General features: G+C 50.4%; 7 protein-coding genes, 2 non-coding genes and 3 pseudogenes across 38 annotated transcripts; 5 read left to right on the top strand and 7 right to left on the bottom strand.

Annotated features, from left to right (window-relative positions):
- Nucleotides 1-7,380: 7,380 nt before the first annotated feature.
- LOC118150096 (large ribosomal subunit protein eL24) lies at nucleotides 7,381-8,676 on the bottom strand. Its single transcript, XM_035284173.3, has one exon. The coding sequence runs from the start codon at nucleotides 7,922-7,924 to the stop codon at nucleotides 7,415-7,417; it is 510 nt and encodes a 169-aa protein (XP_035140064.2). The 5' UTR covers nucleotides 7,925-8,676; the 3' UTR covers nucleotides 7,381-7,414.
- A 3,990-nt stretch (nucleotides 8,677-12,666) lies between these two features.
- LOC128930466 (CST complex subunit TEN1 pseudogene) lies at nucleotides 12,667-30,833 on the top strand (annotated as a pseudogene). The gene is made up of 2 exons (XR_013531303.1): nucleotides 12,667-24,271; nucleotides 24,882-30,833. The product of XR_013531303.1 is annotated as a CST complex subunit TEN1 pseudogene (transcript).
- Nucleotides 30,834-46,744: 15,911 nt separating this feature from the next.
- Nucleotides 46,745-53,813, bottom strand: LOC118150095 (spermatogenesis-associated protein 31A6-like). The gene is made up of 4 exons (XM_035284172.1): nucleotides 53,565-53,813; nucleotides 52,460-52,511; nucleotides 51,843-51,903; nucleotides 46,745-50,359 (listed from the first exon to the last, which is right to left on the bottom strand). The coding sequence occupies exons 1-4, from the start codon at nucleotides 53,793-53,795 to the stop codon at nucleotides 46,798-46,800; spliced, it is 3,906 nt and encodes a 1,301-aa protein (XP_035140063.1). The 5' UTR covers nucleotides 53,796-53,813; the 3' UTR covers nucleotides 46,745-46,797.
- Nucleotides 53,814-85,158: 31,345 nt separating this feature from the next.
- On the bottom strand, nucleotides 85,159-93,744 carry CILP2 (cartilage intermediate layer protein 2). The gene is made up of 8 exons (XM_035286119.2): nucleotides 93,596-93,744; nucleotides 92,232-92,330; nucleotides 91,538-91,810; nucleotides 90,761-90,916; nucleotides 89,361-89,636; nucleotides 88,888-88,996; nucleotides 88,418-88,575; nucleotides 85,159-88,151 (listed from the first exon to the last, which is right to left on the bottom strand). Exons 1-8 carry the CDS (start codon nucleotides 93,657-93,659, stop codon nucleotides 85,816-85,818), a joined length of 3,471 nt encoding a protein of 1,156 aa, XP_035142010.1. The 5' UTR covers nucleotides 93,660-93,744; the 3' UTR covers nucleotides 85,159-85,815.
- Nucleotides 93,745-94,420: 676 nt separating this feature from the next.
- Nucleotides 94,421-103,413, bottom strand: YJEFN3 (YjeF N-terminal domain containing 3). The gene is made up of 6 exons (XM_002807938.6): nucleotides 103,331-103,413; nucleotides 99,535-99,643; nucleotides 97,507-97,617; nucleotides 97,166-97,279; nucleotides 96,937-97,087; nucleotides 94,421-94,684 (listed from the first exon to the last, which is right to left on the bottom strand). The coding sequence occupies exons 1-6, from the start codon at nucleotides 103,387-103,389 to the stop codon at nucleotides 94,479-94,481; spliced, it is 750 nt and encodes a 249-aa protein (XP_002807984.2). The 5' UTR covers nucleotides 103,390-103,413; the 3' UTR covers nucleotides 94,421-94,478.
- Nucleotides 103,414-104,109: 696 nt separating this feature from the next.
- NDUFA13 (NADH:ubiquinone oxidoreductase subunit A13) lies at nucleotides 104,110-116,978 on the bottom strand. The gene is made up of 5 exons (XM_008990594.5): nucleotides 116,871-116,978; nucleotides 105,872-105,950; nucleotides 104,887-104,958; nucleotides 104,548-104,617; nucleotides 104,110-104,301 (listed from the first exon to the last, which is right to left on the bottom strand). The coding sequence occupies exons 1-5, from the start codon at nucleotides 116,962-116,964 to the stop codon at nucleotides 104,182-104,184; spliced, it is 435 nt and encodes a 144-aa protein (XP_008988842.1). The 5' UTR covers nucleotides 116,965-116,978; the 3' UTR covers nucleotides 104,110-104,181.
- Nucleotides 116,979-117,658: 680 nt separating this feature from the next.
- TSSK6 (testis specific serine kinase 6) lies at nucleotides 117,659-118,993 on the top strand. The gene has a single exon (XM_002763747.6). It carries the CDS (start codon nucleotides 117,780-117,782, stop codon nucleotides 118,599-118,601), a length of 822 nt encoding a protein of 273 aa, XP_002763793.1. The 5' UTR covers nucleotides 117,659-117,779; the 3' UTR covers nucleotides 118,602-118,993.
- Nucleotides 118,994-124,039: 5,046 nt separating this feature from the next.
- GATAD2A (GATA zinc finger domain containing 2A) lies at nucleotides 124,040-242,428 on the bottom strand. Of its 29 annotated transcripts, none has more exons than XM_078361904.1 (15): nucleotides 242,091-242,428; nucleotides 192,346-192,433; nucleotides 164,934-165,203; nucleotides 146,533-146,662; nucleotides 146,383-146,445; nucleotides 140,308-140,440; nucleotides 140,034-140,165; nucleotides 138,696-138,785; nucleotides 137,585-137,716; nucleotides 137,251-137,418; nucleotides 134,827-135,106; nucleotides 131,885-132,183; nucleotides 131,260-131,334; nucleotides 130,782-130,977; nucleotides 124,040-127,623 (listed from the first exon to the last, which is right to left on the bottom strand). In XM_078361904.1, the coding sequence occupies exons 6-15, from the start codon at nucleotides 140,434-140,436 to the stop codon at nucleotides 127,493-127,495; spliced, it is 1,632 nt and encodes a 543-aa protein (XP_078218030.1). In that variant the 5' UTR covers nucleotides 140,437-140,440; nucleotides 146,383-146,445; nucleotides 146,533-146,662; nucleotides 164,934-165,203; nucleotides 192,346-192,433; nucleotides 242,091-242,428; the 3' UTR covers nucleotides 124,040-127,492. The 29 variants fall into 29 exon arrangements, with proteins under 29 accessions (XP_078218030.1, XP_078218031.1, XP_078218032.1 ...); XM_078361905.1 differs by having other exon boundaries at nucleotides 137,251-137,415; XM_078361906.1 differs by lacking the exon at nucleotides 131,260-131,334.
- On the top strand, nucleotides 189,660-189,760 carry LOC144580955 (U6 spliceosomal RNA; annotated as a pseudogene).
- Nucleotides 226,069-226,201, top strand: LOC118150371 (small nucleolar RNA SNORA64/SNORA10 family). The gene has a single exon (XR_004738478.1). It is a non-coding gene; the product is annotated as a small nucleolar RNA SNORA64/SNORA10 family (small nucleolar RNA).
- A 275-nt stretch (nucleotides 242,429-242,703) lies between the features above and the next one.
- Nucleotides 242,704-253,044, top strand: LOC144580761 (small ribosomal subunit protein uS5 pseudogene; annotated as a pseudogene).
- On the bottom strand, nucleotides 246,393-246,556 carry LOC118150391 (U1 spliceosomal RNA). Its single transcript, XR_004738497.1, has one exon. It is a non-coding gene; the product is annotated as a U1 spliceosomal RNA (small nuclear RNA).
- Nucleotides 253,045-270,990: the final 17,946 nt, after the last annotated feature.

Below are 270,990 nucleotides of genomic sequence, written 5' to 3'. Positions count from 1 at the left end.
CTGCCTTCTTGGAGCTCATTGAGAAGTAGGATGTGTGAGAGACCAATTTGTGAGTAATTGTCATAAAGGGAATGTACTGTGAAGAGGTAATTCCTAGCACAGAAGAGCTGTGCCAGGAGAGGGTGTCTTTCTGTGATGCCGTGTGTTAGGCTAGTCAGAGAGCAGAGGCTTTATCATACTTGGTGTTCCCAGGGCCAGGACCAGTGCCTAGCACCTTGCATTTAGTACAGTTTCACGGCATTGAGGAGATTCCAGAGGGATTAGGAGTTGGGAAAGGGGGAAAATGGGTTTGACACACCCAGGAATGTCACCACAGTGGCAGAGCTTTAGGTGTGTCCTGGGAGCTACCTTTGTACCTTCCAGACTAGGTTAATGCTGCTTAAGGGGTGAACTCTGCTCAGATGTGGCCCTCCTCAGCCATCTGCGGCCCAGCACAGCCCCAAGGCTGCTGCGTGTTCCTGCAGCAATCTCCTGAGATCCCGGTTTCCCTAGACAGGCTTTAGATTCAGAATGCAATGCAGCCAGTTACTTCTTTACCATTTTCAAAGACAGCTCCTTTTGTTTTAAGACTAAGTAATTAGGCTGGCACAGTGGCTCACGCCTGTAATCCGAGTACTTTGGGAGGCCGAGGCAGGTGGATCACCTGAGCTCAGGAGTTCGAGACCAGCCTGGGCAACATGGAGAAACTCCATCTCCATAAAAACTACAAAAAATAGCTGGGCATGGTGGTATGTGCCTGTAGTATGTGCCAGCTACTTGGGAGACTGAGGCGGGAGAATTGTTTGAACTCAGGAGGCAGAGGTTGCAATGAGCCAAGATCACACCACTGCACTTCAGCCTGAGCGTCAGAGGAAAAAAAAAAGAAAGAAATTAAATGGTGTTGGCCAGGCGCGGTGGCTCATGCCTGTAATCCCAGCACTTTGGGAGGTCGAGTTGGGTGGATCACGAGGTCAAGAGATCGAGACCATCCTGGTCAACAAGGTGAAACCCCGTCTCTACTAAAAATACAAAAAATTAGCTGGGCATGGTGGCGCGTGCCTGTAGTCCCAGCTACTCAGGAGGCTAAGGCAGGAGAATTGCCTGAACCCAGGAGGCGGAGGCGGCGGTGAGCCAAGATCGCGCCATTGCACTCCATCCAGCCTGGGTAACAAGAGCGAAAATCTGTCTCAAAAAAAAAAAAAAAAAGAAATTAAATGGTGTGGCAGGAGGCATTATTCATGTTTGATAACACAGGTGTTAGGTGGCCTCTTTCTGAGTTGGGATGACCCCTGGGGCTTTTATTTTGAGACTTTGGAAGCTTCAAATCTCCCTCACTTCTTTGGACTTAGCCTTTAGATGAACTCAAAGCCTTAAAGTTCACTCAAGTCCAGACAACAGTCTTCCATCCTCAAATGGGCCACTTCTACCACTATGGAGGAAATACAGCTCCTCACAGTAAACCCTGCAGCCAGGTAGGTTACCAGCCTGGGCTGGGAAGTAGGTTGTCTCTTCTGATCAACTGATCCATGAGGCTTTGCTAATCTTTCTGACCTTGCCTTCTCTCCATGTGCCAGCCATCCCTTTCACCACTCTTGGTTAGTTGAACTCAACTGTTTAGCAAGAGGAAATTTTTTTTTTTTTTTTTTTTTGAGATGGAGTTTCGCTCGTTACCCAGGCTGGAGTGCAGTGGCTCTCCATGCACTCCATGGCTCACGGCAACCTCCGCCTCGGCAATTCTCCTGCCTCAGCCTCCCGAGCAGCCGGGATTACAGGCACGCGCCAGCCACCATGCCCAGCTAATTTTTGTATTTTTAGTAGAGACGGGGTTTCACCATGTTGACCAGGATGGTCTCGATCTCTTGACCTCATGATCCACCCACCTCGGCCTCCCAAAGTGCTGGGATTACAAGCGTGAGCCACCACGCCCGGCCCCAAGAAGGAATTTTTCATCTCAGCCATGAGGCCCTCTGAACCTGTTTTGTTGCCGTAAGTGTGTTTAAAGAAGGAAAATAGGCCAGGCACAGTGGCTCATGCCTGTAATCCCAGCACTTTGGGATGCCGAGGCGGGCGGATCACCTGAGGTCAGGAGTTCAAGACCAGCCTGGCCAACATGGTGAAACCCCATCTCTACTAAAAATATATAAAAATTAGCTGGACATGGTGGCAGCTGCCTGTAATTTCAGCTACTTGGGAGTCTGAGGCAGGAGAATCACTCATACTTGGGAAGTGGAGGTTACAGTGAGCTGAGACTCCAACTCAAAAAAAAAAAAAGAAGGAAAATATAGATCTCTCTTCAAACTTTAGTTTGTTTGTTTTTTTCTTGAGACAGAGTCTCGCACTATTGCCTAGGCTGGAGAGCAGTGTTGCAATCTGGGCTCACTGCAACCTTTGCCTCCTGGGTTCAAGCTATTCTCCTGCCTCAGCCTCCCGAGTAGCTGGGATTACAGGCATGTACAAGTATGCACCACCATGCCTAGCTAATTTTTGTATTTTTATTTATTTATTTATTATTTATTCATTCATTCATTTATTTATTTTTTTGAGGCAGAGTCTAAGTCTGTCACCAGGTGCCAGACTGGATGCAGTGGCACGACCTCGGCTCACTGCAACCTCTGCCTCCCAGGTTCAAGCAATTCTCCTGCCTCAGCCTCCTGAGTAGCTGGGACTATAGGCGCGTACCACCATGCCCAGCTAATTTTTTTGTATTTTTAGTAGAGACGGGGTTTCACCATGTTGGCCAGGATGGTCTCAATCTCTTGACCTCGTGGTCCACCTGCCTCGGCCTCCCAAAGTGCTGGGATTACAGGTGTGAGCCACCGCACCCGGCCCAATTTTTATATTTTTAGTAGAGACAGGGTTTCACCATGTTGGCCAGGCTGGTTTAGAACTCCTGGCCTCAGGTGATCTGCTTGCTTCGGTCTCCCAAAGTGCTGGGATTACAGGCATGAGACACTGTGCCTGGCCTTAACAATTTTTGTAGATACAGAGTCTCACTATGTTGCCTAGGCTGGTCTTGAACTCCTGGGCTCAAGCTATCCTCCTGCCTCAGCCTCCCAAAATGCTGGGACTACAGCCATGAGCCATCACACCCATTCTGAATGCTTACTGTTACATGTTTTAGGAGCAAGAAATGCGGCATGTAAGATGGCATACCTAAAACTAAAAATGTATTTAGAAGTTGGTTTTTGGGTAACCGCATACCTTTTCTTAGGAAGAAATATTTCTATGAATTTTTTTCTCTCTTTTTTAATTATTTTTTTATTTTGTGAGACAGAGTCTCACCCTGTCACCCAGGTTGGAGTGCAATGGTGCAATCTTGGCTCACTGCAACCTCTGCCTCCCAGGTTCAAGTGATTATCCTGCCTCAGCCTCCTGAGTAGCTGGGATTACAGGTGCCTGCCACCACCACATTGGGCTGCTTTTTCTATCTTTAGTAGAGACAGGGTTTTACCATGTTGGCCAGGCTGGTCTTGAACTCCTGACCTCGTGATCCACCTGCCTCAGCCTTCCAAAGTGCTGGGATTACAGGTGTGAGCCACTGTGCCTGGCCTTCTCCTTTGAATTTTTTACTAATGTGACTTCAACTAGGAGAGATTTACAGAACTTTCTTAGTCCTTCCAGTATTTCTGCAGACTGACTTTGCCTAAATATGGATTAAATTCCTATTATGTAGGGGAGATCATGAAGCCATTTTGACTATCCTTTAAACTTACTGAAGAGGCAAGGCATGGACTGACACCTGAAATGTGTTCTCCTAGGCTTGGAAACTTTGGAATAGTGACTATAAGGTCAGAACATACATACTGATAAAATATGTATAATTATGTATGTTCCGATCTTATATTCATACATACTTATAAAGCATTGTCAGTGAGCAGTCAGCCTTCAGCTTTCCTGAAGCACACCCATTCAAAGAATTAAAGGGCTCTAGGGGGAATTTATGATGTGGAATTTCCCAGAGCCAGATAGCATTAGCATGAGAGGATCTATCAGCCCAAACTTGGGAAGTGGGATTTCATATTTGAAATTTTCTTTTTCGTTATCCCTAAGGAGATTAATTAGATGCCAGTTGACTTTGTGCTTTGTAGTCTTTCTTGTTTTATTTTTGAGACAGAGTCTTTGCTCTGTCTCCCAGGGTGGAGTACAGTGGTACAGTCTTGGCTCACTGCAAAACCTCTGCCTCCTGGGTTCAAGCAATTCTCCTGCCTCAGCCTCCTGAGTAGTTGGGATTACAGGCACGTGCCACCATGCCCAGCTAATTTTTGTATTTTTAGTAGAGACGAGGTACCACCATGTTGGTCAGGCTGGTTTCAAACTCCTGATCTCGTGATCCACCCACCTCGGCCTCCAAAGTGCTGGGATTACAGGCGTGAGCCACCCCGCCCAGCCCGTAGTCTTCTTAGCTTGCTTGCAGGCTTTAGTTATGCTCTTAGATTTTTTTTTTTTTTTTGAGACGGAGTTTCGCTCTTGTTACCCAGGCTGGAGTACAATGGCGCAATCTCAGCTCACCACAACGTCCGCCTCCTGGGTTCAGGCAATTCTCCTGCCTCAGCCTCCTGAGTAGCTGGGATTACAGGCACACGCCACCATGCCCAGCTAATTTTTGTATTTTTAGTAGAGACGGGGTTTCACCTTGTTGACCGGATGATCTCGATCTCTTGACCTCATGATCCACCCGCCTCTGTCTCCCAAGTGCTGGGATTACAGGCGTGAGCCACTGTGCCCGGCCTATGCTCTTAGATTAACATACTTAGCTTGACTTGGTCTAGTGCCAGAGGAGTCTTGCTGTTTTTGGTGTACTTTTCCTAAGTGTTGAATTGTGTTGGGTTTGGTTGTTGTTTGACATGGAGTCTCTTGCTCTATCACCAGGCTGGAGTACAGCAGTGCAATGTCGGCTCACTGCAACCTCTGCCTCCCAAGTTCAAGTGATTCTCATGCCTCAGCCTCCTGATTAGCTGGGATTAAAAGTGTGTGCCACCACACCCAGGTAATTTTTGTATTTTTAGTTGAGACAGGGTTTCACCATCTTGGGCAGGCTGGTCTTGAACTCCTGACCTCAAATGATCCTTCTGCCTCAGATCCCCAGAGTGCTGAGATGACAGGTGTGAGCCACTGTGCCTGGCCTGAATTGTGTTGGTTTTAAAGCAATTTCCTGAAGCTATCTAAAAGGCTCTCAGCAAAATCCTTTTTGAAGTAGCTTTATTAATGAAAAGTAAAGCCACATGTAGAATTTAACAAGTGAGCAAGTACCATTCATTTAAGTGACAGTTACCAAGTGCCTTTATCAGAACACAGTGTTTGATGAAGATGACAATAAGAATTTCCCTCATTTACACGTCCCCAGAACCCAAGGAAGTGCGTGCTTTTTCACTGTGTTTCCTTTTGTTGTTTTGAGACGGAGTTCCGCTCCTGTTGCTCTTGTTGCCCAGGCTGGAGTGAGCCACTGTGCTGGCCCTTCACTTGTTTCTAGATAAGGAACCAAGTGGCTAGATAACTGGAGGGTAGTTGGATGGAGATTTGGGCATGCTCTGTGGAACTCTGAGGCTGTATTGCCTCCTGTCTCTGCTTTTCCCAGAGATCCTACAAAACTCACTGAAATCTGACATCGATTCCTGCTCAGAGGAGCCCAGCTGATTGGGTGCCATGGGAGATCAGTCAGGCTCGGGCTTTACAGGACACTTTTAAAAGTACATTCTCACAAATTAAATCTCATCTATTCAGTAAACATGTATTTTGTGCCGGGTCTGGTGCTGGGTGTGGGGATGCAGCGGTGAGTCCTGAAAGGAGACTCATTTTTTGGAGAGGCAGACATCGGAGAGTGCAGTGACAGGGGGACAAAAGAGGGCAATGAAGAATTAGTCCTTCAGCAAGACTAGAGCTTGTGGAGCATGGGCAGTTGGCATGACTCTGGAGTCTAGCTGAAGTCAGGCAGGGGACAAGAAGGAGTCTTGAGGAGATGGCCACGATCTGGACTTGAGGCTTTGCTTAGGCAAAGGAAGTAGGTGCACTATCCTAGGCTTGGCGCAAGTGTGCATGGAAGGCAGGCGTGCGGCATGAAGGCATGCAGTGTGTTTCCTTTGGGCATGAGTGGTGGGTGTGACCTTGGAAGGGAGACTCGGGGGTGACGGCCTGCTTCAGCTGCTGTCTGAGCAAGTGTGACCTTGAACTCCATGTGGTTTGTTTGGGACTTGTACAGTGTAAGCACTTCTTGAAGGATTCTGACCTTTCTTTTTCTTTTTTTATTTTTTTTCCACTGCTCCCTCAATATTCTGACCTTTCTTTTTTTTTTTTTGAGACAGAGTCTCGCTCTGTCACCAGGCGCCAGGCTAGAGTGTAGTGGCGCGATCTCGGCTCACTACAATCTTCGCTTTCTGGGTTTAAGCAATTCTCCTGCCTCAGCCTCCCGAGTAGTTGGGACTACAGGCACGCGCCACCATGCCCAGCTCATTTTTGTATTGTTTTAGTAGAGACGGGGTTTCACCATGTTGACCAGGATGGTCTCGATCTCTCTCTTTTTTTTTTTGAGACAGAGTTTCGCTCTTGTTACCCAGGCTGGAGTGCAATGGCGCGATCTCGGTTCACCGCAACCTCCGCCTCCTGGGTTCAGGCAATTCTCCCGCCTCAGCCTCCTGAGTAGCTGGGATTACAGGCATGCGCCACCATGCCCAGCTAATTTTTTGTATTTTTAGTAGAGATGGGGTTTCACCATGTTGACCAGGATGGTCTCGATCTCTTGACCTCGTGATCCACCCGCCTCGGCCTCCCAAAGTGCTGGGATTACAGGCGTGAGCCACCGCGCCCGGCTGTTTTATTCATTTTCATGTTCCTTACCCCTAATACAAGGACCAGCATAAATAATAAATGTTTGTCTCATAAATATTGAATAATGAGGTTCAAGGGGGATAAAGCTCTATGCTTTCACTTTCTGGCATTTTCTGTATGACTCTCAATTGTTTTGCTACAGATTTTGAATATTGGTTTAAAAATGATATTCCAAATTTTGGTTTTGGGCTTTTTTTGGTTTTGTTTAGGTTAGAAGACTCTTTGGAAGTCAACTTAAAGGATTTACTGTTCCTCCTTTTTTGGGAATTTTATTTCATAAACATAAGCTTTTTTTTTTTGACATGGAGTTTCACTGTTGTTACCCAGACTGGAGTGCAATGGCGCGATCTCGGCTCACCGCAACCTCCGCCTCCTGGGTTCAAGCAATTCTCCTGCCTCAGCCTCCTGAGTAGCTGGGACTACAGGCGCGCACCACCGTACCCAGCTAATTTTTGTATTTTTAGTACAGACGGGGTTTCACCATGTTGACCAGGATGGTCTCGATCTCTTGACCTCGTGATCCACCCGCCTCAGCCTCCCAAAGCATAAACATTAGCTTTTTTTTTTTTTTGAGTTATAATTCAATCTTTATTTTAAAATCTAATCTGCCAGCTTAGCGTTTTCCACCAACTCGGGGAGCTGAAACTTCCACAGGCTTCACAGTCTTTTGCTTAGGTGCCTTGGCAGCAGCCATTGCAGTCTTTTTAGATGCTTGTTCAGCCTTTTTTGCTTCCTTGGCAGCCCTGATAGCTTGTTCTCGTTGAGCCTTTCTAACTTCAGGTTTCTGATTCCTCTTGGCCATTATATCAGCAAGAGATGCACCAGTAATGGCCCTCTGGAATTTGACTGCTCGGCGCGTTCTTTTCTTTTGAATTTCTTCCGACTGTCCCTTTTTGTGCTTTCTTCTGTAGAGGACAGTCCAGTTCATCTGCTGAGGATTCCTCTTGGAAAGGAACGCCGACTCGCATTTTGCATTAAGAAACTGAAAAACCTTCCCGTCGGTCCTGGCGTAGCGCCTCCCATGTCCGGGGGAGATCTTGTACCTGCTGAAACCGCACAGCTCGACCTTCATGGCAGCAGCACCATGGGAAGAGAAAAGATGGCAAAGAGCAAACATTAGCATTTTTAAAAACTCAAATATGTGGCCAGGAGTGGTGACTGACACCTGTAATTCCAGCACTTTGGGAGGCTGAGGTGGGTGTATCACTTGAGCTCAGGAGTTCTAGGCCAATGTGGCCAATATGATGAAACCCTGCCCCTACTAAAAATACAAATATTAGCCAGGAGTGGTGGCGTGTACCTGTAATCCCAGCCACTTGGGAGGCTGAGGCATGAGAATCACTCGAACATGGGAGGCAGAATTTGCAGTGAGCGGAGATGATGCCACTGCACTCCACCCTGGGCGACAGAGCAAGACTCTGCCTCAAAAACATACAAAAAAATTCGGATATGTGGATTTGGTAGAATATGTCATATACTTCTGTTTTGCGTGCTTGTTCGTTTTGAGACAGATTCTTGCTGTGTCACCCAGGCTGGAGTACAGTGGTGCGATCTCTGCTCACTGCAACCTCCACCTCCTGGTTTCAAGCAATTGTCATGCCTCAGCCTCCCAGGTAGCTGGGATTACAGGCGTGTGCCACCATGCCCAGCTAATTTTTATATTTTTAGTAGAGACAGGGTTTCACCGTGATGGGTAGACTGTTGGCCAGGCAGGTCTTGAACTCCTGACTTCAAGTGATCGGTCCCCTTCGGCCTCCCACAGTGCTAAGAGTATAGTTGTGAGCCACTGCTCCCAGCCAGAACATGCATGTACTTGTTAGGAATACCAGCACCAACCCCATTTTTCTCCCCACAGTCCCTGTTCCCTGGCTTCCAGCCTATCTCATTATCAACTCTCTATTCCTGTATAACAAATCACTGTATAACAAATCTCCCAAGCCTAGCAGCTTACAAGAGCCGATATTTATTATCTCACAGTTGCCTTGGATCAGGGTTCAGCACAGCTTAGCTGGGTCCACTGTTCAGAGTGTCACAGGGCTACAGTCAAGGTGTCAGCTGGGCTATGTTCCTATCCAGAGCTTGGGGTTCTCTCCCAGTGCTGTGTGGTTGATGGAAGAATTCACTTCCTGCAGTTGATGTACAAAGTGCCGGCTTTCTTGGCTGTCAATCGAGGCTACTCTCAGCTCTAGAGGCCACCAGCCCTCATGACATGATGGCAACTGGTGCCAGTGGGTGACTCTCTAGTAGGCTAAGGTGGAGTCTTAGATAACGACGTAACCATGGCAGTGATGACACCATCACCTTTGGCACAGTGCAAGTCACAGGTACTTCCTGGACTCAAGGAAAAAGGATTATACCCAGACATGACTCACTGGGGGTTGCCTGTGGGTGTGTGTGCCAAGTAAGTGATTTTGTCTCCTCTGGAGGGTCTCACTAGCCAGTCCCCTTTCCCTTGTCATTGACTTGCAGCAGCCACTTGACGGTTGCTAGCCCAGGAACATGCTCAAAGCTTGGGAACTTGTTTTCTTTTCATACTATGCCATAGAAACACTATGAAATTACTTTGTATACTTTAAAAAGTCCTTTTTTTTTGAGATGGAGTTTCACTCGTTACCCAGGCTGGAGTGCAATCTCGGCTCACCGCAACCTCTGCCTCCTGGGTTCAGGCAATTCTCCTGCCTCAGCCTCCTAAGTAGCTGGGATTATAGGCACGCACCACCATGCACAGCTAATTTTTTGTATTTTTAGTAGAGACGGGGTTTCACCATGTTGACCAGGATGGTCTCCATCTCTTGACCTCGTGGTCCACCTGCCTCAGCCTCCCAAAGTGCTGGGATTACAGGCGTGAGCCACTGCGCCCGGCCAAAAAGTCCTTTTGACGGTATCTAAAGTAAAATGTTTTTTAAGGAGAAAACTGGTAAAAAAAAAAAAAAAAAAAAAATCCTAGAGCCTTTGAGAAGCAGAAGAGCCAACTTTGTTCTCTTCCCTCTTGTTAAAATTGTTTCCAGGCCTACTTTCTTTCGTCAGACAGTTCCACAAGTTGGGAGTGCGTCACTTCAGCTGTCAGAATGAGGGGATGAGAGTGAAGAGAAGCACAACTACTCTGAATTGGCTCAGACTGGAGGTGGCTTCTTATTCCATTCATGCTCCTTTTGTGACTATTATTCATATGATCTGGCCTCAGTCCACAGGGACTGGCAAATGTAGAGAGGAACATGGATATTTGTTGACTACATCTCCTTGGACACAGTGAAGTTCAGAATTCTGGGTTGGAATTCTTTTCTCTCTTGAATGTGGTAGGCACTGCTCTGTGTCTTCCAACTTCCATCTCCCAGATTGCTGCTGAGAAACCAGTTTAATTATTGACTTTTGTGTATGACTACTCCCTTTCTTCTGACCACAGAAACACATAGGATTTTCACTTTGTGTCCTGTTTCTACAGTCTGAATTATGTCCCCTTCCCCCTGCTCCACCAAAATTCATATAGGGAAGCCCTAACCACCAGTAATTCCGAATAGGACTGTATTTAGAGGTGGGGCCTTTAAAGAGGTACTTAAAGTGAAATGAAGTCTAATGGGCAGGTCCTAACCTAATATGACTGGTGTCCATGTAAGAAGAGGAGATGAGACACAGACAACACTGACCAAGGGAAGACACTACGAAGACACAACTGCGAGCCAAAGAGAGAAGCCTCAGGAAAAAACAAACCTGCTGTTACCTCAGTCTTAGACTTCTAGCATCCAGAACCATGAGAAAATACATTTCTGCTGTTCAAACCACCCAGTCTATGGTTTTTTGTTATGGCAGCTCTAGCAAACTAATGGATCAGTGTTTTGAAATTGCACAGGCCAGGCACAGTGGCTCACACCTGTAAGCAGCGCTTTGGGAGGCTGAGGCACGGGGATCACCTGAAGTCAAGAGTTAGCAGACCAGCTTAGCCCACATGGTGAAACCCCGTCTCTACTAAAAATTAGCCCAGGCATGGTGGCACGCACCTGTAATCCCAGCTACTCAGGAGGCTGAGGCAGGAGAATCGCTTTAACCTGGGAGGCAGAGGTGGCAGTGAGCCGAGATCGGGCCATTGCACTCCAGCCTGAGAGAGAGAGAGAGAGAGAGAGAGAGAGAGAGAGAGAGAGAGAGAGAGAGAGAGACAGAGGAGGAGGGAGGGAGGGAAGGAATTGCACATTTTTTTTTGATCACTCAAGTAATCTCTTACAGTCTGAGACTCATGTCCTTGGATTTCCTGGAATTACTTCATTGACGATTTCCTTTCATCTCTTTTCTTTGCTGCCCTTTGCAGATCTCCTGTTATTCGGATGTTAGACTTCTTATTCTGGTCTTTTCATTTTTTTCTTTTTATTTTCTAACTAACCTTTTTGCTCTGCTCACTGGGAGATTGGTGCAAATTTATCATCTAAACTTTCTCTGATTTTTTAATTTTACTATTATATATGGTTCACATTTCCTAAAGCTCCCTTTTTTTTTTTTTAATTTTTTATTGGATTTTAGGTTTTGGGGTACATGAGCAGAGCATGCAAGACAGTTGCATAGGAACACACATGGCAGTGTGCTTTTCTTTCCTTCTCCCCTTCACTCACATTTGGCATTTCTCCCCAGGCTATCCCTCCCACTGGCCCTCCCCTTTTCCCCCCAATAGACCCCAGTGTTTAGTACTCCCCTTTCTGTGTCCATGTGTTCTCATTTTTCATCACCCGCCTATGAATGAGAATATGCGGTGTTTCATTTTCTGTTCTTGTGTCAGTTTGGGGAGGATGACGTTCTCCAGATTCATCCATGTCCCTACAAACGACACGAACTCATCATTTCTGATTGCTGCATAATATTCCATGGTGTATATGTGCCACATTTTTCCAATCCAGTCTATTATCAATGGGCATTTGGGTTGATTCCAGGTCTTTGCTATTGTAAACAGTGCTGCAATGAACATTCGTGTACATGTGTCCTTATAGTAGAACGATTTATAGTCTTTTGGATATATACCCAGTAATGGGATTGCTGGGTCAAATGGAATTTCTATTTCTAAGGCCTTGAGGAATCGCCACACTGTCTTCCACAATGGTTGAACTAATTTACACTCCCACCAACAGTGTAAAAGTGTTCCTTTTTCTCCACATCCTCTCCAGCATCTGTTGTCTCCAGATTTTTTAATGATCGCCATTCTAACTGGCGTGAGATGGTATCTCAATGTGGTTTTGATTTGCATCTCTCTGATGACCAGTGACGATAAGCATTTTTTCATGATTGTTGGCCTCATATATGTCTTCTTTCGTAAAGTGTCTGTTCATATCCTTTGCCCACTTTTGAATGGGCTTGTTTGTTTTTTCCCTGTAAATCCGTTTGAGTTCTTTGTAAATTCTGGATATCAGCCCTTTGTCAGATGGGTAAACTGCAAAAATTTTTTCCCATTGTGTTGGTTGCCGATCCACTCTAGTGACTGTTTCTTTTGCCGTGCAGAAGCTATGGAGTTTGATTAGGTCCCATTTGTCTATTTTGGCTTTTGTTGCCAATGCTTTTGGTGTTTTGTTCATAAAGTCCTTGCCTACTCCTATGTCCTGGATAGTTTTGCCTAGATTTCCTTCTAGGGTTTTTATGGTGCCAGGTCTTATATTTAAGTCTTTAATCCATCTGGAGTTAATTTTAGTGTAAGATGTCAGGAAGGGGTCCAGTTTCTGCTTTCTGCACATGGCTAGCCAGTTTTCCCAACACCATTTGTTAAACAGGGAATCCTTTCCCCCTTGCTTGTTTTTGTCAGGTTTATCAAAGATTGTATAGTTGTAGATATGTTGTGTTGCCTCCGGTGCCTCTGTTTTGTTCCATTGGTCTATATCTCTGTTTTGGTACCAGTACCATGCTGTTTTGATTACTGTAGCCTTGTAGTATAGTTTGAAATCTGGTAGTGTGATGCCCCCCGCTGTGTTCTTTTTGCTTAGAATTGACTTGGCTATGTGGGCTCTCTTTTGGTTCCATATGAAGTTCATGGTGGTTTTTTCCAGTTCTGTGAAGAAAGTCAATGGTAGCTTGATGGGGATAGCGTTGATTCTGTAAATTACTTTGGGCAGTATGGCCATTTTCACGATATTAATTCTTCCTAACCATGAACATGGAATGTTTCTCCATCTGTTTGTGTCCTCTCTGATTTCGTTGAGCAGTGGTTTGTAGTTCTCCTTGAAGAGGTCCCTTACGTTCCTTGTGAGTTGTATTCCAAGGTATTTTATTCTTTTTGTAGCAATTGTGAATGGCAGTTCGTTCTTGATTTGGCTTTCTTTAAGTCTGTTATTGGTGTAGACGAATGCTTGTGATTTTTGCACATTGATTTTATATCCTGAGACTTTGCTGAAGTTGCTTATCAGTTTCAGGAGTTTTTGGGCTGAGGTGATGGGGTCTTCTAGGTAATAAAAGCTATTTATGACAAACCAACAGCCAATATCATACTGAATGGGCAAAAACTGGAAGCATTCCCTTTGAAATCTGGCACTAGACAAGGATGCCCTCTTTCACCACTCCTATTCAATATAGTTCTGGAAGTTCTAGCCAGAGCAATCAGGCAAGAAAAAGAAATAAAGGGTATTCAAATAGGAAAGGTGGAAGCCAAATTGTCTCTATTTGCAGACGACATGATAGTATACCTAGAAGACCCGTTTTTGTTTCTTGAATGTCCCTTTCTAAAATAACATAAGACTGTTTTGTGAGTACAATATCTCCTCTTATGGCTCTGTGGATATTTTTTTAAAGCGTGAATCAATTAAAACTCTTTATATTTTTTATGGGTACATAATAGGTATATATATTTACGGATAACATGCGCTTTTTTGCTATTCCTGTTGTTTTTGAGATGGAGTTTCACTCTTCTCGCCCAGGCTGGAGTGCAATGGGGCAATCTCAGCTCACTGCAACCTCCGCTTCCCGGGTTCTGCCTCAGCCTCCCAAGTAGCTAGGATTACAGGCACGCGCCATCACGCACGGCTACTTTTGTATTTTCAGTAGAGACAGAGGGTGAGTAGCCCCCTGGCCCTCCCTGGCTGCTATGAACCCTCTGGCTAGGGGGTGCCCACAGCGGCTATTTGGACAATTTGGAGTAATGTGATACTGGAAACCATATCAAAGGGAGAAGACAATGTTATTGTGTTTCTTTTACGATATTTGGCACAATAACACTAGTTCTAGTTCCACCTCTGTAATATTGACAAAAATATCATCCTCGCCCCCCTTGACATTAAAATGGAAATCACAGGGGGGTTTCACCCCTTGCAGTATTTAATTCAATACAATTATTTTTGTGGACCTTAGTTACAATATCCGAGCGTGGTGTACACCTCCTGCCATATTGAGAGTATTACCATATGGGCAGTAACATCATCCTCTCCTTCCCTGGATATTAGAAACAGTATCACAGGGCGGGTGTACAGCCCCCGCCATTATTGTCAGTAACATCGTCTCTCATTCCCTAGATATTAGGAACAGTATCACTGGGGTCTGTGTGCTTCCTGAGATGTTTGGAGTAATATCCTCTCCGTTTTTGGATATTAGAAACAATATTACAGTGGTGGTGTACACTTCCTGCGATACTCAGTGTGTAATCATCCTCTCCCCCGGATATTAGGAACTATACCACAGAAGCGTTGTACACACTTGTGATATTGGAACAGCAGCAAAGGGACATGTAAACCTAATGCAATACTGTGAGTTATACTGTCCTAGGATACAATGGAGAATTAGAAAGAGTGTACACCCACTGTGATATTACAGGTGAGGTCTCTAAGATATTATAAATAATCTGACAGGGTGTACACCACTGAAATAATAGCAGAAATATCTTCCTGAGATATTACAAATAATATCAGAGTTTACACACATGGTGTACACCCATTGTGACACTAGGCGTAATATCTCCACAGGATATTATGAATAATATCACATAGTGTATACCCACTGTAATAGGGAATATTTCTTTAGAATGTACAAATAATATCACATTATGTACACCAACTGTGAGATTAAAATTACTATTGTCCTAGGGTATTACAAATAATGCCCAGGTTGTACAACCTTTGTGATGTTTAGCATAGTATCTTTCTAGAATATTACAAAGAATATTACAGAATGTAAACCCACTGTGACATCAGGAGTAATACCTCTCTACAGTATTACACAAAATGTCACATGGCATACAACCGCTGAGATATTAGGAGTATCTCCCTGAGATATTACAAATAGTATCGCATAGTGCACACCAACTGTGCTAACGGGAGTAATAGTTAACTTAGGTATTATGAGTAATACCACACGGCAGACACCCACTGTGACTTCAGGAGCAATATCGTTCTAGGATATTAGGAATAATGTCACAGAGTGTACACTTCCTTTCACAATGAGAGTTATATCGACTTAGGATATTATGGATAATATCACAAAATGTACACGCATGTACATTTTGATATTAGGAGTCATATTTATCTAATATACTAAAAATAGTATCCCAGAATGTACTCATAATGTGTACATTTATTGGGCTATTACAACTAATGTATATAATATGTACAATATGTACATTTATTGTGATGTACATACGTGTACACAATACATATGTATAATAAATGTACATGTGTACAATATGTACATTTATAGGTTAGGGTTAGGTTTAGGGTTAGGGTTAGGCTGACCATGTCGGTCAGGCTGGTCTCAAACTCCTAGTGATTTCCCTGCCTTGGCCTCCCAAAGTGCTGGCATTACACGCATGAGCCACTGCACCTGGCAGATATTTTAATACAGGTATACAATGTGTAATAACAAAATCCAGGTGAATGGTAAATCTGTCACCTCAAGCATTTATCACTTGTTTGTGTAACAAACACGCCAGTTACACTCTTTTAGTTACTTTGAATGAACAAGTTATTGTTGATTATAGCCACCCAGTTGTGCTGGCACATATTAGATTTGATTCATTCCATCTAACTACACTGTTTTGCTCAGTAACCACCCCACCTCCCACTACTTTGGCTTTCTTCTGAAACCCAAGAAAATGAAAGTAAAGGGACTTTTTTAAAGGTAGAAACCAACAATGATGATGAAATTAGAGAGGAGACAAAAACAACAAGCGTTTGGAATTCAGAAGCCATATGGACAAGAGGCAACACACCTGAGAAAGATATTATGGACATAATTATGGCTTTCAGAAAGCCATATGGACAAGAGGCAACACACCTGAGTAGATTGATGGTTTCCTCTGGAAACCATCAATCTACTCTACCTCCCTGAGTTCTATTGTTTTCATTTTTAGGTCTCACAAATGAATGAGAACATGTGACGTCTGCTTTTTTGTGCCTGGTTTATTTCACTTAACATGATGCCCTCCCGTTCCATCCATGTTGTTGCAAATGACAGTTTCTCATTCTTTTTATGGCTGAGTAGTATTCCATTGTGTATATGTACCACATTTCTAAAAAAAATCTGTGTATTGATGGACACTTATGTTGCTTCCAAATCTTAGCTATTATGAATGGTGAATAGTGCTACAGTAAACATGGGAGTGCAGACATCTCTTCAATATACTGATTTCCCAGCAGTGGGATTGTTGAATTATACGATGGTTCTATTTTTAGTCTTTAGAGGAACCTCCATACTGTTCTCCATAGTAGCTGTGCTAGGCTCTGTGGATATAAATAATAGTTTTCTTTTTCCCTGCATAGTTCTGGTTACTTGTTCATTTGTTTGTTTGCTTGCTTTGGTCTCTGCCTTTCATGTTGGTAGTTCTCCTTAGATGTCTGATCATCTTTGGTGGTCTTCTCAAATTTAGGAGTGAGGTACTAAAAAACCTCGGAAGTCCTGATCCCATGGATGAAGCTTCTTGTCCACCAGCTTCAGTTTGGGTCATCTGGCTGAGCCATTTAGTTGGGTCATTCTTAACATCAGTATATTTATGTCTTTCCTCTGGAAAGTGGTCAGGTACCCCTGAAAATAATTTTCTTATCTCGAGTGATCTGGGATTAGAATGGGGGTAAAAGACATGGAGTTTTGTTATGTTATAAATGTGCTTGTAAATGTTCACTACCCTTTCAGTTATATTACTGAACTCCAGCCCCGAATGTGCCAAATGTTCTCCAGACAGTTACTTTCTCTATTTACCTTACCTAGCCTCTGCCAGGCTAGGAGAGGAGCCATTATCTAGCTATGCAGGGTTGAAAAGATGGTGTATGGATCTGACAACTTCTTATACAGACTTACAACCCAACCCTTCCATTTTTGACCCTACTTTATCCTCATTTTCAGCTGTATCTGGCATTTGGAAGCAGTTTTGGAGGTCTGTGGTGTTGTCAGGTACTTCCCAGCTTTCTCTAAGACAAATTTAGGGATCATCTTTCTCAGGTGTGTTGCCTCTTGTCCATATGGCTTCTGAATTCCAAACGCTTGTTGTTTTTGTCTCCTCTCTAATTTCATCATCATTGTTGGTTTCTACCTTTAAAAAAGTCCCTTTACTTTCATTTTCTTGGGTTTCAGAAGAAAGCCAAAGTAAATGCAGTTCTGGAATTGATCACCTCTACTCAGAGGTCTATTTTGCATTTTTACAAGGAAATGACAAGCTGGCTCAGGAGTGTTTGAAGACAAACAGGCCTGCTTTATAATTTTGCTACTGGCCATCCCCACATTCAGTGCATTTGGTCAACAACGATGTCCACAAAACAGAAATTGCAACTCTGAATCGTGCTTTTATCTGAGGGGCGCTACAAGTCGTTCACTTTTCTGGTTTACTAGTTATCTGTAAGGGAACGTCTAACCGCTAATAACCTTAACTACATAGCCAAAAGGATCTCATAAAACTCTTCCTATCTTCCTGGCTTTAGCCTTTGAATATGGTTCAGTGTTACTACTCACCCTCCCAACAGCTGATTTTCTTCTGAAATATCAAAGCCTCCAATCTTTGAGTGTTCAGTATGTGCTAGAGACTGGGATAGGCACATTTACATGGATTATCCCATTTAATCCTCACTAAAACCTTATTGTGTCCATGTCATTATCTGTATTTTACAAAGAGGAAAATTGAGGCTCTGAAAAGTTAAAGGATTTGTTCAACTTAATACATCTATTAAATGGTGAAACTAGGGTTTGAAGCCAAGTCTCCCTGATTCCCAGTCACTTTCCGCTCCATTATGCTGTCTTAATGAGGACTTCTTGCCAGGACTTCTCAAGTGTTCATTTTCGTGTCCCAAGCTCATTTAATTACTTTTAGTTCCTTTTTCATTGTCCAGTATAGTCACCCTTACTATTTACCCTATGTCTGTGAGTGACATCCAATTGCTTCAGTATTTCAAAATTTCTGGCTCACCCTCTCATCTGTATCTGGCTACCTTTTTATCTGCCTTAGATATTTCCTGGGAGAGTCTATGACCTCGGAAGGATTGCTTTTGTACTTTTCATGTGCTTTTCTAGCACAAACAGAGTTCTCTTTGCCTTATCAAAGCAGTCATTATCAGGTATAGAAATTATCTGTTTGCTTATCTATTTTCCAGTTACGCTAGGCTCCTAAGGACTATGGTAATATTCATCTTACTTAAGAGTCATCTCTACAGCCTAGTACAGTGCCTGGCACATAGCAGGTGCTACCTATTTTGCTGAATGAATGCATAAATGAATGAGGTTACACAATACCTTGATGACATAGTTAGGGTATTGGTTCTCTCCAAATATCATGTTGAAATTTGATCCCTAATATGGGAGGTGGGGCCTAGTAAGAAGTGTTTGGGTCATGGGGCCAGATCCCTTATGAGTGGCTTGATGTCGTTATGGTAGGATTGAGTGAATTCTTACTATTAGTTCCTATGAGATCTGGCTCCCTAAAAGAGCATGGCACTCCTCCCCTCTCTCTTGCTCCCCCTCTTGCCATGTGACATGCCTGCTCTGCCTTTGCCTACCCCTATGATTGGAAGCTTCATGAGGTCCTCACCAGAAGCAGACGCTGGTACCATGCTTCTCACAGAGCCTGCAGAACCATGAGTCAAATAAATGTCTTATTTTATTAAGTTACTCAGCCTCAGATATTCCTTTATAACAATGCGAAATGATTAAGACATTCTGTATTTATTAGTCCATCCTCACACTGCTTGAGTATATCTATACTCAAGACTGAGTAATTTGTAAAGGAAAGAGGTTTAATTGATTCATAGTTCAGCATGACTGGTGAGACCTCAGGAAACTTGCAATCATGGTGGAAGGTGAAGCAAACACATCCTTCTTCACATGGCAGCAGCAAGGGGAAGGGGTGAGAAAAAAGAGGAAAAGCCCCAGAAAAAACCATCAGATCTCATGAGAACTCGCTCACTATCACGAGAATAGCAGCAAGGGTTAACCACCCCCATCATTCAATTACCTCCTACAGGATGACATGCGGGGATTATGGGAGCTATAATTCAAGATGAGATTTGGGTGGGGACACAGCCAAAACATGTTACACACCGTCTGAATGAGTAGTAAAATATTTTCTAATCTAAAGTCATGTTCCAATGACACTTTAGCATTTGCCAAATAGGGTTCCATAAAAGAAAAGCCTTTAGTACATATTATTTATTATTCCGGGTATAAATACTATTTTAACTTCCACATTCTAAATTATAGAGTGGGGTATCAACCTATGAAATAGGTGCTGACAAGTTTTCAACATTACTGAATTGTATTGTGTTTTAAATTTGAACTTTTATTCAAATATAAATGAAAAGATCACTTTATTCTTAGGTAAGAATCTATCATGGTTTGATACCTTTCACTTCAATTGAAAAATAGCTCATTATATAGTTATAAAGTATAATGCAAGAAATATTCAGAAAAGTATTCCTGATCTCCAGTTGTTACTGTAAATAGATTTTTCTGGGGGACCTATGTGATAAAACTTACCATAATTCCTGAAGAAATAGAAGTTCATACAACTGTTGTCAGAATTTATATACAATGTTTCTCAGAAGATGTGGCTTCTCCATTTCAAACATTCTATGACTCCAAGTCAGCCAAATTAAAAGAGCAGGTTGATGGGATAAAATACAAAGTATGGAAAGAAATAATAAACTGCTTCCCTGAAAAAGCCTATATTTGTACATAGTTTGTTTAAAAATTGCAAAAAAAAAAAACAACAAAAAACCAGCTGCTGTGTTGTGATATCCAGTGCAAGTCATTAGGGTAAGGTGAAATCTTCCTGTGGATTCAGACTGAAATCAGAGACTGTCTAGGGAGGCCATAGTCAACCTTTGAGCTACCTTTGAGGGAAGAAATTAATTGATCAAATATTAACTGTTCAGGTATATTCATACAATGGCCATCCAATAATGAGAATGAACAACCTCCAACTAGAGGCAACAATATAGATGAATCTCCGAAGTGTGGTATTTACCAGACAGAAAAGATTCCACTTAAACAAACTTCGAAAGAAGATAAAACTGATCTATGATGTTAGTAGTCAGAATATTCATTATCCTTGAGGGAATTACTGGAGAAGCCACATGATAGGGCATCTGGAAGCTAGTAATGTCCTCTTTCTTGGTCTGTGACATTGGTGTGTTTATTTCATCAGATTTATTGAGCTGTATGTTTACCACCATGTACTTGTCTCTGTGTATGTTTTGCATTGAAATAAATTCTACCAGTAAAATAATGAAACAAAATAATCATTAACTTTCTACCATTTTCCAATAATGTCCTCCTCTCTCCAAGAGGTACCCCATACAGGGGAAAGTACCCTGAATTATGACCCCAAATGTGGTCTAATGGCAGGATATCGGAAACTATAGTAATGCACATATTCAGGCCTCATTTACTTCAATGAGTCTGGGTCTTTTGTGTTTGTTATCAGTTCTCCAGGCAATTCTGACACTGCCAAAGTTTGAGCACTTCTGTCTTAAAAGACACAAATTGCTAATGGGAAGGACATAGGTTTGGAGACATGGCAGTCATGTCACCTGGATCCAACATTCAGAGTTGGCCTCTTACTCTACACCAGCGTCACACTGCTACATAGTTCACAAGAATCACAGAGATCGTGCAGTCGGATTGTGCCATGGTATCACGACCAGTCTCTGCTCCAGCCCAGTCAATTGAGAGTGAAGAGTAAGAACATAGCTTGCTTTTCCCTCTTCTGAAAATGTCCTGGTGCATGTCATGGTCTCTGAATTGTTATGGTATTAGGTAGGGAAGTGAGCTGGAAGGATATTAGAGAATACCGAATGGGAAAAGGGCATTTCAAAATATCGTCTAAAATTTGGTTGATACTGAGAGATAAATGGGAACAACAAGGAGCTGATTAATCAATGAGTGTCTCTAGGAAAGAAAATGCCATAGAAAGGAAAAGGAATCAGTAGTAGGCGGAGTACAGGCCCATGGCTGTCTTAGCTGACTTCATGGCAGCTCTGGAGCTAGGATGACCCTTCAGAGTTGTCCCGACTTGGGCTAAGATAGATCAGTAATCAGACATAGGCTGCCCCAGGAAGGGGCATGACCTCTGACAAGGTGGCTTTCTGCAGCTGAGGCAGCCCCAGGAAGCGGCTGATAGTAAAAGACTTTATGCCAGTAGCACTCCCCGTGGCTGAGACTCCTTCAGTAAAAGGGGCCTAACAATTCTTAAACCTGCCTGGGCTTTGTCCACCAAATGGTTCAAGGTATTTAGGGAGATCGTAGTTACTTAAAGAGAGATGCCCCTAAGGAGTCATATACTACTTAAAAGATGAATATAAATCAATAAGGAAAACACTAATACCCTAATAGACAAGTGGGAAATGACATAAACAGACACACACAAAAATACAACTATATAGTGAACTAACATGGAAAAACATTCACTCACCTAATAAACTCTTACATAAAAATATTTTGAAAAGCATTTGTAGCTTATTAAAGTTGCAAAAATGAAAACAACTCAATGAGGGTTCTATAAAATAGAATTTCTTCTAACATTGCTTATAAATTGGTACAAACCAACGAAAACAAAATTAAGTTTGTAACATTTTATCTTTAATTTTTTTTATGAAAAACATACACACCATGAACTTCTGTTTACTGGATCTGCAAATTGTTTTTTTGTGATTATTATTTATAGTCTGATTTTAAGAGAAATTACTAACAGTAGCAGCAGCAGCAGCATATTGATGACCCCCTAAGAGTAGGTTGCAGACATCATACTAAATAGTTTAGTGTGTATCTTCTAAGAATAAGGACATTCTCTTTCATAAATGGATTGTTGGAAAAATGGGTCCTGGTCCAGACCCCAAGAGAGGGCTCTTAGATCTCACACAAAAAGAATTCAAGGCAAGTTGCAGAGTGAAGTGAGAAGAGAGTTTATTGAAAGCTACTCAGTTACAGAGTATAGCATCCTTAGAAAGCAAGAGGAGGACTGCGCCGTATTTGTTTTAAACTCTTCTGGTACAGGGGTCTTATCTATGTAAAAGTAAGCTAAGCTATGTCTACGTGTGGGTGGGCTGACAGCATGACAAAATTTAGTACTTCGTTGATGTAAAGAACGTTACCCTTGGGCATTTTAGCGTGTACGTCCATCAAAGCATGACTATAATCATCTTAAAAGCATACACTGCTGTGTGATATTGAGGCATCCAGACATTCTGCTGTTGGAGGAATTTGTCCTTGCAAGCATTACTAAGCTGCTTCCTTCGCCATAAACATGCACATGGGATGTGGCTAGCAAGGAATGTGCCTTGCTAGCTTCAAGATGGGGTTGATTTCAAATTGCGTCACCCTGCCTCTTCTATGCTCCTGTTTCCCTAACAACTGCAATATGAGTATCAAATTCAGGAAATGCAACTTTGATACAATCCCCTTATCAAACATACAATCCATATATAGATTCTGTTGATTGCTCCAACATATTATTTAGAGTATTTTTTTCCAGATCCCAGATTCACCTTTTCTTTTCCTGATTCAGGATTCCTCAGTGTCTTTAGCTGCCTTATCACTTTAGTCCCCTGTAATCTGTACCAGCGTCTCAGACTTTCTTGGTCTTCCATGACACTGGTATTTTTTAAAGAATATACCATAAGCAGTTGTTTAGTAGAATGTCCCTTAGTTTAAGTTTGTCTACTATTTCCTCATAATTAGATTCTGGAGTTTTGGCAGGAGTTTAGAACTTTTGACCTAATTTTTAAAGAAAATTTATTGCATTTTAGGTTTTGGGGTACATGCATAGGTACACACGTGGCAGTGTGATTTGCTGCCTTCCTCCCCTTCACCTATATCTGGCATTTCTCCCCATGCTATCTCTCCCCAACTCCCCATCCCCTGCTGTCGCTCCCCTATTCCCCGCAACAGACCCCAGTGTGTAGTGCTCCCCTCCCTGTGTCTATGTGTTCTCATTGTTCAACACCCGCCTATGAGTGAAAACATGAGTATTTCATTTTCTGTTCTTGTGCTTTTGACCTAATTAATTCTACTTCTGGGAATCTGTTTTGAGGAAATAATAATATTGTAAAAAAATGTATATGGCTGTAAAGCAACACAAATGTCAACTAGTGATAAAAATCACAGCCAATGTGTCCTGAGAGCATACTCAATACCCAGTAGTATGCTCTGTGCTTTACGTATATTACCTTAATCTTTTTTTTTTTTTTTGAGACAGAGTTTTCGCTCGTTACCCAGGCTGGAGTGCAACGGCGCGATCTCGGCTCACCGCAACCTCCGCCTCCTGGGTTCAGGCAATTCTCCTGCCTCAGCCTCCCAAGTAGCTGGGATTACAGGTACACGCCACCATGCCCGGCTAATTTTTTGTATTTTTAGTAGAGACGGGGTTTCACCATATTGACCAGGATGGTCTCGAACTCTTGACCTCATGATCCCCCGCCTCGGCCTCCCAAATCTTAATCTTTTTTTTTTTTTTTTTTTTTTTTTTTTGCCAATCAGTTTGAGCTTATGAGGTTGCTCAGGTTAGCCTTGAACTGATGACCTCGCCTTCGCGAGTGCCATGACCTCTGGCGGGAGCCACTTTGGACCCCCAATCTTAATCTTTTTAATACAAAGTATGGCAGCCTCTTTTCACTGTCCACACAACAACTCTTCTCCCCTTTGTTCCTCTTTTGTTTCAGCAGCTCAAGAAAATTAATCCCAATAGTTCTAAGTCAACCATTGTTATCTACTTTTCTCTGCCAGATTCTTTCCCAGCATCCCTTGCAGCTGAGGATGAGCATCTGACTCATTTCTGGCCAGTGAACACTATAGATACATTTCCTGGAGGACTTCTAGGAAAGATGGAACCTCCCATGGAGAAAGCCCTGGACTCTTCCTTTCTTCTGTTTTGTGATGCTGTGGCTGCTGGGAGTCACGGGAGCCATCTTGTAGCCTTGAGGTCATAATGATGACCAAAGGCCAATATGCTGAGGATGGCAGAGGGAAGGGACAGAAAGAACCTCAGTTCTTATAGCACTGTTGAGTTGCTGGCCCAGTTCCACACCATCTCATCTGCTTTACTTAGGTAACAAATTTAGATGTTTAAGCCACTTTCAATTGGCCTTTTAGTATGTCACTGCTATAGACATTACTAATGGATACAGGTAGTGATAATAATAGAAATAGTTACTTGTCACTTAGCATAAGTGCTTTATATTATTTAATCTTTATAACCATCCTATGAAAAAGGTGACACTATTAAGCCTATTTGACAGGTAAAGTTGAATACAGTGTGTTAAATATAGTGAGCTCCAAGTTTCTTTTCAAAGAATCAGTATGTCAGTATGTTCAGCTCTCTTATTCTTTGCTCTCCATTTTAAAGTTTAATTTCCTGATTCTCTTCACCCCCTTGCCTCTAGTTTCAGTAAACAACTTTCCCACCAGCTATAATCAGTAATTCACATCTGTTCCCCTGGTCACCTGCTCTGACCTGAGTCACCTTTAGTTACCTGTTCCATAACTGTCCTTCCCACCAAACTGCTCACTCTACCACTCTGGCTCAAACCCCTGCTCCCTTTAAAATAACCAATTAGAATTAGCTTAGACTGTGCAGTCCAACCCTAGCCAATAGGGGAACAACACCGCAGTAGGGGCTACCTGTGTCAGATGAAAACCCCTTCTTCTGCCCTGTTCAGGTGTGCTCTCACCATTGTTCCATCCTTGAGACACACCCTTCTACACAAGTAAATTGCCTTGCTGAGAAAATTCCTCGTCTGAGCAGAAGTTCAGTGTCCTGGATTTGCTTCAAAATGATCCATCTGTGAGTAGTAGCAGGGAGTTAAATAAAACAGGATTTGCCATGAGTTGAAAGTTGTTCAACAGGTGATGAGAACATGGGTATCCTTTACTGTTTTTTTTTCTCCTTTTTGTATAAAGATAATAAAAGTTTAAAATTCCAGAACAATCACAAATATCCAAATTATCCATCTTCAATATAAAGGTATCTTATTTCTCTGGATAAATATTAAGGCTTGGGGAAAAAAACACCTATTTTATAGCTAAATCAGGAAATACCTCCTGTATTAATAGTTCCATGACCAACCTTTAGAAAGGAGGGACAATATTATTTTAAAGGATCTTGGCAGAATTTCTTGTAAGAACAGAACTATCTTTTGTTAAGCAACATACCTTGATGAGCCATTTAGGTAGAACAACGGTGGTAGTCTAGAAGACGGGAGAAGAATGAGAAGAATAAATGCCTTTTTATGACTAAAAAATGGAAAGAATTGGGACATGCACAGGAAGCTGAGAAGTGAATGGCCTCAGAAGGAAAGAGAGAAGATCTAAGGAAGTACAGGCAATGAGGAAACCCAGCACCCTAAAAGGAAATCCTTTCCATCAAGAAATTTTCCCCTTGGCACGTGACTGACAGCAACCCAGGCAGAGGGGGCAGAGAAGGAGCCAGTGATGCTGCCCAAACTTGGGACCCATTCCTTCCCCTGGAAAGTCAATACAAGCCAAGTTCCTGGTGGGAGCACACTGAGAACATTTGGCAGGTTGTGCCTCTATGATATCGTCAGGCTAGAGTGACGCTGATGGCTCGGCATGGATCTGGTCCACACCAGGTTGTTTGTACCAAGTTGGTGAAGCCCTTTCAAGCCCATGTGGGCTCCATGTACATCGTCCTCGGGGAGCTCCAGCTCCAGCAAGCTGGAGACTCCCTGGTAAACGCACTGGAGCTGAACTGTGTGGAGGGGATGGACCTGCCCTTGTGAGAACAAGCCAAGCAGGAGCAGAGGCAGTACCAGTGGGAGAGGGATGGCAGCCAGCGGGAAATGCAGCCCAGTAACACTACCTGTTTCTGAGGCCAAACCCTCTGAAGCTACAGGAGCATCCCAGAGCATAAGCGCTTCCCCAGCGACTGCCTCGTCTAAAGCCTGAAAGCAGAGGCAGGTGGTTAATCCAGCACCTTCCCCTAATTTGGGATTGGCTCAGAAATGAGAACTCAGAAAACAGGTCCCAAGTCCAACACCCCCTAACCCCCAGAGACTGTAGGCGGCTGAGCTCCAGACTACTGGAGCACGCCTTGTGTGGGTCATGGAGGGTTCCAGAAGGTCCTGTTGAATAAAGGCCCAGAGGGTGTGACCTTGAAAAAAAAAATTTCCGTGCTAGCTATGGTATGAGACTACATAAAACAGGGATGGCTAAAATTCCATTTGGAATTACCTGCTGCGCTATAAGGCAGTGTGACCACCGCTGCGACCCTCCGTTATTGCCAACTCTCGGTAAAAGCAAGGCTCATGCAGCCAGGAGTGGTTGTTGGAGAAGAAGCAAAGGCAGCTGCAGTGTATGTTGAACTGATATAGGCAGAAGAAAGAGACAACTGCAAAAGAGGAAATGTGTGGTTAGGAGAAGCAGAAAACTGGAGCAACATATGACTGAGAGATATGGACGGCCCTCAAGAATTCTTAGACATGGATGGAAAGGGTACTGCAAAGCCTGCGGGTAGAAGCTTGAGCCAGTTCATTTGACAATTCAAAGAATATATAAATACATAACAAAGGATGCCTCCCAAAGCTGGAAGATTTGGAAACATCCAAGAAATGAACACCTGGGGGACAGTTAGAAGGCAATGCAGACCACCATGTTCTGTAATGCCACGCTGTTAATTCTGAAAAAGACCCAAGAGATACCCAGAACAGCAGTTTTAAATCTGGTCCACAAACCCCCTGGTTTCTCAAACATGACACAGGGACTTCCAGACAGTCCCCTCAGTTTGGGTCTGTCTTATTCCCTTCACACTGTTGTAACAAAACACCATAAACTGGGTGGCTTATAAACAATACACATTTATCTCTCATAGTTCTAGAGGTTGCGACGTCAAAGATCAAGGCACCAATAGATTTGCTGTTGGGTTAGGACCCACTTTCTGGTTCGTAGATGGTACCTTCTTGCTGCGTCTTGACCTGGTAGAAGGGGATCTCTATGAGGCCTCCTTTATAAGACACTAATCCCACGCGTGAGACGCTCTCATGACCTGATCGTCTCCCAAAGGCTCCATCTCATACTATCACATAATTAGGTTTTAACACAAGAATTGTGGGTGGACACAAACATTCAGCCCATATCAGGCATCTAATCCAATCCTTGCTTCATCCAGAAGAGTTTAATCTATATTACATCTTAAGATTCCACGTCATATGTTATTTTTAAAAATTATTTTTGCTCCAACTAACACAAAAAAAGAAAACCAAACACCGCATGTTCTCGCTTATAAGTGGGAGTTGAACAATGAGAACACATGGACACAAGAAGGGAAACATCACACACCAGGGCCTGTCGGCGGTGGGGTGCTAGGTGAGGGATAGCAGGGGGTGGGAGGATGGGGAGGGCTAGCATTAGGAGAAATTCCTAATGTAGATGATGGGTTGATGGGTGCAGCAAACCACCATGGCACATGTATACCTATGTAACAAACCTGCACATTCTGCACATGTATCTCAGAACTTAAAGTATAATAAAATTTAAAAATATATATTTTTGCTGCTACACAGAAGAAAGAAGCAATGATATCATCTAATCTCTCAATACAGAAAGGCAAAGTTGATAAATGCTAAGTAACTTGCCACAATCACACAGCAGAGTTGTTAAAAGCCCGTTCTAATTTTCAGTCTGCTCATTCCTCCTTCTCAGCTCCGAGACTGACAAAGGTACCAATAGAAAACAGATGCACACTCAGGGTTAGATTGGCTTCTGCAGTATTAGAGGGTCTCATCAAACAGAAGTCCCCATTGTCCAGAGATCCGGAGTCTTCTCACTGCCATAACCAGGTAGTAGAAAAAGGCTACACGGATAGAGGAAACTCCTGCCCTCTTTCTGCCTGCTGCAAATATCTATTTTAATACAGGTTCAAGGCTCTAGAAAAAGCTTGAGGCCGACGGAAAAGTCCACATTTTCTTAACCTATCCTCCTGACAAGGGCTGCAAGGATGTCTTTTTTCCACTCCATGAGACAGTCTGAACTGCCTTCCCTTACATTCCCACAATTTGTATCTAACAGAGCCAACCACCATCTCTCTACCAAATTGTATCTCCTACGCCAAAAATTAAATTTCAGGAAAGTTCCAGGCATAGTGGAAAGAAGACTGGATTGAGAACCCAAAGACCTGGATCAAAAAGACAGTTCTGCCAATTCGTTGTGTGACCGGAAGTAAGTTGATTAACTGTGGGTTTCAGCTTCTTCATCTGTAAAATGCTTACAATAATACTTACCTCATAGTGTTATTGCATGAGGAGCAAATGAAGTAAGCCACTTAAAACAACTACCCCAGGACATGTGAGTCATTCCATAAACATCGGTTGATTTTTTCACATTTTAGTTCAACCTCACAAAGTACTACAGTACTCGCTTGGCAACCTGTCACTGGTTCTCCGCTAAAGCAAGGAGATCGGCAGCAGCCAAAAGGGCTGTGCAGAGGGATTTCTGTCTGTGACTGAATTCTCAGTGTGTTTCCTAAAATCCTGATGTGTCCACACTAAAAGGCAAAGATGTTTGCCAACTTCCCTCCAGAACACACAATCTGAAGAAAAAAGACAGAGTTGTTATGTTGACCGTCCACCCAGACCACTCTTCCTCTGCTGGTCTCTTGTGGTCCAGGGAAGATGTCGACATCACAGAAAATATGTCATTCTGTTGGTTTAATCTTGTAGAGTGAGTCAGCCATACAGTGCCTCATGAAGCAGGTGAATCCAAGCACCTCTAAAGGAAACTCAGCTCCCTTCCTTCCCACAAGACATTTTAGAACAGTAGACCATAACTTGACACGGCAGCAAATCCATACTCCCCTCTTCCCCTTACACCAGAAACCATTATAGGGCTCTTCCTCAACTGTGTATGTCCAACTAGGCCACTTACCTAATTCAAGTAACAGCCGCAATCCCTAGCAATGGGAGAACTGCCCCACCTTCCTTGTGATACATGCCCAGTTGCCCAGTTGTCTAGTCTGCAGCTCTTCTGTGACCTTACACACAGTCCTCTATCCTGTCCTCAGCTGGCAGCCATCCTTTCTCATCACAAACTCACTACTCTGAATAAACCAAAGGTTTGATGATCATATTTTGTGTTTTCTTTTTTTAAAGTTTCATCCAACTTGCAACCATAAAAGCAAGCAAACTTGATGTATAAGCACAAGCTCCAGGGAAAAAGAAATTTACACAGAAGTTGAAACACACTTCTTATATCAATCAGCAACTGTCATAATAATGCTGAGTAACAAGCCAACCTAGAACTCAGTGACTACACCTTAAGACTCTGTGATATGGTTGGGATCTGTGTCCCCACCCAAACCTCATGTTCACTTGTAATCCCCAATGTTAGAGGTGGGGGCAGTTTCTAATAGTTTAGCACCATCCTCCTAGTGCTGCTCTCATGATAGAGTTCTCATGAGATCTTGTTGTTTAAGAGGGTGTAGCACCTTTCCCCTCTCCTGCTCTGGCCGTGTGAAGATGTGCCTGCTTCCTCATCACCTTCTGCCACGATTGTAAGTTTCCTGAGGACTCCCCAGCCATTCCTCCTGTACAGCCTGTGGAATCAAGACTCAATAAAACCTCTTTTCTTTATAAATTACCCAGTCTCAGGTATTTCTTTTTCTTTTTTTGAGACAGAGTTTTACTCTTGTTACCCAGGCTGGAATGCAATGGCGCGATCTCGGCTCACCGCAACCTCCGCCTCCTGGGTTCAGGCAATTCTCCTGCCTCAGCCTCCTGAGTAGCTGAAATTACAGGCATGCGCCACCATGCCCAGCTAATTTTTTGTATTTTTAGTAGAGACGGGGTTTCACCTTGTTGACCAGGATGGTCTCGATCTCTTGACCTTGTGATCCACCCTCCTCGGGCTCCCAAAGTGCTGGGATTACAGGCTGAGCCGCCGTGCCCGGCCAGGTATTTCTTTTTAGCAGTGTGAGAAAGACTAATACACTTTGCTTTAGGCTGCAAGTCAGCTGGAATAACTCTATTCCACAAGTGGTCATTCTAGACCCTTTGCTAGAGAGACAGCTGCTCATATCAAAAAGAAGTTGAAGACTTCCAGAGGTTCATGTGGACACATGCAAACTGGAATCAGAACTCACACACTGTCACTTCCTATAGAATCCATTAGCTGAAGCAAATCACAATCCCAAATCTGGATCAGCAGAGTAGGGAAATACACTCCTCCCATGGGGGCAGTAGGGAGAAAGAGTAAATATTTGCCAAACAATGAGCTAATCTGCAACACCTATAGACACGTCAGCTAGTTCCTCCTTACACACTAAACATTTCCCTGCAACTCAATATTTATGTCTTTCTTGCCAGATATTCCCAGAGTTAGAAGCTAGATAACATAATACCTCTATAGACAGGGAAGTTATCTCTATAACAAAACCTTCATAAGGCCTACCCACCATTGCCTCTTCAGCATTAGGTAAGAGAAATTACATAATAAGCAGATATTAGAGCATTAGGTAAGAGATAAGCCTTTCTTCTAGTTATATGTAGCACTCACTAGAAATAGATGCATGTATAATAGATGAGTAATTCAAACACACACACAAACCACAGACATTTTTGCCCAGGGCTTTCTTTTAATAGATATGTGGTCAAAGACACACAGCCAGCCCAACTCCTGGCTAAATATAAATCATATGATTCCAGGAATAGAATTCATAATCTTATGTTACAAAAACACCATCCTCAAATAGAACACCTACGACTTCAAACAACTCTATTTTCTTCTTGGACCAGCACCTAGGAGCCACCATAGAAATAAGCCCATGCTCAAATCCAGCCCCATGCAACTATGAAAACCTAAAAACAGCCAGAGCCAGCAACTTACCCACTTGTGTGAGTTTTCCAGTTAGATTCTGGAAGACGGGCTTTGGGTCAAGTGTGTCCTCAAAGAGTGAGACCACATAAAATAAATCTTAGAGCAGCAGACCAGGCCTCTGTCTGTCTCAGAACTTCCTAAGCACAGAAATGACTGTAAGTGTCCCTACACTACCCATATTTCTCTTTAGGAATGAAAGAATAGTCTGTCACTGCTGGGAGTGCTCAGGAAGACAGCTCTCAGCCGTCCTCACCCCACAAGGATTGCTTCTGTTAGAGAAAGCCTCCACATTCCAGATGACCTCATTCCTGGGGCAGCCGTGTCTGATGAACAATTACTATGATGGTGCATCCGGGACAATTCTGAAGGACCACTCCAACATCAAAGCTCCCCATGGGTTGGCTGAGGCTTCCATTGTGACTGCATTGCAGTTCAATTCTCCCTCTGCCCAATCTCACTTTCTTTTCTTCCCTTCCACAACTGCCAATCGCCATAGGACTCCTTAAATTTCATGTGCATTCATTTCCACTCAGAATCTGCTTCCGGGACGGCTCAAGCAGTGCCAATGTTTAGTCACCATACTCTCTAAGAGCACACCTGCTTCGTCAAGTGCTTCTGGGTTAAATCGGAATTTCTAGGACAAAATTTTCCTAGACTAGTATAACAAAAGATGAGAATCAACTGGTCTAGTCCCAGAAGATAGAAAGACCAGAAGACTTGAAGAGGCAGTGTGCAAATGAACACTGCCATGTTTTTTGTTTTTTTACAAGAAGAACTTATTTTGGGATAGATGAAATAGGATTGTCAAGGGTGCTTAGTCTGTAATTAACTGACAGGGGAATGACTTCGTACTCAAATGTTAAAGGTGTTTGAACCAGAGTGACTCCATCTTGAAAAGGGGCTGGGTAAAATGAGGCTGAGACCTACTGGACTGTACTCCTAGGAGGTTAGGCATTCTAAGTCACATGATGAGACAGGAGGTCACCACAAGATACAAGTCACAAAGACCTTGCTGATAACAGGCTGTGGTAAAGAAGCCAGCCAAAACCTGGCAAAACCAATACGGTATTAAAAGTGACCTCTGGTCATCCTCACTGTTCATTATATGCTAATTATAATGGATTAGCATGCTAAAAGACACCCGTACCAGTGCCATGACAGTTTACAAATGCCATGGCAAGCCAACCTCAGGAAGTTACCCTATGTGGTCTAAAAGGGAGGAACCCTCAGTTCCAAGAATTACCCACTTCTTTTCCAGAAAACTCATGAATAATCAAGAGTTTAGCATACAATCAAGAAATAACTGTAATTCATCAAGCATTCATGCCACTGCTCTGCCTGTGGGGTAACCATTCTTTTATTCCTTTGCTTTCTTAATAAACTTGCTTTCATCTTACTCTATGGCCTCTCCTCAAATTCTTTCTTGCACAAGGTCCAAAAACCCTCTCTTGGATGCGAGGGGATCTGGATCAGGACCCTTTTCTGGTAACAAAAAGACCATTCTGTCTTCACTTCAGCCCTAGAGACTGAGGTGTTGCTAAGTAACACATAGTGACAATCCTTTACAATTGGGATGGATCAGGCTGAAATTGAAAACAGGAACTTTATAGGTACATCTCATTCCCAGGGACTGTCACTGGTACCCTGAAATATGGCTCCAGGGATATTAGCAGTTTGAGCCATTAAGATAATCTCTCAACTATATCATTTACAACTGCTCCCAAATTCTAAGCTTTCTAGGTCAGGTTCCCTAAAGACAGAGTCTGAGACAGGGAATATTGTGCAAATGACTGATTGAGGACATGCCTGCAGGTAAAATCTGTAAGGAAGTGATGGGAGGATAGAACAGGAAAAAAACCTAGAGGAAGATGCAGGTGAAGCCAACGTCTACACTTCTTCTGCTTCCACAGGGAATTTTGGAGCATGAATAGCACCCCAACTGTCCCACTTTCTCAACAAGCCCAGATGTTTTTATCCACGTATTTGTCAGTCATTGGCTGGGGGTTGCCCTTGGTTAAGTGTAGGCATGGCAAGAAACGTACCTCCCAAACATTTCTAGATGACGCAGCTTTCTAGGCCAACAAGAGGGACAAGTCTGAACTGTGAGCAACCAATGCTCACAGCAGCGGCCAACAGGCACCCTGACCCCATGAAAGGAATCTTTAAAGGGAGGAGAACCAACAGTGACTGTAACACTGAGCAAATACCATGTGCCAAGATGCTGTGCAGGTAAGAAATACAAAGGCAAGGCTGAATCACAACAAGCATTACCTCAGTGTCCTCCTCTGTCCCTACAGCTATTCCAGGCTAGCCATAGGCTTTGGTTGTGTTGTAGGCTATCTCTTGAGAACGATTTCTGTTCTTGTCAGGAAGGATCCCTGCAGGAGGTTCCAGACAGGAAAATGGAAAAGAAAAGGCAGTGGTCTCTCAGTCGCTTATCAAGAATTACTCTCTTACAGACTGACCATGTTGAACGATCCTTTTAAAAGATTATGAACTTTGGTAGAGAAGTTTCTTCTTGGTTTATGTGATTCTCATAAGTCGAGTCATCAGGAATATGTGATTGCAGGGAAGCCCACAGTCCCCACATTCAGAGACAGGCTGACAGAAGTTGATTAAACTCCAACTACAGAGTCATAACATTTCACCTACCTAAATCAAGCATGTAACTTAAAAACATGTAGCTAGTCTCATCCAATACCTGAATGAGAGGCTCAGGAAACTATTTCTACTACCTTTCCGTCATTGTACAACCAAATCCAATGCCTGACATGGAAAGGGATGGATCCAGTCATTAAGTCTTCATGTTGCACTGAGTAAAACACTTCACCTCAACAGACTTAATTTCCCATTTTATTATGAGGAATTTGAATTAAGTGGTTCATTTATTGAACAAGTATCTCTGGAATACCTACTATGTGCAAGACAGCTTGCTAAGAGCCCAGGACAGAATGGCAAAGAGACACAGAGCCACTGCCCTAGTGGAGATCACAACTCCGTAAGGAAGGGAACCAACACAAGTTCAAAAACATGAACTGCATATATGCTACGAAAGAAACAGAGGTGATGAAATCAAAAATAACGTCAAGGATGTATTTTGGATGGAATTTTTATGGAAGGCCTCTGTATAAAACTAATATTGAAGCTGAAACCTAAAGATGATAAGGAGATAATAAGGTCAAGAAAATTCCAGACAGAGGGGCTAGACTGTGCAAAGGTTCTGAATAGGACTGAACTTAGCATGTTTAAGAAGCTGGCATATTAGTGCGGATGGAGTGTAGTGAGCAAGGAGCACAGAGACACAACACAAAGTTGGACAGAACCAGATTGTGTAGGTCAGCATGAAAAGTACAGATTTATCCTGAGAGCGGTGAGGAGCCATTGCAGGATCTCAAATAGGAGCCCCACTGCTGCTGGCAGTACCGCTTGGGACAGGCCCCATCCCAGCCCCCAGCAATGGGCAGCACACCCCAGGAAAGGGCCCCCAACCCTCTCCCCTACGCGGGCTGTGGCGCCTCAAATAACCCCCCCACTAGCCCCCGCAACACCAGCAGTGACACCGTGGATAGTGCCCACTGCCCATGGCGTGTCACTCCCAAGTCGTCCCCCATGCCTAAGGCTGTGTGGGCCAAGATGGTGAACCTATGCCGCCATCTTACCTTTCTAGCTGCGCCGTAGTCTCCGTCAGTGCCAACAACCGCAACAGCGAGGCGAGCCGAGCCAAGCCGATACCACAGACTCTAGCCTCCAGCATGGGCGGTGGCCGGCTACTCCCACTTCTGCTCGAAGCCAGCTCGGAGCAGGTGGGCCCACGTCTGAAATGGCGAGACTCCCGCTTGCCGTCCTTTATATGCGGGGTTCCTAGACTACATGTTCGGATTGGATGAGAGCAAACTTCAAGGTCTACTCTAATTGGGCTTTATTTCTATGGTCTGATTGGCTAAGCTAAAACTTGTTCTCATCCAACCCGAAGCTATTCTAGCCAGGCTGAGCTGTGGCCCCTTTAAGAGGGTGTGGTGCTTCAGCCTCGAGGCGAGTGCCTGTCAGCGTGCGTGACCCCAAAAAAGCCCGCCCGGGCCGGCCAGAGAGAAGGCTGCGGCCCTCGAGAAGTCGGAGGCGGCGGAGGCTGCGGCCCTCGAGAAGTCGGAGGCGGCGGCCCCGGCCAGTCCCTCCCGGCCACAGGGAAGTCAGCAGTGGCGACGGCGGCCCCAGCCCTGCCGGAGGGAAGTCGGTGTAGGCTGCACCGGCCGCTGGAGGGAAGTCTGCATAGGCGGCGGTGGCGCGGTCAGAGCGACTTTCTTTGGAGAAGCCACGGTGGCTTCAACGTGAAGGTGGAGGACGAGACAAGTCTCTGCGGTAAGTAGCGGGGTCTTGTACCCCACCGGGAATCCTCCAGACCTGCCAGCTCCTTCTCCGCGGCTCCCTGCTTTGTCTGGGATGGGTTGGTGGCACTATGGGGTGCAACACTGCCAGCTGCGAGGGATGGGTTCGGGTGCTGTCAGGTGTTACGTTGCCCCCAGTGGGGGAGGTGGCGGGTGGCGGGTGTGAGATCCACGACATCATTGCCTGTGTCTGGGAGCTGGTTGGGGGCACTATCCAAGGTTGCATCACCCACATGGGGAGTGGGTTGGGGGCACTGTCTGGGGCTGCAATGCTGGCGGTGGAGGATCGTTTAGGGGGTGCTACACTGCTGGTAGGGGGGAGGGGTGGTGTTAAAGGCGTCATGGGCACTACACTGAGACAGAGGTTGGGGGGCTTGTTGGGAGAGCTACAGGGTTGGACTGCCTGTGGAGTGGGGTAGAGGGTTGGTGGGGGCACTCTTGGGGCCAGATACACAGCCTGAGTGGTGGGGAGGCAGCGGGTGGGTGGGTCAGGTGCTCTCAGGGATCTGCGCTGCCTGGTAAGGAGCGGGTGAGTGTGCTCTTCCGGGCTGCATGGATTGTGGCAGGGGCAGGTTGGGTGCGCTATCAGGGGCTACCCGAGCTAGCCATGGGGGTACTTTCCAAGGTGGAGAGGGAGTTTGGAGTGCTATCGTACCTGCACTGTCCAAGGCAGAGAGTTGGTTGGGGGCGCTATCCAGGGCTGCACTGTTCCTTGCAGCGCCCACAGTGGGGGGTGGTTTGGGTGCCATATGGGGGCATCACTGCCTGTGGTGGGGGTCTGCTTGGGGACGCTATCTGTGGCTACACTGCCCACCCCAGGGAGCCTGTTGGGGTGCTATCCCTGGCTGTGCTGCCCATGGTAGGGGGGTGGTTTGCGGGTGCCATTGAGTGCTGCAGTGTCTAAGGCAGGGGCAGGTTAGGGGCTGCCATGACGTGCTACACTGCCGGTGGTGGGGGATGGGGTGTTGTCCCTATCCTGGGGCTGCCCTGCCGGTGGTGGGGGATGGGGTGCTGGCGCTATCCTGGGGCTACACTGCCGGTGGCAGCGGGTTAGGGGCTCTGTCGGAAGCTGCACTGCAGGTGGCAGCGGGTTAGGGGCTCTGTCGGAAGCTGCACTGCTGGTGGCAGGTGATGGAGGTTTCAGTGACAGCGGTGGTCTCTGAGAGAGGAGTGGTTCTCCTCTCCCCGGAGTCTAAACTCTACAGGGCCATCTGCTACTGCATGGCAGGCACACATTTCTGTAGCAGACACCATGGGGTGACAGGGCCCTGTGGGTAGATGTCTCAGGAATGGGAACCAGCACATGGGTGGGGAGGGCTGGCTGGGGCTGAGTTTCTGCTGCTCCTGCTTCCTGAGCACAGCCTGGGTGGTCCCAGTGGTTCTTATGGAGTGGGAAGCCCAGGCACCATGGTGCCTCCAGTCTCTACTCCCTAGCCAGTTTGGGCCAAAAAGAGATGCTGTGGCCTTTGGAGGGTAGGGGTGAGTGCCTTGACTGAAACTGGCCCGTGCCTTGACTGAAACTGGCCCATGCCACCCAGTAGCCAGCATGACATGATGGGGGGGTCTAATGCTACCATTCTCTTGTGTCCCATTCTAGGCTTTTCTGGCTTTGCCCGCCCAGCTGCTCCATGCCACGAGAAGGAAGAGCTATCTGCTGCATGCTGGAGGCTGGAGCCTATGGCACCACGGCTTGCCTCGCTGCAGTGGGTGGCAGCGACGAAGACTGCAGAGCGCAGGAGAGGTAGGAGTGTGGCTGGCTGCCACCAGGGCAGGGACGGGTGCAGAGGTGGCCAGGTGGCAGCCTCTGAGGCGGGCTTGGTCCCTGGGTCCCCCCCTGCTGTTTATGGCAGGCAGAGCTGGGGTTGCCACTGCTTCTGATGTGCCGTGTGCAGGTGGCAGCTACAGTTGAGCCGTAGGGTGGCAGTGCTGGTTTCCATTCTTCTGTTCCTTTTTGTCCCTGGTCCAGGGCACTGGTCACAGGCGCTGGTTTCCCTAGAGCCACTGGGATGGGGCTGGGTGCCAGTTCCAGTCCTCCTCCTGCTGCGGGGCCTGATTTAGGCGCCACAGCAGGGTCTGGCCCTTAGGTCCGCGTTGCTGGAGGAAGCGGGCAGGATCAGGGGTTGCCACCACGCTGCCGAATGCCATCTATAAGTGGCAGGTGCAGCAGAATGCACAGGAGGCTGCAGGGCTGGTCTCAGACAGCCTGGGAGTCGCCCAGGGCACCTCCCCTCACCCTAAGCTCCGTGCTACCTTGGCCCAAGCCCAGAGTGTGGGGTCGCAGGCTCTGGGCCCACTGTAGCACCCAGGATGAGTCTGAGCGCCGGTTTCCATCACCCTGTAACTGTGCCACCGACCGCCTAAATTAGGCACCATGGTGACATCTGGCCCTGGGATTCCTGCTGCAGGTGGGGGAGGACAGGGCCAGGGGTTGCCACTGATACTGACTTGTGCCATTTCCAGGTTGCATCTGTGGCTGAGCCCATGGCAGATTCTTGTGGGGCTGCTCCCCGAGGGCGTGGGGATTGGGGAGTGTACCGCCATCCCACCCTTGGGTCCACCTTTCCTTAGGCCTGGCCCAGAGCACAGGTTTGCAGGTGCTGGGCACTGTGCAGCCACAGAGTTGTGACTGAGCGCCTCCTGCCCTCCCGCACCTGCTGGCTGACTGTGGCAGTACCTGGTCCTGGGTTCCATGCTACTGGGGTCGATGTCCAGGGATGCCACCGCTGCTGCCCCATGGCATGTGTAGGCTGCTGCAGCAGCTGATCCCAGAGCAGAGGCTGTCAGAGCTGGTCCCAGATAGCCTGAAGGTCGCTTAGCGTACCAGCCAAAGAGTCCGTTCTTTCTTGGCCCACACCCAGAGTGAGGATTGCAGGCTCTGGGCACTGCACCACTGGCATGGGGAGACAAGTGGTGGGGGGGCGCCCTTACCTGCTCCACACAAAGCCCAGGTTGTCGGGAGTCAGCTCTCTCTCCAGCATGCCCCAGTCTCATCCTTGGTCAGCCAAGAACACAGAGGCCCACTCAGTCCTGGCTCCATATCTTGTGCCAGGCAGGCACAGAGACACAGAGCCTCAGCAGCTTTGTCTGTGGCTGGGCTAAACTGGTGCCCGCCTCATCTTGGCCATCTGCCCAAGTGGGCACAGCCTCCAGCATTGCTTCCCAGGCAGCACATCTGTTGCCCATGGGGTACTTACTGCTTGGCCTCCCAAAGTGCTGGGATGACAGGCATGAGCCTCTGTGCCCAGCCTATGGGAACTGTTTTAAATGTCGGCTGAGAAGAGGAAACATTGAAAAGTGGCAGGGAAACAGCATTTCCTGACCGCACACCCCACACCAGGCATGTATCAAAAGCTCCGCTAGGAAAACATATTCAGAGAGTTCTGGTAACTTGCCTCAGGTCACACAGCAAGTGAGAGGCAGGGTGGTAGGCAAACCCAGGCCTGCTGGGCTAGTTTCTCCCCCTGTCACGTGGCCCTTGGCCACCTCTCAGGCACAGCAGAAACTCATCCAGGAAGACAAACCTCGAGGACTGACAAGTTTGGAAAGTCGGGAAATCTCTCGTGCAAGGCTGAGACATTTGACGCCCCTGGGGGAGTGGACTAGGGGAACTGGGCCATGCATATAGACACCAGGCTGATGACATTTACCAGCTGCCTCATAATGAAACCCACCCCAGGGCCTTTGCCCCAGCTACCTCCTCACCACAGTCACCCCAGGGCCCTTGCCCCAGCTGCCTCCTCACCATACTCACCCCAGGGCCTTTGCCCCAGCTGCCTCCTCACCACACCCACCCCCAGGGCCTTTGCCCCTGCTGCCTCCTCACCACACTCACCCCAGTCAAATGGTGTTTCTGGTTCTAGATCCTTGATGAATTGTCACACTGTCTTCCATGATGGTTGAACTAAAGTAATATTTTTCTTAAGCTGCTTATTGGTGATATGTACTCTCAAAGCAAAAACAGCCAAGTATGTTATTTTCACAGATGTCAGACTACGCAAGTAGTCTCTGGTTACTTGGGTTTCTAACCCTTCCCCTCAACCATGTAGATGGTATTCTAGTGTTTCCCTGAATTTTCTATCAAAGAGGAAAAGCCAGGGTCAGCCTGATTTTCATTCATTTCTTTTTTTTTTTTTTTTTTTTTGAGACTGAGTTTCGCTCTTGTTGCCCAGGCTGGAGTGCAATGGCGCGATCTCGGCTCACCACAACCTCCGCCTCCTGGGTTCAGGCAATTCTCCTGCCTCAGCCTCCTGAGTAGCTGGGATTACAGGCACGCACCACCACGCCCGGTTAATTTTTTGTATTTTTATTAGAGATGGGGTTTCACCATGTTGACTGGGATGGCCTCGATCTCTTGACCTCGTGATCCACCCGCCTCGGCCTCCCAAAGTGCTGGGATTACAGGCTTGAGCCACCGCGCCTGGCCAATTTTCATTCATTTCTAAGTACTTTTCTCAGATCCCGGAATGGTTGAAAGTTTTCCAGCATTTCAATACATATTCTGCCAGGATATGTCTATGTGAGGATTTCTTTTTAAAGAACATGATTTTTTTTAAAGGTCAAGAAAAAATGTTCTCTTTGTTGTTGTTTTTTTCGTTAGTTTTTTGTTCTGCTCTATTCTGAAAATGTTATTGTATTAATCTTGGAGTTTTAAAACTGGGTTTCACAGAGCTCTCATCGTCTTCACTTTCATTCTGTTATCCTTTTCCTCTACATTCTTGGAGGACTTCTCCAATGTATTCTTAATATCACTGATTTGATTTTCTTTTCTTTGCGGTATCAGTCTTGCTGATAAATATCTTCATGTGGATATTTAAATGCTTTTGATTCCTTGCAAATCTTTTTGTTTTTTTATTTGTACCTTAGGTTCTGGGTTACATTTGCAGATCATGCAGGATTGTTGCATAGGTACACACATGGGAATGTGGTTCACTGCCTCCATCCCCCTGTCACCCACATCTGGCATTTCTCCCCATGTTATCCCTCCCCGACCTCCCCATACTCCCCTGCTGTCCTTCCCTTGGCCCCCACAACAGACCCCAGTGTGTGATGTTCCCCTCCCTGTGTCCATGTGTTCTCACTGTTCAACACCTGCCTATGAGTGAGAACATGTGGTGTTTGATTTTCTGTTCTTGTGTCAGTTTGCTGAGAATGCTGGTTTCCAGATTCATCCATGTCCCTACAGGTGACATGAACTCATCATTTCTTATGGCTGCATAGTATTCCGTGGTGTATATGTATCACATTTTCCTTGTCCAGTCTATTGTCGATGGGCATTTGGTTTGGTTCCAGGTATTTGCTATTGTAAACAGCACCGTTATGAACATATGTGTGCATGTGTCCTTATAATAGAATGATTTATAATCCTCTGCGTATATTATGCAGTAATGGGATTGCTGGGTCAAATGGAATTTCTATTTCTAGGTCCTTGAGGAAGCGCCACACTGTCTTCCACAATGGTTGACCTAGTTTACACTCCCACCAGCAGTGCTAAAGTGTTCCTATTTCTCCACATCCTCTCCAGCATCTGTTGTCTCCAGATTTTTAAATGATCGCCATTCTGACTGGCGTGAGATGATATCTCAATGTGGTTTTGATTTGCATCTCTCTAATAATCAGTGATGATGAGCATTTTTTTATGTTTCTTGGCCTCATATATGCCTTCTTTTGAAAAGTATCTGTCCATATCTTTCTCTCACTTTTGGATGGGTTTGTTTGCTTTTTACTTGTATATCTGTTTTAGTTCTTTGTAGATTCTGGATATTAGCCCTCTGTCAGATGGGTAGATTGCAAAATTTTTTCCCATTCTGTTGGTTGCTGGTTCACTCTGTTGATTGTTTCTTTTGCTGTACAAAAGGTCTGGAGTTTAATTAGGTCCCAGTTTATTTTGGCTTTTGTTGCCAACAATTTTGGTGTTTTAGTCATGAAGTCCTTGCCTATGTTACATATATTCCTTTTTGTCTCCTTCCATTTCATTTTTTTTTCTTTTTCGTGAGACAGAGCCTGGCTCTGTTGCCTAGGCTGGCATGCAGTAGCACCATCTCAGCTCACTGCAACCTTTGCCTCCTAGTTTCAAGCAATTTTCTGTCTTTGCTTCCTGAGTAGCTGGAATTACAGGTGCCCACCACCACTTCTAGCTAATTTTTTGTATTTGGGAAGTAATTGGGTCATGAGAGCATGAACCTACATCACAGGGCTGTTTCCTAGATGCCGGGGCCAGTTTAATTCTCACAAGCTCTCATTTTGCGGAGGAGGAATTCCCACCCGAAGGTCCCGCCGCGAGGATGTGGAAAAGCTGAAACCTGAGCTCAGGTCATACCAACTAAATCCAGGTTCCCATCACCCCATGACGCAGCCTTCAAGCCCCTTCCCCCTGGAATGATGACATAGCGGTGGGCTTGGCCATGCACTGCCTGACTCTGGCCGGCAGTGAACCAAGGAGACCACCCAGCTGGGATCCAGGGAGGAGGCAAAGAGGAGACCCCTCAGCAGGGTCTGTTTCTCCTGCCTGGACTTGTCCTGCACCCAGGGCCAATGTGGTCCTAGGGGGTATCCAGAACCCTCCTTTCCTCTTCCAGGTGTCCCCAGAGCTTCAGAAAAGTCTGTGCTTAAAGAAAGATTCAATGAAATTATTTTCAAAAAAGAGGATACATACATACATGCATACATACACAGAAGCAGGAGTGTGCAAGCTTGGGCAACATAGCAAGACCCCACCTCTACAAAAAAAAAAATTAGCCAGGCATGGGGATGCATGCCTGTTGTCCCAGCTACTCAGGAGGCTGAGTCAGGAGGATCGCTTGAGCCTAGGAGTTCAAGGCTGCAGTGATCTGTGATTGTGCCGTTGCCCTCCAGCCTGGGCCACAGAGCAAGATTGTGCCTCTAAAAACAAAAATTTTTTTAAAAGGAAGTATAACTGTGCGTCTGTGTGTCAGAGCATGCAAATTCGACAGGTGTGTGTGTATGAGAGAGAAAAGACCACACACACAGTGATAGAAAGAATGAGGACAGTTAAAGCAAGGAGAGACACACACACACACACCCTCAGCCAGAGTGACACCGAGAGGCCTGGCCCACTGGCTGCGGGGGGGGGCTCAGTTGTTTGAAGTGGCTTGGGTTGAACCAAATAAACAAAGGTCACAGCTCTAGAACTGGCACACCCAGCACCTCATTGAATTTTCATTTTTGTTTTTTTAACAAAAACAGGGTCTCACTGTTTCCCAGGCTAGTCTCAAACTCCTGGACTCGAGTGATCTAATCGCCTTGGCCTCCCAAAGTGCTGGGATTACAGGTGTGAGCCACCAAGTTTCACCTACTGAATTTTCAGAGAAGCGCCATGAGGTCGCTCTTCTAATCCATGTTACATCTGGTGGGGCTAAGGCTCGGGAGGGGAAGCCTGCTGCTCAGGGTTACTTGTAACACTTGATGAGTCGCCTGCAAGACAATTCATTCCAAGACCAAGCCCTTCTCCCATGCGCCGACATGTCCAGGTCCCTCAACGTGGGGCCCCCTCAACTGGGGGTCTCTTCAGGCCTCTTCACACCCGACAAGTGACATGTTCATACATTGGCTCTTTCCTTTGTGTGCATTCATTCATTCATTCATTCATTTATTCTTTGGTGTGTGTATTCATTCATTCCTTTGTGTGTGCATTCATTCACTCATTTCTTGGTTTGGGCATTCATTCTCATTCCTTTGCATGTGCAGTCATTCATTGCCCCCTTCCTCCCTCCCTCCCTTCCTTCCTTCCTGCCTCCCTCCTTCCCTCCGGTGCCTTCTTTCCTCCCTTCTTTCCTCCCTCCCTCCTTTTCTTCCTCACACACTTTTGACCCCTCAGGGCTATGCTCATTCCATGTGCTTATTGGCTCCCATCTAGGTCATACTGGGTAAGAACAGAGGATACTTCTGCCAGGGCATCGGCTGGGACCTAGTCCAAGGCAGTGAGCTGTAAGTGGGAAAGGACCACCATGCAAGAGCTCAGCAGGACATGGAGGCCTGACAAGGCTCGGGGGTGGGAGGAACACATCCTGGGTGCCTTCCCCAGCCTCCCCTTCCCACCCCTACTCATTCACTGAACGCCTATCAGGGGCTACTCGGGGCCTGGCCCCACCTGCCCTCCTCCAGCTCACAGGGCCAGGGTGCCCAGAGAGAATTACAGGACCAGTCTGGGTGCGGTGGTTCATGCCTATAATCCCAGTACCTTGGGAAGCCATGGCGGGTGAATCACTTGAGGCCAGGAGTTTGAGACCAGCCTGGCCAACATGGTAAAAACCTGTCTCTATTAAAAATACCAAAAATTAGCTTGGCCCACGTGGTGGTGCATACCTGTATCCCAGCTACTAGGGAGGCTGAGGCAGGAGAATTACTTGAACCTGGGAGTTGGAGATTGCAGTGAGCTGAGATCATGCCACTGCATTCCAGCCTGACTGAAAGAGCAAGACTCCAACTTAAAAATAAAAGAGAGGCTGGGTGAGGTGACTCACGCCTGTAATCCCAGCACTTTGGGAGGCTGAGGCAGGCAGATCACGAGGTGAGCTGCGTGAGTCTTTGCCTGAGTTCCCTGTTTTATGATTCTGTGTCAAGTCTCTGAGGCCTTTGTCAGGTGTGAGGCCTCTGTGTGAGAACCAAGGAAGGTCTCTGAAATTTGCAGGAGGTCTCTGTGGGACTGAATGAAGTCTCTCAGTGTGGTGTCTGTGGGGTTCTCTGAAGGGGTCTGTGTGAGGACTCTGGGAATATCAGTGCTGTGTCTCTGTGGGGCACCATGAGGTCCCTGAGAGCTCTGTGGGGTCTCTGGAGGCCACAGTGTGTCTCTCTGTGGCAGTGAGTGGTCCCGGTGGGCTCTCTGTACGAGATGTTCTGTGAGGTTTCTGTGGGAGGTCTCTGTGGTCTCCACTGCTGGCCTCGCTGCACCCCATGGGAGACTGAGTAGCGGAGGGGTAAGGGCTTGTGCCTTCCTATGTTCTTGTTGGTCGGCCAGTGTTTCCAGTGGCGCTTCTCCTGGCCTGAGCCATGGGGTCCACACATCCAGCTCCTCCACGTCCCAGAACTCGCCTATTGGTTTCCTGAGGGAACCCAGCAGCCGCCAGGCATGGCCCATCCTCAGCAGTCAGGGTCCCAGCTCTATGACTCTCTCTCCTGAGCTCCCCAGGGGGACCGGAGCTGATCTCTACTCCAGGTCCCAGACCCTCCTGCTGGTCCTGGCTCTGCTGTCACTGCTGGGTCCACCTTGGAGGCTGCCTCAGTCATCTGGGCCCCAGACAGACCTGGCCTTAGGACACGCCACATGCTGGGGACTGTTGCTTACTGCCCCCTTTACCCCAAGTGCCAACCAGTCCCACCTGCTGGGGGCAGGGCCATTTCCATCTTCATCTAAATCAGTGGCACCGCCTGGCATGGTCCTCTCCACCATGGAAACGAGGCCCCCCGGAACTGGGCCTCCTGCGTGCCTGTATGTGCACAAGGCACAGAAACTCCCTCTAGAGACCTCACACTCCTCTCCCTGATTTGTGGGGACCTCCTGCTTTCCCATGCGGAGAGGGCCCAGAGAAGAGGAAGCTGTGCTGAAAGCAGAGGGAGACAGAGCGGGGACGGCTCCTGCCCTGCCCACCCCCTGCCCATTCTGGACAGGTCACTTCCAGCTGCCTTGTGTGTTCAAATCCTGCCTGCCTGCCTGCCTGCCTCTTCCCCTGCTGGTCTGTGGGGCAAGAAAGGACCTCAGGAGCCTGGGGAGATTCGCTGTGTGACCCCACCTCAGCTGCTGGGGTCCTTCTAAGTCACCACCTCTCCCCTGGGGGCCGTCCTGGGGCTACGTGTGTTAAAGGTCACCAGACTCCCGAGTCATGCCTGGGGTTCTCTAGTCCTTGCTCTTTCACCTATCGTCAGCACATCCTTTTAAAAATTCAATAGGTAGGCCAGGTGCGGTGCTCATGCCTGTAATCCTAGCACTTTGGGAGGCCAAGGCTGGTAGATCACCGGAGGTCAGGAGTTTGAGACCAGCCTGGCCAACATGGCAAAACCCCATCTCTATTAAAAATGTATTAGCCAGGTATGGTGGTGGGTGCCTATAATCTCAGCTACTTGGAAAACTGAGGCAGGAGAATCACTTGAACCCAGGGGCTGGAGGTTTCAGTGAACCGAGATTATACCACTGTACTCCAGCCTGGGCAAAGGAGTGAAACTCTCTGTCTCAAAAAAAAAAAAAAAAATGCAGTAGGTTACTACGTGCAAGCTTATTAAAGATGTTAAGAAATTCATCTTCCCTTATCCACTTTGCCTTCTCACTGCTCTGGCCCTCTGTGTTGCGGGTAAATGCGTTTTTAGGTCTGTGGTCTGGGAGCTGGAGCAGGAACAGACCCTGGTGTGGGGCCAGGATGAGCCATAGGCCCCTTTATGCCCGTGGAAGGGGTTGGAATGTCAGAGGCTCCCAGGTCATGGCACCGCCTACGGAGCCCTCACACCACTTTGCCCCCTTTTCAATTCTTTGTCTGCATCCCGCTGTAGTTCTACAGAGTCCCACCATCTGAAGCCTCTGCACACACAGGCATACCCTGCCCCATTCACCCAGAACTAATTCTCTGAAGCTGAGACACGCATAGGGGAGACAGACAAAGGCAGGTGACCCAGGAGCAGAGTCATTCACTTATTTTGGGCAGGGGAGCTCACGGTCCTCAGCAGCCTCCATGAAGGCCTCCCCCCACCCCCCACTTTTATATCCACAGTGCTGGAAGGTCTGTCCCCACCCCCACTCCAGAGTGCAAGAAAGGGAGAGGCAGTGGGATGGGGACTCTGTGCTTTGTATATAGGCTGAGCTAAGAGGGCCCATCTCCATCCCAGCCTTTGGGAGGGAGAGAAGGCTTCCCAAGGGCAGGCATTATCTACTCTCTTCCAGGATATCCAGGGTCAAGACTTCTCTGGCTTCTGAACTCAGGGCCCTCACTCTCCCACCCGAGCTTCCACTATTTTGTGACACATGAAGCTACTCGACCGTGGCAGTTCCTGGAGCCTGCATGGAGATATTCAGTCCTATGACATCTCTGCAAACCTTCTTCCTACAGCTGCATAAAGTTTGAGGTAGAGTAAGTAGTAGAAAGATGGGTTGAACCATATCTCTGAGTGGGATCTTCGTAGGGGTTCTCATCTTGTTTTTAGAATTTTTTGTTGTTTGTGTAAAGGCAGTATTATGGAAACCTAAGTTTCAGTGAAGGAACTCAGGATGAAGGTGGGCTTACAACACCACTCTCAGAATCCCTCCATGTCCTGTCACTTCTAGAAAACAAGCCCACACCAAGCATGACACAAATAAAAGCCATTATCCTTTTATGGGGGAAAAAAGGAGATATTTATTTATTTTGGAATATTAAATGTTCTGTCTTCAGTCTGCCCTGAGGGGCGCTGACTGGGGAGACAGCCTTCTTGGGGAGCAAGAGCTGGGGCTGTCCTGGCCCCGTTGCTTGTTGTTGTGCCGGACACTTTTCAGGAACTGTTGATCTCTGATACGCTTCTCTCTGTTGGGGTAACTCTGGCTCTTGAGAGTGGCTTGTTGACTGCTGGCTGCATAGCCCAGCATTTTGCTGTGTTCCGGGTGGAAGAGGTGCCTGCGGTTGCAGGGAAACCCACAGACTGGGGCTTGGAACTCCTGTTTGTGCTGATTTGCCTTTGAGGCACGATGCTCACGGCAAAGTGTCATTTTTTTCTCCAGCCTGTGTCCAGCTGCTGCCGTGAGCCCCTCAGCTTCAGCACAGCTGCTGTACACATGTGATCTGTTTTTCACTGTTTTCTGGCTCTCGGCAGTGACTGGTACTGGCTTGCTTTTTTTCACTGAAAAGACCTGCTGAAAGAATTGTTTGATGTTTTCTCCGAAGTTGCTTATTGAAGGAGGCTGTTCCTTTGACGGCAGCAGCCGGAGGCCTTCATCCTGACGGGTTTTTTCTGTTTTCCTGCCTGGGGTGAGTTGGGGAGTCCTCAGTTCTTCAAGCCTTTCTTCACGTTTTTCTAAGTTGGGCTTCGTTGGGTTCTCACTGTTGTGAATAGGGGTAAACATCCGGCTCTGGCTCTTGCATGAGCCTCGACATTTTGGGTTCTTGGGCTCCTTGTCCCCCAGGTTTCTCCTTCTGGCTGCCATAGGGTCATGTATCTCCCGGGAAATCTGCATGTTCCCGGTAGACATGCTCTGGAGATGGCCGTGGGGCACTTGAGAAGCCAAAGTCTCTGTAGCAAGGGGAATGTCAGTAAAACCATCTGGAAGGAGCACAGCGGTGCCACAAACCTGAGGCTGCGTCTCTGAGTTAGGGAGTTGAGAGCCTTTACTGGTCCGTGGAGCCTCTGAACCACTCACATCCTTATGTGTGGCTTGGAGGTTTGCCAGCATAGAGGTTCCAAAGGGGACTCTGGGTTGTGGCGCTGCCTCCATGGTCTTTCCAGCCCTTGAAGATTGGGCTCCTAAGCTCCCGCTCTGCTGGGCGCTGCCTGTGAGGCTGCATGTGAGGGACTTAGAAGGCCACCTGTCCTCCTGTCCAGCTGAAGGAGGCTTCAAGGGCCCATGGGCATTCCAAGACGGGATCCCTTGTGCGGCCGTCGGGAACTTCGTAAATGTGGGTGAAGACACCAGAAGACTGTCTGGCGTCTGAACAGGTGCTTTGGTCAGCACCTGCTTTCTCAGACCTGCCGGTGGTGGCTCTCTTAGGAAACTGGCTTTCTCAACTTTTGAGCTAGGCTTAGATTCACAGGTGACTGAGGAGGGACCGGCAAGCTGTGTTAGGGATAAGGACGAAACTTTTTCCAGTTTAAAGAGCTTAATGGGCTTGAGGACCCTGAGGGGTAGGCTCCAGTTGTGTTTGGCCCACAACCTCACAATATGGTGTCCCAGCACCTGTTGAGTGCACGGATCGAGGAAGGAAAGCTCCTGGGACGTGTTCACACTGGCTCTTTCACTTTTCGGGGGTGTTAGATTGCTGGTCTTCATGTGGGTGTTGGACACGGAAAAAGCCTGGTTGACAGCAAGCCAGGATCGACGCACACGGATGGGGATAAAGCCCTCATTGATCTGGCCCAACTTCATGCCCACGTGGGCTTTCAGGATGTTTTCTATACCATTTCTCTCTGTGCGTCTTAATAAATCACTTTCCGAGTGTCTCCTCAAGGGCATCTTCAAGTCTCTTTTCGATTCCTCCAAGACTTGAGGTTCTGCCCCCAGAACCTTCCCTGGGAAGCTTTCCATGCACCTGGCTAGATTTTGCGGGTTCTGCCCCTGAATTTGTCCCAGAGGTGTGTGCAGATTACTCTCTAGCGGGAACGTCACCTTCTGTATGTCCTTGCTGCTTTCGCCCGTGGACTTGGAGAACTGCAAGGGTCTGAGTTTGCCCCTGGCCTGACTTGTCCCTGGCAATTTCTCCTTAGGCTGCATCAGATCTGGAGACTCTTGGGTCATTCCCACGTTGCTCCGGAGTTCAGGACTGACTGGAACGTTCTCAGGAATGATTGCTGTCAAGCTGCCCTGGGGAAGGTTAGGAGTGGAGGCGCTAAAGACATCCTGAGGTTTTTGGGCCCTAGAGGGTAAAGCCAACCCACCTTCTAGTTGTTTAGAAGACCATTCAGGGCGCTGCATTTTAGGTAGGGTGAGAGCTTGCGTCTTATTCTGCGACGCAGGGCAAGCTACTCCAGAATTACTAATCGGGGCTGCAAGAGCAGGAGACTGGACTGGGAAAGAGGATTGAAGACGGGCCTGAGCCTCCGCCTGAGCCACGTGTGAGAGCTGGAATTGGGGTGTGGGCGAAATAAAGGGTTGGGACTCAGGCCTCAGGTGGGACAGGCGCTGGGCCTGGTCAAGCAGTGGAGACATTGTAGTCTCTGTTCGAACTGGGCGGACATTGGGAACGCCATTGAACAAGAAAGGAGGAGACTGTAAAGTGTAAGATCTCTCAGACACCCAGGCATTAGCCACCAAGGATTCGCTGTGCAGAGAGGGGAGGCCCCAGAAAAGCTGGCTATAATTCTGAAAATGTTCCTTCAGGATTCCAGGATCCGAGAGCTTCTGAGGACTGGATGATTGTTTCAAGTCTTCCATGTCCCAGACGGGTTTTAGGGTTGTGGTGTCCTGCTGAGCATTCAATGATTTCACCAAATTCCCCAAAGGATTCAAGTGCTTTTCCATGTTCGTTTGTTTTGGAAATGATCCATCTTTTTCTTTTTCCTCCCGAATGTTGATCCTGACTCTTTCTGTGACTTGTATTCCCACGACATTCTGGCCATCAGAGCTGAGCAAAAAGGGGCTTCCAGCTTCCATCTGACTGCTTGTGGGGTCTCCCCAGGACGAGGTTTCTGGTGGGTGGCCGGAAAGATGATCTTGCTGGACCGATGGGTTGGAGATGCACCAGGTTCTGGTAGTTTCCTGACACCAGGATGCAGACACAGAGACATGACTGCTTGAGCCGCCAAGGCCTGAGATGGCTGGGCCAGAAGGCACCAAATCCTCACACGGAGATGAGCTTTGATGGATGGTGCCCAGTGGAAGCGCCACTGAGTCACAGTGAGATGGAGTCGTCAGAGTGGAGTCCCGCAGGGGAGGAGCAATGAAGCTTTTCAGAGGAGGTAGAGAGCAGGCCAGAGGATCAGGCGTGTGTGGCGGGTTAGGGAAAAGCGAAAGTGGCTCGGATGAGGGGTGTTCCAGGGGAAGGGAAGGCTCTGGTGGTTGGGAGGCACTCAGAGGGGAGACTGAGGTGGCCATTGGGCCTGGTGATGGGGTGGAGACCAGAGGTGAAGGATGCTGGGTTTGAGGATCCGGGGAAGCTAATGGGGAAAGCACGGGAGCAGCATCTTCCATCAGCTCTTGAGGGGACTGGGAGGCTCCATCAGGCACTCTTTTGCACTCCTCACCTGGGGGATCTGGACCAGAGAGCCGACCAAAGTCGCCTTTCTCAAGATGCGGCCCCAGGATGCTGCAGGAGACAGGCAGGCACAAGCTGCAGCCAGGAGCAGGTAGGGCCATAGGGTAGAGTGGGCGCATGGGCCCCGGCCCCTCCACCGCCCCACACCCAGACCTTCCAATTCTCCTCTGCCCCTCCACTGCCCCACACCCAGATCCCCCAATTCTCCTATGCCCCTCCACTGCCCCACACCCTGATTCCCAAATTCTCCTCCTATGCCCCTCCACCGCCCCACTCCCTGACCCCCCAATTCTCCTCCCATGCCTCTCTACCACCCCACACCCAGACTCCCCAATTCTCCTCCTATACCATCCACTGCCCCACTCCCTGACCTTCCAATTCTCCTCCTATGCCTCTCCACTGCCCCACTCCCTGATCCCCCAATTCTCCTCCTATGCCTCTCCACCGCCCCACTCCCTGACCCCCCAATTCTCCTCCTATGCCTGTCCACCACCCCACACCCTGACTCCCCAATTCTCCTATGTCCCTCCACCACCCCACACCCAGACTCCCCAGTTCTCCTCCTATACCCTCCACAGCCTGACACCCAGACTCCCCAATTCTCCTCCCATGCCCCTTCACCACCCCACACCCTGACTCCCCAATTCTCTTCCTTTACCTCTCCACCACCCGACACCCTGACTCTCCAATTCTCCTATGTCCCTCCACCACCCCACACCCTGACTCCCCAATTCTCCTCCTATACCCCTCCACCACCCCACATGCTGACTGCCCAATTCTCCTATGCCCCTCCACCACCCCACAACTGAACTCCCCAATTCTCCTATACCCCTCCACCGCCCCACACCGACTCCCCAATTCTCCTCCTATGCCCCTCCTCCGCCCCACACCCTGACTCCCCAGTTCTCCTCCTATGCCCCTCCACCACCCCACACCCTGACTCCCCAATTCTTCTCCTATGCCCCTCCATCACCCCACATGCTGACTCCCCAATTCTCCTCCTATGCCCCTCCACCACCCCACACCCTGACTCCCCAATTGTTCTCCTATGCCCCTCCATCACCCCACATGCTGACTCCCCAATTCTCCTATGCCCCTCCATCACCCCACATGCTGACTCCCCAATTCTCCTATGCCCCTCCACCACCCCACACCCTGACTCCCCAATTCTCCTCCTATACCCCTCCGCTGCCCCACACCCAGACTCCCCAGTTCTCCTCCTATACCTCTCTGCCATCCCACACCCTGACTCCCCAATTCTTCTCCTATACCCCTCTACTGCCCCACGTCGACTCCCCAGTTCTCCTCCTATGCCCCTCCACCACCCCACACCCTGACTCCCCAGTTCTCCTATGCCCCTCCACTGCGCTGCACCCAGATTCCCCAATTCTTCTCCTACCCCTTGCTCCAGGGTTTTACTCCCATCCTCTGTCCACCTGGTCTCCCCATCCCAGGACAGCTCCAGGCTGCCGTAAGGCCCTGGGGTCGAATCCCAGCCCGGTAAGAAGGATGCAGGGAAGGGGAAGGGCCTCACCGCTGCAGTTGTGAAAGCAAGTCCAGAGTCCTCTCCAGGGCTGTCAGGAGGTCTCTAGAAGCTGGAAATCAGGAGACCGGGTTAGGGCAGTGAGGGAGGGGCCTGGGATCTCACAGGAGGCTGAGTGGATGTTTTGAGGGAAGACCATCGGGAGTCAGACCCTGGAAACCACATGTCTGTGTCCAAGGCCACATGGCCTGTATGGTGACAGCGAGGCACAGAGGGCAAGGCTTTGTTGTCTACAAAGGGCTTCCACACACAGACCCCCCATTCCCATAGTTCTCACAGCTGCCCTGTTGGGAGAAAGGACTGGGGTGGTCTCAAAGAGGAATCAGCGTTAGCAGAGTTGAACAGCTGTCCACAGCCCCCTCACCCCCCACCTGATTCAGACAGGCATTGGTCTCCTCCCCCTACACTGTGCCCTGCTGGGGAACACCCAGTCCTTGGCCCACCATGGTTTCATGCCAGCACGGAATCTGAGAGGGACCCGGGGTTCTGATTTCCTTCCTAGGAGCCCCCACCTCAGGCTTCTTCAGTTGACTTCCTCAGACAGAGTCGCTTCTCTCCAGGGACAGACGAGATCAAATGAACTCTAGTGTGCCCCAGCAGAGCCTTACCTTTCAGACTGTAGTTTTTATTCCTGCCGTTGGGCCTCCCCCTCCGCTGACCCTGGGAGACAAGAAAGGGCGAGGGGCTGAGACCAGCTCTCGCTCTCCGCCCCTAGTCCAGCCTCGGTGCTCATGAACCACACAGCTCTCTCGTCTTGCTCAGGGAGCAGTGTGCTTCCTCCCACTCATGTTTAAGTGGATGATAAACTGCTTTTCTTCTTAGAAAAACATGAAGAGGGGGCCAGACGTGGTGGCTCATGCCTGTAATCCAAGCGTTTGGGGAAGCCAAGAAAAGTGGATCACCTGATCAGAAGTTTGAGACCAGCCTCGCCACCATAGTGAAACCCTGTCTCTACTAAAAATAACAAAAATTAGCCGGGCGTGGTGGCGCGTGCCTGTAATCTCAGCTACTCCGGAGGCTGAGGCAGGAGAACTGCTTGAACCTGGGAAGCAGAGGCTGCAGTGAGCCGAGATCGCCATTGCACTCTAGCCAGGGTGACAATAGTGAGACTCCGTCTCAAAAAACAAACAATAAAACCCACCACAAAGAAGGATTTACTATATGAGGAATACATATATATATATTATATATATTTCACATATAAACTATAATATACATAATGTATAATATATAATATAATGTAAGTAACTGTAGAGGTGCTGCTCTACTCGATGAACTCCCAGGCTCAGGCCCGCTGGCACACCTGCGCTGTCAGGTAGGATTCTGCTGCTCAGGAGATCAGAGGAGACTCCAGGCCCAGGTGGGAGGCCCTCGGAGGCTCAGCACAGCCCCCAGATCATTCCACACAGAGGAGGCTGGGCCCACAGAGACCTCCCCCATGTCCTGACTGGTCCTCACCACTGAGTCCAGGGATTTGATTTTTTGCCCTGACGCCTCCTGTGCTCCCCCACAGATGGACTTAAGAGCTTGGGATGGAAATTCCAGTCCCGACCAACTCCTGGCTGCTCTGCCTCGCCCTGGAAGGACCATGTTCTGGTCTCTCCTGACACTTCCCATTGCGGAAGTCTCTCCACTGGATTTGGAAAAGTAGAGCTAATAATGGAAAGAAAGGATAGAATTGCGCTGTGTGGGTCCAGCCTGAGGGCTCCTTACCATTCTCTTCTCCCCGGGCGATGGTGAGGGTAGATCACGATGGAAGTAAGAGAGGCAGGGGGCTAATAGGAAATATAACTCCACGACAAATACCAGGGTGAGGAAGATATCCACCGCCCATGGTATAAAGCTGGGGGTGTTTATCCACAAATCACTAAGAAATGTTAAAGGAAACTGAATATTCTCCATCTGAATAGTTATGCTGCCTTCAGGCAACTGAGCTCTGGGCATTCCCTTGCAGACTAGGGACTGGGGCCCAGGCCTGAGTCACAGAGCTGGGGCCTTCACATCACAAAGGGCAGTGAGAGGGGGAGGCTGAAGCACAGCCCCTTTCTACCCCGCAAGCCCGGGATCCCTCCACCTTCCCACCTTCCAGATTCCTCCTTCCTGAGTTTTGTCAGTGACAGAACTCAGCCGATTTTCTGTTCTTTCTCCCTGGAACACAGATATTATTTGGTTCCTTTTATCTGTTGGAGACGGTGGTATGAGGTTATCTATTATATAATCCTTGAAAATCTGAAGTTGACTCTGAAACTTTGACTATGTACCAGGGATTTTTATTCTCAGAATCTCATTCGTCCTCAACTCTAGCTTTCCCACACAATGTTTTTGTCTTATATCAATCCAGGGACAAAATGTAAATTTGTTTTACTCTATTTAGTTTTGTAAATTTTGAATAGTAAGGTTTTTTTTTTTAATTGTTTCCATTTCACTTTCAATCAAAGGGACCTACTCACATACAATTAAGATAATTTTTTAAAATTTTATTTGTAGGCCAGGCGCGGTGGCTCAAGCCTGTAATCCCAGCACTTTGGGAGGCCGAGGTGGGTGGATCACGAGGTCAAGAGATCGAGACCATCCTGGTCAACATGGTGAAACCCCGTCTCTACTAAAGATACAAAAAATTAGCTGGGCATGGTGGCGTGTGCCTGTAATCCCAGCTACGTGGGAGGCTAAGACAGGAGAATTGCCTGAACCCAGGAGGTGGAGGTTGCGGTGAGCCGAGATTGCGCCATTGCACTCCAGCCTGGGTAACAAGAGCGAAACTCCGTCTCAAAAAAAAAAAAAAAAATTTTATTTGTGTGTTTATTTTCTTTATAGTTCTGGGGTACCTGTGCAGGACAGGCAGTTTTCTTACGCAGGTAAATGTGTACCATGGTAGTTTGCTGCATCTGTCATCCCATCACCTAGGTGTTAAACTCAGCATGCATTAGCCATTTTTCCTGATGCTCTCCCTACCACGGCCCTCCCCCAACAAATGCCAGTGTGTGTTGTTATTCTCCTAGTGTCCACATGGTCTCGTTGTTCAGCTCCCACTTATAAGCGAGAACATGTAATACTTGCTTTTCTGTTCCTGTGTTAGTTTGCTGAGGATAGTGGCTTCCAGCTTCATCTACGTGTCTGAAAAAGACATGATCTGATTCATTTTCATGGCTGCGTGGTGCTCCATGGTGTATATATACCCCACATTTTCTTTATCCAGTATACCATTGATGAGCATTCGGGTTGATTCCATGTCTTTGCTGTTGTGAACAGTGCTGCAGTGAACATACACGTGCATGTATTTTTGTAATAGAATGATTTATATTCCCTTGGATATATAATAATGATATAAACACCATTATATATAGTAATATATAATACATGTAATTAATATATAATATATATTATGGCTGATTAATATATTCTAGCTAATGCATATATAATATATAACATAATTGGTTTGGATTTGCATTTCTCTAATCAGTGATGTTGAGCTTTTTAAAATATATTTGTATATATATTTAAAACAACATACTGTATGTATATATATATAGTATATGTGCATATATATTATATACTTTATATATATGTATATATAAACACTATATATACATATATGTTATATACTTTACATATACTACATATACATACTATACTATATATATACATATGTTATATACTTTATATATATACTGTATATGACACATACTACATATATACATATGTTATATACTTTATATATATACTGTATATGATACCTGCTATACTACATATATACATATGTTATATACTTTATATATATACTGCATGTGATACATACTATGCTATATACATACATATGTTATATACTTTATACTGTACATGATACATACTATACTACATATATACATGTTATGTACTTTATACTGTATATGATACATACTATACTATATATATACATATGTTATATACTTTATATACTGCATGTGATACATACTATACTATATACATACATATGTTATATACTTTATATATATACTGTACATGATACATACTATACTATATATATATGTATGTTATGTACTTTATATATATACTGTACATGATACATACTATACTATATATATGTATGTTATGTACTTTATGTATATACTGTATATGATACATACTATACTATATATACACATATATTATGTACTTTATGTATATACTGTATATGATACATACTATACTATATATATATACATATGCTATGTACTTTATATATATACTGTATATGATACATACTATACTATATATATACATATGTACTTTATATATATACTGTACATGATACATACTATACTATATATACATATGTACTTTATATATATACTGTACATGATACATACTATACTATACATATACGTATGTTATGTACTTTATGTATATACTGTACATGATACATACTATACTATATATATACGTATGTTATGTACTTTATGTATATACTGTATATGATACATACTATACTATATATATACATATATTATGTACTTTATGTATATACTGTATGATACATACTATACTATATATGTACATATGTTATGTACTTTATGTATATACTGTATATGATACATACTATACTATATATATACATATGGTGTATATATACAGTATAAATAAGAGCCCAACCTCACTCTTTCCATGTGGTTATGTACTTAGTATATACATAAACTAACTCAAACTGGATCAAAGGTCTAAATATAAGACTTAAAACTATAAAGATCTTAGAAGAAAGCATAAGGAAAAGTTTTGTGATTTGGGTTTTGCAATGACTTCTTGGATCAAAGACACCAAAAGCACAGCCAATAAGAGAATAGGTAGATTTAATCAAAATAAAGGTGTTTTGTGCACCAAAGGACACTATCAGTAGAGTGAAAAGGCAACTCATGGATTGCAAGAAAATATTTGCAGATCATACATACGTATATAAGATTTATATCGAAATATATTAAAAACTGCCACGTTGATGCCTACACGACCACTTGTTTTTACTTTTGTTGCATTTGGATGATGTGTCTTTGCCCAGAGCTTTATTTTGTGTCCATATCTGTTTCTATGTTACATTACCTATTTGTTTACAATAGACACCTTTGTTTTTTTCTAATCCAACTTATACTCTGTTGATAGAATTTTACCTCTATTGTTTGGAAGTCAACTTAAAGGATTTACTGTTCCTGCTTTTTTGGGAATTTTATTTCATAAACATTAGCTTTTTTTTTTTTTTTTTGAGACAGAGTTTTGCTCTTGTTACCCAGGCTGGAGTGCAATGGTGCAATCTCGGCTCACCACAACCTCCGCCTCCTGGGTTTAAGCAATTCTCCTGCCTCAGCCTCCCAAGTAGCTGGAACTACAGGTGCGCACTACCATGCCCAGCTAATTTTTGTATTTTTAGTAGAGACCAGGTTTCACCTTGTTGACCAGGATGGTCTTGACCTCATGATCCACCCACCTGGGCCTCCCAAAGTGCTGGCATTATAAACGTGAGCCACCACGCCTGGCCTGTTCCTCCATTTTCATTGTCCTGCTTTTTTTTTTTTTTTTTTGAGATGGAGTTTCGCTCTTATTGCCTAGGCTGGAGTGCAATGGCCTGATCTCGGCTCACTGCAACCTCTGCCTGCCAGATTCAAGTGATTCTCCTGCCTCAGCTTCTGGAGTAGCTGGGATTAGAGGCATGTGCCACCACGCCCGGCTAATTTTATTTATTTATTTATTTTGAGACGGAGTTTCGCTCTTGTTACCCAGGCTGGAATGCAATGGCGCGATCTCGGCTCACTACAACCTTCACCTCCTGGGTTCAGGCAATTCTCCTTCCTCAGTCTCCTGAGTAGCTGGGATTACAGGCACGCGCCACCATGTCCAGCTAATTTTTTGTATTTTTAGTAGAGATGGGGTTTCACCATGTTGACCAAGGATGGTCTCCATCTCTTGACCTCGTGATCCACCCACCTCGGCCTCCCAAAGTGCTGGGATTACAGGCTTGAGCCAACACGCCTGGCTAATTTCTTTTATTTTCAGTAGAGATGGGGTTTCTCCATGTTGGTCAGGCTGGTCTCGAACTTCCGACCTCAGGTGATCCACCTGCCTTGGCCTCCCAAAGTGCTGGGATTACAGGTGTGAGCCACGGTGCCCGCCCAGCCTTTTTCTTTTAAGTCTTTACTATCACTGATTTGGTATGATGTGAGCTAGAGATCCAGTGTGTTTTTTTTCCCCCTCGCCTCATGGCTAACCGGTTGTCCCAGCTCCAGATCTGCATTTCCATCACCTGTTACCTCTAAAGCAGTCTCAGTTCAGTACCTGTCAACTTTTACTTCCTCTGGGATCTTTGCACCTAAATTCCCTCTTTCTGGAATATTCTCCTTTTAATTCTTTGTGGGCTATGACTCTTTTTTTTTTTTTTTTAGAGACAGGTTTTCTCCATGTTGGTCAGGCTGGTCTCGAACTCATGACCTCAGGTGATCAGCCCGCCTCGGCTTTCCAAAGTGCTGGGATTACAGGCATGAGCCACTGCACCTGGCCTTAGTGGGCTATGACTCTTAAGGCCTATAGGCCAAAGACCACATCTGTAGTAAAAATCATTAGATGTATTTAGCTTGCTGCAGCAAGAGACCATACTCCTGAGAATTCTGGGTAGTCTCAGAGTGAGTTGAAAGGGGCTTGAAAGGAGCAGATGAGGGAAGAATGAGGTGGGGCTAACGATATTATTGAAGAGAATGAAGTCAGCCAAATAAAGGATCTTTATTTTAACAGCCTTGTATGGAAACATTGTTCACATGGTCATGTTCAGGTTCTATTGAAACCACTGTTCAAGTTTTGATAGGAATATCACAGTCTGATTACCTGCAGGGCTGCTTTTCTCAATTCCCATCCTTTGAATTAGGGCTCGCCTTAAATACCTTCTCAGAAAGCACTTTTACTTATTTGTATTTCAGTATTTATTATAAATTATAAAACTGATTTTTGAGATGCAGTCTTGCTTTGTCTCGTAGGCTGGAGTACAGTGGCGTGATCTCAGTTCGCTGCAACCTCTGCCTCCCGGGTTCAAGCAATTTTCCTGCCTCAGCCTCCTGAGTAGCTGGGATTGCAGGCGTACGCCACCAGACCTCGCTAATCTTTGTTTTTTAGTAGAGATGGGGGTTTCACCATGTTGACCAGGCTGATCTCAAACTCCTGACCTTGTGATCTGCCCATCTCGGCCTCCCAAAGTGCTGGGATTACAGGCATGAGCCACCGTGCCCGGCCTATAAATTATAATTATTACTTTGTCGTCTACTTATTTGCCTTTGTCTTCTCCACTGGAATATACTGCTATAAGAATGGTGGAGATGATCCGGTATCATTTCATTTATTGATTATGTACTATCTCTGTCTTCCCGGTTGTTTTTCTAATTCTGACTAAACTTCCAAGAGGATTATGAAAGATTATGATGAACTTCTCAAATATTATGAATTACATGAAACTATTGGTACAGGTAATTTTTATTTTTTTTGAGGCAGTGGATACATCAACTATTTGAGAGTATAGATTATTGGGTAGGCATGAGCTTTTTAGTGTAACCCATATAGTTTTAAAATTCTTCTACTTACTACAGTAAGATAAAGTGGCACAAGCAGAGAGGAGAGTAGTAGGAGAAGCCCTGTAGGTTACTGCAAGGACTTTGACTTTTATTCTAAATAAAAAATGTATTCTAATGTGATATAGCTGGCCTAGAGTTAGAACCTGTACACTGCCATTTTATAAAGGACAAACTGTTTCCATTTTCCTCACAATGACTGCTAGCCATGGCCTCTGTAAACTGCTAAGTTTCCTTTGCAAATTGCAAAGAGAGGTAAAACTGCATACTTTCTCTTATCTGTAACTGCCAGAATTGCTGGCCTCTGTTTACCGGTACTGACCAGAGTAAGCACCCCCAGATAATTCCACCCTGGCGCCAAGCAACTGAAAAATCTGTGGACCCCACACCTGTCCAAATAATGTATAAACTAATGTTTATCTTAACTTCTGTAAACCTCTTAAGTGGTGATGGGAATGACAAAAGTCCCCTGGCCCTTGGAATGTCCGGAGCCCCCTCACCCTCGTCTCAACCTAGGAGTTGATTGACAGCTTTCATTCCCATCTCCACTCTTCACCCCCCACCCAAGGTGGTTTTGCGGGTATAAAAAGGTCTTGTCACCCTTCTTTCTCTGCCACGGGTTGGGGAGACGTGAGTCCTCCGTGGTCGCCGGCAATAAACCCTGCAATTTGGCATACTTTTGTTCTGGTGTTGACTTTCTGTGCTCAGTCCGATACAACACTAAATATTTCTTTTATTTCTTGACTTTTATTCTAAATAAAAGTTACTGGAGAGTTTTGAGCTACGGAGTAATCTGACCTTTTGTTTTATAGAGTTGCTCTGGCTGCTTGGTAGATAAAAGGTTGGGTGAGGGAGGGCAAGAGCAGAGGCAGAGATATGTTAGGAGGCTATTGGTGTTGATGCTGGAGATGATGGTGGCATGGATGAGGGTGAGGCAGTAAAAACAATGAGAGGGCTGGGATTTTATACACTTTACACACATATATATAGACCCCTATGTGTGTTTTTTAATTAAGGTATAACATATAGTAAAATACGCAAAGTACATTAATCTCAGTAGAGTTTTACACATGTATATGTATACGCATACCCATATATTCCCTGCTCAGATCAAGACATAAACCATTTCCAGGGAGTACCTGCCTAGTTTCCCCAAGGTAACCATTGATATATTTTTGAAGACAGAGCCAATGGGATTTATTAGGGTGCTAGAGAGAGAGAGAAGGGCTAAGAATGGTTCCAGGATTTTTGGCCTGAGAACCAAGGAAAATGGAGTTACCCTTTGTTGAAATAAAGAAGAGCATGGGAAAGACTACCGGGAAGTTCTTTTTGGAAATGTTAATTTGGAGATTTCTTTAAGCTCCCTGAGTGGAGATGTTTCTCAAGCTTTTGATCCAGTTTTGAAACATAATTGCTTATCTTCAAAGTTTTAAAACTGAGTTGTCTCAGGAACTTTATATTGTATTCTAGCAGTGTTAATTATAAAGGAAATTTAATTGCAGTGTTAATCATAAAGCAAATTTCTAAAGTGAATTCTGTTTTCTTTTTGATTACAAAGTTAGAGATAATACTATCATGGTAAAAAAGTAAAAACCTGGAGCTGGACATTGGGTAAGAGGAAGCAACAGGAAAAAAAAGCCAAAAACTTTCAGGAAAATTTGGCTTGATAGAGTCTTTTAAAATTATTATATATAAAAAGGTGTTTGTGCCTGAGTCCTTGATTATCTTTTCATAATACATTTTCCTACTTAGGTGGCTTTTCAAAGGTCAAACTTGCCTGCCATATCCTTACTGGAGAAATGGTAGCTATAAAAATCATGGATAAAAACACACTACGGGTAAGTTTAAATTTATTTAAAAAATATTCTACTTATAGATCAGTTTTGTGAATTAAAACCTGAATTGTTCTAACGTTCTAGTTACTGATCTTAGAATATTATTTTTATAGCTTTTAAAAACATATAGTCTGGGCATGGTGGCTCACGTCTGTAATCCCACCACTTTGGGAGGCTGAAGCAGATCACCTGAGGTCAGAGGTCGAGACCATCCTGACCAACACAGAGAAACCCTGTGTCTACTAAAAATACAAAATTAACGAGGCGTAGTGGCGCATGCCTGTAATCCCAGCTACTTGGGAGGCTGAGGCAGGAGAATCACTTGAACCTGGGAGGTGGAGGTTGCGGTGAGCCGAGATCATGCCATTGCACTCCAGTATCGGCAACAAGAGTGATACTCCGTCTCGAAAAAAAAAAAAAAAAAAAAAGTATAGATCTGAGGTTTTAAAAAGTAATCTGAGGGAAGGGATTATTTTGTCCTTCAGATTTTAATACATAGTTGAAGTCTGTAGCATCCATTTGTAGTCTGTAGTCTGTCGGTGTTTCTGGATATTAATATGTCCCATCTTTATTTTACTTATTTCTTTTGAGACGGAAACTGTCACCCACGCTGGAGTGCAGTGGTGTGGTCTCAGCTCACTGCAACCTCTGCCTCCTGGGTTCAGGCGATTCTCCTGTCTCAGCCTCCCAAGTAGCTGGGACTATAGGCACATGCCACCACATCTAGCTAATTTTTGTATTTTTAGTAAAGACGGGGGTTTCACCATATTGGGCAGGTTGGTCTCCAACTCCTGATCCACGATATATGCCTGCCTTGGCCTCCCAATGTGCTGGGATTACAGGTGTGAGCCACTGTGCCTGGCCCCCATCTTAATTTTCTTACAATACTCTTACTAAATATAAATCTCTTTTGTAGTATAGATAAGAAGATAGATAAATGTTATGTCCTAGCTTTTTTTTTTTTTTTTTTTTTGAGACAGAGTCTTGCTTTGTCACCTAGGCTAGAGGGCAGCTGCACAATCACAACTCACTGCAGCCTAAACCTGCCAGGCTCAAGCTATCCTCCTACCTCAGCCTCCTGAGTGGCTGTGACCAGAGGCACGTGCCACCCGCACAGCTAATTTTTAAAAATGTTTCTAGAAACAAGGTCTCACTATGTTGCCTAGGCTGGTCTCAAACTCCTGGCCTCAAGCAATCTTCCCATCTCAGCCTCCCAAAGTGCAGGGAGGACAGGCATGAGCCACTGTACTTGGCCTGTCCCAGCATTTTATTCAAAATGGCTTTAGAAGTTTTCTCACGAAATCCTTTTCCTAATCAGCCTCTTTTTCCTCTATGTGAATTCTTCCAGGATGAAAAGCTTGTTACCTCCTAAAGCAGCACATTCAATTTGTAGACTTGACTATGATGTAGAAAAAGTTACTTTTTTTTTTTTTTTCCAGACAGAGTCTCACTCTATCACCAGGCACCAGGCTGGAGTGCTGTGGCACAATCTCAGCTCACTGCAACCTCCACCTCCCGGGTGCAAGCAATTCTCTTGCCTTAGCCTCCTGAGTAGCTGGGACAACAGGTGCACGCCACCACGCCCGCTAATTTTTGTATTTTTAGTAGAGAAAGGGTTTCACCATGTTGACCAGATGGTCTTGATCTCTTGATTTCGTGATCCACCTTCCTTGGCCTCCCAAAGTGCTGGGATTGATTACAGGTGTGAGCCACCGCGCCCGTTCCAGAAAGTTACTTTTAAATTGAAATAAAGCCTGTCTTTTTTGGTGTTTTTTGGGGGCCTCTGTACCCTTTCCAGTGTTTGAAGTCACCTTTAGTCATCTTTTTTTCTAAATCCTTCCACCTTTATTTATTTATTTGTTTGTTTGTTTTTGTTTGAGACGGAGTCTCTCACCCACGCTGCAGTGCAGTTCTGCCATCTCGGCTCACTGCAACCTCTGCCTCTCGGGTTCAAGCAATTCTCCTGCCTCAGCCACCTGAGTAGCTGGGACTACAGGCACACGCCATCACCCCTGCTAATTTTTGTGTTTTCAGTAGAGACAAGATTTCATCATGTTGGCCAGGCTGGTCTTGAACTCCTGACCTCAAGTGATCCACCCACCTTGGCTTCCCAAAGTGCTGGAATTACAGGTGTGAGCTACTGCTTCCGGCCTAACATTTTATAAATGTTCCTTTTTATTTTGAGACTGAGTTTCCCTCTTGTTACCCAGGCTGGAGTGCAATGGCACACAACTAGGCTCACCACAACCTCCGCCTCCTGGGTTCAGGCAATTCTCCTGCCTCAGCCTCCTGAGTAGCTGGAATTACAGGCACACACCACCATGCCCAGCTAATTTTTTGTATTTTTAGTAGAGACGGGGGTTTCACCATGTTGACCAGGATGGTCTCGATCTCTTGACCTCATGATCCACCCGCCTCAGCCTCTGAAAGTGCTGGGATTACATGCGTGAGCTACCGCGCCCGGCCCATAAATGTTCTTAATTACCAAACATAAAAAGTAATTTTTGGTTGAGTGTGGTGGCTTATGCCTGTAATTCTAGCACTTTGGGAAGTTGAGGCCAGAGGATTGCTTGAGGCCAAGAGTTTGAGACTAGCCTGGGCAATATGGCAAGACTTGTCTCTACAAAAAATAATAATAATAAATGAGCCAGGTGTGGTTGTGCACACTGTAATCCCAGTTACTCTGAAGGTGGTGGTGAAAGGATTCCTTGAGCCCGGTAGGTTGAGGTTGCAGTGAGCTGTGATTGCACCACCGGCCTCTATCCTGGGCAACAGAGCAATGCCTTGTCTAAAAGTATATTTTTTTGTTTTTTTTAATTGTTGGAATGAGACAGTGATTAACATCAATTGTTACTGACTTTTTTAATTTTTAAGGATATAAGTTCTGATTAACACATATAAATAAATCAAAGGGAGCCAGGCATAGTGGGTCACACCTGTAATCCCAGCGCTTTGGAAGGCCAAGGTGGGCGGATCGCCTGAGCTCAGGAATTTGAGACCACACTGGGCAATGTGGTGACATCCCTTCTTTACAAAAAATACAAAAAAAATAGCCAGACATGGTGGTACACACCTATAGTCCAAACTACTCTGGGGGCTGAGGTGGGAAGATCACCTGAGACTGGGAGGTTGTGGTGCAGTGAGCCAAGATGGTGCCATTGCACTCCAGACTGGGTGACAGAGCAAGACCCTGTCTCAAGGAAAAAAGTCAAACAGAGCGTAAGTAGTTTTGCTATAGCAACGTCATTAAATTCTTTGAATTTATTCCTAAATATATGCTAAGATCATACAGTGACCTGTATAAGAAATTATTTTTAATTATCTGTCATTGGGCAATTCAGGCTATTATTCAATTTTTTTGTTTTATTCAATATTTTATATTTATTAATCTAAGAAAAAAGCATTAAAACCATATTTCTTGAGCATTTAAACATGAGTATCAATTTGATTAATTCCTTTGAGCAATTTAAATTTCAATTATAACTTTAGTATGACGTACTTTAACACTTTAAATACTGAAATAGCAAACAAAATATTATAAAATATGTTATCACAGTAATGCTTAAAACTTATTCTAAAGCATCAGTATGACAATTCATTATTTCTAAACTTGTTTTTATATTTTCTATTGTTATTGTGCCTATTTTAGTTATTTCTTAGGATTTTAATAATATTTTGATTACTTCCATGTTTTTAGTCATCAGGCTTCCTCTCCACAAAGAAGGAAAAAGATTATCATATTAAGATAGTCAAAGTGGCCTGGCATGGTGGCTCATGCCTGTAATCCCAGCACTTTGGGAGACCGAGGTGGGTGGATCACGGGGTCAAGAGATCGAGACCATCCTGGCCAACATGGTGAAACCCTGTCTCTATTTAAAAAAAAAAAAAGGACAAGAAAAGATAGTCAAAGTTACAGATGATTCTTTGTCAAGATGTGACATCTAGTTGCATAGTCCTGGGTAATTGGATCCTGAGCCACTGGCCATTAGATGGTGTCTTATTTTATTTTAGAGATGGAGTCTTGCTCTGTCACCCAGGCTGGAGTGCAGTGGCGTGATCTTAGCTCACTGCAACCTCCACCTTCTGGCCTCAAGCAATGCTGCCTCAGCCTCCTGAGTAGCTGGAATTACAGGCGCCTGCCACTGTGTCTGGCTAATATTTGTATTTTTAGTAGAGATGGAGTTTCACCACGTTGGCCAGGCTGGTTTCTACTCCTGAACTCGTGATCTGCCTGCCTCAGCCTCCCAAAGTGCTGGGATTACAGGCATGAGCAACCGTGCCTGGCCGGAGTCCCTAATGAAGTTTTACTTGTTACTTGATGGTACTTGATGGTCCTTTAAAGTTTTTTTGGCTTGGCTTATCTTCCTCTCCCCACCTACCTCTTTATTTTGAAAGTTTCCAGCTGGGTGCAGTGGCTTATGCTTGTAATCCCAGCACTTTGGGAGGTTGAGGCAGGTGTATCACAAGGTCAGGAGATGGAGACCATCCTGATTAACATGGTGAAACCCTGTCTCTACTAAAAATACAAAAAATTAGCTGGGCGTGGTGGCATGCACCTGTAGTCCCAGCTTCTGGGGAGGCTGAGACAAGAGAATCGCTTGAATCTGGGAGGTGGAGGTTGCAGTGAGCCGAGATCGCGCCACTGCGCTTCAGCCTGGATGATAGAGTGAGATCTGTCTCAAAAAAAGAAGAAATAGAAACTTTCAAGACCCCAGAAAAGATAAAAGACAGACTGTGGTGAATACCCACATACCTTTCACCTAAGTTCACTGGTTTTTTGCTCAGCATACTTCTTAAACGAGGCTGCTGAGGCTGAAAGTGGTAGCTCGGGCGTGATAACTGAGTGCTGTTTCTGTCATTTTCCCTGTTTGGAATGCTAACCTTCTAGGGAGTCTGAGATTGTTTTCTGGATGTTGTACTATTGACCCACATTGAACTCTCCCAATGCCCTTTTTATGTACATGCAAATATGTTTTGCTATATTTTTCTGTAGTGTGAACAATTTATTTTGGGGCTTTTGATAGCTTTTGCTACTTAATATTAAAGCTGTTAGTATTGGAGCTTGGAACACCACCTGATTAAGTTTATTGCCCATTCCATATGATGTTTTGTCACAGAGTGATTTGCCCCGATTCAAAACAGAGATTGATGCCTTGAAGAACCTGAGACATGAGCATATATGTCAACTCTGCCATGTGCTGGAGACAGCCAACAAAATATTGATGGTTCTCGAGGTTAGCAGTATGTTCTAGAGACCTGAAAACATTTGGTCACTTAATAGTAAAAGACAAAAGTACGTTTCACCTGAAAGTTTAGAATAGATGTTAAGTGGCTTATCTGTTTTGCTCCATTTGTATATAATAAATTGGAGATTCAGTATAAATGTCATCTTTCTTTTTTCTTTTTTTTGAAACCCAGTTTCACTCTTGTTACCCAGGCTGGAGTGCAATGGTGCGATCTCGGCTCCCTGCAACCTCCGCCTCCTGGGTTCAGGCGATTCTCCTGCCTCAGCCTCCTGAGTAGCTGGGATTACAGGCACGCGCCACCATGCCCAGCTAATTTTTTGTATTTTGAGTAGAGATGGGGTTTCACCATGTTGACCAGGATGGTCTCGATCTCTTGACCTCGTGATCCACCCGCCTCGGCCTCCGAAAGTGCTGGGATTACAGGCGTGAGCCACCATGCCCAGTGAAAATGTCATCTTTCTAATACACCCCCAATGGGGTAGTATGGTTTAGTAGATAGAATGTGTTAGAATTTGCCCCCAGAGGGAAAGACTCATTCCAGTTTTATATGGTATATTAATTCCCTAGGGCTGTTGGAACAAATTACTACAGACTTGGTGGCTTAAAGCAACAGAAGCTTACTGTCTCACAGTTTTGGAGGTTTGAAGTCTGAAATCAAAACCTGGGCAAGGCTGGTTCCTTCTGGAAGTTCTGCCTCTTTCCTAGTTTCTGGTAGTTGCTGGCAGTCCTTGGCACTCCTTGGTTTATAGATGCACCACTCCCATCTTGGCCTCTGTCTTCAAAGGGTGTTTTCCTCTCTGTGTAGCTGAGTCTCTGTCCAAATTTCTCTCTTCTTAAAAGGCCCCAAGGATTAGACTTACCCTGATCCAAAAACAGTTCAACCCACAGCACTTGGTAGCTTCCAGTGTCTGTTATGTAAATCAAGCAATTTCAAGTTTTAACCTACCCTTTTTGTCTTGAAAGATGTCTTTAGAACTTGTATTATTCAACTTATTTTGTTTTTGTTAGTCTCAGCCAAATAGTATGCAAAAGGCTGATCTCAAACTTCTGACCTCAGGCAATCTGCCCACCTCGGCCTCTCAAAGTGCTTGGGATTACAGGAATGAGCCACTGCGCCCGGCCCTCAAATTTTCTTTTCTCTTGAGTTATTTACGTACTTTTCTTGTGTCTCTTGTAGATGCCTACGTATATTTTATACATATGTGTATTTTATATGTGTCTTTGTGTAGCTTACTGGTTTCTATCACACAAATGGTCACAAATTTTAGTATTACTTTGCATTTTGCTTTTTTCTCATGTAACTTTATCTTAGAGATCATCTATGCATATTCAGATATTTTAGATGTTTTTGTCTTTATTTTGTATTTCTTTATTTGAAAATATGAAGTAGGCTGTTTGTGTAAAACTTATTGGATAACATTAAAACATTTACTATTGAGGTGTAATTTACATATAATAAAATGTACACATTAGGTACGAAGTTTTACAAATGTGTATACTCATGTACCTCCCACCCCAGTCAAAATATAAAACGTCTGTCACCTCAGAAAGTTTTCTCCAGCCCTTATGAAATTTTCCATGTAATCATAACCACCCTGCCCTTACCAGCAACTACTCATCTGATTTCCTTCACTGCAGATTAGTTTAATCTGCTCTAGAATGGGATGTAAATGAGTCATACAATATTTTTTCGATTATTCTTTTGCTTGGCTTTTTTTCCTCAGCATAATACTTTGCAAGTCACTATATCAATCTATACTCTTTTATTAACTTAATACTGGACATTGTTCCATATCAGTTTGTAAAGAGCTTCCTCTTTTTTTTTTTATTACTGCCTAGAATTCCATTACATGTCATAGTTTGTATAGTATCAGCATTTAGGTCTAAATGCTGGTGTTTCCCACAAATTCATATGTTGAAGCTTAATCCCCAGTGTGATACTATTAAGAGGTGGGGTTGTTTAAGGAGGTGATTAGGTCATGAGAGCAGAGCCCTTATGAATGCGATTAGTGCCCTTATACAAGAAGCTTTAGGGGGCCTTCTACCACATGAGAATACACAGCACATGCCAACTGTAAGCAACAGGACCTCACTAGACGCTGAATCTACTGGCACCTTGATGTTAGACTTCCCAGCCTTCAGAACTGTGAGCAGTACATTTCTGTTGCTTAGAAATGACCCAGCATAAGGTATGTTGTTATAGCAGCCCAAGTGGACTAAGACAGCTGTTTCTAGTCTTTTGCTTTTACAAATACTGCTGCTGTAGTCAATGCTTTAAAGTACTTTCTTGTTGTTGCTGTTCGTTTGTTTTTTGAGACAGCGTCTCACTCTATCACCCAGGCTGGAGTTCAATGGTGCGATCTCGACTCACTGCAACCTCTGCCTCCCGAGTTCAAGTGATTCTCCTGCCTCAGCCTCCTGAGTAGCTGGGATTACAAGTGCCCACCACCATGCTGGCTAATTTTTTGTATTTTTAGTAGAGACAGGGTTTCACCATGTTGGCCAGACTAGTCTCGAACTCCTGACCTCAAGTGATCCATCTGCCTTGGCCTCCCAAAGTGCTGGGATTACAGGCGTGAGCCACTGTGCCTGGCCAAGGTACTGTTTTTTGATATGAGTGAGTTCATCTGTAAGAGCAATAACTAAATGTGCAACTGTGAGGTTAAATCTATATGCATTTGTAATTTTAACTGATATTGCTAAAATGAAAACCCAGCTTACAGAAAAGTGGGGCTGCCCTGGAAAAGGGATGCGAAGCCTCGAGCTTGGTGCTTCGGTGCCTGTTCTGCAGCCTCTGAGATACCTCTGTAGACCTGGGCTCCTGGTACAGATTGAAAACCACAGGTCTTTGGGATGGAGAAACAATAATTATTGCTGGGTTTTAAAATTGCAGGTAATTACACTAAATGAGAGTGCATTAAGGTGAGAATGGTTTTAATACCTTGCTGTAAAAATATAAAACCCTGGGTGCGCTTTTTAAAATCACAGTGGTAGCTGGTTTTACTTCTACTTGCTGTAATTAAACTGTTCAAGGAAAGAGTTATTGTTCTAATTCCTGGAGTCATTATTGGCTTGTTTGATCCTGAGAGTGTATTTTTGAATATGCCCTACTCAGTTCCCTGGCTTATAAAGTCAAATTAATAGTATCTCTGAGTTAAGTGTACTTTTTAATGTTAAATTTCTGTGAAGTGAATTTTGTAAGTTGTGACAGTATCTGTGATTTTGTTGCTGTTGAAGAACTGCCCTGGAGGAGAGCTGTTTGACTACAGAATTTCCCAGGATCGCCTGTCAGAAGAGGAGACCAGGGTCGTCTTCCGTCAGATAGTATCTGCCGTCGCATATGTGCACAGCCCGGGCTGTGCTCACAGGGACCGCAAACCAGTAAGTGACTGCATCACAGTTAGATGCTTACCTGAGAGTTCAGCATCGTTTGCCTGTTATTTTTAGGTTTCCGAATGACCTGTTTCGGTGTCTGTCTTAGGTTTGCTTGTTTTTGTTGTTGTGGTTCCCATCATAATCTACGACATTTCTTACTTTTTTTTTTTTGAGACGGAGTTTCGCTCTTGTTACCCAGGCTGGAGTGCAATGGCGCAATCTCGGCTCACCGCAACCTCCGCCTCCTGGGTTCAGGCAATTCTCCTGCCTCAGCCTCCTGAGTAGCTGGGATTACAGGCATGTGCCACCATGCCCAGCTAATTTTTTGTATTTTTAGTTGAGACGGGGTTTCACCATGTTGACCAGTATGGTCTCGATCTGTTGACCTTGTGATTCACCCACCTCAGCCTCCCAAAGTGCTGGGATTACAGGCTTGAGCCACCGCGCCCGGCCGACATTTCTTACTTTTACTATTTTTAGTAGAGATGGGGTTTCACCATGTTGGCCAGGCTGGTCTCGAACTCCTGACCTCAGGTGATCCAGCTGCCTTGGCTTTCCAAAGTGTTGGGATTACAGACATGTGCCACTACACTTGGCCTTTTTTCTTCTTACTTTTGACTTTTGGAAGGTGTTTTTTTTTTTTTTTCTGTTGTAATTCTGTCTTACTGCAGCCTTGACCTCCAGGGCTCAAGTGATCCAACCACCTCAGTCTCTTAAGTAGCTGGGAGGACAGGTGCACACCATTATGTCTAATTTTTTTTTTTTGAGACAGAGTATCACTCTGTTGCCTAGGCTGGAGTGCAGTGGCACGATCTCAGCTCACTGCAACCTCCACCTCCCAGGTTCAGGTGATACTCCTGCCTCAGCCCAGCTAGTAGCTGGGATTACAGGCATGCATCACTATGCCCAGCTAATTTTTGTAGTTTTAGTAGAGATGGGGTTTCACCATGTTGGCTAGGCTGGTCTCTACCATGCCTAGCCAGTTTTTTAATTATCTGCAGAGATGGGGTTTCACCATGTTGCCCAGGCTGGTCTTGAACTCTTGAGCTCAAGGTGTCCTTTTGCCCTGGCCTCCCAAAGTGCTGGGATTACAGATGTGAGCCACTACTCCTGGCCTTGGTAGGCTTTTTGGATGCATTTATGAGCATTTCGTACATCTGTCAATTGTGCGTGACTTTATAAATGTCTTTTTTTGTTGTTTTTGAAACAGGGTCTCACTCTGCTGGAGTGTAGTGGCATGATCAGGGCTCACTGTAGTCTCAACCTCTTGGGCTCAATGTTCCTCCCAACTCAGCCCCCCCGAGTAGCTGGGACTACAGGTGTATGCCACCATGCCCAGCTAATTTTTTGTATTTTTATTTTATTTCGTTTTATTATCTTTTTTGGAGACTGAGTCTTGCTCTGTTACTCTGGCTGGAGTGCAGTGGTGTGATCTTGGCTCACTGCAACCTCTGCCTCCCGGGTTCAGGTGATTCTCCTGCCTTAGCCTCCCAAGTAGCTGGAATTACAGGTGCTTGCTACCATGCCTGGCTTATTTTTGTATTTTTAGTAGGCATGGGGTTTCACCACATTGGCCAGGCTGGTCTTAAACTCCTGACTTCAAGTGATCTGCCTGCCTCAGCCTCTCAGAGTGCTGGGATCACAGGTGTGAGCCACTGCGCCCACGAACTCTTTCCTGTTTCAACTGTGAAAGTTCTGTTCCTCTTGGCCATGATCCCACCCAACAGATACCCACAGGTGGTACCTGTGCTTTGGAGGTATAATGGCGATACCAGTAAGAAAAGGCATGAAAGGGCCAGGTGCGGTGGCTCATGCCTGGTATCCCAGCACTTTGGGAGGCCAAGGTGAGTGGATTACTGGAGGTCAGGAGTTTGAGACCAGCCTGGCCAACATGGTGAAACCCTGTCTCTACTGAAAATACAAAAAAAATTACCCAGGCATGGTGGCAGGTACTTGTAGTCCCAACTACTTGGGAGGCTGAGGCAGGAGAATCACTTGAACCCAGGAGACAGGGGTGGCAGTGAGGAGAGATTACACCACTGCACTCTAGCCTGGGCGACAGAGCGAGATGCTATCTCAAAAAAAAAAAGCAAGACATAAAAGGACATTAGTGGTGTGGTATGGAGGGCCCCACTGGCCTCCCTGGGGTGTGGGGCTGAGGAGCAGAGGCCAGATGCTGAGGAGGAGCGGGGAGCCACATTCGCAGCCTCCTGCGGGCCGAGGGGCTGGGCAGGTCCCACCCGAGGAAGCGCCATGAGTCTGCCCACTCTGGCTTCCACCTCTTCCAGGCTCGTCTGGACCCTTCCCACTGCCCAGTGCTGGAGATGCTTTCCTCACCCTGCAGACACTAGCCTCTCTCCAGCCTCCACCTGGGGGAGGCTGCCTGCAGTCCCAGGTGAGTCTGGGCACTGTCCTGCAGCACCCAGGTGGGTGGCAGGTCCTCAGAAAAGGCCATCTTGTCAGCCACCCCTCAGCAGCCACACGTGTGTCCCAGCAGCTACACAGGCCATGCTGCACGCCTACCTCCACCTGTCACCACGACAGCTGCTGGGAACAGTCAGTGGGCGAGAGCCTCAAGATGACTTGAGCTGTGGAAGGGAAGGGCACCTCCTGGGGAAGTGTGGGAGGAAATGTGTCCTTTCCTCCAGAGGGAGGGGCAGGCAGCAAGCAGAGGAGGCCAGAAGAGAGACAGGGGCCTTCCCTCGGGTTCAGACCTGGCACCCTCAGTGCCGCCTCCTGGCCAGGAAGGCGGGTCTTACACCAGCACCTCCTCTCCTGCTGCTCTGATTCGGAGCTGAGGGCTCCCTGGTTGGCCACAGCGAGGATTCATTTTGGCACCTGAGAAGGAAATGAGCCAGGGGTCTGGGGCAGCTGACACCCACCCTCACCCCCACTTCAGGCCCTGCGGGCTCCCCCTCTCCCTTGGTGGTCACAGGGGAGGCTGTGAGTGGGGACCATCCTGAAGACACTGCAGAGGCCCCGGTGTGACGTGCCCAGCACAGGCACGAGGCTGTGCAGCGTGTGCCAGGACCTTACAGAGCCAGGTGTCTACTCCTGACTCACCACTCCCTCCCAGGGGCTCAGAGAACGGATGCCCCCTGTGCCAGCTATGGGGTCCCACCTGGTCCTGGGAAGTGCGCATCCCACGCTGCCCTGCTGTGGCAGCTACCCCCCATCCCCATGCAGCCCCCATGCAGCCAGGGACACAGGTGAGGGGCCTCGCCTTGCCCTTCGCACCCCTGGGACCTGCGCCAGCAGCTGTGCGTCCACCCCGGGGCAGAGTGCCCCTGGGCTGCACACCCGTCTGAGCTGCTTGCACGCTCACAGGCAGAGCAGTCCCAGCCACTTCCTTAGCCTATACCATGCCCACCATATGGGGGTGGGTCCTGTGGACAAATGTCCTAGAGCCCTTGAGCCTGACACCATCTCTGTGCCAGGCACAGCCCCCACCCCTCAAGACAAGTGGATGCCTCCTGCCCTCCTTGTCGCGCAGCTGGGCCAGGTTGAGCCAGGGTCCAGAGCCCTTTCCTCCCACCGAGTCTCCATGATGCTCCGGGCGTTGCCATGGGCTCCAGGCCTGACCTCGCCTGACCTCTCTGGGCAGAAGCCCCTGCTGCACCCAGTGCTGGTTAGTCCTTTGCCGAAGCCCCAGGGAAGCCGCTAGAGGCCAGATTTCCGGCCGGCGAAGCTGGTCCATGTCCCATGTCAGGTGGCGAGCCCATCCGTGATCCAGGGCTGACTCCTCCGTCCCTCCCCTCCTCACCAGACTTGGAGGTCATCTATGTACCTGTTCCAGGCCTTCCCAGGGACCCCTGGAGCCTCCGCCTGCGGCACATGGACTGGAAAGTCGCCAGTCTCATAGCCACCCCCTCTGATGCTCGGTCTCTGTGGTTTCAGGCCCAGGGTAGCTGGCAGGGGGCCACCCCCCTACCTACAACTGCGCCACCTGCTGGAGACCCTGATGGCATCAACTCCAATGCGGCTGATTAAGTTTTGGGGATAAGCAGGAAAGAGGACCGTCCTCGTGAGCTGCTACGTGTTGCCGGCCCTCACGTTGTTACTGGGTGTGCAGCTAATGACCTCAGAAAAACGCAGATGGGTGGCGGTTTCCATGAGCCCCTGCTCCTCAGCTGGCCCTTGGCTCCGGCACTTGTGTCTGCTGGGACTGGAGATGGCCTGAAATGCCACTCATTCTTCCACCTCAGTTCGTTTTTTTGATAGTAATTTTATGGTAATAGTATGAATTGTCTGTTCTAGGACTTGGCACAGATTTTCCCATTAAAATTTTTGACTTATTTTCATTCCGATGTCTGTTCACCAGATTTGTTTTGGGTAGTAATTGACACCGGTCACAGCTGTGGGGTTATGTGTGCTGTGATTCTGCCACTCGTCTGCGCTGCTCAGGCACCAATTCCTGACACTATCTTCTGTGGGATCATCTCATTCTGTTCTAGTTTTCAAATGTCCTGGCTGGGCATAGTGGCTCATGCCTGTAATCTCAGCACTTTGGGAGGCTGAGGCAGGAGGATTGCTTGAGCCCAGACGTTCAAGACCAGTCTGGGAAACATAGAGAGACCTTGTCTCTACAAAAAAATTCCGCTCTCGGAATTTTTTTTTTTTTTTGAGTCAGAAGTCAAGGTCTTGCTCTGTTACCCAGGCTGGAGTACAGTGGCACGATCTCGGTTCACTGCAACCTCCATCTCCCGAGTTCAAGCGATTCTCCTGCCTCAGCCTCCCGAATAGCTGGGACTACAGGCACCTGCCACCATGCCCAGCTAATTTTCTATTTTTAGTAGAGATGGGGTTTCACCATGTTGGCCAGGATGGTCTCCATCTCCTGACCTCGTGATCCACCCAACTTGGACTCTCAAAAGTGCTGGGATTACAGGCATGAGCCACCGCGCCCAGCCACAGAATTTTTTTTTTTTGAGGTAGAGTCTCATTCTGTCACCCATGCACGATCTCAGCTCACCATAACCTCTGCCTCCCAGATTCAAGCAATTCTTCCACCTCAGCTTCCCGAGTAGCTGGGATTATAGGCATCTGCCACTGTACCCAGCTAATTTTTTGTATTTTTGGTAGAGACAGGGTTTTGCCATGTTAGCCAGGCTTGTCTCGAACTCCTGAGCTCAAGTGATCTGCTCAAGTGATCCGCCTGCCTTGGCCTCCCAAAGTGCTGAGATTATAGGCATGAGCCACCATACTTAGCCCCACCAAAGTTTCTTTTAATTAGCTGATGATGGTGGCACATGCCTGTAGTCCCAGCTACTCAAGAGGCTGAGGCAGGAAATTCGCTTGAACCTGGGATGTTGAGGCTGCAGTGAGCTGAGATTGTGCCACTGCACTCCAGCCTGGGTGACAGAATGAGACTGTCTCAAATATATATATTTACTTATATGTTCAGAGCTCAGAGTTTTACGGGAAATTAGTTTTGCACTTTTTTGGGGTTTTGCTCTTTTTGCTGTCGGTTTCTGTTTTCGGTTGAAATGTCATTAAAGAGGTTAAACTTCCCAAACGCTTTTCCTGCACGCTGTGTCTGAGATCCTGTTGGCCACTGCTGTGCTCGGCTTGGGGCTCGGCATACCCCAATTCCTGTTTGGGTGCTGGGTCCCCCGAGAACCAGGGCCCTGGGCTCTGTTCAGCCTGGGGCATTGCGGGGCCCAAGGTGACTGGGTGAGAGGAGCATCCAGGGAGTAGAGACGTGGAGTGGGGAGTGGTGGCCCCTGTGCCTGCCCCCTGCTCATAACCAAGACAGCCCTGGCATGGGGTTCCCTCCCCGTGGTGGTGTGGCTGGGCTTTTTTATTTTTATTTTTTGAGGCAGAGTCTCGCTGTCTCCCAGGCTGAAGTGCAGCGGCACAATCTCTGCTCCCTGCAGAGATTATCCTGGGTTCTAGCCATTATCCTGCCTCAGCCTACAGAGTAGCTGGGATTACAGGCGTGCAGCACCATGCCTGGCTAATTTTTAAATATTTTTAGTAAAGATGGGGTTTCACCATGTTGGTCATGCTGGTCTCGAACTCCTGACCTCGTGATCTGTCTGCCTCGGCCTCCCAAAGTGCTGGGATTACAGGAGTGAGCCACTGTGCCCAGGCTGTTGCTGGGCTTTATCATCTGCAGCCAGGAGATGAAAGCAACTCCTGTCCCTGTCCTAAGTTCTGTTGTCACATCCAGTCTGCCTGCCCCATGGCCCCTTGCAGCCCAGGGCTCACAGACAGAGGACAAGGCCCTGCTCTCCTGAGCTAGTTCCCGACAGAAGTTATCAGAAGCACATACAAAGGCAGGGCGGTGGATTCAAGGCCAGTTTCCAAGAGAAGCCTGTTTTCTTTTTCCTTTTAAATTGTTGCAAAATATACATAACTTAAAACTTGCCGTTTAAAAACAAGTTCTTTTCTGCGATGGAGTTTCACTCTTGTTGCCAGGGCTGTAGTGCAGTAGCTCAGTCTCCGCTCACTGCAACTTCAACTGTAACGGGGGAGGGGCCTGGGCCGTGTGGCCTGAGGGACGGGGCTGCGACTCATGGGGATTTTTTTGGACAGAAGCGGGTCCGGGGAGCGGTGAGGCATGAGGCGTGGTGTGTGTGGGGAAGGGGTCTCTGGCCTCAGTCACCTCATGGATCCCAGGTAGAAGTTAGCCGCAGCGTCCCGTTTACTTTTGCGATCTCTCCTGGGAGAAAGGAAGAACCTGAGACCACTGTGCGGGCACGCGGCCTCAGTCCACCAGGAATCCACCCTTCACCGTCCTGGCCTCTGTGGGACCTCGGCCCTGTCCCTTTGATTCTAGACCCTGACTCCGGCCCCGCCCCTCATACGGCCACGCCCCACTGCTGTTCTGGTCCCGGCCCCCACCCCCCTCCACTGTAACCCCCTGCTCTGGCTCTGAGCCTTCTCCACCTCAAGGGAAGCCATCAGGGTCACCTGGGACAGAGGGAGAGTCAGAAACTGGGGTTCTGGCCCTGGGGGCAGAATTGGCTGCTATCCCTGATTCCTAGACCCCCTCCCCAGGCCCTGGGCCAGTGAGGCTTACGTCCAAAACCCTTTCAGGTTCCCCTGCAACCTCAAAAAATGGGCACAACCACACACCCTCCCAGGGCCGCCAAGAAGTATTGGACCTTGAAAATAGGAATTCAGGGCTGGGCGCAGTGGCTCACACCTGTAATCCCAGCACTTTGGGAGACCAAGGCAGGAGGATCACTTGAATTCAGGAGTTTGAGACCAGCCTGGCCAACATGGTGAAACCTCATCTTTACTAACAATACAAAAATTAGCCAGGCATGGTGTTTGGCACCTGTAATCCCAGCTACTCGGGAGGCTGAGACAGGAGAATCGCTTGAACCCTGGGAGGTGGAGGTTGCAGTGAGCCGAGATCGCACCACTGCTCTCCAGCCTGCTTGATAGAGCAAAACCCTGTCTCAAAACAAAAAAAAAAAAGAAAGAAAAGAGTTCCAAGAAACTCCCCCACATGGGAATTCAAAGACTGTTTATACCCAAACCCAAGTAGACATTTCCAGATCCCCGGACCATGCATGGGGAGACTTAACAGAGCCCCAAACCCAGGTCGGTCACAGAGGTGTGCCAAGTGAGGTTCGCAGTGGCAGCTTCCAGGCCCCCCATATGCAGTTGCAATGTCCCCGCCATAGAGTTTCAAGGCCTTCCTCATATCGTTTTTTTATATGTATATATAATTTTTTTATTTCCCGAAAGATTTAGAATTGACTCATATAGTTTCAAGATGGAAGTTTTGGCAGGGCAAGGTGGCTCACGCCTGTAATCCTAGCATTTTGGGAGGCCAAGGTGGGCAAATCAGTTGAGGTCAGGAGTTCGAGACCAGCCTGGCCATCTGGTGAAACCCCTGACTCTACTAAAAATACAAAAAAATAGCTGGTCATGGTGGTTCCCATCTGTAATCCCAGCTACTCAAGAGGCTGGGGCAGGAGAATCACTTGAAACTGGCAGGTGGAGGTTGCAATGAGCCAAGATTGTACCACTGCACTCCAGCCTCTCGAAAAAAAAAAGAAGTTTCAAGGGTGCCTTCCTCAGTGCTTGGCAAGGCCCTATACCCACTCCCTAGTAAACATTTCTATTCTCGTAGGACTTCAGCGGGCATTTTTTTTTTTTTTTTTTTTGAGACGGAGTTTCGCTCTTTTTACCCAGGCTGGAGTGCAATGGCGCGATCTCGGCTCACCGCAACCTCCGCCTCCTGGGTTCAGGCAATTCTCCTGCCTCAGCCTCCTGAGTAGCTGGGATTACAGGTATGCGCCACCATGCCCAGCTAATTTTTTTGTATTTTTAGTAGAGATGGGGTTTCACCATGTTGACCAGGATGGTCTCGATCTCTTGACCTCGTGATCCACCCGCCTCGGCCTCCCAAAGGGCTGGGATTACAGGCATGAGCCACTGCGACCGGCTCAGCGGGCATTTCAAGACCCCCCCACACTAGGACCTTCAAGAAAGTTTGGAAGCCCCCACACTCTGGGGAGGAAATTGACCCTGATTTGGATGCCTTGTCCTGAGGGTATCAATGGCTGAGGGAGGGGGACTGAGGCTGCCTGGGACACCACAGCTCAAGTCCCTGCCCCTCTCCTGTGTGTTACTGAGGGTGATGATTGCAGTTATAGAGCACCTAATGCATGCCAGCCTTGCAGTCACCAATTTCTGAAGAGCAGAGGCCATTTGATTTAGTCCCCAGCTGGGGAAACTGAAGCTGTGGGGTTGAGTCAGGACAGGGCTTACATCTGACCCAAGAGGCTGGGTATCGCAGTCAGAAGTCTGTGTAATGACCCAGGAGGGGCTCATGTGGCACCCCTGTGCCCACTGAGGAGACTATGAGAGCCATGGAGGGTGTATGAGCAGGGGAGGAACCTAAGCCAGCCTTAAGCCAGGGACATTGAGGCTGGCCCACCCCCGCCCTGGCCCAGGCTGCAGTTCTCCCTGTAGCCACCAGGTGTCGTCCCAGCCTGACAAACTAGGTTACTCAGGCCCTTGGCCTGGAGCCAGCGGGGAACTGGCTTCTACTTCAATTTGCCACCACATCTTCAGGACGTGAAAGAAACCCCCTGAGCTTCCGTTTCCCGCTCTGCAAAGTAGGGCACTAATGGGACCAGCCTCACTGGGAGAGGTCAGTGAGGAGATGCAAGTGAGGTGCTTCAGCATCCAGTAGGTGCTCAATGGATGCGTGGGCCACCTGCCCCGCCTGCAGCTGAGGCAGACAGATGGATAACCCTGAGACCTGACTACAGGGTGCGGAACTTTTTGGGGTGAGATACTTGGGTCCATTTAGGACATGCTGAATCCTAGCGGCCTGACAGGACATCCAGAGATCCAGGAAGAGGTGGGAACCCAGAGAAAGGAGGGAGTGCCCAGGCTGCACTGACCTACCCTCTTTGTGGCCAAGGAAGCCAGAACTTCTAATAAGAAATCCTCCTAGGCCGGGCGCGGTGACTCAAGCCTGTAATCCCAGCACTTTGGGAGGCCAAGGCGGGTGGATCACGAGGTCAAGAGATCGAAACCATCCTGGTCAACATGGTGAAACCCCGTCTCTACTAAAAATACAAAAAATTAGCTGGGCATGGTGGTGCGTGCCTGTAATCCCAGCTACTCGGGAGGCTGAGGCGGGAGAATTGCCTGAACCTAACCCAGGAGGCGGAGGTTGTGGTGAGCTGAGATTGTGCCATTGCACTCCAGCCTGGGTAACAAGAGTGAAACTCTGTCTCACAAAAAAAAAAAAAGAAATCAGCCTAGTTGTAGGCTTCTGGCTGCCTGTTGTGACAGCTGGAAGGGAGTTAGCTCTCCATCATCAGTGGTGTGCAAGTTGACAAGGGGTCTTCAGCAGCTGGGTGGTGCCATCTCAGTCCCCTATTCAGCAGCAGCTGGCCAGGGGCTGGGCCAGAGGGCCACTCCAAGAGGCCTGATTCTTCAAGGACACAGCAGGAGGTAAGTCACATCCTAACCAGAGGGGATTGAGATGGCTCCGCCCAGCTGCTGGATTCCTGGTCAGAAAACTTCCAAAGGGTTAGAGAACGAACATTCCTCGGCTTTGGGCGCTGGGCAGGCCACTCCTGCCTGCTGAAACGTAAGCTGGGCCTGGCCCCATGGACTGCGTGTTTTTCCATGGGCTTCTTCAGCCGAGGCCCGACCACAACCCAGATTCCGTTAGGTCGGCCATGTCCAAGTGTTTGTGTTCAGCTGGGCCAGATGGCAGGCAGGGCTGAGGCCGGGTACCCAGGCCTCCCAGAAGGCCTGGCGAAGCACCCCCAGGCCTTCACTCTGACATCCCTCTGCCCGGAAGCCCCTACCCTGTGAACGCCACTCAGCAGCCAGAAAACAAGGGACAGGGGACTATCTCACTGAGAAGTCCCAGGGGGATCTTGTGTGTCCCAGGAGAAGGGGCCTCCCAGCCTGGCCGGGACTCCAGGTGCAGAGATGCAACTTCTGCCAACGCAGACTTCTTTGAGCTGCACCGTTCTGGCTGGCAAACAAACTTTTGAGTCAGCCTGGGACCAGGTTGGCAGCCGCAATTGCAGGTCAGCGACCAGGGCTGCGGGTGAAGAGCTCTGGCTCCGTGTGGACCTCTGAGCAAGGCATGTCCCTCTCTCGGCCTCAGTTTTCTCAGCTGTAAAATGGGAATCATAATAGAATTTAATTTGCCCTATGGGTTGACAGGATCCAACCCAACGCATGACAGATGTTTCACAAAGCTGAGTTATTTTCTATCCCTCCTAGCTGAGTTGGTGTTGCCTCCCCCATCTGACTGGAAGCTCCCTGAGGGCAGAGCCTGGGTCCTGAAAAGGAGGTAGCGAAGTGGAGTTTGTCTTTCTCCCTCCCTTGATCAACATCCTCACAGACAAAAGGTAAACTCCAAAACCAGCATTCAAGACTTCTGGACATCTGAGTTCGCTTTGGCAAACTCCTACTCACCCTTCAAAACCCAAGTCAAAATGCTCTCTCTTCCAGAAAGCCTTCCCTGGGTCCTCCTTTGAGTTTTCATAGCCCCTGGCCTTCAGGCTGGGCCAGCCTTGACACTGCAGGCTGGGGTATCTGTGGCCAGTACTGCCTCCCCATCTTGACTGGGGTTCTGTGGGGGTCAGTCCTGGGGCGAGTTTCTGCCTGATGACGCACATCCGCATCCACAGGTCTGCATGCAGCCATCACATGGTGCATGTGTGTACCCACTGTGTGTGCATGGGTCCCTGTGCCAGGCCTCAGGACAGGCGGCCAGGCCACATCCCACCAGACAGTAGTGTCTTTGTGAGGCTGCAGTCAGGCTGGGATACTCTGGCTTAGCTGGGAGCTTATTCCTCCACCAACCCTCAACTGGAGGGACTAGGGTGGGAGCAACCAGCCTCAGAATCCACCATGCTGGCCCCATGCCCTGAGCACCATAGTTAAAGCTCCACCTCCATCTGGGGTAAGCGGGGAGGCTGGGGCCCGGGGAAGGACTGAGTCCTGAGTGGGAGCCCCGCCCCCGCCTCAGAGGCCTGCCAGGCAGCCTTCAAGGACATACCTGAGGTTTGGCAGTGCCTGGCCTAGCCAGCCCCCAGGGCTGAGTCAGCAGGAAGGGATTCAGGACTTCCCTGGAAAAGCAGCTGAGACCTTGAGGGCTCCTGCCAGTCCCCAACCCCAGGGCCCCAAGAGAGTGGGCAGTACAGCCTGTGCTCCGAGGGCCCCTGTGCCTGGCGGGGCTGAACTGTGGAGGGTCATGGGGGGTTGAGATTGGCCCTGATTCTGGCAGGCCGGGAGTCTGGGGGTTAAGTGTGTCCCGATGTGTAGGGTGATGATGGATGCGTCAAGGGGGCGCTGGGCACAGGTGCACACAGGTGTGCACAGGTGCACGCAGACTCAGGCACTGCTGCCTGAGCCTGAAGCATGGGCCTTTCTCTGTGTTGAGGGTGTATCTGTCTGCCTGTGTGGCTGTGACAAGGGGCGACAGTGTCCAGCGTGCCCCAAGGGTCCGGCGTGTCTGGCTTTGTGATCTTTTCGAGTGCAACTGAGGGTGACAGTGTCACCGATCGGGTGACAAGAAGATGGCTAGGAAGGATGGGAAGGAAGGAGTCATGCTCCTGACTACAGGGGAAAGGATCGGGCGTGATGAGGGCAGTGTGACCTTGAGACTGATGACAGGCGTGTCTGGTTCTGTGTGACACACTCGCCCTGCCTAGGGTACCATATGTTTCCCTGCATTCACCTCCAGATGTCAGGGTCGCTAATTCCCTGCTGGCTGGGGTCTCCTCCCTCCTACCTGCCCAGACCCCCTCCACCCTAGGCCCAGGATTCTGGCCTCAGCTCCTGCCCTGGGAGGACTGAGGCACCGGGACATGGCATTCACCTGGTCTGCTCTCGCCCTGTGGCACCCTGCCTTGGTTTCCACCGTTAAAGCACAAGCGTTTCCCCCACTGCCCGAAGCCAGGTCTCCCCGCCAGGCTGGCTCCAGTCTTTGGGGTCTGAGGCTGGGTCGGATCCAACTCCAAGGGCTGATGAGAGAGACAGACGGGGCTGGGGAAGTGGTGGGTGGCCGCGCCAGGTCCACGAGGCCCCGATGGAGGAGCCAGGGATGTTCAGCCAGGACGGGAGGCGGTTGGCGGGGAGATGGTGCTGGGCTGCAGGTTTGGACCCTGGAGGGGCCCCCAAGTGGGAGGGAGCAGACCCCAGTTCCATGAAAGAAGCATGTTTTAAGAAGCTGAGTCCTGCACCAGCTCCAGGGGAGTCTTCGTCACAAGATACTGTGTAACCCTGTCCTGTTCCAGCACCTTCCATAGCTCCCTATTGCCCACCAGAGAACTTAGGCTCCTAACTCAGCCCCTCACCTTTGCATCTCCCTTCTGGTACCCTCTGTGGGTCTCCCTCCCCCTGCCTTCACATACACCTTTCCAGCTTCCTGGAATGCCCTTCCTGCCTTGGCCACCTGGCAAACTCCTACACATCCTTTAAGACCCCGCACTTAGGTCCCCTTCTCCAGGAAACATTGCCCTTCCCCGAGTCCACAGTGTCCTCATTTGCTGTGTGACCCTGAGAAGATTCCTTTAGCTGTGAAATACGGATAAAAATCATCCCCTCTAAAAACATGTTTTGGGGATCCCAAGGTGTAGACACTAAATGCCCTTGAAGTCAGGCTTTGCGGGCTGGCCCAGAGGCTTCCATTCAGTCAGTGCTCCGTGTGTTCATTTTTATCCCCTCCTCTTGGGTTCTGTGGTTTTAAGACTCTTGTTTTAAATATTTTACTGTTCCAAGATTTTTTCCCCATCATGGTGCTAGGAATTTTAAGAACCCCTGGTTCTAAAATTATAAAAGTCTAAAATGCCATGGGCGGGACCAAGGGCCTCTTTGTGGCCTGAGCTGACCCAGGGTGGCTGCAGCTGGGGGTCTCTGGGGGGGGTCTCCTGCCCCCACACTGTCCCCAGACTGAAGGGTTGTGGTCTGGCAGCTCAGTTTGGTTGGGGGAGTAGACAATGGATTTACCAGGAAGCGGGCGGTAGCCCAGGTTCCAAGAGGGAGGGGGTGGGATTCCCGGCTTGAGGGCTGCCATGGGGGTGACAGGCAGGGTCAAGAGGCACATGGCTGTTGACTCAGGGTGATGGCTTCCTTGTATTGGACCCTCAGTTTCCTCATCTGGAAATTGTGGTCAAACGCTGCCCTCTTGCAAAGTTATCAGCAGGGGTGGGGGCAGCTGGACTCTGGCCTCCGTGCAGTGCCCAGCTTTTGCTCCTGAAATGCCCTTCCTGGCCCAGCCATGGTGACTGGGGAGGGGTCTTCAGGAAGATGCCCACCACCCCTGCCCCACCCTAGGGAAGGGGACAGGGCTGGGCCAGCTGCCTGCCCCACGCCTGGCTGGCTGCCCTGGTCTGGCAGCGTCAGAGGCCCCAACACTTCCTTAATGAAAGGTATTTGGCGGTGGAGACTGACACCTCATCATCCTCCCCCTGGAAGCTGCAGCCAGCTTTGCCCTCTGCAAATGGGAGCGCCCCCATTCCCGTTCCTCCCTAGGACCCCACCAGGCAGCCCTGAGCAAGGACTATGGGGCAGGCACGCCTGGAACTTAGGTTGCCTTGGGTTGGGGGGCCTGCACCTCTGAGCCTTTCCGTCAGCTGGAGGTGTAGAGGCAGTACGTTCTGGATAAATGGGTGTTCCCCCCAACCACGACCAGCTCCCTCAGGGACCTTGAAGCACCTCCCCTCTCTTGCCTATCACAGCCTATGGAGGGCGAGGCTGGGGTGCCGACGTCTGGAGCTACCCAAACCCAAACTCCAGCAGAGCCCTGGGACCCACCTTCCGAGACTGGGGTGATGCCTCCCATGCTGAGCTTCTCCAGGCCCCCAAGTCTTCCCCTGAGTGAAGGGGTGAGAGCTTCGGAGGTTCAGAGTTTCGAAGACCTCAGCCAACAAAGGGGTGTGGCCGACGGGCAAGAGGCAGGGACCTTGTGGGTGGAGCTCTGGCCCCAGGGCGTGTTGGGGTCCGCACCTGTGAGCCTGTGGTTGCCGGCACAGAGCTGATGCCTCTAAACCCCGGATGGGAGGGCGACGGGATCGAGCATCTGGGGAGGGGGCTAGTGGATGGGTGGGAGATTGAAGAGGAAGTGGATGGGGGGTTGCGCCCTAAGCTAAGGGACGATCCACACGCCTACTCCCTGGGGTATGCCAGCCAGGGAAAAGTCTCCCAGCCCAGGTGCCCTGGAGGCCCCTCCAGCCTTGCCCTAGTGATGCCTTCATCCTCAGGCCCTGGGAAATCACACACCTAGAGCTAGAGGGGGCCCCAAGGCTGCTGGGATTCACGCCAGATCCCAGGACTTCAGTTTTTCTGTCTGAACAGTGCGGGTGTGGTCAGATCAGCGCCGGCCCCATGCGGTGCCAGGAGGACACACGTGCAGACCGCCAGCTAGCCATGGTTCTGCCGCCTCCGGACCGAGGGTCCTGGCAAGGTCAGAGAGCCCTGGTCTGGGGCAGCCTCATCACACCCGAGGTGTGGCCGGGGCTCAGGTGGGTGGGGCCTGGGGCAGGGCTGCTGTGGACTTGGCTGAGGAGAGTCCAGGGCAGCCTGGCTAGCTGTCGCCTGTCCCAGATGCTCCCCTGCCAGGGCCCGGCCCCACCCGCTGTAGCCCCAGGGCACACGGCCAGGCACAGCTGAGGAAACCAGGTGGGGGCAGTGACTGCTACTGTGCTCAGCAGTCACGGCCGCCCAGGCTTCTTGCCCCGGTGCCGCGTGTGCCTCCGCGTGTCTCTGCCTGCAAAGGTGCATCTAGGCCGGACAGCCCCAGCCTCCACCCTTCCTCCCGGTAGCTTGACACCAAGCGTTGAAAATAAAGCAATTTTAATTGAGCCCCCGAGGGAGGGAACATCCACCCCAGCCCCCGGGCAGGTCTCTAAGCACCAAACACGAGAGAATTGTTCCCCTCAGCCCCAGAGCCTCCCCCGCATGGGAAGCCCAAGAAGCCCCTTCCTCCTTTTCACTGGGCCCAGCGTGGACCCTGCACCCCCACTCACACCCACAACCAGCTCCCCACGCTTTGTTTCAATAAATAACCCCAAAAACAAAGCTCGGGGCAGGGGACCTGGTCTAGCGCTGAGTCCGCAGGCAGAGGGGGCTTTGTGAGGAACGTCAGAACTCCCAAGGGTAGAATACTGAAGGCAGGGTCAAAATACGCACGAGAAGTCAGAGACGGCTTCTGAGCCGGGAGCGGGTCCCTCCAGGCTGGGGTTGCACGTGGTCCCCAGGGTGCTGACGCCAGGGTCACAGCAAACTCCGTTCCATGCCACACAGCAGCAATCACCTCCCTGGTGTTTCTACCATCGGACGCTCCAGGTTCTTGTCTGACTCAGTTCTGGGCAGGGGAGGAGGAAGGGGGGCCAGACACCTGGGGAGGGGGCTGTCTGAAGAAGAAGGAGGGGCAAAACTTCCTGGGGACGGTGGAGTCCAGAGGGAGGCAGGAAAGCGAGGCCCCAGGCCCAGGTCACTGTCGGACCCTGCCCCGGCGGGTGCGGAGGGGACCCGAGGCCCAGGCCTGTGCCTGCACCACCTCACTCATCTCCCTGCGGATGTCACCAAGGGCTGTCGCCGGGGACTCCAGCAGCCTCTGGAAGAGGCTGGGTCGTCCGGCCGGTGGCTCCCGGCACTGGAAGGTGACAGCTGTGCCGGCGTCAGCCTTCATCTCCCTGGAGAAGCCGTCGGAAGAACCGTCGAAGCAGCGGCCAATGGCGATCTCTTTGGCCAGCCGTGGGCTCTGGTCAGTGACCGTGTAGACACCGTAGTTGTGGCCCAGAGGGTCTAGCGGGGCCAGCATGGAGAAGGCAGCCGGGTCCTCCGCGGGCACCGGTGGGGGGTGCCGGGCCAGGTAATCCCGAAGGAGCCCGTTGATGGCCATGCGCCGGCAGCTGCCCTGGGGCATGATGGTCACCAGCGTCCTGTCCACTTGCCTCTGGTCAAACAGCATCCCGCTGCACTTGAACTCCACGCAGGCCGCCGAGGTACCTGGACGCTCGGGGTCTCGCACGCTCCGGGCATCCCGAAGCCCGTAGAGCTGGCCCCGGGTACGCGGGTGGCTGCCCCCCGCGTTGTGGGAGCGGACCATGTACTCCTGGGGGCCCTGGATCTTCACCTTGAGGAAGCAGGCCCGGAACTCCTGCGGGTTGGGCCACCAGGACAGGAGATCGCCAGTCCAGGAGGCGGGCGTGCCCTCGCGGAAGGGGACCACGTTGTACTCGTACTTGTCCGCCTCCACCCTGGCGAAGCGGAAGTGGCTGGCGGTCACCGGGGCCCCCTGGCATTCCCGCAGGCTGCGCCACGGGTACACAGGCCCATTGGCCTCGGCGGGGTCGCCCGGCCTGGGCTTGGCGAGGTTGATGCGGAAGCCGTTGCGCTTGAAGTCGGGGTCGTCGTGGTCCGTGCGCCGGTACCCCAGCCTGTCCAGGTAGGGCTGGGTGACACCCACGGTGGCCGGGAGCGGGCGGGGCAGGGAAGGGGCGGGCTCCAACTCCTCGCCGCCCAGGGTGGCGGTGACCAGGGCGGTGTAGGCGTCCGGCCGGTCGGCGTCGCAAAAGGCGGGGAGGCAGGCGCCGTTGGGGCCGGTGACTGCGCTGTCGAAGCGCCCCCAGGCGCGAGGGTTGGCGGCGAAGCCGGGGGCGGGCTCCAGATTGACCAGCGTGACCACCACGCCCTCCACCTGCTCGCTGGGGGTGAACTTGTCGTTGGCGTAGGCGCGCACCTTCACGAAGCAGCGGCGGCGCTCGGGCACGTCCAGGTTGAACAGGCGCCGCTCCCGGATCTCCACGTTGCCGACCAGGAAGACTCGCTCCTCCCGGCGCACCCGGGAGCCCGAGGACCCCTCGCGCCGGAAGTTGCTCTCCTCCTCCCACAAGCCGGTCTCGGGGTTCAGCGACCACAGTTTGAGGGCCTCTGCATGGCCGGGCATGTGGATCTGGCTGGCGGCCACCCGCACGGCCACTGGCCCTGCTTGCAGCTGCTCCGCGGAGCCGGGCGCGCGGAGATCCACGGAGAACATGCCGTAGGTGCGCAGCGGAGCCAGCTCGCCGTCGCTGTCCACGAAGCGCAGGTCACTGGGGGCGGCCGCCGCGGAGGTGAGGTCTCGGGGGTCCACGAACGTCACCCGGGCCTCCACGGGCCCCGCATAGGGTTTGCCGTCGGCTCTGCGGAAGGCGCCGGAAGGCAGGACGAGCTCGCCCAGGGGCGCCTCATCTTCCAGCTCGCCCAGGGGAATCGTGTTGCTCTGGCTGGCATCTAAGACGACTGGGGCTTTCTTCCGCATGGCCTTGACCTCGTGGTACACGCCAGCACCTCGAGGGTCAAAAGGCAAGACCCGGACAGTGTCCATGAACTCACCGCTGGGGTCCACAAAAGTCACCACCAGCCGCTGGGTGGAAGGAGGCACCTCTAGAGTGAAGTCGCCCTGGTAGGCGGTGAAGCCGATGGGCTCCTGGCCCAGCAGAATCCTGGCGAAGCGCAGCGGTTCCCCAGAGTCAGCAGCCACAATACGGCCCCGGACCAGTCCCCGGGGGGGCAGACACTTCTGGCAGCCACACTCGGCCACCACCTTCACCGGGAGGACGTAGCCAGAGCAGTGGATCTCCCTTCTCTCCAGGCGGCGCACAGAGCAGCAGTGGGAGCCGGTGTCCCCGCAGCGGGGGCCAGAGCCTGTCAGGCTTGGGCAGCGGGTGTCAGGGCAGAGGCCCACATCCAGGTAGGCAGGGCCACTGCCTGGCTGACCACAGTCCTCAGGGAGCTTGATCAGGTGCTCTCGGGGCCGGGGATCACAGGCTGGTTGGCCTGGAGCTGGGGACAGAGAGAACACGCAGGTCAGGGCAGGGAGGAGGACTTCATGGAAGCCAAGGCTGGGGGCACCGTCTGAGGTCAAGGACTCAGCCTAAGTGACAGGGTTCTGCCCAGGGAAAGGACTGAAGATTGGTGCTCAGAATGGTATGGGGGCTCAGTGGAGGCTTAGAATTGGATCAGTCTGAAGTGGGGCTCATTTAGGGTTATACAGTCAGGGCTCCATTTGGAGTGAAGGCTTGCTCACGGATGAGGCCAAGGACACTCACCAAGTACAGTGAGCCACGCGGTGCCAGAGCGCACGGCACCTGCCTCGTTCCATGCCTTGCAGTGGTAGATGCCAGCCTGGTCTGGGTGCAGCCCTCGGAGCTCCAGGTGGGCCCCGTACCCGTGTGCTCGCCTGTCCAGCAGGGTCCCATTGTGGAACCTGGGTGGTGGGTGGGCGACACTATAGGACTCAGGGGAGGGGCTGCGTCAGTCCCCACTCTGCAGGCTAGGAGCTGCAGAGAGGCTGCGCCAAAGTCAGCCTCCTCTCCAGCAAGACTGGCCCTGCTCAGCCTCCTTGGTTGTACCTCTCCCATCCAATTCATTCCCCAGTAAAGCTTTCCCCACTCTCCAGATGGGAAACTGAGGCTGGAATCTGCTTCCAGACTGTCCTTTAGGCACTACATAACGACATGAAATTGAATCCTACCCCAAAGCTGGAGAAGATGCCCCTTACCCCGGGGCGGGTGCTCACCAGGAGTATTTCTTGGGTATAGGGATCCCAGAGGCTTTGCAGCAGAAGGTCACATTCTGGCCAGCCTCTCGCACTCGGGACTCAGGGTGCTTCACCAGGTATGGCTTCTCTGGAGTCAAAGGTGGCAAAGATCAGAGCTTCTCCCATGGACCCTTCCCAGGAGCAAGGTTCCCATCCTCTCCTTTCCCCCAGAAATGCCCTGAGTCACCCTGCACCTTTGCGGATGAGTGTGTGGTTGTTTTTTTTTTTTTTTTTTAGTAAAGACAGGTTTTCACCATGTCAGTCAGGCTGGTCTCGAACTCCTGACCTTGTGATCCACCCACCTTGGCCTCCCAAACTGCTGGAATTACAGGCATTACCACTGCGCCCAGCCGAGTGTGTCAAATTTATTTCTTCCTCCCTTGACTTTGAGTGCTAGAACTTCCTCCCCAGATCCTCAGCCCCCTAGTTCCCTATGTTTCAAGAGCACTTACCCAACTTATCAAGGATGATGGTGACCACAGAGATGGATCCGTTGGCCTGGGCCTGGGCCACACCTGCAGAGAAGCCGTCCATCTGGGCCCTGACATTGGCAAGGCTGTCAGCACAGACACCAGGCACCTGGAAGGTTCCTTGAGCATCGCTGGTGGCCACGGTGCCAGGCTGGTCTCGCAGGGAGACCCTAGCTCCTGGCAGCGGTTGTCCGGATGGAGTGACCACTGAGCCCAGGAGGATATGGTCTGGGCACTCACAGGTGTCAAGGCTGCACCCTGGGGGGATATGGAGAGGCAGCAGAGCAGAGGCACCTCCACACTCCCTCCTGAAGAGGGATTTCCACTCAGCCACTCAACAAACATACCTGGAGTCCCCCCCACCCCATAAGGTGCCTCTCAGAGGCCTCAGCATGGCCCTGATTGGAGTGGTCCCTAGTATGAGGAGGAGATGGGTTGAGTGGTCGGGGCTGGGCCAGAGGGTATGAACTGGGGTCCAGAGTAGTACGGAAGAAGTCCTAAAGGAGGGGACAGGAGCGGTGAGTCTCAAAATACACGGCACTGCCCTTTCCAGCAGAAAATGTCGACAGGGGCTTGGGGCCCAGCGAGGGGCTGGATCTTGGGCTGAGAACAACTGCTCCCCTTCCCAATCTCGCGGTTTCTCTATAAAATGGAAAATTCCACTGGAAACTTCAGGACACAGGCGCCGGGAGAGCAGAGCCAGGCGCGATGGGGTGGGGACCCCAACGCCCCATTGGCCACCATGTGCCCCCACCCTGTGACGGGCTCCCCGGAGCAGCCTCCAGGCCGTGTTTGTGGAGCCCAGGAGCTAGCGGAATTTCCAGTCTCCTCCTGGCTTGCTCGGTGTCTGGCCTTGGGGAGGGCCTAGGCATCGTGTTTGCCAGGCTGTGAGTGTGTGTCTGTGTGGGCGTGGGGGACGGAGCGGGGGGGCTGCAAACTCCACGCATGTGTGCACCCTGAGTGCATGAACTGACTTCTGTTCCCCCACGGAGGCATCCGTACACTCCGGCATGCACACAGGGGGAAGCACCCCTTCCGATCTGCCCAGGTCTGCCTGCACACGAGGCCCCTGGCGTCCACCTGTACAGATGTGCATAGTCACCAGTGCTCCTTGGGACCAGGAGGGAAGGAAAGTCTGGTCTCCACCTGGCCACAGTTTGGGTCCTCCAGGCTCCGCCCCTGCGCCAGGCCCCGCCCCTAAGAGCCCCGCCCCAGAGGCACCGCCCCTAACTAGCTCCTCCCCTCTAGGCATCGCTCACACGAGGCACCGCCTCTCTACATCCAGGTCCCGCCTCTAACTTCACCCTCTCCACTAGACTCCGTTCCTAACCTCCCCTCTCCTCTGTGCCGGGCCCCTACCTTCAGACCCCGCCCCTTCCTACCTGGACACCGAGGCCGCACGCACTTCTGCGCCTCTAGAGGACGTCCGGGACACGCATCCCCAGCGGGGCTTGGGCAGTGGCGGCGGCGCAAGCGACGCCCTGGCCCACAACTCCCCGAGCAGGGACCCCACGGGCCCCACGCGCCCCACGCGGCCTCTGCGGAAGGTAGGGAGGAAGATCAGGCGGCCACCCTCACCAGGAAACGCGCCTCCGGGTAACCTGGGACTGAAGGGTCCTTGTTCCCTAACCCCCTCACATATGTGCAACCGAGAGCGGACACTCCAGAGGGCAGACCTGCCATTGCCCCTACCCATGCTCCCCTAAGCGCACCTGTCGAAGACATAGTTCAGGTACTGCCCCACTTCTCCACCCCCGCATAAGGTCCTGGGGGTCAGTCCTGCTCTTCTCCCTGTATCCTGCACACATGTGGGCTCAAGACACGCCACAGAACGGAGCTCTTACACGCCACAGATGCGCAAACGAGGGCAGCGGGAAGGACATGCGTTCCAGGTAGCTGGACATGGGTCCTGACCTGCCGTGTCTCCTGGAGGTGCACCTGGGCCCCACGCTGTTCCCAGCACCTCTCCTCAAAAGCCCCGCCCCTGCATCGCCCCGCCCCCTCACGTGGCCCTATGCCTAGGGGTCCCGCAGGCTCTTCCTAGCCACGCCCACGTCCACAGGGTCCTGCCCCTCCCAGCCCTACCCAAGACCCTTCCCGGCTGTTGCCAGCATCGCCCGTTCCAAGCCCGGTCCCCGACCATCCAGCCCCGCCCTCACCTAGTGGGCATCGGAAGCGCACGTGGTAGTTGGAGCAGCGGCGGCCACGCGGTTGCTCGCGGTTGAGGCACCAGAAGCCGCGCGTGGGGTTCAAGTGCACGCGCTCGCCGACGGTGGAAGGCAGGGCCCAATCCGTGGTGCGCGCTTCTAGCGCCAGCGGTCGCGAGCATACGCGCGCTGGCCCGTAGTAGAAGCGGATGGCGGCTAGGCTTTCGAAGTCGCCGTCGCCTCCGGGGTGGTCCACGTTGAACCAGGATGTCCACTCGCTGGCCTCTGTGGGCACCGCAAGCGCTGGGACCGAGGCGGCGGCCTGTAGGCCCCCATGCGTGCGTGCAAAGGCCTTACCTGCGGTCTCGACCCCCTCTCCCCGTGGGTATGAGCTAGCCGAGCATGCCCACGACCCGAGCCAGCGGCCTGAATCAGGTGAAGGGCAGGTTGGGTTCCCCACGCCCCCAGTTCTGCAGCCCAGGGCCTGACCTGGCCCATCCCTGCGCACTGAGATCTTGCGGCTGTCTGACCCGCCCCTCACTAAGACCTTGAACTCGGAGCATCATCTCTAGGGGCTGTCATGTCCGGGGACCAGGATGGCCCCGGGCCCTTTGCCCAGTGTGCGCCCCCTCCTCACAAGACCCAGCAGCCCAAGTCCCCGCAACAAACCCGCTGCAGAGAGGGGATTCTAGGCAGGCCGACTCACCTTCCCAGTCTTCCAGGGCCGGTGAGGGCTGCCCGGGGTGCACGGACGTTCTTTCCAGGCCCAATGCAATCGCCGTGGGCTCCTCGGTGGAAGTGGCGTCTGTGAGTGAGGAGTGGGGAGAAGGAAGCACGGTGGTGGGGACCGCTGGGAGCCTCCTTCAAGGCAAGGTGTAGCCATGATCATCCTCCCCCACTTTTTTTGTTTGTTTGTTTTTGTGAGACACAATCTCCCTCTCCCACAGGGTGGAGTGCAGTGGTACCATCTCGGTTCACTGCAGCCTCTGTCTCTCGGGTTCAAGCGATTCTCCTGCCTCAGCCTCCAGGGTAGCTGGGATTACAGGTACGCGCCTTCACGCCTGGCTAATTTTTGTATTTTTAGTAGAGACGGAGTTTCACCATGTTGGCCAGGCTGGTCTGGAACACCTGACCTCAGGTCATCCGCCTGCCTCAGCCTCTCAAAGTTCTGGGATTACAGGCGTGAGCGCACCCGGCTGGCCGATCATCCCCATTTTAACAAGAGGGAAAACTGAGTCTCTGAAAGGCCAGAATCCAGCTCTAGCCCCGGGGCTGCCACACACTCCCTGCAGCGCACTGCCCACTACAACCACCAGGCTCCCAAAGCCAAATCCCTCTCTCTGACCTAGCCCCAACCCCTTGGCTGGGGAAGTCCGAGTACCAGCCAGTTGCCCTAGGCTGGAGGCTCTGTCCCTCTGTGTTCAGCTGCCACGAGTTTAATCAAGTTTAGCCGGCTCTGCCTCTGCCCTCAGGCTGGGCTCCCCCCTCATCCACTTGGCCCGCTGGAAGTCCCTTCCTTAGTCTACCTTCCATCCCTGCACTAGAGTTCCGAGCTGCCTGTCGGAAGTCCTTGGAATCTAGACTGGCTTCTCCAAGAGCTGTCCAAGATACTCCCTGCAGAGTGATGAGGTCAGACAATCCCCTTCCTTCTGGGGGCCTCAGTCTCCTGACCTGAGAAGTGGGCCCGTCCCTCGCCCCATCCGGTGTTCCAGGGATGGGCATTTCTCTTTCTCCAGCGGTTGGAGTAAGTGGGTGTGTGGGCGTTAGGTGGGAGGGGCCAGTTCCGACCCCTTCGGTCCAGAGTGGGAGACCTGGCCGGTGATTCAGAGTCCAAACCCCGGGAGGAACCCTAGGTTCTTATCCACACCCCTGGCTTAGCCGAGGAAGAAAATGGATGAGGCCCGCTCCCCGCCCCAGGTGGTCCCGGGGATCTGACTGATGAAGGGGACCCAGTCCCTGGGGAAGTGCGTGGGCCCGTGGGTTCTCTTCCTGGGTGCGGCTGCACACAAGGCCGGCTGCCAGGCCTTCGGGAGCCTCGGGGACTGGGCGCGGGGGCTGGAGGCGTCTCACCTCGGGCCCCGGCCAGGTGAGCGGCGGCGACACAGACACAGAGGAGTGACAGCAACGACGCCATGGCCGGGGCAGAGAGTTCGAGGGAGGGTCCGGGCTCCGCGGCGCGCTCGGGTCCAACTCCGGCAGGTCTGGCGGGCGCTGGGACTGAGGGTGGGGGCGGGAAGCGACCGCAGACCCCGCCCGTGACACGCCCACTCAGACCACGCCCCCTGGCCCTGTGTGACGGGCGCTCGAGCAACCCCTCTGGGGCGCCCCCTCCGTGCGTCCGGCTGTGCCTACGCCCTCAGGCTGGCCTGGGTTCCCGAGGCCAGCTGGAAGTCCCTCCCCGAGCCCACTCTTCGTCCTCCCAGCTGCATCCCAAGCTGCCTGCGGGAAGGGCCACTTGGAAGCCAGCCTGAAGCTCGGACCTTCACGCTTTAGGCAGCTACACGTGCTCCCTCGCATCTAACTTCGATTCTATCGGCTTTAGGACACCCCAAGCTGCCTGGGAGTCCCACCCCGAATCTACCCCTCATTCTTCTGGCTCGAGTTTTCCTCTTTTTAATTTGTAGAGTCGGGGTCTCGCTATCTTGCCCAGGCTGGTATCGAGCTCCTGGCCTTAAGCAATCTTCCAGCCTCGGCCTCCCAAAGTGCTGGATTACAGGCGGGAACCACCGCCCCCAGCCCTAGCTCGAGTTTTCTAGGAGGTCAGCGGGAAGTCCCACTTCACAGCCCCTCTCCATCCTCCGCGCCTTGGATCACCCAGGGACCGTGGGAAGTCTCTCCTCGAGTGTGTCCACCCCCGCGGCGGGCCGGTGCACAAAGGAGGCGGAGGCGAGGCGGTGGTGGTGGGAGGGCTGTTTATTGGCACGGGTCCCAGAGGCATAGGCGCGGGTGGCGGTCACAGTGCCGCGACGCAGTCGGTGCCCGTGTATCCCGGCAGACGCAGAGCGAACTTTCGGAGCACGTCGTCGGGCACAAACCTGCCGGCCACGAAGTGGTGGCGCCCGGAGAAGCGGCCAGCGCAGCGCTTGGGTGCCGCGAGCGACACCAGCACGTCGGGCCTCAGCCCGTCCTCTGAGTCGCTGCCAGTCTCTGCATCCCAGCCTGAGGGAGGAGGGTCCGGAGGAATTAGGACCCGGGAGGGTGGCCCGCCCTCAGCCTAGAGTCCGTCCTGTCCTGCGTCCCCTCCCTTCCAACACTGAGCCTCTGCCCTCAGACCAGAGTCCTGCTGCACACTCCCCCTTCTACCCCATCAGACCCAGCCTCTTCTCTCTGGAATGTGAGTCCTGGTCAGACTTGTCTCCCTTGAGAATTCTGCCTCCACCCTCAGACAAGTCTCTCCCGGTCCTTGGAGGTGTTTCCCTCCCAATCCCACCAGAGCTTCCACACTCGACTTTTCTTCTGCTCCCATCCTACTCCATCCCCCTCCTCCATCTGACCCAGCCTGTCTTCAGACATCATTTCCACTTGCTGCCCTTTCCCACGAGAGCCAGGCCTCTGCCTTCTGACCTGGCACAACTCCCTCCCCGTCAGCTTAGAGCCTCTTTCCTCCTAGACCTCCAGCCAGACCCCAGCTTTCCCCCATGACTAGATCTCCAGCCTCTACTTAGACCACAGACTGGCCTCCAGCTTCAGGCAAGCCTCCGCCGTCAGACTTGCTCCAGGTTCTTGCCTCTCACAGGACATGCCGTCCTCATCCATCTTCCCCACTTGACTACACACTCCTCTATCTGACCAAAGGTCCCTACCCTCACCCCTAGATTAGACATTACCTTGTGTGTGTGTGTGTGTGTGTGTGTGTGTGTCAGAGTCTCGCTGTCACCCAGGCTAGAATGCAATGGCGTGATCTCAGCTCACTGCAACCTCCACGTCCTGGGTTCAAGGAATTCTTTTTTCACAGTCTCCTGAGCAGCTGGGACAACAGGTTCACGCTACCATGCCTGGCTAATTTTTATGATTTTAGTAGAGATGGGGTTTCACCATATTGGTCAGGCTAGTCTCAAACTCCTAACTTCAGGTGATCCACCCACCTCAGCCTCCCAAAATGCTGGGAATACAGGCATGAGCCACCACACCCAGCCTGTTTGTTTGATTTGAGACAGTTTCATTCTTGCTGTCCAGGCTGAAGTGCAATGGCGCGACCTCGGCTCACCGCAACCTCCATCTCCCAGGTTCAAGTGGTTCTCCTGCCTCAGCCTCCCGAGTAGCTGAGATTACAGGTGTGCACCACGCTCAGCTAACTTGGTATTTTTAGTGGAGACGGGGTTTCTCCATGTTGGTTAGGCTGGTCTCGAACTCCCAATCTCAGGTGATCCGCTTGCCTTGGCCTCCCAAAGTGCTGGGATTACAGGCGTGAGCCACCGCGCCCGGCCTGTTTGCTTTTAAGACACGGTCTCCCTCTGCTGCCCAGGCTAAAGTGCAATGGTGAGATCTCAGCTCACTGCATCCTCTGCCTCCCGGGTTCAAGCAATTCTCCTGCCTCAGCCTCCCAAGTAGCTGGGACTACAGGCGTGCACCACTATACCCAGCAAATTTTTGTATTTTGTAGAGACTGGGTTTCACACTATGTTGGCCACTTTGGTCTGGAACGCCTGACCTCAGGTGGTCCACCTGCCTCAGCCTCCCAAAGTGCTCGGATGAAGGCATGAGCCCCACCCGGCCTCCATCACCTCTCGAATGAGTCTCGCTTTCAGTCTAGGAGCCTTGCCTTCTCTCCTACGTCTGACTTGATTCTGGGGCCACTCACCAGAAGCCGCTGGGTCCCCCCTTAGACTTTAATCCTTCTCTGACCCCAGCCACCACCCTCAGACTAGAGGTTCCTAACCACCCTCTCTGTCCTAGGCTGAGCCTGCAGCCTCCCTCTCAGATCAGACAGCACACCTCCTCCCTTAGCACCCCTGTTCTGAAGCACCCTGCTGGGATGTCCCTGGGATCCCAAGAGCCAGGGACATCCCCCGGAGTCCAGCTACCCCCATGGAGGGTCCAGCTGGCCAGCAGCTGTTTGTTCCATCTGCCTGTCGCCTAATGGTTCCAACAGGCGTGGGGCGGCGGCCAGGGCAGGCGCAGCCTTTGCCGAGTGAGCTCACGTCTGCCCAGGCAACTGGGCCAGGGGTGGGCAGAGGGCATGTGGGTTGGGCACTGGGGTGGGGGAAGGAGGGGACCTGGGGTCACCTGGGGTGGCAGCCTCCATCTTCCCCATCCAAGGGATGGGCGTCACCCTCAACCTCAGCCGAGTGTGGCTCCATCCCAGCTGGGGAGACTGAGGTTCAGATGGGCAGGGGCCACCAGGAGCTGGGGCACAAGGGCCTTCACCCAAGCCCCCCAGGCCCCGATGTGCCCCCCTCTGTCCAGCATGCCTGAGGGGATGTCCAGGCTCACGAGGGGGATGGACAGCAGCTTGAGCGTGGCCAGCGCACGGGTGCAGGGACCCCCGACCTCACGTGGCTCCACACCGGGGCCCAGCACAGCGTCCACCACTAGCCCGTAGGCTTCGTTAATGAGCTGCACCTGGGGAGGGCAGGCAGGGTGAGGGCGGCCGGGGGCCACCGCCCACCATATCCCCCTCGCTTGCCACCTGGCCCTGACCTCGGTGGGCAGGTAGCTGAGGAAGGGGATGTCCATCTTCTCGCACTGGGTGGTCAGGTCCCGATGCAGCAGGTCCAGTGAGCGCGTGGGGTAGAAGATGGTGGGTTCGTACTCCTGGGGTGGGGGAAGAGGGATTTGCGGGGGAAGAGGGGTTCAGGGCTGGGGGCCCTCCCAGCCTCCCCTGATCTGGTCACTAGCACCAGACCCTGCCGGGGACCAGCACTGGGCATATTCTATAACCTGGCCTTTCGTCAACGTCCCCCTGGGACACTATGAAAAGAAGGAGGTGATTTCTGCAGGGGCAGGGACTTCGGGATGTTGAAGGGGTCCTTGCTACTTACAAACACACGCAGGTGCCGGGCACAGACGAGCCCCACCGCCCCATTTTGCTCCGGGCCACACACAACCAGCACCGTTCTCTGCTTCCGGGAGAGAGCGGGCAACGGGAACGCCTGGTAGGGGCACAGCAAAGGCACAGGCACGGGCCAAATTCCTCTGTGCTCAAGAGGGGAAATTGAGGCCCAGAGTAGGGCAACGGATGGGGCTTGGGCCTGGAGGCCACGGGATAGCACAGGAGGAGAGGCATTCTGGATGAGGGGCTGGGCCTCTTAGGGCCTCAGTTTCCCCATCGGAGATGCAGAATCCCGGTCTCGGGCTCTGCCAGGTCTGCAGGAAAAACGCGCATCCAGCCACCGCCCGTCTCCCGGAGTGCGGTTTGTTTATTCTCCGCTGGAGTTGCAGACATTCTTCCACCTTTCTCACCGCTGGCCCGCCCCCGCCATGTTTCCAGACCTCAGCCCCTCCCAGAGGCCCCAGAGTGGGGGAGCCCAACCCCGCCCACATTGCCCTGGGGCCTGTCTCTCTACGGCTGTCTCTGGCTGGCTGTCTTTATCTCTGTATCTCTGAGACTCAGTGTCTCTCCCCATCAAGTCTCCCTGTCTCTGCGTCTCTGGGGCTCCATGTCTCTGGCTGTCTCTGTGGCGTGTATGAGTCTCTAATGCAGGCATTTCGACCTCAGCCCTGCACTGACTATGTGTGGCCCCAGCCCCTTCTCCTCTCCCAGCCTCAGTTTGGCCTTTATCAAATATGATGACAGTGACACCGCCTGACAGGCACATTGGGCATCTCCTGAGCCCAGTTGTACTTTAAGCTCCAGCCACACAGACGGCAAATAATTGCTTTTTCAAGTCTCCTCCCCAAGGGCTCGGCGGGTCCTGACCTGCCATGAACACGCCTGCAACCCCAGCCAGGCCAGGCCCAGAGCCCAAGACCCAAGACTGGGACTGAGGGGCTTCGGGACAGACCATGGGCTTTCAGTGCAAAACGGAATGGGTGGCCACTGGGCGCCGGGCAGCAGTGACGACCTGCGTTTCTTTCTGGGGTTTTGACTTTCCTTCTCCTTTGGGCGCCTCACCCGGGATGTATTTCATTTGAAAATACAAACATTTAAGTCCACATGAAGAAAAACAGTGAGTTTTTAAAAAGTATACAGTGGCAATAAGAAAAAGAGGAGGAGGAGGGAGGAGGGGGAGAAAGGGGAGGAAGAGAGGAAGGGGAAGGAGAGGGAGCAGGGGGAGGAGGAGAGGGGCCTTGGGGGAGGAGGGAGAGGAGGGAGAAAGGAGGGGAGAACGGGGCAGAAGGGGAGGAGGAGGGAGGGAAACGGGAGAGGAGGAGGGAGAGAGGAGGGGGGAGGAGGAGGAAGGAGGAGAAAGGCAATGGGGCTGAGGAGGGCAGGGGAGGAAGTAGGGAGTCACACTAGAGCCCTGACTATGTGGGACTCTTTCCTGAAGCATGTGCATTTAGGGACTCACTGGTCAGTACCATTTATTATCCTGCTGCAGAGGAGGAACCTGAGGCCCAGCAAGCTGGCTGCATGGCGAAGCACTCCGCAGTGTCATTACTGCTGTCACCTTGTGTCATCCACACAAGACCCACCTGGGTTGCAGCTCTGCTTCCAACCCCCTGTGACCCAGGGCAGGCCCATCGCCACCTCTGAGCTTCAGTTTCCCCACCTGCAGAACGGGGTTGTTTGGGGGTGCTCAGACCACAGGAGTGGATGTCCCTGGTGCCCAAGACTCAGGAGGTGGCAGAAGCAGGTGGGTGACATGTGCAGGAGGTGTCTGCACTTCCAGGGTCCGGCACAGTCCCTGCAAATAGTCTCTGCTCTGGCCTTCGCTGATACCAGTGGTCTCAGGTCCCGTCTGGCCTGCACCAGGCATGCTCCTCGCTGGGCTTCAGTTTACCCATCAGGCTGGGGTAGACCCAAGCAAAGAGAGGGCTCTTGAGGCCTGGACCACCCTGGTCACAGGAGGCATGCACCTCGGGACGGTTGGCCATCTGGTTGGGGTCAGGGTTGGGGAGTCAGGTACCTTGGTCACAGCCACGGCACTGGCATGACCGCACAGCTCCACGAGCTGCTGCCGCCCAAAGCGATAATCCTCCAGCAGCTCCCTCTCCAGGGCGGCTGCCTCCGCGGTGCTGGGGACAGAGTGGGATGGGACACTCAGAGACACAGAGAGACAGAGCCTCAGATGGAGCCAGAAATGTTCCACCAAGCTTCTGAACCCGGTCCCGAAGCCACCTTCCCACCGTACCCACGAATAGCATCTGCAGCCTTGAGCTGGGGATGCCCTCAGTTTCCCCGGCCGACGCGCGGGTTGAATGGAGGCCTGGCGGACCGCGGTGTGGGAGCCAAAGCCCGGGGCTCAGGCGCCCTCTGGTGGCAGAAGATGCACTGGCGGCGCGTGTTGGTTCCACCGCTCCAAAGCGTGAGACACAGAACCGGACCTAGACGTACCCAGGCCCCAAGGCGGAAGGAATCAGGAAAGGGGAATGGAGCCTGAAGGACTTCGATGGGGGTGATGGGCTGAATTCAGGCGGTGGGAGCCACTGAACAAGCTTCAGGATGCTGAAAGGGGAGGGCTGGACTGAGGGCACCTGGGGGCCAAGGGTTTTGAAGGCTGCAGAGTTTGATGGCACACTCAGTGGGGTAGCCTTGGGGCCTGGGGCCATGAACCCCTTTGGTGATCCCTTTTCAGGGGCACACCTGTAGTCCCAGTGCCCCGGAAGGCTGAGGCAGTAGGATCACTTCAATCTGGGAGGCCAAGGCCCCAGTAAGCTATGATCATGCCACTGCACTCTAGCCTGGGCAACACAACGAGACCTTGTGACGTTATTAGATTATTTGTGGCCAGGCCGGGTGGGGTGGCTCACACTTGTAATTCCTGCACTTTGGGAGGAGGAGGCAGGTGGATCACTTGAAGTTGGGAGTTCAAGACCACCCTGGCCAACATGGTGAAACCTTGTCTCTACTAAAAATACAAAAATTAGCTGGCCATGGCAGGGCATGCCTGTAGTCCCAGCTACTTGGGAAGCTGAAGCAGGAGAATCGCTTGAACCCGGGAGGCAATGAGCCCAGTTTGCTCCAGATGGGGCAATGGAGTGAGATTCTGTCTCAAAAAAAAAAAAAAAAAAAAAAAAGATTTGCAACCAGAGAGACGGGGCCACTTAGTTTGAGGTGAAGCTCTGCCATCCACTTTGCTGAGTGAATGGGGTCCTTCTCCATCTCTCAAAGCAAAACTAAATATTGGGGCGAACTACACAATTGGTGGGGCTAGGCTGGGTGTGGTGATGCACACCTGTAGTCCCAGTGCCCCGGGAGGCTGAGGCATTAGGATCACTTCAATCTGGGAGGCCAAGGCCCCAGTAAGCTATGATCATGCCACTGCACTCTAGCCTGGGCAACAGAACGAGACCTTGTTTCTAAAGTAAAAAACACAAACATAAATAATAATGAAAAGAGCCAGACCTAGAAAAGTTGGAGAAACGACTAATGACTCAGAGAAGCCGAGTGGCTTGCCTAGGGTCACACAGGAAGCAAGTCGGGAAACTGGGTCTTTCCCCCTTGGTGTCTCCAGACATAAGATGTAGAGCCAGACCTACAGATGGTGGAGGTTTGGGGGAATGAATCCTGAGCTTCTGTCCTTCAGTTCTCTGAGTGGAGATGACTGCCCTCTGGCCCATTTTGCACCATGATAAGGCTGGTGGACAGAGTGCAGGAGAATGAGGACTGCTGCTATCGGATGGGAGTCAGCAAGGGCTGCCTGGAGGAGGCCTGCTGCATCGTCGGAGGTAATCCAGGGACAGCAACAGCAAAAGCCAAGGCCCTGGGATGGGGAGGGGCCTGCTATGTCCAAGGGGCAAAAGGGAGGCTGAAGCAGAGTTATCAAGGGGACAGAGCAGGCGAGGCTTCAAATGCCAGGCTGAGGAACATGGTCAGGAGGACACTTTGGAGGTCCACACAGATGGGGAGACGGAGGCTCAGGGTAGGAAAGTCACATGCCCTGGGACACCCCAGTATACAGAGCCAAATTCAAACCCCAGCCTGTCTGTGGCTGACACAGGATGAAGTTGAAGGACCGGGTGGGGAAAAGGAGCTCATGGTGAAGTCAGACAGAGTCCCCCCGGCAGGCCAGTGCAGCTCCCAGGGAAGCACATAGGAGAAGGTGCATTTGCATTCGTGGTGGGTATTCTGGCAGGCTGGGAACATGGCTCATTCCTCCACCTCCAGCTTGTGACAGCTCTGACTGTTGCCCCCTCAGGAGGGTGCGGGAAGGCAGTGGAGGGTGGGACGGCAATTCATTCCTCTTCTGTCCCAAAGCTTTGGTCTCTGGCAGCCATTTGGAACATTCTCTTCCTAACTGGTCATTAGAGTGATAATGGGGGCTCTGTGGGCAGAGGGTCATCCAGGTTAGGAATCTGGTGGTGGGATGCAGCAGCAGCTCTGGGGTGAGGGTGGGAGCTGTGTGGGAATGGAGCCTGGTGGAGGCGGGAGGCAGGCAGCGCAGGTCCCTTCTGCTGTTGTGGGGTTCTGGAGGAGGGGGCTCAATGGTGCCTTTTGCTCTCCCCAATCTCAGCCCCCAACTGGGGGCAGCAAAAAGAGAAGCTTCAAGGCTCAAGGATTCACCTGTCAGACCTAGAAGGCCTGGGTCCAAAGGGAACTGGGCCTGCCACTTCCCAAATGCTTCCAGGAGGGGGCTCTCTGGGAGGTGAAACCTCAGGCCAGGGTGCCCATGCCACACTTGCCCTGCTCTCAGTCCTACCTGCTTCTCTCCACCTCATACCTCTGCCCACCTGACCACCGGGGGGCTCACCTGGCCACCCACAGTAGCCTCCTGCCCCCAGAACTCAACAGGAACCTCAGGGGCTTTGAAAACTTGAACACCAGATTGCATTACCGAGTCCCAAACCTGCATGTTCTTGAGGGCTCTGGGAACATGCAGACTCCTCACCATACCTACAAGGCCCTTCTGTGTCTCCAGCCTCATCAGCAGGTTCCCCACTGTGTTCTGGCTCCTACTCACCCCTTAGAGCCCCTCACTCCCCTCACTCAGCATCTGAGGTCCCCTACACCAGGTGAGGTCACAGCTCCAGCTCCTAGGACAGTCCCCTAGGCTGTCTGGACATTGGCTGATGGGCCATGTGCCCTGCTAGGTGGGCAGTGGGCAGGAGCCACTGGACAGATCTGGTTCACAGCGAGGTCCATGGCCTTGCCTGGGGTCCCATGTCACAAAGGCTGAGGAGGTTGAGGTGGGAGTCACAGCCACCGCACCAGTTCCGGATCCCAAACTCGCCAATCCCTGCAAACAGCACCTGCATTCCTAATCTGCTCAAACCATGACTGCCTTCCCCAGGCCTCAGTTTCCTCCTCTGGACAAGGGAGGTGGTAGCATTTGGGCTAAGCTCAGCTCTTCCTATATGGGGAAGTGGGGCCTGCCTCTCTAAGGTCCCTGGGAGAGATGGTGAGTGGAGGTGGGCCAAGTTGGGGTTTGGTGGGGGAGTGACCAGCGCTGCTGATGAATCATTCATGAGGGGCGGGGCTGTCCCCCCCACCCACCCACCGCAGGCAGTTTCCCTGGCAACGCAGCTTAGTATCTCCAGCAAGATGCCAGGTGGGCCTAGGATTCCCCGGCTGTCTTGGCCATATCCCTGCTTCCAGTTCCCCACCGCGGTCACGCATCTGCCGCTGAACCTCCATCCCGGTTGTGCCTGTCTCCAGTCCCTGGACCCCATTCCATCCCAGCTGTGCCCTGCCTCTGGTCCTACGGGCCGGTCCTGGCCCCATGCGAGCCATGCCGGTCCCCAGCGTCCCTCTCCCCAGCTGACCTGAGGAAACGCCGCTCCTCGGGCGCCTCCGACGGGTCTGGGCCGGCCGCGCTGCTCATGGCCGAGGTGAGCTGGGGCGCGCCAGGCACTGCCGCCACCGCCACCGCCTTTTAAGCACATCCCTGGGGGCAGGGGGGTGCCTCCTCTTTCCTCCTTCCCGCCCACCGTGCGTGCCCCCCAATCAGGAGGCGCCGCGAAGGCGCTAAGTGTCACCATTGGTCGGTGGACTCAGACGGACTTAACCCTTTCGTGCCAGGGACAGAACTGCCAGGATCCCATTGCAGAGCCACCCGGCCAATCTTGGTTGCCTTCCCCGACTTGGTTTCTCTGCAGCTATGCCCGCGCATCTCTGGGCTTCCCTTTCAGGGAGCGAGGAGATCCTCCGCAGCCAAATACCCTCGCCATGCCTACAATTAGCGGGGCCATGCCGGGTATGGGGGCTCACGCCTATAATCCCAGTGACCCGGGAGGTTGAGGCAGGAGGATCACTTGCATCCGGAAGGTCAAAGCTGCCCTCATTCCCCAGACCTCTGTGAAAGTCTGACCCAAACCTGACCCTGGGGCCCCCAGCCTGGACGGGTGAGTGGGCTGCTGACAGAAGAGTCTAGGTGTATCAGGGGCGGAGAAGAGGCTTGCGGTGGAGCCAGGGGCAGCCCCTGGGTGTGTTTTGAGGTCACCCCGTATCACATCTGCTGCATCCCCATGCTGCATGTGAGCCAGTGGTGCCTGGCTGAGCCGTCTCCCCCATCTCTCCCCCAGTCCCCAGGAAAACAGGCAGGCCAGGTCTGAAGAGCATTTATTCGGTCTCAGTGGGAAGGGGAAGGGGTCCAGGTGTACAGAGGGCGCAGGGCCTATGTGTACATCATGAAGCCGTGGTTGGCAAAGACAGCCTCCTCCAGGGGGCGCAGTCCATACAACTCCCCGAGCAAGGGGGGCACCCAGCGAGTTGTGTTGAACACAGACTCCCCGACCTGTGTGGGCAGTGGGGTACAGGTAGGGGCACAGCCACCCACATACGGCCTGCTGGGATCCATCCCCCAGGACCAGTGGCCACTGCGCATGGCCAGGTACTCCAGCCTTCCCCTACTGGGACCCAGCACCCAGCACCCACCACCCCCTTGGTCCCGGGCTTTCTATAGAAGGCTGTGAGAAGTCCCCCACCCCGGGCTCTGTCTCTGCAGTGGCTGGCACCCCTGCCCTCCCATCCAGGGACCCACCTTCCAGCCAGGCACATCCTTCATGATGATGGCCTCCTCCTCCAGGTTCTCCCTAAGCATGTGCAGGATCCTGCAGGGATGGGGCCAGTGGTGAGGGTGGGGCTCAATGCCCTGGGGGGCCCTGACCTAGGGCCCCTAGCAGCACCCCTTCAAGCCTCCCTCTGACCCTGCCTTCTGGTTCGCCGCCCCTGGGGTCTCCATTTAAGTCTCCATGCCTCTCTGAGGACACAGCTGATGGCCCCCATGTGCATTCTGGCCACCTTCAGGGATGCAGGTCAGGCCCTGCAGCCTGGGGCCCTCAGGCCAGTGACCTCCCAACCTTGGCTCCAGGGGCGCTACCTCCGGTCCGTTTCAGCCTGGAACAGCGGCATCAGTGCGATGCGGGCCTCAAAGTCCTCGATTTGTAGGCGCCTGTGAAAGCCCAAAACCCACTCAGCTCAGACTAGGCTGGGTGGTGGGAGCACAGGCAGCGTGGACCTCAGCCGGCCAGGGTGCTGCTGGGTGAAGAGGCGGGGAGGGGGGAGTTGGGAGAAGAGGCGGGGGGGGGTGGGCAGGAGGCAGAGGGCAGGGTGAGAGCCATGGGCAGAGCCCACCAGGAGCCTGAGAGGAGGGCGGTGTGGGCAGCTGCATGGGTGACTGCCCACAAGACTGTTGGCTTCACCCTTTCTTTTCAATTAAAAACTTTATCCTAAAAATAACTGCCTAATGATCTCGATGAGGAGGGGTGACTTCATCACGGGGCTCTGGGCCTCACATCACAAAACCACGTCCCCTTCATCTCAAAATAATCACAGGGTGTGAGGCTGGGGCAGGCGGGGCCGCACATCCCTCCTTTCTTCCCCCTGCTTTCTGGCAGTTTCCAAGTTCCCTGCAATGACCCCATCTCCCAGCCCTGCCTGGCAGGGGGTGGGAGGGAAGCAGTGCCCAGCCTGGCCCCTCCGACGAAATCCTGCTTAGAGGCCCCGAGGCAGGCCCCCACTCACATCCTAACCTGGATCCATAGGTCCCAGCCCTGCTCACTAGACACACTTTTTTTTTTTTTTTTTTTTTGGAGACAGGGTTTCGCTCTGCTGCCCAGGCTGGTCTCACACTCCTGAGCTCACACCTTGGCCTCCCAAAGTGCTGGGATTACGGGTGTGAAGACACCTCGAGGACAGCCTAGAGATGAAATGCTGGTATGGACCTGCACTTTCTGGGGCCTGGGATTGCACAGCCAAGTCCAAGGAGCCGGTGCCCCCATCGCCAGCACGGGCAGCAGTGGAGTGCTACTGTACCCTGACAACTGGCCCGGGGGACTTTCAGACAACACCACTCGGGGCCCTACCTGCGTTCACGGTTCCACTTAATTATTTTCCAGTATCCGAAGAACAGGGTTCCGATGCCCAGGGCCAGCATGCTGTAGCCTGTGGGGAGAGGCACTGCTCAGCGGGCCAGCCCCACCCCTGGGACACCTACCTTCGCAGCTCCGGGCGGCTGTTGCTGGCCCTGCTCACTCTGCAGTCAGGGGACACGGGCGGCTGTTTTCTCAGGATGAGGTTGCCTGGACTGACACCTGTGCCCCCATGCCAGGGGTTTCTGAAAGGTACAGGCCTGGCAGTGACTTCCGGAGGCCTGAGGGCCTAGATGGTGGTGGCTGGGGGACCCTGACTACACCGTCTTCTAGAAGGCTGTTTGGACCCTGGGCAGCAGGCTGGACCCATAGTGGGAGGGCGGCTCTGATAGTGCCCATGGCTGGGTCCCAGCTCCATGGGGGCTCCCGGCCACCTGGGCCACCATTCTGTGTGCTGCCCTGTGGGTGGTTTACACAGCAGCCAGGGACAGGCAGTGCCCTGTGGGGGCCGCTTAGCCACCCCCTGAGCTCTAGGGGTGGCCGTGCTACCTCTTGGCTCTGTAGGCTCAAGCCCCCTACCCTGCACGCCAGGGAGGACAGAGGCCATCATGAATATTTACTGAGCACCAGCGGGGATTTGCTCTAATCCTGACTGACGGTTGGGGCCCACTGGGGTCTTCAGGGAGGCCTGGGCTAACTGGGGTCTGGCTCCCAGGCTCACCCTGCAGCCCCCCAGATCCTTCCAGCCCCAGTCTCTTCTCCGGCAGGAGGCTTCCTGCTTGCAGGGATGAATGACAGGCTAGGGCAGGCCGGGGCCATCAACACCCAGGAAATGGCTAGCAGGTGAAGGGCGAGGCCATCTCCAGGCCTCCAGGGCACCGGGTCCTGCTCTGTGCCTTTGGGCCCTGCTCTGCACCTGCCCTGTTCTTCTGCCTTCATTCAGCTCTGCTCCTAGATGGAGCTTGTGGGACACCTCTGCTAGACCTGGAGATAAATGACAAACTGGCTCAGTTTGGACCTTGCTATTCAACCTGTTAGAAGCCCCAATCAGGGAGTAAGACATTTCCATGCTACAGCTAATGAGGGTGTGCTGGGTCCGGGCTCAGAGGCACAAGCTCTCTGGAGAGGCCTGGGGTGCTCAGGGCCAGCTCCCAGCTCTCAGCCTCCCATCTAGCACATGGAAGGTTTCATCAGCTACCTTGTTCTTTTTTTTTTTTTTTGAGACAAGCTCTCATTCTCTTACCCAGGCTAAAGTACACAAATGCAATCATGGCTCACTGCAGCCTCCAACTCCTGGGCTCAAGTGATCCTTCACCTCAGCCTCCCAAGCAACTGGGACCCCAGGTGTGTGCCACCATGTCCCGCTAACTAATTTTTGTAGAGATGGGGTCTTGCTATGTTGTCCAGGCTGGCCATATTTCGTTATTTTCAATGGCTACAGAGAACCCCGGGAATAGACCCGGGCTGCCTTCAGCCTTCTGGTGCAGAAAACAGGCCCTTGGGGAGACCCTGTGCACTCATATGCAGGCCCCTCTGTAAGATAAAGTGCAAAGAAGAAATAGTTTTGAGAGCAATGCAGGGCCTCTTGTATTCGCATGCAGCCTGTGCAGGGCGCTTCCTCCTCACTGACCACAGAGAGGCCAAGGCCCCAGGCCTCAGAGTCTGTGTCTCAGGAGCTGCCAGTCTGGTGGGGAACACATGGTGAGAGGCACACACAAAAGGGTGCAAGGGCCATTATTATTTATTTATTTTTTTTTTGAGATGGAGTTTCGCTCGTTACCCAGGCTGGAGTGCAATGGCGCGATCTTGGCTCACTGCAACCTCTGCCTCCTAAGTTCAGGCAATTCTCCTGCCTCAGCCTCCCAAGTGGCTGGGATTACAGGCATGCGCCACCATGCCCAGCTAATTTTTTGTATGTTTAGTAGAGACGGGGTTTCACCATGTTGACCAGGATGGTCTCGATCTCTTGACCTCATGATCCACCTGCCTCGGCCTCCCGAAGTGCTGGGATTACAGGCTTGAGTCACCGCGCCCGGCCAGGGCCATTATTTTTGTTTTGGGTCTTGGAGATCAGGTCTTCTTTGTTGTCCAGGCTGGAGTGCGGTGGTGGGATCAAATTTTTTTCAGCTGGGTGCAGCAGCTCATGCTTGTAATCCCAGCATTTTAGGAGGCTAATGTGAGAGGATCGCTTGACTAGCCTGGGCAACATGGTGAGATAGTTACAAAATATATATATGTTTTTTCTTTTCTTTTTTTTTTGAGATGGAATTTTACTCTTGTTGCCCACACTGGAGTTCAGTGGCGTGATCTTGGCTCACTGCAACCTCTGCCTCCTGGGTTCAAGTGATTCTCACTCATGCCTCAGCCTCCCGAGTAACTAGGATTACAGGTGCCCGTCACCACACCCAGCTAATTTTCGTATTTTTGGTAGAGCTAATTTTAGCTAATTTTCACCATCTTGGCCAGGCTGGTCTCGAACTCCTGACCTCAGGTGATCCACCCACCTCAGCCTCCCAAAGTGCTGGGATTACAGCAGTTCTGTCTCAGGCTCCTGAGTAGCTGGGACTACAGGTTTCACCATGTTAGCCAGGCTAACTGCACCCAGTCCAAAAAATATATACATATATTTTTTGAGATGGCATCTTGCTCTGTCACCAGGCTAGAGTGCAGTGGCGTGACTTCGGCTTACTGCAACCTCTGGCTCCAGGTTCAAGCGATTCTCCTGCCTCAGTCTCCTGAGTAGCTGGGACACAGGGGCATGCCACCATATCCAGCTAATTGTTTTTTGTTTTTGTTTTTGTTTTTTTTGAAACAGAATTTCACTCTTGTTGCCCAGGCTGAAGTGCAGTGGTGTGACCTCGGCTCACTGCAACCTCCGCCTCCCAGGTTCAAGCAATTCTCCTGTCTCAGCCTCCCGAGTAGCTGAGATTTCAGGCATGCACCACCATGCCCAGCTAATTTTTGTATTTTTAGTAGAGATGGAGTTTCTCCATGTTGGTCAGGCTGGTCTTGAATTCCTGATCTCAGGTGATCCACCTGCCTTGGCCTCCCAAAGTGCTGGGATTACAGGCATGAACCACCTTGCCAGGCCCAAAATATGTATTTTTAAATTAGCTAGGTGTGGTGACACATATCTGTGGTCCCGCCTACTTGGATGGCTGAGGCAGGAGGATCAATTAAGCCCAAGAAGTCAAGGCTGCAGTGAGCTGAGATGGCGCCACTGTCCTCCCAGCCTAGGTGACAGAGAAAACTGAGTCAAAAAAAAAGGGCCGCATGCGGTGGCTCATGCCTATAATCCCAGCACTTTGGGAGGCTGAGGTGGGCGGACTGCCTGAGGTCAGGGGTTCGAGACCAGCCTGGCTAACATGGTGGAACCCCATCTTGACTAAAAATACAAAGAGAGCCAGGTGTGATGGCACACGCCTGTAGTCCCAGCTACTCAGGAGCCTGAGACAGAACTGCCTGGACCCAGGAGGTGGAGCTTGCACTGAGCCAAGATCATGCCACTGCACTCCAGCCTGGGTGACAGAGAGAGACTTTGTCTCAAACAAACAAAAAAAATCTATGTTGCCCAGGCTGGTTTAGAACTCCTGGCCTCAAGCGATCCTTCCACCTCAGCCTCCCAAAGTGTTGGGACTACCGGCATGAGCCACTGTGCCCAGCTTTGGCCATTCTTAGAGAAGACCTAAATAAATAAAAACACATCCTGTGTTCAAAGACTGGAGTACCTAGCACTGTGCAAACAGCAACACTCTCCAAACTGACACAGATTCAAAAAGCAATCCCCATCAGAATCCCAACCATTTCTTTTCCTCTTTGCAGAAACTGACAAGCAGGTTGGGAAATTCATATGGAAATGCAAGGGACCAAAATAGCCAAAACAATTTTGAAAAAGAACAAGTTGGAAGACTCACACTTCACCATTTCAAAACTTATCCCACAGCTGTGTGTACAAGACCGGGGCACTGGAACAGGACAGAGACGTCCATCACTGGAACAGAACTGAGAGTCCAGAAATAAACCCTCACATTTACGGTCAGTTGATTTTTGGACAAGGGTGCCAAGATAATTCAATGAGGGAGAAAACAGTCTTTTCAATAAATGGGATAACCGGACAGCCACATGCTTAAGAATGAGGATGCATTCTTCCTTATCCCAATCACAAATTTTCTTTTTCCCATCCACAAAAATGAACTCAAAAGGATCAAAGATCTAAGTGTAAGAGCTAAAACTATAATACTCTTAGAAGAAAATGTAGGCTGGGTGTGGTGGCTCACACCTGTAATCCCAGCACTTTGGGAGGCCAAAGTGGCGATCACCTGAGGCCAGGAGTTTGAGACCACCCTGATCAACATGGAGAAACCCTGTCTCTATAAAAAAACACAAAAATTAGCCGTGCGTGATTGCACATGCCTGTAATCCCAGCTCACCAGAACCTCTGCCTCCTGGCTTCAAGCGATTCTCCTGCCTTGGCCTCCCTAGTAGCTGGGACTACAGGCACCTGCCACCACGCCCAGCTAATTTTTCATGTTTTCAGTAGAGATGGGGTTTCACCGTGTTAGCCAGGATAATCTTGATCTCTTGACCTTGTGATCCGCCTGCCTCGGCTAATTTTTATATTTTTAGTAGAGATGGGGTTTGGTCATAGTGGTCAGGCTGGTCTCCAACTCCTGACCTGCTGCCCTTGGCCTCGCAAAGTGCTGGGATTACAGGCAGGAGTCACCGCACCCGGCCTGGACTTCATTGAAATTAAAAACTTTTGTGCTATAAATGAAACTACTATTAGCTGAAAAGACAACATATATATTCTTACAACTCAATTAATTCAATACTTTTTTTTTTTTAGATGGAGTCTCGCTCTGTAGCCCAGGCTGGAGTGCAGTGGCTCGATCTCGGCTCACTGCAACCTCTGCCTCCTGGGTCCCAGTTCAAGCAATTCTCCTACCTCAGCCTCCCAAGTAGCTGGGATTACGGGCACGGGCCACCATACCCAGCTAATTTTTGTACGTTTTAGTAGAGACTGGGTTTCACCATGTTGGCCAGTCTGGTCTTGAACTCCTGACTTTGTGATCCACCCGCCTCGGTCTCCCAAAGTGCTGGGATTACAGGCGTGAGCCATCACGCCCGGCCAATAATTCAACACTTTTTTAAAAACCTACTAAAAATACATAAAGGATTTGAATAGACATTTCTCCAAGACAGACATCCAAATGGCCAATAAACACATGAAAAGGTGTGGCTCACTCCTAGAATCTCAGCACTTTGGGAGCCCAAGGCGGGAGGATAGTGTGAGCCCAGGAGTTCAACACCAGCCTGGGCAACATTGAAAGACCCCATCTCTTGAAAAAAAATAAATAAATAAAAATAATAAAACACGCCGGGCACGGTGGCTCAAGCCTGAATCCCAGCACTTTGGGAGGCCAAGGCGGGTGGATCACGAGGTCAAGAGATCGAGACCATCATGGTCAACATGGTGAAACCCCGTCTCTACTAAAAATACAAAAAATTAGCTGGGCACGGTGGCGCGTGCCTGTAATCCCAGCTACTCAGGAGGCTGAGGCAGGAGAATTGCCTGAATCCAGGAGGCGAAGGTTGCGGTGAGCCGAGATCGCGCCATTGCACTCCAGCCTGGGTAACAAGAGCAAAACTCCGTCTCAAAAAAAAAAAACAAAGCAAAATCTTTACCTCATCCCATATATGAAAATTAACTCAAAATGGATGAAAGATCCAAATATCAAAAGCTAAATCTATAAAACTCTTAGAAGAAAACACAGGAGGGCCGGGCACGGTGGCTCATGCCTGTAATCCCAGCACTTTGGGAGGCCGAGGTGGGTGGATCACGAGGTCAAGAGATCGAGACCATCCTGGTCAACCTGGTGAAACCCCACCTCTACTAAAAATACAGAAAATTAGCTGGGCATGGTGGTGCGCGCCCAGCTACTTAGGAGGCTGAGGCAGGAGAATTGCCTGAACCCAGGAGGCGGAGGTGGCGGTGAGCCGAGATCGCGCCATTGCACTCCAGCCTGGGAAACAAGAGCGAAACTCCGTCTCAAAAAAATAATAATAATAAAACACATGAAAAGATGTTCGACCTCATCAGCCAGCAGTGAAATGCAAATCAACGATCGATACCCAGAAGACTGAGCAGAAAAAAACCCAAAAAGAACTAAAAAATTCCACTATAATGAAAACCCGCTTTACATGTGCTAGGATGGCTATGATCAAAAATACGGAAAATAATCAGTGTTGTGGAGACGCAGAGAAATAGGAACTCTCACACTGCAGGTGGGAACAGAAAATGGTGCGGCCAAGTTGGAAAACAATTTGGCAGTTCCTCAAAATGGTAAACATGAAGTAACCATATGATCCAGTGGTTTGTCTCTTCGAGGGTATTTCACGTGGGAGAAATGAAAACCTCCATCCATACAAACAGCTGAATGGCATGAATGTTCATGGCAGCAGAACTCACAGTATTCACAGCAGCTAAAAAGGTGGACGACCCAAGTGCCCCAACAAATGAATGAAAACACAACACACAGTGCGGCCACACAATGGATATTGATCAGCCAGAGGCAAAAGGCCACACAGTCTATGAATCCACTGATACGAAATGCCCAGAACAGGCAAATCCAGAAAGACAGGAAGCAGATGAGTGCTTGCCAGGGGTGGGATGACTGATAATAGGGAGGATGGGGCTTCTTTTGGGGTGATGAAAGCGGTCTGAATTCTGATCATGGCAACAGTTGCACAACTCTATGAACATACTAAAAAAAAAAAAAATCAATAAATTGGACACAATTCATCATTAGTATTATTTTTGAGACAAAGTCTCACTCTGTCACCAGGCTGGAGTGCAGTGGCACAATCTTGGCTCACTCCGCCTCCCATGTTCAAGCGATTCTCCTGCCTCAACCTCCTGAGTAGCTGGGATTACAGGTGTGCACCACCATGCCTGACTAACTCTTGTATTTAGCAGAGACAGGGTTTTGCCATGTTGGCCAGGCTGTTCTCGAACTCCTGACCTCACGAGATCCACCGGCTTTGACCTCAAAGGGCTGAGATTACAGGCAAGACCCACCGCTCCCAGCCAGTAAATCAGACAGATTTTAAATGGGTGAATTGTATGGTATGGTATGGGACTCTCAATAAAGATATTAGAGATATAAGATGAAAAGGAAAGGGCTGCCTGCTAGGCTCAGGAGGGAGTGGGGACAGGAGAACTGGGTGTGGGAGATAGTGGGGGTAGGGGTGGAAGTCATTTCAAGAGGGGCATGGATTAAAAGCAGCCTGGACGCTGGCAGTGAGTGAATGGCTGGGCAAGGCAGAGAGGGGAGCAGGTGCCAGGCTTGGGGCCACCAGGCCTTGAACAGAAGCAAAGAAGGTAGGTCTGATGGGGGAGGGCCGCTGAGGACCATGGCTCAGGAGAGGCAGGGGACCAGCCCAGCGTGGTGGCGTGCACCTGTAGTCCCAGCTACTCAGGAGGCAGATGTAGGAGAATCCCTTGAATCCAGGAGATGGAGGTTGCGGTGAGCCAAGGTCGTGCCATTGCACTCCAGCTCGGGCAAGAACAAAATTCCATCTCAAAAAAAAAAGGGAGGGGCAACGGAGGAGGACAGGGGGCCTGTGCACTTGCTCTTCTGTTGCAGAGCAGGCTGCTTCTCAGAGAAGCCCTCCTGGCACATCCTGGCTTAAGTGGGCCCAGGTTATCCCAGGCCTCACCAACTAGAAATCCTGGCATGACATGTTGTATCTCTTCAGCTCAGCTGTGAGCACTTGGGGACAGGGCCCCGCACCATGTGCTCACTCAACAATGAAAGCAGGGCCACAAACAAACAGCACACCAGCAGAGGGGAATCCTCCTCGCTCCTCTGCTGTGAAAGGCTGGGGTGGGTATGTATGAGCTGTAACAAAAGTCCACGACCTTAGGAGACCCAACCCCAAGCAGTGGTATTTAGGGCACCACAATGCTGTGTATTTATATAAAAATCAGATGCCACGGCCCGGCGCGGTGGCTCACGCCTATCATCCCAACACTTTGGAAGGTCGACGCAGGCAGATCACATGTCGTCAGGAGTTCGAGACCAGCCTGGCCAACATCATGAAACCCCATTTCTACTAAAAATACAAAAAGTAGCCAGGCATGGTGGGGCACACCTGTTATTCCAGCAACTTGGGAAGCAGAGACAAGAGAATTGCTTGAACCCGGGAGGCAGAAGTTGCAATGAGCTAAGATCGCACCACTGCACTCCAGCTTGAGTGACTGAGCAAGACTCAGTCTCAAAAAAAAAAAAAAAAAAAAAAAAGAGAGATGCTAGAAGTGGGGAGCTCAGGGAGCCCCCAGGGCTGGCGTCCTTCTGTGGCCTGGTCTGGCTACAGGTCTCACAGGTGCACATTTAGAGAGAGACCCTGTGTTGCACACCTGAGATAGCTAACCTGGGTAGACCAGGTTACACCTGAGAAAAATGAGACTTGGCCAGGCACAGTGGCTCATGCCTGTAATCCCAGCACTTTGGGAGGCTGAGGCTGGGGGATCACCTGAGATCAGGAGTTTGAGACCAGCCTGGTCAACATGGTGAAACCCCGTCTCTACCAACATTACAAAAAAAAAAAAAAAAATTAGCCAGGCGCAGTGGCAGGCACCTGTAATCTGTAATCCCAGCTACCAGGGAGGCTGAGGCAGGAGAATCACTTGAACCTGGGAGGCAGAGGTTGCAGTGAGATGAGATCGTACCACTGCTCTCCAGCCTAGGCAACAGAGCAAGAGTTGGCCTCAAAAAATAAAACATAAAATAAAAGCCTGGGTGTGATGGCTCCCACCTGTAATCCCAGCACTTTAGGAGGCCGAGGCAGGTGGATCACCTGAGGTCAGGAGTTTGAGACTAGCCTGACCAATATGGTGAAACCCTGTCTCTACTAAAAATACAAAAACTAGCCAGGCATGGTGGCAGGCAACTGTAGTCCCAGCTACTCAGGAGGCTGAGACAGGAGAATAGCTTGAACCCAGGAGGTGAAGACTGCAGTGAGCCAAGATTGGGCCACTGCACTCCAGCCTGGGTGACAGTCAGACTCTGTCTCAGAAAAAAACAAAGAAAAATGAGAAAACTCAGAATGCATTATATTCCTCCAATGTGTTCTGGGACAGGACTCGTGGGCGAGATCCAGCCTGAAGCCTCTTTTTTTTTTTTTTTTTTTTTAATTTTTGGTAGAGGTGGGGGTCTCACTATGTTGCCCAGAATGGTCATAAACTCCTGGGCTCAAGCCATCCTCCCGCCTCAGCCTCCCAAAGTGTGGGGATTCCAAGCATGAGGCATCTGGCTGAAAGGCAGCCTGTTTTTGTATAGCCCTCAGGCTAAGAACACTTTCCATTTGTAAATGGTTGTCTCAGTAACTGAACCATTCTGGCCAGCCAAACCCAAAATACTTGTCATCTGGCCCTTTATAGAAAAAGTCTGCCAATCTCAGTTCTGGGATACAAGAAAAACAAAAAGGGAAGCTGGCCGCGGTGACTCATGCCTGTAATTCCAGCACTTTGGGAGGCTGAGGCTGGAGGATCACTTGAGCCCAAGAGTTTGAGACCAGCCTGGTCAACACAGCTGAACCCGTCTCTATAAAAAATAAAAGGAAACCGGCTGTAGCTCACGCCTATAATCCCAGCACTTTGGGAGGCCGAGGTGGGCGGATCACGAGGTCAAGAGATTGAGACCATCCTGGTCAACGAGGTGAAACCCCGTCTCTACTAAAAATACAAAAATTAGCTGGGCATGGTGGTGCGTGCCTGTAATCCCAGCTACTCAGGAGGCTGAGGCAGGAGAATTGCCTGAACCCAGGAGGCGGAGGTTGCAGTGAGCCGAGATCGTGCCATTGCACTCCAGCCTGGGTAACAAGAGCGAAACTCCGTCTCAAAAAAATAAAATAAAATAAATAAAAGGAAACCAAGAAGGAGCTGAGGAGGACTTTTCACTTCACACTGACTTTTCTACTGTCTGAATTGTTACATTTTTAAATTACCATGCTCATTTTTTTGTTGTTGTTTTCTAATCGAAGCATAATGTGGATGACATGTAATTTAAATGTAAAGTTTGATGAATTAAGAGACATGCATTCCGCAGAGCAAGGTGGCTGTGCCTGTAGTCCCATCCGTTTGGGAAGCCGATAGAGGTGTATCACTTGAGCCCAGGAGTTCAAGCCAGCCTGGGCAAGCTGTTGAGATCCCATCTCTACAGAAAATACAAAAAGCCAGGTGCAGGCTTATACTCCCAGCTACTCAGGAGGCTGAGGTGGGAGGATGGCTTGAGCCCAAGGGGCGGAGGTTGCCGAGATCACTCTAGCCCGGGCAACAGAACGATACCCTGTCTCAAAAAAAAAAAAAAAAAAAAAAAAAGTAACGTATGTATTCACCCTTAAATTATGTTTAAAGGTTTGTATTTGTCTGTTAAACCTGGGGACTGAGTATGGGCACCTTTTAAGTTCTCTTTTTCATTCTTCTGTGTTGAGCCCGATAACAAAATTTAACATGCTACCTAAAACATTTGAAAAGTTTAAGAATAAGGATTGCTGGGACACTTTGCAGGCGCGGGGCTGCCTGCAGGGAACCACCGCATCGAACTTCTTGTAAATTACCCCCAGGTTCCAGGTTGCGGCCTTAGCCTTGCCTTGGGGAGTCGCGGCCTCTTTTGGGCCTCAGTTTCCGCATCTGAGAAACCCAAGGGTGGCCGAGGGCCAGGGCGCAGGCTATGCCTCAGTTTAACCTACGGTAAAATGTAAATAATCAAAGGGACCAATCTCCTGGGCTGTTACGAGAAGGAGGCGGAGCTGGGAAAGCGCTCAACAAACTGCAGCAGTTACTGTTATTATTATAGAAGCTATGGGGGATCTCCGGACTCCGCCTCCGGTCACACCGCCGGGGAAACTGCGGCCCGCTTGTGTCCCCGGAACCCCGCCCCTGAGTCCCGAGTGCCCAGACTCTGAGACCCCGACGCAGAGAGATACTGACCTGACAGTCCTCGACGCGGCAAGTTCCGTTTGTAGTCGATGGGCCCATAGCCCCCCGCCGGGGGCATGTCCTGCTTCACCTTCGACGCCGCCATACTCACTGGATCCCGCACTTCCGGCTCCGGGCGGAAGTGACATGTGCCACCGCCATGATGAGTGTGGCGGAATCATTTGAGATCATCTTCCGCAGCGCTGGGAAGCCGCGGGGACTAGTGTAACTACTCGACCGCGCCTGAGAGCTCTGACTGCTGACCCTGGGTCCGAATGCGCAGCTAGGCTGCAGCTGAGGAGTCATTATTCCTTCTTTCCCCCAGACCGGGCGTGTCTCAGTCGCTAGGACCCCCTGGTTCTTGCATTAAAGGCCCTCGCGTTCACTTTGCTTCTGGGGTGTTGTGTAGGCCAGTCAGAAACTCGGAGCTCCCTAGAGCCAGGTGCCCCAGTTAAGGCCCCTTTTCCCGTTTTAGCCCTCGCTAGGGACTCTACCGGAAGCCCAGGGCTCGACGTAGTCACGGGCTGGGTACATGATGTTGGGGAACAGCTGCTGCTCGATTTCGGACTCAACCCAATCCCAGGAGCGGATTCTGCTCCCTGGTGGTGGTGGGTATCCCTCGCTAGTGGCCTCTCATCGGAAACTGACCATTCAGGGTAATTATGAGTCACAAAGCAGGGAGGCTAGGGTGGCCCCAGGGCGGGGTCCCGGACCCCAAGGCGGAGTGACGCCCGAGGCCACTTCACAAGGCAAAAATTGTTACGGGGCAATAAAAGGCGTAACAGCGGCCAAGGAGCGGCAGTGGGCACATGGGGGTGCGGGGATGCAGGTGCCAAGCGCCATGGGTTAGACCCGAGATTGGAGTCCGGCCGCCCCCCAACAGCAGCCGCCTCCTGCTCCGCGTGCGCCCCAGGCGCCACCATGTCGGGTGACAAACTCCTGAGCGAACTCGGTTATAAGCTGGGCCGCACAATTGGAGAGGGCAGCTACTCCAAGGTGAAGGTGGCCACGTCCAAGAAGTACAAGGGTACCGTGGCCATCAAGGTGGTGGACCGGCGGCGGGCGCCCCCGGACTTCGTCAACAAGTTCCTGCCGCGAGAGCTGTCCATCCTGCGGGGCGTGCGGCACCCTCACATCGTGCACGTCTTCGAGTTCATTGAGGTATGCAACGGGAAGCTGTACATTGTGATGGAAGCTGCCGCCACCGACCTACTGCAGGCCGTGCAGCGCAACGGGCACATCCCCGGAGTGCAGGCTCGTGACCTCTTCACGCAGATCGCCGGCGCCGTGCGCTACCTGCACGATCACCACCTGGTGCACCGCGACCTCAAGTGCGAAAACGTGCTGCTGAGCCCGGACGAGCGCCGCGTCAAGCTCACAGACTTCGGCTTTGGCCGCCAAGCTCACGGTTACCCAGACCTGAGCACCACCTACTGCGGCTCCGCCGCCTACGCGTCACCGGAGGTGCTCCTGGGTATCCCCTACGACCCCAAGAAATACGACGTGTGGAGCATGGGCGTCGTGCTCTACGTCATGGTCACCGGGTGCATGCCCTTCGACGACTCGGACATCGCCGGTCTGCCCCGGCGCCAGAAGCGCGGCGTGCTCTACCCCGAAGGCCTGGAGCTCTCCGAGCGCTGCAAGGCCCTGATCGCCGAGCTGCTGCAGTTCAGCCCGTCCGCCAGGCCCTCGGCAGGCCAGGTAGCGCGCAACTGCTGGCTACGCGCCGGGGACTCGGGCTAGAAGCCCAGGTTCCCGCAATTCCTGCAGCCGAGGATACTGAGCCAGCGCAGCGGACGCACGACAGGCGCGCTTGAGGGAACCCAAGCTGCCGCGCGTTACTGCGCATGAGCCTTCTCGCTTCCCCTTCCCTCCCCTCCCCTCCCTCCCACCCGCCACGCAGGCTGCAGTTGCCCGGGTTCGGACTCCAAGTCCTCCACGAACCGGAGAGCTGGAGGCGCATGCGCCTCCGTAATTCCTAGCCACCGGGCCCCGTGAGGGACGAGACCAGAGGGGACAGAAGCGTTGCGTCTGCGCGGAACGAGCTCAGGTTCTGAGCGGAGGGGGTCCCTTCCCCAACCAGCTGAGGGTACTCGGTTCCCGATTGGAACCTGCAATAAACTCGCTGTTCCTTGCACCTGACTCTAATGGTGGCACCCCATTTACGGACCAGTGGGGAAGGGGTTGCTCCGTCCGGGGAAGGCGGGCGCCGGGCGCGGGTCTCCTAATTTTAGTCAGGCATGTTGAGGTTCTTGCTCCAAGACCCAAAAGGGAGTCGGGAGGATTCGAACCTGGACCTTTTGGGCAAAAATCGAAGGACCTTTGTTGTCTCCGGGTCATGATGGTTCTGTGACGCTGGGCTGGGGAGCAAGTAGACCCCTCCGCCACCCATCCACATCTTTTTTTTTTTTTTTTTTTTTTTTTTTTGAGAGACAGTTTTTCTCTTGTTGCCCCAAGCTGGAGTGCAGCGGCACAATCTCGGCTCACTTGCAGCCTCCACCCCCCGGGTTCAAGCGATTCTCCTGCCTCAGCCTCCCGAGTAGCTGGGATTACAGGCATGCGCCACCACGCCCAGCTAATTTTGTATTTTTAGTAAAGACAGGTTTCTCCATGTTGGTTAGGCTGGTCTCGAACTCCCGACCTCCGGTGATCTACCCACCTCGGCCTCCCAAAGTGCTGGGATTACAGGTGTGAGCCACCGCACTGGGTCATTTTGTTTTGTTTTGTTTGATACAGGGTCTCTCTCTGTTGCCCAAGCTGGAGTGCAGTGGGGCAGTCGTGGAGCATTGCAGTCTCCACCTCCTGGGTTCAAGCAATTCTCATGCCTTTGCCTCCTGAGTGTCTGGGACTACAGGTGCAGGCCACCACACCAGGCTAATTTTTTGTATTTTTAGTAGAGACAGGGTTACCATATTGGCCAGGCTGTTCTTGAACTCCTGACCTCAAGTGATCCACCTGCCTCAACCTCCCTAAGTGCTGGAATTACAGGCGTGAACCACTGGACCTGGCTCACAGCTGTGATTTGAACCCAGATCTAGCCACAGTGGGGGTGGGGGTGACGGTGGAAGCCCTTCCTGCTGTGGGTCCCTGTCCTCTGGGGAAGAGGGGGTAGGGGAAGTTGGGGTAGGGCTGGGTGTGAGTCAGCTGGACCCACTAGCTCGTTCCCTCTGTTCGTTCATGTAGTCATGCATGAGCACCTACTATCTGCCAGGCCCCCGAGTTCATGGCGAAGAGACTTGGGCCCATCCCTGCCAGAAACGAGACAATTGAAAAGTCAAGTAAAATAAAAGAATGACATGGAAATAAAATAATTGTAAGTTGTGCTAAATGCCAGATAGAGTTGGGAGGTGTTCAAGGAGGGACTCTGGGTAGGGCATGGTGGCTCACTCCTGCAATCCCAGAACTTTGGGAAGCTGAGGCAGACGGATTGCTTGAGCCCAGGAATTAGAGACCAACCTGGGCAACACAGCAAGATCCCCATCTATATAAAAAATTTAAAAATTAGCTGGGTGTGGTGGCGTGTCTCAGCTACTTGGGAAGGTGAGGTGAGAGGATCACTTGGACCTGGGAGTTCAAGGCTGCAGTGAGCTGTTATCATGTCACTGCACTTCAGCCTGGACCACAGAGTGAGGCCCAGTCTCAGAAAAAAAAAAACAAGGGACTCTGAAGCTGAGGGAAACAGTCCAGGTGTTGCCCAGGAAGAAGAGAGCTGGCGTGTTTGAGTAAGGTCAGTAAGCTTATTTGCCTGGAATAGGGAGAGAGGAAGGGAGAGGAGGAGAAAGAGGTAAGGAGGAAATCAAGAGGGGACTGCACAGGGCCTGGGAGTGGCTGCGATTTGGGAAATATGGGGAAATGGGGTGTATTAGGAAATCCTAATCCTGCCTATCTGCAGATGAGCCCCACATAGCTGGTCTTCTGGTGAGTGTCCCCATGGACACAGTCCCTGCTCAGTCTCAATGGCTTTCTGGTGCCCTGGGGATGCAGTGCCAGCTCTATCTTCACTGCCTCCAAATAGGGTACAGCTCTGTCCCCCTCAGTTTTGCAGATGAGGAAACCAAGGCTAAAAGAGGGGCAGTGCCTAGACGCCAGTCCTGGCTAGACCATGTCAGAGTGGAAGCGGAAAACCTGGATCCAGGGGCCGGGCATGGGTGGCTCATGCCAGTTATCCCAGCACTTCTGGAGGCTGAGGTGGGCCAATCACTTGAGGTCAGGAGTTTGAGATTGGGCTGGCCAACATGGTAAAACCCCACCTGTACTAAATACAAAAATTAGTCCGACATGGGTGGCTTGCACCTGCAGTCCTTGCTATTCAGCAGACTGGGTCAGGAGAACCACTTGAACCCGAAAAATGGAGGTTACAGTGAACCAAGATCGCACCACTGCCCTCCAACCTAGGCAACAGAGCAAGACTGTCTCAAAACAAACAAACAAAACAACAACCTAGCAGCCTGGTGCGGTGGCTCACACCTGGAATCCCAACACTTTTGGGAGGCCGAGATGGGTGGATCATCTGAGGTCAGGAGTTCAAGACCAGCCTGGCCAACATGGTATAGCCTGGTCTCTACTAATTATGCAAAAATTAGCTGGGTATGGTGGCGCGTGCCTGTAATTCCAGCTACTGGGGAGGCTGAGGCAGAAGAATCGCTTGAACCCAGGAGGCAGAGGTTGCAGTGAGCCGAGAATGCACTACTGCACTCCAGCCTGGGTAACAAGAGCGAAACTGTCTCCAAAACAAAGAAACAAAAACAGAAAGAAAAGAAAAAGAGAAAAAAGAAAACCTAGCTCCTCTGGTTTAGTCGAAGGGTGCCGCTCCTGACTGGGGCCATGCCTCGGGCTCCCCACCTGAAAAATGAGGGCAGGAACCCATCCTAGGGGCTAGTGGGCGTGGCTTGCGAGTGGGCGTGGCTGGAGGACTGAGCCCAGGGCCTTTCCTAGGCTCCCGCTACATTTAGTTAAATCCACGCCCTCGCCCCGCCTTCCCGCCCAGGCCCATGGCACTGCCCGTTTTTGTTCATGACCTGCCACGCTGGCTCCTGCCTCCGAGGCTTTGCACACTTCTGTCACTTTTCCCCTCTTCGAGACTTGCCTAAAATGTCACCCCCTGTCCTCCTCTCAAGGTGCTTTATGTTTCTGTCTGGATAGCTCCTGCCACATCTCCAGGCCCCAGGGCGTAGCACGTCCTTTTGTCCACCGATGAATCTGTGGGAGCATATGGGGTTAGGGGGTCTCTGCCTGCCTCATGGCCACAGACCCAATTCAAAGGGGATGAGGTGTCAGGGACAAGGGGTGTCCCATTTTCTCAGCTGGAGAAGCTATTTGAGACCATGACCCAGGACCGCCCCTTGGATCTGCCCCAGGTGCACTGAGGAGCCTGTGCCCAATCCAGGGAAGCAGAGCCTCACCAGGGGCCAAGAGCCAAGCACAGGAGACAGCGCCCCACAAGAACGTTCCTCAGGCCAGGTGAGAAACACCTGTAGCGAGCCTGTGGCCACAGCTACATGGTAGGTTGAGGTGGAAGGATAGCCCGAGCCTGAGTTTGAGGCTGCAGCGAGTGAGCTATGATCGTGCTGTTGCACTCTAGCCTGGGCAACAGTGAGAGCTTATCTCAAAAATAAAGTGGCCAGGCACGGTGGCTCACGCCTGTACTCCTGGCACTCTGGGAGGCCAAGGCAGGTGGATCGCTTGAAGTCAGGAGTTAGAACCAGCCTGGCCAACGTGGTGAAATCCCGTCTCTACTAAAAATACAAAAATTAGGTGGGCATGGTGGCAGCCCCTGTAATCTCAGTTACTTGGGAGGCTGAAGCAGGAGAATCGCTAGAATCCGGGAGGTGGAGGTTGCAGTGAGCCGAGATCGTGCTACTGCACTTCAGCATGGGCAACAGAGCTACTCAGTCTCAAAAAAAAAAAATTATCGTGGTCCGTATTGGGACCTGGAACACCAGTCTAGTTGTGTCACAGATGGAGTGGGACAGGCTGGGGTTGTTTCTACCATGTCCTGTACCAGCCTTGTGCCGGTAAGACTAGGCACTCAGGAGCTGTGGGGAAGGCATCAGCTCCCAGGCAAAGGCAGGGTTGCTTCAAAGACAAGAAACAGGACAGGCGTGGTGACTCACACCTGCAATCCCAGCACTTTGGGAGGCCAAGGTGCGAGGATTGCTTGTGTCTAGGAGTTTGAGACCAGCCATGGCAACATGGCAAAAATGTGTCTACAAAAAATATGAAAATTATCTGGGTGTGGTGGTACATGCCTGTAATCCCAGCTACTGAGGAGGCCAAGATGGGAGGATCACCTGAGCCTAGGGAGGTTGAGGCTGCAGTGAGCTGAGATCAAACCACTGCACTCCAGCCTGGGTAACAGAGACCCGGCCTCAAATAAATAGCACCTAAGAAAACAGGGTCATGTTTTATGTACATTAGAATTCACCAAAATGATCCTAGGTCTCACCTTATGAATAAAACTTGAAAATATCAACACCTGAAAACACATTTTTGCCAGAGGTTGCTCTTTCTGGTTGGTGACTGTGCTTAGATGGTACATCTGTAGTATCACATCCTGCAACAAAGACATCATCGAGGTCTCAAGCCTGAAAATCGTCCCAGGAAAACCCACCACTCTGGCGTGAAGGCTAATGGGACTAAGATGAGCAAATCCCACTGAGATTTCTTTTTGAGACGGAGTCACCTGTCACCCAGGCTGTAGTGCAATGGTGTGATCTCGGCTCACTGCAACCTCCGCTTCCCAGGTTTTCAAACTATTCTCCTGCCTCAGCCTCCCGAGTAACTGGGATTACAGGAATGCGCCACCACACCCAGCTAATCTGTGTATTATTAGTAGAGGCGGTGTTTCACCATGTTGGCCAGGCTGGTCTTGAACGCCTGACCTCAGGTGATCCTCAGCCTCTCAAAGTGCTGGGATTGCAGGAGTGAATCACCGCACGCAGCCCCCACTGAGAGTCTCATTCCCCTCTCCCAGACCATGGGATAAGTTGGCCACAATGCTCGAAAGAGAAGCCGTGGGGACGCCATCCCCAAAGCAAGTGAAGCCCAAGCAGCAGGTGCACCCGGTCCTTTGCTTCTCTCATTAACGAAAGGTCACCCTCCATCTCCATCCAACCTGCCTTGGAAGCTAGGACAAAATAATATAGAAAAGACGGGGCAGAAGGGACAAAAGATAAGTCCAGTTGACACATCATCCATATCTTTATTATCCTTCAGTCTAAAACTTCCTCGTGACACAACGTACAGCCACCCACTTCCAGCCTGTTTACTGGAACCTCTATTCCCACCTGGTGGCCAACATTTCTTTTTACATTTGTTTTACTATCAAAGATTTAGAGTCACAATAAATACAAGTGACAGCCTCCACCCCCTGAGACCCCCAATACCCTGCACTAGTGTAACCATCTATTACACTTTAAGGATTATAAAATGTTTGCTGTAACTTTAAAAGCTCAGTCCAAGTTCTTTAGGTTAACATCACGTGCAGCATAGCTTGGCATCAAAAACCCTATGGCGGAGCAGCAAGGACCATCCCTTCTGTGATGGGGACCCCTGTGATGAGAATATTTGTATAGAGAAGTCTCTCTTCATGCCTCTATGTCCAACAGGAGAGTGGGAGCCATGGGGCCGAGCAGGGCTGCACCGAGTCGCCTCATTCCCTCTGTCCCGGGGTGAGCTTTTGCTTCACCAGGGTCCGCGGAGTACAGGTAAGACCAGGAGCCACTTGGAGTTCAGGCTGTTCCACCCTGTGACAAGGACCCCTACAGACCTAGTCAGAGGGGTGGTTCCTGATGTCACCGTGGAGTTCCTGTGATGAGGTCAGGATGGCCATTGCTGTGGGAGGCTCCAAGGGCACTTGGCCATTCCAAACCCTACCCCCCACCATTAATACAACAGGTGAGTAGTGAACTCTGAGATCCCCAGCCCTGTCCACAGAGCAGCTGATATAGGGAACAGTGTCCAGGTGCTGTTGGAGGTTCATGTCACAGATAACTGGGGACAGTTACAATCGGTTGGGCTGGGGGCTCCCACATTCTCATGACTTGCAGGAACCTGATTCTGGCAGGGCTCTCCAGAGACACCAGGACCCAGGCAGTGGCCGGTTTTGAGGGTGTGCTTTGCTGCTGGTAGCTCAATAAATAGCTTGTCCGGTGCATCCAAACCCCATGCCCAGAGAGGTACTTAGTAACGCCTTCACCTGGAACATCAGAAGCTTCACACAACCACCCGCTCGGGGCTTATAGAAGTTATGCTGCAAGGGACTAACAGGAAATAATGGGCTAGAGTGTTCAAGACAGCAGAAATGAAGGTAAGATTAAGGCATCTCAAACTTTTGCCCCCTGAAATTAAAAAAAAAAAAAAGTTTACATCACAGTATGTATGTTGTCCCTGATGGAATGCTCCCTGGGGACATGGGGCCGACCCTCTCCCTTTTGAGGGACAGCAGTCCATACGAACTCACACGGACAGGTCCACAGCCACCAGCCCTGGAGGAACAGCCAGGCAAGGCTGGAAGAGGTCAGGAGCTGGAGCTGGGGCCGGTGGGTCCAGCTCGGATCTGTCCCCTTGGTCAGACCCAGCTGACCCAAGCTGGGGCAGGCAGAGGTGACTTTGGCCTGGATGCCTGATCCCCAGCCACTGCATAGAACTGAGGTTGGTTTTCGGGCGAGGGCTTTCGGTGGGAAGAAGCCAGCCTGGGTGCTCCTTCTGGGAGGAGCTGAAAGATCTGGCCCGTGTCATGGAACAGAGAGGGCTAACAGCTCAGGATCATTAGGAGACAGGTATTTATTTGCCAGGCACACAGGAAAATGCGAGAAGTAGAAACGCTTGCATACTCTTGATTATTTTTTGGTGTAAAAAACACATCCTCCCCCCACCACCCCGAAAAACATCAATTTCCTTCCTTTCCCCAAAATCCCTGGATCTTGGAATGAAAACCACCCGTCCCCACCCTCCCCTCACCTCCTTCAGCCAAGTTATGCACAAAAACAAAAATCAGTGAGAAACTTGGGGTTTTGCACAACAAAAAATAGGTAATGTTTTCCAAAACTAGGTCTATGGTATGTCAAAAAAGTTTCCTACAGACTGAGGATATTCACACGACAGGAGCCTGGGGGTTAAATGAACCTTTATTAGAACGTTGTAGCAGTTGTGTTTGGAGGCGGCGGCCCTACAAAAAAACTTTAAATTAAAGTCCCTAACTGCATGGGTAGGAAAACCAGGGCTGGAGCTCAATGGGGGACCAATGGAACCCAGTCCTCACGGAGACACACGCAGGTACATGGGCGCGGGACACACTCGAGCCGGCATGAAGCCGGCTCAGTGTGCAGGAGACAGAGAATGGCTTCTGCCTTTTCTCATGGAAGCAGTTTTTAAAGAGTGGGATGGGAAAGAAACAAAAATGAAACTCAAAGCAGACCTGATCCTTTTAAAAACATTTTTGTAGACTCTAAAGGGAGTTTAAAAAAAAAAAAAGTCTGAAAGCAAATCCTGACAGCAACCCCTAGGTTTAAGGACAGGCTCTAAACTAGACCCAAATGGAAATCCTGACATCTGTGCGCAGCGGCTCGCTGCACACCTGGACGGCGGCTCCCGACCTGCACACACCTGTGTATGCTCACTTGCCAGGAGCAAGGCCAGGGAGGCTTAAGATTGCGTCCATCGAATGAATAGAAAAAAGGAAAAGGTTTAATAAAATAAACCACAACAGAAAGCCCCCGAAACAGCGCCCCCTCCAGCTGCCTGCTTGGGGATGCTGCTGACCGGGTCCTCTCCTCCTCCCTTCATGGGCAGCTTCCAGAATCCCTGGTTCTCTGGCTGGGTCTGTTCTTCAGTTTGTTCTTCTGCTAAGTCTGGGAGGTCCAGGGGTGGTGGGGTCGGGGGCAGGGGGGTCCTCCAGAACAAGCAGCAATGGAGGTGTTCAGCTGGAGCGAGGGCTGTCTCAGCCATCCCTGCATTCGTCTGTCAGTCACTGGGGCGGGCCGGCCGTCCCTGCCAGGGGCTGTGGCACCATGAGCTGCCCACCCTCCAGGGCCCGGGTCCAGCGGGACGACGCAGCGCAGCGCACAACAGGGACCCCAGGGTTTGCACGATTTACTTTTAACTGCATCATCATGAGGTGATTAAAAAAAAATCTTTCAACTTATAGATCGCCACGGGAAGGCAGTCAAAGATCAGGAGCCTAAGACGGAGAAAAGCAAAAACAAAACGAAACACCCCGCTCGGTTGAGAAGCCCCAGGCGCTGGCCTTGCCCATGCGCGTCACAGTGTCCAGGGTGAGCCGCCCGTGTGCCGGCAGGGGCCGAATAAGGGGGCCGGGAGCAGAACCAGCCCCCGAGGTCCACTTTTCTGCTGGTGTCGGGCAAACTAAAGGCAAAAAGAGAAAGGAAGAAAGCCCACGGGAAAGGTCCCCAGCAATGATCCTCGTCTGCCTGCAAGGCAGCACCAGCCCCCCGAGCCCTGATGAAACTTTGCAGCCAAGAATTGAGGTCTTGCCTCTGCAGCGTGGCCGGTGCTTGCCCTTGGGGCGGGCACGGTGTCTTCCCGAGCCAGCGGAGGGTGGTGCAGCGGGTCCTCCTAGACCGGGGGCCAGGTGGGGGAGGAGGGAGCCCGTCTTCCTCGGGGCCTGGCTTGCACTATTTCCATGTGGCTGACTGGGGGATGGAGCGGGGTGGGATCATGTCCAGGAGGTACTCTCGCTGGCGGTCCACAGCCGAGGAGCTCTTGTGCACTGCCAGGCTCGGGCTGACAAATGCAAGGGTCCCACCTGCAACAGAACAGAGCTACTGGCTGAGATGGCCCTAGTCAGGAGGGCTCCTGGGAGGAGACCAGCCACAGCTGCCTAGACCCCAGGTCTAACACACACTAAGGACTCAGGAGCCCTTGCAAACCTGCCCACCACTACTCTTCGATCAACCTTTCAAATCCCAGACCCCAGAGCTGAAGCGTATTTAGGAAGCAACTCAATGGCCTTAACATTCCCAGGCTCTGCCAAGCCGATTCCAAGTGCAGGGCAGGGCTGGCAGCCACCCCCATGCTTCAGAAATGAAGGTGCTGACCGTGGTGGTGCTTACAACAGTGGAAAACCATGAACAAATGTGTGCAACAGGACAGTAACACAGGACGGAATACTACACAGTGAGGAAAACATGATCTCAGCTGGGCGCGGAGGCTCAGCCTGGAATCCCACAACTTTGAGACGCTGGGGCAGGAGGCCAGGAGATAAGAGACCAACCTGGGCAACACAAGCGAGGCCACAACTCTAAAAAAAATATCAGCTGGACATGGTGGCATGTCCCTGTAGTCCCAGCTACTCAGGAGGCAGAGGTGGGAGGATTGCTTTGGCCCAGGAGATCCAGGCTGCAAGTGAGCTGTGGCGCTACTGTACTCCAGCCTGGGCAACAGAGCAAGAAGCTGTCTCTGGGGAAAAAAAAAAGAAAGAAAAAAGGAAAAAAAAAAACCCTATCTCCTACCCCCAAGGTAATGTGTAGAGATGAAGTCTTGCTATGTTTGCTTATCTAGACTGGTCTCAAACTCCAGGCCTCGAGCAATCCTCCTGCCTTGGCCCGCCCAAGCGTCAGGGTTACAGGCACTGCACCTGACTCAAATTCTGATGCTTCCAGTAAGGGTCCCTCATGAACGCACAAAGTAGCCAGTGCAATACACACATCTCTACAAAGGGCCCTCAAGTGAAGTGAAGACACTGGGGAAAATCCCTAAATGTAACATTTGGTCACTTGGGGGAGGAAAATACAAGCCATTGCCATCGTCTTTTCCCCATATTTTCCAAATTTCCGTGATGGACAAATACGACTTTTATCATTGGAAAAAATTTATAATTGAAAAACAAAGAAACACCCCCCACCCAGCACATGTAGAATCTTTGGTCTGAGGGTAAGGGCTGCCCAGACCCCTTGAGATAGGGTCTCACTCTTGCCCAGGCTGAACTACAGTGGTACAGTCAGTGCTCACTGCAGCCTCAACCTCCCATGCCCAAGTGATCCCCCTCCCTCAGCCTCCTGAGTAGCTGGGGCCAGACAGATGCCATATGCTTGACTAATTATTATTATTTTTTTTTGTAGAGATGAGATCTTACCATGTTGCTCAGGCTGGTCTCGAACTCCTAGGCTCAAGCAATCCTCCCATCTCGGCCTTACAAGGTGCTAGGATTACAGGCCTGAGCCAGAAGGTCTGGCGCTAAGAGTATTTTTTAGTAGTGCTGAACATATTTTGTGGAAAAAGCGTTCTGAGGTCCAGTGTTCTTAGGAACCAAGCCTGTGTGCAAGGGCAGCAGCACTCCAAAAACATATGCTCTCCTCAAGCCCTCAGGGTACCTTTTTTTTTTTTTTTAAGACAGAATCTCTCTCTGTTGCCAGGCTGGAGTGCATGGCTCGATCTTGGCTCACTGCAACCTTCACCCTCCCAGGTTCAAGCAACTCTCCTGCCTCAGCCTTCTCACGAGTAGCTGGGACTAAAGGCGTGTGCCACCACGCTCAGCTAATTATTCTATTTTTAGTAGAGATGGGTTTTCACCATGTTGGCCAAGGTCTTGATCTCTTGACCTCATGATCTGCCCGCCTTGGCCTTACAAAGTGCTGGGATTACAGGCGTGAGCCACCGCACCTGGCCACCCTGAGTAACTGTTTTAGGAAATGGTCCTTTCGACTAGTTCTTTTCCCCCAATCCTACCATCAGACCCAACAACTAATGATGCCTTCATACTCCCTTTCAAACTGTACACAGACACACACACACACTCTGCTTCCAGATGACTTTGAACACTGTGTCCACATGCACACACTTATCAGCTTCTCCTACTTCTTATACTTCCAAACCTCTCACAAGAGTATTTTCCGAGCAGCCCGTGAGTCCTCAGCTGTCTTATACCTGCTGAGCAGAACGTCCGGCTGGCTGGTTTGCAAACAAATGCGCGAGACTATCCAGGCTGCTTGGGTTTTTCCTCTGCAGCCAAACGTCCACCCTTTCCTGAACTGCCCCTGCAGAGCCTGGCAGCTGGGCATGCCCCTCCCCGAGGACAGCGGCAGGCACAGCGGGCTCTCAGGCTCCCCTACTCTGCCTGGGGTCTGTCTCATGACAGGCCTGTCCTTTCCTTCCTACAGGGCCACAGGCTGCAGGGAGCATGCGGGACACTTTGCTTCCTCTACCACAGAGTGCCTGGCTCCTTAACTTGGCCTTTCCTGACCACCTTTTCTTTTCCCATTCTTGGTGAACACAAGAAATATTAAACTTTTGTTCTAATGTTAGCACATACATGAGAAAATAAACAGGATGAAGGCCTGAAATAAACAGGCCATAGAGACCATGCCAGGAACAGCAGGGCCGCGGCTGACTGAGCAGAGCCCACTCGAGGGCCTTCACCCACACTGGTCGTTCTCCAAACACTGTCTCTGGCAAGGCCTCCACTGCCTGTCCCAGGCAAGCCCAGCCCCTGCTGTGGGCGTATCCCCAACCCCATGTTACTGTTTTACTCTACTCTGCACCATTTGGTGTGACCACAGCATGGAAGGCATAGTGACAGAAAAATGGATGCTGACTGCGGCACAGAGAAAGGGGTAACCCCGAGTGGGCAAGACAGGTGTGTGCCGCAAGTGTCCATGTGGATGGCTGTGGGGGCACCCACTGAACCAGGCCTGCCCCACGTTTTGTGGGTGAAAGGTTGAACTTGGGTGCAGAGAGTGAGGGTGATTACTATTTCCTATCTGCTTGGGGCTGTAACTTCTTCAGGGTGTCCTGGTTAGGGGCAGGAGAGGAAGCATTGAGTCCGAGGAAGTGGAGCTTGGGAAGCGGGTCTGGGTAGCAGGCTTTCCTGTGTTGACCCAGTGCATACGTGCCACTGTTCAGGATAAGGGAGGGTGGACCCGGAAATGGCCAGGTCCCCTGGGGAGCCCTGTGGAGGCCACCCACCTGTGCTCAGGGGTGTCTTCTTCCAGTTGGAGGTGGCACTGCCCTTGCTGGCGCTCACAGTTCTCTCGGAATGTCTGCCGGTCCTGCTGACCAGGGCGGTGGCTGAAGCTGAGTTCTGCAGTTTGGGTGACGGACTGAATGTGTGCAGGACGCCTCGGGTCGTCGTGCCTGAACCCCGGGACAGCTGGCTGGAGGCCTGCAGTGGAGAGAGGGGCAATGGCTCACACAGGGAAAAGGCAGCAGCAGGCGAGACGCTCAGCACAGCCTTTCCTTGCTCTGGCCGACCTCTTCCCACCCACATGGGGTCCCTAAAGTCCAAAATCAGGAGACCAGGTAAGTTACACAGAGGGGTGGAGGGTGGAGAGAGAGAAACAGAAACAGGGAGACAGACAGACAAGGCAGCGTGACAGTCGGCGACTGACGTGGTCACGGGCTGCGGTGGGGGCACGAGGCTCCCGGTGCCCGGAGCGGTTCTGACCTGTAGCACAGCCCCGTTACTCCAGTCGCGGGCCTCTCCTGAGCGGAACGCCAACTTACGCCGGGGTTTTATGACCTACACAAACGGGTTGAAATTGAGGTCAGCGCCGTCTGCTGGCTGGCCCGGGGTGACCGAAAGGGAGCCCCACAGGACAGGCCCGTCCCCCAGGACTTTAGGCGCCCATGGGGATCTTGAGAAAATGTGTTTAGTGAATTGCAAAGAACTTCCAAGAAAACAAAATTGCTAAAAGGGAGCTTTTGGTCTACAGAGGGTGGGAAGGAGAAGCATTAAAATTAAAAAAAACCATGAGAACAAAAAAACTTGATTTCAGACTTGTTCCTCTCCAAATTTAGCAAGAACATTTCTTCCAAACGCCCCTTTGGTATCTCAACGTGGCTTTCAGAAGTCCTTGGAGACAAGCAGTACTTGTCAGCCTGCAGCCTGTGAGTGAGAGCTACGAAGTCTAAAGAAACTGCAAATTAGTGTTTTCTCCGCCCAGTGCCACCATTAACTGCAATTTAGACACGCAGTTAACGATCAGGCGGCGCAGTGTGGGCGTGGGATGGATCTTTGGAATGGCCCCTGCTTCCTAGGGATGGCGCTGCCAGCGGCAGGCCTGGCTCACCTGCTTCAGTGTGGGGTGTGGGGCTGCAGCTTGCTCGGCCTTGGCCTGGGCAGGGGCCGCGCCCTGCTGCAGGAGCCGCTGCTCGATCTCCTGCTCCTGCTGCAGTGCCTTCACGAAGGCGGCCTTCAGCCGGCTGGTGTGCTCCACCTTGAGCGCCTTCTTCTGGTTGGTCGTCATGCAGTTCTCGCACATGATGGCTCCACTCTTCTCCTCCCGCCAGCGGCACGTGAAGTCCGTCTTGCACTGTGCACACATGTAGGGCTCCCGGGACAGCACAGTGGCGGCCGACATCCTGCCCGCTGCAAGCAGACAGCACGTGGCTCGCGTCAGAGGGACAGGACAACAGTCAGAGCCCTGGCCGCCCCCAGCCCAGGATGCTGAATCTGTTTTGCAACTGACTACTGGGCACCAACGTGTGGACACAGGGCTGGCCAAGGCCAAACAGCTTCTGAATACGATGGCCTCCCATCCCACCCACTGCTGGAGATGACACCACTGAGGACCAGCAGGGGCCATGCCAGGCCATGCCTCAGTGTGGTGGGCACCCTTGCTTGTGTACAAGTTAACAAGGGTGACAGACAAGTCACTCAACGAATGCTTCGTGGGTGCTGAGATGCTAGATTCATTCTTAGGAGCCCCCCCCACCCTAATGCCCTACATCCTGAGAAAGAAACTGAGGCCAAGAAAGACCAAGTGACCTGTGGATCACCTGTGGACGTGGAGTAGGGATGGGGTGGTAGGGCAGGATTCACACCTGGGACAGGCCCCAGGCCCCAGGCTGCACCCAGGGCACAAGGTAGGCGGCAAGCTACAGGGGCACTGAATGCAGTGTCTCTTTGTGGGGTCTGCAAGAGGTAGCAGGAGGAAGTGCACGTGACACATGCGCTTAGGCATGACGTGTGGGCGTATTTTGTGCCCATTTTTTTAGTGTTCAGCACTTAGGGGCCTTAACTGCTCTGGGTCATCACAATGTCAAAAGATGGCAGGGGCTGGGAGGTAGGGGACCCTTGGCCTTCCCTCTCCTGCCTGGCCTGGCCTCCTCCAGGCCCCTGGCCATGAGACCACCACCAGCAGCTTACATGCTCTGATGACAACAGCACATCTCCCTGCACACATCCAACCCCAAAGGGGGCAGCCACAGCCAGTGTGAGTGGCACCAGAAGCAGACATGGCACAAGGCTGGGGGCTATGGGAAGTGTCAGGAGTCCCTCCCATAGTGAGGTCCTGTTTATGGCAACAAGAGAGGGAGACTGAGCCCCGATGAGGGAACGGCAGAGAGAGGCTATTCTGGGATAGCAGATGCCTGCACAGGCAGAGGCACAGAGGGGCCATGGTCGCAAGTGTCCTCCAGCCCACGTTTCCTACAGCAGCCTCAGGTGGCTCTTTTGCTGATATCACCTTACAGAAAAGGAAACACCTTGCTGAGCGCGGTGGCTCATGCCTATAATCCTAGCATTTTGGGAGGCCGAGGTGGTGGATCACAAGCTCAGGAGATCAGGATTATCCTGGCTAACGCTGGCTAACATGGTGAAACCATCTCTACTGAAAAAACAAAAAATTAGCTGGGCGTGGTGGCAGGTGCCTGTAGACCCAGCTACTTGGGAGGATGAGGCAGGAGAATCAATCACCTGAACCTGGGAGGTAGAGGTTGCAGTGAGCAGAGATCATGCCACTGCACTCTAGCCTGGGTGACAGAGTGAGACTCCATCTCAAAACAACAACAAAAAAACAGAAAAAGAGGCACCAAAGGCACTGGCCAGGCTGTGTCAGAGCCCTACCTCCCCACTGCTCACCCCCGTTCCCTCCTGCAGGTGGGAGCTAGAGGCCATGCCCCTGCACGCTGCAGTGGTCTCAGTACAGCCGGGAGTTACAAGAGCGACTTAGGGGCAAGGGAGTGGGCTACAAGCAACTCCACATATGAGGGCTGCTCTGAGGCTGAGCCAGGCCCAGCTCCCCCCAGGTGTGGAGGGCTCTTCCTTTTGTGGACCCTGGGTACCACATGGGAGCACTGGGAGGTGCACCAAAGTACCCTAAGGGATTGAAAAGAGCATCTTCCCAACCCCAGGAGCTGGGGGCACAGCTCGACCTGGCCCCCATGCCCTCCTCCCTCTCTGCATCCTGGGAGGTGGGCAGGAGGTGCTTCTCTGCACACACCCACCCTGCTGTTCCCAAGTCTTATGCTGGGAGGGCTCTGAGACCACTGGGCCTACCCCTGCCCTGGGGCCCTCACGGTCCTGCCCACTGCTCTGCTCTGAGGGTCTAATGAGGTCATCACGAGAGGGCTCAGGCTCCCGGCCTGCTTGTGTCACCCCCACCTTAACCTGTGGGAAAACGTTCTTGGTCTCCATGTCTGGGGAGCATGTTCCTGACTTGACCACCCAGCTCCACCTGCCTGGCCGTCTCCATTGCTGTGTTGATTACCACTCGTAGATAACTTTTTATTTCTAAATGCCCCCAGGACACTGTGCATTCCCACACTTCTCCTGAAGAGAGTGATCATGCAAGCCTGCCGAGGCGGGGGCAGCGGGTGGGCTGTCCCTCTCCCTCCTCAGAGGCTGGGAGCACTCAAGGCTCTGGAAGGTTCTGCCTGTGTGTCACAACCCTACACTGGCCTGAAAGCCCTTCATGGAGGCCAAGCCCATCAGCCTCCCACAGATGTGCACCCTCACATCTACCCTACCACATGCCAGCGTCATGGAGGCCACTACTGCCCTACCCCCTGGGGCCTGAGCCTGTCAGTGCCTAGCTCTCAGAGGCCCCAACTGGAGGAGGACAGTATCCAGACTCCACAGTGGCACTGATGGTGTCCCTGCCAAGCCCACCCACTACCATTCTGGCCAGACGGCCATGCCCCAGCCTCTGCTGTGTGTTGGAAAGAACTCATGGTGCAGCACTCCTGGAGGCCAGAGGCGGAAGCAGCCCACTAGGTCCAGGCCACTCACCTTGTGTCTCCAGTAGGTTCTGCACCACCTCCTCCAGGCCAACCAGGTAGATGAACTCGTTGTTGGCAGCACTAGGCAGAAAGTTCATCTCCGGGGCCGGGGGTTTGGGCGGGGGGATCTCAAGCAGCGTCTTCTCCAGCTGTTTGCGCAGCGCCAGCTTGGCAGCTGCCTGTCGGCTTGCTGGAGACTCGGCGGAGGTGACCACAGAGGCCACACTAGTAGGGGTGGAGTTGGCCTGAGCAGAGGTGGCTGTCGTCCCCTTCAGTGATGCTGGGGTAGGCTTTGGGAGATAACAACTCAGTCAGGGTGCTCTGTGTGCTTGCCCAAAGGAAGGCTCCCCAGTGCCCCCATGCCCGAGGTCCAGTCGGCTGCAGTAACTAGTCCCTTGATGACGGCATCCTTATAGAAATGAACCTAGCTGTGACACACAATACTCTCAGAAGCCAGGGCAGCAGGGAGAACTGTGAAATACACCACCCTAGGAGGTGACTGCTCACCTACACACCTGTACTGAGGTTTACCAGATAAACTGCACACACTGAAATTCTACTGCTTGCTGTGCTCCACCATGTGAATATGAGGGCACCCACGTGGCTGACACCAGGTTCTGGTGGTCACCACCCTGCCCATCAGGGCCACTGTCCTCTGGCTGCGGCCTGGCCTGCCTTCTCGCAGGGTACGAGGGTGCTCACCATAGTACCCTTATGAGCCTCTCTGCATGTGCTCCCCCTGGGATGCTAATGTTTGAGGCAGTCCCCAAGTCCTATGGGGTGATGGGAGAAGCAGCTCCTAGGCCAGCATCTGCCCCTTGCCCTCCATCCACCCCAGTCCTTGCCACTCCAGTGCCACTTCACAGTCCTACCTGAATCCCAGCAGCAGAACCCTGACTGTCATCGCTAGCCCCACAAGTACTGGATAGAGCTCCTCCTGAAACCCAGAACTGACCACATGCCAGTGGCTTTTGGGGGTTGAGGACCCCTCTGGAAAGCTGATGAAAGCTGTTCAGCCCACCACTAAAAAATGGACACAGCCAATGAGTTGGAAATACCACACGGTAGAGAACAGGGTGTCCAGGATGCCTTTCCAGGGCCCCACCCCTCAAGAAAGGCTCTCAGAGACTGGCCTGCTGGCTTCTTGTCCTCTCAACAACTGAGACCAAACACAGGCCTCCCTCCCCTCTGACCAGCGAGTTCCCCTCCTTCCCCTCACAGCCTCCCGCAGCCCCACTAGGAGCAGACCACCCTCTCTGTCACTGACTACCTGTGCCCACCCTCAGGGCACAAAGACAACAGAAAGGACTGGATAAAAGTTCACGGGAGGGCAAGTCACGGTGGCTCATGCCTGTAATCCCAGCACTTTGGGAGGCTGAGTCAGGCAGATCACTTAAGGTCAGGAGTTCGGGACCAGCCTGTCCAACATGGTGAAACCCTGTCTCTACTAAAAATACAAAAATTAGCCAAGTGTGGAAGTAGGTGCCTCTAGTCTCAGCTACTCAGGAGACTGAGATAGGAATACCGCTTGAACCTGGAAGGTGGAGGTTACAGCGAGCTGAGATTGCACCACTGCACTCCATCTGGCCTGGGCAACAGAATGAGGCTCTTAAAGAAAAAAAAAAGGAGAAGAAAAAACAAGTTCACAGGTGTATGAAACTATCTGCCTGGGTCAGTCCAGGATTGGTCTTCTCTGCACTCAAACCCGACCTTTGAATGCAGGCAGGGACACTGCCCAGAGCCTTGCTCTTATCTGAGAAGGGAGGGCAAGAACAAACTGTGCCAAAGAGGGAAGAAACAGCGAACATGCCCACGAGCGAAAGCCCTTGCAGACCTGGTAATTTTATCTGTCAGCCAAGGTGCCTGCTTCCAGCCTGCCTGCCCCTTTGGTCCTGCTCTTCCCATCCTACTTTCCAGGATTGGGGACAGACCCTTCCCATCTCAGAGACTCTGTACAGAGGTGAAGGGACACGCTGCTAAGAACAGTGCGCCTGGTGCCATGAGAACATTTGCTGAGGAGGTGACTGGAAGAAGCCAGGAGGGCGGCATGGGCTCCAGTGCCCCCTGAGGCATCTCCAGGCCCATCACCGGCCTCTCCCAGGTGGCGACTATCCCCCTAAACGTGCTGTGTGCCACGTGCTGTTTCCTCGGCCATGGAGCTGGTGATCAGACCCCACCTTCAGCTCAGGTCTGTGTGTCGCCCCTCTTGGCTGCTGCCCACCTGTGCTGGATGGCAACTCTGCCCACAAAACCTGTGCCCACAACCCACACAGCCCCATGGCCCCCAGGAACTCAAGTCCAAGCCCCTGCCTGGCTCCGAGGAAGTAGGCAGGTCACACCACACAAACTGGGGAGACTCTACTGTGCCCCCAGAACCTGGGGGCACAGAGTGTAGGTGGGACCTACACTCTCCCTGGTGTGGCACAGCCCTTACCTGTGGGATGTTGACAAGCAGGCTGGTGTTGGGAACGTTGGCGACGCGGATGAGGCCCTGCTGGATGATCCTCTGTCCCTGAATCTGCACACTGGGCACTGATGCTCGGGGGGCCAGGAGGAGGGGTGGGGGCCCTGTGCTGGAATGTTGCCTAATGCTGTGAATCTGCTGTTGGGGTAGGGTGGGGAGAACAAAAAATTCAACTGAGATCAACAATGGAGGGGGACCCAAAGGTGCAGGGCACCTTGGCCCCAAGGACTACTAAGGGTCCTACTTTCGAAGGAGATGACTGCTGAGGCTGCCAGGTCTCTCCAGTGTGCACAGCCCTGCTCACCTGGGCCCCTCTGACAAGCGGGGGCATGACGACCTGGGAGCTTGCCTGTGGCCCCAGCTTCGAAGATGCCTGCTGCCCACCACGGACCAGGGGTGGGGGTATGACACTGCCGGGCATCCGAGCTGAAGAGGTCTGTCAAAGACACCAAGACCCAGATTTACATGGACACCACCCCCCTTTTTTATTTTAAAACATGCAGGTTTGCTACGTTTATGAAAGCACGTACTCATTAATTTTTTTTCTAAGTAGCAGAGAGGTTAATAAAGAAAATAAGCTGGCTGGGCATGGTGTCTCACGCCTGTAATCCCAGCACATTGGGAGGCAGAGGCAGGTGGATCTCTTGAGCCCAGGGGTTTGAGATCAGCCTGGGTAACAGCAAAAACCCATCTCTACAAAAAAATAGAAAAATGAGCCAGGCGTGGTGGCGTATGCCTGTAATCCTAGCTACTTGGGAGGCTGAGGCAGGAGGATGGCTTAAGCCTAGGAGGCAGAGGCTACAGTGAACCTAGATCATGCCACTGCACTCCAGCCTGGGTGACAGAACTAAACCCTGTCTCAAACAAACTAACAAACAAGGCAAATGTGTAACACAAAATTAGCAAAGATGACAACTTATTCTAAACACTGAACAAGGAATAGGGACTCCACCCAGAGCCATGCAAACCTGGGCTCACTTCTGAGTGAGTCCCACCCACATGGCAGTTCACTCCAATGTGACACTGGCCCACCCAAGGCAGCATGGGCATGGTCACCCCCTAGAGGAAGCTGGGAGGCCTGTTTGAAAGGGAGGGGCAGGAGGGTCCCTTACAACCTCAGCCGTGTGGCTGGGAGAAAGCCTCTGGCCCTCACATGGAGGCCCTGGGAGGAGGCTCTCTGGCCTGAAGAGTCAACATGAAGGGAGATCAGACTCGCCAGGGGCACTCACTGGAAGGCTCCCTTCCAGTGTTGGCCATGATTTCTGTCTGTGACCTCAACAGTGGCCTACTTTGGGCTGTGGGGCTCGGGAAGTTCTATGTGCTTCTTCCTCTGGGCTGTAAGGGAGCCCAAGGGCCTGTTTTTGATGGCAGCAGTGCTGGCAGGGCACCCATGGAGATGCAGGCAGGACACTGACCTGGAGTGATGGCTTGCCAGCAGGAATGTTCTGGGTACCCCGAACAAGCGGGGGAGGGGTAGTCACGGCGGTCCCGACAGAGCCTGCGGGCTGCAAGAGAGCAAGACACCAGGAGGTGAGAGGCCATGAGGCCCTCTTCCCACACTGAGGCACCAAGATTTAATGCTGGCGAAGAGGACTAACTTCCTCCTCTACGGCATCAGGCTCTCAGAAGTTCTGCTTGAAGGCTGAAAATGACCCTGTCTGAGGCAGGAGGTGACAATTTCTACTTGGGCTTAGGAGAGACTTTCCAGCAGCGCCACCCCTGGCTCTCAGCATCACTTCCTGGCTGCTCCCTGACACCACGCAGTGTCCGGGCACCCCTGTGCCCTCCAGAGGACAGAATGGCTGACAGTAGCAGCGCTGCTGAGGCAAAGGACCCATGGCCCAGTAGACATGGGGATCTCAATCACTGTGAGAAAACAGTGGCTCTAGGCACTTTTTAAAGCTGCATGTTCCATTAGAGAAGGGTCAGTGACAGATGTGGTGTCCCTCAATGAGTTTTCAGCAAGTGACAGGAAATAGAAAAAAAGAAGCCCAAGCCAAGGCAGGGAGAGTCTGGTTCTTCCTTCAGCTCTTGCTGCCCAGGACACACTCACTTTCTGGTTCACTGAGACAATGACTGAAGTGCTCAGGAGGTAGGAATTTCTCAGAACAGAGCACTCAAAAAGCCTAACAAAATAAACTTAACCTTGCTGCCCATTAAAGCTACATCTAGAAGCAGCACAACAGCGAGCTTCGGGCTCAGGGAAGGAGGAGGAACAGAAGCAGGGCCCTCTGAGAGTTGCGGCTGAGCTCCATGGGAGCTCAGCACATGTCCAGCTGAGAGGGGACCGATACGCACAGCAGGAGGAAGGACAGCAGAGGCTGGGGCATCCCCTGCACCCATAGGCCAGGTGGACTTTCTGGACAGAGCTCTTCATCCAGAAACGTGCTTCTAGTGGCACCAGACATTTGTGTTCCACTTCCTTGATGCCTGTTGTCTAAAAAGTGAGCTTTAGATCCAGAATACTCTAGACTGAAATTCACTTTAACATTTAGCTAAACACAAAAATGAACACGGTGCCCACCACTGTGAACACATGGCAGGGAGCTGCTCCCTGTCTGCCCCACATGGCCGGCTCTTTCCTGGTCATCCTCTACACCCGCCACTCCACAAATGGGGGAGCGGGACCTTGCCCCATACTCCCTCCTCTCAAGGAAGCCCTTTCACCTTTCTGGCCCCTGACACTGATGAGGGGGTCAAGGCAAGGGCAGGGGCTCCTGCTGGCGCAGGGAGGACACGAGACAGGCACGCACCTTCTGGGCAGTGGCTTCCTTTTGTATCTGACTCTGCCGCAACTTTTTCAACAAAACGAGTTTTGCTTCTTCTAACCTTAACTCTTCTTTCAGCTGCTTGATCATCCTTTCTCGCTCTTCAGGACTGCTCTTCTGCAGGAGTAAGAGGAACAGGGCTGAGGAAGAGTGGCCTTGGTGGGGAGCAGAGGCCCCGCCGTCACCAGCTCCACCTGAGGGCACCGTGAGTGGGCAGGGCACAGCAGGGCTCCGGCAGCAGCACCACCACGTGGCTCACCATGAGTGCCTCAGTGCTGGTCTCCTTCAAGGCCACCATGGTCAGCCCATTCACTCTCGGGCTCGAGGGCTGCTCGTTGTCGGAGAGCACGATCACGTCGGGTGAGGGGGGTCTCCTCTCCGACTTCATGTCACTGTGGGGTAGAGACAATAGTGACCAGAGGGCCCTTGACAACTGGACCCAGCACCCACCCCTGTGGATACATGGCAGGGAGCTGCTACCTCTGTCTGCCCCTGCACAGCCGGCTCTTTCCTGCTCATCCTCCACATTCTCAGCCTCACTCCATTGGCACCCGGGGCTGCCTCCATCCTCTTACCCACACATCATAGGGCACCCGATCCCAGTGCCCAGGAGGACACCTTAATGGTAGGGACTGAGGGTGTGTATGCCCCGAGCATGACGTGGTACTTCAGAAAACATGGCCACTCCCTCTACCATGTGGCTCAGAGTAGTTAAAATTCTCGGCTCTGGATCCTGGGGCCCTGCTTAGTGGCAGCCCCTGCTGGGGCTTGTGCATGCTGGGTCTGATGGGATCTGTGTGCCTCACCACCAGCGGCAGCTCCTGTCCACAGTAGAAACCCCTTGAGGGGGAGCCCAGCTCCCTGCATGAATCAGCCTTTCTTCTCTCTCAACCTAGGCAGGCCAACAGCCCTCACACCTGGCAGCCAACCTGTCCCCAGAAGACTGAGGGGTGTGTCCACAGGCTGACAGCTTGCTCACGAGGTGGCACCAAGTGCCAGATGGCCCTTCTTGGGTCCCACATGGCGGCAGCAGCTATCTGTTTTGAAACTGACTAGGATACAAGTTCTCTCAAAGACCAGAGACTCTCCACCTGCCTGATCTACTCATGGACTGGTTTCCGCCTGTTACTCTCCTGCCTACTCTGTTAAGTCCCAGCTCAAACTGCATCATAATACAATCAGGGGAAGTACTTATAGGCTTTCTATTTTTGTTATTTTGTCAAAATATGATCACAAATGTCTAAGAGTGTGGCTGATGAGCTGCTGTTATTCATCAGAACCAGGTAACAGTGAATATCCATTCTGTGCTTACTGCGGAACAGGCTCCGAGCTAAGTGCTCACAGCACCCCCACGTCGTCTGACCCAGGCAGGAACACATCAGTCTGATTTTCCTCTTCCTGTGAACAATTCTCTAGGATGTATGTGTACATCTGACACTACTGAAGGCACAGGGCTGATGACCTGCTGTGGTGTCACTGGCCCAACCCAAGTCCCAGAAACGGTACTTTGTCCCCAGTTAAGCAGCTCCATTTGCTGACAGCACAAGGCAAACCGTCCCTGAAGATCTGAGTTCACTGTACTTTTTTTTTTTTGAGATGGAGTCTTGCTCTGTTGCCCAGGCTGGAGTGCAGTGGTGCAATCTTGGCCCACTGCAACCTCTGCCTCTCCGGTTCAAGTGATTCTTCTGCCTCAGATGCCTGAGTATCTGGGATTACAGGAGCATGCCACCATGCCCAACTAATTTTTGTATTTTTAATAGAGACAGCATTTCGCCATATTGACCAGGCTGGTCTTGAACTCCTGACCTTGTGATCTGCCCGCCTCGGCCTCCCAAAGTGCTGGGATTACAGGCATGAGCCACCGAACCTAGCCCATTATACTTTCATCAGAGTGAATCTGGTCCGTTTTTAGTCAGCAGGAAAACCAGCCAAGGACAGAACACGTCCTCTAGGTGGCACTGTGACCCAGAGAACAAACTCAGACAAAGTTAACTGGGAGCCGCAGCTCAAAGTTGTCCCAGCTCTCGCTCTACCAGGGTCTAGTTGATAATTAGACCCAGCAGGGTTAAGGAGAGTCTCAAGGATGAAGAACCTGACTCTGCTCTAGCAGCCTTCAGGACCTCTGAGGTCCCCTCCACACCCAAGTGAGCTGGGTCCTCAGGAAAGGGCGGACACAGAGCATCAGAGGCTGAGGCTTGACCAACTCCGAAACCGCTTTACTTGCTCTCCTCTGGTTCCTCCTAATTCCACCCACTAGAGCCACGTGGTGGTGGTACCTGAATGCTGGTCCTATCCCTGATCCAGCCAACTTCTCACCAGAGACCTGGGCGTGGACAGAAAGGTGCCATTTTGAAATATACAATCCCCCAGCCAAGGGGTTATCAGCCACATTCTAAGTTCAGAACCAGGTAGTTTGTTTCTAAAGTAACCCAGGGCACCTCACTCAGGTCTTAGCAAACCCTTCCTGCATGTCTGTCCTTGCTGCTGGCCCTGTGCCACCCAAGATCGACTTTCAAGGTGACCTCAGGGCTCTAATTCCAGGCTCCCTGGATACGCACACACACTGAGCACCTCAGAGGCAGGCGGTCCTGAGGCTCCAGCACAGAGCTGCAGCTGCTGGCCTCCACCCAAAGTTAACTGGGAGCAGGGGGCCAAAGCAGCGCCTTGTATAGAGTTACAGATACACTTCCTGGGCCAGCACGAGCCAAAATGAAATGACAGACACGCTATAAGAGACTTAACACTTCTTATCATCTTATTGAGGGTGTGTGCTTCTTCCAGAGGTGAGATGTCTAATAAAATTCAAATCTGCCTAAGGGAAGAGGGCAAACGAAGGGTCCAGAACACCTAGCAGCTGAAGATGCCTGAGAGGGCTGCTCTGACCACATCGCTCCCTGGCCCCATCTTGGCCTGCGACTAATCAATAACTCATCCAAGAGATGATGTCACCACCCATCAATGATCCTCAGCATCCCAGCAACCAGCAGGGAGTGAACTTCCTGTATGCTAATCAGGCCACCAAAAAGTCATGTGACAAAGGCATTTCCCTCCTTGGTCACATGACCCTTTAACTGTGCCTTCCAACGTGAAAACCATGGCAACGGCCAGTTCCAACCGGTTTGTGACACACAGCCTTCATTTTGAGAAGGGAGGTAAGGGTTCAGGTGCTGTCAGAAAATGGAGGCACCAGGCTCACCCCAGGGCTGTGGAACTGCAGGCACTTCCTGTGTGGTGCCAGCCCACAAGGGGCTGTTGCTGCACTACAGGCGCTAGTCACCTCTACACACACTGCACACAGGGGGCCGCTGGTCCCTCTAAGTTTCTAAAACGAAAAACTTTGTTAAGCTCACTTTTTAAAGGAAGAGTCTCAATACTTTTTAAAAGAGAGTTTTTTAATTCGGGAAAAAGAGCATATGGATCAAAATGATAGCAGGCATTATTTTAGGGAAATAATTTAATTATAAAAACTTGTCTAAAGTAAACAAAAGCAGTGGCAATCTAGCCCAACATGCTGGGAGGGATGGCATCGTGGCCCAGGGACAGCGTCTATCATTCACTCCACAGCGGCCGTCCGGGCACCAAGTTTATATGGAAGCGACGCTGTATTTCAGGGCAAATCCCATAAGCCTGTCCTGACCAACTTGAGAAGCTTTAAAGTAAAACATAGTGATCAAGAGATTTTACATGACCTACAAAAATGCCTGGAAGCAGGCCAGGCTGTTATCAGCGTAAATGGTCTCACCCACCACCCCGACACTGGCACCAGCCCTGACCTCACAAGCACAGAAATTCTGTTACCTGCCAGGAACTTCCGTAGAGTTTCCTGGAGGAGAGGCCGGGATTATAAACTTAAATCGAGACACGATCCCACTTCCACAGCACAAGGTTATGGCTTTCAGCTGCTCACCAACCAGTGGCCGGTACGTGGTTACTATTTAGTGTCCCTTCAGCCCGTGCTGGGAAGGAGCTGTCCTTGGAGGCTGAGACCTTTGTGCTTCTCTGAACATGCCTGCCTGGCATGCAGGAAAGGCACACTTCATCCCCCTCTCCCTCATTCATTCATTCATTCCTCACTCACATTTGCTGAGAGCTCATTTAAAAAGCAGGTGCTGGCCATGAGTGGTGGCTCACACCTGTAATCCCAGCACTTTGGGAGGCAGAGGTGGGTGGATTACAAGGTCAGAAGATTGAGACCATCCTGGCCAACATAGTGAAACCCCATATCTACATATATTTAAAAAAAGAAAAAAAAAAGTAAAGTGCTGCAGCAGGCAGTGGGAGGAACCTCTGAATAAACTTAGGTTCTGTCCTTAGGGTTCAGTCTACCAGGATGGACAGACACGAAAACAAGACAGGAGGGGCCGCTGGCGGGCGAGGCCACAGTTGTGCTTGGGGCTGGACCTGTGAATGTCAGACCACCGCTGTCACTGCCACAGCAGCAGAGCAGCCTCTCCAGAGCTCGTATAAATGAAGCATGTCCTCCTTGCCCAAGACCTGCTTGATCAAAGTCTGCATTTCAGCAAGATCCCCCAAGTCTTGCACACACTAGGGAAGTTGGGGATGTCCATGACCTGCCACCCAATGAGGCCTCAGGACAAGTAATCCTGCTCTAGGCTGGCTGGAGGAGGTGGCGCCCAGCAATGCCTTCTCCAGACAGACAACCATTTCCCACTAGAACCTTTCCTCCTCTCCTCTTTCAGGCCTAGCAGGGTGGGCTGCTGGCTGAGTGCAAAGGTGGGATAAGGGATCTGCTAGATCCAACACCAGCCCTACCAGTCCACTTGTCCTTTGTGCAAACACTCATCTTGGGCTCACTAAGCCCTACCCGACATGAACCAAGCAGTTCACACCCCCCGCCTTCCTGGGACCTGGCTCACAGCCACGGCCTACCATGCCTCCACATATACTGTTCTGTTTGCAGAACATCCCTCCAACACGCCTCAGGAAGCCGGCCCTGTCCCGCTTCCCCGAGATGTAGGTCATGGCAGAACTCAGGGTTCCCCTCAGCAGAGTACAGATCTAAGCAGAAACCCCCTTGCTTCCCAAGAAGGGCTGGCTGGTGGGTCTCTTTCCTTAGCTGCCCCCAGCCCAGTGACTAGACCACCCACTGTCAGCCTAGCAAGCCCATCTAAGTGCCTCTGGCTCCCTGCACAAGACCCCCAACCCTCGCCTTGCAGGGTGACATGTCAGCACCTGTCTGACAAGCAGGATCCCGCACCCTGAGCTGGGGGCCATCACGACCTCCTTCAGGGTGTGTGGCACCGGCACAGCAGCCAGGGACCTATGGCCCCAATCCGCAGCACAGCATCGGCTCCCAACCAGGGACAGGGTGTTCCCAGGGTGACCAGATGAACAAAGGGCAAGGAGATGTCCAGCCCTGGGGTGACACCACAGCCCCTGAGTCCTCAGAGCCAGGAATCTCCTAAGTCCATCATGGCTGGGGATGGGGGAGAGAGTGGCTGAGCCCACTGTGTGAGGTTGCTGCACCCTGAGCCCACACACTCCCATAGAGCAGCTCCTTTAGCCGGAAGTGGCCTAGAGCTCACTGGCCACCACTGCCCAGCCTTGGACTTGAAACACCTGCAGGCAAGTCAGGCTGTGGAGACAGCCCTCACCCAGTTGAGTCAGAAGACAGCTGGGTCTCATTTGATTTTGCCTCTTGCAAGTGACACTTCCTTCTCCATGGCTCCTGCATGGCAGGGGAGAGGAAACCCTGTCCCGCCGCCTCTCAGAGCTGCCTGAGGTGAGACTTCGGTGCTGAGGAGGATCAAGCACCTTAGATGGCAGGGCTGGGTGCAGGGGGATCAGGCAGAGTTCCTGACCTAGAAGTACTCAGCTGAGGCCTCAGGAACGGTGGCCTTCCTGAAAGCACTGACAGCTACCCTGCAGGCCCCTAGGATGGAGAGAGCCCCAGCACAGACCCCGGCCCGGTCCCCCGCACCAGGTCCCATTCTCACCTCGGAGAAGGAGACGAAGTTGTTGGCCGGGAGCTGCCTGCCCCAGGGCTGCCATTTGGTGGGGTGGGAGCGGCCTGCTGTAAGATCACATGCTGCCTCTTCAGAGCCAGCTGCTCACATCCAGCAGCCCCAAAAACCCACACAGCAGCAGCACCACAACCTCCTGAGGCCAGATGGATGTGGACAGGATGCAACCTCCAGGGGGCTAGGAGTGTGCAGAAGTGCTTTTCTTTCAGATTATAGGGCCTTAGAAGCAAGTACTTCCCGGGGTCACCAACACTGGGAAGATAAGGGCAGCAAACAAGCCGCCCTGCCTTGGCCTTGCAGCTCCCAGATGGGAGCGACAGCAACAAGTCAGCTTGAAACATCTGCCTTACCTGACAGCTTTCTGAGGGAGTGTGGGAGCCCAGCACAGAGCAGACAGTCTCAGTCAACAGGTCCTGAAATGTGACATCCGAACATTCACAACCCCCCCAAGGGCAAAGACTGGGTCTGCTTGGGGCCTGGCAAGGCTGGGGAGTGCCCACCTTCTGCTCTTGCCTTGGTGGAGTTTCCAGGGTGGGGGCTTTGAGTTCAGGACGGACCAGTGCCACCTGTGGACTGATGAACCCCCTCACACGGTGGGCAGCTGCTTCCCTCGTGCACACAGATGCTGTGCTGCTGGAGGAACAGGAAACTCACAAGGATTTCTGCTGAATTGTGTGTCGTCATGTGTCTTTGTAAAGCAACACACCCTGGAAGCCAAACTCCTATTCTTTGAGTCCCAGAGCTTTTGTGGACATGAAGAAGGAGCCCTAATACTCATGGCTGACAAAACCCTGTACACTGGACTAGACTCTGCAAGGCCCACCTGCCCGTCTCTGCAGTCCTGAAGAGGCCGGAGGCTCTGGCTGGGTCTATTCACAGCCCCTGTAGTACTGGACCTGTGCTGGTTTTATGGCTCAATTCCCAAAATACAGAATGCAGACGTAGCGATGTGATAAGACTTTTGGGTGAGGTCACAGAAGCCTTGTGGCTTCTGCCTGGCCCTCAGAATGCTTGCTCTAGGAGAGGTGAGGTCTGACTGCCCTGAACTGCCAAGGGGTTGGATGCCCATGCTAGCCCACACTACAGGGGAGATGGAGACAGGCATGGAGACTGGTCCAGCCACTCCCAGCTGTTTTGGCCATCACATGTAAGTGATGAAGCCACTGGGGACACTCAGCCCAGCTGACGTGGGACTGCAAAGACCACAGAGCCCCAGCAGCAGTGCCCAGCTGGGTGGGACCAACCAACCAGCAGAACCGACAGACTGAAAAACATCAATACCTTGCTGCTTTAAACCGCTAAGCTAATGGAGCCAACAGCCCAGCCTGGCCCCTGGGGAGCTAACCCATATCACTGTAACTCCACTTCCTCCCTCAGACCGCCCCTAGACACCACCCTGGGACAGAGCAGAGAAAGAGAAGGGGGGAAAAAAGGGTTTACCCAAGTTAACTACCCGCTGAGCCTTAAGGCTCTCCTCCCCAACAGAGGGAACAGCAGCAGCCTGCACAGATGCCCCTGGGCAGGTGTAGATTTGGAATGAGAACAGTTCTAGCAAGGTCAGGTGGGAGAGCAAAGCTGCCCAACAATGACATGGCGTGAAGAGGGCCTCAGGGAAGAGGAGGAGACACTCTGCAGGCCCGGAGGCACCTCAGTTTTAGGCACCACCTTGAGTAAAGTGAGTCAAGCCAGAAAGCACTCCTCGGAAAGTCCTATGACGGAGAAAAAGGGCACAGTTATCATTGGTTCCCCAAGTTAGTCCTACCACTGAGCAACTTCTTTTGTTAGAGACAGGGTCTCACTCTGTCACCCAGGCTGGAGTGCTGTGATGTGATCATAGTTCACTGTAGCCTGGAATTCCTGGGCTCCAGTGATCCTTTCACCTCAGCCTCCCAAGCTGCTGGGACCACAGGCACGCACCACCATGCTTGGCTAATTTTTTTTCAATTTTTGGTATTGAGACAGTGTCTCTTACTCTGTTGCCTAGGCTTGCACAGTGGCACGATCATGGCTAACTGTATTTTTCATTTTTGTATAGGTGGGGTCTCGTTGTGGTGCCCAGGCCAGTCCAGGCAGTATCTTGCGTGGCAGGCGCGTGTAGTGGGTGTGCTGACATACAGTTTTGGGAGCATTCGATGCAAACTGGGTGTGGGGGTTGCTCACAGGGACCCCACACAGCTCTCCTTCCTTTCCTAAGGGGTAGTGCTCACTCAGAGACACTCAATTCATTAGGAAGGGCACTCTGTTGTCCAGACATAGGCTTTGCCCCAAAACTGAAGAACCACCTCTTCTGAGGGTTGTCTGGTGCCCTCCCCAGCCACCCCCTCCCATGCCCTGAAACCCACCTGCTTCTCACTAGCTGCAGCCCCTCTGTGGTTCCCCCAACTCCCTTCTTAGCATCCCTCACACTCCTCCCGCCTCGTAACTTGAGCTCCTCTTGGCTGGGATGTGAGAGAAAAGCCCAGAGCCTGCTTTGTGGGGCCCAGGAAGACAGAACACATTCTGCTTCTCTGCCACAGAGGCCGTGGAGGTGAGCAGCTGGGATGGGATTTTTGAAACCCAGCCATTCTTCTTCCTGGAGACTTCAGGTCCAGCGACCGCTCTGGGACTCCATTATGGTGAGCCCTGCCACAGCGTCGGCTAAAGAGCTCAGGAAAAAGAGAGGGAGTCTGTGTGGCCGGCCCAGACCTGTGGGCCCATCCCCACCCGCTCTCCTTTCGCCAGTACAAAAGGGAGCGGTCTCAGGTCCCCAGCTAGAGCAGAGGAGCCCCATGCAGCGCCCCCCACCAGCTTCAGCACAGCCAGGGGGAGGCCAGCCCATGCTGGCAGGATGCCTTCTAGGAATGCAGCAGCCCCTGAAGTCAAAGGGCCCAGCCAGGGAGGCCCAGAGGATCTTGCAGTGACAGGGGCCAGTCTCGGGGGCATGCAGAGTGACTTGGCTGAGGTGGTAGATACAAGCCTAGGAGATCCTGGTACCATGCTCAATGGGCCAGCAGCCTCTACCCACCCACGGAGGCCACTGCAGCCTGACCTTGCCAGCAGCTGACACCACTGGGAAGGCCACAACAAGTCCAGCATGCTCTGCTTAGAAATACAGGAAGACACATGCATTAGAAAGGACTAGAATCGAAGAACTGAAAAGCTAACTTTTCAGGTTTGGAAAACCATGTAAATACCTGCTAGGCCTTTACGATGGCCATTCCTAGGCCAACCACCAAAATTCACCTTTCCACATAATCCTCTCCACAGCTCCATCGTCACCCCCAGTTCCCAGTCCAGAGAACGGGGAACGGTCATGAGGGAGGCCCACGTGACTTCCTAAGGTCACACACTGGGACCTGCAGACAACCTGTGCTCCTACGGCACCTGAGCTCCGGTGTGGACCCCTCACTGTGCCAGGACCCTGGGGGAACCCAAAAGAGGAGGTTTGAGGTTGGAGAGGGTGGGCCCCATGTGACTGGCAGTTCTGACAGCTGCTAATTCAGGTCACCAAATACCTTTATCTTATTTTGAGACAGTCTCCCTCTATTGCCCAGGCTGAGTGCAGTGGCGCGATCTTGGCTCACTGCAAACTCCACCTCCAGGGTTCAAGAGATTCTCCTGCCTCAGCCTCCTGAGTAGCTGGGATTACAGGTATGCACAACCACACCCATCTAATTTCTGTATTTTTAGTAGAGACAGGTTTTCACCATGTTGGCCAGGCTGGTCTCGAACTCCTGGGCTCAAGTGATCCACCCACCTCAGCCTCCCAAAGTGCTGAGATAAAGGCATGAGCCACCGCGCTCGGTCATATTTTATTTTATTTTGAGACAGGGTCTCACTCTGCAGCCCAGGCTGGAGTGCAGTAGTACAATCAAGACTCACCACAGCCTCCACCTCCTGGGCTCAAGCGATCCCCCCACTTCAGCCTCTCCTGAGGGCCTGATGTGGGGAGAGTAAAGGTCAGATAGGAGGGGAAACCCTGGCCACTGACTGCAGCACCAACATCGGGGTTCCCTCGAGACTCTGGTCCCTGCACCCATGCCAGGCCCACCTTCCACCAGGAAGGAAACACTGAGAACGCATCAAGCAGGGTGGAGGAAGGACTCCCTACAGCAAATGGACTGAAAGGCATCTCCTGGGAGAGATGCCAGCTTCCTCACCAAAACACAGGGAGAGAGAAGTCACCTGTGTTCACGAAAGCCACAAACAAGAAACATGCACTGCTGAGACGACCACACACTTTCTCAATAAATGGAAAGCGCCTGCTGTGCTTGGAAACGTCCTGCCCCTCTTTTAAAAAAACACCCGCATCACAAGTGGCTGGAGCCCCGTCACTTCCACTGTCCTCCTGGTCAGCTAGGTGCACCCACACCCATCAGACCTGCTCCAGCTGCTCTGCACAGAGCGGCCACAGGTCACCCACGAGGACCACTGAGGGGCTGGGTGCACCTCTGTAGGTGTTGTGGGACCTGGTCCATTCACCAAACCTCAGTGAGGCCACGTTTCTTCATCTGCAGAAGGGGATGCCACTCACTTCAGGGGGCAGTCATGAAAGGCAATTAAACCTCAACCTCTGAGTCATGTCTCTGAGGTATCCCAGGACAAAGTGTGACAGGATGAAGCCCTCCTGTTGCACACTGCAGTGGAACAGTGCCATGAGGAGAAGGGCATGCAGGACCCTTCGTGGAAAGCACCTGATGGTGTCTGTATCAGTGATAAAGTACAAGCTTCCAATAATCAACGCTCAGAATTTTAGAAAACTTAGTATCTGCCACTTGCTGTGAGCTTAACAGCTTCCCCAAGGATCAATGGTGACATTGACAAATCTGATTTTGTGACACTAAATGACGATACGCGGATCTGAAACAGCTCTGTTAACTCAGTAAACTACTATTTTCCAACGTTCAATGGCATTACAAACTCATACATGAGTAAAAGGTCATTCAGGGGAAGAAAAGATAAACTCCCAGGCAGAAGAATCCCAATTTATCCAGACAGTTCACCTTTGAAGGGGTGAGCATGAGCCCCCATCCTTCAAGAGTAGGCTGTGGTGGAGCACAGTGGCTCATACCTGGAATTCCAGCACTCTGGGAGCCGAGGTGGGTGGATCACTGGAGGCCAGGAGTTTGAGACCAGCCTGGCCAACTTGGTGAAACCCTGTCTCTACTAAAAAAAATACAAAAATTAGCCAACAATCGTGGCACATGCCTGTAATCCCAGCTACTTACGACACTGAGTCAGGAGAATCGCTTGAACCCAGGAGGCGGAGGCTGCAGTGAGCCGAGATGACACCACTGCACTCTAGCCTGGGTGACAGAGTGAGACTCCATCTCAAAAATAAAAAAAAATTTAAAGAAGAGTGGGCTGTACATAGTAACTTCCTTCCAAAGAGGACAGTATGGAAAAGGTGGTGGAGGGAGTAACTTTACAGTAGAAAAATCTGACACATGGCATCTCAGCCAGATGATAAGTCAGGAACAGAAGTACCTTTGGTATGATGTGACGAGAAGGGCACTTTACCCTCTGTGGTCGTCCTCCCCTAAATCTATCACCTGCCTGTGAGAAAAGCATCTGACAAATCCCAATGCAGGGAGAGTCTACAGAACACCTGACCACTGCTCCTCAAAACTGACAAGGTCACCCAAAACAAAGAAAGTCCAAGAAAGTGTCACAGTCCAGGAGTGTGAGGAGAAGCAAGGACTAAATACAATGGAAGAGGCTGCGACAAAAAAAGGACAGCTGGAAAAAACTGAGGACATCAGAATAAAGTAAAAACTTGCTTAATAACAATATACAGACTTTGGCTCACTACTTGTGACAGATATTCCCTAGTCTGTTAGTGGTGTGGAAACTGGGATGGGGTTTATGGGACTGATCTTTGCAACTTTTCTGTGAATCTAAGACTATTCCAAAATTTAATGTTAATTTTAATAACAGACTTTTCGGGCCAGGCGCGGTGGCTCACGCCTGTAATCCCAGCACTTTTGGAGGCCGAGTTGGGTGGATCACGAGGTCAAGAGATTGAAACCATCCTGGCCAACATGATGAAACCCCATCTCTATTAAAAATACAAAAAATTAGCTGGGCGTTGTGGCGCATGCCTGTAGTTCCAGTTACTCCGGAGACTGAGGCAGGAGAATTGCCTGAACCCAGGAGGCAGAGGTTGCGGTGAGCCGAGATCCTGCCACTGCACTCCAGCCTGGATAACAAGAGCGAAACGCCATCTCAAAAAAAGAAAAAAATTAGCTGGGTGTGGTGGCGTGCACCTGTAGTCCCAGCCAATCAGGAGGCTGAGGCAGGAGAATCGCTTGAACTTGGGAGACAGATGTTGCAGTGAGCAAAGATCATGTCACTGCACTCCAGCCTGGCAAGAGAAAGACTCCATCTCGAACAAACAAACAGAAAAAGATTTTTCCATTTGAAGTACAAAAGAGTCTCACATATTTTAATGTAACTACGTACAAAAAGCTCACTGATAAGGTTTCAGAGTCTAAGGGCCAACTCACCAGTAGCAGCCTGCCCCTCTGGATTTTTGGTTTCTCATTAAAGGAAGCAAGGTACAATTAACTGAAAAGCTCACAGAACTGCTCCTCCATTCTCTAACCTCTTTTCCATGCTAGCTGGATTTTCTTCACCAGGCTTCAAACCCTCACAATGAATCGCAAGAGGATGGATGCAGACGCAGCCAGGGGAACCTAGCAGCTGCCTTCTTAGTAAGCTGAGTGTTAAAGAGATTTGCAAAATAGATTTTTAATAAAAAGTTATTTATGCTAATGCCACAGGTCTATTATAGTCATATTTAAATGAATTAATAAATATTTCTTTTTTTTGAGATAGGGTCTCAACTCGGGTAGTCCAGCCTGGAGTGCAGTGGTGCCATTTCAGGTGACTGCAGCCTCTGCTTCCCAGGCGCAGGTGATTCTCCTACCTTAGCCTCCCGAATAGCTGGGACTTCAGGCGTATGCCAACACTCCCTGCAATTTTTTTTTGTATTTGTAGTAGACACGGGGTTTTGCTATGCTGCCCAGGCTGAAATTTCTCCTTTCCTTTTTTTTTTTGAGATGGAGTCTTCCTCTGTCACCCCTGCTGGAGTGCAATGGCGCACTCTTGGCTCACCACAACCTCCGCCTCCTGGGTTCAAGCAATTCTCCTGCCTCAGCCTCCCAAGCAGATGTGCACTACCACGCCCGGCTAATTTTTGTATTTTTAAGTAGAGACTGGGTTTCACCATGTTGGTGAGGCTGGTCTCAAACCCGTGCTCTTGTGATCTGCCTGCCTCTGCCTTCCAAAGTGCTGGGATTACAGGTGTGAGCCACCATGCCCAGTTTCCTTTTTTAAACAGTTTTTTATTTTTTGAGACAGAGTCTCACTCTGTCGCCCAGGCTGGAGTGCAGTAGCGTGATCCCAATTCACTGCAACCTCTGCCTCCTGGGTTCAAGTGATGCTTGTGCCTCAGCCTCCCAAGTAGCCAGAATTACAGATGTGTGCCACCATGACCAGCTAAATTTTTTTGTACAAATGGGGTTTTGCCATGTTACTCAGGCTGGTCTCCAACTCCTCACCTCATGTGATCTGTCCACTTTGGCCTCCCAAAGTGCAGGGATTACAGGTGTGAGCAATTGCACCAGGCCAGTATTTTCAAATTTTCTAACCACAGTAAATGGCAACAGACATATCCCACAAATCCAACCACTGCCTGGGGCCCAGAGATGGAAATGGGGAGGTGCCAGTGCTTTAGGAAGAGGATTTCCCATCTGTCAGCCTTGTCAGTAGTTCAGAGGCTGGGCTTCCAGTCCTATCTTCCTGACACATCATGGCCCATGTAACTTTCTTTTTGCTACCGAAGTTTAATAGGATTCACCACACAGATACACTATAATAGCTTATAAGACCTATTTAATTGTCAGCCAACAAAATTTGGTCACCTTAAGGTCTTTGGCAACTGTACAGCCCCTATGTTTGCCTAAGTCACAGAAAGCTGGTGTTACCCAGGGAGTAGCCCGGACATCCTATGGCTGTGGCTCAAACACGGGAACAGGGCCAGCCAGGTCACCCAGGAGGATCTCAGCATGAGGACACTATCCTGAATCTCTTGCCCCAGTGCCCCCAGACTGCTGCTCTCCAGGACTAGTAATCTCCTTCCTTCTAGCAAGTTTGCCGCCTCTCTCCTGTCCAAGTGCCTGAGAGTTCCTGGGTTCCACCCAGGCTCAGAGCATCAACTCTCCCTTCTCCAGCAGGGTCTCCTGAACCCAAGGCCCAGTCCCAACTCTTTATGTTCCACCCTTCCTGCAGCCAACAATCTGGCCCAGCCCACCTTTCCGGCCTCTGCTCCTACCAACCACCGTGTGCCTTCAGACTCTGAGCCCTGTACCCAGTGCACCATGATTACTGGGCCGCAGTCCCCTTAGAGAGTGCCCTCAGACCATTCTTCCCACACTGCCTGCAGACACACCAAGCCTCCTAGAGGCTGGACTGATGGCTCTCTTTAGAACACTCTGTTGTATGAAAGCTATCAGGGCCCTGCCTTGAGGAATTCTGCATGGCACCAGGTCTCATCCCACGAACCCCCAAAGCTTTTCAATTTGATTACAACCCAACTATTTTAAAGATACAAGCTCTAAAAATCCACAGTCCTATGCCACCGGTCCCAAGCAAAGGAGGCACATAGCAACATGTGGTATGCCTTCCACCTCTCCACCTATCAGAGGTCCGTCCCCTCCCTTGTCTCCCACCCTCCAGGGAGAACGGTGGCATCCGCCCGAGCCTCAGCCACAGGGAACTCAGCATCTCCAAAGGCAGCTGATCCAGCCTGGCTTCAGGCATTACCCTGCCTTCCTCTCTTGGGGGTTCTTCCCATCAGCATTGTGACTTTACACTATGGTGGAGCCTCAGTTCACAGAGGAGACAAGAGGTTGTTCACAAAGAAGGGTGGAGTGTCCCAGGCCACACAGAGATTCAGGACATGGCCAATCTGGGCTGTTTATACCACGTTCTTTTTATACCACCAGCTGCCCCCTCGGGCTTACAAATTATAATTCATATGCTCATCTGAAGAGAAGAAAAAACTCAAAAAGATCTCTTCTAACCAGGTAGGCTTTTCTTTTCTTCCCAGGGCACATTCTGCTAATGGGAAAATACCGCCCTCCTGGTTGTGACGCCTGCCTGTCCCACCCGGGATCACACCTGCCCCTGTTGAGTTCCTGGGCATCCGCTCCTGTTTCTACTTGTTCTGAACACAGAGACCCCCAAGGCTTGGCCCTACTGCCCTTCACTCTACTCCTTCACCAGGTTAGGGGACCATGAGGGACAGGACTGGCTCTGTCAGTCTAGGGAGCATTCAGAAGCAGACCCGTAACCTCCAGGTTGGTTACAGTGCAACTGCTCGCAGCACGGCAGGGAAACCGGCTGCAGACTGAAAAGCAACATTAACTAAACTTGGTTTCAGCCGGCAAAGCCGAGCACTGGTCAGATAGATGGGATATTTAAATAACCCGCTACAGCAGCTGGGGCATCAGTTACAGGAAGAGGAGCCTGTCAGTGAGTGACAAATAAGGCAACAGCAGGAATACATGCTGGGAGGAGATATCAGAAGCCACAACAGCAAAACAGAAAGCAAGTCATTTAAAAAGGAAGGGGTCTGCTTAATCTGTAAATCTGCTCAAATTACAGAAGTGTGAGAGGAGCTCGGACAGAGAAGGCCAAGCATTTACTGGTGATTACCTCGATATCCATATAAAGTGTGGCCTCTGGTTTTCTCTCAGAGCCACCGCAGGATAATGACATCCCCAGAGAGCCTGCACTGTCCAAGAGACAAGCCCCATTTCAAAGTCAGGGATCCTTAGTCCCCTCCGTGACTAAAGGAGGGCATCTAAAGGCAACAGGGAGCTGGCAACACCTTGGAGAAGCCGGAAGTTCAGGAAGACTAGGAGTGATGCTCTTTGACCTGACAGGGGGCTGGCTCACGCTGTGGCCCTTGTGTTAGCTGAGTACTTGGGGTGTTAGAAACAGGGCAGTCTGTTATCCTGGTGCCCCTAAATTATCTAATCATTCTTAGAAGTACAGGTGAACCCCTCACATTTCAGCGATTTCTGGGATTAGACAGAGTCCCAAATAAAGGGAAATGGGATGAGGAGCCTGCAGGAAAGGGGTGACATAGAGAACTAGGAGGAGACGGACAGTGGCCACTGAGGTTTGGAGGGTCGGTGACTAAAGCAGGGAAGGGAGCACAGAAACTGATTCCCAAGGGAACGTACCTCTCAGCTCCCAAGAGCTAGGAAATGCCCACAGGCTGTGGATTTCTGGTTAAAGTTGGTGAAGGGGCTCCCTGGGGCCACCCAGCCTCTTCTGGAAGTTGCCCAGCAGCAGACAGAGAATTAGCAAGTCAAAGGCAGCAGCCAGCCCTGACAGGTGCTGGGGAGGGGCTGGGGCAGCGGGGGAGGGGGCTCCAGAGAGCCGCCCACAGAGTGCCCCACCCCGGAGCCCCTCACCTCGCCCCTGACGCTGGGAAAGGCCAGCGGACACACAGAAGGAAAAAGGCTTCTTTCTGCAGCACTTCCAAAGCTCTGGCACCCTGATGGGGGATTTAAGGGTTCAATCTCTGTCAGGAGGGCTGCAGGAGGCGGCCAGTGTGAGGGCCACAAACCATGTCCCTGGGCTGAGAACCCAGCCCTTTCCTGAGCCCTCACAATGACAGCTGGGCCACATTCGTCCATCGTCCATCTCACTCAAGGACGTGCATTCCTGCAGACAGCCGGACACGGGTCAGGCACAGCTGCGGTGAGGCATGGTCCTGAGAGCAGGGCTGGCGGCTCAGCTCTGCACATAGCTGTGAAGACATCCCCTCCACCCATAAACAGGCAGCCAACACAACGATGATAGGTATCCTGTGGCAGCAGCGACCGTCCCAGCATCCGCTATGTGATGAGCACAAGGGGCTCTTCTGCCTGGCCTCGTGCTTCAATCACAGAGGGACAAGGTGAAGGGCTTAAGGCACAGTCACACACATAGGTTAGGGCCTGGACTCTGACCTCTCTGGGGACCCAATGGCTAAAACCATAAAGACAGGGAACACCAAATGAAGATGGCATGCTGGACTGCCACGCCTGTGAGTGTGAATAGCACAGACCATTTTGGGGGAAAGCACAGTTGTTTCTTTAAAACCACTAACCACTCACAGAATTTGTAACCCTGCAGTTCAACTTGAATGTTTCCCAAGAGAAATGCTGACCTATGCCCACTTGGAGACGTCTGCAGGGACCTGCATGGCAATGGTGCTCACACCAGCCCCAAACTGGAGGCTGCGAGATGTCTGACAGATGAGAAGTACCAGTGTACACCACTCAGAGGCACACCAGTACACCCCAGCGGCAAATCCCAAAACACCCAGAGGGAAGCAAGACCCCAAGGAACACTGACTATGGGAGTGCATCCCCAGAAAACCGGAAAAGAGGCAAGACCAGTCTCACATGGGGAAGCACCAAAACAGGAAGGCTGGGGGTGCATGAAGGCCCTTCTGGAGGGGGTGGTAAAGTTCCTGGGCAGTGAAGAGGTCAGGGTTTGACTCACAGGTGCATGTGTGAATCACAACTCGTCGTCTCAGGCACACCAGGAGAGCCTCATGCTCACCAGTGTGACCTCCTTGGGAGCCACAATTCCGGCGCTGACTTCACCCGCCCCTTCCCTGTAAAAAGCATCTGCCCAAACAGCAAGGACTCTATCCACGACCCTCAGAGTTGTCTTGGAAACATTAAGCACACCTTTTTTCCAGCTGGCCCCATTTTGTCACAGAACAAAACAAAGCCGTCCACACAATCCCATATTCTGAATAACTGGGTGGCTTGGATGTCTAGGAGAGGAAGCAATATCACATTACTTTCTGATTTGTTTTGCTTTTGGAAGGCTTGGGCGTTAACATGTGTTTTAATGATGAACACTCATTCTCACCGCAGTGGGTAGCCTGACCTGTCTTAATATCAAATGATCGTCTACAGCCACACCATCCTGAATGCGCCCCATCTCGTCTGATCTCGGAAGCTAAGCAGGGTCGGACCGCCTGGGAATACTGGGTGCTGTAGGCTTTAAAAAAAAAAAAAAAACCAAAAAATAAAAATAAATAAATAAATATCAAATGATCAGCCAGTGTATTTCCTAGGCAGGGAAGTGACACAGATGTGTCACCTCCACTGTCCCCTTTGTGACTGCCAAAGTCTAAAAAGACAGACAAGGGCAAAGATTCTAATTGTCACCAAGGACAGCAGCATCAACAACTGCGACTGGCTTTGCAGGCCTCGTAAACAGACTGCATTTCCAATGCATTTTAGTCTGTCACTGGCCACAAGTGCTTGACCAGAGAGCTGAAGGCCAAAAATACTAAATCCAAGATCAGATCTAACAGCACAGATGCTACCTTGAGCCCAAAGTGGCCAAGGAACACACATCCCAGCCTGTACTGTCCACACCACGGGGCAGTACTTCGATCCAAGTGCTTCTCCATCCCAGAGCAGACAAACCACTCATGGTATAAGGGGAAGTGGGGAGAGAAAAGGAAGACACAGAGCTGCCTGAATGCCACACACCACTAACAACAGAAGGACATCTGCCAGACATCCATCTAGGCTGTGTTGAAGTCTGCCCAATCCATGGACCACGGAAGCCACAGCCCAGTCTCTTCCCAGGTAAGATAAGGAAATGGGAGAGACAGTGAGCCACACCCGTCAATGACAAGTCCTTTCCAAGACCGCTGCACTTTCCTTCACGATGTGGTCTTCCAAGAAACAGCTGGATGAATCAGATCCTGTCCTGATTACCTCTCCACCAGAGGCCAGGAGGTCTGGTCCTGGACCACGGATAACCCAGAGAGAGTTGCCACCTCAGAAAAGTCACACACAAACACATTCTCAGTGAGATGTGGCCATTCACAGAGTCCTCACTCCCTCACCCCATGCAAGCCCAAGGTGACTGAGGGACCCTTAGTCCTTACACTTCAGGTGCAGGACCTCTGGAGAAGAGCTGCACTTTTCCGAAGTACCATGCTCCTCCAACCAAATGAAAAACCAAGGATGAGTACAATGGCTCACACCTGTAATCCCAGCACTCTGAGAGGCTGAAGCGGGCAGATCACTTGAGGTCAGAAGATAGTAACCAGCCTGGGCAACAAGGCAAAAATTTAGTCTCTACTAAAAATACAAAAGTTAGCCAGACATGGTGGCGGGTGCCTATAACCCCAGGTACTCGGGAAGCTGAGGCAGGAGAAATGCTTGAACCCAGGAGGTGAAGGCCACAGCGAGCTGAGACCATGCCACTACACTCCAGCCTGGGCAACAAGAACGAAACTCTGTCTCAGGTATTTTGGGGCTCAGCTGTTAGGTACATACATATTTATGACTCTTACGTCTTCCTGAAGTTATCATACAAAATGTTGCAGCCCAGCACGGATCCCAGCACTTTGGGAGGTCAAGGCAAGCAGATCATCTGAGGTCAGGAGCTCGAGATCAGCCTGGCCAACATGAACCATGGTGAAACCCCATCTCTATTAAAATTACAAAAAATCAGTTGCATGTAGTGGCAGGCACCTGTAGTCCTAGCTACTCAGGAAGCTGAGGAGGCAGGAGAATCGCTCCAGGCCAGGAGGTGGAAGTTGCAGTGAGCCGAGATGGCGACACTGCACTCCAGCCTGGATCAAAGAGGGAGACTCTGTCTAATAAATAAACAAATAAATAGGAAACGTCACAGTTTGGTTCTGGTAATATTTTCTGTCTTAAAGTATCTTTTATCTCTTATTAATAGTTACTCCAGCACTTTCAAATGGTTACCAATGTATCTCTTTTTCCATCCTTTCTTATTATTCCTTGAATCTTAGGGCTGTCACTTATAAACATATAATTAAGCTAAATCTTGCTTCTTTACACCATCTGACAGTCCTTGCCTTTTGTTGGGGTATTTAGATCCTTCACAGTTACTGCATTATTGACACGGCTGGATGGACATTTGCCATTTTGTTTTTTACATGTCCTCTTTTTTGTTTCTTTATTTCTGAGGGAATAAAGGAACCGCCTCCTTTCATGTTAAATATTTTTTAGTGTACAACTTTAATTCTTTTGATGATCTGATTTTTAAAAAAAATAAATTTTAAAGGTTTTTTAAATAACTGCTCTATGGATTACAGTAAGCATCTTAATCGCAATCTATATAAGATTGATGCTAACTTGATTCCAGTAAGAAACAGAAATTTTGCTCTAATACTGCTCCATTTCTTTCCCCATCTTTTGTACTAATATCACATATATTTTATCTATGGATGTTATAAACCCAACAGATCATTCTATGCCTTTGGTTGGCTTCCAGACTGCAGAACTAATTAAGTCTTTCCCAATTAATCCACACATTTACCATTTCCAGTGCCTTTTATTTCTTCTCATAGACTTAAGCTGCCAATGTGTCATTTTCAGACCTTTGCAGGACTGGAAGGTCTGCAAGCAATGAATTCCTTCAGTCTTGTTTACCTGACAATGTCTTTTTTGCTTTCGTTTTTGAAGGATGGTTTTTGCTGGGTATAGGATTCTGGGTTGGCAGTTTTCTTCTCTGGATACTTTGAACATCATTCAACTCCCTTTTGGCTTCTATTGTCTCGAGTTAGAAGTCAGCTGTTCAACCTACTAATGTTCCCCTAGTAGTGCTGAGTTGCTTTTCTCTTGTTACTTTCAAGATTTTCTCTTTTTCTTTGACTTTCTACATTTTGACTATGATGTCTCTAGGTCAAGATCTCTTTGTATTTATGCTATTTACGGTTTGTTGGGATTCCTGGGTGAGTTTCTACTCAAGTATGTTTTTGCCCCTTATTTCTTCAAATACTTTTTCTATCTTGCCCCAGCAATGGCCACAACCTTTGGCTAAAAGAGAGCTGCTGTCCCTTCCCATTTGCCCACCTCCAACACTGTTACTCTCACCTACAAGGCCACAGGCATGGTTATTACCACTCTAACAACCCTGCCAGTAGCCTTGTCAGAACCTCTTTCCAAAACATACAGGAGAGGGTATGGGAATAGCTCCAGGCCAAATGTCATAGCGTATCACTGTTCTCACCTGAAGTTCAGCAGATAACAGGCATAAACACTTCTCAGATTGTTTTATGTCCTTGGTCAATTTACAGAATGCTGAAATTGTTTCATTTTGCTTTTGTCAATTCTGCCAATCTCCTCACTCAACACAACCAGAAGTTGCCCTTCACCCTCAACTTATGTGGAATATAAAACACCCACACAAGTTGGGAGACTAAGACAGAAAAACTGTTGAGTTAAAGAGAGACAGGGAGAGGAATAAAAGGGGGGTAGGAACTAATCCTACCTCTGTATCTACCTCACATACTCCATCTTACCATAGTAATATGCATACTATAAACACATATATGTATTTCCTGATAATTCCAATTCACCAGCCACTAAAGAAAAAGGAAATTCTCTCTCCTAGAGGCTATCAGAAACTGCCTCTAACTTTCAATATGCCCAAATTGGGTCATAAGACAGTAATAAGAGAGCATGGAAGAAAAAGAGGCAGTTTTTAAAAATACCCAAATAGAAACTCTATAAACAGAATGCTATGCAGCAGTGAAGATGGATTAACTACTGGTATGCTCAACAATATGGGTAAATCTTGCAAACAATGTTGAATGAGAGCAGGAAGATCATACATACTATATAATCCCATTTATTTAAAGCGCCAAAGCAGGAAAAACTAATCCATATTGTTAAGAACGTGATTACCCCGGAGGGCAGTGAAGAAAGTGAACATGAGAGGGGTTCAGAGGTGCTAGTAACATTTTGTTTCTTTTTTTTTTTTAGTGAGATAAAGTCTTGCTCTGTTGCCCAGGCTGGAGTGCAGTGGTGTAATCTTGGCTCACTGTAACCTCTGCCTCCCAGGTTCAAGCTACTCTCATGCCTCAGTCTCCCAAGTAGCTGGGATTACAAGCATAGTCTCCCACACCTGGCTAATTTTTGTACTAATAGTAAAGACAGGGTTTTGCATGTTAGCCAGGCTGGTCTCAAACTCCTGTCTTCAAGCAATCCACCCACCTCAGCCTCCCAAAGTGCTGAGATTACAGGTGTGAGCCACCGTGTCTAACATATAACATTTTGTTCCTTGATTAGGGTCATGATGTTGTGTTCAGTTTGTAAAAGTGTATCTAGTGACTCACACGTGCACTTTTCATTACATATGTTGAAAAGTTAAAGAATGAAAATTAAATTCTCTGCCGAGAATTGTTGTGCCGCAACAGTTTAAAATTGGCAGGTGAGTCTTGTAAGACACTGAATCTGAAGCCAAAGAGCTTCAGCTAACCTCAACTGTGGATTGATACAGCTGTGTCCTATGAAGGGCTGAACACCAATCTGGGAATTAGCTGTGCGCTAAAGGGAGGCTCCCAAGGGTGCACCAAGGTGGACACTCCCAAGAAGAATCCAAACACTGCCTGTTTCTAACACCTTCATTTGAAGGTATTAGAAGAAATAAGAGCCACATGCTCCAGAATGGGTTAGTTTTAGAATGGCTTTGGGCTGGACATGATGCTGTGATTCTGTTAAAACTCACAACTGTGGTCGGGCACGGTGGCTCATACCTGTAATCCCATCACTTTAGGAGGCTGAGGTGGATCACCTGAGGTCAGGAGTTTTGAGACTGGCCTGACCAACATGGTGAAACCTCATCTCTACTAAAAATACAAAATTAGCGAAGCGTGGTGGCGCACACCTGTAATCCAGCTATTCAGGAGGCAGAGGCAGCATTGCTTGAACCCAGGAGGCAGAGGTTCCAGTGAGCCAGGATCACACCATTGCACTCCATCCTGGGTAACAAGAGTGAAACTCCGTCTCAAAAAACAACGACAACAACTCACATCTGTTATTTCCCCAAAGAATGACACAAAACAGTCAGTGTGAGAACTTGGGGAAGATAGTAACTAGGCATACATGTGACATCTCATTTTTAGTTAAGCTAAAGACTGAAGGGGAGGTGTCACCAACATAGAGTCAGTTCCCTTCCTCACTACACACCAAGCATGGAGGCTGATTCTTGGTACATGTTACCTGGCATGCCATCAACCTGTAAGGCAGAGATATCACCCATCTTAGAAATGAAAAAACATAGGCTAAGGATCAGTCAGGGAGTGTGATGTGATCCCTAAGTCTGCCTGCTGGCCTGTGAGCTGCATTCTTTGCTTTCACACTGCTTCACAAATGCCTTGGGTGTCTCAGTACTCCAGGAGGACCCCCACACCAGCACCTGCATTCATCCCGGTCCCCTGCTCCCTTCCTTTACTGTCATATGGAAAATATCACAATCAACTGCAGGAAACAATGTTGCATCTTCTCAGTTTGGAAGCCATGACCCAGTGGGGAAAGAGACCAAAAGGTCCAGTGTAGCCCCCTGCTTTGACAACAGAAAATCTGGGTTTGGGCCTCAACTCTGGTTTAACACCTAACCTCTCCCTCACAATCCACTGGCCTATCCTGCAGGGGCACATGGCGATTACAGGAGAAAATGCATGAGGAGCCCAGGAATGCACAAGGGACCCCATGCACGTGGACTGCAGATCCCCATGAACACAGACGACTCCTCTTCCTGCCCTTACTCCATGCCAGCCCCTCACTGCTCACACCCGCTGAGCTGTCATGGACTTGTCTCCAGCTGAAGACTGGGTCAGAGAAAGGGAAAGGAGACTTGGACCTATAATTTTATTTCTGGAACTCTGGAAGATGACCTTGGTTTTAGAATAGGGACTGCAGACAGCAGAGTCAGACAGAAAAGCCCTCTTTGGATGGCAGGAACACAAAGCATCTTTCCTCGGACTAAGAGGCTTTGTCAACAGGAGAGGGCTTGGGTTTTCCCATTAATCTTCTCGTTTTAAACACTGTGAACACCAGGCGATCTCTGAAGTCCTTAGGATCCCAACAGTCTGGGTTCCAAAAATGGATTTCACTTAAGACTGCAGGCTGGGGTCACCCTGTGAGGTTAGCTCAAACAGCAAGGTGAGGAGCCACCAGCTGTCCTTTACAAACTGGCGTGGAGACACAAGCCCTCCACAGGGAGGAGACTCTGGTGGGCGGTGACAGGAGAGAGCAATGGGCCACAGAGGACTTTGTCACAGGGCCAGCCAGGAAGCTGTGGCCACACCACAGCCCTCAGTGGGCGTCTGCGTGTGAACATTCTGGAGAGCTCCAATGGGAGGAGTGATGCAAGAGCAGATGTTGGGTTTGAATTTCTCTTTACATAGAGAAAAGAAGATGTCGAGTAAAGAAATAGGGGGTAGATTGGGTCTTATTTTTATTTCAAGCTTTTGCCTTAAGAGACACACAAAAGCCAAATATAAGGAAAGTCACTCTTAAAGTAATCAGCGTCGACTAAGGAGAAACCAACAGGGCAAGCTGAAGACTAGAACCAAGTGAACATGGAGTTGAGTGAGCACCCTGTTCCCACTGAGTGAAGGGTGCCCTAGGCTGGGCTCCCAACTCTATTCCTAGGCAAGTGACCAAGGTAGGTGTAGCATCCCTGGCCTTCTGACCCCTAGATCTGAAAAGCAGGAAAGCATGACAAAATGAAAAACTCAAGTGTCCCTACAAACCAAAGCACTGAGTTGGACAGACGGCAGGTACATGGGTGGCAAAGGCCTGCTGATGGCAGAGGCGCTGACGAAGGTGCCCGCTCCTCCCCCGTGAGACCCACACCCTGTGCCACTGACAGTTGAAACCTGGGGCCCTAGAATGGCCCCAACAGCACAGCTGCCAGTGGGGGTGATCCCCAGGGCTGAGCCTACAGCAATCTCCACGACCTCACCAAGCTGTTACCAACAGGCCTCGAGTGTGGCCGACTCCAACCTGGACACACTGGGTCCATCTCCAGGTTCCAGCCCCTCCTGCTGGCTCCTCCCACTCACCTGTGTGAGGTGCGCATGTCCACGGGCCCATCGCCCACCAACCCTTCGCCTCTGCCCATGGCCACGGCAGTGGTCTCTGCTGCCCTCAGCAATCCTTGGGCTGGACCTGCTCCCGGCTCAGGCGTCACCCTCATGTCTCCGTCAGTGTTTAAATCTGAAGCCAATAATCCTCTCTCCATTTTTATTTTCTTGCTTTCCACATCGTCCTCTGCTGGGTCCCGTTCAAGCGCTCGTTTCTGACTCCGTGTTCGGCATGTTTCTTCGGTCATTCTGAACTTGGGAGGGAGGAGAAGATACAGCATTTAAACTGGGTGCAATGAAGGTATGTATCACCTTCTTAGAAACTTTTCTGTGTTTGAGTGTTTTCCTCCTATGGGAGGATGGCAGAAGAATGTACAACATACACAGGGCCCAGAAAAGCATCCCCAGGACATTTCATCACTCCCTTGAGGAAGGCTAGGCAGGAGTGGGGTGTCCCCAGCCTCCACAGTGTCACTGAGCATTGGTGGAGCCCAGCTACATCCTGCCCTGTTGGGAGCTAGTTGCAACGGGGAGCTGGACAGGAGCAGTGGAAGGGGGCTGCTCATCAGCAAGGAAAGGAACTCTGCACTCCAGACTCAACAGCAAACAGAGGAAAAGTTGTTCTAGAGCTGAACTACCTGCCTTTGGGATTTTGAGCACCTGCCATGTCTGGAATCCAGGAGGGTGGTGACTGTACTGTCCCAGCAGCAGGGTTGGGCCTGGGACTAGTCACACTGTGGTGACTCGAGTTAACCGTATTTCTCTCCTTCTGTGAAGGAAGGGCTCCTTACTCCCTGTTCACCTCTGGAGATTGGGGACTGGGGTGGGTCTCATTTAACCCTTTGGTTGCCGGCAAGGTACACTTTGAGTAGGGTGAGGCCCGGCCCGTCAACGTGCCACCAGCCTGTACCTGCAGCATATACATATCTTGATTTAAAGAAGAAAGAAAAAGAAGAAAAAAACAGCTGAGTCAGTTTTTGATCCCATGACATCACTGGGCTCCACATGACCCTTCCCAGGATTCAGTCGGAGAGACAAAGCACTTTCCAGAAAACCAGCCTGAACCGGTTCCAGACAACAAGCTGAAGTGTTGTTAACCCTCACGGAGACAGGACGACAGCACAGCGATGTCTGTCTGCAGGGAGGCGGCTGGCATTCCACAGCAGGGTCTGGGACACAGGCAGTCTTAAAGGGACCGCTCCAGTCCCTGGCCTCAACATCCCAACAGGGCAGGGCACAGGAATTGAGAGAGGGAGAGTTGGTTTCTTAAAAAAGCATCTCAGTGTTTACCAGGGGACAAAAGAAATTTAGCAGCTGAGCTGTAGTGGAATTCCCAAAGTATCACAGTTTTTCACAGGACAGCTGGTGTCCACTTGGGCCCCAGAGAGAACCCCGATCCACACCTGTGACATGCTCTATACTGAAGCCCTCTGGCTCTATCTGTGTTCTCAGAGGTGGGGGCACTCATCTTGTCAGAGCCTCAGTTTTCTCACCTGCAAACACCCCGGGGAGGCCTGTCCCGGGTAGAGCCAGGCAGACCCAGCCTGGAGGCCAGGGTCAGCACAAGGCAATGCAAGGGTCCTGTCACCATCCATGGGACATACTCTGGAGCTGACTAATCTGCAGCCTCCTTAAAGAGCCGATTTCACAAATAAGCAGTCACAGCACAAGGTCCTGCCCAAATGTGCCCCCTCATGCAATCAGACTGAAAGGAAAGAAAGTGACAGCTGCTTCGTGCTCCTGGAGCCAGAGCAAGCCGTCCACACGTGTGTCGCACTGGTGAGGTCCAGCCAGGGCACCCAGGCACAGGCTTGAAACAAGCATCTCCTCAAGGCCAGGAAAGTCCTGGTATGCTTCTTCTCACAGGCCCAGAGCAGCTCTGTGTTCCCTCCCTCATCTCTCTTTCCACTACCAGGTGCCATGGCTGACCCCCACATGACCAGGCTGAGGTGGAGAGATCCGAAATCTCAAGGGCACAGGCTTCCAAACTCACCTCCACCTGACGGCAGCCCGTCCAGCATCCCAGCCAGCACCTACCACCTACCCCACACCAATTGTGCAGTCCCTGTTGCCCCCAGCAGGCTTGTCCACTCCTGCCCCACTCCTGCTCAGCTGCCCCTCAGCTACTCCATGGAATGGAGCCCAGGTGGAGGTTGAATATGGAAGTTGTGGCCTCACTACTCTAGGGGGAGGTGAGGAATGCTACGGTGTCCCTCTCAGTCCTGAAGTTCTATGGTCTCTGTCCTTCTTCCTCTGAGGTGCCCTGCCCATAAGCACCATCTGACTAGCTCACTTACTAACAATCTGTCCTGCCTCCCATGAGACGGCAGATATGTCACCGCCTTCAAAATGTGGGTCCCCTCCTCTCCTTTCACTTCCCTACTGTGGGGAGGGCTGGGACATTTCTCTTTCAGCAATGCCTTAGACAGCAGGTATGTGCACTCCCAGGCCCAGGGCAGGGGGAGCCTGTCTAGGAGACAGAAGAGGGGAGACCAAGATCTTGGACATGTAGGGCCCCCCACTGGAGTTGCGGCAATTCTGTCCCTATAGGTGAAGCTTCCAATCTGGCCTGATACCTGTTGGGGATGAGATCCCCAGGTGGACAGGGAGAATGCACCTCTACCTCCAGAACACAGCACCCTTCCCTGTGACTCAAAGAAACCCCCAAGCTTCCCACTCTGCCCCTGTTCCAGCCAGGTGGGGCCCTTCCAGCACAGCCTCTGGCCTTGTAAGCCCTGGGCTCAGTTTCAGGAAGCCCGTCCGACCCCAAGACACTGCATGAGTTCCTGTGGCTCTCTGGCCCACAAGGACAAGGTGGAACTGACAGCCAGATCAGGGGTACGTGCCCATGTGGCCTCGCTTCGCTGTCACTGTTACAGGACCAGAGGCCGCCCAGAGGTTCTGAGAGATGCAGGGCGGAGCATGGCCTCAGATGCCCAGGAGGGCTGCTCCCTCCAGTCCCAGAGACCTCTCCTCTTGAGCCCCCCATTGTGACAGTGGTTCACAGTCCTCAGCAGAGGGCTGAGTGTACACTCAGCAGAGAGTACTTAGAGTGCACAGTAGCTCACTATGAAGCCTAAGGCCTGGAACTCCACCAACCCCAGGCCTAGCACTGATAGCCGGCCTCACGGTGCCCGCCTGCCCTGTGCTGGTGCCTCCCAGAGGCGGGCCACTGTGGGGCGGAGCCCTGCGGCACCCCACCCCCACTCCAGGAAGGACAAGCACAGCTGGAGGGGGCGGGGCCAGCCCTGTGAGCACAGGGGGCTCCCTCGGCGAGAACCTTCTCCACTGCCAAAACCACTGCAGGGCCTGTAACCGGCCAATCCTCGGCCACCACAGGACTCTTGCTCCAGGGGAGGGCAAGTGCCGGTAAAAGTGGCTCCTCCCTCCTCGAGGCAGGCAGAACCACTGCCCCCAGCACATCAGGGTGAGCACAGACCCAGGAACAAAGTTGTCAGGAAGAAGAAAGTGCGACAGACGACTCCCGCAGAGCAGCGTGGGGGTGCAACAGAACACTTCCTAAAAGTAGCTGAAGAGGCTAGGTCGTCCTGACTAGCAAATGAGGGTTCATTTTAAAATTCCCAGTGAGAGAGGAGAGCGAGAAGAAAGCAGCTCCGATGGCGGAAGTTCCAGGCCAGGGCTGTACGGAGCTGCCGTTGCCCGGAAAGCAGACCCTGTCCTGGAGGCCGAGATCTTCTTCGGGCTGCTGCAGGCAGAGACGGATCCCAACAGTGCGCCCATTTGAAAGAGGAGAGCACTGAGGCTGCCAGGGCTGCCTAAGACACAAAGTTGAAAGTCAGCCTCACCCTCCTCCCACTCTCTCCAAACACCCAGGCTGGGCTGAAGGCCAGCACAGATGAGCAGCACCAGCAAGGCTGAGTGGGCATCAGTCTCCTCTGACACGTCGTCTACACGCTGGGCTGCCAGGTGGTCGGGGCGCAGCCCAGCTCTTCCTCAACTAGAGGCCAAAAAGGGCAGGTTCCAGAGACACTGGAGACCCCACACAGGCACAGCACAGCTCTGACCAGCAGCATCTCCATAGGCTTTAGGAAAGATACAAATGCTGCTTGATTTTCATAAAGCATCATCATCCAACTGGCCTCAGACCCTCAGGCAGAAAACATGTTCTAGAACAATTCCAAAAGGCTGAATGATGCTGTGGCAAGAACCAGAACTCTTAAAGAAGACTCGGGACAAACAGAAGGCACCCAGCACACTTCTGGCGCACCAGGCCAGTAAGCATCTCTTGATAATTAAAAAAGAAATTAAGCACATAGACACAAATCCTAAAGCCAAACCCTTGAGGTCGCACTGCTAATACTACTCTACCCTAAAATGCCACCTACAGCACCCGTCACTCACATATGCGTAGTAACCCTTATTTCAGACAGGAAGAAAGTGTGGCTTCGCAGTAAATGGGTTAAAGCACTGGCAGGAGAGGCAGGGCTGATACTCTGAACAGCAGGTTTAAGGTTTCTTCCTGCCTCCTCAACCAACAGCAGCTCACTGAGCCTCCACTGCGGGCTGCAGACCCAGTGGTGAACAAGATGGAAGGAACACCATCCGCCCCCATGCTGGGAAAGGAGTGAAATGGCAGAGGGTGTTGTGACAGCGCGATGGGGACACGAGGCAGAGCACAGGGCAGTCAGAGCACACAGAGGGATGGTCTGGGCGGCACCGGAAGCCAGCCCTGAAGGAGACTTGCCCCAAGCGGAGCCTGGCGCTGGGGGAAGCACAGGCCCAGGCCAGAGGGGAGGAATCAGCTTGCTCTAAAGATCACCGGGCTGGAGGACCGCAGGGCAGGGGAGCAGTTCCTATGGTGGCTACACTGGGGAAGGGACAGAGCAGAGGGAGACAGCGGCACTCCAGAGGGGGTTGCTTTGTTTTGCTCGTTTTTGCTTGAGCCACTGGAATGGTGGGGCTGGCTTTTCTGAGATGGGGAAGAGCCGATTTGAGGAAGGAGGGTTGTGCTACAGTTTGGATGTGCTGAGTGCAAGGCACTGAGGAAACCCACGGAGATGCTGAGGAGCAGAGCCCTGTACCTGGGGGCAGCCACTGTCCTCAGGAGGCACAGGGCACCTTGGGGAACCTCTTCCTGTCAGGAAGGAATAAGGGCCCATGAAGCAACCAGTGCTGAGTCAGACGACACCTATGGGGTCCAGGTGACAGCCTCGCTAGCTGTGGGCTGTACCCAACACTCCAGACACACAGGCCCTGCAGGCATGCGGCTGCAATAAGCCTGCGCCCGGGTGCCCACCTCCGGAGTGCCCCGTGACCCTGCCCTTCACACAAATAGATGCACAGCACAGATGGGCCTCTGGACCCACAACCCCTGTCCACTCTCCTCCGCGCAGCAAAGCCTGAGAAAGCTCCCAAAGCCACATCCTGGATCTGCACCCCTTCAGTGGCTTCCCCAATTCTTGAGAGTCAAACCAGGGTACCTCATTGTGGCCCAGAACTACCTGCGGAGGGGGTCAGGGAGAGACTGGGTAGGCCAAGTTTTGCGTTGGCAGCGCCTGCCTGACAAACGCACATCTTCCCAGGCAGAACAGACACCTCCATCTGCTCAGAACCGCGGCCCGAGCCACTTCCTGACGCACATCTCTGAGTAACAGAGTGACTGGGACTCGTTCCGGAAGGAAGCCACATCAGAAACAGCAGCTCTGAACTTCTCAATGTCAAACTTTGTTAAGGCCAAGTGTGAGAGATACAACTTAACTTGGGAAATAGAAAGGTGTTTCTAGAAGTGAGCTTCTACAACTAGACAAAGTAGGGAACCAACATGCCGGTTGGCCAGGGGAGAGGCCTGTCAATCAATCTCTGGGCCTCAGTTTCCCCATCCCTTCACAGACAAGGCTATGTGAAGAAAGATGGAAATAACTTGTGGGAGAAAAGTTGCAGAATAGTATAGCACCATTTGCATGGTGCAAAAAAGAAAAAAAAAAAGGTGCATGATCTATAGGAGAAAAAACTGAAAACAACTTTACTAAAATCAAAACTGAAAGGAACTGGACCAAAATCAGCAGCAGTCACCTCTGAAGAGTAGATTAAGAAACTTTCACTCACTATATAGTAAACATTTCTGTATTGCCTGAATTCCTTCTTTGAGCAGTGACTATGAATCAATCCTGTACTCAAAGCAAGGATTAAAAAAGCCAACTAGATAAAAACAGCCCCACCTGCTGAAGATGAGAATCAAAAGCACGAGTCTGAAGCCGGGCAGAGTGACACATGCCTATAGTCCCAGCTGCTCAGGAGATCAAGGCACAGGCATCACTTGAGCCCAGGAGTATCTGGCCAGCCTGGGCAACATAGTGAGACCTCGTTTCTTAAACAAAAAAGTAAAGATGGAAAGTAACAAAGGTCGGGTGTGGTGGTTCACACCTATAATCCCAGCACTATGGGAGGCCAAGGCAGGTGGATCACCTGAGGTCAGGAATTCGAGACCAGCCTGGCAAATACAAAAATTAGATGGGCACAGTGGCACACGCCTGTAATTCCAGCTACTCGGGAGCTGAGGCAGGAAAATCACTTGAACCCCCCCGCCCCCGGGAGGCAGAGGTTGCAGTGAGCCGAGATCACATCATTGTACTCCAGCCTGGGCAACGGGAGCAAAACTGTCTCCAAAAAAAAAAAAAAAAAAAAAAGGGAAAAGCAAAGAAACTAACAAAGAAAGACAGTACCGCATCCAGGCGAGGAGGAAGGAGGCTTCCCAGGGTGAGAAGCTCTGGAGAGAAAGAGGGTGGAGGCAAGAGGCCAGCTCCTACAACATACCAACACACAGGACCAAGGACACAAGATGGACACAAAAGCTTCAGTGGGCTGAGAGGACATCACTGCCCCTTCTTCCACGGTGTTTACTGAAGATGTCCACACAGTTAAAAATCATCTACCTTCTGTGCCACGTGCTAGAGACTCAAATTCTAAGCAGTCAACCCAAACCCCTCAGTTCATCCCCACAGCCTGCCTTCTCTACGGGCCACAAGCCTCCGTTGGCCACCACAGTGACCACCAAACCACAGCATACCTTACCAGGACTCTGATGAGGGCCTCGGCAACAATCTCTACGCCACTCGGGAGCTTCATCTCTCTCCACTAACTTAATGTTAAGCTCTTCAATGGCAGAAACTTCTTTTTCCCATTCATCTTCATTTTCAGTGTAGAACAAAAAGTATGGGCTTGGTATGCACTGCTGAGTTACGCCTACGTTTCTGTAAATAAGCCTCATGAAGCATGTGATTCCCAGGGTTGCCCTACAGGGCAAAGAAGACCAAACAAGTAAAGTGTTTTCATTAAAAACTCCAAGACATGGGGAACGAGATGGCATCTCCCAGACTGAGGCCAGGGCAGGAAAAGGAATCAAGTGACATGTTCCAGGCAGAGGAACAGCATGCACCAAGCTGCTGAGCACAGAGGGTCTCAGGCCAAGGAAGGGAAGGCTGTGGTAAGTCCTGAACTATAGGCTTTCTAAAAAGGAGAACAGACGTCTACCACTCAGGGGCTGAAGTTGGGTTCTTAACCCTTGGTGGTCTGAAAAGTAAAGATACACCAGGGATACAAGCATCTTCTCTCGCACGTTATCAGGACGGACCCTGGCCCAGCCATCTGGCTAGGAGCTCCCTGTTCCTTCAAAGACCCCAGACTGAGAGATCAACTCCCTGCAGTGGTCCTAGGATGAGACCAGCAGTGGGGAGGTGCACACTGGCTGGGGCCAAAGGCCTCTCACTGAGAGCCTCCATGAGTTGGAGACAGGCATGTGTCTGTCACCCAACAAGGCACAGGCAACTGGAAGTCTGGCTGAAAGTCCAGGCTAGGTCTGATTTCAGGCCACCATTCCTCTGTCTAGGTCGCCATGCTGATGAGCCTTCCACTGTATGCTCCAAAGGGCCTTTTGTTAATCATGTTTGAATTGTTTTCACCTGGAGTGAAAGGCACAGGTGGGGCTCAAGGGAGAGCTACACATGTGAGGAGGAGGATAGAACAGCCATCCTCAGATGTCTCCAGGCAACACTGAATCTAGACTTGCCTTGCCCAGGGCTATGGAAGAAGCCCTGGGAGGCCCCTGGGAAGAATCTGCAGCCAGAAGGTGTGAGACCTCAGAATGTCCCAACCATTCACCAGGTAACAGGCTCTGCGACAGCAGGTACAACACCTTGTCAATGTCCATGGGGTAGCCCCAGCACTGGAAGAGTATCAGTCACTGAGTAGGTATGCTGTACACGCTGGATGCCTGGGTAGAGGTATCACGGATAGGAGTGCTCAATCCCGGACATAAAACGGTATAGTAAGGCCGGGCACAGTGGCTCATGCCTGTAATCCCAACACTTGGGAGGCCGAGGCGGGTGGGTCACAAGGTCAGGAGTCCAAGACCAGCCTGACCAACATGCTGAAACCCCGTCTCTACTAAAAATACAAAAATTAGCCAGGCATGGTGGTGCTCACCTGTAATCCTAGCTACTCAGGAGGCTAAGGCAGGAGAATCGCTTGAACCTGGGAGGCGGAGGTTGCAGTTAGTCAAGATCACGCCACTGCATTCCAGCCTGGGTGACAGAGCAACACTCTGTCTCAAAAAAAACAAAAGGGGGGTGTATAGCATTAGCATAAAACCTATGTATGTCACTCCATATGCTTTAGTAAGTCACCTCTAGATTACTGATAATATCCCATAAAATGTAAAAGCTACATAAATAGCTGTTATGTTATAGTTTTATTTGTACTATTTTATGTTGCTGTATTGTTGTTTTTTTAATTTTTTTCTTCCAAAATTTTTCTTTTTTTTAGAGACAGAGTCTTGCTCTGTAGCCCAGGCTGGAGTGCAGTGGTGTGATCCTGGCTCACTGCAACCTCCCAGGTTCAAGCAATTCTCCTGCCTCAGCCTCCCATGTAACTGGGACTACAGGTGTGCACCACCACACCCAGCTAATTTTTTGTATTTTAGTACAGACAGGGTTTCATCGTTATTGCCCAGGCTGGTCTCGAACTCCTGAGTTCAGGTAATCCACCCACCTCAGCCTCCCAAAGTGCTAGGATTACAGGCATGAGCCATTGCACCTGGCCTCAAAAAAAAAATGTGTTTTAAGAGACAGGGTCCTATTGTGTTGCAGGCTGGTCTCAAGCTCCTGGGCTCAAGAGATCCTCCTGCCTCAGCCTCCTAAGTAGCTAAGATTACAGACACATACCACCATGCCTGGCTTACCCCAAATATTTTCAATCCACGGTTGGTAGAACTTAAAGACGCAAAACACTAGGATATGGAGGGCCAACTGTACATACCTGAGTGGGCATGGCTGTAAATTACACTTTATTATTTACTAAGGCGGACCACCACCTTGGGGGCCCATTTTCCAATCCCTAGCCTAGTATTTCTCCTGAACAAAACCACACACAGGAACATTGCAACATGTGTTACACTTCAACAGTCCCCTACTCATCAATCATGTTGGAACAAATCGCTTTTCCAAAACAAGTCTTATAGCAGAATGGACTACAGAGAAAAGTCGTTTTCAAAAATAACTCTTAAGGTGGGTGGCACTTGGCACAGTGGCTTACACCTATAATCCCAACTTTTTGGGAGGCCTAGGAGTGAGGATCACTAGAATCTAGGAATTCAAGATCAACCTGGGCAACAAAGGGAGATTTCATTTCCAATAATTTTTCTTTTTTTTGAGACACGGTCTCACTCTGTCACCCAGGCTGGAGGTAATGTCTTGATCTCAGCTGACTGCAACCTTCTCCTCCCAGGTTCAAGCGATCTTCCCACCTCAGGCTCCCGAGTAACTAGGACCACAGGTGGGTGCTAACACATCCAGCTAATTTTTTGTATTTTTAGTACAGATGTGGTTTTGCCAGGTTGCCCAGGCTGGTCTCCAACTCCTGAGCTCAGGTGATCCAGCCACCTCAGCCTCCCAAAGTGCTGGGATTACAGGTGTGAGCCACTGCACTTGGCCTTCTGATAATTTTTTTTTTTTTTTGAGATGGAGTTTCGCTGTTGTTACCTAGACCGGAGTGCAATGGCACGATCTCGGCTAACTGCAACATCCGCCTTCTGGGATCAAGCAATTCTCCTGCCTCAGCCTCCCGAGCAGCTGGGACTACAGGTGCGCACCACCATGCCCAGCTAATTTTTGTATTTTTAGTAGAGACGGGGTTTCACCTTGTTGACCAGGATGGTCTCGATCTCTTCATCTTGTAATCCACCCGCCTCAGCCTCCCAAAGTGCTGGGATTATAGGTGTGAGCCACTGCACCCAGCCTGATAAAAATTAAAAAAAAAAAAAAAAAAAAAACAAAAACCCAGTTGTGGTGGTGAACACCTCCAGCTATGCAGGAGGCTGAAGGAAAGGACTGCTTCAGTCCAGGAGGCCAAGGCTGCAATGAGTTGTGATTGTGCCACTGCACTCCAGCCTGGGTAACGGAGCAAGATCTTGTATGTGGTGGGGACGGTGGACAGATTCGAACGTGTAAATTCAATCCAAAGCACTCAAGGTTAACTCTTGACAAGTCAGAAGGAAATTTAAGTTTCAAAAAGTGCTATGTGGCCAGGCGCGGTGGCTCACGCCTGTAATCCCAGCACTTTGGGAAGCTGAGTTGGGCAGATCATCTGAGGTTGGGAGTTTGAGACCAGCCGGACCAACATAGAGAAACCCCATCTCTACTAAAAATACAAAAAAATTAGCCAGGCTAATTTTGGCTGCACCTGCCAATACATGGTGGCACCTGCCTGTAATCCCAGGTACTCGAGAAGCTACGGTAGAAGAATTGCCTGAACCCAGGAGGCAGAGGTTGCGGTAAGCCGAGGATCATGCCGTTGCACTCCAGCCTGGGCAACAAGAGTAAAACTCCATCTCAAAAAAAAAAAAAAAAAAAAGTGCTATGTGCAGACAAGACAGCTTGCTGCTACAAGTCAATTTTATACTGTCCTAAAAGCCCACACTTAGCACACTCAAGATAAATAGGTCCCTGTTAGAAGGAAATCATGTGCTATAAACTCAATTGCTGCAGTGGATAAAACTTTAACCCAGTTACAGAAACAAGCACTCCCTAAGCACAGATGCCTGAGAATCACACCAAAGCCCTAAAGAAAAGCACAGGGCTGAGAAGAACCCGAGGGGCACAAGCCCAGCCTCGGGGCTCAGGAGAGGCCTCACTGTGGAGGGGAGGTTTCACCCACAGTGCAAGCACAAGGTATGAGACAAACACACCACTGAGGCTGACTGCTGGAGGAATGGGGGCTCCAGGGATGCCCTGTGGCAGGAAGGGAGTCACAGGGCATGGGCTCCTCAGGTGACCAGGACTGCCTGTCACCTTTGAGAACTGAGGGAGAGCGAGGTCGTCTGTGCCAGGGAAACCCTGAGGATGCATTACCACATCGCCTCTCCCAGCCAGTGCTCTGCCCTACACATGACTGTTCCATGCCGGGGCAGGATCTAGACAGGCAGGTAACCTACACCATGTCCTGTTCCACAGAATGAATCAAGGTCCCAAAACAAAGTTACTGTGGATGGCTAAAGGTCTGTGTGTGGTACATTTTGCCTGTGGCTTCAGCTCCACAGGCCAACACTATCGCAGGGGTTCAGCAGAACACCAGGACCTGCCCTGCCCACTGCCACTCGCTGCCTTGGTCCTTCAATTCTGCACATCACTTCACCCCTGAGCCTGGTGGTGATCTATGTCTCATTCAGCTCACACTGGGGCTCGCTGGACTTGGGGGCTGACATGGATTCTCTAAGCCTCTGCCTGGTTAAGAGAGTATGTTCAACAGGTAGACAACCACGTTACAAAAACAGGAGATGAAACTAACACATTCTTCTGTCCTACTGAAGGTGCCAACTCACTCCTGCAAAGGCTTCCCACAAGATGGGCAGTCTCCCCGTCAGCCTCTGACAGCCACAGCAAGGCTCTCAGTGCCTGAGCAAGGACTCCTTGGACCCACCTGGGCTGTGGGCTCCAGGAAAGCCAAGGTCAGCAAGAAGACTAGGAAGGGAACGAGGAACACACAGCACCCATGAAGTAAGAGCATCTGACCCTGTAGGAAAGCCAGCAGACAACAGACAAAGGAAACAGTGGGTCAGCAGACAGATACCTCCCTGCCCTGCAAAGCATACTAGTTGCACACAGAGCAATCTTGCTAACACACACATGTATTCTCACACTCATATGCACACACACACAGTTTTCATCCCCTCCTCCCACTACTGAGTCTTGCTCAATTATCTCAGAAACATCTTTCTGGCCAGGAGCAATGGCTCACACCTATAACTGCAGTACTTTGGGAGGACAAGGAGGGAGGCTTGCTTGAGTCCAGGGGTTCAAGGCTGCAATGATCACACCATTGGACTGCAGTTTGGACGACCCTGCCTCTAAAAGAAGAAAAAGTCTTTCTTCTGCATTTAATTCAAGCAAAAGAACAGTTCTGAAGAGCAATCAGCATCCATACAGCTACTGATCTACTCGTCTCAAGAATAATAAAAACCAAAAAGTACGGGTTTCAGACACAAGGGCCAGAATCACCAAGCTGTAGAGCAAGTGAAGGAGCCCAAAGCCCTGCTGAGTCTCACGTGCATTCCCACCAGCCTACTTCACTTCAACCCATACTACTTCCTTGGCCCCGTAATTTCTCACATAGCTGGAGCAGCATAACATCCTCAAATCAATGGCACTGCAACCTGGCTTGCTGGTTCTACTTCATGCCGAAACATGGTAACGTCAGCTTCTGAGAAGCCACAAGAAACCTGTTGACTGTTGCACATCTGGATGATGTGTGAACTCAGAAGGAAACTTCTGCAGCACGAGGAGCCTGATCAGTGCATGGGACGCCCCTCCTAATTCACAGTCCACCTGGCCCTGTGGGACAGGAACCAATGATGGGCTCCTCAACTTGGCCATGCCTGACGACAAAGATTCACCCTGTACCAGACACTGACCTCCCTGAGCACCTCCTCAGTGGAGGGCAGGCAGAGAAGCTCGGGTCCCAGCCATCACCGACCCAGTGAGGGCTGGGAGATGTGTGGGCAAATCACTATTTTGTTTCAAAGCAACACTGGAAGAGATGTCCAGCATGCTGGTCCGAACGAAGAGAAGAAGAATCTTGAAATGCTTCATTTGAGCTGGGCCCCAAGGGTAGAGTCTGGATTTGTAGAGATGGAAGAGAGAGGAAATGGTAGGAGAAATGGTGATGTGATAGAAATATACAGCACAGTGAGAATCAGTCTCCAAGAAAAGTAAATAAAGCCGAAATAAAGAGATTCAAACTCTTTTGGTTCTATTTATTTATTTATTTTTGGTTTTGTTTTCTTTTTTATGTATATACCCAGAGAAGGTAGAAGAAACAGATTCAAACTTTTTATTTTTTATTTGGAGACAGAGTCTCATTCTGCCACCAGGCTGGAGTGCAGTGGTGCAATCTCAGCTCACTGCAATCTCTACCTCCTGGGTTCAAGCCATTCCCCTGCCTCAACTTCATGAGTATCTGGGACTACAGGCACGAACCACCATGCTCAGCTTTTTTTTTTTTTTTTTTTTTTTTTTTTTAAGTAGAGACGGGGTTTCACCATGTTGCACAGGATAGTCTTCATCTCCTGACCTCGTGATCTGCCCACCTCGGCCTCCCAAAGTGCTGGGATTATAGGCGTGAGCCATTGCACCCAGCTAAGTGACAAACTTTCAGTAAGTGTCCTTTTTCCCTTTCTTTTATTATTATTTTTTTATTTTTTATTTTTTGAGACAGTCTCACGCCGGAGTGCAGTGGCTTGATCTCAGCTCACTGCAACCTCTGCCTCCCAGGTTCAAGCGATTCCCTGCCTCAGCCTCTTGAGTAGGTGGGATTACAGGTACATGCCACCACACCCAGCTAATTTTTGTATTTGCAGTAGAGACAGGTTTCACCATGTCAACCAGGCTGGTCTTAAACTCCTGACTTTGTGATCCACCCACCTCAGCCTCCCAAAGTGCTGGAATTACAGGCATGAACTACCCAGCTAAGTGTTTTGTTTTTTCTTTTCAATGCAATGAGATTGCTTAGTGGAAGAAAGCATCCCAGTACAGAAGCCACACTTGTATTCAGCTGAACACGATGAAGACAAAGCCCCTGCCATAATCCCCAGCACCTTTCGGTGGAGGGATCCTGACCCCCCCCCCTTAGCCTGTGGGAGTGAAGAGGCCTGAAATCTTTAATAAGGTCCTTGAAGACCGAGGAGGGGAAAGCTGTGAAAAGGCAGAGCACACTCCAAAAACACACAAGCACAGGTGCAATTCAAGTAAGTACCTCCCCCTCAGTCCACCAAATACATAAAGTTGAGAACTGGCGTGCCCTGGGAGCGGGGTGGGCAACAGCCTCCCAGGTGTTCCCTACCCAGCACTTCCTGGAAGACAGCTATTTACAAGTGCCATGCTCAGCTCTGACAGAGGGAGAGGGGCATCTACTGCCTCCTCCTAACAGGGCACATGTGACAACCCAGGTGTGCCCAAAGCTACGCTGCTGAATGGCAGGGTCCCTTCCCAGCGCTTCATCTGAAATGCTAATGACCCAGGACTATAAGCTGGTTCCCATCACCAAACAGTAGGCGGAGTCTGAGGCAGCAACCAGGACAGCCATCCCATCATCTCTAGTCCTCAGGGTCTAGAACTACCCAGAGATGCAGGTAATTAAGTATTAAAGGGGCTGGGAGCAGTGACTCATGCCTGTAATCCCAGCCCTTTAGGAGGCCATGGCAAGAGGATCCCTGAAGCCAGGAACTCAACATAAGCCTGGGCAATATCATAAGACCCCTGTCTACAAAAAAAGAGAGAACCTTTTAACATAATAAGATAAATAAATAATTGAAGGAAGGAAGTAAAAAGAAAAGGTACCTCCTCTGGCTTTCCCATTTACAAATAAACGCACCCTTACAATATCATGTGTTTCAGGTAGAGGACTCATAAATGGTGCCTCCAAAATAATTTTTTAAATTAATAAATTAAGTTTTTTAGACAGGGTTTCACTATTTTGCTCAGGATGGAGTGCGGTGGCGTGACCACAGCTCATTGTAGCTTTGATCTCCCGCGCTCAAGTGATTCTCCCACCTCAGCCTTCTGAGTACCTGGGATCACAGGTGGGCACCACCATACCCGGCTAATTTCTGTATATTTTTGTATAGTTTCAACCATGTTGCCCGGGCTGGATTTTTTTTTTTTTTTTTGACAGAGTTTCGCTCTTGTTGCCCAGGCTAGAGTGCAATGACACGATCTTGGCTCACTGCAACTCTGCCCCCGGAGTTCAAGGGATTATCCTGCCTCAGCCTCCCAAGTAGCTGGGATTACAGGCATGCACCACCACACCCAGCTAATTTTGTATCTTTAGTAGAGATGGGTTTTCTCCATGTTGGTCAGGCTGGTCCCGAACTCCCAACCTCAGGTGATCTGCCCACTTCAGCCTCCTAAAGTGCTGGGATTACACTACAGGTGTGAGCCACCATGCCCGGTAGATTTTTTTTTTTTTTTTTGGGTAATACATTTAACAAAGTAAACCTGGAGAGCAGAACATCACAGAAACATGCCCAGGAATATTATATATACCCAAGTAACCATCAACATTTTAAAATAAAAGCTTCCAGGCCTGGTGGCACATGTGCATGTAGTTCCAGCCACTAGGGAGGTCAGAGCAGGAGGAATGCTTGGGCCTAGGAGTTTGGAACCAGCCTGGACAACGGAGCAAAACCCTGTTTCTAAAAATAAATTACATCTAGATGGTCTGCAAATTCCTCAATGTAACTCCACAGTGGAGAGCAGCTCTGGTATCCTCTCACTCCAGCATCCTGCGCAGAGCAAAGCTGTTTTGGGCACAAGTTGTCTCTAGAAAATAGATCACTGCTTCCAATAACCAATAGCCCTCCCACAGTGTGCCCCACAACTCCGACTCACCACAGATATCGTGCAGGGCAAGCGTAGGACAGACAGGTCCCCAAACCCCATCCCCCCTCCCTGGTGTCATCTGGGGGGGAAAAAAACTGGAGAATTGTAGTTCCTAACCAGGGAAGATGGTGTAGGGATTATGCCGTCTTCCAGAGACACAGATGATTACCCGAAAACTCCCAAAACCAGAGAACGACGGTGTCCACACACAGGCCACAAGAAAGCCCCACAAGGGTCACAACTAGCTGCTGCTGTATATGGGCCCTGTGTCTCAGCTTGAGGGCCCTTCCACATAACATGAGATAAAAGCCTGTCCTCACTCCCAAGTTGTACCAGACCAACAGGAAAAAGCACACCTAAACTGATCAGAGGTTTATGGGGAGAAAGACAGGTGGCAAATAAGTGTCTTTAAAACTACACATAGGCAGAGGGTGGTGGCTCACACTTGTAATTCCAGCACTTTGCAAGGCTGAGGCCGGCAGATCGTTTGAGGTCAGGACTTCGAGACCAGCCTGGCAACATGGTGAAACCTCCCCCATCTCTACAAAAAAATTTTAAAAATTACCCAGCATGGTGGTGGGCGCCTATAATCCCAGCTACCCAGGAAGCTGAGGCAGGGGAATTGCTTGAACCCGGCAGGCAGAGATTGCAGTGAGCTGGGATAGCGCCACTACACTCCAGCGTGGGAGACAGACAGAAACTCCATCTCAAAAACAAAACAAAACAAAACTACCAATAGCTCCCTGAGCTTACATTGGAGATCAGGACTTGGTTTCTGTGTGTGGCATCTCAGAACTGCCCCCATCTGAGGCTGTGCTTAAAGTGGCCCCCACCTGCGCCACTGTTGGCCAGGGCTCGTGCCCAAGCCCAACCCTGCGGCCCCAGAGAGAGAAACAGATGCTGCCCAAGGAATACATGACATAGAAACAAAGGTGCCGCCTGTAACGGGAACCCGAGCAGTCTTAAATCTCCGCAGGTAAGCGGGGACCAGAGTCCCAGCTGTAGGACGTCACTGTGAGGGCTGGCCATGCTCCCCTCCTGTGGGAAGGGCCTTAGCTCTCTATCCCCTCCCAAATGCCTCCTGGGCCACAAGCCTATACGGCCTACGAAGGGTTACGCCTGCCATTTCCATGCCATCTGCTATGTGCCCATCGGGTGTCACATCACAAAATGGAAGGCCTTAACCCTTCCAGGGCTGCAGTCTCTCAGGGATGAGCCCGGCTGAGCCAGGCGAGCCAGGCCGAGCTGCGGCCCTGACCACCAGCTCCATTAAGGCCTGAGATTGGAAATGGCAAGGGAGGTCTGGCACAGAAAATTCCAAGGGCCAGAAAAGCCTTCTCAGTTCCTGGAAGAAAATGTCGAGAGGAAAGTGAGGACACCAAGATTCATCTCTTGCCATTTTCATCAGGGCACCCAGCAATGTGGTGACGCTGCGGCCTGGAGGCCCTGCCCAGGCGCCCTTCCTCAAGCTCCTCCCTGCAAGCATCCTGCAGCATCACAGAGCCAAAGGGAGGATCACAGCCAGCGGGGAAACCTACTTCTACGATGAAACAAACTTTCTGCTCTCAAGGCAGCCCCAGCCCACGGGTCTACCCACAAACAGTCTTTGCAGCACTTTCCTGCACAGCTGTAAGGGCTGGGACAGAAATCCTTCTTCTACCATCTACCTTGCAAATGGAACTCTTTTCCTCAGAAGTGGGAGGGGGCTGGGTACAGACACCTATACCAACAGTTGAGCTGAGCTATGCCATGAAGCGTATACACGGTGGGGGAGTGGGGTCTGTATCAGTGCTTCTTTGGTAAAACATGCTACTTAATAACATAGAAGCAAAGCCCTGGCCAGAAGATCCTGCTGGCCTCTCTGACCATACCCACCTCTGTGCCCGATCCCCTAATCCAACCCGACTCCTGTCCTGTTCTCTCAGCTGGAGCCACAGTGACATCCTGGCTCACTCCCACCTCAGGGCCTTTGCACCTCCACTCCCCCAGGTCTCAGCTGAGAATGCAAAGCGAGAAATGCCTTCTGTCCACACATGCCCCCCAGGGGTCTCTATCCCCTTTCCTGCCTCATCACCACTTGCCATGCCGTTTACTCACCTCTCTGTGGGCTTCCACCCCCTGGATACCAGGGACACCTATTTGACTAGCACTACCATCCAAGGGCACATGCAGGAACAATGCTTTACACGGAAAAGGCACTGGATACACATTTGTTAAACAGATGTGAAAAAGTACTTTCAGAACCCCCAACTACCACTGCCCCTCAACCTTCCTGGTTAAATAAGCCAAAATGTCTTCATGTCGATAGATAATGATTAAAACCACACAAAACCTGGTCAGGAACCGTGCAGTGGCTAACACCTATAATCCCAACACTTCTGGAGGCTGAGCCAGGAGGATCCTTGAGGCCAAGAGTTTGACACCAGCCTGGGCAACATAGTGAGACTATCTCTACTAAAAAAATAAAAACAAAGCAAAGGCCGGACGCAGTGGCTCATGCCTGTAATCCCAGCACTTTGGGAGGCCGAGACGGGTGGATCACGAGGTCAAGAGATCGAGACCATCCTGGTCAACATGGTGAAACCCCGTCTCTACTAAAAATACAAAAAATTAGCTGGGCATGGTGGCGCGTGCCCAGCTACTTAGGAGGGTGAGGCAGGAGAATTGCCTGAACCCAGAAGGCGGAGGTTTCGGTGAGCCAAGATTGCGCCATTGCACTCCAGCCTGGGTAACAAGAGCGAAACTCCGTCTCAAAAAAGAAGAAAACACAGGAAAAAAAGTCATGACTATGTTTAGCAAAGAGTCTTTTACATATGACGAGAGTCTAGTGTCCAGAACATATGAAGGATCCTTACAACTCAGCAACAAAAAGACAAGCAACACAATTAAAAAACAGGCAAAGGACCTGAACAGACATTTTGTGAACCCCTCTAGAGTCATTATAATACTAACAGGCTAATCTGACCCCAACAGCACAGAACTGGGTCCTCCAGTCAACACGTTCCTTTTGTACAGCAGGACCCCAAACAACCACACAGCCATTGGCCATCAGGGCAGGCAGCCTCTATGTCACCACCAACCACGCATCCCACAAGAGAACTGCAGGAGGCCGCAGCAACCGCACCATAGACACGGGGATTCAGAACCATCTCCCAGTGAAAGATCCGATGCCTGGGAGTATGAGAACGTGGGACACATACGGGAGAATTCACCAAGGAGGAGCCAAGGCAGAAATAGGAGGTGGCCTCAGAGGGCTAGAATCACAACAGCCACTACCAGCAGAGCCCCACCTCGGTCCCACACTACTTAAAATCCAAATAAAACTGCCATACTGGCTTTTTTTTTTTTATTATTATTTTAAGAGACAACATCTTGCTCTGTTGTCAAGGCTGGAGTGCAGTGCCACGGTCACGGCTCAGTGCAGCCTCGACTTCCACAGCTCAAGCAATTCTCTCACCTCAACTTCCTGAGTAGCTGGGACTAAAGGTACGCACCACCACACCTGGTTAATTTTTGCATTTTTCTTGTAGAGATAAGGTCTCACCATGCTGCCCGGGGTGGTCTCAAACTCCTGGGCTCAAGAGATTCACCTGCCTTGGCCTCTGAAAGTGCCAGGACCAACAGCTATGACACACGGTGGTTTTACACTAACACACAATTGAGTAAGTGCCACAGGCCTCAATGTCACAAGGTGTTTTACTCACTTATTAGTCCCAACACCTGCGTAAGTTTCTACTCAGGGATCAGGGACACCGCTGGGGTGCTCCTGCTGGGAGCAGCCTCAGCAGCCCCAAGGAGAACACTGGAGTAGGGGGCACAGCAGACACAGCATAGTCCTGAGAGAGGCAGGGTTGAGGTCCCTCACACACTGTTCACTGGATCCCTAGATCACAACTCTTAAGCACTACTGTTCACAAAACAAAGTCATGTGCAAGTCCAGCTAACCACCTACTCTCTCCACTTGAGATGGGCTGCGACTGCTGTGGAGGGACAATACCAGTGGGGAGGGGAGAATGGTTTTCATCAGTCAGGGTACCGCAGTGGTGGTCGGATGTGCCCTGGGTACTGAGCGGGGAGGGGACAGGAAGGAGTCCCAGAAGTTCATGGTGCAGAAGCTGCCCTCAGCTATTGGGCAAAAGCCAGACAGCCTGATTCACCCCTAAGGGACTCAGCTTCCTCCCCTGTAAAATGGGAACAGCACCCACTTTATTGCTAACACTTCCTGAGAGCTCCAGAAGGGTAACTTCGAGTACCGTTATGACAAAAAATCAAGAGTGTGTAAGAAGCTGTCTGATGAGCTGACAGGCCACAGTCCCTTACAGCAATTCCAGTCTCTGCTCAAGGTTTTCTGCTTGAATTTAAACTACTCCCACGTGGCCTCCACCTCAGGTTTTATAAACAGGCGTTTCTCCTGTTCTAGATGATGCAGTCATGAAGCTCCCTGAGAGAGTACCTGGGCCAAACCCAATTTTCCCTTTTCATTAAGGAAAATTTCAAATCCACCCATAGAAGTAGAGAATGGCGTGATTAACTGCAGGTACTTAGTCACTCAAGTCCATGGCCATCGGGGGACCACCCTTGTGTCTTCCACACACTGCTCCTTTCTCCCACTTTCCCCCTCTAGCTTCCAGGAAGCAAATCCTATGAAACATGCACTTGTGCTGAAGGGTTCAGTATCTCTACATGACAAGCATGACCACAATACCGTGATCTCACCTTTGACAATTTCACAATCATCCCTTCACCTGGTTGAAATCCGTAGGTCCCCTTACTGACAATCATATACTCAAGAAGTCAGGATGCTTGTCCTGTTTCCCACTGTTGGTTTTGCAAATGGTGTCCCTGTGGCATAAGTCCACATGCCCCCAATTTTTCGTAAACTAGACCTTGAGGCGTGATGGGCATGCATTCCTGTAGAAGCACGGGACACCCTCCTTGGGGCCTAGCAGCCAGGGAGAATCACTGTCTGGACCTCAGTCTGGAAACCCTCCCCCCCCATTCACTAGGTGCCTGCAATAAACTTAAAGTTTTGTCATTTCGGCTGGGCGTGGTGGCTCACGCCTATAATCCCAGCACTTTCGGAGGCTGAGGCGGGTGGATCACGAGGTCAAGAGATCAAGACCATCCTGGTCAACAAGGTGAAACCCCATCTCTACTAAAAATACAAAAATTAGCTGGGCATGGTGGTGCATGCCTATAGTCCCAGCTACTCGGGAGGCTGAGGCAGGAGAATTGCTTGAACCCAGGAGGCGGAGGTTGCGGTGAGCTGAGATCGTGCCATTGCACTCCAGTCTGGGTAACAATAGTGAAACTCCATCTCAAAAAAAAAAAAAAAAAGTTTTGTCATTTCATAATAATTTGCTAAAATATATCAACAGCTGTGCTGCCCATTAGCCACATGTGGCTACTTAAATAGACAAAATTAAACTAGGCATCCTCAGTCATGCTATGTCAAGTGCCACGCAGGGTAGCAGGTATAGAGCATCCCTGTCATCCTAGGAAGTTCTGTGGGCCAGCACTGCCCTGCAAGGGAACCTTGCCCTCCCTCACCCACGGTTTCCTTCCTGGAGCATGCAGCCCACAGAGAAGACGCAGGAAAAAATGCCTGCTGCTTTCCCTCTATCCATTTTCAAAACAAGCTGGCTCCCTAACACCTACCAAAGGGGATTGTTGAGTTTCTTTCTTGTCCTTTAAGCACCAAAATAAACTGTGGGGGGTTTTTGCTTGTGTTCAGCTGGGGGTCCCGCTACATTGCCCAGGCTGGACTCAAACTCCTGAGCTCAAGTGATCTTATGGCCTTGGCCTCTGGAACAGCTAGGATGGCAGGTGCACATAACCACAGCCAGCTTAAACCCTTGAGGTTTTTTTTTTTCCTTTTTTTGAGACAGGGTCTTAATCTGTCACCCAGACTGGAGTGCAGTGGGGCAATCTTGGCTCACTGCAACCTCTGCCTCCCAGGTTCAAGCAATTCTCCTGCCTCAGCCTCCTGAGTAGCTGGGATTACAGACACGAATCACTATCGCCCAGCTAATTTTTATACTTTTAGTAGAGACGGGGTTTCTCCACGTTGGCCAGGCTGGTCATGAACTCCTAACCTCAAATGATCCACCTGCCTCACCCTCCCAAAGTGCTGGGATTACAGGTGTGAACAACCTTGCCTGGCCAGCCCCTTGGATTTTTAACACACCTAACTCAGGGGTTCCTTGTTCTTGTTCACTCTCACTTGTCCCATCCATGCCAGTGGGGCCCCGTGGGTCCTTCTGATACAACCCCAGTAGCGCCTTGCACAATTACCATGTTCCCAGTGCAGAATCAGAATTAAGCGTTTTACTTAAAATACTTCAGGTCTCGGCCAGGTGCAGTGGCTCACGCCTGCAATCCCAGCACTTTGGGAGGCTGAGGTGGGAGGATCACTTGAGCTCAAGAGTTCAAGACCAGTCTGGGGAACATAATGAAACCCTGTATCTACAACACAAATTTAAAAATTAGCCGGGCATGGTAGTGTACCTATAGTCCCAGCTACTTGGGAGGCTGAGATAGACAGATTGCTGTGGCTACAGGGAGCTATGTTCACGCCACTGCACTCCAGCCTAGGTAGCAGAGCAAGACCCTGCCTCAAAAAAACAAACAAACAAACAAACAAAAACCTATTGCTTTGGGTTTTATATTTGCATTTTTCTTTTGTGCAGAAAATTTTGGTTCTTAATGACATTAATGACTTGTTTTCTCTTACAATACACAACAGGAATAATACTAATATTGTGACCCTGAAACCAAAACGAGGATTCCAAAAAAAGTTTAAGATTTTAGGAAATGTGTTTGCTCTTATTGTGTATCTCACTGAAACACTTACAGTCAAAATACTATGTTTTACAGTTATCAGAAATAAGCCCTGAGAGGTTAAGTCACCAATGTGCGTCACAATTGAAATGCATCTAGATTCACTCATTTTTATCTTTGATTTTTGGCGATTGCTTCCCCTCCACTGGCTCCACGGGGCTTTTGTTTTATAATTGTGATGCACATACATGATGCCACAAAGAAAGAACACGTGAAGTCTCCTCCCAGTGCCCTCTTCCATCCCTTCTCTTAGAGGCAACCATGCGGTTCCTTTATGGTTTATAAAAATAAAAGGAACAAATCCCCCCAACTTTCCTTAGGTAAGTGACAGCACACTCGTCTCTTCTTCATTTACATTGTTCTTTTTTCTGCGTGTCATTTCACCTCAGAAATCCTGTCACCACCACAAATGAAATCACTACCGACTCCTCCCTTCACTCAGGGGCTCAGGCACCACCCTATAGGAAGATCCACCATCAGGAGTCGCCCAGCCCAACTACTGACATATCTAAGTTATTCCCAGCTTTGTCTGTCTCTGAGTGTTGTAATAAACACAATCCTTGTCACAATCCTTCCTTATTTCTAACTATGTTTGGGATACATTTCCAGAAATGGATCTGCTGGAGCGAAGAATAAACACGTCTTTTTTTTTTTTTTTGAGACAAAGTCTGAACTTTGTCACCCATGCCGGAGTGCAGAGAAGTGATCTTGGCTCACTACAACCTCTGCCTCCCAGGTTCAAGCAATTCTCCTGCCTCAGCCTCCCAAGTAACTGGGATTATAAGTGTGCACCACCACATACAGCTAATCTTGTGTTTTTAGTAGAGATGGGGTTTCACCATGTTGCCCAGGCTGGTCTCGAACTCCTGACCACAAATGAGCCACCCACCTCAGCCTCCCAAAGTGCTAGGATTACAGGCATGAGCCACTACACCTGGCCACCCATTCTTTTGCTAGACGTTGCAAATACCCGAGAAGAGCTGTGAATCCCAAAAGCAACTACCACCGCACTATCTGATTCCCACCACTAGAACAGTGTCTACTGCAGGTGTTTGCCAACCGAAAAGTCAGAAATGTCTTGGTGGCACTCCAACATGCAGGATTCTTGTATCAGAAAGACTGAGCATCATTCGCACCTTGGCCCATGTGCATTACCTGTCCTGTGATGCGATCTGGTTTTCTATAGTCATACCCATTTTCAATCCTTAACACCCAGCCCTAGGCAGTGTGTGGCTGCTAAACAAAAAGGACCTTACAGGCCAAATTCAAGGGCAGACACCAAGTCCATGAGGAGGCAAGACCGACCCCTGGGCCCACAGGAACAAATGTGCACACAAGTGGGTGTTGTGTGTAGACCTTGTGCCTCAGGCACTGGAGAGAGCTGCTGGGCACATCTCGGGCCAGCCTTCCTCCAGCCCTGCTCCCTCCACTGTGCCCATTTGGTCCTGGGTGGCAGGAATGGGGGCACCCCAGCAGATCACAGTCCATAGTTTCAACTGAAAGCAAGTGTGAGCTAGTGCTGAGTGAGACATACCCAAGAGTGGGTGAAGCCTGCATTCTGTGGAGAAAACTAAAATCAGTCAACTCTGATTGACTGACTGCTGGGCTGTCTTACTCACCCACAACAAAGAGTACATACAAGCTGACACATTTTCTAAGTCCTGAAGAAATAATTACTCAAGAGTGGCTTCTGCCTGTGTGACCACTAAGCATCAAATGCCACGACTATTTAGACTGTCCTTTTCCATCAAGTCCCTTCATGCATGGGCCAAAGGGAAACCTGGGATGGCCCCTGGAAATTCCCTTCTGAACTCCCAAACTGACTGCTTGAATGCTATGACGAGGTCTTCCCTCCTGGCTGGTGACAAAGAAGAGAAAGGTTTTCTCCATTCATTTATTCACTGAACAAGTACCTACTGCTCAGACCATGTGCTTCTGAGTTAAGAAAGGGCCAGGCATGTACTCACCTTGGCAGCACATATACTACCCAAAAAAAAAAAAAAAATTGGAGTGATACAGAGATTAGGATGTCCTCTACACAAGGATGACATCCAAATTTGTGAAGCGTTCCATTAAAAGAAAAGAAAGAATCAGGTGGAGGGGGCGGTACCCAGCCTGGAGCCTGGAGCCTGGGAGAAACCAAAGCCAGCCCTGCTGCCCTCAGACAGTGCCCTGGGTTACAGGACAAGAGGCAGTCACTCACTTTCCTGGGCTGGCTGTGAGTGCTCTCCCCTCAATAAAAAGGAGGTGAGCTCAAGCTGGGCACGGTGGCCGACAGCTGGTAGTCCCAGCTACTTAGGAGGATGATGTGGGAGGATCACTTGAGCCCAGGATGTTGAGGCTGCAGTGAGCCAAGAACACACTGCTGCAGTCCAGCCTGGGTAACAGAGCAAGACCCTGTCTTCAAAAATGAGGTGAGCGGCCGGACGCGGTGGTTCATGCTGGTAATCCCAGCACTTTGGGAGGCTGAGGCGGGTGGATCACGACATCAGGAATTTGAGACCATCCTGGCTAACATGGTGAAATCCCCATCTCTACTAAAAACACAAAAAATTAGCCGGGCGTGGTGGCACACGCCTATAGTCCCAATTACTTGAAGGCTGAGACAGGAGAATTGCTTGAACCCAGGAGGCAGAGGTTGCAGTGAGCCAAGATGGTGCCACTGCATTCCAGCCTGGGTGACAAAGCAAGACTCTGTCCCAAAAACAACAAAAAACAAAAACGGGGTGAACAAACACGATGAAAGCTGTGTGGCTTTGTGACACTGAGTCCCTAGTCCTCCTGTCTCTGTTAATGCCTGACGTTCCCAAAAGGGCTCTGACAAGTCTCATCTCTTGTTAGAAAACTGGCAGACTTTGAGTCCGACCTTATCTCCAAAGAGCTTTGGGAGCCCTGTGCAAGTGTGGGGGAACATAAGATAGTGTAGGCAGAGTTACCATATGATCCAGTAATTACACCTCAGGTATATACTAGGAAGAATTCAACACAGGTATTCAAAAAAAAGCTTGTACACAGATGTTAAAAGCAGCACTATTAACAGTAACTAAAAAAGCAGAAACAACCCAAATGTCCATCAATGAATGAATAACAAAATGTGGTCCCGCCAAATAATGGAATATCATTCAGCCACGAAAAGGGAAGCACTGATTCATGCTTACAATGTACATGAAATTCGAAAACATACTGAATAATAGAAGACAGATGCAAAAGGCCACTTACAATAAATGCCACAACAGGTAATCAACAGAGACAGAAAGTAGATGAGGGGTCATCAGGAGAAAGGGGAGGGGGAAATAAGGAGTGACTGCTAATGAGTATGCAGTTTTTTTTTGGGGTAATGAAAATGTTCTGGAATTAAACAGAGGTGGCAGTTGTAGAACACTCGAATATATATATTAAAAACAACTGAATTGCACACTTTAAATGAGTGAATTGTATGGTAAGCAAATATACCGCAAAAACATTATTTTGGTGGGGCATGGTGACTCATGCCTGTATGCCCAATACTTGGGAGGCCAAAGCGCAAGGATCACTTGAGGCCAGGAGTTCGAGATCACCTTGGGCAACCCGGGAAACTCCGTCTCTACAAAAAAATACAAAAATTATCTGGGAGTGGTTGCACATGTCTGTATTCCCAGCTACTCAGGAGCCTGAGTGGGGGAGGATCACTTGAGTCCAGGAGTTCAAGATTATGGTGAGCCAAGGTCCCACCACTATACTCCGGCCTGGGTGACAGAGTGAGACCCTGTCTCAAAAATAAAAATGGAAGCACCAGGCAAGTTTTGTTAAGAGAACATTCTGGAAATGTTTTCCTGAACAACAGAATCACGTGACTATGCCCATATTTTCTTGCCATATGAAGATAAAAGCTGAAACCTCACAAAACTGACCCCAACACTTGTTACGTACCATGGTCAGCAGAGCGCCCACATCTCACACTGTGTGGCTTGCAAGATTCTGTTAGATGGGGCATGAACCTCTAGGCAAGTCACCTGCTAACTCTGGCCTATGTGTGTCCCAATCTATAAAAGAGAACAGCTGACCCAGGAGCTGCCTCCAAGTTCTAAAACATCTCCCAGTTCTGCATTCTCCCAGTAGGTAGCCCAGGGCCAAAACGTTGCTGCCCATGCTTGATGTGTGTAACAGAGAAAATCCGAGGTATCCAGCAATGCCCTGGTAGGTTCAGACAGCTCTTGACAGTCTTCGCAGAAGAGCTCCACACAGCAGGGGCAGCTCAGCTTTGCCATGAGGTACAGGACAAGGTAAGGGCAACCAGCTCCAAGAACCAGTGCAGGGCCCCATGCTTTGCGGTGATTAAGGAAAAAAAATCTAACAGCATCTATCAGTGTTGGGAAATCATGGGAATGGCCAGAGGGCAAAGGCCACTGGCCAGAATCATCCTCTGCCCCGGACCCTCAGAGAGGACAGGCTCATCCTATCTACACCTAGGGTTTTCAAATGAATGACCAATTAGAATGGTTTCTTTTTCCCTGAGACTTGAGGGAAAGGGCCAGGCAGTGTGTGATTCCAGGGGGCCTTCTTCCCTCCATCTTCTGAGGAGGTAGGTGAAGCAGCACTCAGTTTAAAAGTGTTCAAGAAGCTGACCGAGGCCTGCTGGATGCGTGCAGCCTTCACGCCACAGACACTAGACCCTAGGCACTCACCTGGCTTCGGGGTATGGGGTGCTGATCCTACCAGTTGGCCATGGCCACAGCGACATCAAAGGCTACTTGAGACAATGTGCTGACCAACCTAAAGCGAAGGACAGAGAAAGAAACACTGTTTCCAAGGAAGTTTTCTGGAACATACTGGCATTTCTAAAATGTCCCTAACCCCTGGAATTACATGGCAAAATGATTTCCAGAGTTCTGCCTCAGCTACTTTCCGCAAACAGTGACAGTCAGAGGAAAAACTTTCTACTGCTCTCAGAGGTATGACACAATACAGCACCAACCAAACAACGCCAACGTCGCAGACACTGTCGTCACCAACACAGCTGGTGACTTAAAAAGCAGCCACAGCCGGGCGCAGTGGCTCAAGCCTGTAATCCCAGCACTTTGGGAGGCCGAGGCGGGTGGATCACAAGGTCAAGAGATGGAGAACATCCTGGTCAACATGGTGAAACCCCGTCTCTACTAAAAATATACAAAAAAAAAAATTAGCTGGGCATGGTGGCGTGTGCCTGTAATCCCAGCTACTCGGGAGGCTGAGGCAGGAGAATTGCCTGAACCTAGGAGGCGGAGGTTGCAGTGAGCCGAGATCACGCCATTCCATTGCACTCCAGCCTGGGTAACAGGAGCGAAACTCTGTCTCAAAAAAAAAAAAAAAAAAAAAGCAGCCACACGATGAAACACATTTACTTTCATCTACAAAATGCAGATAAGCAGTTCAAGGTTTTTCGTTTCATTTTGTTTTTTCTGAAACAGAGTTTCACGCATTGCCCAGGGTGGATTGCAATGGTAGGATCTCAGCTCACTGCAACCTTCAACTCTCGGGTTCAAGTAATTCTCCTGCCTCAGTCTCCCAAGTAGCTGGGACTATGGGCATGGGCCACCATGTCCGGCTAATTTTTTATATTTTAGTAGAGATGGGTTTTCATCATGTTGGCAAGGATGATGTCGGATCTCCTGACCTTGTGATCCACCGGTGTTGGCCTCCCAAAGTGCTGGGATTACAGGTGTGAGCCACTGGGCCCAGTCTTTTTTTTTTTTTTTTGAGATGGTAGTTTCACTCTTGTGGCCCAGGCTGGAGTGCAACGGCACGATCTCCGCTCACCACAACCTCTACCTCCTGGGTTCAAGCAATTCTTCTGCCTCAGCCTCCCGAGTAGCTGGGATTACAAGCATGCGCCACCACGTCCAGCTAATTTTGCATTTTTAGTAGAGACAGTTTCTCCGTGTTGGTCAGGCTGGTCTCAAACTCCACGTCCTAAGTGATCTGCCTGCCGTGGCCTCCCAAAGCGCTGGGATTACAGGTGTGAGCCACTGCATCTGGCCAGGTTTTTTTGTTGTGTTTTATTTCCAAGACAGAGTATCACTCTTACGCCCAGGCTGGAGTGAAGTGGCATGATCTCAGCTCACTGCAACCTCCCCGCCCCCCGGGTTCAAGTGATTCTCCTGCCTCAGCCTCCTAAGTGGCTGGGATTATAGGCGCCCGCCACCACACTCGGCTAATTTTTGTATTTTTAGTAGAGACAGGGTTTTGTCACAGTGGCCAGGCTGGTCTCAAACTCCTGACCTCAGGCAATGCACCCACCTTGGCCTCCTAAAGTGTTCGGATTACAGGCGTGAGCCACTGCGCTCGCCCCAAGGGTTTTATTATAATAGTAATGACATTAAAAACAGAAAAAGGTCAGGCACAGTGGCTCACGCCTGTAGTCCCAACACTTTGGAAGTCTAAGGCAGGAGAACTGCTTGAGCCTAGGAGTTTGAGAGTAGCCCAGGCAACATGGCAAAACTCTGTCTCTACAAAAAATACAAAAATTAGCTGGTTGTGGTGGCGTGTGCCTGTGGTCCCAGCTACTTGGGAGGCTGAGGTGGGAGATTCATCACCTGAGCCCGGGAGGCTGAGGCTGCAGTGAACCAAGATCCCACCACTGCACTCCAGCCTGGTTAAGACCACGTCTCAGAAAAACAAACAACCTAGAAACAGTAATGCCTAGCGTTCAGTAGGTACTTAGGAGTATGTTCCAGGTACTGTGCTCACACAGCATCTCTGTGAATCCCCAAGGCAACCATAGAGGCAGGTTCCTGGATCATGCCCTTTTACAGATAAGGGATCTGATGTGCCTGATAATCAGGAACTTGCCCAGGGTCACACAGCACATACGCAGCACCCACGGCTCACCCAGGTCTCATTCTCCACATGTAACCTCCTCACCATCATGCTGTCTGTCACAGACCCCAAAGAAACCAGCCACCATTCCTAGTGGAGCCACTGCTAGCTTGATCCTCAATATGAGGGAATGGGCAGACGTCACCTCTCATATTGAGAGGGCTTCACTTCTAACACCAAAGGTCATGGTCATCCCCATGGAGCCTATGTCCAGAGGAAGGGGCTGCCTACTTTACAGACAGGAAAACTAAGGCTCAACAATGTTCAGGAACTTCTCTTCCAAGGTCATAAACAGAATGTCTTTGGACTTCCACTTCCGGTTTGTGATGTAAGATGCCCAGGGCTGTGGGCCAGAGGCTGAAGCTTAGGAAGCAGCCAAATCCCAGACTCCCAGGCAGTTCTGTCAGTTGTAGCTTGCCGAATAGCGTCAACATCACCTCTGTTGTCATTCTTTGCACCCACATGACTACCAGGAGCTTGCTCTGATATGAAACCTTTATTTTTAAACTGGGTTCACAGCAATTCACAGCTGATGGATGGTGAGAAACACTCCCACAGAACTTGCAAAAATAAGGACAGGGGCCAATACCAGTGAACTCTCTGGAAAGACCTCTGAGCACCTCCTGAATGAGGTACAGGGCTAGCTCCTTGCGAAGAACCCTTTCCGCTGCTCTTTTTAGTTCCTCTCAGGCTGGGAAACCCAATGGGCAGCAGCAATAGTGCTAATTCTTTTGCATCTGCTAACCCGAGGCCTCTCTGCCCCAGAGGTGGGAAGCCTCAGAAGCAGGTTCCCTGTGCTGCTCTGTTGCAGGATTAAGGTCGATATATAAAAATCAGCTATGTTTCTACACACGGGCACCAATCAATCAGAACGCAGAATCTGAAAAAAAGTATCTACATTAGCACAAAAAAGGTGAAATACTTAAGGATAAAGAAACTACAACGAAACAACAATAAGAAAAATGAAAGAAGCCTGGGCATGCTGGCTCACGCCTATAATTCCAGCACTTTGGGAGGCAAAGGTGCGGGCAGATCACTTGAGCTCAGGGGTTTGAGACCAGCATGGGCCACATGTCAAAACCCCATCTCTACGAAAAATTTTAAAAATTAGCTGGGAGTGGTGGCATGCACCTGTGGTCCCAGCTACTTTGGAGGTTGAGGTGGGAGGATCACCTGAGCCCAGGAGGCTGCAGTGAGCCATGATTGTGCCACTGCATTCCAGCCTGGGCAACAGAGCAAGACCCTGTCTCCAAAAAAAAGGTGGGGGGAGGGAAGGTGATGGGGGAGGTACTAGTTGCAGTAATAAATGTGAACCATTTTATTTTAGTGTTATACTTTTCATCAATTTCTGTTGTATGCTATACACTCTAAGGATACATATTTAAAAGTTGTTTCTAAAGTTGCTGTTGCATGAATGAATCATGAGAGCCTCACTTTTGTAAAACATTGTTTTGTCTCAAAAAAAAAAAAAAAGAAAAAAAAACTGAAGTACATGAAGAGATGTGTCTTGTTTACGGCTCAGAAGGTATCAATTTCTCCCAAACTGATCTACAGATTCAATGCAATCTCAATCAAAAATTCCCAGCAGATGGTTTGAAGAAATGACAACCTGACTCCAAAATCTACATGGAAGGGCAATGGACCTAAAATAATGAAAACAACATGGAAAAACAGGCACAAATTTGGAGGATTTACCCAACTGATTTCGAGACTTAACATAAAGCTACGCCAAGACAGTGTGATATGGACACAAAGACGCCGATTGACAGACAGAAGAGATGCACACATGTGGATTGCTGATACTCAACAAAAATCTAAGGACCCTACTCTGCGTGAACACAGGATGCACAAGATCACATCTTCCTAGGGGCAGGTAACCCCACGCACATGGAGGAAGGTAAAATCACCACAAACACAGTACATCCAGGTTACCTATAGTGCAACTGGCAAGAAGTCTTTGTTTTTTTTTTGAGATGGAGTTTAGCTCTTGTTACCCAGGCTGGAGTGCAATGGCGTAACCTCCGCGTCCTGGGTTCAGGCAATTCTCCTGCCTCAGCCTCCTGAGTACCTGGGATTATAGGCACGCGCCACCATGCCCAGCTAATTGTTTGTATTTTTAATAGAGATGGGGTTTCACCACGTTGACCAGGATGGTCTCGATCTCTTGACCTCGTGAGCCACCCGCCTCGAGCTCCCAAAGAGCTGGGATTAACAGGCGTGAGCCACCGCGCCTGGCCAAGAAGTCTTGAAGTAAGTAACCTCAGACTTCCACACTCTACCACTACTCTCTGCGCCGGCTAGTGGCTGGGATTAAAACTTGGGAGTTGTTCCCTTGGACAGACTACCCCCCGCACCACCATCCAGTCCATCAGGAAAGCCTGTCGGTTCTGCCATTATATATATCTAAAGCTGAACCACTCCTCACACCTCCACTGGCCACACTGTCCTCCAAACTTTACTCTCTGCTTTCACTCCTGGGCTCAAAGTTCACTCAGAGTGAAGCCTGTCCTCTCCTAAACCACAGAGGCCCACACAATGCCTGCAGACCCACGAACCCCACCCCAATATCAGCCTGCTCACTCTGTTCCACCCATACGGGCCTCCTGGGCACGCCTCCAACACAGCTGGACCCTCCCCACTTTGAGGCCTTTTTATGTTTTAAACAAAATCCCAGTTATGTCATTTCAACAATTAATTATTCAATCTGCATCCCAAATTGAAAATGACCTTTAAAAAATAACCACTATCAAATACAGTGGCTCAAGCCTGTAATCCCAGCACTTTAGGAAATAGAAGCAGGTGGATCACCTGAGGTCAGGAACTCAAGACTGGCCTGGACAACATGGAGAAACCCCGTCTCTACTAAAAATACAAAATTAGCCAGGTGTGGTGGCACAGGCCTGTAATCCCAGAGACTCGGGAGGGTGAGGCAGGAGAATCGCTTGAACCAGGAGGAGGAGGTTGTGGTAAGCCAAGATCATGCCACTGCACTCCAGCCTGGGCAACAAGAGCAAAACTTAATCTCAAAAAAAAAAAAAACAAAACAAAAAAAAACCAGAAACAAAAAACAAACCCACCCCATCCTTTGCTCAAATGTCTTCTCACAGAGGCCCACCCCACCCACCATTCCCCCGCACCCTGCTCCCCTTCTTCAATAGCACCTGCCCCTCTTTCCATAGCACCTGCCCCTCCCACACTCCACATCACATAGCTACTGTGTTGTAGATGGACTTTCTCACCCAGCAATAATGTACATGCCACAGGGCAGGGATAGCTGTCTGCCTGATGCCTGATTTTAGTTCAAGCACCTAGAATAGTGTCTGACACATACGTGGTGCTTAATAAATATTTATTGAATGGATGAGCAGGGATAGTTTAACCCTGAAAGAGAAGGAGCCAATCTGAAAAGCCCACTGCAGCGGTCTGCCCCCTAAGTACAATCAATGCAAGATTCACAGAGGAGGAGACCAAGCAGAAGACCACTCAGCATGATCCCAACTAGCAGCATTTCTTGAAAACATACTGTAATCGCTTTTCACTAATCTATCATTTGGCCTGTTTTGCCATCCATCCCGCTTGGCTGGGTTCAGAGAGCTTTTACTGTTTTTATTTCCAACCCATACATTCAAAGCAGTATCAAGTAACCCTTAAGTACACAATTACCAGCTCATAAGAGACTCTTCCACTCCCTTGATATATCATTATGGTTTGGCTTTGACCTTGCACCTGGGTACTCCACTTCACACACACACACCCTACCCTACAACCCACCCAAACACAAGGACTTCTCAAACTGAGGGAAGATCAACCTTGGTGAGAAGGTAGCGATGGCAATTTACATGAAATCAAGTCACTGTACTTTGGGCAACGTAAGCCCTTTCTTGTCATTTTATCCTCTCAAGCTCAGGCAAGTGAGGTCCTTTTAATTTGAGGAAAGGACACATGGCCAGACACTGGCCACTATCTGGGGAATTCTGGTTCCATGGGGATGCTGGGGTTGCGGCACCCGTGGCTGGTACAGCAACAGTGTCTCTGGGGCCGCGCACCTATCAGGAAGCCTGGCCTCTACTAGGTGCCCCAGGAAGCCCTGTTTTCCCTTCCCTGGATCCCTTCCCAGACCCACTGACCTATCACCATCTGCAGTCACCAAAACACCTGTGCCGCCTCTAGAATTTTTCAACTAGCTCTGCACCCAAACACTTACACCCTGGCTCCAGTCCAGTCCTAGGAACATGACATGACCAACAACACCCAAGGTGAAACCCAACGACACCGTGCACCTTCTCCCACCCCTCTCCTAGGTCCTGCGCAAACTGAACGCTCCCTTCACAGGGTCACTCAGACCCTCTCTGCTAATGGTCCCAGCAAATGCGCCATCAAATTGTCAGTGTGGGAAGTCCCCAGCTCAGTCAGAAAAGAAGAAACTGAAGCAAGGCAACAGCAGATCATCCCGAAGAAGCCCAGAAGGTCAGGATGGTCTACCCTGCGCTGGCTGGAAAAGAATTAGCAGGGGCCATGGATCCAGTTTGCCAGCTTGGGGTCAGCACACTATTGCCTGCCTCCTGTCCTAGTAAATAAGGTGTTTCTGGGAAACAGCCATGTCAGTACTCGAGAACACACTGTCTATGGCTGTTCCCACCTACAACAAGGACAGTAAGGCCCAAATTTCAAAAATACTGAGACTTGAAGAGGGATCAGGAGGAAACTGCGCCCGATGAGCTACTCAGTAGAGACAGAGGTAGCCCTAAACAGCAGCAAGCTGCTGCCAAGAAGTCAAGGGAGAGGAACATTGAGGTGGTGTTCAGCTCAGTCCCTGAGGACATAAGCAGTCCCCACTCTCCCCAAAGCACAGAGCCCCAACAAACCTCTGTGGGGAAGAGTATGACTTGGCAGACTAGAGATGCGGAGAATCAGCCCCAGGAGGACCAAGAGCCAATGGTGAGCCTAGCCACACATGCCCATCCTTGGCAACCAGAGCTGGCACTGGAGGCCAGGGTTCCCACCTCTGCTCTCAAATTGAGATTCCCATTAGGGTGACAGCTAGTACCTGTTGTAGTCCCCTAGTCTGCCTCTGCCCATCTCCTCCCTCAACTATGGGAACCACAGCCTCCCCGAGGGAGGAGACAAGCAGGGGCAGGCCAGAGGCCTAAGACATGTACTGGCTGTCTTCCACTCCCCATAATGAACCAGCACAGCCCTTCTTAATGCCCCAGGTCCTTCCAGTGTCATAGCACCTCACCATGGCCTTCAAGGCCCGGCCCACTTCAGCCACAGGTGTGCCATGTGCCTGTGCAGGAGCACAGGCAGGCACTCCATGCTCCTGGCTCCAACCACCTGGCCTCTGATTCCTCAGACCCAGCATGCCTGCCTACCCACCGTGCCAGGCCTTTGCATGCATCTTTCCCACGGCCAGGAGAGCCCCTCCTAGCTCCCACCTGTCCTTTGGGTTCAGGCACCTGTTACTCAGCCAAGCTCTCCCACCTACCCCATGGACTACTATACTAGAACTCTTTTTGCTGAAACTTGCTACTTGACATCGAGCATCCCACTTCCCAAAGGCTCCATGCTCCAAGGACACAGGGCACTTGCGCATCACCTCATCCAGCACCCAAATAGGCAAGGAGGAGAAGACTGCAAAATGGGGACCACCAGGAGTTGTCAGGACCCAACCAAGAGGTTTCCACTACTGGCTGGAGGCAAAAACGTAACCATACAAACGCTGTCTTTAATTAAAATAGTGAATCAGTGCCAGGAAGCAGCCACATGGAGATAGGCAAGACTACAGCCATGGACGCAGCCCCTGAAGTGAGCACAGCACTTTGGAGCTGGGCCAATGCCCCTCCTGCCCCACCCCAGCAGGCTATCTGGGGAGCTGTGGTGGCCTTGTGTCTGAAGGGCCTCCCTCGGGCCACCACTGAGAATTGAGAGCTGCCGCAGTGTCAGTGACGCTCACACTCTGCACTCCCCACTTCCTTTCTTATGGCAGAGGCTGTGTCCCACTCTAAAACCCCCAGTCACAGTCCTCATGCGGATCCAGAGCCCCACCCTCCAGGAAACTCAGACTCCACCACCATACCCTCCTCCCTCCTTGGCATTCCGGGCCTCCCTCCAAACCATCCCAAATGCTCAAGAGCTTCCTCCTGACACATTCTGCCCAGTCTGGTTCTCTTGGCAGTTAAACAGTGGGCCCCAATGCCCTCCTGGGGAGCCTGCCTGCCTGCCTGGAAACCACCCCCCTCAGGCCTCCAGACCTTCCTGAGGACCGATGGTCCTGGTACCAGGCAGCTTCTCAAACAGAAGCAACCACTTCTTTATTACTATGATCAACCTTGTTCCTCAAAATACCTCCACCTCTACCTGGATGCTCCTCTTGCTGTTTCCACCCAGGCTCCCAGCAGCTGCCTGGGCAGTGCACACAGCGGTTCCAAACTCCTTATCGACCCCAAATCTCAAATGCCCAGAAACCAAATATCTACATGTAGATGACGCTGAGAACTTAGGAAGTGTCTGAAACATTTAAATGTTTAGTATTTCAGATGCTTGATGTGCTACAGTACTAAAGGACACCAGAAGAAAATGTCACAAAAACAAAAGAGGAAACAACTTCTCTGCTAATGCTGAGGATCTAGGAACTGGTCTCTCGCCTTCTATATAACACATCCATTAAAAAAAATACCAACACACTGTATTAAAGGAAATTCATTCACTGACAAGTAAATGCAGGAAAACAAGAAATACCTTTGAGGCTGCGTGGTGGCTCATGCCTGTAATCCCAGCACTTTGGGAGGCCAAGGCAGGCAGATGACGAGGTCAAGAGATAAGAGACCATCATGGCCAACATGGTGAAACCTCGTCTCCCGTAAAAATACAAAAATCAGCTGAGCGGCGCCTGTAGTCCCAGCTACTCAGGAGGCTGAGGCAGGAGAATCACTTGAACCCTGAAGGCGGAGGTGGCAGTGAGCTGAGATCACGCCACAGCACTCCAGCCTGATGACAGAGCAAGACAGAAAGCGAAAGAGAAAAGAAGGAAAGGGTAGGGTAAAGAAGGGTAGGGTGAGGTGGGGTGGGGGAGGGGAGGGGGAAAAGAGGAGGAGGCTGGGTCACACCTGTAATCTCAGCACTTTGGGAGACAGATGGATCACCTGAGGTCAGGAGTTTGAGACCAGCCTGACCAACATGGAGAAACCCATCTCTACTAAAAATACAAAAAAGTAGCTGAGCGTGGTGGCGCATGCCTGTAATCCCAGCTACTCGGGAGGCTGAGGCAGGAGAATCACTTGAACCTGGGAGCCAGAGGCTGCAGTGAGACAAGACTGTGCCACTGCACTCCAGCCTGGGCAACAAGAGCAAAACTCTATTTCTAAAAAAAAAAAAAAAAAAAAAAAAAGAAGAAGAAGAAGAAGAAGAAGAAGAGAGAGAGAGAGAAAAGAAAAAAATAAAAATAAATACCTTCCTCAAGCAATGCACAGGAACAGAGACCTCAGATATTCCTGTACGCTGTTTCTTCCTAAATTCCCTAAAGATTTCAGGGGTCTTAAGATCACCCCACCGATCCAGGGATTAGGAACCCATGGAATCTCCGCATTCCAACCTTCTGCTCCCAAGATGATGTCATAATGAGCCTTCTACAACCATGTGCATTTTTTTAATCCCCCGAGTACTTAGCACAAGTTAGGCCCTGAGTGTGTGTACCTTTGTCCCTTTGTACCCAAGCTAATTCTGGGAGGACAGAATACATACTGTCATAAATTTCTGAATTCGGAAAGGTTCACAAAAAAACATACATAAAATTCACTGCTTCACCATTTTGAAGGCGCAGTTCAGTGGCATTAGGGACAGTCACTCTGTTGTACAACCATCATCCATCCATCTCCAGAACATTTCCATCTTCCCCAGCTGAAACTCTATCCCCATTAAATGCTCTAATCTCCCTGCCCCCAATCCCTGGCAACCCCCCTTTCTCCTTCTGCCTCTAAGAACTTGAGACTCTAGGAAACTCATGTAAGTACAATCATAAGTTTGTCTTTTTGAGCCTGACTTCTCTTACTCAGCATAATGTCATCAAGGCAGAGCCACGCATCACTCATCCTTTGGGACCAAAACATGTACAGAAAATAGCCCCTGAGGGTGGTATATCAATGGTGCCAAACAAAGCAGGGTTCTGAAACCCTGCTCCCTAGCTCAGCCATGCCCCTGACGTGCTTCACTACCAACTAGTCCTTTCCTCCACTTCCCAAATAAGCTGCAAAAAAAAAGCCCTGGAGGCCGGGTGTGGTGGCTCACAGTTGTAATCCCGGCACTTTGGGAGGAGGAGATGGGCAGATGGGTGAAGGCCAGTTCAAGACCTACCTGTGCAATACAGTGAAACTCCATCTCCATTAAAAATATTTTTTAAAAAAATCTGTCGGGTGTGGTGGTACGTGTCAGTTACTAGTCCCAGCTACTTGGGAGGCTGAGGCACAAGAATCACTGGAACTCAGGAGGTGGAGGCTGCAGTGAGCCAAGACCTCACCTATGCACTCCAGCCTGGGCAACAGAGCAAGACTCTGTCTCAAAAAATAAAAATAAAAAATAAAAAAAACCAGGACTGAAAATACATGGAATGGTGAGATAACAGCAGCATCCAAACATTATGCCACAGATGGACTAGTCTGCTGGCCTGATCCCAGCTCTTAGCTGCAGAAGAACTCTACCTCCCAAAGACTCTAGCCTCATCTCACAGCCATAAGCCAAGGAATGCTTGTTGTGTGAATGGAGGAGATGACTAGCTCATCTCAGGCACAAACTCTTCCTCTAAGTTTGTGGAACAGAAGCCAGATACATCCCAAATCCACTCCCTGGAGTGCCCAGGCTAGACACAGGGAGCCTTATGTGGACCCACAGCTGGGAATGAGCCCTAAGTTGCCATCACATCTAACTCTAGACAAGGGAGACGCCAGACAACCAGCCGATAGTGCCCCCACTAATAATGAACGTCTGAAAAGAAAACCACTATGACCTATGCAACTATCTTGCATGTTCTTCACATGTACCCCAAAACCTAAAATGCAATTTAAAAAAAGGAAACCACTATATCCACCAGGGCCGAGTGCAGTGGCTCATGCCTATAATCCCAGCATTTTGGGAGGCTGAGGTGGGTGAATTGCTTGAGCTCAGGAGTTTGAGATTAGCCTGGGTAACATAGCAAAACCCCATCCTACAAAAAATACAAAAATTAGCCAGGCGTGGCAGAGCACCTATAGTCCCAGCTACTCTAGAGGCTGAGATGGGAAGACAGATTGAGCCCAGGAGGCGGAGGCTGCAGTGAACAGACATTGAGCCACTGCACTCCAGCCTGGGCAACAGAACCAGACCTTGTCTCAAAAAAAGAAAAAGAAAACTACTATGCCCCCTGCCGAGTTCTGAGCTCTAAGCCTGCCTACCCTGTAGGCTGAGCCAGGCCCACAGGAGTTGCTGCACCGGGCGGCTGTCTGCCAGGCCGGTGTGTGGCTGAGTCCGCAGATGCTGGGTGAAAAACAAAATGCCCAGTGACCCCGCCTGAGGTACCCAACTGGAACAAGAGGGCGGGTACTTCTTTGCCAATCATTTCAGACTGGAAATGTGCAAAGCACGCTAATTATGGCTTGGTCAAGTGCTCCTGAATAGAATAAGGGGAAAGAGGGTAAACCACTGTCTGGGGCTCCCACCTCATTCACCTCTAAATAGGCCATCTCCTTTGCACATGCACCTCTGTGTAACCTGTGACCACAAAGCAGAGTCCTCTTGGGACGACTCTAACAAGGGGGAGGGGAAGGAACGGCTGAATGGCCAGGACCGGTCAAAGCAGAAAATCTGAGAGGATCAAAAAAGGCTCTATCTACAGAAGACACTGCCTCCATCGTAGGAGAATGCCCACAGAAGGTTCTGATGACAACCAGCCTTGTCCCCAACAAATTGCCACCCAAGTAACTTTTCTGCACTGCAATGTTTCAACCAATTGTATTATCTTTGCGGTCAGTGGCTGGGTTTTATTCACTTCATGCCAAGCTACTCTATCCTTACGGCGAGTTTTCTCAAGTTTGGTTTTCTTTTTTTCTAATTGTTGCCCAAGCTAGTCTCGAACACCTGACCTCAAACGGTCCACCCACTTTGGCCCCCAAAAGGGCAGGGATTACAAATGTCAATGACTGCACCACTACCTAACTTTTCTATTTTTTGTAGAGATGGGAATCTCACTATGTTGCCCAAGCTGGTCTCAAACTCCTGGCTTCAAGCAATCCTCCTGCCTTAGCCTCCCAAAGTGCTGGGAGCCCTGCTCAAGTTTGGTTTTCAAGCAGCATCAACACCTAACCTGTCACAGGGGCAACCTCCTGGAAAGGTGAGGATGCTTCCTTCACCAAAGCACAGCACAGTCGCTGCCTCTGAGGCCCCAGGCCCCAACAACAGTGGTGTCACAGGGTCAAAAGTAAAGCCCCAGGCCAGGCATGATCCCAGCACTTTGGGAGGCCAAGGCAGGAGGATCACTTGAGGCCAGGAGTTTGAGACCAGCCTGAGCAACACAGAGAGATCCCATCTCTACAAAAAATTTAAAAACTCAGTGGAGGCCAGGCACAGTGGCTCACGCCTGTAATCCCAACACTTTGGGAGGCTGAGGTGAGAGGATCACTTGAGCCCAAGAGCCCAAGACCAGCCCTAGCAAAATAGTGAGACCCTGTTTCTACAAAAGTTTAAAAACTGGCTGGGTGTGGTGGAACATACCTGTAGTCCCAAGTTACTCGGGAGGCTGAGGTGGGAGGATCACTTGAGCCCTGGAGTTTAGGGCTACCCATGATCATGCCACTACACTCCAGCCAGGATGACAGAACAAGACACTGCTTCTTTCTTTCTTGGTGTCTCTCTGTCACCCAGGTTGGAATGCAATGGCACAATCTTGACTCACTGCAACCTCTGCGCCTCCCAAATTCAAGTGATTCTCCTGCCTCAGCCTCCCAAGCATCTGGGACTACAGGAGCATGTGTGCCACCACACCTGGCTAATTTTTGTATTTTTAGTAGAGACAGCATTTCGCCATATTGGTCAGGCTGGTCTTGAACTCCTGATCTCGTGATCTGTCTACCTCGGTCTCCCAAAGTGCTGCGATTACAGGCGTGAACCACTGCACCCGGCCAAGAGACACTATTTCTTAACAGAAAAGAAAGGTAGTTTCTAGAATACCATAGAGTCCACCTAGATCCAAATCCAGAGTGGCTGGGGAAACCCAGCCAAGCAGCAACGTCACTGCTGTCTACCCACAATCTTCCAGACCCCTCCAAGTCCAGGTTAGGACAAATGGGAGGGCCTGGCAGATCAAGCCCCCACACTTTGCATCCATTCTGCCCACGCCATCCCCTACCCCATCTACAGCAAAGAATTCCAAGCTTCCTTTGCTAAGAGGCGGAACTCAATTTCTCTGACCATCAGCTGCCAAATCAAACAGTCAATTTGGTAAATTCTGAGACTTGGCTGGAGCCATCTACCAACCACGCCACAGCACCAATGGCCCTGACTGAGGCCATGTGGTCAGTTCAGGGAGGCATTCAGCCCAGGACTCTCAGGGCCTTACCCAAGGACCAGGCCAACAAGCTGGTTCTTAGTCCCAGATGCTTCATCGCTGCCGCAAACTGATGATGCACCACAGCCATCACGAAAATCATGTGACTGACTTGGAAATGCTGAAAAGTATGAACGAAGAAACTATAACAACGGCAACATCTATCAGCAAATTTCGGCTGCCACTGCATATGCCAATTAAGAGAGAAATGGGCCCAGTGCAGTGGCTCATGCCTGTAACCGAGCACTCTGGGACACCAAGACAGGAGGACTACTTGAACCCAGGGATTTGAGACCAGCCTAGGCAACATAGTGGGACCCTTTCTCTACACCGTATTTTAAAATTAGCTGGATATGGTGGTGTGTACCTGCAATCCCAGCTACTCAGGAGGTTGAGGTGGGAAGATCACTTGAGCCCAGGAAGTCAAGGCGGCAGTGAGCCATTTTTGTGCCACTGTACTCCAGCCTGGGTAACAGAATGAGACACTATCTCAAAAAGAAAAGAGAAACGCAAGGTTGTAAACATACTCCACACCTCTTTTGACAATTTATAGTATCAGACAAAAAATATGAAAGATGTCAGAACAGCAAGGGTTCCTCAGAGGGTGCTTCACAGAACTGTCAACTATCCTCAATACCACCCCGAGTCCTTACAGGATAAACTGAGGCCAAGACGGAGGAAGCAACACCTCCTGAAAACTTAGATGTCACAGAAGGGACACCGAGGCTTGGGGAAAGGAGGTACAAGGTGGACATGGGGCCCTGCCAGCTAGGAGTTCTGCCTGTGTGGCCCAACAGCCAGCTTCCAGGGAGCAAGCAGGGAGGAAACTGTGCTGGTGGGGGCGGGACACCTGGGGAACCCTGCTCCAAGAGGAGCCAGATAACAAGGGCCAAACTGCCCGCCTGCCTCCTGCGGTGGGAAGCATGCAAACCCAGAGCCTTGAAATATGCTTGCTGCTTCTTTCTTGAGTGGCATTTTCCTTGCTGGGAAGAGGCTTTAGTATGAAAATGCTGATGTGTTATAAGGAACAGTGGAAATTTCACTAGAAATCACTTCCTTAAAATAGGAAGGTCTGGCTGGACACAGTGGCTCACGCCTATAATCCCAGCACTTTAGGAGGCCAAGGCGGGCAAATCATCTGAAGTCAGGAGTTCAAAACCAGCTTAGCCAACGTGATAAAACCCCAACTCTACTAAAAATACAAAAAATTAGGCCAGGCACGGTAGCTCACGCCTGTAATCCCAGCACTTTGGGAGGCCAAGGCGGGTGGATCACGAGGTCAAGAGAGCGAGACCATCCTGGTCAACATGGTGAAACCCTGTCTACTAAAAATACAAAAAATTAGCTGGGCACGGTGGCGCATGCCTGTAATCCCAGCTACTCAGGAGGCTGAGGCAGGAGAATTGCCTGAACCCAGGAGGCAGAGGTTGCAGTGAACCAAGATCGCACCATCGCACTCCAGCCTGGGTAACAAGAGCGAAACTCCGTCTCAAAAAATATATATATGTATATATTCGCTGGGCACAGTGGTGGGCACCTGTAATCCCAGCTACTCGGGAAGCTGAGGCAGGAGAACTGCTTGAACTCAAAAGGCCGAGGTTGCAGTGAGCCAAGGTTGTGCCATTGCACTTGAGTCTGAGCGACAGAGCGAGATCTGTCTCAAAAAGGGGGAAAAAAAAGAGAGAAGGTCTGAAATCTGTCAGACTACACAGCCTTAGGCTAGGTCCTCAGCAGATTCCACATGCATCACCCCCAAAGTAAGATGGGGGCCCCACAAGAGGCGGGACTCTGCCCACAGAGCCCACATATCCAATGCAGACTAGAATGTGGTTCTTCCCTCACACACAGCAGAGTGGCAGCACACATCAGGCTCCACATCAGCAGGCAGGCCCACAAACATGGGGCTAGCACACACTCCCTGCTCCATACTTCTTAGCTGTTGGTCCTTGAGAACCCAGCCATCCATCCCAGAGAAGTGCACTGCTCTCAGTGTGCTCCCAAGTCAACCACAAAGTCTATCTCCCCCAGTGTCACTGAAGCACAGCGCTGCCTAGACAACCCAACTTACATGCAAGACATCCCCTGGGAAACTGGTGTGGATAGGTGAAGGGACAGTACAGGCCACAAGAGGCAAAGATGGGCAGGGCCACAGGGGCAGGGATGTTAGTTCACTCATCCATTCAACTGGCTTTCACTGGGCCTGCCTTGCAGGGGACCCTCCTGCCTTCTCTTCCTCCGAGGAGGCCAACTGATCTCACCTCCCTGGCCCTCCCTTCCTAGGTCTCAAGGCACCTCAAGCAGCTCCAGGCCCTAACCCTTACACCGGCGCTAACATGCAGCCTGAGAGCCAGGCCTTGCCCGTCTCCATGCCCAGAATGGGGGCTGCTCATGCAGCCTCACCGTCAAGGCCTCTGCAAGTATCCACCAGGCATCACTGGGGCAGGAAGGGGAGGGCCTGACCCTCATCTGAGAAAGTTATCACCAGCCTCATGGATTCAAACTGCTAGAGAAAATCCCGCTTCTGAAAACTTTGGGGATACCAAGAGAATCATCTTTAATATGTTGACAAGAGGTTTTGTTACTGAAAGAGGAAACGGTGGCTAACGATTACTGAATTCTTTATTTGGAGCCAGGCGATGTGCCAGCACTTTACATGCCTGATTTCATTTAATCCTCATAACCACAGAACGAGGCACCGTCATCATACCCACAACTCACACAAAGGACTGTCATCATACCCACACTTCACATGACGGAACCCACCACCATGACCAGCACTTCACACAAGGCACTACCACCAATACCCACACCTGACAGATGAAAACACCAAGGTTAAGAAAAGTCAAGATGGTTGCCCAGGGCCACACAGTTAAGAAGTCAGATGGGAATCCAGACCCACGTCAGCCACCGCCTAGGCCCAGGCTTAAACCTGAACCACTGTACCACTGAGAACAATCTGACTCTGAGACAGTGCTAGCATTGGATCCTTCCCAAGGCTCTAGGAAAACTTCCTCTATCAAAGTTGTAGGTATCATCCAGGGCAGTGGCTCACACCTGTAATCCCAGAACTTCGGGAGGTCAAGGCAAGTGGATTACTTGATGTCAGGAATTCGAGACCAGTCTGGCCAACATGGCGAAACCCCATCTCTACTAAAATACAAAGATTAGCTGGGCTTGGTGGTGCGTGCCTGTAATTCCAGCTACTCAGGCAGCTGAGGCACAAGAATCATTTGAACCTGGGAGGCAGTTACAGTGAGCCGAGATTGCACCACTGCACTCCAGCCTGGGTGACAGAACAAGACACCATCTTAAAAAGAAAAAAAGATGTAGAGATCAGCACAGACCCAGGATTCCTCTATTCCTCCGAGTTAACCCACTACTGAATTGCTAGAAACTCCCAGGACTGAGCCCAGTTGTAAAAGGCATGAAAACCCTAAGAGTCCCATGGGCACATCCATGGGCATGAACAGCCACGTGGCCTCTGAGTCCCTGTCAGCCAGTGTACAAGATGCGGGAAGGGGCTGGAAGGATTGACAAATACTACCCGGCCGAGATCATAATCTCATCCTCATTTCCAGTGAGACACACGTGCATGCCAGTTACACACTTAGGGCACCACAGGAGCAAACCAGGGTCCCTCGGCAGAGGGACGTCCCTTCCTCCTTCCACTCAAATAGCACTCAGCGCTCACACATGTAAGGCAGTCAGCAGAGCAAGCACAGTCAAGGCGGAAGGGACAGGTCCCCTGGCAACTGAATGCAAGGATGGTGGAGGGTACAGGCCCTGAGAGACAGCCCAGGCCCAGCTAGGAGGGCTTCTGGAGTGGGCGGTAGCCAGGGTATATCCCAGCCCACTCCCACCCTAAGTCCCCAAATCAGGACCCTGTTGGGGTCTTGGTGATCACTAGACAGATACCAAGTCATTTTTACCCAAGTGGCAAATCCCCAAGGCTCTTTTCCTTCGGGTGACCACAACCCCTCCCCTCTCTCAAAACCAGTGTCACAGCGGGACACCCACCTGTCTTCTCCCTCGAACTCTGCCAAAAGAGCTAGAATTTGAAAACATTTGAGCAATGCATGAAACAAGGAAACTTCCTAAAACCAGCAAGCAGCAGCTGTTAGAATAATTCATGTGGTTGTTTCAGAGATGTGTCTTAACCGCTCTGGGTCTTTCTGGAATAGTGTCCAAAACCTCAAGCTGGAAAATCCTCAGAATCTAGAAAATGTGGGTTCTCAACTAGCTCTCAGGGCTCGGAGTTCACACTGAGCCTCTTCCAGTACCTCCAACTGCTAGAAAGAGCTTTCTCAGGCTAATCAAGTGTGTGTTCCACAAACGTCCAACCATCTCCTGCTATTTCGTTTGTAGGAACAGAATTAAACAAACTTTTCCAATCTATCGAGATGGTCCCTTGGATATTTCATTCTTTCAACTATTATCTGTCACACTTTCACCTAACACAAAGCATACAGTTTGGGGAGGGGTATACGAAAGGATGTATCAAGTTCTACACCTGCCCCCTGGAGCTGGCCTGTCAGACGGAGTCAAAGAGACATGCCCTCTTCATTCTTCATGAAGGTCCTGATGGTCACATGGGGCCTCCACACCCCACCCACTGCATCCTTAGCCCATCAAAGTGGACAATGACTGCCCAGGGCCAACAGCCAATTGTCCCTGAGCATCTCTCCAGGACCTAGCTCAGCGCCCCTAAAACCAAAGGCCCACAGTCTGAGGGCCTGTGTCACCCTCCAGTGCTTGTTCAGGGGCCACCACTACGACACCTCTCCTGCCGCCCTTTCTCTGAGTGCCCCAAAATTTGCATCATGACACCCTGCCCTGTTTCCCCCATGAGGCTCTAAGACCTTGGAGGGCAGGAATCTCCCTCACAACCAGACACCCCTGGGGCTCAGCACTGACCAAGCAGGCAAGGGACTCCAACAGTTGTCAAACAGATGAACTGTCCTCAGCCCCTGGTATCCAGTTAATCCCCACCCAATCTTCCTGCAGTGTCTCTGGCACCTGTCCCTGCTTTTTATTCTGTCAGACAAATCCAAGGCAGTATTAGCTCATGCCTGCCTTTTATCAATGGTCTTTCTTCTGCCCAATTCAAGTCAATATTCTCATGCTCAGAAACCTTTTGAGGGCTCTCCACACTTTGAGAGTGAAGTACAAACAGTCTCCTATTTAAGGACATCACCAATAATCACAACAACCTGTGCTTTCTGACCTTAGTTCCCAGTATGACTTTCATATATCCTGAGGTCCAGGAGGGTGAATGGCCAACTCCACCACCCCGCCAACACCCCTCTAGTGCAGTGCGCAGAGAAGCCCCTTCTCCACTAGAGCTATGGATATCCTGAGACTGAGAGAGCCAAGAAAAATCATTTCTATTCTCAGAATAGTGTGGGGGAGGGTGGGAGGAGGTAATCAGATGCCCCATCTTTTTCAGGTTCTGCCATGTAGTAATTCTATGTGTGCAGGACACTGGAGTAAGATGAGGCTACTCTCAGCCTTAGGAGCTGGCCAGGGGCAGGGGCCACCTAGCCACAAGGACGTCTGCACCACCGTCACTCATCCCAGACCACCAACTAAGCAGCTCTGCTTAGAGAATCCTATAGCCAGCAACACACATCTCTGGCACCGATCACTTCACTGTGTGGTGATTCAAAGCCAGGCTGCATTTCATTCCACGGGGCATCTGCTGGAGCAGTTAAGCTCTAAAATGTCAATGGATTGACATTAAAAAATAAGTTTTAGGCCAGGCGCAGTGACTCACACCTGTAATCCCAGCACTTTGGGAGGCCAAGGCAGGCAGATCTCCTGAGGTCAGGAGTTTGAGACCAGCCTGGCCAACATGGCGAAACCCCGTCTCTACTAACAATACAGAAATTAGCCAGGCGTGGTGGCACATGCCTGTGATCCCAGCTACTCAGGAGCCTGAAGCAGGAGAATCGCTTGAACCCTGGAGATGAGGTTGCAGTGAGCTGAGATCACGCCATTGCACTCCAACCTGAGCAACAAGAGCAAAACTCTGTCTCAAAACAAAAAAGAAGTTAAAAAAAAAACAAACAGCCAAGAGTGGTTCACAAACTCAGAAGACTGGTTAAACAGCTCAAAACAACTCCAATTTTCCCAAGCAATGTAAGTATCCTTTTCCCTAATGCAGTAAGCCAAGGCATCAGAGTAGAGAAGCTCCTTCATCTTAAACTTCACAGAAGGTGGGTGCAAGTCTCTGAGGGGCTCACTCAATGCTTTCTTCCCCAGGCAGCCACTGTCCACTTCTGCTGCCTTTTGCAACAGGGTCACCTGATCTTATCCCTGGAAAGTAAGAGGAACCCCCTCTGTATTGCCCAAGGGGGTGAGTAAGGCCGCCTGATGGTGCAAGCAGCAAGAAAGACCTTCCGTCCAATCCTGAGCCAAGATCCTGGGCCCTTCTGGAACCTGCTGCCACCCCACCCCAAACCATCTCTCATCTGAACAAAACATGTTCAATTCCCTTAACCAGGTCTCATTGAGCATCCCTGGCAGAGTGTGAATGCCTCGCTCTCGCCTGGGACTAACACAGTCGACCATCGGAGCCCAGCGGAGGACCTGACATTTAGCCGTCGTCTCCCGTCTTGATGGGCTGCTTTTTGTATCTTTAAATGGTCACCCATGTATCACCTGAAAGATGTCTACAAACTAAACACAACTACATTTTACAAGAGATGGGAACCTGTAACCCTAGTGCTTTGGAAGACTGAGGTAGGAGGACAGCTTAAGCCCAGGAGGTCAACGCTTATAGTGCATTATGCTCACCAGCAGGTGCACTCTGGCCTGGGTGACAGAGCAAGACCATGTCTCTTGGTAAAGAAAAAAAAAACAAACATACAGGGAAAAGTAGTTTTATGCTCTTAAAATGTAAAGCCAGCCAGGCATGGTGGCTCACACCTCTAATCCCAGCACTTTGGGAGGCTGAGGTGGGTGAAATCACCTGAGGTCAGGAGTTCAAGGCCAGCCTGGCAAACATGGTGAAACTCCATCCTACTAAAAATACAAAAATTGGCTGGGAGTGGTGGTGCACGCCTGTATTCCCAGCTACTTGGGAGGCTGGGGCAGGAGAATAGCTTGAACCCGGCAGGTGGATGTTGCAGTGAGCTGAGATCAAGCCACTGCACTACAGCCTGGGCAACAGAGTGAGACTGTCTCAAAAGAAAAAAAAAAAAGCCTAGGCACGGTGGCTCTCACCTGTAAATCCCAACACTTTGGGAGACCAAAGCAGGCAGGTAACTTAAAGCCAGGAGTCCAAGACCAGCTTGGCCAATATGGTGAAATCCAGTCTCTACAAAAAATACAAAAATGAGCTGGGCATGGTGGTGTGCACCTGTAATCCCAGGTACACTAGAGGCTGAGGCACAAGAACCATTTGAACTGGAGGTAGAGGTTGCTACTGCACTCCAGACTGGACAACAGAGCAAGACTGTTTCAAAACAACAGCAACAACAACAACAAGGCCCTGAGGAAGGAAACTGGCCAATGGACCTACACAAAGAAAGTAAGAAGGAAGCCAAAACAAAGCAAAACTCACCAAGCCACAAAGACATCAGTAAGAACAACAGAGATCAGAAAGTCTAACTCCAGGAGAAAACAGGGCTATGTCCTCATTCCTTCTGCAGGCCATTCCTCCTCCACCTGAGCCTCAATTTCCTGTTTGTGCCCAGTGTTGGGTACAGCAGAACCCAGCACACAGAACATAGTCACAGGTAGAATCCTAAGTTTGGCTGCTACCCAATTACCAAAAAGTTACATTTCCAACCTTATACAGGGACAAACGCCCACGCTCAGTATGTGTCAGTGTCTTTGCCCAAGAAAACTTCAAAAGCAGGCCAGGCCACTCCTACCACTGACACCTGAGGCCCCCACTCCCTCCCCAGACTTCAGCATAGGAAATGCGAATACAGTCGGAAAAGAGACAACAACAAAGACTCAACACTAAAAACTTGACCAAAAGTTTGGGGACGGGAGGCAAGAGACAGATGACCCACATACAAACTACCGAGAAGGTCAGTCCATCAAACAATCGTGTTAACAAACACCAAACACACCAGCAAACTCTTCCTGGGTTAGAGCAGGTATAAGAGAATCCTAGGAAAGTAGCTGACTACAGAATCCTCTAAAAGAACCACCATTGTAAGGGGCGGGCATGAACCCTCAGCAAACCCAGGGACACTACAGGAGACAACAGAAAACGAAGCTCAGTGTTCCGTCAATGATAAGCAAGTTCTGAGAACAGCACAGGCTTCACGAGTGACTGAACCAACTCAACTGATGCCTTCGAACCAAGAATTCAGTTCACCACTCTCCTACTTTCTCCAGCCACACTGAGCAACAGGGAAAAATGATCCTCTGTGGATGTGACGAAGGTGGTAACAGCAGTTTTTAAAACTTGCTGGCAGACTGAGCCTGTGCTAAACACACAAGAGAACTAAAAATCTGCTGTCACTACCACCAAAATCCACCAACTTGAAACCCCAGCAACAAGACAGATGCTCTTCGACTTACGATGGGTGTATTAGAATGCAACCCCATCGGGAGTGGAAAATACCGTAAGTGGAAAATGCATTTAACACAGCCATTAGTTGCATTTTACAATGATTCAGGTTACAATTTCTCAACTTCACTATGGTACGAAAGTGATCTACACTCAGAAGAATCAACACGCTAACTTCATAAATCAAAGGGAGCGCCTCGACTTACAAAGAGGTTACATCTGATAAACCCACCATAAAGTTGAAAAATTTTAAGTCAAAAAATCATAAACCGGAGGCCTACTTTACTGGGCTAAAACCTGCCCACCTCCAAGGTCAGGGGAAGCAGAGGCCTCTAAGGTAAGAATGTGTTGAGTACAGACACAGCCACTGACTCAAAGGTTGACTGCACAAAATGGCTGTGATTGGAGAAAAAGTTAAGTTGGTATTATATGTAGATATAGGGCCACAGGGTTTTTCACAGCCCTTCCAGATAATCTGACCAGAACTTCCCCCCTCCCCAGACAGTCTCACTCAGTTGCCCAGGTTAGAGTGCAATGGCACAATCTCTGCTCACTGCAGCTTCGACCTCCCTGGCTCAGGCAATCCTCCCACCTCAGCCTCGTGAGCAGCTGGGCCTATAGGTGTGTGACACCACACCTGGCTAATTTTTTGTTTGTTTTTAAAAGATGGGGGCACCGGGCATTGTGGCTCACACCTATAATCCTAGCACTTTGGGAGGCGGAGGCAGGTAGATCACGAGGTCAGGAGATCAAGACCATCCTGGCTAACATGGTGAAACCCCATCTCTACTAAAAAATACAAAAAAAAAAAAAAAAAAAAAAAAAATAGCCAGGCATGGTGGCGTGTGCCTGTAGTCCCAGCTACACAGGAAGCTGAGGCAGGCAAATTGCTTGAATTCAGGAGGCGGAGGTTGCAGTGAACCAAGATTGCAACCACTGCACTCCAGCCTGAGCGACAGTGAGACTGTCTCAAAAAAAAAAAAGAGAGAGAGAGAGATGGGGGATTGCTATATTGCCCAGGTTGGTCTCGAACTCCTGGGCTCAAGCAATTAGTCTGCCTCTGCTTCCCAAAGTGCTGGGATTACAGACGTGAGCCACCACACCCAGCCTTGACGTGACTCTTAGGCCTCCAAGTTGTTAGCTTGCAGTGGGATTCTGTTATAAAGAAAACCTAGCTCCTCAATCCAAGTGTTTCATTGTATGTGGTAACGGGGATGTGAGGTGTTCAAGAATCACCGTGTAGCTGTCATCTGTGAGGAGAAAGCTTTTTGGCTCTAAGGTAAATGGAGAGGCAAAGGTTGGAGTACCTCTGACTGCTTGTGGACACTTCCCACTTGTCCTCACAGCATCCTGTTAGGTCAAAGATACTGTGTCTCCACCAACAGAAGACAAAGCTGAGGCCAGGTGACCCACCCAAGGCTGAAGAGTGGTAAACTGCATGTCATCAGTGGCAAAGCCAGGTCTGTCCAACTCCAAGCTGGCTGGAGAGCTGTCAGTGTGGAAGGCAAGTCCAGCAGGATGAGATTCATTCTGGCACCCCCAGTTGCCACCGCAAGCACCATCAAACCACCAACTTCCAGCCCCAGACAGAGTCCACTCCGTGACAGGGACCCCTCTCAGTTCCTAGAGGAAGCCTCCCATGACAGATGTGCCTGGCAAACAGCTTCCAATCTCACAGATGAGAATCAGCAAGCCCCCGGGCCAGGAAAGAGATTGCCTCCTGGCTTGGGGCACAACCAAGCCAGGCATTCGGTATCATCAAGAAGGCCCCAAGGCAGCGGAAAAAATATACAAAGTCTGAAATCAGAAAGGCTGGGGAGGGTCCCACCTGCAGAAAAATGAGCAAGGTGATACTGGCAATTATCAGCCCCTGTAGGGGACTTTGCCTTCTTCTCAGGAACATGGGGCTAGGGGAATAGGCTGGGGCACAAAGCTGAGGCATGCACTCCAGCATGGCTCAAAGCGTGCATGAAGAAAGTGACAGTTTGCCATGAGCGTGGTGCCATCCCCCCACACAAGAGGCGGGCCTTTGAACTCTGGCTCATCTGTTAGTCACAACGGCACTCACTGAACTCCAACATATAGAAAACACAGGCACTGGGGTCGATCACTTGCACTTGTTATCTTACTCTAACACAGCCTTCCCAGGAAAATAGCAAGCACCCCCTTAACAGAAATGGAAAACGGGTGAGGTTCAACAAGGTCCTTCCCTAGGAAATGGCCAGGCAGAGCTAACACCAGGCTGTCTAAGGCAAAGCCAGGGCCGTCCTGGATGCCACTAGAGACAGGCTGCTCAGCAACAGGCATGTGGCCACACTTGGCAAAAAGGAGGTGTCCCTGGACTGGAAGTGGCCTCCTTGGCAGAGGAGAAGCTGCTGTGCCACCATAATGCCGCATTATTTTTGAAGTGTGTGCTCAAATGGACCACCTTATCGAGGCTGAGTTAAGGTTCAAGGTTCAAACCAGAAGATCTAACCAGCAAGTCAGGCCAGCCAGGCAGCACCAGGTCCTGAGATGGAACTGCAGGAGGAATGGCTGAGGGATTCTTCAACAAATCCTTCAAACAAGTAGCATTTCTCCCCAGTCCTGCACCACAGGCTGCACCCCTCCCCGAAGGCACAGCTACTGTCTTTGAAGCCAAACAGCAGGAAAGCCCTGAAGCTCAACTACCTCGCCCCTGACCCCTGCCCCAAAAACTCCCGCTTTGACTTGCAGAGAGCCTCCCTTTAGAGTTCTGCTCATCTCCTGCCAGCAAATCCTATCTTAGAAGCTAGCCTCCTGTATCCTCAGAAATTGCATGTCTTCGGCCCTTCCATATAAGGAACACTAAAATCTAGAAATCAGAACAGAAAGGCAAGTTCCCTGACAAACTCATATGTGAAACACGGGGTGCCTCTGGAGGCTCAGGAGAGACAAGGTGGGTTCAGCGCACAGAGATGCAACAAGAGGCCCTGGCAACTGCACAAACATGCAACATTCTCACCGAGGGCCCCTCTCTCCCACACCTAGAGGGTTTGGTGGATTCCCAATCACTTCCTGATACTACTAGCAGGTATTCTATTAGAGTAAATTCTTTTGTCTTCTAAAAGACTAACCTACATTTCCAACAAAAAGAGGTCACAAATACAGTCTGGAAAGCACAGGGTGGAGGAGGGGCAAGCCACCCACGGTCAGACACACTTGACAAAAAGAAGTCCCATCCTGTTTGCAGGGATGCTCAGGAGCCCATGCTCAAGCAGGACGTGTCCAGAATGAAACATCTGTTTCTGACAGTACAGGTCTCATGACTTCCGCCTCGATGCAACCACCAACCACTTCAAGATCTCTTCTACCTCAACCTTCTTAATATACTGCCTTCCTAATTCCATTCAAGGATATACCTGTGCACAGTTAGCACTTAAGTCCTGTTACCTGAAAGACCCAGCGTCTGAGGCCAGACTGTGGAGAGTCACCTCCTGAAACAGCTAACTCAAAAGCATCCATTCTAACAAACCACCACACTTAGCAGGCAGCATAGTTCTGTAAGCCTCAAACCATGGCACTGCAAACCCGTTCTTCTGGTTCTGCCACGCTTCCCAACCAGACAAGGGTTAGGACGAAATCCCAGGGATGCTCTCGTACCCCAGGACAGCTGTTCAAGAAGACTTCATCCACTCACCTATTTCATAATCTTCCTAGTTTTCTACAAGCATAAATTAACTCAATTATCGGGGGGAAAGGTCTAGAGAAAATAGCCCTGCCTGTTCCATTTGATGGCACAGAAACACTGGAGTCCAAGCAGGTAGTTCTCCAGACAAGCATCTGAGCTGCTCAGGCTCTGAGGTGTCAGCACATGCTGACAGTCCTTAACCAAATTCTGTCATAAGGGCGGTTACATTTTCTCTCTGTTGGGAACTGACATATCCAAGACTCTGCTGGTCATTCTTCATTTTCTCCTGAGAACAATAACCAAAAAAAAAAAAAAAAAAAAGCCAACATTTCAAAAATGGCTTTACAACTTTCCCAGCCACATTCTTCAGAGGCATCCTTTAGTCATCTGCTATCTAAGACCCCAAGAGGTCCCATCTGTGTGTCTCACTGGCCCCTGCTTTATCCCCTACAAGAGGGTCCACCTACTTGTTCTCTGACCCCAGTAGGAGAAAGACCCTTCTGGGCTCACCAGGTCACAGCGTCCTTCTCTCCTTGATCCCTGTAAGTTTCTGCACGTTTATAAGATTAATTACAATTCCTGGCCCACTAATCTCACTATAAACTCCACTGAGCAGGGATTCCTAGCACAGTGTCAGAGGCACAGTATGCACTCTGATATTTGTTGAATAAATGAATCTAGAAATCACTACCTGCAATGCCAGAAATTCACAAAATAAATGATGCAAAAAACAAGTCAGAGGAGCTACTACTGAAGAGTTGAAAATTAGAGTTCTTAAAACGTGTTTCATTACTCAAAAAAGGTTCCTCATTAAAAACATACACACCAGCTGGACATGGTGGCTCACACCTGTAATCCCAGCACTTTGGGAAGCTGAGGCGGAAGGACCATGAGGTCAGGAGTCAGAGACCAGCCTGACCAACATGGTGAAACCCCGTCTCTACTAAAAGTTTAAAAAATTAGCTGGGCATTGTGGCATACACCTGTAATCCCAGCGACTCAGGAGGCTGAGGGAGGAGAATTGCTTGAACCTGGGAGGCAGAACCCGGGAATTGCTTGAACCCAGGAGGTGAGATCGCACAATTGCACCCCAGTCTGAGCAACAGAGCAAGACTCCATCTCAAAAACAAAAAAACAAAACAAAACAAAACAACAACAAAAAATTTTGCTAATCCTAATGTAGAGACTTTTATTGACATTTTGGTAGAAACCCTTCCAGGATTTTTCCCTACTGCAAGTAGCATTAATTTTTTTCCCTATCAAAATATCAGATTGTAGGATTTGCCAAATGATAACACATTAATAGAGATGACTTGACATTTTAAAAAACTGTCATCTGAGTAGCTCATGCCTGCAATCCCTGCACTTTGGGAGGCCAAGCCAGGCAGATCACACAAGGTCAGGAGTTCGAGACCAACCTGGCCAGCATGGTGAAACCCCATCTCTACTAAAAATACAAAAATTAGCTGGGCACGGTGGCACTCACCTGTAGTCCCCACCTACTCAGGAGGCTGAGGCAGGAGAATAACTTGAACTTGGGAGGTGGAGGTTGCACTGAGCCGAGATGCACCACTGTACTCCTGGGCAACAAAGCGAGACTCTGTCTCAAAAAATAATAATAATAAAAGGCCAGGTGTGGTGGCTCATGCCTGTAATCCCAGCACTTTAGGAGGCGGGGTGGGTGAATCACTTGAGGTTGGGAGTTAGAGACCAACCTGATCAAGGGAGAAATCCAAAAGTCTCTACTAAAAATACAAAATTAGCTGGGTGTGGTGGCAGGCTCCTGGTATCCCAGCTACCTGGGAAGCTGAGGCAGGAGAATCGCTTGAACTCGGGAGGCGGAGGTTGCAGTGAGCGAAGATTGCGCCACTGCACTCCAGCTTGGGAAACAAGAGCAAAACTGTCTTAAAAAAAAAAAAAAGAAACCCACAATGCATCCAAATCACTAACACACAAGTCTTCCCATTCTTTACAGCCCTTCCAAGATGAGAAGCAATCTTCATAAAAACCAGCTTTGGAATTTAGGGGACAAATAAGAAATGAAAGATGAAGGAGGGGAGGGAGTAACTGAAGACAGAGGATCTAGAAAATCCCTTGGAAATTTCCCACACTCTATAAACTGTTTCCTCTAGAAAAGGGCCAACTTTTCTGAGTCCCAAGCTGAAGAACGAAATGCAAAGTGGCAACTAACTCTGGTTCCCGGCTCCTTAAAATCCAGCTGATAACGCTGCTCCACTAGAACAAAGCAGAGCTAGGATGGTGTCCCCATGTCACCAGATTATCCCCTACCTCCTCGAACAGAGGTGGCCTGGAGCCTGGACAAAAAAACAGCCTTGTGTTTTAGAAGCGCCAGGGAAATGCTCAGCGGGGTTTGGAAACTGCAGCATCTGTGGGTTCTGGAGCACCAAGAGCTGGCTCCTCAGCTCTGCCACTCTAAGAGGCGTCGAGCAAGCTGCCTGGCCTCCAGAAGCCCCAACTGCCTCATCTGTAAAGAGCAGATAATACTCCTCTACTCCCCGTCGGATTGTTATGGGCACCGAATACGTCTGCGCAAGGAGCTTAAAACATAGTAGGGCTAGTATGAGCTATCAGCCCTCCTCCACAGCTTGTGGTCAGGTCTCACAAGCTACTGTTCTTAGCATGTTAACTGGTGCCGGCAAACATTATTTCTTGTAATCTAGTTTAAAAGAAAACTTGTAACGACTACAAGAAGAATAAGTAAGTCAAGAGGACAAGTAAGTCCAAGACTGAGACACCGGCACAGAGGGCTGTCTGTCTCTCAGTTTCTGTGCTGCCACAGCCAGGAGGTGTCACTGTGTGAATGGGCACACAGAACCAGAGATGTAACCAGCCCTGTGTACTCGAAGCAAACTGAAAGAAGTAAACCGGTAGGAAGACAGAAAATTAAAGGCTCAAGTGACTCACTCGGACTTTGATCTAAAGAATTCAAAGCTCTTAAGATAAGGATGAACTATACACATGAAGACGTTAAGTCAGACCTACAAAATTTTGCCCTGTGCAAAATTCTCAGGGCAGGGCAGAAACAAGCACCTAAGGGTTGTCATTCACTTACTAAGGGAGGGGTCACCATTCATTTCTGGGTCCCAGTGTGCGCACACTCCAAGTGTCCGTCAGGCTCTCAGCCTGGGCCCTGCCCATAAGCCTTTCCTTGTTGAAGTGATCAATTCCGATTCTTGGCAATAATCCCTTTAAAAGGCCAGCTGCCGCTGTCTAGTCACTGATGCCGACCCACTCCAGGTGGGAAAAAGAAATCAATGAAGCAACCGCCTAGATGGGGAGGCAAATTTAAAGTGTCGGGCCTTGAGATAGGCTGGAGATCAGAGAGGGGGAAGGGTCCCGCGGCTCCCAGGGGTCAGGCAGGAAGGGCGCGAGAGGGGGAGGGCCGGCCCTCCAGGCGTGGGCGCGCGGGGACTCTTATTCTGACACGGGATCCGCCGCCGCCGCCGCCGCCGCGGGGTTCAGCGCTGCTGCCCTGCCCGCCTGGGACCCCCGCCCTCGAGCGGGACCCCCGCCCCGCGCGCCCACGTGCCGCCTGCCCGCGGCCCCCACCCGTCCCGACTGCTCGGAAGAGGCGCCTCGCGGCCCAGCCCTTCCCCCGACCCCGCAGGAAGCGCAAGACGGAAGCGGGGCGAAGCCGCGACTTTCCGGGACCCCCGCCCCGCGCGGCCCCCACGTGCCCGGGCCGCCTCGGGGCGAGGAACTTTCCAGGGCAGCGCAGAGAAGACGCTCCCAGAATACAAGGAGTAGAACTCGCTCGCTCTCACTTTTCCACGCTCTTACAGTGGTCCCTCACAGCCCCCCGAGGCCCCGACCCTTCGCGGCCCGCGCCGCTCCAGTCTCAGCCGCACGTCCCCGGCCCCCGCCCCCCGCCAAGTTTGGTCCAGAACTTACCGGGCCGCGGGTCGGCGGGGCCCTAGGGCAGCGCGCGGGTTCGTGGGGCTGCGGGGCCGGGGTCGCCCGCGGGGCCGGGCGGCGGAGGAGCCGGGGGCGCCGGGCCGCGCGCGCTCGTTCCGCCTGTGGGGCCGCCCGGGCCCGCGGCGCTCGCTCCGCCGGTCCGCCCGCCCGCCCGCGCCGCCGGCCAGATAATGCGCCCCTCGGCCGCACACATGGAGCCCGGCGCCGGCGTCACCGCCCGGGACATGCGCACCAGGTCAGCGCGCCCGGCCCGCGGCCCCCAAAACACCGGGGAGCTCTTAAAGGCGACGCCGCCCGCCCGCGCCCGGCTGGGCGGGGCCCGGAGACCGAGGGGCGGGGCCGAACGAGAAGGGAGGAGCTCGTGGGCGGGGCTCAGGGCGTATAAGGCGGGCCCCTGATCGAAGGGGCGGGGTCAGCCGGTCCCGCCCCGGAAGCACCGCCCCTCTTCGGCGCGCTCCCACGCGACACCTCGCTGGGCGCGCTGGTTTCCCACGCCGGCTCCGGCTGGCTCCCTCCCTGGAGAGTCCCAGCGCCCTCCACAGGCCGAGGGGTCGTCGCCAGCTCACCGGCGGCAGAGTCGGGCGGGCCGCACCCAGGGCTGACTCACACGCGCTCACTGCTGACCTCGCGCCAGCTGAGCTGGGCGACCTCAAGCAACTCAGGGTTGCCTTTGAAACGCGAGTTAGAATGTCACCCCAGCGGGGTCGTCACGCAGAAGCTCTTCTCCGGGAACTTCGGCCCCGGTGTCTGTGGGGAGGGCGGGGTGTGGATCGGCTGAACGATCACTTCTCCAGCGCAGTGAACAGAGTTTTACAAAGAAATCTCCAGACCCACCCACCTTAAGACACTTGGGGATAACTGCTCTCCCTCTCCAGTTACCTCCCAATCTGCCCTCGTGCCTCTGGGAGGTGAACCCCCCTCAAGAAAGCAAATCTGCACCCTTCCCTCTCCAGTGACAAGGCGGAAACACAGGAGACAGAATGAAAACCTGAAAGAGAATGGACTTTGGAGATGTTAAACTACATAAAAGCAAAATACAACTTTATCAAGTTCATTGAAAATCTAGTACCACAAGGCGGCTCTCAATACCAAAATCAGGTTCTGAAGAATCCCCAAAACCGCCTCTCTTCACGTTGTTTTAAAACAAACAATTCCTGATAGGACACCTAGACTCCTGAAGAGTGGTGACAAAATGTTTCATCATATATCCTAATACATCTATATGTACAACTGAAACAAAAGTTTCACCAAACATAAATTTACCACATGCAAGGTACTGTTATCTTCCATTCTGCTTCATTTGAAAAGAGAATCAAGGTAACACCTACCAATGGCTGGGTCTCAACCGTAAACTGAAAAAACACTTCATATAGAACAAGTTTTACAAAACTTTTTTTCTAAAAAGAAAAAAATAATTATTTTTCTGCTGTATGTCATCTTAAACAGAAAGTTCAAAAAAAGCTGCTTTCAGCGGGTGTGGTGATTTATGCCTGTAATCCCAGCACTTTGGGAGGCCAAGGTGAGTGGATCATGAGATCAGGAGTTCAAGACCAGCCTGACCAACACGGTGAAACCATCTCTACAAAAAATACAAAAATTAGCCAGGCGTGGTGTCACCCACCTGTAATTTCAGCTACTCAGAAGGCTGATGCAGAATTGCTTGAACCCAGGAGGCGGAGGTTGCAGTGAGCCAAGATTGCACCACTACACCCCAGCCTGGGCAACACAGTGAGGCTCTGTCTCAAAAAAAAAAGGCCAGGTGTGGTGGCTCACACCTGTAATTCCAGCACTTTGGGAGGCCAAGGTGGGTGGATCATGAGGTCAAGAGATCAAGACCATCCTGGCCAACAAGGTGAAACCCCATCTCTACTAAAAATACAAAAATTATCTGGGTGTGGTGGCGCATGCCTGTAATCCCAGGTCCTCGGGAGGCTGAGGAAGGAGAATCACTTGAACCCGGGAGGCGAGGTTGTAGTGAGCGGAGAATGCGTCACTGCACTCCAGACTGGCAACAGGAGCAAGACTCTGTCTCAATAAAAAGAAAAAAAAAATCTGCTTTTTAATTCTGTGTTGAGTTCTACATACAATTGTTAACTTTTTGTAGTTGATTTCCCTCCCACACATATACCCCAAAATCTTCCCAGTACTTAATGCAGCATCAGGTACAACCTCCAATAGGCCTAAAGAGAATTCAACCTAAAAGTGATACAAAATACAAATTGTTGACCCCCCCATCACTTTCTCTGACCCAGTTATGTCAGTAACTTGCTTTGCTACAAAGAAATTCATTGTTTCCTATATCTAAAAAAGGGAAAAAAAAAAAAAGAAATTCAAAGTTCAAATTCAGAAACCAAACGAACAAAACAGTCTTATTCTCAAACAGGTGACTTGGTACAGGAATTCAGAGAGCTCCCTGGTCCCAAGTGCAAGTATAGTTTAGGGCAAATATCCAGGTTTTTCACGCTAACTTGGTGGCTGCATATTTTGAAAACTGCTTTATGCTACAATGATGAATCAGATGATGTATATTAAAGCAATACAAGCAAAATATTATCTCACTGCTCCTCACCTGGGTCTTGATTAATGTCAATTTAATTAACTACAAACAGAGCAAAGTGTAGTCAGGTGGGAGACCTGAGACTTGAGACATACAGATTCCAGAGTTTGAGCTGGCAAGCCCTATGTGAGTCACCAAGGTGACAACCACCTTTTTTTTTTTTTTAAAGAGGGAGGCATCAACTGCAACATATTAATGACACACCCCTGTGGACTTAGGGGTGCACTGGTGAAAAGTGGATTGCTCCAGAGAGAAATGCCAACTTCTCAGATGGGAAAGTCAGGTGGGAAGTAGGAGGGTTGGGGGGTATGCTGGTGGGGTGAAATAGCTACAGGGCTACAGGGTTTATTCTGTCATAGGACAAGAGGGGCCAGGAGGGTAGATGGATAAGTAGCAGTGAATCCGGATCTGCCTGGGGTCCCATAGGCTCAGGCTGGGTGAATGCTGAGGCTGTTTGGATTAAAGACCTTTCTGCCTCAGTGCCCAGTGCTGGACTAAACAGCAAATAGTTCAGCTGGGTAATTATGAAATATGATGCAATCACCTTCAGATGCCATTCTAAAGCTGAAGAAACTCTAATTAAGAGACGACTAGGGCCAGAACCATGTTTTCTAAAAGTTTTCTCTTTGCTTTGAAAACAAGATACTCAATACTTAGTGACAGCTGGGTACAGTGGCTCACATCTGTAATCTCAGCACTTTGGGAGGCTGAGGCGGGTGAATCACCCGAGGTCAGGAGTTTGAGACTAGCCTAGTCAACATGGTGAAATCCCAACTCTACTAAAAATACAAAAATTAGCTGGGGACAGTGGCTCACGACTGGAATTCCAGGCAGGAGAATTGATTGAACCTGGGAAGCGGAGGTTGCAGTGAGCCCAGATTATGCCACTGTACTCCAGCCTGGCAACAGAGCGAGACTCTGTCTCAAAAAAATACAAAAATTAGCTAGGCATGGTGGCATGCACCTGTAATCACAGCTACTCAGGAGGCTGAGGCAGGAGAATCACTGAACCCAGGAGGTATAGGCTGCCGCAAACCAAGATCACGCTACTGTACTCCAGCCTGGGTGACAGAGCCATCAGATTCCATGTCAAAAAAAAAGCAAACAAACAAAACTTAGTGATAGCAGTTGTTAATAATGTACTTTCAAAACACCTGTTATTTAGTTAAAATTCTCTTCCAGGCTGAGCACAGCGGCTCACAACTGTAATCCCAGCACTCTGGGAGGCCAAGGTGAGAGAATCACTTGAGGCCATGAGTTTGAAACCAGCCGGGATGACACAGTGAGATCCCATCTCTGTAAAAAAGGAAAAATTGGCCTCTCAGCTCCCCTTAATCACACAAGTCCAGTGTGTGCTTGGCATGTTTTCAGGGAGGCAAAGAAAGGCTCTCCTAATGCACAACAGAACCGCCTAGAATGGCCTCCGTATTCTTAGGAGTATGACAGTTTTGGGGTAAAAACATTAAAAAAAAAAAAAAAAGAGGCCAGGCTTGGTGGCTCATGCCTGTAATCCAAGCACTTTGGAGGCCAAGGCAGGCGGATCACCTGAGGTCAGGAGTTCAAGACCAGCCTGACCAACATGGTGAAACTGCATCTTAAAAAAAAAAAAGAAGGCCGGGGGGCCGGGCACAGTGGCTCACGCCTGTAATCCCAGCACTTTGGGAGGCTGAGGCGGGTGGATCACAAGGTCAAGAGATTGAGACCATCCAGGTCAACATGGTGAAACCCCGTCTCTACTAAAAATACAAAAAATTAGTTGGGCACGGTGGCGCGTGCCTGTAATCCCAGCTACTCAGGAGGCTGAGGCAGGAGAATTGCCTGAACCAGGAGGCAGAGATTGCAGTGAGCCGAGACCGCACCATTGCACTCCAGCGTGGGTAACAAGAGCGAAACTCCGTCTCAAAAAAAAAAAGAAAAAAAAAATTAGCCAAGCAGGCAGCTGAGAGAGAAGGATCACTCAAGCCTAGGAGTGAGTGAGGCTGCAGTGAGCCATGATTGTGGCACTGCACTATAGCCTAGGTGACAGAGTGAGACCCTGTCTCAAAACAACAACAGAAAAAAATCTTCCAAATTCATTGTAAACTTCGTTGTCTTTCATATACCACATCCCACTAATAATAGATAGGCCACTTTCTACCTTAACCACAGGAAAATAGTCTAATCTTTCAAGTGTACTCACAGCTTCTAAACACCACCTGAGCCTGTCCCTACACAACTCAGGGACTGAAGAAGAGAAACTGGGGTCAAACTCCATGTTCATGTCTGTTTTTATAGCAGAAATTGGCCAAAGGCTCCAAAGTCGTGTGAAACTACAGAAAAAGAGTAGCATCACCTACTGAATGTTCAAGGTACTATACTTGAACAGAAATCAGAAAATTTCTTTGAAGTTCTTGGTGGACAACATACAAGATGACTAACGTGATAAACGCTGATTGGCAACTGAGAGACCACTCATCCCAAGGGTTCTGCAGCCCAAGAAGCTTACAGGCATCTACTCCAGAAGCTGACAGGCTGGTGCCACCGAAAGACACAAAATGATTTCAATACAGAAAATGCATTCATAAGAAAGACTGAGGAATTGGCCGGGCACGGTGGTTCATGCCTGTAATTCCAGCACTTTGGGAGGCTGAGGCAGGCAGATCACAAGGTCAGGAGTTTGAGACCAGCCTGGCCAACATGGTGAAATGCTGTCTCTACTAAAAATACAAAAATTAGCTGGACACGGTGGTAGGCACCTGTAATCCCAGCGACTCAGGAGGCTGAGGCAGGAGAACTACTTGAACCTGGGAGGCAGAGGTTGCAGTGAGCCAAGATGGAGCCACTGCACTCTAGCCTGAGCGACAGAACAAGGCTTTGTCTCGGAAACAAAACAAGAAAGACTGAGGAATCAGAGAGGAAGGGACAGCTTCCTTCCCAGAGGGGTCTGGGAAATCTTTGTGGATTGACATTTGAGCCAGCTCTTAAGGGATGAGTTATGATGAGTGTCCCAGGCATTAAAAACAGCAGAGGCGGGTGGCTCACGCCTATAATCCCAGCACTTTGGGAGACCGAGGCGGGTGGATCACAAGGTCAAGAGATCGAGACCATCCTGGTCAACATGGTGAAACCCCGTCTCTACTAAAAATACAAATCATTAGCTGGGCACAGTGGCACGTGCCTGTAGTCCCAGCTACTCGGGAGGCTGAGGCAGGAGAATTGCCTGAACCCAGGAGGTGGAGGTTGCGGTGAGCCGAGATTGCGCCATTGCACTCCAGTCTGGGTAACAAGAGCGAAACTCCGTCTCAAAAAAATACATTAAAATAAAATAAATAAGATACAAATAAAAACACAAAAACTCAGCCGGGTATGGTGGCATGTGCCTGTAGTCCCACCTACTCGGGAGGCTGAGGCAGGAGAATCACTTAAACCCAAGAGGCAGTGAGAAGAGATGGTGCCACTGGACTCCAGCCTGGCCAAAAATAAGAAGTACACACATGCACAAAAAGTACACATTTTTTTCTTTTAATTACCCTTATGAAAAAAGAGCACTAATTACTTTCTTTTTTCTTTCTTTTTTGAGACAGAGTCTTGCTCTGTTGCCCTGGCTGGAGTGCAATGGTGTGATCTCAGCTCGCTCCAACCTCCACTCCTGGGGGTCAAGTGATTCTTGTGCAGAAGCCTCTGGACTAGCTGACACAACCGGCGCGTGCTACCACAGCAGCTAATTTTTGTATTTTTAGTCAAGACAGTGTTTCACCATGTTGGTCAGGCTGGTCTCAAACTCCTAGCCTCAAGCAATCCTCTGCCTCCCAAAGTGCTGAGATTACAGGCAGGAGTCACCACTCCCTCTCCTACTTCCTGTACTTTGCATTTTTAGTACCCTAAAGTTTACAACTGTTTTCATTAAGTTTAGGGACAATATAACAACAATCTCTAAGGGACAATCATTTTAAAGTTTATTTTACCCCAAATTCATGTTTACATGGTGAGATGACAATGAAATTGGCTGGGAAAGGAAAGGAAAAGATTAATTAAGTGATTTTTATTTCCTTAATACTTTGATACTCTTGATTCTTTCTTCAGGGAGGGACCAGAAAATAGTTACAGGGACTCTTACAGTGATGCTTTATGAAAAATACAATACTTCCAATGCATTACCTCTGCTACAAGGGGCATCTTTGCATTCATGACATTCTCACACTAGATCAGGAGTCTGTGGGACACAGGTCAGCAGCCCCTGTAGTCCCCATCCCCATTGTTCATGCTGAAAAGCTCTGTAACTCTCTAGGGATGGTCCACTTTGTCAACCTGTGTTTGTTTTGAATGTCATTTCTAACCACTATTCCTTACACTGAGTGTTTCTGCAGCGCGGGGTTCAGGCTCCATCTGCAGTTAGGCAGACTCTGTCCAGAGTGAGTCACTATGTGGCCCTGGCGCTGTCCTGCTTCTCCAAGGTTCTGAGCAGGAATGCTCCCCTAAAGGGTTAAGTACAAACTGCTAGAAAGGGCTGTCCTGAACCGGAAGTGTATCTCCCACTCTGTCTTCATCTGCCATGTGTCACTAGTTGGCAAGGAATATCTCTTTTGTGTCTACATATGGTTTCTAAAAAAATCCCACCTAACTTGGATCAATTTTAGTTAGGAAGTAAACTGTTTCCTATGAATTAAAGATTTCAGAAACCTACCAGGTAAAACAAAAAGGCTACATGACAGCCTCGAGTCTAGAGATCAGCCTATTCAACCTGCGGAGCATAGAGTTAGTCACATCATCGGTTAATAAATGTCCTTGGTTGGACATGCAGAAAAACATTATTTTCAAAACTTGGCATCTATTTCACACCCTACTCCCCATTTGTTAAATGATAGATCTTCCAACTTGGGAAAACATTCCTTCCAAATTTTTTCCTAACAGGATGCGTACTCCCCAAACCCCCATTTATAGTGAAGTGCCCATAATTTATTTTTAAAAACCAGGTGGAGTGCCTTTCTAGTTTGTTTTCTCTTTCACAGCTTGATAATAAACAACCATGCCCTCTTGCATGCCCACATAATCAATTCTATATCTAACCAACTCCTGTTTTGGGAAGAGTAAGATATTTATTTCAAATTTAGGTCAAAAAGTTAACCTTGAATAGAGACAATTTGAGAGGTTAACTATAAAGGCTAAACTCTGAAACTGCAGTGAAAGTTTAAAAATTGGCTGGGCAAGGTGGCTCACACCTGTAATCTCAGCACTTTGGGAGGCCCAGGTCAGCAGATCATTTGAGCCCAGGAGTTTCAGACCGGCCAAGGCAACATGGCAAAACCCCCATCCCTACAAAAAAGAATACAAAAATTAGCAGGCTTGAGCTTGGGAGGTCAAGGCTGTAGTGAGCTGTGTCACTACTTACTGCCACTGCACTCCTGCATGGGCAACAGAATGAGACCCTGCCTCAAAAAAAAAAAAAAAGAAAAAATATAAGGTTTTGGGTTTTTTTGTTTGTTTGTTTTTTTCTTTTTCTTTTTTTTTTTTGGTTTTTTTTTTTTTTTTTTAGATGGAATCTCACTCTGTAGTCCAGGCTGGAGCACAGTGGCATGATCTTGGCTCACTGCAACCTCTGCCACCTGGTTCAAGCAATTCTCCTGCCTCAGCCTCCTGAGCAGCTGGGATTGTAGGTGCCTGCCACCCCGCCAAGCTAATTTTGTATTTTTAGTAGAGATTGAGCTTCTCTATGTTGGCCAGGATGGTCTTGAACTCCTGACTTCGTGCATGATCTACCCACCTTAGCCTCCCAAAGTGCTGAGATTACAGGGGTAAGCCACCGCACCTGGCCTAATTTTTGTATTTTAGTAGAGACGGGGTTTCACCATGTTGCCAAACTCCTGACCTCAGGTGATCTGCCCAACCCCAATTTCCCAAAGTTCTGGGATTACAGACATGAGCCACCACACCCGGCCGAAAGTAGGTTTACGTTGTTCTAGGCAGGGCACAGTGTCTCATGACTGTAATCCCAGCACTTTGGGAGGCCAAGGCAGGAGGATTGCTTGAGCCCAGAAATTCGAGACTAGCCTGGGCAGCACAGTATTGTCTCTAAAACAAAGTTAAAAAATAAAACTAGGGCTGGGCGCGGTGGCTCGCACCTGTAATCTCAGCACTTTGGGAGGCCAAGGTGGGCAGATCACCTGAGGTCAGGAGTTCAAGACCAGCCTGGCCAACATGGTGAAACCTTGCCTTATAAAAAAATAAAAATAAAATAAAACTAGCCTGACATGATAGTATGCACCTGTAGTCCTAGCTATTTGGGAAGCTGAGGCAAGAGGATGGCTCGAGCCCTAGAGTTCGAAGCTGCAGTGATGGTGCCAGTGTACTCCAGCCTGGGCAACAGAGCAAGACTGTCTCAAAAAAAAAAAAAAAAAAAAGAACAAAAATAAAGGGCAGGCATGGTAGCTCACGCCTGTAATCCCAGCACTTTGGAAGGCCGGGGTAAATAGGAGATTGTGACCATCCTGGCCAACATGGTGAAAGCCCGTCTCTTAAAAAAAAAAAAAAAAAGCCGGGTGCAGTGGCGCATGCCTGTGGTCCCAGCTATTCAGGAGGCTGAGGTGGGAGGATCTCTTGAGCCCAGGAGTTCTAGGTTGTAGTGTGCTATGCTGATAGAGTGTCCACACTAAGTTTGGCATCAATATGGTGACCTCCCGGGAGCGGGGGACTACCAGGTTGCCCAAGGAGGAGTGAACCAGCCCAGGTTGGAAACGGAGCAGGTCAAAACCTCCATGCTGATCAGCAGTAGGATCACGCCTGTGAATAGCCACTGCACTCCAGCCTGAGCAACATAGCGAGACCGCGTCTCTTATTAAAAAAAAAAAAAAAAAACAACAAACTTGTGATGTATTAAGAATTTTGACTGGTGTGATGGTTCATGCCTGTAATCTCAGCACTTTGGAAGGCCAAAATGGGTGGATCACCTGCGATCAGGAGTTCAAGACCAGCCTGACCAACATGGAGAGACCCCCATCTCTACTAAAAACACAAAATTAGCTGGTGTGTTGCCACAGCTGTAATCCCAGCACTTCGAGGTCGGGACTCCCTGAGGTTGGGAGTCTGAGACCCGCCTAATCAACATGGAAAAACCCTGTCTCTACTAAAAACACAAGATTAGCTGGGTGTGGTGACACAACTGTAATCCCAGCACTTTGGGAGGCTAGGTCAAGGGAACTCACTTGGCTGTTTTCACCTCTAGGTCCCTGCCTATGCCCTTGCTATGCCTCTTCTCAGAACGCCTAGCTGCTTAAGAAACCTAGCCGGGTGTGGTGGCTCAAGCCTGTAATCCCAGCACTTTGGGAGGCTGAGGTGGGTGGATCATGAGGTCAAGAGATCGAGACCATCCTGGTCAACATGGTGAAACCTTGTCTCTACTAAAAATACAAAAAATTAGCTGGGCATGGTGGCGCGTGCTGGTAATCCCAGCTACTCAGGAGGCTGAGGCAGGAGAATTGACTGAACCCAGGAGATGGAGGTTGCTGTGAGCCAAGATCACGCCATTGCACTCCAGCCTGGGTAATAAGGAAAACTCCGTCTTAAAAAAAAAAAAAAAAAGAAACCTAATGGCCAGGCAAGGTGGCTCACACCCATAATCCCAGCACTTTGAGAGGCCAAGGTGGGTAGATCACGAGGTTGGGAGGTCGAGAGCAGCCTGTCTAAAAAAAAAAGAAGAAAGAAAAAACCTAACAAGTAGGTCACGCAGTGGCTCATGACTGTAATCCCAGCACTTTGGGAGGATAAGATAGACGGATCACCTGAGGTCAAGGTTTGAGCCTTTTTCCCAGTTACTCCATCACGTTTTAGGAGGCACCACAAGTCCATATGGTGAGTACAGTAAGGTGATGCTGCAGGGGTTAAAGCTACAATGAACTAAGGAATCTTACTGGGAGAAATCAACCAACCCAGGACCTTCCAGATCACTGGTCTTGGGACATGCCCAGCCCACTGGCCCAGTGTAGACTGGTTTGTTCTTGGGCAATATCAACACCCACAGATTGTTGTCCAAATTTGGGTGCCAACCTCATGAGAAACAGTCAGCCTAAACACAATGATTTAAAAGCTACCTTTACAAGGCACCTACAACAGTCTGGCCGCTTGCTGTATGTTTACCATCCCAGCCCACAAACAAGGATTTGAGTTTAATCTTGAGGAAACAGACTCAGAAAAGTAGGCCACGGGCCAGGCACGATGGCTCATGCCTGTAATCCCAGCACTTTGGGAGGCAAGGCAGGTGGATGACAAGGTCAGGAATTCCAGACCAGACTGGCCAATATGGTGAAACCCCTTCTCTACTAAAAATACAAAAAGTTATTCGGGTGTGGTGGCGTGGGCCTGTAGTCCCAGCTACTTAGGAGGCTGAGGCGGAAGAAACCTGAACCCGGGAGGCGGAGGTTGTGGTGAGCGCAGATTGCACCACTATGCTCCAGCCTAGGCGACAGAGCTCTCTGTCGCCAAAAAAAAAAAAAAAAAAAAAAAGAAAAGAAACAGTAGGCCACTTGAAGTTAGGCTATTTTTCCAAGGTCACATGCCAGCAAGTGGTAGAATCAGGATCAAGCCCAAGGTTTTTTGGCTGTAAAGTTTCTACAGCACAGGGCTTCCCATGGTACTTTTATAAAGCAGTAAGCCTTAAGTAACTGCAAACCATTCTTCAAGAGCACACTCTTCCTGAAGGGCCTACCTACTGTCGGCTTCTTTACGTTCCATACACACCTCCAGACAGCTCTTGGTGCAGACAAGGTCCTGAGGGGCACACTGTGATAATGTAACAAGAAACCATCTTTTGGTTCACCCTGCCAGATAGGCCTCTGAGTTTGTGGGTGCATTAGCTGAGACCCCAAAACTGGCAAGCACAGGTCCACTGGTGGCTCCCAGCTCTGACAAAGCAGCTTACCAAGGAAAAACAGGAAACTTGAATTTGTTTTCTTTCTTTTTTTTTTTTTTTTGTGACAGTCTTACTCTGTCATCTAGGCTGGAGTACAGTGGCACAATCTCAGCTCACTGCAAACTCTGCCTCCCGGGTTCCAGCAATTCTCCTGCCTCAGGCTCTCTGAGTACGTGGGACTACAGGCGTGCACCACCACACCCAGCTAGTTTTTACATTTTTAGTAGAGACGGGGTTTTGCCATGTTGGCCCTGCTGGTCTCTAACACCTGGGCTCAAATAATCCGCCTGCCTCACCCTCCCAAAGTGCTGGGATTTCAGGTGTGAGCCACCGTGCCCCGCCTTAAACGTATTTTCTATGCTCAAATTGGGGCCCAAGAACTCAGCCTGTAAGGAGGGAGAACAGGAAGTTAGGAGGGAGCAAGCATCCACTTCCCAAGGGCAACAGAGCCCAGAGGTGGGAGCCTGGTCACATGCACAGTTGCATTACTTGTCCACGCCCACTTCCGGCCTGGGCCTGCCTCTCCACCACCGGAGCCAGAACTTGGGTGGAAGAAAAAAAAAACCAGAAACTTTCCTTCTTACAACCTTCGTCTCTCAGTGGAGGCTGTGCCCAAAATGAATATCCAGACTTGCTCTCCGGCCCACCTCTCGAAGATACATTTAAGAAAAGCCCCTATCAAATCTAAGACCTCCAGCCTCATCCAACATAAAAAAGTCTAAACAGCACCTTTCCAGTCCCAGTATAAGAGGAAAGCCTGGGACGGGCGTGGTAGCTCATGCCTGTAATCCCAGCACTTTGAGAAGCTGAGGCGGGTGGACTGCCTGAGCTCAGGAGTTCCAGACCAGCCTGCGCAACACGGTGAAACCCCGTCTCTACTAAAATACAAAAAATTAGCCAGACTTAGTGGCATGCACCTGTAGTCCCAGCTACTCAGGAGCACTGGGACAGAAGAACCACTTGGACCTGGGAAGCAGAGGCTGCAGTAAGCAGAGATGGTACTCCAGTCTGGGCAACAAAGCGAGACTCCATCTCAAAAAAAAAAGGGGGGCTGAGATTGCCACTGCACCCTAGCCTGGGCGATAGAGTGGAGTGACTGTAGAAGGAAGAACCTGAAAATGCTCCCTGCCATAACCATCCCAGTTTCTCTCTTGTTTCCCCAAGATTACAGCCACAGTGGTCATGAACCAACTACTACCAACAATCAAGTGGGAAAATGCCATAATTTCGGTCTCCTTTTAGAGACAGGAAACAGGAGCCCAGTGCGGAAATTAAAGAGGTAGTGAGGTTTCACTTCTAAACCTCCAAGAAACTCCACCTGAAGCTCCCAATGAGGGTAGCTGCAGCACTTAGGGACAGTCTAAAGAAATCCCACAATATTCTTTCATGCAACGAGTTGTTTACTCGTTTTCAACTAAGACGTAAGCTGCTGGAAGGCCAACTGTGTCAGTCCTGCTCACTTCCAGAACCCCATCACCCAGCGTGAAAACGTTTCATCTTCGCCATGAGAATGTTTATTTCTGAATTATCTGTTGGCGTAGAAGTTACATGGGCCAGAAGATTTAGCACTTTCTAACTGTTAATGTAAATTGCACTAGAAAACACACACGCTATAGCTTATGGCCACACAAGTAAAGCTCTTGTGTGAGTGTTCACTTGTCCCTTATAAGCCAATTATTTTTTACAGAGTCTCAGTGTCACTCAGGCTGGAGTGCAGTGGTTCCATCTCAGCTCACTGCAACCTCCGCCTCACGGGCTCAATCGATTCTTGTGCTTAGCCTCCCGAGTAGCTGGGATTACAGACATGTGTCACCATACCCAGCTAATTTTTGGATTTTTAGTAGAGACAGAATTTCACCATTTTGGCCAGGCTGGTCTCAAAGTCCTGACCTCAAGTGCTCTGCCGGCCTCAACCTTCCAAAGTGCTAGGGGTTACAGGCCTGAGTTACAGTGCCTGGCCCCTTATAAGCCGATTTAAAAGAATGAACTTGGCCGGGTGTGGTGGCTGACGCCTGTAATCCCAGCACTTTGGGAGGACGATGAGGGTGGATCACGAGATCAGGAGTTCAAGGCCAGCCTGGCCAAGATAGTGAAATCCCAGCTCTACTAAAAATACAAAAATTGGCCAGGCATGGTTGCAGGTACCTGTAATCCCAGTTACTAGGGAGGCTGACGCAGAGAATTGCTAGAACCCAGGAGGCAGAGGTTGCAGTGAGCCGAGATCATGCCACTACACTCCAGCCTGAGTGGCTCACACCTGTAATCCCAACACTTTGGGAGGCTAAAGTGAGAGAATCACTTGAACCCGGGGGTTCAAGACTAGCCTAGGCAACATAGAAAGACCCTGTCTCTACAAAAATTACAAAATTGGCAGGGCATAGTGACGGCTGCCTGTAATCCCAGCTACTCAAGAGGCTGAGGTGGGAGGATGACTTGAGCCTGGAAGTTGAGGCTGCAGTGAGCTGTAATTGCACCACTGCACTCCAGCCTGGATGGCAGATTGTGAGACCCTATCTCAAAAAAAAAAAAAAAAAAAAAACCCAGAAAAAAAACCTCTTATTCAAAAGATACACAAGTATAAACAAAGGCAGTCAAGTTTCAGAGAGGATAAAGGCCGAACTTAATACTAGAAATTAAAAATAACACCATCCATTCATTTGGATGGAACCACTTGATACAGTAGTTATTTCCCAATTCCAAAAGAGGTCAGCTTATTTCTTATCATCAAGGTCCCACAGGGATTTAATGCCCCCAGTGCTGTCTCCAACAGGAAGGAAACCCTGACTTCCCTAGCTATTTCAGTTCCATAAATCAACAGTTTTTATTGTCCAGAGTTAGAAGCTGGGCAGTGTTTGGACCCACATGCCTTTTAGAGCTGCCCACCAACAGATAACCACGTTACATTACATCTAATAAATGTACCTAGATCAATATCATTTCTAACTATCCAAGGTTTTTTATTGCTGAAAGGATCCTTCAATTAAAAAAAGTTTAAGAAACTTCCTGTTAGACAGAGACTTGATGGTGGCGCCACCATCCACCAGAGTGAAGTCTATGGCACACAAGAGACAGCACAATTTCAAAGGGAGAGTGGTCTCTTTAAAGTTGTTTACCTTAGTTCCTACTTTTTTAAATATAATAAATTTTGCTCCTTTCCCATGTAATGGCATAACTGTCCTTCAAAGAACTGAAAGAAATGTAAGATTGGTGGATATTTCTTTGCTTCAATACCAAAGTCAGTGTGTGTCTGTATATGCACGCATGAAAAAGAGAAAGGAGGGAAGGAGGAAGAGAGAGGGCATATTTCCAGGAAGAAACAAACAAAAAAACATAGCCTTCTCTTCAAACACAGGAGCAGCACATCAGGGGCCCAGTCAGATTTTCAGCCATTATTTCCTCCTGGGTTTTAGCCGTCAGGGGCAGAATGCCATCTGTTCCCATACTAGTAAGTGAAGAAGGCTGGGCCTACCTCACCAGCCATGATTCTATGGCTTTCACTAATTGTTAAGAAAAAAATCCTCTCAAAAAAAATTATTTTTAAATGTCCTGTCCACTCCCCTCTATTCCACTGCCCCCCCCCACCCCACCCTCTAAGCTGAGTTAGCATCTCCACAGCCCTCTGGGCCTTGGGAGCTTGAGGTGAATTCTGATCTCCTTGTGGGCACTAAGCCACACACTGGCCCTCTCAAAGTACTACTATTGTGTGGCGTCAAATGCCTTTGTACATCACTTTCCCAGCCTTTTGTCCCCAAATCTGATCTATTGCAATGAAAGGATGGTTCTTCTTTCAAGGTTCTAAAGTGTAAGAACAGATCACTCACCAGGTAACTGCGAGACTCACTCACACAAGCAGTCTCATAATATGCATATGATCCCTTAGGTTTACATAGTTCATGTATTTTTTTTCTGCCCACAATTATTCAAGTTCATGATAATCTTCTATCTTCCCTGTGGTCTAACTAGAGTAATACAGCTCCCTACTTGCCCTTAATTCACAAATTACCCCATTTTACAGGAGGAAATGCCAAGGCCAAGAGAAACACAAACACCCTGCCACACAGCAAACCCATCTCACATCTGGTATCAGAACACGGAACACTCTTGCTAAGAGACTCAGGGGGGAGTGGGTTTTCCAAGAGACATACCAAGTTTCTTTCTTTTCAGGCATTTTTAGCCTTGGCAGAATATCAAGCACTTCCTCGTCTGGGAGTCCACAGGCCAGGACCCTCATCTCATGAGCACAACGAGCAGCCTTTACCGCACAGCAACTGTGTGTCAGGAGCTGTGCTGTCCACCTCCAGTTCATCATGGCGGATTCATTCATTCATCCATCTAGGAAGCACCTCCCGTCATGAGTAAGCATCTTCACACATATTCACAGCCATGTGTTCCCTCAAAAGTTAACGACATGCCCATTTTGTACCATTACTTGTCCAAGGCCACACAACTAAGAAGGGCAGCACCAGAATCTGAACTGGGTCCTTCTGACTTCAAAGTTGCCCATTCCCTTTTTAACATCCCATCTGCTGGTCCTATGGGTTTTATTTAAAATAATAGGCCGGGCACAGTGGCTCACGCCTGTAAACCTAACACCTTGGGAGGCTGAGGCGGGTGGATCACTTGAGCTCAGGAGTTCGAGACCAGCCTGGGCAACATGGTTAAGATGTACCAAAAATACAAAAATATAGCCGGGCATGGTGGCGTGCACCTGTGGCCCTGGCTACTTCAGAGGCTGAGGTGGGAGGATCATGTAAGCCAATGGGGCAGAGGTTGCAGTGCTCCAGTGCACTCCAGCCTGAGTGACAAAGTGAGAACCTGTCTCAAAAAAATAAAATAGTAAACATGTGCTGGCACTTCTCTACCCTCATCTCAGCCCCAAGCTCTCCACCATCTCTCCCTGCCCCCGAGGGCAGGGCCTACAACTGACCAGGAAGAGGCAGGAGAACAGCAAGCAGGTCTGCAGCAGTCTCCTGCCTGGACTTGACTTAGCCCAGCAGCAGAGGGCCCAGGAAAGTCTCCAAGCACTTCTCCCCAGAAGAAAATAGCTCGAGTTGAAACTTGTGTCCACATGGTCCACCGACAGATTTAGAACTCAAATTATAGCCTCGGCAGGAGTCTTCACAAAGGACTCAAATTAAGCAAGACCCAGATGGAAACGAACAGCAGAGAGACTGCCCTCAGTCAAACTGTAGAGTGAACTGCAGTTCCAGTGGAGTCAGAGGAAAGAACTTGTTGAAACACTAAAGCAAACACGAGCGCAGCCTATACTTCAGATCTCCGCTTCAGTCACACTCTCCCCACGCTTTTAGCTTGAGACTTATGCGTGGACACGAAGTGGTTACATGTTACTCAGGTTTCAAACTGAGTTCATTCCTGTCCTTTGGACCATCTCTCAATGCCAGCATTCATCTACTTGGGCTCCACAGAGCTCCGCGTTTGGCAAAGCAGATAAAATTAGCTACTGGAGTGAACTTGGAATACACGGTGGGCCATTAAAAAAAGTACATACAACATTTGTAAACGCCACGTAAAAAGTTCCTTCTGGGCCAGGCTGAAGTCACCTAAAACTGACAAAAATGTCATCAAATCATCCTGTCCCTTGCCTCCCTTCCACTGTTTCTGGATCTGAGGTGACCCGTTTCCTGCTTCTTGCTCTGTCTTTTAAACCAAAGTGGCCTATGAACTGGGGTCGAGGGTTGAATCAAGGGGGTTCTCAGGAGCGAAAATGCAACAGGAAGAGATGAGGGAGAGCGTTCTTCTTTTTATTTTTTTCTTTTTTCAGCAGGGGGAGAGAAGGTTAAGTTATACTATGCAAAGGGAGGACAGAGGGATGGGACAGGAAGTGGGTCAGTCCCACAGCTTGACAGTGTGATAATGGGGAGACAATGTTTCTGCCTTGTCCCTTTTGTCGTCATAAAAGCCTGACAACACTGTGATGGTCCCACGGCTGGAAAATGGAGTAACTAAGGTGGTCATCTAGTAGCAGCTCCTGCTCCCCCAAATCTAGCAGGTCTTAGAGGGACATGAGGAAATAATGCCTTTTGCCTCTCTTTCCTCTCCAGCCACAAAATCCTCCAGGCCCCTGGAAACTGAGATAAAAGTCCAAGGCCGGGCGTGGTGGCTCACGCCTATAATCCCAGCACTTAGGGAGGCCAAGGCAGGTGGATCACGAGGTCAAGAGATCGAGACCATCCTGGTCAACATGGTGAAACCCCGTCTCTACTAAAAATACAAAAATCAGCTGGGCATGGTGGCACGTGCCTGTAATCCCAGCTACTCGGGAGGGTGAGGCAGGAGAATTGCTTGAACCCAGAAGGCGGAGGTTGCGGTGAGCCAAGATTGTGCCATTGCACTCCAGTCTGGGTAACAACAGCGAAACTCCAACTCAAAAAAAAAAAAAGAAGTCCAGAGAATACCCCTAGAGTGGCAACAAAGACTGAAGGAGGGGTACATTTCTGCTCTCGCCAGTGGGTGCCACAGACAGAAAGAGGAGAAGCTTGACATGAAGGCTACAAGGATAGTTTTCCCCTTAGAAAATCAGAAGGAAAACCTCTAGAAAGGGGGAATGCCTTCAGGCAAGTGGGAGGGAACCCCATGGAATTTGGAGGGTCCCCTCAAAGAAGTGAAGAGAGCCACAGTGTTTCCCATCAGGAGAAGAAATATCTTGGAAAAAGGGAGACACATTTCAGAGGTGTGAGGATCCTACAGGAGTGGAACATCACAAGTTACGAGGAAAACCTCTGGAGAAACTGGGGACCTCTCAGAAAACTGTAGCAACCACAGAGTATTAGGGGACCCAGAAGAAATAGAAAAGTAGGATACTGGTAAAGTAGGGGTATACATCAGATAACTAAGGATCTGGTCAGATGGGCATTTCAAAGAAGTGGGGGACCCTCCCAGGAAAGTGAAGGCACTGATCAAAAAGTAGGGGGACCTGGCATGGTGGATCACCGGAGATCAGGAGTTCGAGACCAGTCTGGTCAACATGGTAAAACCCCATCTCTACAAAAATATAAAAATTAGCTGTGCATGGTGGCAGGTGCCTGTAGTCCCAGCTACTCTGGAGGCTAAGGCAGGAGAATTGCTTGAACCCAGGAGGTGGAGGTTGCTGTGAGCCATTACACTCCAGCCTGGGAGACAGAGTGAGACTGTCTCGGGAAAAAAAAAAAAAAAGGAGAACAAGTCAGAAAAGTGTGGGACCCCCCCCACGGCTGAGAAGCCAGGGTGGGGAGGTCCCCTCACAGGGGTAGGGCTTCCTGTGAAAAGCAGGAATGTCTTCTGAAAAGAGGGGTCCCCCAGGGAAGCAGGGGTTTCCCAGAGGTCCCCAAAAGGTGGGGGATCCCTAGAGAAAGTATATCCTAATAGAAGCAGGGGTCTCCTTAGATGAGTGAGGATAGGGTCTTGGGCCAGAGCCCCTTGAAGAAAGAGGGGACCCTCAGAGAGGCAGAGGTTCTCTCAGAGAGATGGGGGTTCCCCTCAAACAGGCAGGGGTCCCTCAGAGAAAGGGATATCCCTCAGAGGTAGGGGTCCTCAGATAGAAGAAGGTCCCTAAGGAGGCAGAGGTCCCTCAAAGGGGTGGGTTCCTCAGAAAAGTGGAGGGACCCTACAAGGAGGGAATCCCCTCAGAAAAGTGGGGTTCCTCAAAGAGTTGGGGCACCCCAAAGAAGGTAATTAGCTCCTCTCAAAGGCCGGATTCCTCAGAGATGGGAGTTCCCTCTGACAGGGGTCCTCAGAGAAGCAGGGGAACCCCAGATAAGGGGGTCCCCTCCCCTCAGAGAAGCAGGGGAGCCCCAGATAAGGGGGGGTCCCCTCAAAGAAGCAGGGTCGCCTAGAGAGACAGGGCTCCCCTAAGAGAGGCGGGGGTTCCCTAGAGACCAGGTCCCAGAGAGAGACGAGGGTCCCCTAGAGAGGCGGGTATCCCCTAGACAGACGGAGTTCCCTAAAGAGGTGGGGGATCCTCTAGAGAGGCAGGGATCCCCAGAGAGTTGGGATCCCCTAGAGAGGCAGGGGTACCCTAGAAAGATGGGGATCTTCTAGAGAGGCAGGGGTCCCCTAGAGAGGCAAAGTCCCCTGACTGGAGAGACGCAGCCCTCAGAGAAGCAGGAGCCCCTAGAGGAGAAAGTCCCCTAGAGAGGTAGGGGTCGCTAGAAAGATGGGGTCCTCTGCTTGGAGAGACGGGGTCTACAAGAGATGGGGGTCCCCTAGAGAAGAGGTGGTCCCCTGGAGGGGCGAGGGGTCCCTAGAGAGGTGGGGGTCCCCAAGAGAGGCGAGGGTCCCCTAGAGAGATGGGGTTCCCTAGAGAGACGGGGGACCCCTGAGCATGGGGCTCCCCTGAGAGGGAGCTCCTGTAAAGAAGGGAGTCCGCTCGGCGAAGGTGGTGCGGGAGAAGCGGAAGCCCCAGAGAGCCCGGGACACCGGAAGCCGGGACCCGCCGGCGGCGCCGGCCCCTCACTCACCGAAGTTGTTCGGCGCCCCCGCCGACGGCAGCCAGGCCACGGGACGGTCTCGGGCGGCGCAGTCCGGTCAGGTCCTGTGGCGTCCCGCGGAAGCGACTCCCTCAGGTGGTGCCCGCGGCGGCAGCGGTGGCGGCGGCGACAGGACGGACGACCGACCGACCGACTGCGCGGGCGGCGCGGGGCGCGCTCGGGCGGCGGGGGTGCGCGTGCGCGCGCCGGGGCGCTGACCCCGAGCGGGAGGAGCCGCTGCGCCGCGCTCGGAGCCGCAGCTCGGTCTCGCCGCTCAGTCTCACACTGAAATTGCCCGCTTCACAGCCCGGCTTCCCCGGTTGCTAGGCAGATTTCGCCTCGCACACTTCCGGGTTGAGGCGCGTCTCTCCGAGTGAAGGCGTCACAGGCCAATGAGGTCCAGCCGGGACTCCTAGGACCCGCACACCACAGAAGGTGTGGCCAGCTTCATGACAGACAGCGCATGATGACCAATGAGTGCGCGGGCCGGCTGGTTCTCGGGATCGCGCCGCCGGCCGGGGCGGGTCCGAGGAGGTGGGACGGAATGACTGACAGGCATCCTACCAATTGCAGATAGGAGCGGGCCGCAGAGCCACTCAAGGCCATGCGGAGGCGGGACCTAACCTTCGGGGCGGGAACCCCTGCGAGGGCGGGGCCTAGGGGGATGCGTCAATTCGTGGCCGGCCTGCTCGGACCCCGGAGGGCGGATCGCCTGGGCCACCCGGCGGCCGGCAGCTGGCTGGGCAGGGGGTTCCCCGCAGTGCTCTGCAGGGGCACCCCACCCACAATGCACTGGAGGCGGCCTGGGCCTGGCGGGCGTGGGGCGGCTACGCCGGGCGGCGGGCGGTGCCTCCGAGGAGCCCGGGCGCGTCGTGGCCTGGCCGTGTTCCCGAGGGACTCCGGTGGCCCCGCGCTGTTTCTGCCTTGTCTACTGGCTTTGACCCTCTCTCTCCAGGAGAATCTTGGAGATTCTGGCGCGGCCCCCGTTCCTTGAGAAGACTCTGCTTCGGGCTTCTTTTCCATGGTTCCCCGTTCTACGGAGAATCTTTGGGAATCTTGCCCGGGCCCCTCTTCTGAGAGAGTTTGGGGTTTTTTTTCCCGGTCCGCTTTTCTGAGGACCAATTGCCGGGATCACTGTGATTTTGTAGATTCGGGACCCCAGCTCTGTTTCGTATATAAACATGGGTTCGGGATCCCTAAGGGGCATTTGGGGAATCCAGGACTCACTGCCTTTTCCGAGGAATATTTGGGGCGCATCCACTCCTTTTCTAAGCACTTTTGGGGACCACTTTCCCTGTCCTTTATCCGAGGAAAGTGGGGACTGTGCGCCCCCCCACCTTTGTTTCTGGAGATAACTTGGGGAATTTCTGCCTCCCCTATTCCCTCCAGGAGGAATTTGGGGCTTAAAGCACCCACCTTTCTCCAGAGAAGGACGGCAGGAGACGGCCCATCACCCCTTTACTTTTTTTTTCCCACGCGCACCCCTACCCCTCTGGAATCCCAGCACTTTGAAATGTTGAGGCTGGAGAATCGATTGAGTCTGGGAGTTTCAGACCAGCCTGGGCAACATAGCAATACCCCGTCTCTACAAAAATTAAAATAAAAAAATTAGCTGGGGTGGTGGCACACACCTGTAGTCCCAGCAACTCCGGAGGCTGAGCCGGGAGGATCACTTGAGCCGGGAGGTCGAGGCTGCAGTGAGCCAAGATCGTGCCACTGTATTCCAGCCTGGGCGACAGAGCAAGGCCCTGTCTCCAAAAAACAAAAGAAAAAGTTGCCAGGCCTGGTGGCTCATGCCTGTAATCCCAGCACTTTGGGAAGCAGAGGTGGTTGGATCACCCGAGGTCAGAATTCCAGACCAGCCTGGCCAACATGGTGAAATCCCATCTTTACTAAAATACAAAGATTAGCTGGGCATGGTGTTCAGCCCCTGTAGTCTCAGCTACTCAGGAGGCTGAGGCAGAAGAATCACTTGAACCTGGGAGGCAGAGGTTGCAGTGAGCCAAGATCTGCCACTGCACTCCAGCCTGGGTGACAGTGAGACTCCATCTCAAAAAAAAGAAAGAACAAAAAAGAAAAATGGGCCGGGCATGGTGGCTCACACCTGTAATCCCAGCACTTTGGGAGGCCGAGGCAGGCGGATCACCTGAGATCGGGTGTTCAAGACCATCCTGACCAACATGGAGAAACCCCTTATCCACTAAAAATACAAAATTAGCTGGGCATGGTGGTGCTTGCCTGTAATCCCAGCTACTTGGGAGGCTGAGGCAGGAGAATTGCTTGAACCCGGGAGGTGGGGGTTGCGGTGAGCCAACATCCTGCCATTACACTCCAGCCTGAGCAACAAGAGTGAAACTCCATCTGAAAAAAAAAAAAGAAAGAAAAAGAAAAATGCCAGGGAGTTGTGCTTCATGTGCTTTTCTAAGCAGCATCTGAGTATGGGAGGAAGGGTTCTTTTCCCTAAACTTCAGCTCTCTGATGCCTCTCCCCTAGGACATTGTGGGGAGTTAGACCATTTTAGAAAAGCAGCCCATTTTGCCCCCTTCCCCTTTTTTTCTTGAGGAGAATTTTTTCATACAGCTGTCCACTCTTTCCCAAGGGACACATCTGTGGCCCTTCCCAAATCTGGCCAATATTTGCCCCTTCTGCCCCACAGTTTCCTTCTCTGCTGGGTAAGATCCTTCCAAGAATTCCTGCTTCCCAATCACCCCTAGATAAAATCAGTCACCCCAAATTATTATTTTATTTTTTAGATGAAGTCTTGCTCTGTCGCCCAGGCTGGAGTGCAATGGCATGCTCTTGGCTCACTGCAACCTCTACCTCCCAGGTTGAAGCATTTCTCCTGCCTCAGCCTCCTGAGTAGCTGGGACTACAGGTGTGTGCCACCACACCCAGCTAATCTTTGTATTTTTAGTGGAGTTGGGGGTTTCACTATGTTGGCTAGGCTGATCTTGAACCCCTGACCTCATGATCTGCTCGCCTAGGACTCTCAAAGTGCTGGCATTACAGGTGTGAGCCACTGCGCCCAGCCCCTAAACTATTGAAGGATCACCTGACCCTGGAAGGTTGAAGCTGCTGAGAGTCATGATCCTGCCACTGCATTCCAGCCTGGGTGACACAGTGAGACCCTGTCTAAAAAAAAAAAAAAGTCACCGCAAACTCTGGGAAGCAACAGTGTTGTATTTGTAATTTTTTTCCTTTTTGTTTGTTCTTTGAGATGGGATCTTGCTCTGTACCCCAGGCTGCAGAAGAGTGGCAAGATCACGGCTCCCTGGAGCCTCCACCTCTTGGGCTTAGGTGATCATCCTGACTCAGCCCCTAAGTGGGTGGGACCACAAGTGCATGCCACAAGACCTGTCTATGTTTTTTAATTTTTGTATTTTTTGTAGAGACGAGGTCTCTGTCTGTTACCTGGGCTGGTCTTGAACTCCTGGCCTTAAGCAGTCCTCCCGCTTCTGCCTCCCAACATGCTAGAATTATAGGTGTGAGTCACCGTGCCCAGCCCCAACAGTGTTTGCACCTCTGCTGAAGCATGAAGCATGTACTGTGGCCTACCAGGGGTCATGGCCTTCACTTGTATCTTCCCTCACTTGATTCTGAACTTCTTGCCTCATTTCCCCTCCAAAGAACCCAGCTTTGTCCTTAGTAGACAACCCCATTGAAGGAAAGGAATGAAGAAGGCAGTAATGAATGAAAGAGACCTGCAACACTGGTCAGTCAATATGGCAAACTTTTTTTCAGAGACAGTGTCTTGCTATGTTGTCCAGGCTGGACTCAAACTCCTGAGCTCAAGCAATCATCCTGCCTCAGCCTCCCAAGTAACTGGTACTGTGGTCAAAGACTACTGTGACTGGCACACCAAACTTTTATGGCCCCCCACCTTGTACGCAGAAGTGTCCAAGATGCAAAGATGCCTGAATTATACGCTGGAACTTGTGAGTAAAATTAAATGCAATAGGCCGGGTGCAGTGGCTCACGCCTGTAATCCCAGCACTTTGGGAGGCCAAGGCAGTGCACGCCTGTAGTCCCACTACTAGGGAGGCTGAGGTTTGAGTTTGAGACCAGCCTGACCAACATGGAGAAACCCCATCTCTACTAAAAATACAAAAATTAGCTGGGCGTAGTGGCTCACACCTGTAGTCCAGCTACTCGGGAGAATAAGGCAGGAGAATCACTTGAACCTGGGAGGCGGACTTAGTGAGACAAGATTGTGCCATTGCACTCCAGCCTGGGTGACAGTACTCCATCTCAAAAAAACATTTTTTTTTTAAATATTTTTATGAAATGAAAGACTAGGGGAAAGTGGGAACGCAGTCCACCACTACCACAAATTATGCAGTCTAATTTTTCCACATTTGGGGAAATTGTAGGGGTTAACACATCCGGAGTGCAATGGATAAGCCTGGCCTTGGGAAACCACCTTCGTGATCATGGTATCTCCCCTGCCAGGTAAGTATAAAAATTTTTTTTAGGCCGGGCGCGGTGGCTCACGCCTATAATCCCAGCACTTTGGGAGGCTGAGGAGGGTGGATCACGAGGTCAAGAGATCCAGACCATCCTGGTCAACAAGGTGAAACCCCGTCTCTACTAAAAATACAAAAATTAGCTGGGCATAGTGGTGCACACCTGTAGTCCCAGCTACTCAGGAGGCTGAGGCAGGAGAATTGCTTGAACCCAGAAGGTGGAGGTTGCGCTGAGCCAAGATCATGCCATTGCACTCCAGTCTGGGTAACAACAGTGAAACTCCATCTCAAAAAATAAATAAATAGCTGGGTGCGGTGGCTCACGCCTGTAATCCCAGCACTTTGGGAGGCCGAGGCAGGTGGATCACAAGGTCAGGAGACTGAGACCATCCTGGTCAACATGGTGAAACCCCATCTCTACTAAAAGTACAAAACATTAGCTGGGTGGTGGCGTGTGCCTGTTTTCCCAGCTACTCAGGACGCTGAGGCAGGAGAATTGCCTGAACCCAGGAGGCGGAGGTTGCGGTGAGCCGAGATCGCACCATTGCACTCCGGCCTGGGTAACAAGAGCGAGACTCCGTCTCAAAAATAAATAAATAAATAAATAAAATATAAATAAAGTAAATAAATTTTTTAATATAATAAAGGGAAATAGGCCTGTTATACCAGGCAGAATGTTATACTGAAGAGGTACTAAGAAACTGTTGTAGGAATGTGGAGGAGGAAGTGATTAAATGAGATAATGGATGTGAAAGTGCTTTGTAAACCATGAAACAGTATACCCGGTGGGAAAGAAGATGATTATTGTTACAAGTGTGCTGATGTTCCTGGAAGAAAAGAAAAGAACAAATTCAGTCACAGTGATGGGAGGTTGGCAGGGAGCCCTGTGGGGCCTGACGCCCTCAGCGAGCTCAGCCTGTCCGCAAGTGGAAAGGCTGATAGAGTCCTTGGCTAGGGAAAGAAGCCATTGTAAACATGAAGACAAGCTGTTCTCGGAGCACCTTCTGTGCACCTGTCATTTTACTTACCGCATCCTGCAAGTGTCTGAGGCGGTCCAGGTGGACAATAAACACTTGGACTTTGGTGGTTGGCAGAGCTGGGGTCAAATCCATATCTGCCACTCCCTACAGAGGCCAGTTACTTTTCTCAACATATAAGAAATCAAGTCTTAAGGCCGGGCGCGATGGCTCACACCTGTAATCCCAGCACTTTGGGAGGCTGAGGCAGGTGGAACATGAGGTGAAGAGATCGAGACCATCCTGGCCAACATGGTGAAACCCTGTCTCTACTAAAATATAAAAATTAGGGCTGGGCGTGGTGGCTCACACCTGTAATCCAAGCCCTTTGGAGGGCAAGGCGGGCGGATCACCTGAGGTCAGGAGTTCAAGACCAGCCTGACTAACATGGTGAAACCCTGTCTTAAAAATAAATAAATAAGCTGGGCGTGGTGGCTCATGCCTATAATCCCAGCACTTTGGGAGGCTGAGGTGGGTGGATCATGAGGTCAAAAGATCAAGACCATCCTGGTCAAGAAGGTGAAACCCCATCTCTACTAAAAATACAAAAATTAGCTGGGCATGGTGGCACGTGCCTGTAGTCCCAGCTACTCAGGAGGCTGAGGCAGGAGAATTGCTTGAACCCAGGAGGTGGAGGTTGCGGTGAGCCGAGATCCTGCCATTGCACTCCAGCCTGGGTAACAACAGCGAAACTCCGTCTCAAAATAAATAAAATAAAGAAATGAAGCTGGGTGGCTCATGCCTGTAATCCCAGCTCTTTGGGAGGCCGAGATGGAAAGATTGCTTGAGGCCAGTAGTTCAAGACCAGCCTGGGCAACATGGGATAACCCTGTCTCTACAACAAACCAAAAAAAATCGGCCAGGTGTGGTACACACCAGTAGTCCCAGCTATTCAGGAGGCTGAGGGAGGGATGACCTGAGCCCAGGAGGTTAAGCCTTCAGTGAGCCGTGACCATGCCCCTGCACTCCAGCCTGGGTGACAGAGTAAGACTGTGTCTCAAAAAAAAAAAAAAAAAAAATTAGCTGGGTGTGGTGGTGCATGCCTGTAGTCCCAGCTACTCAGGAGGCTGAGGCAGGAGAATTGCTTGAACCCAGGAGGCAGAGATTGCAGTGAGCCGAGATTACGCCACTGTCACCTGGCACCTGGTGACAAAACGAGACTCTGTCTCAAAAAAAAAAAAAAAAAATCAAGTCTCATACCTGCAATCGTATCACTTTGGGAGGCCAGAGTAGGAGACTTGAGCCCAGGAATTTTATTTTATTTTAATTTTGAGATGGAAATTTGTTCTTATTGCCCAGGCTGGAATAATGGCATGATCTCGGTTCACTGCAACCTCCACCTCCCAAGTTCAAGCGATTCTTCTGCCTCAGCCTCCCAAGTAGCTAGGATTACAGGTATACACCACCACACCTGGCTAATTTTGTATTTTTAGTAGAGATGGGGTTTCTTCATTTTGTTCAGGCTGGTCCTGAACTCCCAACCTCAGGTGATCCACCCACTTCAGCCTCCCAAAGTGTTGGGATTACAGGCATGAGCCACCATGCCTGGCCACGCCCAGGAATTTTAGACTTGCCTGGGCAACATACCAACACCCTGTCTCAACAACAACAACAACAACAAAAGAATTAGCAGCCAAGCAAGGTGTCTCACACCTTTAATCCCAGCACTTTGGGAGGCCAAAGCAGGCGGATTACCTGAGGTCAAGAGTTCAAGACCAGCCTGACCAACATGGAGAAACCCCATCTCTACTAAAAATACAAAATTACCCAGATTTGGTGGCACATGCCTGTAATCCCAGCTACTCAGGAAGATGAGGCAAGAGAATCGTTTGAATCTGGAGGGCGAAAGTTGCAGTGAGCTGAGATCCTGGCATTGCACTACAGGCTGGGCAATAGAGTGAGACTCTTTCTCAAGGGGAAAAAAAGGATCCAACCATAAAATAAAAGTGGGATGTGGATGACTTATAGTTGCCCTCTGTGCTGCTCAGTTTCTCATGTATAAAACAAGACTAGGGCTAGGCACGGTGGCTCAAGCCTGTAATCCCAGCACTTTGGGAGGCCAGGGCCGCTGGATTACCTGTGGTTGGGAGTTCGAGACTAGCCTGAACAACATGATGAAACTGAAACCCCGTCTGTACTAAAAATACAAAATTAGCCAGGCATGGTGGTGCATGCCAGTAATCCCAGCTACTTGAGAGGCTGAGCCAGAAGACTCACTTGAAACCAGGAGACGGAGGTTGCAGTGAGCCAAGGTCATGCCATTGCACTCCAGCCTGGGTAACAAGAGTGAAACTCTATCTTTAAAAATTAATTAATCAAATAAAATAAAATGAAGAGGCCGGATAACAAACTGCTCTTTGATCCGTGTTCAATTCGACAACTGTAAAGAAGTCATGTGCAGAGCACTGAGGGATTACTTAAATGAATAGGGCTGAATTCCTGCTCTCAAAAGAATCCCAGTGACTATAATGAAACTGACATTTTCTGTGTTCTACTGTGTATCAGGCACAGTGGACATGTTGAGATCTCCATTCTCAGTGCAATCCTTAGAGACTGATATTTTCATTTCTCTTTCTTTTGTTTTGCTTTGTTTTTGGGAATAGAGTGCAGTGGCATGATCTCAGCTCACTGCAACCTTGGTCTCCCGGCTTCAGGTGGTTCTCCCGCCTCAGCCTCTCAAGCAGCTGGGACCACAGGGGAGTGCCACCATGTCTGGCTATTTTTGTTGTTGTTGTTGTTTTTGAGATGCAGTCTCGCTCTTTCGCCCAGGCTGCAGCGAGGTGGTGCAATCTCGGCTCACTGTAGCCTCTGCCTTCTGGGTTCAAGCGATTCTTGTACCTCACCCTCCCTAGTTAGCTGGGATTACATGCATGAGCCACCCCACTGGGCTTTTTTTTTTTTTTTTTTTAAGATGGAGTCTCACTTTATTGCCCCTCCACCTCCCAGGTTCAAGCAAGTCTACTGCCTCAGCCTCCTGAGTTGGTCAGTCTGGTCTTAAAACTCCTGACCTCTGACCTCATGATCCATCCCCCTCGGCTGGGATTATAGGCATGAGCTACCAAGACCGGCCACCTGGCTAATTTTTGTATTTTTAGTAGAGCTGGGGTTTCACCATGTTGGCCAGGATGGTCTTGAATTCCTGACCTCATGATCTGCCCTCCTCGGCCTCCCAAAATGCTGGGATTAAAGGCGTGAGCCACTGCGCCTGGCCACTTATGGCTGAATTCTAAACTTGCATTGTCTCAATCTAAAATTGGGCCCAGGTGCAGGAATGGCAACATGAAGGGGGAAAGGGCCTATGCCCTGTTGAGTCCTTGTGCAAAGTATAACAGCATTTTTTTCTCCGACAGTCTCACTCTTGTCTCCCAGGCTGCAGTGCAGTGGTGTGATCTCAGCTCACTGCAACCTCCACCTCGCGGGTTCAAGCGATTCTTCTGCCTCTGCCTCCCAAGTAGCTGGGATTACAGGCATGCACCACCACACCCAACTTCGGAACCGTATTCAGAACCTAGGCGGGGCACAGTGACTCACACCTATAATTCCAGCACTCTGGGAGGCTGAGGCGGGTGGATCTCCAGAGATCAGGAGTTTGAGACCACCCTGGCCAACATGGTGAAACTCAATCTCTACTAAAAATACAAAAAATTAGCTGGGCATTGGGGTGGGTCCCTGTAATCCCAGCTACTCAACGGCTGAGGCAGGAGAATCACTTGACCCCAGGAGGTGGAGGTCAAGGTCAGCTGAGATCGTGGCATTGCACTCCAGCCTGGGCAACAAGAGCAAAACTCCATCTCAAAGAAAAATAAATAAATAAATAAATGCAGGGCACGGTGGCTCATGCCTGTAATTTTAGCACTTTAGGTGGCTGAGGCAGGCAGATCATGAGATCAAGAGATTGAGACACCCTGACCAACATAGAGAAACCCTGTCTCTACTAAAAATACAAAAAAATTAGCAGCGCATGGTGGCACATGCCTGTAATCCCAACTACCTGGGAGGCTGAGGCAGGAGAATTGCTTGAACCTGGGAGATGGTGGTTGCAGTGAGTAGAGATCTTGCCATTGCACTCCAGTCTGGGCAACAAGAGTGAAACTCCGTCTCAAGAAAAAAAAATTAGCTGGGCGTGGGGGCGGATGCCTGTAGACCCAGCTACTCGGGAGGCTGAGGCAGGAGAATTGCTTGAACCCAGGAGATGGAGGTAGCAGTGAACCAAGATCGCACCACTGCACTCCAGCCTGGTGACAGGCATGGTGGCTCACACCTGTAGTCCCAGCATTTTGAGAGGCCAAGGCTGGCAGGTCACCTGAAGTCAGAAGTTGGAGTCTAGCCAGACCAACAGGTAGAAACCCCGTCTCTACTAAAAATATGAAATTAGTCGGGCATGGTGGTGTATGCCTGTAATCCCAGCTATTTTGGATGGGAGGCTGAAGCAGGAGCATTTATTGAGCCAAGGAGGTGAAGGTTGTGGTGAGCCGAGTTCGAGCCACTGCCCTCCAGCCTGGGAAAGAAGGATGAAACTGTTTCAAGAAAAAAAAAAAAAAGAGCTTCTTCTCTGAGAAAACACCAAATAGCGGATGATGCAGGTGCAGCGAGTGGCAGGGGGGTGCCTGGGATGGGGAGCTGCTGGAATGGGGAATCTCACTGGCTTCCGTGAATGTTTTGGCACTGGCATCCGGGGCCGGGGTCAAGGCCATGGACAGGATAAGGAGTGGATACCCATCACCAAGCTGGGCCGTCTGGTCAAGGACACGAAGATCAAGTCCCTGGAGGAGATTTATCTCTTCTCACCCTGCCCATCAAGGAATCTGAGATTATTGAATTTTTCCTGGGGGCCTCTCTTAAGGATGAGGTTTTGAAGATTATGCCGGGGCAGAAGCAGACCCACTCTGGCCAGTGCACTACCTTCAAGGCGTTTGTTGCCACTGGGGACTACAATGACCATATTGGTCTGGGTGTTAAGTGCTCCAAGGAGGTCCATCATCCTGGCCAAGCTCTCCATTGTCCCCATGTGTAGAGGCTTCTGAGAGAACAAGATCGGCAAGCCCCACACTGTCCCTTGCAAGGTGACAGGCCGCTGCGGCTCTGGGCTGGTGCGCCTCAGCCCTGCACCCAGGGGCACTGGCATCGACTCAGCACCTGTGCCCAGAAGCTGCTCATGATGGCTGGTATTGATGACTGCTACACCTTGGCCAGGGGCTGCAGTGCTACCCTGGGTAACTTCACCAAGGCCACCTTTGATGCCATCTCTAAGACCTACAGCTACTTGACCCCCGACCTCTGTCTCTGTATCAGGAATTCACCTTGACCACCTTGTCAAGACCCACACCAGAGTCTCCATGCAAAGGACCCAGGCTGCTGCTGTGGCTACAACATAGTGTTCTTAGAGAAGAAAAATAAAGTGAATTAACCCTGTTAAAACCTAAAACTGGGCTGGGCGTGGTGGCTCACGCCTGTAATCCAAGCACTTTGGAGACCAAGGCAGGTGGATCACATGAGGTCAGGAGTTCAAGACCAGCCTGACCAACATGGTGAAACCCTGTCTTTAAAAAAACAAACAAAAAAAAAAACCCTAAAACTGGCCAGGCTCAGTGGCTCATCTCTGTAATCCCATAACTTTGGGAGGCCAAGGCTGGTGGATCACCTGAGGTCAGGAGTTCGAGACCAGCCCCTGACTAACATGATAAAACCCATCTCTACTAAAAATACAAAAATTAGCCAGGTGTGGTGGCATATGCCTGTAATCCCAGCTACTCAGGAGGCTGAGGCAGGAGAATCACTTGAACGGAGGAGGTGGAGGTTGTGGTGAGCCAAGATCGTACCGTTGCACTCCAGCCTGGGCAACAAGAGCAAAACTCCATCTCAAAAAAAAAAAAAAGTAAAGCCATCACCTACTCAACACTATTACAGTTTTTTTTTTTTTTTTTTTGAGACAGAGTTTCGCTCTTGTTACCCAGACTGGAGTGCAATGGCGCAATCTCGGCTCACCGCAACCTCCGCCTCCTGAGTTCAAGCAATTCTCCTGCCTCAGCCTCCTGAGTAGCTGGGACTACAGGCATGCGCCACCATGCCCAGCTAATTTTTTGTATTTTTAGTAGAGACGGGGTTTCACCATGTTGACCAGGATGGTCTCGATCTCTTGACCTCATGATCCACCCACCTGGGCTCCCAAAGTGCTGGGATTACAGGCGTGAGCCACCGCGCCCGGCCCCAGTTTTTTTGTTCTTTTGTAGAGTGGGAGGCGGAGGTTGTGGTGAGCCAAGATTGTGCCATTGCACTCTAGCCTGACCAACAAGAGCGAAACTTAGTCAAAGAAAAAAAAAAAAGAAGAACCTAAAACTTGGCTGGGCACAGTGGCTCACACCTGTAAGCCCAACACTTTGGGAGGCTGAGCGGGGAGGATCACCTGAGATCAGGAGTTCGAGGCCCACCTGGCCAAGCTGGTGTAACCCTGTTTCTTCAAAAAATACAAAAAAATGTAGCCAAGTGTGCCAGCACACGCCTGTAGTCCCAGTTACTTGGGAGGCTGAAGCAGGAGAACCACTTGAACTTGGGAGGTGGAGCTTCCAGTGAGCCAACATTGCGCCACTGCACTCCAGCCTGGATAACAGAGCGAGACTCTGTCTCAAAAAAGAAAAAAGAAAAAAACCCTTAAATTCCCTGAGCCTTATCATTCTCTTAGACAAACTGTGGGATGTGTTTCCCTGAAGGAAGATTCTGAACACAAGTCTAACAGAACCCCCAAACCCAAGCACAAAGGGCAGGCAGGGGCACCAATTAGGTCAAGGCCACACCAAAACCACTTTGTCATAGAGAGTTTACAAATGCAGTGACGTTATTTCAGGGCTACCCTGTACAGTTTCAGGGCTGACCCCTGAAAATGTCAAGAGCTATAATTATATCTCACCTTTTTATTTTAAGAAGGCACAGAACTTCTTTGATTATTCCGGAAAAAGGCATTGCACAGAGGCAGAGATGTGAGTTAGAGTAAGGGATATCCATGTAGTTCAGAATCCTAAGCATAAACAAATATCCCATCTGGCTGGAAACTTTTTATCCTCAAATAATCCAAACCAAATGGACATTTGTCTGAGGAAGTGAAATACCCCACCAAAATGGATGGCACGATCATAGCTTCTGACATTAAAAAAGAAAAGCCACACGCAGTGGCTCAGGCCTGTAATCCCAGCACTTTAAGAGGCCAAGGCTGGTGGATCACAAGGTCAGGAGATCAAGACCATCCTAGCCAACATAGTGAAACCCTGTCTCTAGACTGGGTGCAGTGGCTTACACGTCTAATCCCAGCATTTTGGAAGGCCGAGGTGGGGGGATTCACCTGAGGTCAGGAGTTCGAGAGCCTGACCAACATGGAGAAACCCTATCTCTACTAATAATACAAAAATTAGCCAGGCATGGTGGTACATGCCTGTAATCCCAGCTACTCAGGAGCCTGAGGCATGAGAATCACTTGAACCTGGGATGTGGAGGTTGCAGTGAGCCAAGATCGTGCCATTGCACTCCAACTGGAACAACAAGAAAAAAATCCATCTCAAAGTGAAAAAGAAGAAGAAGAAAAAAAGAAATCTTGTCTCTGCTAAAAATACAAAATTTAGCTGGGCATGGTGGTGCATACTTGTAATCCCAGCTACTCGGGAGGCTGAGGCTGGAGAATCGCTTGAACCAGGGAGTTGGACGTTGCAGTGAGCCAAGATAGCACCACTGCCTGGTGACAGAGCCAGACTCTGTCTCAAAAAAAAAAAAAAAAACTAAAAAAGAGACACGTGACAGAAACACCAAGGATGTGCCTTCCTTTCCATGGTGGTGACCGCGATTGCATCTCTGCACCAAGGCGTTTCCTTTCCTGGCTCTGGGAAATCATGTGGGCAAACTGGCTAAGTGACATTCACATCCAAATAGGGAAATGGGAATGGAGCCAGGCCACTTCACAAGCAGCAAGAGAGGCAGGGCCTCAGTGGCAGCTAGAAAAGTGAGGGTTCCCTGGTGCTAGCCTGTGAGACCCCTGTTGATGCCATACCCTTGGACAAAGGAAGCAAGACCCACTAGCAATGAGGAATGACAGCTAGTTAATGCCAGTGGGAAGGGTAATGAGCAGAGGGGCTAAAGCACCCTAGTGTCAATGACCGTGCTCAGCGACAGTGGCAGTTCAGGTGCACAAGGCAAGGAGCCTTCCGTCATTGCTCCCTAAGATTATTGGACTGCATAATTCATCTGGGGCTGGGCGCAGTGCCTCATACTTGTAATCCTGGCACTTTTGAATTGCTTGACCCTGGGAGTTCGAGACCAGCCCAGGCAACATAGTAAGACTTTGTCTCTACAAAAAATAAAAACTTTAGCTGGGCGTGGTGGTGCATGCCTGTAGCCGCAGCTACTCAGGAAGCTGAGGCAGGAGGATCACTTGAGTCCGAGACTTTGAGGCTGCAGTGAGCTATGATAGTGCCACTGCACTCCAGCCTGGGCCACAGAGTGAGATCCTGTCCCCCCACCACCCCAAAAGAAAACATAATAATTTATTTGGATTTGCCAAGCACTTTCAGGTTCACGTATGTGAACTGTTAATCCACTGCAACGTGCATCCTTTGAGAAGTCCATCAGAATTGGTGTTGGTTCTTCCAGGGAAAAGCTGTTGAAAAAGAACATCTAGGGTGGGCGTGGTGGCTCACACCTGTAATTCCAGCACTTTGAGAGGCCAAGGCAGGCGAATCATGAGGTCAAGAGATTGAGACCATCCTGGCCAACATGGTGAAATCCCGTCTCCACTAAAAAGACAAAAATTAGCAAGACTCCATCCAGCTCGAGGGGGGTGGGGGAAGTCAGTGTCGGCTGGGTACGATGGCTTATACCTGTAATCCCAGCATTTTGGGAGGATGAGGAGGGTGGATCACCTGAGGTCAAGAATTTGAGACCAGCCTGACCAACATGGTGAAACCCCATCTCTACTAAAAATACAAAACTAGCTGGATGTGGTGGTGCGTGCCTGTAATCCCAGCTACTCAGGAGGCTGACGCAGGAGAATCGCTTGGACCCAGGAGGCAGAGGTTGCAGTGAGCCAAGATTGTGCCACTGCATTCCACCTGAGTGACAGAGTGAGATTCTGTTTAAAAAAAAATAGGAAAAAGGGCTGGGCACGGTGGCTCACGCCTGTAATCCCAGCACTTTGGGAGGCCGAGGTGGGTGGATCATGAGGTCAAGAGATTGAGACCATCCTGGTCAACATGGTGAAACCCCATCTTTACTAAAAATACAAAAAATTAGCTGGGCATGGTGGCACGTGCCTGTAATCCCAGCTACTCAGGAGGCTGAGGCAGGAGAATTGCCTGAACCCAGGAGGCGGAAGTTGCAGTGAGCCGAGATCACGCCATTGCACTCCAGCCTGGGTAACAAGAGCGAAACTCTGTCTCAAAAAAAAAAAAAAAAAAAAAGGAAAGAAAAGAAAGAAAAAGTTAGTGTCTATTTCCAGAGAGAAACAGACACAGTCAAACCAACAGGTTGGCCAAATACTCCTGCTGCTTTCCCAGAGAAAGCCAGGTAGCACCTGAATTATACAGGGGTGGGGAACAGAGTGTAGCTTTATTGGTGTTGGTTGGCTAGAAAACCTGGAATTAAGGCTGGATAGAGTTCAGGAACTCTTTCAGCCAGGCCTTTTTAGACCTCTAAGTAGTAGCAAATCTTACTATAATTAAGCGAAATAAGACCCTTTTCTGAAGCAAAAGGTATTAGGTGATACTAGATGCCTACAGTGTAGAAGATATGTAAGTAAAACAGTGACTTCCCTAACCAGGAAAGAATGCATTTCTGAACTGGAGGGAGTTCATTTTAGACACCTGTGACCACTTTGCATAAAGATGGGAGGAGCCCAACCCAGTGTTAGATGGGAAAAAGATGCCTTATGCTATCCAGGGAGAATTCTTCACCTTGAGATTCTGTAGGATCGGAGCTCCTTCGCATCCCAGACAGACAGTTACATATGAGTGTAACAGCCTAAAATACAGGTCAGGGCTTTTATCCTGATGCATTTCAGGCCTCTTTCTTTCTTTCTTTTTTTTTTTTGAGACAGAGTCTCACTCTGTCACCAGGTGCCAGGCTGGATGCAGTGGTACGACCTCGGCTCACTACAACCTCCACCTCCCGGGTTCAAGTAATTCTCCTCCCTCAGCCTCCCGAGTAGCTGGGACTACAGGCGCGCACCACCACAGCCAGCTAATTTTTGTATTTTTAGTAGAGACGGGGTTTCACCATGTTGGCCAGGATGGTCTCAATCTCTTGACCTCGTGATCTGCCCGCCTCAGCCTCCCAAAGTGCTGGGATTACAGGCTTGAGCCACCACGCCCGACCAGGCCCCTCCCTTCCTTCCTTCCTTCCCTTCCTTCCTTCCTTCCTTCCTTCCTTCCTTCCTTCCTTCCTTCCTTCCTTCCTTCCTTCCTTCCTTCCTTCCCTCCCTCCCTCCCTCCCTCCCTCCCTTCCTCTCCCCTCCCCTCCACTCCTCTCTTTCTTGGTTTTGCTCTGTTGCCCAGGCTGGAGTGCAGTGGCACAATCACATCTCACTGCAGGCAGCCTCAACCTCCCCAACTCAAGTGATCCTCCCAGTAGCCACCACACCCAGCTAATTTTCAAGTTTTTTGGCAGAGATGGGAGTCTCATTATGTTGGCCAGGCTGCTCTCGAACTCCTGGGACCTAGCGATTCTCCCACCTCAGCCTCCCGAAGTGTTGGGATTATGGGTGTGAGGCACCGCCAGACCAATTTTATTATTAATTAATTAATTAATTTTTTTGAGATGGAGTTTTGCCTTTGTTGCCCAGGCTGGAGTGCCATGTCGCAATCTCGGCTCACTGCAACCTCCACCTCCCGGGTTCAAGCAGTTATCCTGCCTCAGCCTCCTGAGTAGCTGGAATTACAGGCGCATGCCACCATGCCCAGCTAGTTTTTGTAGTTTTAGTAGAGATGGGGTTTCTCCATGTTGGTCAGGCTGGTTTCCAACTCCCGACCTCAGATGATCTGCCTGTCTTGGCCTCCCAAAGTGCTGATATTACAGGCATGCGCCACCCTGCCCAATTTTATTATCATCATTATTTTTGAGATGGAGTCTTGCTCTTGTTGCCCAGTCTGGAGTACAATGGCACGATCTTGGCTCACTGCCACCTCTGCCTCCCAGGTTCAACCAATTCTCCTGCCTCAGCCTCCCAAGTAGCTGGGATTACAAGCATGCGCGCCACCATGCCCAGCTAATTTTGTATCTGTAGTAGAGACAGGGTTTCTCCATGTTGGTCAGGCTGGTCTCGAACTCCTGACTTCGGGTGATCTGCCTGCCTTGGCCTCATGCCATTGCACTCCAGCCGGGGCAACACAGCGAGACTCTGTCTCCAAAAAAAAAATGTTTTAAGGGTTTAAAGCCAGCCTATGTTGCCTAGGCTGGCTTTAAACCCTGGATTTAAGTGATCCTCCCACTCAAGGGAGTAGTCCCAAGTAGCTGGGACTACAGGTGTGTGACTACACCCAGCTGAGCCCTTTTAAAACCCAGGTCTCAGGCCAGGAGCGGTGGCTCACATCTGTAATCCCAGCACTTTGGGAGGCTAAAGTAGATGGATCATGAGGTCAGGAGTTCAAGACCAGCCTGGCCAACATAGTAAAATCCCGTCTTTACTAAAAATACAAAATTTAGCTCGGCATGGTGGCAGGCGCGTGTAATCCCAGCTAGTTGGGAGGCTGAGGCAGGAGAATCATTTGAACCCAGGAGGCAGAGGTTACAGTGAGCTGAGATCTTGCCACTGCACTCCAGCTTGGGTGACAGAGGGAGACTCTGTCTCAAAGAGGAAAAAAAATAGCCAGGCGTGGTGGTGGGCACCTGTAATCCCAGCTACTCGGGAGACTGAGGCAGAGAATTGCTTGAACCCAGAAGACGGAGTTTGCAGTGAGCTGAGATTGAGCCATTGCACTTCATCCTGGGCGACAGAGTGAGACTCTGTCTCAAAAAAAAAAAAAAATGAAAGAAAGAAAAAGAAAAGATCCAGGTCTCAGCGCCAGGCACATTGGTGACACGTGCTTATAGTCCTAATTACTTGGGAGCCTGAGACAGAAGGATCACATGAGCCCAGGAGTTTTGAGGCTGTAGTGAGTCATAACTGTGCCACTGCACTCCAGCCTGGGTGACAGAGCAGGACCCTGTATCTAAAAAAAAACTGGGGGAAGGAGCCTCAGCTTGGGACAGGCATTATGGTCACAGAAGCTAGTCTTGTCCTTCCTGCAGTGGGACTAAGCCCAGGACAGGGAGCGACCAGCTGGTAGGAGGGAGTGGCTGATCACTTGGGCTTGGGAGGAGTTAGGAGTTTATTCTGACCGGAAGAGGAAATGAGTGTATTGCAAAGTGCAGTGAGCTTTGAGCTTTTGTGCCCCCATTGGTAAAATTATTTGTTTGAATTTCATCATCTTCCTTTATTCAAGGATGTCATCGAGCACCTAGGGTAGCCACATTTAGCAAGTGAAAGTATAGGATTCCTTGTTATATTTGAATTTCAGATCAATCACGAGTACTCTCTTAGTATAAGTATATCCCAAAGTATCTTCCACGTGCCAGGAGTCAGTCTGGGTTTGATTAAGCCACTTACTACACAGCCCGGTGCCTTCCAAGGAAGTGGTCAAAAATGAAGGTCAGAGTCTTTTGTGGTTTGGGAGACACAGACAAACAGCCTTCAAAATCCACTTCAGAATCCACTTCCAGGTCAGGTACTGTAGCTCACGCCTGAAACCACCCAACAATTTGGGAGGCTGAGCCAGGAGGATCAAGGATCGCTTGAGGCCAGGAGTTTGAGATCACCCTGGGCAACAAAGCAAGACTCCTTCTGTACAAAAAATAATTTAAAAATTGGCTGGGCACAGTGGCTCACACCTGTAATCCTAGCACTTTGGGAGGCCGAGGCAGGAGGATCACTTCAGGTCAGGAGTTTGAGACCAGCCTGACCAGCCAACATAGTGAAACTCCGACTCTAGAAAAATACTTACGTTAGCCATGCGTGGTGGTGGGTGCCAGTAATCCCAGCTATTTGGGAGGCTGAGGCAGGAGAATCACTTGAGCCTGCCTGGGAGGTTGCAGTGAGCCGAGATTATGCCACTGCACTCCAGCGTGGGCAACAAAAGCGAAGACTCCATTAAAAAAAAAAATGCCAGGCCAGGCGCGGTGCTCACACCTGTAATCCCAGCACTTTGGGAGGCCGAGGCGGGTGGATCATGAGATCAAGAGATCGAGACCATCCTGGTCAACATGGTGAAACCCCATCTCTACTAAAAATACAAAAAATTAGCTGGGCATGGTGGCGCGTGCTGGTAATCCCAGCTACTTAGGAGGCTGAGGCAAGAGAATTGCCTGAACCCAGGAGGTGGAGGTTGTGGTGAGCTGAGATGGTGCCATTGCACTCCAGCCTGGGTAACAAGAGCGAAACTCCATCTCAAAAGAAAAAAAAAAATGCCATTGCCATCTCCTGCATCACAGATGATACAGCAGATGTCATCTGGAAAAGTGAAACTGGATGCTTGGTTTCTTCAGAGGCCAGACACCGGAGGCCAGTTCTGACCCTTACACCGGAGTTAAGAGAAAGGGTCCTTTTGTGAGGTTAGGGATGGGAGCATGTTCAGCACTTGCTGACCCCAGTGGTCGTGAGGACTGAGATAAGTTCCTTGGAAAAAGTGTCTAGCAAGAGATGCTGTGGCCATGGGCTACAGTTTCTGTTGGGGGCAAGTGGGATCTGTCTGTGTGCAAAGCCCACCCTGGTCTCGTACCCTGCAGACAATGCATGTGGGTGTCCCCACAGCCAGACCAAGCCTGGGTGTGGCCAGCAGACATTCCAGGACACACCCAGGGAAAGTGTGGATCACAAAAAATGCCGTGATAAAGAATCCCCGTTGCCAGGAGTGGTGGCTCACACCTGTAATTCCTGAACTTTGGGAGGCCGAGGCACGCGGATCACAAGGTCAGGAGTTTGAGACCAGCCTGGCCAACATGGTGAAACCCATCTCTACTAAAAATACAAAAAAAAAATTAGCTGGGTGTGATGACATGTGCCTGTAGTTCCAGATAGGAGGCTGAGGCAGAACTGCTTGAACCTGGGAGGTGGAGGCTGCAGTGAGCCAAGATAGCACCACTGCACTCCAGCCTGGGTGACAGAGCAAGACTCCATCTCAAAAAAAAAGAAGAAAGAAAGAAAGGAAGGAAGGAAGGAAGGAAGAAAAAGAAAGAAAAAGAAAAAGAAAGAAAGAAAGAAAGAAAGAAAGAAAGAAAGAAAGAAAGAAAGAAAGAAAAGAATCCCCTCGGCCAGGCGTGGTGGCTTATGCCTGTAATCCCAGCACTTTGGGAGGCCAAGATAGGTGGATCACAAGTCAGGAGTTCAAGACCAGCCTGGCCAAGATGGTGAAACCCTATCTCTATTTAAAAAGAAAAAAAAATTTTAATTAAAAAAATAATAAAAAGAAATAAAAGAGGCCGGGCGCAGTGGCTCACGCCTGTAATCCCAGCACTTTGGGAGGCCAAGGCGGGTGGATCACGAGGTCAAGAGATTGAGACTATCCTGGTCAACATGGTGAAACCCCGTCTCTACTAAAAATACAAAAAATTAGCTGGGCATGATGGCACGTGCCTGTAATCCCAGCTACTCAGGAGGCTGAGATAGAAGAATTGCCTGAACCCAGGAGGCGGAGGTCGCGGTGAGCCGAGATCGCACCATTGCACTCCAGCCTGGGTAACAAGAGCGAAACTCGGTCTCAAAAAAAAAAAAAAAAAAAAAGAAATAAAAGAGTTCCCTTGTCTTCAGTGAGGAACAGTGGCTAGAATCCCAGCACTTTGGGAGGCTGAGGTGGAAAGATTGCTTAAAGCCAGGAGTTCAATACCAGCATGGGTAATGTAGTGAGACCCTGTCTGTCTCCCCAGAAAAAATTAAAATAAAAAAATTAGCTCTACAAAAAAATTAAAATAAAAAAAATTAGTGATGGCACCCACCTGTGGTCCCAGCTACTTTGGAGGCTGAGGAGGGAGGATTGTTTGGGCCCGAGATTTTGAGTCTGCAGTTCGAGGCTGCTTTGTGCCATCATACTTCAGCCTGGGAAACAGAGTGAGACCCTGTCTCCACAAAAAATAAATATTTTATTTTATTTTTATTTTTTATTTTCTGAGACAGAGTCTCACTCTGTCATTCAGGCTGGAGTGCAGCGGTGCTATCTTGGCTCACTGCAACTTCTGCCTCCTGGGTTCAAGAGATTGTCCTGCCTAAGCCTCCCCAGTAGCTGGGATTGTAGGCTGCCGCCACCACAGAGCCGGCTAATTTTTGTATTTTTAGTACAGAGAGGGTTTCACCATGTTGGCCAGGATGGTCTCGATCTCTTGACTTTGAGATCTGCCCACCTTGGCCTCCCAAATTGCTGGGATTACACGTGTGAGCCACTGCGCTTGGCCTGATTTTTTTTTTTTTGACACGAAGTCTTGCTCTGTTGCCCAGGGTGGAGTGCAACGGTGTGATCTCGGCTCACTGCAACCTATGCCTCCCGGGTTCAAGCAGTTCTCCTGAGTCAGCCTCCTGAGTAGCTGGGATTACAGGTGTGCACCAGCACGCCCAGCTAATTTTTGTATTTTCTTTTCCTTTTTTTTTAGTAGAGATGAGGATTTTACTATGTTGACCATGCTTGTCTAGAGCTCCTGACCTCAGGTGATCTGCCTGCCTTACAGCCTCCCGAAGTGCTGGGATTTTTTGCTGCACCCAGCAAACCAATTTTTTTTTTTTTATCAATGGAATCCTAGGCTGGGCGCGGTGGCTCACGCCTATAATCCCAGCACTTTGGGAGGCCGAGGCGGGTGGATCACAAGGTCAAGAGATGGAGACCATCCTGGTCAACAAGGGGAAACCCCGTCTCTACTAAAAATACAAAAAATTAGCTGGGCATGGTGGCGCGTGCCTGTAGTCCCAGCTACTCGGGAGGCTGAGGCAGGAGAATTGCTTGAACCCAGAAGGCGGAGGTTGCGGTGAGCCGAGATCACGTCATTGCACTCCAGCCTGGGTAACAAAAGCGAAACTCCGTCTCAAAATAAATAAATAAATAAATAAATAGATAAAATAAATGGAATCCTCTTGTCATATAGTTTTTGATATAAGGAGAACTAGGTGCCAAGAAAAAAAATCCTATGAGTGAAGGAGCTGAGTGGGACCCAGGGGTCACTTCCTTCGGTGAGCACCAGAGAATGCTTTGGAGAACACCCTGGACAAATTAGGTCACTTTTCCTGGGGAGCAGGTGGCTCAAGAAGCAGCATGGTGGCAGGTGGGCAAAGTGTTAGGGGCATTTGGATCCAGTACCCGGCTCTGCTTGGATTCCTTTAGGTTCAGGCCTCAGTCAATTAGTCAATGAAGACCTGGGCCAGTGTCCGGTGTGCCCGGTCCCCTGGGCACCTGCTGTTGGGTCACACATTATACAGGAGACTCAGGGACTGACCCTGGCCATCAGGCACTGTCATCAGCGGACCCATCTGCCATATATTCTGGCCTGGTTGTACCACCGTCACTCACGAATGCGGTTCTGGGCATGTAAGTCTTGGTCTAGTGGGGGATGAAGGACAATGGCTCTGATCTGGGGACTTGGAGATTTGATTTCTTCCCAGAACACAGGGGCGCAGGTCCTTTCTGTGCCCTCAGTGTCCCCCTGGATGTGCCTCCAGGTGTCAGCTGTATGCAAGGGTAGCAGACTCAACCCCCATAAATGCAGCAGGCAGCCAGGCAGCTCTGGTAGCCTCCCAGTGTCCTTTGAGGAGTGGCCAGACAGGAGACGACCGAGGCCAGAGCCTGCAGCCCTGACCTGAGTCACCTGACTGTGCCATTAGGGACACAATTCCCCAGACTCCTGGGTCTTGGTGGCTGCCCCGCTGAAGCTGACATGTTGTCCAGCTCTGATCAGCTTGCTGAAGTGGAGGCCTCCTTTTCATCTTTTTTTTTTTTTAGATGGAGCTCGTTGTGTGACCCAGGCTCGAGTACAGTGGTGCGATCTCGGCTCACTGCAACCTCCACCTGCTGGGTTCAAGTCATTCTCCTGCCTCAGCCTCCCGAGTAGCTGGGACAAGTGCATGCCACCATGCCCAGCTAATTTTTTGTATTTTTAGTAGAGAGAGACAGGATTTCACCGTGTTCGCCAGGATGGTCTCAATCTCCTGACTTCATGATCCACCAACCTTGGCCTCCCAAAGTGCTGGGATTACAGGTGTGTGCCACCCTCCCTCCCCACCGGCCTTTTTTTTTTTTTTGAGACAGAGTTTTGCTCTTGTTGCCCAGGCTGGAGTGCAATGGCGTGACCTTGGCTCACTGCAACTTCTACCTCCGGGGTTCAAGCAATTCTTCTGCCTCAGCCTCCCGAGTAGCAGGGATTACAGGCACCCACCACCATGCTCAGCTAATTTTTTGCGTTTTTAGTAGAGACAGAGTTTCAGCATGTTGGCCAGGCTGGTCTTGAACTCCTGACCTCAAGTGATATGCCCGCCTCTGCCTCCCAAAGTGCTGGATCACAGGCATGAGCCACCGTGCCCGGCCCTCCTTTTGGTTTTGTCATAGCATCCCCACCTCCTTGCCTGTGGTTGTCCCCCACCTACTGTGTGACACTCTTTTCTAGCAGATGGTCAACACTTAATCCCTTCTGAGACCCATCATCGGGGGAAGCACGTCCACCCTCTGAGGGCATCAGACATTGTCTGATGTGCTCTCTCCTGTGTTCCCAGCATCCAGCGCACAGTAGGTGCTTAACACGTGTTTGGCAAGTAAAGGAGGGAATGGTGTCGCCCAGACAACGGGAGAAGCCCGTTGTCATTGTCTTCTCCAACTCGCCAGTCACAGGAGTGGTGTGAAGGTCACCCACATCCCTGCGGATGAGCACAGAGCCTGGCCAGACTGGGGTCTGGCGACGTCCCGCCCAGTCTTCCTACTGATCAGAAGTTCCCACCCACCCTACCTGGTGAGGACACTGCCCGGGCAGCCCATGACGCTCCTGGGCTGCCGTGCCCCCTGGTGGCCAAGGCCGGAGCAGGACAAGGGCCGCCTTTAGCAACTGGGGACACATGCAGATGAAGACAGAGTGGGAGATACACTTCCGGTTCAGGACAGCCTTGTGAGCAGTTTGTGCTTAACCCTTTAGGGGAGGATTCGTGCCCAGAACCTTGGAGTAGCAGGACAGAGCCAGGGCCACACAGAGACTCACTCTGGACAGAGCCTGCCTAACTGCAGATGGAGCTGAACACTGCAGAAACACTGAGTGTAGGGAACTGTGGTTAGAGACGACATTCAAAACAAACACACACTAACCAAGTGGACCATCCTGGGCTGGGCACGGTGGCTCACACCTGTAATCCCAGCAGTTTGGGAGGCAGAGGTGGGTGGATCACTTGAAGTCAGGAGTTCCAGACCAGCCTGGTCAACATGGTGAAACTCCGTCTCTATTAAAAATACAAAAATTAGCTGGGTGGGGTGGTGAGCACCTGTAGTCCCAGTTACTTGGGGTGCGAGGCAGGAGAATCACTTGAACCTGGGAGGTGGAGGTTGCAGCGAGCAGAGATCACGCCACTGCACTCCAGCCTGGGCAAAAGAGTGAAAGTCTGCCTCAAACACACACGTGCGCGCACACACACACACACACACACACACACAAACTGGAGCACCCCTAGAGAGCTGTACTTCCAGGAGCTTTTCAGCATGGAAGACGGGGTTGGGCTGCTGACCTATGTCCCACAGACTCCTGATCTAGCGTAAGACCGTTGTGCCTGCAAAGATGGCGCTTGTAGCAGTGGTAATGCAGCGCATGTATTTTTCACAAAGTGTCACTGTAAGAGTACTTATAGCTAATTTCCTTATAGCTAACTTTTTCAATCCTTGAAAAAGTTATCAAAAATATTGAAGTAGTCTAGCTACTCGGTAGGCTGAGGCAGGAGGATTGCTTGAGCCAGGAGTTAGAGGCTGCAGTGAGGTATAATTGCACTGCACTCCAGCCTGGGTGCCAGAGTGTGACCCTGTCTCAAAAAACAAAATTAGGTGAGTGTGGTGGTTCATGCCTATAGTCCCAGCTACTCTATAGAGGCTGAGGCAGGAGGATCGCTCAAGCCCAGAAGGTTGAGAGGTTGAGACCAGCCTGAGAAACAAGATGAGCCTCCTTTTTTTTTTTTTTTGAGACGGAGTTTCACTCTTGTTACCCAGGCTGGAGTGCAATGGTGCGATCTCGGCTCAGCGCAACCTCCACCTTCTGGGTTCAGGCAATTCTCCTGCCTCAGCCTCCTGAGTAGCTGGGACTATAGGCACGCGCCACCATGCCCAGCTAATTTTTTGTATTTTTAGTAGAGACGGGGGTTTCACCATGTTGAGCAGGATGGTCTCGATCTCTTGACCTCGTGATCCACCCACCTCGGCCTCCCAAAGTGCTGGGATTACAGGCGTGAGCCACCGCGCCCAGCCGAGCCTCCTTTTTTTTTTCTGAGACAGGGTCTCACTCTTGTCCCTCAGGCTGGAGTGCAATGGTGCGATCTCAGCTCACCGCAACCTCCACCTCCCAGGTTCAAGCCATTCTCCTGCCTCAGCCTTCTGAGTAGCTGGGATTACCGGCATGTACCACCACACCTGGATGATTTTTCTATTTATTTTTATTTTTGAGACAGAGTCTCTCTCTGTTGCCCAGGCTAGAGTGCAGTGGAGCGATCTTGGCTCACTGCAGCCTTCGCCTCATGGGTTCCAACGAGTCTTCTGCCTCAGCCTCCCGAGTAGCTGAGACTACAGGCACACACTAAAATTGCCACTGTGCCTGGCAGTTTTAAATTAAAAAAAATTTTTTTCCAGATCTTGCCCATTCAGAAAAAAAAAATTTTTTTTTTGAGGAGTCTTGCTTTATCGACCAGGCTGGACTGCAGTGGCATGATCTCGGCTCACTGAAACCTCTGCCTCAGGCTGGAGTGCTGTGGTGTGATCATGCCTCACTGCAGCCTTGAACTCCTGGCTTCAAGCAATTCTCGTGCCTCAGCCTCCCAAGTAGCTGGGATTACCAGCGCCTGTCACCACACACAGCTAACTTTTTAAAATTTTTTGTAGAGACGGGGTTTCACCATGTTGGCCAGGCTGGTCTCAACCTCCTGACCTCAGGTGACCCACTGGCCTCGGCCTCCCAAAGTGCTGGGATTTACGGGAGTGATTATTTTATTTTTAAGATGGAGTCTCGTTCTGTCACCCAGGCTGGAGTGCAATGGCGTGATCTTGAGTGACTGCCTTCTCTGCCTCCTGGGTTCAAGTGATTCTCCTGGCTCACCTCCAGAGTAGCTGGGATTAGAGGTGCCTGCCACCACATCTAACTAATTTTTTTATTTTTAGTAGAGATGGTGTTTTGCCATGTTGGCCACTCTGGTCTTAAACTCCTGACCTCAAGTGATACACCTGCCTTGGCCTCCCAAAGTACTGGGATTGTAGGCGGATGTTGTATTTTTTATAGAGACAGGATCTTGCTGTGTTTCCCAGGCTGGTCTTGAACTTTTGGACCTGAGCCATTGTCCCATCTTCACCTCCCAAGGAGCTGGGACTACAGGTGTGCTCCACCATACCTGGCTCCTGTCGCCATTTGTTTTTTATTATTTTGCTATGTTTTGTTTAGAGACGGGGTCTCACAGCTGGGTGTGGTGGCTCACACCTGTAATCCAGCACTTTGGGAGGCTGAGGCAGGCAGATCACAAGGTCAGGAGATTGAGACCATTCTGGCCAATATGGTGAAAACCCATCTCTACTAAAATATAAAAAATTAGCCAGGTGTGGTGGCATGTGCCTGTAATCCCAGCTACTCAGGAGGCTGAAGCAGGGAAATCACTTGAACCTGGGAGGTGGAGGTTGCAGTGAGCCGAGATCCAGCCACTACACTCCAGCCAGGCGACAGAGCAAGACTCTGTCTCAAAAAAAAAAAAAGAGAGAGAGAGACAGGGTCTCACACTGTGGCCCAGGTTTGAGTGCAGTGGCACCATCATAGCTCACTGCAGCCTCAACCTCCTGGGCTCAAGCGATCCTCCTGCCTCAGCCTCCCTCCTGCCTCAGCCTCTAAGTGGATGCATGTTCTCATGCATTCATGAGAACATGTGGGAAAAGGAAGATCCCTTACTTCCTGAGTCAGGGTCCCATGGATGCTGCACATGGCACAGCCTACTGGGAAATGACTCAACAGGAGGAGCAATGTGGCCCTGGTCGGCTAGGAGCCCAGGACAAGGTGACTGTCTGGGTATAGGCTTTGTGTGAAACAATAGCCCACCCAGGATAGGCCTGTTGTCCATATGCAGGTTCACACCTCCCAGTTGGGGACTGCGCGCCTGCTGGAAAGGCGGCCGGTCCCACGGCAGGCCGCTAACACTGTGCTTTGGTCCAGCTCAGGCAAAGAATGTGAATCCCATGCTGATGAGGTGTGAGATGGGCCAGATGGGCCTCTGCCTGTCCAGAGGAGATGATATCCAAGCTGATGAGGAAAGATAAGCAGAGTCTACCTTAAGTGAAAAGGCTGCCTGGGCTGAGCTGGTGGGGACGGGGCGAGAGAGCCCAGGCATTGACAGTGAGGGTGCTGTGTTCACCATGTGGGAACTCACTCACTCACAAAGGGCTGACATGGAGGCTCACGTCTGTAATCCCAGCACTTTGGGAGGCCAAGGTGGGAGGATCACTTGCGCTCAGGAGTTCGAGACCAGCCTGGCAAACATGGTGAAACCGTCTCTACTAAAAAATACAAAAAATTAGCTGGGCATGGTGGCAGGTGCCTGTAGTCCCAGTTACTTGGGAGGCTGAGGCAGGAGAATCATTTGAACCTTGGAGGTGGAGGTTGTAGTGAGCTGAGATTGTGCCACTGTACTCCAGCTTGGGTGACAATGCAAGACTGTCTAAAAAAAAAAAACAAATAGGCATGGTAGCACGTACCTACAGTCCCAGCTACTTGGGAGGCTCGCCTGGAGTCAGGCATTTGAGGCTGCAGTGAGGCTCAGGTGATGGTTGTGCCACTGCACTCCAGCCTGGGCAAGAGTGAGACTCTCTAAACAACACATAGAAAAACAAAAAAATGTCGCACATCCAACTGAGCCCCTTGGGCTCGAGGCTAAGATGACCTGCGTCTCTTTCAGGAACTGAGGCAGCATGAGGGCCCTCACACCTGGTGTGTGTGCTGAGTGGCCCCGTCTGTGCACAGTAAAGATACAGGCAAAGCCCAGGAGAATTGAAAACACCTGCTCCAGCCAAAACTCACAGGGCCGTTTTTCAGAGCAGCACTACTCACAGTTGCCACAAGGGGGAAGCAACATTTACAGTTGCCGCAAGGGGAAAGAATATCCATAAAAGGATGGATAAGGCTTGGCGACGTGGCTCACGCTGGTAATTCCAGCACTTTGGGAGGCTAAGGCAGGTGGATCACTTGAGTCCAGGAGTTCGAGACCAGCTTGGGCAACAAGGTGAAACCCCCGTATCTAAAAAATTTAGAAAAATTAGACTGACATGGTGGTGCATGCTTGTCATTCTAGCCTCATATGCTGATGGAGCATGGGGTTCCCTCCCTTCTAGGTAAGGCTGGACCAGAGGAAAATGATCAATGGAGGGCGATGGGGACTCAGGCTTCCATCACGTCACCTGACTCAGATTTGGAGACTGTATCCTCATGCTGTCAGTTGAAGATCCTGCCACAGAGGGGACCCCCACAGGCATGGCAGGGAGGGTGGCAGCTGTCTTTGGGATGGCTCGAAAGGGGGACCAAGGAAACAACAAAGACACAGAGCATGGCTCCTGTAAGTCATTTTACTTTGAATATATAGGAAAGGAAATCCACAAACAGGAAGCTATGTTCTATGGTTACGTCTTTTAAACAATGTTCTGTATTTACAAATTTTTTTTTTCCTAAGTAAAAGCACCAGCTGAAAAGTTATAGGCTGCTAAAACCGTTATGACATTACAAACCCATTAAAAGACATTATGCCAAACGCACTTATTAAAAACCTTAACAAAACGAAGAGACAACGCAACCAACAAATTGAGCCACCATGCTGGGCTGGGTGGCAGGTCCAATTTCCCTGCCTGTTTCTGATCAACGGGGCTGGGAGTGCTTACCCCAGGGAGAGGACCCTCGCCCACCAGCAGGCAACTATGGGGACAGAGCTGGGGAGAGGCAGCTGTGTCTGAAGATAACACATAGGCCTCACTTCCTGCCGTGGGTGGCCTCCTGGTCAGACCCCCCAACCTGCAGGCAACAGGACAAGCGCAGAGGCATACAGGAGGGTCCGGCCAACTTTCAGCTGTTCATCTGCCAACAGAGTGCCTTTCTGCAACCTCCTTATCCTCGTACACCGAAGGGTCTGGAGTTTTTTGTTTTGTTTCCTAGACCCTTAGCTATAGGACACTG

The sequence above is a fragment of the Callithrix jacchus genome, chromosome 22, assembly GCF_049354715.1.
Source record: "Callithrix jacchus isolate 240 chromosome 22, calJac240_pri, whole genome shotgun sequence".
NCBI classification, from domain to species: domain Eukaryota; kingdom Metazoa; phylum Chordata; class Mammalia; order Primates; family Cebidae; genus Callithrix; species Callithrix jacchus.
The sequence above is the reverse complement of the archived record's forward strand: the minus strand, read 5'-3'. Positions and strand labels throughout refer to the sequence as shown.

What these genes read in the sequence shown, in the direction of transcription:
- LOC118150096 (XM_035284173.3), bottom strand. Translation starts at nt 7,924, where the DNA reads ATGCTAATGTTTGCTCTTTGCCATCTTTTCTCTTCCCATGGTGCTGCT.
- LOC118150095 (XM_035284172.1), bottom strand. Translation starts at nt 53,795, where the DNA reads ATGCCCAGAGCTCAGTTGCCTGAAGGCAGCATAACTATTCAGATGGAG. An exon ending in CGCCCGGGGAGAAGAGAATG is followed by an intron (nt 52,512 to 53,564) that starts GTAAGGAGCCCT and finishes CTTGTCTCCCAG; the next exon opens with GGTCAGCGGAGGGGGAGGCC. An exon ending in TAAAAACTACAGTCTGAAAG is followed by an intron (nt 51,904 to 52,459) that starts GTAAGGCTCTGC and finishes CCTGATTTCCAG; the next exon opens with CTTCTAGAGACCTCCTGACA.
- CILP2 (XM_035286119.2), bottom strand. Translation starts at nt 93,659, where the DNA reads ATGGCGTCGTTGCTGTCACTCCTCTGTGTCTGTGTCGCCGCCGCTCAC. An exon ending in GGCCCTGGAAGACTGGGAAG is followed by an intron (nt 91,811 to 92,231) that starts GTGAGTCGGCCT and finishes CGGTGCCCACAG; the next exon opens with AGGCCAGCGAGTGGACATCC. An exon ending in GCGCTTCCGATGCCCACTAG is followed by an intron (nt 90,917 to 91,537) that starts GTGAGGGCGGGG and finishes TACCTTCCGCAG; the next exon opens with AGGCCGCGTGGGGCGCGTGG.
- YJEFN3 (XM_002807938.6), bottom strand. Translation starts at nt 103,389, where the DNA reads ATGAGCAGCGCGGCCGGCCCAGACCCGTCGGAGGCGCCCGAGGAGCGG. An exon ending in GAGGAGCGGCGTTTCCTCAG is followed by an intron (nt 99,644 to 103,330) that starts GTCAGCTGGGGA and finishes CTCTGTCCCCAG; the next exon opens with CACCGCGGAGGCAGCCGCCC. An exon ending in CCCGGCACCTGCGTGTGTTT is followed by an intron (nt 97,280 to 97,506) that starts GTAAGTAGCAAG and finishes CCCCCACCCCAG; the next exon opens with GAGTACGAACCCACCATCTT.
- NDUFA13 (XM_008990594.5), bottom strand. Translation starts at nt 116,964, where the DNA reads ATGGCGGCGTCGAAGGTGAAGCAGGACATGCCCCCGGCGGGGGGCTAT. An exon ending in GCCGCGTCGAGGACTGTCAG is followed by an intron (nt 105,951 to 116,870) that starts GTCAGTATCTCT and finishes CTCTCCCCACAG; the next exon opens with GCTACAGCATGCTGGCCCTG. An exon ending in CAGGCTGAAACGGACCGGAG is followed by an intron (nt 104,618 to 104,886) that starts GTAGCGCCCCTG and finishes CCATCCCTGCAG; the next exon opens with GATCCTGCACATGCTTAGGG.
- TSSK6 (XM_002763747.6), top strand. Translation starts at nt 117,780, where the DNA reads ATGTCGGGTGACAAACTCCTGAGCGAACTCGGTTATAAGCTGGGCCGC.
- GATAD2A (XM_054249946.2), bottom strand. Translation starts at nt 172,040, where the DNA reads ATGAAGCTCCCGAGTGGCGTAGAGATTGTTGCCGAGGCCCTCATCAGA. An exon ending in AGGCCCTCATCAGAGTCCTG is followed by an intron (nt 165,209 to 171,986) that starts GTAAGGTATGCT and finishes CTCCCTCCCAAG; the next exon opens with TTCAGAATGACCGAAGAAAC. An exon ending in TGCTTGTCAACATCCCACAG is followed by an intron (nt 135,107 to 137,250) that starts GTAAGGGCTGTG and finishes TATCTCCCAAAG; the next exon opens with CCTACCCCAGCATCACTGAA.